Raw genomic sequence first — 256,914 nt, 5'->3', positions numbered from 1 at the left:
GAGAGGCTGGCTGCTGTCAGCAGCCGTTAAGTTCCTCACTCCTTCCATGTGGTGTATACAGTCTTCAGCTCCCAACTCAGGTCTATGGGATCCTTTACGGCAGGAAGCAAATCACCTAAAATGCAAATAATGCAATGGTTGCATCCAGTTGGGAGCCTAGCCCCTAGACTGCAAATGTAATGCTGCTTTCATCCATCTTTCATCCACGAGGAGCGGCTGAGGGAACTGGACTGTTTAGTCTGGAGAAGAGGAGGTTGAGGGGAGACCTCATCGTGCTCTACAACTACCTGAAGGGAGGTTGTAGCGAGGTGGGGGTTGGTCTCTTCTCCCAAGTAACAAGCGATAGGATGAGAGGAAATGGCCTCAAGTTGCACCAAGGGAGGTTTAGATTGGACATTAGGAGAAATTTCTTTACTGAAAGAGTGGTCAGGCCTTGGAACAGGCTGCCCAGGGAAGTGGTGGAGTCACCATCCCTGGAGGTATTTAAAAGACGTGTAGATGAGGCCCTTAGGGACATGGGGTAGTGGGCATGGTGTGTTGGGTTGACGGTTGGACTCGATGATCTTAGAGGTCTTTTCCAACCTTAATGATTCTATGATGATCTCTGCACGTTACTGTTTGCCTCAGGTCACAGCGTGCTTCTGGTAACGCTGCTGTTTCTTGGTGTTCATTTCATTAATCATAGAATGTATGTAATTAAGACTGTATTCTTCCAGCATCTGAAGCCAACACCCATCCTACCCCTCACCTTGAGGTACCTGGATTACAGAACCTGGCATAGAGGGCCAAAGACACTCCAAAGTTTCCTATTTGGACCAAAATTGCTTCCCTCCTCTGGGCGTTGCTCTTGCCTCAATTCTGCAGCTTCCTCCCTCCTACAGGTCACCACACTACATCTTCCTTCTTTCCCTTCATGGGCTCTGTAGAAGTGATTGGTTTTGGTTTTTTTTTTCCTCTGCAGTTGTGCTGTCTTAGTGATGAACACTATTGGAAACTGCTGCAGAGCAAGGTCTGAATCCATATGTTTCAGCTCGGTAGGTTGAGCCAGTTGTAAGAAAGCACGATCTCCCTGCAATTACAGTGCATCCGTAGCTCCAATACTATAGAGTGAAAAACATTCATCATACTGTCTTCTGCTGTTCCAGGTGCTAAGAAGAGAGGCCAATGTAGCTGGTATGTATCAGCCTAGGAGGTGATTGATGGTCCTGCCTATTTCCTTTGCTTTCTGCCTTCTCACCATTTTACCCCTTACCTTAAGTTTCTTGCTTAGTTACAGAGAGCATTGGGAGAGGAGAGGTGTTGCGGGGCTCTCAGCAGGAGAGAGTAATTTTTTTGATAATTTGGCTCTGAAGCAAAGGCCTAATTCTCCCTCTCTGTTCTTGTCCATCCTCTCCTTCTTGTACACAAAAATTAGATTTAAAAAAATCAGACGGAATCCCGCACCCCTTGCCTCTGGATTCAGACTCAGCCGGTTCATTTACTTTTGGTTAGAGATTTTGAATTTGATAAAAATCAAGAACACTTCCAGAAGCCTGACTTGAAGCAAGCAGCACTTAAGGCTAGTAAAAACATGATACAGCCTTCCCTTGTGTTCAGTGGAGGGCAGCGGCAGAGCAGATGCTAGCTCTAAGGTTTTTTGGTCAGCCTCCCCGCACAGCATGTGTGTGCATTGTCTGGTTGTTTGGTGTGCACCTACTCCCCAGTACGGGCGCTGAGGATTCAGACGCAGGAACCTGGCCAGACTACATAACCACATCCCCTGGCTGTAGCCACACAGTGAACACTTCATGAGCACCAGGCAGGAATTGAGCTCCACACCTGGGCAGATCCTGCTTCTCTATAGCCCTACAGATCTGTGTGCCTCTCTGGTAATGGGCCTGGCCATTCAAACGCCATCTGGGACTGGCTGGGCAGATCTGACCACAGGATAGTGGGGAGGGCAGCATCACCAGATGTCACTTATCAGTCTCCGGGCATCTGTAAAACGTGCAGAACTAAGCTCTGGGTTTCTAGCCTTGTCACCAGAGGCTCTCGCTACCCCCATCGCCTGGCAGCGGCCTCCTGCCAACTCCAGCTGGTCCCCTTGCCACAATAGCAGCCAAAGGCCATCCAGGGAAGATTGCACAACCAGGCCTTGATCTGTATTTTCCACTGCTCGGCCAGCAAACCCCTCCTTTTTTCCAGCACAGCTGTTTTCCATCTCTGCTCAGGAAACATGCCCTGTTTTTGATTCCTGGGTCTTGCTTTATGAAGCAATCATGGGCAGGCTGTCTGGGTGGAACGGGTCACAAAGTGGCTGTGGGATAACTCCGGATTCTAAACGCCAACACAGAACAAAGGGGAGCTTTGCCAAGGCTCAGGTGAGGCTGGGGTCAGCACACAGACAGGCTACTGACGCAAGCACGAACGCAGGGATTGCTTTCTCTGGGCCATGCTGTTTGAAATCCCCCCTCCTTTTTCCTCCTGCCCGCTGGCCACAGCCTTTTTCTGGTTAGATCCACATTTCAGTAACAACAGCGGGCGCATGGGTGATGGTGTCACTTTTTTGCCACATCTTACTCATGCAAAACTCCTAGACCAAGGTGGCTCTATCTTCTTAAGCCACCAGCCTTGTATGGCTAGGTTAATAAGCTGCCAGTTTGTCCCCTTATAGGCATTTTGGTTGACGGTATCACAACACGCAGCTGCGGCTTGGTTACTTGCAGCCCTGCCATTAAAGACACTTAGCCCGTGGCGCAAGCAGAGGATGGTGGGGTGGCAGACAGGGGTGGAAGCCCAGGATGAAGGACAGACCCGGATGTGCTCCTCTCAGGGACACCAGCAGCCAGAAACACCCTGGCATTGCACTTCTTGGCTCTCTCCCCAAAACACTGGAAATTAGCCAGCTCCCTGGTCATATCGACCTGGAAATTAGCTAGCTTCCTCAAGGGTTAAGGCATTAATGTTAACACCACCTATATTAACTAAAAATAATATGTGTGCAAAAAGGTCTGAGTTACAGCTGTTACAGGAGTCATACCTTGGCTTTTCTAAGTCCTTTACATGTGAAGCGCGGTCCTTTACAGCAAAGGCCTATAAAGCGTCTTTTAGGCTGGAATAGATAGAAAGGGCAGCTACAATGAACAGTCTTGGAGCTCACAAAGATGTGCTCTGGAGCAGGCTTTGAGATCACCAAGGGCAGAACAAATGGTGGAGGAGGCTGATCACTTTTTCTCTTTTTTTTTTTCCCAGAGGGGCAGAGCTAAAAACCAGCCGGGCACCATCATCAAACTGCCTGGCTGTGCATCTAGGTAGAGGCAACAGACAGAAAAAGAGAAGGGACGCAGAGTTCCGCCTCCTTTTCTTTTACAAATTTACACTTGATCCGTTCCTGGCCACTCTAACTGGTTTAAGAGTGTCCACACAAAGGACTTACTGCCATAAGAGGAAGGATTCAAAAATCACTTAATTGAATCCTTGCTGTCATCACACAAGCCACAGCCTGCAGAAGCAGCAGTTGACATGTGGGCAGCAACTAGGGAATCTTCTGCTACAGCTACTTCTTTGCTTTTTGTGGGAGTCTTTGTTTCGGGGCTGGGGATGCAGGTGGGAACTGGAGGAGGGGAAGGCAGGCAAGCAGGCTCGGATGTCTCTAGCAGTGCATTGCAGTCCTGCCCAACAGACAGATGTAGCCTGCTCTTCCAGTCTCGGGTCTCTTCTGAGCAGAGCGTGCCACTCACACCAGATTGTGCAATAGCAGTTTAGGATGTGTACAAACACTGGCAGGAGGGAGAGATGTCAGTCCTTGGCGTAAACTCTGACCTAGCCTGGCTTCAAGCCAGTGATCGCAGTGGTGAGGTGTATATACGCCAGGGATTGTCACACACCGTGCACTCTACCCTTCCCGACAAGGTCTGGCAGGCTCCATCTGTACTTTAGATGTGTACACACAACACAAGCTATGAGTGTTTTCTCCTGCCTCTTTCCTTGGAAGGCAGCGAAGGTGAGAGGGGTCTCCATTATTTTAGAGAGCATTTAGCTTAATCTCCTGAACTCCTTACAAGATGGGTATCTTCCAAACCTCCTGACCACTGTGAGTGAATACTTTCTACAGAGGCATATTAACTTCCCTTGATTTGGTTGGAGTGCCTGCCTACTCTCATTACACTTTTGCCCTGCACAGTACTGTTCTGCAAACTATGATACTACAGAAGACCTCTGACCACAAGGTCCAGACCAGTTCCTGGTCCATAGCAAAACTGTAATACAAGTAAAACAACAATTTTCAGACGGATCACCCTTTCTGTCGGCGTCAGGTAGCCCAATAGTGGCTCATGCATGGTCTGTGGGGCACATCCTCCCAGCAGCATGGCCCTTTCACACCCTAGGAACCAGTGAAGCAACATTCTTGAGCAACAAAGGGAAGTATGACACAGTGGCACATAAAATGAACTTGTTAAACTTCTTCCACTGCCATGTTCTTTCTGTTGGGCTCTGATTTGACCTTATCTCCAATGCCAGTACCTTGCCTTTACCTTCATCCCCATCTTGTTAAGTCATTTTTACAGTTTCATTTTCTTTTGCACGAGGCACAGTTAAAGAAGCTTAGGGAAAAGAAAGACTTGCTTTGTTCTGATGCCAAAGGCAAATATTTTTAACTTCTTTTTTTCCCTTTTCTTTTCAGTTTTTTTAGTCTAAACAAGAGATAACATACCTTTTGAAAAGTAGTTTTCCTAGGGTGGCTTGTGCCCTGGAAACCTATACACCTGGAAATTCCAGTGCTTGAGAGGACCTGTAGAAGATCAGTCCGTAAATGTTTTTGCTGCACTTGGGGAGCTAGAATATGGACTGGATTCCATGCTCAGTGGCTTCAGTCTTCCCCAGAAATGACAATACACAAAAGCGTCAGCACTGAAACGTAAGAGCAGACTAAAGATGAGGCTTCTTTCCCTTTAACAAGATCTCTTGAACAGCCTTCCTCAACATCTCAGTAGAGTTGACTCTACTGAGATATTCAGAAAGGTGATGCTTTGACAACCTGATCTCAAATTATGCAGTATACCAGTATAGGTAGAAGATCTCTTAATACTGCAAGAACAACAGTGCCAAAAGCACGAAACAAAACTTCTCCAAGCCTTCTTAACAAATAGACCTAGTCCGAAAAGTTTCTGCATTGGCTGGTTTTACCTGCCTCATTAAGCCTGGAAAAAGGATAGAATTAAAGTGCATTTCTTTTATATGAAGCAAAGCCTGGCACTGGTGTGCTGCTGGAGAGGACTAAGTTCTTCAGACAGCCTTGAGGTGCTTGAAGGGACGATCTGTGAACACATACAAAAATATGTGCGAGCAAACTATGAAGCCTGTTACAAAAGCCAGAGAGATTTAAGCTGTGCTGCCCTTCAAAGGAGGCCTGTTCTAAGCAGAATTAGGTAACATTGCATCTAAACTACGACTGCCCATGTCACTTAAGCTGATGGAACTGAACATGTATTAACCATGCAGTGGGAGGGAAAATTTCAGAAAGGGTCCTTTACATCTACAAGCCTTTGATCATTCAGTCTTTTGTTCCTTGGTACCTGCTATAGCCAAAGAACTCCATCAGGCAGCCGAGAGGATGGCTGTTTCAGAAGTGTGCATAGCAATAAGGAGAGTTAGCAAAGCTATGTTAGGTTGCTCTAGGCCTTATCCAATTGAGTTCTGAAAATCTCCGAAGATGGAGCTTTCATACACTTGCTGGGCTACCTGTTCCTGTGCTTAACCCACTCTCACTGTGAAATCTTTTTCCCTATATCCAATTAGATAGGTAATTCAGTAGGCTGAAGCGTTTGTCTAAAATGCCAGCATTATACTTTCCTCCCTAACTTGACGTTTGGAGGCTCCAGGCCATCAGGAAAATCACACAGTGACAGCACTACAAAGGGAGCCTGCAATGTAATTATGTATGGGCACATAGGCTGGAGGGGCCCAGGGGTCTGGAGATAACAAAAGACATGGTAACTGGCTGGGCCTTGTCTTTGTTTCTCAAGGCCGGTGCCAACTGTGCTGCCAACCATGTGTGCCGTGCGCATTAGGTAATGGTCTGGAAAAGCCTTCCCTCTAGAGGCATGTTCTGTGTTTGTAGTCTTTGCAGCTATGCAGCCAGCCAGCTCTCCTTCCTCTTCCTTAGCTTTGTGAGCCTGGGACTGTGGAGTAGTCAGCCCATGTAAGGGCTGCAAGGAGCAGTCATCCTCTTGTTCAACTCGTCAGCTCGTTAAGGAGTGGCACTGTGCAACGCTGAAGGCAGAAGCAGGGCAGAGATCCTGAGCAGCAGGTGTGGTACGGCGCAGAGTGAGAGAGGCCCTGAGGAGATCCACAATGCTGAAAGCAACAGATGCCCCTCTTTGTCTCTTAGGCAAGCTGAGCCTCAGTGACTTTATGTGCTTTTACAATGTAAGGTACAGGGAAATCCATATTTAGAAAGTGGCGACAGGAGGAATTCAGCTAATGCCACCGTATCTGCATCCACTGCTTTAAAGAGTACATAGGGCCTTGCTTTCCTCTGACAAATGGGTGAAGGGAGAGGCCAGGGACTGGACATGTATTCAGTTTATTCTCCTAGCTTTGAAAGGCTTAGTTATAGGAGGTCTGAGAGCCAAATGCAACTCTGTCTTGAGCCGTTCCTTCTCCTCCCCCACTAAAGAATGATCTTTAAGCTCTGGACCCTCATCTCCACCCAAAATGACTGCCCTGATTTATTTTACGCTTTTTTGTTGTTTCCTTTTAAATCACTCCTAAGCTAAGCTTTTGTTTGCCAAGTTTTCAGCCTGGAGCAAATTTTTACAGTCGAATTATAACCTCCTCTCCTTCCCCTTGAAAAAGAGGTGTTTTTCTGGATATGCTGCTGTCCCACCCATTACTTACCTTGCTGCTGGGAGGCAGGGGAGATGGCAAGCTTTTTAAATATCAGCATCTCAAAGTTCCATGTCGCAGGCATGGGCACACATCTGGTTAAACCATTTCCCTCATATCTTGGCTCAAAATCCTTGGCTGAGACATCTCATGGCAGTAGACGTGTCCAGGGAGCTGAGAGGGAGGGAATAAAGGAGACAAAGTGGTTAGGTTTCTCAGAAAGGGAATGGTTGTGGGCTGGAATATAAAGAAATGCTAGGACTGGAGAGTCTGCTCTCTCAGCATGTTACAGGGTTTTGACTCTTCGGGGCAGCGTGACACCAACCCACGCTTCAGAAGCCCCATCTAAAGCACAGGCTGCAAAAAGCAGAAGACAGCTGAGGCCAGTGCCTTGCACTGAAAGGACAAATGGGAGACGGTCTGAAAAAGTACTATGACCTGGAGCCTCAGAGGGACTTGGACACTTCTTTTCCTCAGGGATTTCGGTTTCCCCACTTAGAACCCAGTGAAAGCCTGAAAATCCCTGCTCAGCTGCCAGTGAATTCCCATCGCCGATTTTGAAGCCAGGAAGGTTCTGGAGAAGGCGTTTCAAAGCAAGTAACTCCATCTCCCCAACCGCCTGCTTGGTGGGATCCAGTCCCTCGTGCTTACTCAGAGCATGCCGAAAAATGTTATCTGTGGGCTGGGACGGGGTGTGGGAGGGCGCAGATAGGAGGGGAATAAGACATATTTGGTGGGGAATTCCCTGTGGATGTGTCAGATCAGGATTGAAAGTCCTTCACTGGATTAGAGATGTTTCTTGTACAGGAATTGATGCCCAAATTACTCTGTGTTACGACCTTTTATTATTTTTATCAACTTATTTCCCCTCCTCCCACAAGATCAGTTAACAAGCAGTGGTTGCCTCTCTCACTCCAGGCAGATTGCCTGCCTTTCCACCACACTCCCTCTCCTAAGGAATTTCTCCATGTTAGGAGCCACCATAGTGTATAACGACATTTTTACACACGCCGACATTGGCAGGAAGTTATATGATTACTAGGCTTTTAACTTACTCAGTGCACAAGTCTTCTAGAAAGGCTATTGACTGGGAAGGAGAACAACCAGCATTCAGCACAATAAAAAGGCCAATTCTGGTATTGAGCTTCTCTGCAAAGAGAGGAGCTGGACCCAGGACTAACTCTGAACTTGGTGACATCATCAGATGTGAAAAGCCGCACAAGATGGTGTATCTCACATTCAGAGAAGGTCCAAGGGTAAGAAAACCACAGGGTAAAATGGATCTCTGTTGCTTTCCCCTGTAAATTAGAATCTAAGTGAGGGAAAGTAAGAGGAGCCTTTTCCTACAGGCAAGCTCTCAGCTGCATATTAACTCCCACTGTCCAGGGAGTCACAGAAACTGAGAACCGAAAAGGACCTTGTGGTCCATCCATCTGCTTCTCCAAGGCAGGTTGGCTCAGTCTGCCATCCTTGCCTGAAATTTTTATACTGTGCTTTCAATATTTCCTTCATAGACCCCACAGCCACCTTTGCACTTTGCATTTAGGGCTTCATTAGCTTTACTGCTGTGAAGATTTTTTCCTAACGTCTTGCTGTAGTTAGAAACCTTGACATTTTGTCCTATATGCCCTGGATACGGAGAACAAATTATACCCATTCTCCTTGTATTACTTGTATTGTCCCTCCAGCCCTTTACTACTTCATGATGTTATCACATTTCTCCTTTCATTCTTCTTGTTTAAGAAGCCTCAGGCTCTCTCAGCTCTCCTCTTCTAGACCTCCTAGATCCTCTTCTCATACCTTAGGGCAAATGCCAAGCTTGCTATCTTAGCAGAGAATGGCATAGCTCCACACTTTGGGGGCAGGGACTGAAGCGTAGCTACATGCCAGATTGTCTCAAATAATTGAGCCGGCCTAAAAATTTCTTCTTTCCACGGCTTTGCTGCGGTATTACAGTTCACCCCTTTCCCCAGTTGTGATTATCAATTAGTCTGCAGGCTATGTTCCAGCACAGCCTGGAAAAAAACAACTTTAAAAAAAAAAAAAGAGAGCGCTGTTTTTAACTGGGATATTTCCAGGGATCTATGAGAACTTCTGAAGCTAGTTTCACCTCCCAAGCCAGCTTATCACAACTACCCTCTAACAAGTATTTTGCAAGTGTAGTTACAGAATCGCAGAATCGCTGAGGTTGGAGGCACCTCTGGAGATCACCTAGTCCAACCCCCTTGCTCAAGGCAGAGTCAACTACAGCAGGTTGCCCAGGACATGTCCAGTTGGGTTTTGAATTATCTCTGAGGATGGAGACTCCGCAGCCTCTCTGGGCAACCTGTTCCTATGTTCAAATACCTTTACAGTAGAAATCAGTAAGAGTCTGGCTCCGTCCTCTTTATTCTCTCCCATCAAGTATTTACACACATCAGCTAATCAAATCCAACTCCAAAACCCTGCTCTTTTCTCTCCTCCACACGTCTTTTTCCTGTTAATACTTGCTCTGCTCAGTAAAGCAGATTCCAGTTTTAGGGAGCTGCCAGGGTGACACACACAGCTAACAACCGCTCAGCTGTGCCCAAGTGTTTGTTTACTCCTGTTCTGATCATATCTACATGACCAAACCTTGTTGTACTTCACAGTGACGAAGAAACAAGGATGTAGGCACCATAGGTATCAAAGCCAGCATAAGAAGAGAGGGATGAAGAACTGCTCTACTCATCTTCTGTATCACAATCTTGACATTCATTAAAAAAAGCCCACCCCCCCCCACCACCATCATGTCTAGAAGCCTGCAGGGTGATAAATACTTAAAAGCCCATGTATAAGGAATCTTGTGACGCCCGCCTGAATCTGCAGGCAGCCTGAGAAGCATGAATAGCTGTCACTTATCTTAACATAAGATAACTAAGAACCACAGTTCTGGAAAGGGTAGGAAAGGATAAGAGGAGCAGCAGCACAGTATCTTTCCCAAAATACTGGATTTCTTACCCAGCCTCCAAACTACTATCCTGGCTTTTCCACGGAAGGAGTACGGTAGGGTGGAGATAGAGAAAGCAACTCTGCTCCTCCCTCTGCTCTCAGTGGTGTGCCAAGATCCCAAATTGCACTGATTTGACCTTGCCAGACTTTTCAAGGAAACAATTACATGGGTCTCTGCCCTTGGTACTTTACATTCAAAGTCTCCAACCCTTCAAAGATGTATGCACTTGCTCGGCTTACAGCTGCTCATATCAACATGATATGAATGAGTTACAGGCAAAGAAGAAAGGCTGGGACATGCATACTCTTGCAAGGGTTGTCGGAGAGCAAAAGACAATCACGAACCTTTCCCTCTCCAGCAGGTGAAAAACTTTACAAACCGGGGACACTTGCAACCTTCCCCCTGGTCTAAAGCTTGATTTTTCCCCAGAATATTTGTCTTTCCTACATTTCCCCTCAGAAATGATCTAATCAAGTAGAATTCTTCTGGTATTAATCAGATGAGCAGGGGAGCACTTTGTGGTTAATATTATCAATGGGGATGTCAGGAAGGCTTTGACAGGATTACCCCTGGAATTTGCCATTTATTAACCAGGCCATTAGCTAAAATGGCACGGCTGGGGTGGGGTTGGTTTTGCTTTGCACATGGTAGATGGCTTGTTTGAGGGTGGGGAAGCTGAGGGTGGTGGAGTTCTGTCTCCATCTGATTCAGAGATCTCGAACAGCTGCCCTGGCAGCCCTGAGATATCTTTCCCCATCTGTGCATCTTTCTTTGCTTTCATCATCTCTTCCCATTATTGGGAAACCATCATAAATCAAGCTGCAGTCTGAGCTAGGAGAGCTTGCACCACCAAGCGTAGGCTTGTGGTCCTGACCCGGGGAAGACGGGAATGAAACCCTGCTGTTACAGGCTGTTCTGCTATGGGACGCCAGAGATAAACGCTCCAAGCCCCTAGCCCAGGGCACCAGGAAGGAGAAACTGGGTTTAGAAATAGAAGTATATTAGACTTGCAGAAGCAGCTGGGATACAAAGCTGGCGCATGCAAAAAGTTTAGACAAGCAAGGGAAACAAAACAAAAAATTTGTTTTCTCTTGAAATTTAGCGCTGCTGTTTGCCCAACACAGACAGATGGATAAACATGGTCAGGTAATGGAAGAATACAATCAAACATTAGAAAGGAAACAAATGTAAAAATATAGCTGCAACAGCCTTCCCCTCCAAGCAGTTTTCTATCCCGAATTCCAGAGGCGCTAGGCATCATTTGCTCTGCTCCAGACAACTTTACATGGGCTATTGCTGGAGGGAACATTTGCAAACTTAGTCTCAAAGATCGTTGCACCAGAGAAGAGACAGACAGAGGCATCCAGCACCAAAAGTGGCTGAGCCATGAAGCAAAAGGCCAAAGAGTGAAAGAAACTCCCGTAAGACATCGCAGGACATGTCTTATTCATTCCTTATTTAGGCAGGAGCAGGAAAATAAAATAAGACCTGTATTCAGTGCTAGTTTCCTTGGTAGCACACCTCAGGGAAGACAGCAGGGATTCCCTCTGCACTGCTAGTTCTGCAGGATGAAGCCCATGCGATGGCACTGGTTTCCTCGCAGAAAAGGGGTCTCTAATCCTCGGGGGCAGGTGGAGCACAGGGCTCCAGAGTAGGGATTGTGGAGAGAGGACAACAGGCGCTCCTCAGGACAGATGTGAGTCGGCGTCTGGGAAGTCTAAGGTGAATGTAGTCCTGACCGTGGCCAGGCTTGAAAGCTGCCTCTAAATAGCATCTCCTACTACCACTGCCAGAGACAAAACCCTTGGCTGGATGGAACCAGCCCACTGCTGTGGCCCAGCAGGGCAATTTTTACATTCTTACAAACCCCAGAGTCACAAAGGCATCGACTGAGAGCTTTTAGCAGCTCTCAAAGTTTGGGCACTGTACCTGTCACTGCATTCAGACACCCCACTGCATTTATTTGTCATAAGTAAGTGGAGTAACTGGACTCAGCATGGAGCAGAACTGGGCCCTTGCAGAGCATTTAGACCGGGGAAAGAAACATTGCTCTTCTCGGACAGAGCACTGAATATAGAAAGGCAGAAACCGGTGCTCGTTTCTAAATCCTGAACTGCCTGGTCAGCTAAAGAAAGAATTAGCCCTAGAATCCAAAACGCTGCAGGAACAAAAGCACATCCAATCCATAAAGTCTTCTCTGCTTCAATACACACAAAGAACATATTTATGTAATTCCATCCACTCTCACTTGAAATGTGGCACTTCTGCATAGAAAGGCCTGCAAAAGGAGGCCCTTGAAATCTCAGTAAAATTTGTAAAATGGATTTCCTAGATCATAAACCAAGATCTTGCATCAGTCCTTTACCATTTATTCAGCACAAATAGAATTGACTGAACATTCAACAGCTACTCCATAACTTCTCACATTGCCTATGGAAAAACCTATCAACTCATGTCTCAAAGTGCAGGTGTGAAATTCCTACTTCTCAATTTGTTCCAGCAATTGCTCTGATGAGGGAACATCCCAGAAAAGGTATTTCTTCACCAGGTACTTTGCAGAAGTCTGGCTTCCGAACCCAAATTCCCTATAGCAATGTCTTCTTTACCTTAAGCAGATCACCTAGTCTTCATTTAGAAAGAAGGCTACGGGCTCTCCTTGAGGCAGCTTGCTCCAAAGAGGTCCACCCAAAAGATAAATGAAAAGCCAAAAAAAAGTCAACATAAAATAGAGACTGAACCTAACAAAACTGCTGCTGATATTCGGGAGCAGAAACCACATGCCTCTTGCCTGAACAATTTCCAAACCATAAATGATGTTTAATGTGGAAAAAGTCATAAATGTACAAAAGTTACTTCTAAAACCAAAAACACAGAGTTTCTTACTTACGGCTTTGATGAATGAAGTGTTTTGTATTCTGGCGTCACGCTTGGCACTCTAAAGAACCTTTCTGCTAGGTGGAAATTAATGGCACTGCATGTCAGCATGTCCACCGGCTTTGCAGCAGGCTGGAGTGTGCCCTTCAAGATCCTAACACAGGCTATTTCTGTTGACTGCTCAGCAAGATGGAATATGTTCTCCTTCCACCAGTAGTATATCACAAGAAAGGGTTAAACAATACTAAGAGGACTTTAAATGTTGCTGTCCATTATGTTCCTTTGTGCTCTCTGTTTCTACCTGTCTTTCAGCTACGCATTCTCTATTGTCCAATTCAGCAAGAGACAATGCGTGAATAAATCATGCACAAACCAGAAGCGGCTCGCATAAAGCGAAGCGGATTAAGGTATTTCAAAACAACACAGGAGTTAAGGAAATAATGCTCTAGTCTCCTCTCCATTGCTGTTGATTTGCAGACATTTCCAAGTGTGTTCCAAAACTATATTTAAAATTAAGCTTTTAAAGTAAACAGTTTGCACTGGGCGCCAAGATTGCTTTAATGCCAAAATAGAAAACTCTGTCTGTCTGGCACATGCATCACTTTCCAAGCAGGAAATCCAACAAAGTGTTTAATACAACAGACATCATTTGATAGTCTCAACTAAGACGCCCACTTGGCATTGGCAGTAACCAGTCTTCCATCAACTGCATCCAAAAATGATGCTTGCCTAACTCGTTATCATGCAAAACATTAATGGGAGTATCTTCCTCTTTTGAAGTCCGTTGGAACTGGAAACGTAGGCTGAAAACGCCTGGTACACAACCATGCAGAACATCTGAGAACCACCCTTCCGAGATGGAAGCAGACAGAATAACATTGGAAAGCAGAGCTTCCCAGCCTTTTCTGTAACTGTGAGTCACATCATCTACACACAGTGCTGGGGAATCCCTATGGGAGCTACAGCCATGGGGAACACAGGGAAGCAAAGCTAATAACTATTTTATATATTTATTTGAGTAGCTGGAAGAGGTCAGCAAGCATGTAGCTGCCCTGTCAGCTCTCCGAAGGCAACTAGTGGCTAGTCAGCAGACCACAGTTTTGAGTGCTGCTATCTGAGCCGCACTTACTTTTCACATTATGTAATCCCAAACTTTTGCACAAGGATCTTTTTCCCTTCCTGCATCAGTGAGAGGTGTGGGGTCTTCACCTGGGGTGAAAGAGCGCTATATTAACTCCTTCACTTACAAAAAGCAGTGTCTGTCAGAAAAAACAGTGATGGGTAGTGTAAAAGCTGCTACAAACATGCACGTATTTTTGCTTATTTTATGACACCAGATCCTCAGGACAAACAGTCTTACTATCAACACTTGAAGATTCATAGTTTTCCTAGGCAAAGGTGGTCTGTTGAAAGAAATTCATAGCTGAAAATATTACATCACCGTGTAATTGGTTTAAGCATACTCCTCAGCGATCTTCTGAAGCTTTGCCCCTACTCAGAGAAAAGCCATGCTACCTACCAATGGATCTTTTTGAGCAGGTCCTGATAGTTGTTTTCATCATTTCTAACAACCGGTGACTCAGTTTCCCTTTTTGGCTCCCACATCTCACTGAGTGAATTAAATGGCTCAGGCTGTCAATGGCTCAAGGCCAAGTCTGGCCCTCTCACTCTGACAGCACGCTTTAATTTTGCTGTTCAAGCACTTCTTCCGGGACAGGTGCCCGGTAAGTGCTTTAGAAACCAGTGCTTACTATTCACAAGAAAAAGAATTTCAGGAAAAATACCATCATAACATCCATGACAGGGTTTTTTAGCACTCTTATTACAGCCATACACTTTTGGCATGCCAGCCTTCTGAAATGTGCCTCTTTTGGAGTCCAACCCACTCTAGGTTGCAGTTTTCTGTGCACCTGGAGTGAATATTGCCTCAGCTCTGGTAGCATCCAGATCCGTGGCAGTGTTCTCCCTGGGACACTGGGAACCAGTGATTAACAGGCTCCTTAAAGCCAAGTAGTTAGAACTAAAACAAGTCAGAGGAAATATATTCCTTAATTGACCCACTGTAGCATACCTGGTCTTTCCTTAAGGCTGGAACTGGAAAGACGCAAATCCTTTGTGCCTCAGCAGACACCTAATTCCTGAACAGGCAACAGAGTTGAGTGTCCCCCCTAACAGCTCCTGACGTTTTCTCTCTCTCTTTTTCACTGTCAGTATATTTTGCTATTTGACTTCTAATAAGTTTTCTCCCCAACATAAGCAACTTCTACATCATATCAGTGACTGGTGCAGCTAGGTCAGAGTCTGTACACACAGCTAAGTGTCATATATCAGATGCAGGAGGAATTAGCTTGAGTTCCATTTGAATGATGAGGCATTCTTCATCAGTGGTAGTTTTGTTTTACTCTCTTGCTCATTACCGAATGCTGCTCCTGCTTCTTACCCACTTGCAATGTGCCTATGTCTTCAGAGCTTCTGTACAGCCCCCAGCAATCCAGGCGTTGCACCCATGCTCCATCCTGGTGCTTGCTTGTAATTATCTTTCCTGTTTTCCCTATCCTTTTCCCAAAAGGCTGAGGCACTTTTTCCTCTTTGCTTTTTCTCAGCTATCGTATGTGTTTTCCTCACACCTATTCAAAATTCACCACCATAACAATCCAACATGCCACCACTCTCAGTGCCCCAGCACAATCTCGGAGCAGTCATTCCTGGAGCTGCTATGCAAACACAAACATTGCCGAAGGAGTTTTCTGGGCAACTCATGGCTCCTCACCTGCAGCCTGGGGGCACACCACCCCAAGCTGCTATCATGATGCCCTGTTTCCTATCTCATTAAGGGCAGAAGGTAAATTGCAATCCTTTGTTCCTCAACACGAGCACAGAAGTATCCTGAATCAATTCTTTTTTTTTTTTAAATATGCTCATTTCTTTTGCAGACTACTTCCAAACTTGATTTAAAAAATGGTTAGGAATGAAGAATACAGTGGTACATTATTCAAATGGATGAAGATCCTCACCACTGTAACGCTGCACGCTCTTTCTCACCTAAATTTACTGAGCTTCAGCTTTTAACGACTGAATACTAACACATTTTATTTTGCCCTAGTTGGACAACTCCATTATCAAAGCTGTACTCTCTAAACCAGTACCAAGAGATTACAATAAGACCCTTCTTTTCTGTAAATTAAACATATTGTTAAATGGGTGCTAAAATTGATTCTGAGTTATCAAACGCAGAAGCCTCCAGCTCAAAACGCATAGACCAAGGGACATCAAGTGTTGATACAGCTTTGAGCCAATGGAAACATTGGGATTATTTCCACCAGCATTGGTGAAAGCATAACCAGTTTATAATGCAATAAAGAGACACTCTGGAACCCCAAATTCCTCTAAAGGAAACGGTCCTTAAACCAGGCTTGAAGCTTTCTAGTGAAGAGACACAAAAGTTTGTCCTGTTGCCACACAGACTTTGTTTGGTGACTAAGTATGCCTGAGTATCTTGTTAACATGCCCTACCAACTTGAAAGCTGACCCTTTGCAATAAGAAGTGTGACAAAGAAACAAGCTCTTGAATGGGGAAAAAAAAGGCTGTATGCCCCAAGCACTGTAACCTGAATAAAGGTGCTTTCTAAAGGAACAAAGATGCTTGTACACAGGTGCCTGCTACAATTGCTGCTTCTTGAGTCAGTGGGTAAAGTGCAAGAGAGCAACACTGTTGGGAATTGGGCAGCATGGGAGTTTGAAGCAAAGAGGCTGGTCTGCTTAGCCTCTCGATTTCACAACAGTTCCTGAAAATTTCTGAGTTCCAGGAGAGCTGCCCAGCTTCCTCTGAGCCGCTGCCTCTGAGCTGCATTCGCAACACTGGCGGCCTGTGTATTTCAGGAATGCGAAAAACTGGCACAGTGAGGTCTATGATTCAGCCAAGATGATGTGTTGGGACATGACTGAAGTTAATTAAAAGGAGCTTAAGACAGACAGACAAAAAAAAGAGTTTGCAAGACTTCTTAAAGAGCCAATTAATTATTATTTGTGGCTGCACACGCCAGCTGGGCCACAACATGGAACCTCCCCAGCCCTTACCACTCACCTCAGAGCCTTTATACAACGCCAAAGAAAACCCATATGCAGGTCAGCCTTCAGGAGCTCTGGGCCAAACTCCCTGCACTGGAGCTGGGTAGAACTTTACTGAAATCAGCAGAATAGCATCGTTTACACCCACAGATTTATGTTAGGTCTTAATGGTGGACACAGAAGCAATAAATGAACAATATCTTGGTTGACAGGTAAAAAAGCATAGGCTACTGCAGCGCAGGATGACCCAGTGACAATCGTCTTTGTGTGCATGGACTGGAAAAGGAAGGACTGGCTCCGCCTGGAGTCAGGGTGGGGGAAGAGAGAATAAATGTGAATAATTTCATCCTCTCTACTGCATGATAGTGATCATTTTCAGAGCTGCACGAGGCACCCACTCTAAAAGAAGCATAGTTTCCCAGAACACACTTCCAGACTTGTTTCCTATAAGGAATTCATTGCCTCCTTAGCAATTCCCTAAGACTCTAAAGTCCTCTAAATTCCCAAAGACTAAATTCCGAGTACCCGAGTCTACGGCGCCAAACCCTTCATCACCTCCCCAGGACAGCAGAGCAATGCTTACATGTGTGAGCGACCTCCTCGCTTCCAATTCTTCTACACGTTCAGCTAGCACTGCCCCAGAGGGACAGCTGAGCAAAGCCAGGAGTGGGTCTCGCCATAGACCAGCCTGGTGGGGAACTCGGAGCCACATGCACTGCACAAAGAGAGAGCACTCAGAGCCACCCACGGGCTGAGCAGGCTGCCTGACCCACACTTACCAAAATTTGCACTTTTCCTGCTCAAGAGGAACAGACCCTACTACACCCTGTCAGTAACCGACAAGTATGTTTAACAGGAGACTGCAAATTTTAACAAAAGGGGACTTTTTACTTTGGCTCCCTGTCATTTCAGTGGCTTATGGTGATTACAGCTTACAAGGCTCCTGCGTGCGTGTGACTGGCACGGCTGCTCCCCCGGCCGGGGCGAGGAGCCTCCTACCGCTGCAGGCCCCACACCTGCTCGCACAGCCCTACCTGCACGTATACCTTGGCAGCCCCTGTGGCATTTGCTGGGGTGGGGGTGGGAAGACCATGGTGTCATTTACACACAGGTTGAGCAAACCAGGTGCAATCAGTTTGGGTTTGGCTGAAGAATCCTCCACCCTTCTCAAGCTATTTAACCCCGGCAGTGCCAAACCTTTATGCATGCCCAGGGCATTGAGAGCATTAGTCTGCAGAGAAGAAATCTTTAGGTCAATCATCATTTCCAGATTCCCAAAGGCACCACAGGAGGGACAGGTCATATTAAAGATCCATTGCCTAAAGACAGCCAGCCAGAGCTCCAGCTACTGTATTTTGAAAATTATTTTAACCAAAGCAACGAAAACACATAGTAAATACCGTAAAACCAATTGTCATCTGAAAATGCCTTGCCCTTGTGCTACCTGGCCTTGGACAAGCTAAAATGATGCTTGAAAACCCTTTGAAGAGCACAGCATAGGGACTAATTTGTTGCAGGTGCAATAGGCAAGAAGATGGCAACCTACCCACTCCTCTCCAGAGGCTGCAGTAGCTCTTCTGGTGCTGCCCTGCTAAGAGTGGATGGCCAGCGTGGGGAGCCTTAGGAAGGCTTGAGACGCAGTGTTTGGTTAGCCACCATGCAGGTTATGTTCAGAAAATGACCTGAAGGGGCATCTCTTCTACACAGCTTTGAAAATAAAGCACCTACTGCACCCAGCAGCATATACACTGGAGCATACGCAGACAAACTGTGGCACTTCTGAGCAGCACATACCCCAAAAGCAGTTCACATGTAGCTCAGATGACTTACAGCAAGGGGGCTGTGGTGGTACAAGGACTGGTGGGCAACCCAAGCCTTCAGTACTGGGAAGCAGTGCACCAGTACCACTGCACCACCCTTGGACATTGCTGCACGTTCAGTCCAGCTCTATCCCACAATAGAGAGGCAAGACCCCTGGGACCCGTGGTCTGAAAATTGCTCCCTGGAACACCCCCCTTTTGCCGTCCCACCCACTGAGCTCTCTGGTTTGTGGGTATATATCTTGCGGCTCTCTGACACAGGAAGATTTTGGTATGCAGTGTGCAGGGACTGGACAGTTATCCAACCCTGAGCTCAGGGGTCCATAAAGTCAACCAAAGGCTGCTTACTCCCAGTCTGTTATGTCGCTCAAAATTAATACTATCACAACAAAACCTTAAGATGGAAACCCCCATGGGAAGTCGCTGACTGCAGATCACTCAGGCTGAGGGGGACATGTTTGCAGAAAGGCCTGGAACAGCAGATTTTATTTGAGTTTCTATCTCCAGTTGTTCTTCTAACCCCTTCACAAAGGGAGGGACTTGGGGGGAACTCCTGACTGAAAGTAGCTTAACACCTTGCTGGATCCTCGCCAAACGCAGTTTCAAATTAACAACTCCAAACTAGCAGGAAAAATGCTTCTCTCGACCCCCGGGGGGTCAGTGCGAGAGCCAAGCACAGGCGCAAGGCACAGCTCAGATCTGACACAAAAAGACAGGGTTGCTCACCTCTCTCGGGGGCTGAAGCCCGGAGAAAGGGGCACTGCTTCCAGGAGGGGACAAAGCCTGCAAACCCCACAACAAAGGCCACTTTTCAGCAGCGCATAAAAGAAGGAGGGCCTGGCTCTGCCCCTCCAGCCAGACCCCACCCCTCGCAGCGTGGAGGCCTTCGCCCCAGCGCCAGCCAAATCTAATCAAGTCTGACACACAAGACAAGGCGGACGGCCACTTGCCTTAGGCACCCCCCGCCTCTCCTCCTCACCCACAGGCCTCCCCCCGACCCTTGTTGCTGGAAGAGCTCACGCCAGCCCCACTGCACCATCCCTTCTCCTAAGGCCGCCGGCCCCTGAGCCCGGCTCCTGGCCGTCACCCACCTCTGGTCAGGCGTGCACCAGCCCACAGCCCCGCCAGCCCCTGGGAGGACGAGGTGAACCCCCTTCCTCCCACCAGCCTGGAGGGCCCCCGGGACCTTTGCTGCACCAATGCAATAGTGCTGCTCGCGTCGGGGGAGAGGTGGCCATGGCCCTGCTCTAGTGGGGCACGAGCTCTTCCCTGCTTGCGGTCACAGCTGAGTTCCTTTTCCCTAAGACCCTCCATACAGCACCCATTAGCGGGTGCTATGTACCCGGGGAGTCTTTTCCCTCCAGTCCTTACAGTTTAAAGTGTTGATCAAAGTACACAGGAACTGGGCCAGCTCCTCAACAATATAAATTTCCCTTCAGAAAAAAACCCCAAAGCTTTAGAAGAGTTCGTTTAAGCATTGCTGGGACAAACAAGCAAGTGCTGAAGGTAGAAAGCAGCTCAAAGCAGTCAGACCTGTCTCGTAACAGCAGGGAAGGCTGAATATTTCCTAAAATTGCCCCTCCTGCATTACCTATTCCACTCCTCAGGTCAGGGCTTAGTATGCTCCAGAGCGGGCAAGAATCTACCAAGGAAAGCTGAATAAGCATTGCTTGAAAGGGAGGAGGCAGGAATTCACCAAAGTGAAGAGGAGGAGGAGAGAGCACAGGCTGTTTTTAGAAGTACTGGCACCACCTTAGTCTGCAGCGGCCAGGAAACTGGTTGGAAGCCCCGTGACTTGAGCAAGACACCCAGACCTGGGAGCCAGAAGAGGAAGGGACTTGGCAGAAATTCCCCTGCAAAGCGAGGAATCATTTCTACAGCAGAATATTCAGCTTGGCCTCGCTGCAAACAAACCCTGCCAGATACCTGATCGTGCCACCAGTATATTAGCACTCCGCTCCCCTGCTCTAATACAGCCATGAATCTTCTTCATCCACTTCTATCTTCCATTTGATCTTTTTTAGACAGCTTCCCTCTAACCCCAGTCTTCCTGCACTGCCCTGGGGCCATCACAGTGCTGGCTGCACGGAGAGCAGCCGGTGGTGTCCCAGCCCCCCTGCCCACCCTCATTCCTCCCACACTTGCCCTTTGGGCATTGTTGTCTCACCCCCTCCTTTGAGAGGCTATGGCTCATAGCACATGGAAGGGTGAAAACCACCGCTCTGGTCTTCCTAGGGTTAAAGACAAAGAGGCCAAGCATCAAAGGGCCAACTCAGGGAAGTTTTGGCACCATGCAGGAAGCTGAGATAACCTGGCTGATGCATTGCTAAACTCACTGCTTCAGTTTATCTTTACCCTTCCTCTCTGGGACTAGCTCTATGTAGCACACCCCATGGCGCAGTGTGGTATAAAGCCCATGGCAGCTGGAATGTTTGCAAGGAAACAGAGCAAATAGATAGGGTAATATTATAGCACTGCATTTGTTTTCTTACCTGCTTGCAACACAGAAGGAGAGTGAGAGACTCAACACTAGGCAGCTGGAGTGCCTGACACTCACAATATCGCAATGGAGTTAGAATACCCCTACCCATACTGCAGAAAGTTGTCTGTGTCAAGGGTTGGTGGTGCCAGCACAAACCTATGGGCAAAGTCTGAGGGGCTTACACCCATGCCAGCTAGAATTTCAAGAGGAGAACAATACCACTTCAAATACATACAGACACCTAAAAGCTTCACTGTGCAAATGACAGCCATGTCCTTATTTTCTGAACCTGTTTGTCCCTTTTGAAATCATAAAAAATGAAGCAGAACAATTTTAACTGTTAAAGACATTTTCCAGGGCACAACAATACATTGAATAATTTCCCTTCAGTATATTCCATGGAAATAAAAATAACCCTTTCAGAAAGACTATAACCAGCTGGTTAGAGCACGTGTATAGCTCTCCCCAACAGACACAGAAAAGATAAATCTGCACTTGAGTTGTAGTCCTGTTTTAACATGTCATCTAATAAGACTGCAATTCTAGTCTAGCTATGAATATCTGTTGCTAGAGGAATAAAATCCTAGCTGAAAGTCTAGAGCTAAAACATAGCTACCCTGGAAATATCTTGTTAATGAACAAATGACTGTATAAAACATACACTAGCATTCACAATTATATTTTAATTATCCTCTGTGTTGAAAAGAAGCATAAACATATCCAAATTGACTTGAGGAATGCTAAAAAATGAGACAGGAGAAAGCAAAGTTTGGACTTCACACTTGCCACGCCGGGTTTGAAGTTACACGGGAACAGCCCCTCCAGCAACAGTTCTGGTTCCAGACCTTTTGTCCAATGAACCCTGCTGCAGACGGGACCCTGCGTTCTTCCCCTTTTAGAATAAATGCTTGCACAGGGAAGGCCTTGTGCCCACAGAGCAAAGTGGGTGACACCAGCAGGCATGGAGGGAAGTACACAAAATGGCTTTGGTCACGGCTGAAGGGGATGACCGATAAGCAGAAAAGTACAAATTTTGTTCTTGGTTACTTTAAATTAGAATAAGTCTGTGTCTTTGGGTCCATGCCTAGTTTTTGCAAGCTAGCTGGATTCCCATCCTGTCCTTCCTTCCACATGCTCATTCTGGCCATGAGTTTAAGCCTCCTGAAAGGCACCAGATGTTGGGGGTGGGTGTGTGTGTTTGTTTGTTTGAACTGCCCTTGCAAAAACAACAACAAAAGAAGGGAAGAAGATTGGATGACTTCAGATTTGCTTTCCAGCAGAGTATGACTAAGGCAGGGAGGCAGCTTGGTAAATACACTCAGGGAGGACTATGGGGAGGGACAAAAAAGTATGGAGAAACTTAGCAGAAAAGAAGCGAGATAGACGTTTCCAGTCCTTAGCAGAGTGAAGAAAACAGAGACAGGTGATGAGGAGAAAGTTTTTGTGGATACTTTAATCTCTGGGCACAGTCTAATATGGACCTAGCAGACTGAGAGCTGAAGTAAGAGGTGAGAAAAGTGAGGGCAGGAGACAGACCAGGGCTCACTTGGTGGTGAGCAGTCCAAATGTTGTGCTGGACCCTGTTTTGGTTAGTCGCTGTTGTGTTACTAGGGATTTCATACTGTCTTTCTAGACTTTTATAGCATTCAGGAACCTTCTTCTCCAGGAAACCTCGCTGTGCCTGCATCGAAGAGCACTGTGATCAAGGTGAGCCACAGAGCAGCTATTGGAAGGCATAACAGAAAAGGTGTGAGAATGAATACGAGGAGAGAAAGTGTCTAAGAAATCCAAATTGATCCTGGTTTGTGGGACAGGGACACAGAGGAGGAAAGGATAATGTAGACAAAAGGAAGGCCCTGGAAGGAGAAAATACAAGTTCTTTGAACTGAAATTCTGCTTTACTTTAAAACACACACATTGCAACAGAGATGCGCACATGCACGCACACACACAAGCAAGTCAAGTATCCACATGAACACAGTTGGTTCTGGATATTCCTTCTTTCTTTAATTGGTCCCAGGTGAGGCATCAACAATCACATCTGGAAATTTTTATACAAATGGCAGGAAAGCCAATGACTCGGGTCACAAATATTTCACGCTCTCTCTTTGCCAGAAACACAGGACAAATGTGGTTTACATCTGCCTCCCTATAAATACACACACTCACACTTGCAAGACTCTCTGCTATGGCAAATACTTCTGCGTGTAAAAGCAGAGCTGGTCAGTACGCCTCCCATCCCACCCAACGTGGATTTGCTCAGAATTGAGAAACTGGATGCTGGGTGACACCTGCGGTCCAGGTCAGGCTTATCATTGGGATAAGGATCAAGAGATGGCAAAGACATCCCTACTGACTGTAGAAAGAAAACATAGAATCAAATTACATGGATGAGCACTTTTAAAAGCTGCTGCAGCCCCAGCCTTCCAAACCCAGACTCTCCATGAGACCACAGGAGAGGCTGTGTCAGGCACACCCAGCTTCTGCCTGACATGCAAACCTAGCTTAGCTTTCAAAAGCTCACCTTTCAAGGAGAAAAGCCACCAGCCCTCCTTTAATCCCTGACTCTTCCTGCCTCAGCTGCTAACAGGCTTGCTGAAGAAAGGCGGTGGTGGCAGTAGCTACCACCTGAGTTTATCCACTCGTAGTCAAGAAGAGGTTGTACTAGTTTCTTGTCTGTGATGCACCAATTCAAGCAGAGCACTGCCTGACTTAACTGGGTTCTAGCCAGTGTGCACTGGTGCTGCAAAATGCTATACAAATTCAACACATCTCAGCAGTGAGGACCTATCTCTTGGGCATCAGAGCCTGAACTCAGATCAAGTGCTAACACTAGCCCTGTTTCCTAGGAGTAACACTGTGCTCAGCTTCATTTTGGGAGTAAGCCTCAGAGAACACGATACCCTCAACACTGTTGCTGTACGAGCATTACAGCTGCAAAACACGGACACAGCTTCATTACTATCTCTGTCAAGAGTGCTCTCAGGAATGCTGCTCAGTACCAGCTAATACCTAGAAGAACCACAAGATCTTTGGTTCTTTGCTCTTCTGAGATGTCCTGCTAGTGCAGATGATGCTGTTAGTCCTCTGCAGGCGATACTGATTTAGAAGAACTGAGAGACCTGCTGGGTGCAATGAGGTGTGCAAGGAAGGCGAGCAGGAACAGTTTACACACTCTTAATGAGCCAACTCTGATCCTATCTATGGTAACTTTGTGTTGCTCCAGGGCTAAAGAGACTGCAGAGGTGACTTAACTAGATGTCAGAGGGAGTCTCCTAACACCACCAAAGCAACCGATTCGGCATTTTTTCATTTCCTCTCCCATAGTGGATGTGGCAGTAGCTATTTGCAGAGCTCTGCGCACCTCTGGGTAGCAGGGTACGGACAAGGGCCACTGCACTGCACCCCTAGAGCAGCCTAGAGTCTGCAGCTATAAACTCCAGAATGATGAAGCTGCTTAGCAGACTTAGATAAAAATATTTTTCCTTCACTGAGGAGACGGCCTAAAGCTAATGACACAGCTTTACCTACTTCTGAATGCCCACTGTTAATGCTTCATGCCGTCAGAATTTGTAATGGACAAGAGAGTCAACAGCACCCAGCTACTGCATCTCTTGGGTTTGTTTCTTTTTCTTAATCTGTGGCATTTAGCTAGGGTACCTGGCCATATTTTCCCTCATCTAAAGCTTTAAAGCAAATTGCAAAGTTCCATGTATGTTCAAGAAAGAGTTGATCACTCAGGCAGAACACCACAGCAAGATACACATTCCGTTAAAGTCAGTGGAATTCTAAAGGCAAAGTGCTTAAAATTGACAAAAGGTCATTATTTTTTATTCAATGTTTAATTAACACATCCAATTTACCTCTAGTCCCACTGTCGCAAGAGAGGGCTGAATAGCTTACTAATTTGGGGTTTTTTTAAAGGATTAAAGAAATTTGATTAAAGATAGCATCTTTCAATCATTTGTTCATTAGATCTTTAGAGCACTCCATCAGCCAGGTTAAAACGTGCAAAGCCGCCGGTACCTGTCCTATCCTCACAAGTCAAGAACAGATACTGCCTTAACAGGTACCTCAGCCTCATTCGTTTTGGAGTTTTCCTTGGGAACCCCTCCAAGAGTCACTGCTGGAAACAAGAGCACTGAACTTGATCAATGAATTCATCATGGATGGCTCACACCGTTCTCTTCTGGCGCTTTGGGAGCTTTCCTGAAGCCCACACCAGGCCGGCCAGCATCCCTGCAGGACGGAGGTAATACACAGGACTAACAGAAACTGAACCAAGTAGAAGCACAAATGTTTGGAGTCCTTGTTCTGAGTGCTGACAGACACTGCCGCGCTCTGATTTATTCTCTGTAGCCTTTTTAAGGGCACACATTGAAATGACCTCTCCACGTGTCTCCACCAGCGCTCATCTGGTATGCCACAGGTGTGAGGCTGTTGCTGCTCTTAACATCTTTTAAATGTTCCACCAGATGAAGAGCTGAATTCCCTTTGTTCCTCGGAGATGGAGTTTCTTTCATTTCCTGCATAAGGATGCAGTCCACACTTCTAGTCGAGGGAACAGATGATGTAGGCCTAGAGGGTAAGGGTGCATTTGCATGGGATGGGTTATCAGGTGTTTTTGCACAATTAATCATTTACGCCCATTGGGCTGTACACGTCTGGTATCAGCAGTACTTTTCTGAGAGTGTGCTCTGTTTCACAAGAGCTCAAGAGAAGAAAACCACACTTTCAAATCCCTTTGCTCTCAGCCCATGGACAGAGTCCCCTTAAAACCAAAGCTGAATGAAAGGACCCTGATTTGGCTTATTTGCATATGTGATTATGTAAATCAACCTACTGCTTCTTATCCCATGGCAGCAGACCTGCCATACTAGGCTGCAGAAGAGCCTCCAGGTCCGTGCCACAGTGGAGAAGAAGATTGGATTATAGAAATGGACACGTGCGTGAAAACAGGTCCTAGCTGCATATTCACAGTTCATCTGCAGGCACATAGGAAAAGGGGGATTTAACCCCTCACTGCCAGTGAGGCAGGGAAAAGGAGAACGGTGCAGCAACTGGAGAACACTTAGATACAATGCAGCAGCCTTTGTTTAAGGATAAACAGCAGTAGTATTCTGTGACCACGTAGACAGCAGCCTGCTGTGTGCAAGAGGGTTAATGATCTTAAGCCACCAGAAATCAAAATGGTGCAAGAGTTCCAGCCCCAGGATCATCACAAGAGAACTGTCTCATTCACGTATCACTGTCACCTTGCGATGTGTGCACGCTATCTGCTTGTTGCTCACCAGCATGCACAGTACCTACCTCTTGAGATGTATGTTCTGCATTACCGCACAGCTATCCCGCAGCCCACTGCTGTCTAGACTGTCATCTGTCTCCATGCCTCCAGCCTTCCAGCTGCCATCCTACAGATGCACCATCCAAACAAATGCTAGCTGCGCTGCCCAGGTGCCCAGGACATGCCACAGCCCAATATCTCCTTGCTCTTTTATTATGGATCTGCCTGCCTAGCACCCCACTACCTCCCAGGGGCAGCTGGGGCATTCGTCTGTGCTGTTAACAAAGCAGCTTCTTATCACTGGGAGGCTCAACAGGCCCCGTCGGTGCAGCAGCACTGCTAGGGTTAACGCAGCCCCAGTCCAGCATATCTAAACATCTGTAGGAAGTGGAACATTTTTAATGCTGTGAGGAAACTGCTGTGTGGACAACAGAAGCAAAGCGAGCGGCCCATCTCTATCAAGAGGAAATACAAGCAGTGTTCAGGGATGCATGGAAAGTGCTGAGTAGTCACAAGACATATTTTGCAAGCTCTAAATATCTCTTACTCAGGCTAATAAGGCACCTCTTACAAAAAAAAGCATGAAAAGTAACAAAAGGAAAAAGAATTGACACTTCTGGAGAACATGGCTGACACAAACCAGCCATCTCCCAAGGACTGATTTTAAACTGACTACAGGCGTAAGTGACAATAACTTTAGGGTTCTAAGAAATTTTCCAAAGCAAAACTAAATATGCATCTGGATTTCTCTTTCTTCTGAGATTTGAACTCAGGCTGGTTTTGGCCAAGAGTCACTCAACCTTTAAAGCCAACTTTGCCCAATCTAAAGTTTCCAAACCAGGGCACATAAAGTGGATTTGGCAGTTTCCTTTGGAGGGATTTTGCATGTGTGACACAAATTCAAAGCAAAAGGTGTTGCGGGGGGGAGGGTTGGTTTTGTTTTGTTAATCCCGCCAAGACTAGGAACACAAAGGGAGATTTTTAGCAATACTGTAGGTTGACCCAGACCAGTAACATCTCTTCAAACTATGCTGTTTTTACCTACTCTGGGTCAGCCACCGTAACCTACCCTTTGTAAACACACAGAAAAGCACATGGACATGCAGTAGCCGACACTGGCTAACTCTGTCTTATTTTCCTATTGCAGGCAGGACCCAGGTGAGAACAAACTGTGCTGAGTCAAAATCAAACTTAGTAAAATGGCAGTGTTAACGCACAGCCCTGGCAGTCCCAGAGGACCTCACTTCAAGTATCTGCAGTTTGAAATAAACAACTAAACCAAAATTCCTTCACTTACAGGATTTCTCATCCTCCAAACATCCTCCCAATCATCAGTTTAGATGCCCCTCAAAGGCAAGATCAAATGCAGGAAACTGGGGCATCTGGATTGTATCTGTGCTCTAATCCTGCAGTTTAGATGCCAGCTTCCTCTTCTGTGGTGGCAGTCCCTCTGCAGATCATGCTTAGAATTAGGGGAACAAACAACCATGAGTTTCTTTTCACTGTCTTCAGAGTTAAGACTGGGGTTTAGCTGTGGAGTTTCTTGCACCCCAGCTGCACTGCTTTAGCCCATGGCACTGTGTTGATTCTGCGGTCAGGAGGATTACACCATAGGAACAACATCCATCTAGCTCCAGCAAAAAATATTCTGGCAACTTGCAAGACAATTACTAAGCTTCCACTCATTTGTGTTTGTTTCCTCACAGTGGAATTCAGGATATGTGGTGGTGGAGTCCAAACAGCCCTAGAGGCTTGCACATGACTGCCAGTCATGGTCACTCCAGAGGAGAGAGATAAAGTAACAGAAAGGAAGGAATACAGCTGAGGGAAGGAACATGGAACATGCACACGGACAAACCCATCCCACTGAGCATTGCAAGGAGGAGCAGGGTGCCGAGTTCAGCACATCCTTAGGGACAGAGCTTGGAAGCAATGGGAAAGACTCTTGGATGTGCTCAACAACAGCAGTATGAGCTAGCTGCTGGCAAGGACTACCAATGGCAGCATTCGCACGTTATGCTGCTCTTTCCCCCTTTTTGAATGCCCCTAGCAGGCTTGTACCACTCCAAGGTACCAAGCCAATACGTACACCAAACCTCTTCTCTTCAGCCTCTCCAAGGCTGGACGTGGCCCTACGCTGTTACCTCTGCCTGAGAAGGCCCAGAAGCAGCTCCCTACGTTCCCACTGATCTCTTGCACTCAGGAACTGACAAAAAGGTGGGAATGCAACTGTACCCTGCAGGGGCAACCTTGCGCGTTTAAGGTGCACCAGCTGGAAAGGTGACTGCTAAGTGCTGGAAATTGCTTTATCCATAGGTTAGTCTAATGCAGCTCTTGTCAAACTGACCAAGAGCTTCGTGCCCTAATAGTAGGGTATTCTCTACCCTCCGCTCCTCCACGTGAACTTCCCCAGGAGTCCTGTGGCACCAGATAAAACAGCCCAAGGTCGGAGCGTGCTTTGAATGGCTGCTGTTGTAGCACCCACAGTGTCCTGTCCCTAGCCTGAGCAAGAGCATCACCGACATGAGGCAGCCAGCCCCAGCCAGCCGGAGAGGTTAGACTCCAGCAATGTCTTCCCATTCCCGGCTGGCTGTCTCCCATGTGGCGACGCACAGCACTATTCACCCGACTATTGGCCCAGCCCAGAACTGTTTTTATTAGAAAACACTAAGGCAAGTCTTTCCAAGCCTCAGAAGAATCATCTTGTAAAGATCTGGGCTTGAGATGCCAAATGATTGCTGCTTTGGCGGAGTCTGCACATTCATTTTTTATTGGTCACAAACGCTTTCCAGATGCTGGCATGCTGGCTGCAGATTGCAACTCTGGGGACTTGGCTCCCAGCCCCAGTCACTTTGTTAAACTCTTGACCTGCTGTGGGTTAAAAGAAGCGGGGAACGGGACTGAGTCACCATGAGGGCATTGCTAAGAGAGAGTGCGCACTACACAGCAGAGACCCATTTCAGCAGCTTTCTGTGCTCAGCTGGCATGGAAAACATTTAAGGTGGTCCACAGCAATCCAGCTCAGCTGCCAAAGCTGGTGAGAACTGCAGCGTAACACCAGCCCGGGGTTTAGGAGCAGGGACAGAGAGGCTGCCCTGCAGCTGGATTTTCCACACTGCAGCCCATACACTTTCCATCTTTTTTTCCTCTGCACAAGTGGATTTCCCATCCCTGCTCCAACACTAAAGCAACCCTCTGAGCCAGAGCCATGTGCAACATCAGACTGAAAGCTGAAGCCAGGAAACCTTCCTTGGGTTCAGGTTTCATGACAAGCCTGAAGCTTGTTCATCAAGGAGGTTTGCAAACCTTTGGGGAAAAAAAGACTTTCTGGATTCCTGGTCATTACAGGATGTCCCAAATAAGGGAAAAAAGAGAAGTGAACAAGCAGAAGGAAACACATTTTTGATAGAGCTGTTTGATATTTTTCTGACTGGAAAAATTTCCCTTTGAAAAACATAGCTGTTAAAAATCATTGGGTTTTTTCTCCCCCTCAATAGGGGAATTTTTTAAACTAATATTTTGCACTTTTTTTGATAGATTCCTCAACTGAAATTTTTCTGCAGTTGATGACTTTCTTTAATCTCAGTTTTCAAGAAGAAAAAGTTCCCTCAAAATCTCAGTTCAAAGAGAACTCTCTGAGCTGAAACAAAATTTTTCATTCTGCTTTGAAATATCCAGCCAAAAGCAGTGTTTCAGAGAATATATTTCCATTCAGAACTTCTAGACAGAAAGGAAAACGGTTCTTGATGAGCTCTATTGACCCAAGCTTTGGTGCACCGTTTCCCCCTCCCCTGTGTGGGCATCCCCCAGAGGGGCTCGGGAAGCAGAGTCCCTCGGCATGTCCCCTGCCCAGGACATCAGCTCAAGGCTCTCACCCTTGCTCTCCTGTCCGCTCCCTTAACAAAATGCTGCCTACACCAGAGCCCTGACGAGCTCCTGGTCTCTCTGCTGGGGCAGATGATGAATTACGCTGCGCTGGATGCCAGGCAAGATAGTGGACAGGACACTGGTGCAAGAACGCAGATGAGTGTTGGAGACCCACAGAAATGAATCAGCTCCTCCAGCACTCACACAATGATGTGGTGGTGACAACGGCTGTTAACGCCTGGTCACTCGTCCGCTGCTGCTTCAGCTGGGGGAAGCTGCTAGTAGAGGTCTGCTTGCTCCCCTCCACCCTAGCAGCTGGGGATGGAGATTTTTCAAGACGCAGATAGAAGCAGGATGCTGAGGGATGGTTGGGTGCCTCACTGCTCTGGTTGTTAACTTCCAACCTTCCTTCAGACCTCCACAGGAGCTCAGTGTCACCCACTGGCCATTCATTAGAGCAGGCAGGGACTCAGGGTCAAGAAGGGAAGAGCGAGCAAGCCAGTCCTTCTGCTCAAGCCTTCAACAACCACCCAAGGAAGAGAAGCCACAGGCAGGGCTTTCAGTAGGTAAGCTGGGATCTGCCTCTTTGTACTCATCCTGCTCAACAGAGGCCTGCCCACGGCTCTCTTGCCCACGTTTGCAAGCAATGCTCAATCCCTTCAGCATTGCTTGTGCATACAGAAAGCTCTGCAGTCCTGAGGGAGTACTGCGGGAAGGTTTTATCCCATGGAGCTGGTCCAGTGATGCTAATTAAATCATCACATTAGAGCTGAGGGCTTTCTTGAGTAAGTGTTACCACTTGAGCTGAATCGCACCTCAGAGCACAGCCAGGTGTGCTGCCTAGACTCCAGAGAGGCCTGCCAAACTCATTTCACTTGTGATGCTAAGGCCAGTTCCAGCACAGTCTCCAGAGATTAACAAAATAGTGGAGCAATCCAGTGTAAACCTGAAACCTTTTAGGTTCAGCCAAGTGGAAATCCAGCCTGACTCCCCACCCAAAAACAAACAACTGAGAAAAAGAGAGAAAGTTTTACAAAATAAGCTATCCAATGTTAGAGCAGACAGGGTTTCTCTGAGGACATTATGTAATGTCTCGTAAGGGCTTTTAGCTGAATTATCAGGTGACTTGCACAATTACTAAAGAGAAAAACAGAATCACAGGTGAGCAGTGGGTGTGAGAATACGCATCTGCCTGTTGTACATTAGCAGCAGGAGAAGTGATTCAGATTCAATGAGATGTCATTGGAGATAGGCTCATGCTACAGACCTCAGATTTGGGGTTGACAGGCTGCAAAACCTATAGCTGTTTAGATCTGACATTCTGGCCCAGGCCTGTCTTCTCCAGCATTAGGGAGGACGACTCCGCAATCCTTTGTAGAGGGTCAGACTCCCCAGGGTGAGTTTTCCTGCCTCCTCATATCTTCAGGCCTTATACACTAGGAATCAGTTCTGGGACTGATCCTTTGTGCCACAGAGATGCAAGAGACAGCTCTTGGCTATTTCCTCTCCCACAGTCCAAGGATGGGAAGGATGAAAACGCTCCAGATGAACTCACACTGCATAGATGCTGACGTTTACTTACATGCTTTTCTCTCCCCCACCCCTTCTGCTCACTGAGAACTGCAGGGGCACAGGATGAAGGACATGTGCAAACACAGCCAGTACATCAGATCATAAAACCCCTCATGCCAGTTTACTGAGTTCTGTCTTAACCTCAGCTCACAGCAAGAAGAAAAAAAAAACAGCAAAAAACATCACTTTTTGCTGGGAGTCTGCTCCAGAATCTCTCTCCTCTGATGGTTAGGAACCTTCTAATTACCAGCCTAAAGTTACTACGGGCTAGATGATACCCATCCGTTCTTGTGCCAGTGTTGCCTTTAGTTTAAGCAGTTGTTCTCCCTCCCTGGCATTTACCTCCCCTTTTCCTCCTGTCATGGTGTATTTATAGACTTTCTCTCAGCCTTCACTTTGCTAGACTAAACTTTTTATTGAGGGAAGATTTATCTAATGGGTTTACATTTGCTTTTGTCATATATTGTTCTGTATTTGTCAGGCTTCAATGTCTGAGTGGAGCAGTTTTGCTTTCAGATCAGCACTGTCCTTTTAGCACATCACTGAAGAGGTACCTTACACATCCATTAAATGAATGAATGCTCTATTGCTATGCAGAGTGCTTTGCAACAGAATAAATACTCACAGGAAGACAAATCTACAAAGTACTATCAACATCGTAGTGATTATTGGAGCAACAGGTAGATATCAGCACACAGAAGGCAAGAGAAGAATAAGGTGAATGGTATTGAGAGCCATTTGAAAGAGAAAAGGCACTTGGCAGAATGAAGAATTAACTTCCAGACAAGCGGAGAGACCTAGTACTGCTCTTCAGCAAGCCCCTAGGCAACAAACCAATGATGCGCTGCAGTAGAAAGAACTTTTCCTAAAGGAGAGGAAAAACCAAATATTGCCAAAATTTTTTATATTAAAATGTCTTTTCTGTAGACAGTTCTAGTAATATCAGAGTAATTCTGCACATGGAATCATAAAATTATAACACAGGAAACTTCAATCCTTAATAATCCCCCACTTGCACCATAATCAAATTGCTAGTATCATAACCCTATTGTGGTAAAACCAGCCAGACCAGCAAAGGAGAATGCCTCTTGGGTGAGTACATGCAAGTCTCACATGACGTTGGGATGAGATAGGAAGGCTTTGTCCTGTCTGCTTTTGGGTTCCATAATGCTTTTCAGTGAAGTAATATAGCTTATACGCATACTATCCTCTTTGCTGTGAGTGCAACCCAGAGATACATATGTGAACCCAAGCCAGTGTATGCAGCTGGCTTAAATACATCTGTGAACTGCATTCCCAGCAGAAATTGCCTTAGACTCCATTTTCTGGCCAAATTATTGCTAACATTTTGAAGCAGTTTCTACTGGAGACATTTTTAAGGCTAGATTTTGTACATGGGTATAAATCAAACAATTCCACTGACAGCTGACAGAACTATTCCAGATTTCACCAGGGCAGCTGATATAAAATCTCAGCATTTTGTGCCCCTCCCAAACTCTGCTGTGAAGTCTTGTTGGTTAACTAACTTTTGTATTTCACCCAAGAGGCAGCTGCATCAGACTAGAGAGCGAACAACTCTCTGAGTTAATCCGTTACACTGTGTTGCTTCCTACAGAGAGACCAGTGCTATACAAGAACATAGCCTATTACAATTTAAGGTAAGTGCAACTGATTAGGCAGAATTCTAGGAGATACGGTCAATCACCCAGGAAGCTTTAAAACACATTCATATCTCTTTCAAATGCATCTAGTTCTACATTTTATAGAGTTAAAGACTTTTACTAAACACTGCTGCAAGCCACCAGCAACACCTACTGTTAAAATCATGGTTGTCCTCCCAACAGCTCTTCTGCTCCCCCTAGCACTTGTTCCTATTATTGCAGATTATTTATTGAATTGCCAATTACTACTAATTTGACAATGTTCTGATTGCAAAGCTGAGTTTCACCCTCCCACATGAAACCTGTGGGAAGGGAGGATGGGTGAGAATCATGAGAAGACTCCCCTGAATCAGCCTGGGAACAGCTGGTTTCAGCTCACCCCTACACATACCGGCCCTCACTACTGCACTCACAAGGAGTCGCAGAGCTTGCTTCTCCCAGGGTCCACCACAGGCCAGAAAGCTCGTTCGTTTTCCTCCCATTCTGGAATCTCATCCTTGTTGCGTTCCTCTTTGCATACGGAGTGGGGAAAAGGTATGGCTCAAATGCTTCTGCCTGGGTTTGCGCTTTCAGACTTACCTACACCTGTATATGAACGCACATACACATACATAGCGAGAGTAAGCAATTCACAGCAGATCTCCCTGAAATTCTTCCACTTTGAACTCTGTTAAGTATGATCATAATTATTATTAGTAGTAGTATCTTAACAAGTTTGCAGAACATACCACTGCTAACTCACGGATCCAGTGGATCTCAAACCTCACCTCTAGTGCCCCTGTACAAACGGACCACAGCTCCCTTCAGCAGCCACTCCGACAGCCCCTCCCTAGACCAACGGGAACTTCCAGCGCAGAGCTCCTCCGTGCGTGTGGCACGCCGCCTCCGGATCAGAGCATTCACAACACCGACATCAGCACCTTGCATCAGGAGTCTCATTGCTCACCCGTGTCCTCTATGACTCACTGTCTAGTCTCACGTTCACATCTGGTTCTTTGTAAGCGTTTCATCAGTAATAAATAAATATATGTACGCATCCATACTCAAATACCTGTATCTGATACCATGATGCTGACAGGCATCAAGAAAGGAACAGTGGGTTTGGGGTCCCTTATCAAGGGGTAAGGATTGATGTTGATACAGATAGCCTCATCCTTAACCAAAACGAGAACAGGCTCTAAGGAGGAGGAGAGAAAGACAGACTTCTAGGGGGCAATCTCTGAAAAGAAAACTTAAAAATCTCCTATAGACATACCATTTAGGTTCCCTGGGGTTAAGGCAGGAGAAGGCTCCCCAGAACACGCCCTGGGGTTAGGGAGATAGGAGTATGACTAATTCAAGTGCATCATACCTCCCTCCCTCTGGAAATTAAGGAATAAACATTGACTGTCAGGGAGCAGCTACCAGTTTGGGACTGGGACTTCATCTCCAGGAATTTCTTACTCTCATCTCTTTATTGACTGGCAAACAAATTTCTCTCTTAAACATTTCCCACTTTCTTTCTCTGTCACTCCTTTCCTCCACAAGTGTAAAATGAGTCAATTGGATAGCAAATCAAGAAAGAAAAAGAAGATACGTTTATTAGAAGCTGGAGAGAGTAAATATCTACCTTCAGTTGCAGGGATTGGCACGGATTCCTACCCATAAAGATAAGCCTCCACAGCCGTAGCTCTAGGAGGTTAGATCTTCCTCCAAGCATGATAAGCCTCAATCCAGTGGATTGTACAAAGAGAACAGGGATTTCCCCAATATTGGTACATACTATGTTAAGTTCCACCTTCAGGCAATATATAATGGATGAATTACAAACCCTTAAAATCTAGTTTTCTAGTACAAACATTGGTAGATCCTTGAAACAGTCATATTGATATAACAATTACACCGGATAGCATTGTTTACTAACTGCAATAAAACACCATAATAAACTATAATCTACCTTGATATTATAATACTGACTATGATTACAGCTAAAACAAATATTATGCTGAACTGTGTACATGACACTTTCACATTCTTCCACTCAGCCACACCTAAGGCAACTAATTTAGCATATATAAAAATCTTAGCTTAATTTCAAGTTTCACAATTGCAGAAAGTGCCAAAACAAATTGAAGTCCACAGGCAGAACAAAAGGAAACAGATGGTTATATGACCAGCAATCTTCAAAGAGAAAAAGGGAAAAGACTGGCAAAGGGAATCACTTTACAGAATTTGAAGGAAAAGAATGTTGGGAGGGTTATAAATCAATATGGTTAAAATGGTCACAAAAATGTTTGATTTCCCTTTCCTATATAGGATTAACAAAATAAGCAAACTGCACATGTGCGGTGACAAACAATTCGGTCACATTTGTTTAATACCTACACATCTGAAGAACACACTAAGTAAGCCTCCAAAACAGAACTACGCTGCTGCTCCTGCTGTAATAGCAAGAAGCATGGTAGCTGTACTGTGATCTGCTATGTCCTGTGGAAGAACATTCAGACTATTCCACAACCTCTTCTAATGTCCTTTGGAGCTTCAAGAAACACAGTGATAAAGTTCACAGAGCCCTGAATGAAGCCCCGCACACCTAGATCATCACTGAGGTGGCCTGGTTGACAGTCATTACAAACAGTGCTTCGTACCTGCCACTTGTTGTATAGTTTTGAAACAGTCATGTAGTAGGTACATATTAAAGATAAATCCATATTCAGGTAGAAATGAAAACTAGTCCATTTACCAGCCCTAAAATGCATGTGTATATGCACACACACGTGCACACACCCTCTACTTTATCATAACACTTTCCAAACACACCGTTGCAGCACAGTGCATCACAGTTTTGGGGTGATTGCTCCAAACGCTGTAGGATGAGGATTCTTTTTTCCACTCTCCAACCTCACATAGGAGTGATGATTTTTTTGGCTTTTGCTTCTGCCTGATTTTGTTCAGTGACAGTCAATTCTAATGTTTGCAGTTAGATGTACAGCAGACTTTTCAAAATGGTGTTGAATTTTTCTGATAATCTAATAATTGCAGTGAGCAGGCTGGACAGGTCTTCCTGGCCAACAGAAAGGACTGAATATGCCATCTCTCGGTTCCACTCCTAACCCTTCGTTCAACAGCCTTTTCATTTGCTTATTTCAGCGCTGGATCCACCCTATACATGAAAGGCTCAGCAAGCCATCATGCAAACTAGCAGAGGTTTATGCAGAAGCCTTACATGCAGGCAGAGCTACAGTTAACATGGTTTTGGTTAGCCCCATAAAACCAACGTCTCCAACTTTTCAAGAGTGATGACTCTTTCTCTACCACCCCACACTGTAAACAATTTTCATCCATCCCAGCCTCACCCCATTCAGCACAGATGTATGTGAAACACCAATAGTTCAAGTCACAAAACTGAAAATCAGGGTGTTCATTTTGGTACTGGTGGGCACATACGCACTTAGCCTGGAATATCATAACTGCAGTTTGCCCTGAAATCGCCTGGTAAGCGTTCATGCCTGAATGACCCTCCCATTGATTTCTGCTGCCACTCAAAGCACTGTGTGGAAGTGTCATTGGACCGTGAACTCTGCATCCTTCCTTCGGAGTGAGAGGAGCAGGGTAGGTCTACCAATGCTGAGCTTCAAGCTGCTGCAGGTAGATTTCTACCATCAAAGTGGTTCTGGTATCTCTGCATTACATCGTAGTCACTCTAATTTAAGAAGAGAGGAAGGAAAAAAAAAAGATTGGAGACTGATGTTTTATGAAAGTTGAGATTCTCCCCCTCTGCATGATACCATCTCCCACATCAGAGAAAGCCCAACAGCCGAGGGCTTCCCATCCAGCTCTGGCTCCTAAATGGCAAAGCTGCAAACAAACTCTAAATTAGGCAATGACTTCAGGTAAAAGCAGAATTACCACACACTTGTCAAGCAGCCAATTCAAAGCAGCAAGACCTGAGGAGGAGGCTGAAAGTTTGATGGCTTTTCTGGCTTGATTGGCTGCCACGATGCCCAGGATGACCGATGACACTTTCTTGGGCAGGAGCCATCTCCTGCAGGGCCCACACCCTGAGCAGAGGCTGCTCTCCTTCAGAGCAGCTGGCTCCTGCAGTGGGTTCACTGCCTAGATGTTTGCTCCTTCCCGACTTCTGAAACAGGTCCTACTTGTACGGGGGGGGGAGGGAGGCTTGGTGTGTCTCTGGTATTTATAATTACACATTTATTGAGCTTGTGCAATCCAAACTCCAGCTTCAGGCCAAAAGTTCATTGCTAGAGGGGTTCAATAAAGAATTTCCTCCTGAGAATGGAGCATTACATCACTTGCCAAGTGTGTCAGGCGGTTTTCCAGCCTCCTGTTGGGTCACACCCATTTTGACTACTCTAGTGGCTGGATACGGCACATGCCTGGCCGTATCCTTAAGCGCCATTGGATTAATTGTGTCTGTATGCTCCAGACATCAGAAAACTGAGTAAGGTCATCATACAGCCCTTCCTGTCACAGGCCTCAGGACCCCAGAACAGCTGAAACGAGTCAACGCATAAGGACAAAATTGGGTTTCCAAGCAGCAGCCAGCCAACTGTTGAATATTTTGCATGTATATCCCTAAAATATCAGACCGTTCTTTGCAAATCTCATCACTCAGGCAAGTCTGTGGTGACAATAATGAAATTTTTCTGACGGAATGCTTAATAATCTCAGGGACACACTGCTTACCATGCTAGAGACAGTGCATACATTATACAAAGTGATGGTTCCTGCTCCAAAGAGTTCACAGTCTCTGTTCAGCATGATATCATGTTCCTTTCGTATTATTCTTGTAGCATCACGAAGAGCTGAACACTTGATAATGTATTATCATCTTGCACTTAAGGAAATACAAATACTGGTCCTTCCATATGCCATTAAAGGATCATTGCTTGTCTCTCCATACACAAAACACACGCATGAAGATCCTGAAGTTAAGAAAACAGTTCACCTCTAATGCTCTTATGTGATAGTGCACCGTGCTGCCATGCCGATTAACAGAATAATCCTACTGCAAACAGATAAACCTGAAACTCTTACACAGGCAGTTTTAGTTTATTATGGAGTCTGATACCACTGTTGGTAGTAGAACAGGGAAATGAGGCTAATTTTGTTATCAATATCAAGGTTCATGTAAGTATAAATGCTCTTCCTCAGCCTTTATATATCAGCTCCCTCAATGACCTTACTGCATTAAGCCTTGCAGTGCAATAAACAATTTTGCAGATGGAGAAACGGAGGCAAAAAGTCGGAGGCCTTTCAGGGGACCACGCAGTGAGTGAAAACTGAAGCCAAGAAGACCTACCTGTTGCTAGTCTATAAACTCCATTTGCTGACCAGCAGGCTAGATGTCTTCCTCCTCAGATGGGAGCACAGGTGTATGGGCTGATTATGAGAAGCAAGTTACAGGAAGACATGGATTTTAGTAGAAGAACAGACTGGAGTGGAGGGATTAACATGATTTAGTGGGTCATTTGGGGAGGAGAATTAGCAAACATAAATACAGTCCTATGCAGTGAAATTTAACCAGCAGATAAACCAGGCCCTAACTGTAGACAGATACCTATACTGCTGTAGATACTAGGTCCCTTTTCTCCCAAGGAAACTAACAGCTCTTTGCCCACCAGCCTCAGAGCTCCCGCACTCAAAAAGGAGCAAGGAACACACAAATATGATTTGGGGATATAAAAACAGCACAGCCTGGTGATTTCTTTCCAAGCCAAGGCTGCCAGAATTGGCATAACCTCGCCAGCTCCAACCCTGATGCAAGAACATGTTCAACTCCCACTGACTGGGGTGGAAGCCGCACATCCTTGCAGTATGAGTGTTGTGGTTTAACCCCAGCCGGCAACTAAGCGCCACGCAGCCGCTCACTCGCTCGCCCCTGGTGGGATGGGGGAGAGAATCGGAAGGGTAAAAGTGAGAAAACTCGTGGGTTGAGATAAAGACAGTTTAATAGGTAAAGCAAAAGCCACGCACGCAAGCAAAGCAAAACAAGGAATTCATTCACTCCTTCCCATCGGCAGGCAGGTGTTCAGCCATCTCCAGGAAAGCAGGGCTCCATCACGCGTAACGGTTACTTGGGAAGACAAACGCCATCACTCGGAATGTCCCCCCTTCCTTCTTCTTCCCCCAGCTTTATATGCTGAGCATGACGTCATATGGTATGGAATATCCCTTTGGTCAGTTGGGGTCAGCTGTACCAGCTGTGTCCCTTCCCAACTTCTTGTGCACCCCCGGCTGGTGGGGTGGGGTGAGGAGCAGAAAAGGCCTTGACTGTGTGTAAGCACTGCTCAGCAGTAACAAAAACATCCCTGTGTCATCAACACTGTTTTCAGCATAAATCCAAAACATGGCCCCGTATTAGCTACTAGGAAGAAAATTAACTCTATCCCAGCTAAAACCAGCACATTCTCCACCCCTTATTCCATACCATTTATGTCATACTCAGGTCTCACACTATCCAATACATCCTCATTAATCACCCCTCTCCTTCCCATCCTTTGGTATAATACACAGATATCATTCCCTTAGTCTATGGACCATGCCTGTGAGATGTCTGTGAAATATCCATACATGTACACAAAATGTCCATTGAGTTCATTTAGTCCATGACTTTAGGCTCCATCTTTTATAGTGGTCACTCAGGACAGGAGAGGTGGTGTGTTGTGTGGAGTTACTGGGCACCAAAGCCAGCTCTGGTTGGGTCACTGCTGCACTTGCACTGCTTCTTGTAAGGCTTGTCCTCCATTGATTCAGGTGGTTCCTGCTATAGTAATTCCTATAACATGCAACTCAAATCTCGGGTTACAACAATTTAAAGGTATTTCCATTACAATCTCCACCCCTGGTCCCTTTGGACCAGACCATCGGGTTTAATGTTGCAATGAACTCCTCCCATTGCCCTACTCTGGCTTGGACTTATCCACAGACTGCAGTCCCTTCGGGTTGTACCTGTTCCAAGTGGAGCCTCATCTATGAGGCACAGTCTCTCCAGGGGTATACCTGCTGCGGCATAGACTTATCTACAGCCACAGACGCTTTGAGGTGCACCTGTTCCAGCGTGGCCTTCTCCATGGGCCACAATGCCTTCAGAGATACACCTGATCCACCGTGGCCTTACGCACAGCCACAGTCCCTTCAGAAGTAAACCTGCTCCAACATGGCCTTACCCATGGCTGCAGTCCCTCCAGGGGTGTACCTGCTCTGTCATGGGCTTATCCATGGCCACACGCTTTGAGGTGCTCCAGCATGACCTCATGCACAGCCACAGATGCTTTGAGGTATACCTGCTGCAGTATGGACTTATCTACAGCCACAGACACTTTGAGGTATACCTTCTCCAGCGTGGACTTATCCTTGGGTCACAATCCCTTCAAAGGTATACCTGCTGCGGCACAGACGTAACCACAGCCACAGACGCTTCGAGATGTACCTGCTCTGGCGTGGGCTTATCCACGGCCACACACGCTTCGGGGTGTCCTGCTCCTGCGTGGACTCATCCACAGGTCACCGTCCCTTTGACTCGAGTTCACACTGGAGTTCCAGCCCATCCAGTACAGCAGCACAGAAACAGCAGCGATGCCCTGGCCATCTGCCAGCCCAGGCGCATCGCCACTGCTGTTATCAGAATGTTCCCAGGCACAGCAGAGTAAAATGATAAGCCGCACAGCAAGCAGTGAAAGCAAAAAGCAGCCGCTAACGAGCACTAGACTCTAATACACAGTAAGGCAAGCAAGCCCCATGGCAAGCAGAGAAGTCTGCTGAATAACAGCTAAACAACAATAACAGCTATAAATTCGATCTAGCACATTCCAATCAAATCTGTCGTAATGTCGAACCCTTCGAGGCCCACATTGGGTGCCAAAGGACTGTTGTGGTTTAACCCCAGCCGGCAACTAAGCACCACACAGCCACTCACTCACACCCCCCTGGTGGGATGGGGGAGAGAATCGGAAGGGTAAAAGTGAGAAAACTCGTGGGTTGAGATAAAGACAGTTTAATAGGTAAAGCAAAAGCCACGCACGCAAGCAAAGCAAAACAAGGAATTCATTCACTCCTTCCCATCGGCAGGCAGGTGTTCAGCCATCTCCAGGAAAGCAGGGCTCCATCACGCTTAACGGTGACTTGGGAAAACAAACGCCATCACTTAGAATGTCTCCCCCCTTCCTTCTTCTTCCCCCAGCTCTATATGCTGAGCATGACGTCATATGGTATGGAATATCCCTTTGGTCAGTTGGGGTCAGCTGTCCCCTGCCAACTTCTTGTGCCCCCCCAGCCTCCTCACTGGTGGGGTGGGGTGAGGAGCAGGAAAGACCTTGACTCTGTGTAAGCACTGCTCAGCAGGAACTAAAACATCCCTGTGTTATCAACACTGTTTTCAGCATAAATCCAAAACATAGCCCCATACTAGCTACTGTGAAGAAAATTAACTCTGTCCCAGCCAAACCCAGCACAATGAGGCTCTTTGTAGAGGATTACTCTAACATTGAGGCCTTCAATCAATGCAAGGATCTTGTGCGGTTCCAAAGTTCCTGGAGCCAAAAGCCCAGAATGACACAGTTTTTTCATTTCCCATGTTGCACAGCCTGGAGGCAGTCTGGTGTCTGGGATAATGGCCAGTGATGTTTCTGAATGTTTTTCAGGTGCTACCAGAGATTTTGAGCTCAGCAGATCCCCGTGACAGGCACACATCTCCTTGTGATTTGAGACTGGCTTACTGCGGCTAAGGCGGGCAGCATTACCTGCCATGTCAGTGCCCTAACACAGGGCATGTCAGCCATGTCAGGCATCCATCTGGTCTAAAGAAACTGGTTTTGTCAATCTTTAAACCTAATCATTATGGCACAGCTCAGCTGGAGAACCCCAAGGTAACATTTTCAGGGACAGACCTATATGCAAACTCAGGAGAAAAACAGGGGCTGGAAGGAGCCTCCAAATATAAATCACATTGTTGCTGACCAATAATTGTGCCAGACCACCTTAAATGGACACTGTGCCCATCTGCTCTTCCCCTCTCCTCCCCCACACCTCCTCCCTCAGGGTTGTAAACCATCCTGCAATATTTAAAGTAGCATTGTTCACCTCCCTTCTGAAGCCCCTGGACCATTTGAGTGGCTATATATTCTGTCTATGCTGTTTGTTATTCCTGAGGACATGCACATTGCTGAACATACTAATAAAAATTTCATAAAAGAGGTTGCCAAAGGGGTGTGTATAAGGGGATTTGTAAAGCTCGCTCACACACACACACACTCACTCCATTCACCATTAAGAAAGGGCTGCAGCAGGCAGAAGCAAGAACCTCTGTACAATAAAAAGACACAGCTCTGCTCCTGAATGGGACCAGGCAGTCTTAGGTAACAGAGCAAAGATCTGTATCATCTAGTGATTCAATATAAGCAAGCACAGAAGCGTGTTCCTTTGCAATCCCCAGCAAGTTAAGTGAAAGGCAAGAGGAACTAGCAAGAAAATGCCTGTACAAGGCATGCCAGTATAATAGTGCTGCGTGTGCATGTTGGTGTACTGCCTACTTACTCATCCACAGCGAGCCCGCTTGTACCTTTCCTGGGTGCAGATTAAAAAGACAGGGAGCAACATTGACTAGCAATATATTTAGGAAGAGCGCTCTCTTTTTTCTCCCCACCCTTTTTTTTTTTTTTTAATAGCTTTAGCACTGGACTGTCGGCTCTAGAGACTGAAATCTTCAGCCATCCGCTGCATGCATGCCGCACATAATGCAAGCAGCTGGTCTCAGCCACATGCTGCCATCTTCATGGGATGGATCCGCCTAGGACTGCTGGGCTCCTCGCTGGGGATATCTCCTGAGATTGCCAATACCAGCCTGGTCTCTCCACAGGTTTTGGGATGTGGAAGTCTGAGACCTTCCACGTTCACTTCCTTTAAGATGACTAACCACACTGAGGTCTCTGTGGCTTCTTATTGCTAACTACTTTAGCTTAGGATTGTTGATCTTTATAACGCTCGTTGTATGCAGCCTGGGACCCAGCGGAGTAGCACTGGGGCTGGTACTTGACTCTAAGCATGTACAAATTTTAAAAAGAGCTAAATAATAGTTTGAAGCGCTGAGCAGAACCATTAGCCTCACAGACTATCCTGCCTCAAAGCTAATCAGAATTAGGTCTCATACGAACGGAGGCATCTAGGAAAGCTAAGGTGCTTTCTGGTGATCTGTTTGATTCCTTTTTCCCTTTGCATCTTTCCCTAGGTGATCAATGCTCTGCTGAGCAGATTTAAAACTCACTTTCAACAACTCTGGATTGCTAGCTCAGTTTTTCTGGGCAGGACATGGAATTTTAAGCATCTCTTAAAACTCTTTAAACTGGTCTGCGTGCAGTATTCAGCAGATGCTGTGCTCCACCTCTGAGCAACTTCTGTGTCACTGGTGAAGTCACACACGTTTTATCTGAGCTGTATCTCTGCCTCCTGGATGGAAAGCACAGTATAAATGTATGTCGTTATAATCAAATACAACTAGAAAAGAAACAAAAACCCCACAAGATCCACAAATGCACGTTCCGACTGTACTAAAAAAGTAGAGCATTTATAGAATTGTAAATAAATGACCTAGGGAAGTCAGGGTCTTTGTTAAGCCACACATTAGGAAATTATTGCCATGCAGGTTATAGCCCTCACAGCGAGTAACAGCCCATGTGGAATGGTTATGGCAGAGCATTCAGTTACACATTAGGGATGTTTTTATTATAACACATATTTACAGGCTTCATGATCTGCCTTGTAAATACATATTAAGGAAATGTAAGCAGTCAGCTTTCAGTTCTGGACCTTAAATATTTGCCAGTTTTACCTCAGATAAACATCCACAGTCTCCCAGGACGGAGAGCTTTGTTTGTAGTTGCCACAATAGGAAACACCCAGAAAGAACAGCAGGTATTTAAGCAAGCAGCAAGCTTAAAGGAACCAACTGTCTTAACACTTAGGAAAGAGGACTTACACACAGAAAGACAGATGGTCCAGTGATGATGCCTACTCCGTTCGTTGAAATACATTTATACAGACATGGGCATTTGGGAGGGCTGTGGTCAGGTGCCTGAACCTCCAAGGATTCTGATGTAACACCAGGATGCTATTGCTGCTCAGTTTTCCACCCAAGTCTCACGCATGATCTACTGCTGTACTATAGCAAGCATTAATAATTATTACACAGGCAAACAGATGCAGACTGCGTGAAGTGCCTTGGCCACAATTTTACTAATGTGCAAGAATATATTCACTGAGAAGAACAAATTCTTTTCCAGATTACAATCTGTATGTGCTGAATATTCCATATCCATTCACCAGCCCAGCAAGCTCCACGTGTGTATATTTAAACACAAAAAGTACAGATGTTCACTGTAATTTGCCTCGCTGAACATCATGTCTATTTAATCCATTTTGAAGGTCAAATATATTTTAATATTTTGGCAAATGCCTTTGGAGCCAACTTAATTAAATACCACAGTTAAATTGGGCAGTAAGTTTTCCTCAAAAATGCTTACAGCGACTAGCCTGAACAATTAGCTACAGGCTTAGACCGATGCAGCTGGAGAGCTGGAGCTGGGGTGACTGTGCTCTGCCAGACCTGCGCTGGCTCTGAGCACGATCAGCGTGGGTGCCTGCGCGGCGCTCCTGGCAGCGCACCGCACAACCGGTGACAAGGAGCAACAGCAGAAGGCCCTGAGGCAGAGCACGGCAAAAGAAGTAAAAGCTGGAAAATTTAAAAAGTGAGCCAGGGAGGAAGCTCAGCAATGCTCTAAACCTAAGGGCAGCTCATCTACAAAATGACTGAGAATCACTGTCAAGAGCATCACACAAGTATTAAGGTGAATGAAGAATTAGTGCTCCCAGGAAGGGAGCCAAGAGCTGGGACTGGAACTCAGTTGTTCTTAGAAGATACCGCCTTCATGTGAAATATATACATACAAAAATATATGCTTATCTCATGGTATACATATGTAACGCTGCAGATGCACCGCTTTGCTACATGAGTGCTCAAGCAAGACACCTTTTGCATGTCAGCAGGAGTTTATGCAGGGTTTTCACATGAAATGTACATCTTATTTTCACACGTCAGCTCAACAGCGTGCATGAACACCAGATTGCAGGCACATGTGCACATGCATGTGTTCTTGTGAAATACTCTGGCAAGTACACAAGCTTTAGGAAAATGTTCTGTCAGACATTATGTTGACAGATGTAGATGCAATGCCTCTTCCAGCTTACAGAAACCAGTCCAGACATCATCTTTCCATACACAAAGCCAAAACTGGAGTGTTAAAAATTCGGCATTGACATTGCATCCAATATTTTAATTGTTATCACTTGACCCTTTGGTCCATGCTTGTTCGAGGCAGCTTCTTTTTTATTAATATCTCAGCACACTGTGTGACACAACTTGAGTGTGTCCTAATTTAATTTTAATTAGTGCCGACTTTTGCTTTCCTCACTAATGAAACAGTGCTCATTATGAAGTGTAATTGAAGACCCCTAGAGGGAGGGGCGCCTGGAGACCTCATTGTGTTGGTACCCGGCATCCTGCCCAATAAAATTCCCTTCTGAACGAAAGCAGTTTTATCATTAATTCATACTGCAGGGGGGCTAACTAGCTGCCAGCCGCTGAGTTCATACTGCTCTTAGGAAGAGCCCAAAGCCTGTTTGTTTTCTCCAAAGAAACAATTCCAATTTTCTAATGACTAAAATACTTGCATCGTAAATCCTTTGCTCTTGTTGTTAAAAGTATCTTTGAACATTGGCTGTCATGAAAGTATGCCTCTTCATTAGAAGCAGACTATTCATGAACTTTTTTGTGTGTGTGTTTAATTGAGCTTGAATGATACAAATATTGAGTTGTGGTTAACTCCACTAATAAAAAAAAAAAAAGAGAGAGAGAGAAGGAAACTTGCTCTGTTTACAAGCACTCTAAGCTGACCCCGGCAATCACAGTAAGAAACAAATAAACTCAGAAGAGCAGGCCAGGCAGGTGGTTAAGTGACCATCTTTGGATGTGCACATGGACTGCCACGAGGAAAGAGGTCTGTATGCCAGAGCACTCCCAGACTCTCAGTTTCTTTGCTCCATAGGTGTGTAATCACAGTAACTGAGAAAAATTCTTCAGACGACTGCATGTACATTGTTTAGGGCAGACTCAGGGCTTTCTGTAATTTTGGCTTCAGAAGTTTCCCCTCTCAGTTACCAGACAGAACATAGAACTGCCATTGCACTCTCTCTGAGCATTTAGAGAGATTTGTTCAGAAACAATTACCACATTTTAGCTTCACCTTCTGCTTTATTCCAAGCCAAGGTTGGAGCATGGCAAGCCTCTAACAACAGGACAGGACAGAGCAAAATGGGATGTCCAAGTTTATCAGAGCTATCACCATATCAAACGCTGGAAATAGTAGAGTTGTTCTGGCACCAATGAGGGTCTTGAATCTGGGCAGTGGGCACCATGTCTCGCAAGAGCTGAGGGTGCACATGCCAAGAGACACACAAATCTGTCCAGGAAGGGGATACAGATTTACATACAAAACTGATCTAAATTTGCACTAAAACGTTCACTTCACCAGTATGGGATTAGGTTTTACCTATCATGCGCGGGGATTAGAGACACTTAGCTAGTGTTAACCCAAGCAGCATTTTTGTGAAAAAGGCCCCTCCTGCAAACAGGATATCTGAAAAATGCACAGCCTTTTTACCAGCAGCAAAAAGGCATACATCCTACCTAGAGCAGTGAGGAATTAAAGGTCTTTTACCTCCCTGGTTGTAAACAACACCACAGCTTGTATTCTAATAAATATCTGAAATGATGGCAAAATCACCTCTTTTGGTTTCTAACCCTACAATGCTTCTCAGAGCAAAGGTCTCCCAGTCAAGCCTGGTGCATGCATGCTGAATTATAACACTCCCTGCCATCCCATTCCAGGGCAACAATTGCCAACAAAGGTGACTGTTTTCCAAATTTGTGCTGCCCAAGTTGTATGCACAAACATTCTCTAGGCTGAGACATAGCTTAATATCACTGAGAACCTGGCCAGAGTGTATAGTGTGCTCAAAACACGAAGGAAAATGGCATGTTTACACAAATCCAGTCCATCTCCCTAACCTCAAATTAATGACTCTTCATTAACTTTCCTGAGATGACCCTGTATAAAGCGGCAACAGAATAAAAGATCCATGGACAATTGTGCATTCAGATGACTCCATTTCCAGTGTATTTTGGAAGCTGAACCACAATTTAATTGCACCTCATAACAGAAAAATCTCTGTGTTCATGTGTCCATTATAAGCTTGGGCTTTGGTGATAGAAAGTTGGGGGAGACCCAGGGAAGGGATTTTGCCTACTGACTCACAGCACCCACCACCAGAAAAATACCATTAGCGAAACTCAGTCCCTTTAATAATGAAGTGTCTGATAGACACTGCTGCTGTGGTTCTGCTATTAATCTTGTCCTAACGCTGTTACATTAGGGGATGTAAACTATCTTTTCTCTCTACTCATTATGGAAAGCATGCAATTCACATCCTCCCAGGAGTGCTCCAATTAGCCAAGCCTGCATTACACTCAGCTTTCCATCAACTCGCTGCGTTATGCTGCGCTAGAAAAGCTAACCTTCTACCACAGGCACGTACAGAAACAGCCTGCGGTAGCATATCGCTGCTGACTCTTCAGATACATTCTCTCTAAAGCTGCAGGTTTTGGTCTCATCAGCAATTCCTGAATCCTTATACAAGAAAAGTTAATCCAACAATAAAATATTTTTAAGTAGCTAAGAGACACACATGATTCTTGATCGTAGCAGAACTAGGGGGAATGCAAAGGCTTTAAAAAAAGTGACCTTAACCAGGCTACTTTTCCCTATCAAGTAAGATTTTGTACTGTCCAGCACTACTACTGGGGCCTGTCTTGTTCAATATCTTTATCAATGATCTGGATGAGGGGATCGAGTGCTCCCTCAGTAAGTTTGCAGATGACACCAAGTTGGGTGGGAGTGTTGATCTGCTGGAGGGCAGGAAGGCTCTGCAGAGGGACCTGGACAGGCTGGATCGATGGGCCGAGGCCAATGTATGAGGTTCAACAAGGCCAAGTGCCGGGTCCTGCACTTCGGCCACAACAACCCCAGGCAACGCTACAGACTTGGGGAAGAGTGGCTGGAAAGCTGCCCAGAGGAAAAGGACCTGGGGCTGAACATGAGCCGGCAGTGTGCCCAGGTGGCCAAGAAGGCCAACAGCATGCTGGCCTGTATCAGAAATAGTGTGGCCAGCAGGAGCAGGGAGGTGATCGTGCCCCTGTACTCGGCACTGGTGAGGCCGCACCTCGAATACTGTGTTCAGTTTTGGGCCCCTCACTACAAGAAGGACATGGAGGTGCTGGAGCGTGTCCAGAGGAGGGCAACGAAGCTGGTGAAGCGCCTGGAGCACAAGTCTGATGGGGAGCGGCTGAGGGAACTGGACTGTTTAGTCTGGAGAAGAGGAGGCTGAGGGGAGACCTCATCATGCTCTACAACTACCTGAAAGGAGGGTGTAGTGAGGTGGGCGTTGGTCTCTTCTCCCAAGTAACAAGCGATAGGACAAGAGGAAATGGCCTCAAGTTGCGCCAAGGGAGGTTTAGATTGGACATTAGGAAAAATTTCTTTACTGAAAGAGTGGTCAGGCCTTGGAACAGGCTGCCCAGGGAAGTGGTTGAGTCACCATCCCTGGAAGTATTTAAAAGACGTGTAGATGAGGCGCTTAGGGACATGGTGTAGTGGTCATGGTGGTGTTGGGTTGACGGTTGGACTCGATGATCTTAGAGGTCTTTTCCAACCTTAATGATTCTATGATTCTACTGAAAGACACACTCTACAGTCTGAGTAATGCCCTCTTCCTTTCATGGCACAGCCAATTAGCAAATAGTTAACTCGGTGTTTTGTGCCTGTACCATATTTTGGCACGGTTTTAGCTCACCTCTTGAGCTTTCCTAACTTGCACTTCAAAGTACACCTACCCCAGCCCTGGTGTTTTACATGAACAAGTGGGTTCTAAGAAGAGATTAGACTTGCTTTTGCTTTGTTTTGCTTCTTCCAGTTTAAAAGCAAATGATTTCTGCAATGTTTCTGTAGTTAATTTCACTTTGGATGGCAAGCACAAAATTATTGTGGCTCTCAGGTGAAATCAAGGAGAGGTTATAGATCTTGCTTCACAAGTGAACTATCCTCTCCATGGGAAGTAAAGCAAGCTTTACCAGAGGATGGTTTCAGTGGCTAGAAATCATAGAATCATAGAATCATTTAGGTTGGAAAAGATCTTTAAGATCATTGAGTCCAACCGTAAACCTAACACTGCCAAGTCCACCACTAAACCATGTCCCTAAGCACCACATCTACATGTCTTTCAAATACCTCCAGGGATGGTGACTCCACCACTTCCCTGGGCAGCCTGTTCCAATGCTTGACAACCCTTTCGGTGAAAAATTTTTTCCTAATATCCAATCTAAACTTCCCCTGGCGCAACTTGAGGCCATTTCCTCTCGTCCTATCGCTGTTACTTGGGAGAAGAGACCAACACCCACCTCGCTACAACCTCCTTTCAGGTAGTTGTAGAGCGCAATGAGGTCTCCCCTGAGCCTCCTTTTCTGCAGGCTAAACAACCCCAGTTCCCTCAGCCGCTCCTCATAAGACTTGTGCTCCAGGCCCTTCACCAGCTTCGTTGCCCTTCTCTGGACACGCTCCAGCACCTCAATGTCTTCCTTGTGGTGAGGGGCCCAGAACTGAACACAGTATTCGAGGTGCAGCCTCACCAGTGCCGAGTACAAAGGGATGATCACTTCCCTAGTCCTGCTGGCCACACCATTTCTGATACAAGCCAGGATGCCGTTGGCCTTCTTGGCCACCAATGTCTCTGTTAGTCTCTGGTCACACCTCTTGTCCTGCGTGCAGCAGCCAAACAATGATGCTAATTTCCCTAGCCCAAGATCTGCCACCGCCCTTCTGATCTGCTAGCATAACTACATTTGCAGTTGCTCCCTAACTCAATGCTGCTTGTTGAGGAGCTGGCCTGGGGAGGGTAGAGGCTTATGACTGCTTCCTGAGGCTCAACTACATCTACAGCAGGATGTGCAAATGTCACCCACGGCTCCTGGCTGCTCTTGGTTGTTGCCATCACTTTAGGCTGTTTGGGGGACAGCAGAAGGAAGTATATATAGCATTTAAGATTTCAACCTTCAGAAGTTAGTTTCAAGCTTTCCTGAAAGTAGGAAGAAACAACTACCCATGCAAAGCGATGCAGAGCTGTTGATTACAGAGTCTGCACGCCCTAGGCACTGAGCATCCCCGTCGCTTCAGTGCACGCTGACCGTGGAGCTGTGTCAGTGTCAGCCACACACCCCATTGCGCCAGTGCACGCTGCAGCACAGCCGGGGAAGCACAAAGGATGCTCCAAAGGATGCTGCACAGACTGAGCAGCCCACAAACATTATTGAACATGCATCCTCTGGTGTGTGTACTCCAGAAAGAGAGCAAGAGCGGTTTTAAATTTTTTTTAAATTTTGTTTTTTTTTAAACAGCCTCCCTGCAACACTTAACTTTTCAAGCAAGTTCTAATCCTGATACCACTTCATATATCCCAGCCATGCAGCCTTCCTGAATGTGACAGACCCCAGGTCTGAGATTTTTTTTTTTTTGTAGGGAAGAGCTATTACCAGCATTTTCTAAGCTCTCAGCTCTCCTTAGTTTGAAATGCAAAGTATGCATATGTGCATTAGCAAAATGGCACATTCCACCGTGTGGGAGCGAACCACTCTGGAGGTGACATTGGGCAGGGGTTACATGTGTATGCAGCAGCCAGCTGATGTGTGAATCCATTACTGTTATCAGCAATGCATTCAAATGACCTACTTTTTAACACTGTCACAAGTGCCCGACAGAAGAATTCAGTAAACTGCTGGCATGCAATTCTCTGTCTAAAGTGATAGAATAATAACCGATGCAGATACATAGCACAATAATCCTCTTCAGGTACAGCTACATTTTTCTATGCAAAGCTATCAAAGAAAGGTAGAAGAAGTCAGGAAAGACCTTTTTAATCCTCTGAGTGCTCTTTTCCAGCATGGAGTCACCAGGTCACCATACAAGATGGTGCTGTAAATGGCAAGTGCCAGACACCCCAGGTTCTCATACAAGCTGAGGATGCAGAAACTCATTCAGCAGCACCTAAGTGGCACAGACAGTTTATCGCTGTTCCCCTCCTTTGATATTCATTGTGCCTTTACATTTCTATGAATGAACTTTCTGCATGAACAGCAACTGTCTTGTTCTCAAGTCAGCACAGCCTGCTGAAAAACATACTACAGAGCTCCATTCTTACAAGGAGACATTATTGTTTGTCCTTATATTCCTTACATGTTCCTATTTGGGACCGAAGCAAGTATTTCATACATAGGATACTGAAAAGTCCTATGTCCTCATATGTCCCTTGAAGGCTGTAGGCACATAAAGGTATCTATGTACTACTTATATCAACAAGCATGTTTAATGTCATGAAGCATGCACAAAAAGCAAGTAGAACTAACAGCAGCAGAATACAAATGTTTAGCTCCAGCATAATAGATACAAATATTCAAACAGACACAATGAAGACCTTCAAGCATGTTTGTTCACACATGCATCTTCACTGCCACACACACGCATACCACCCCTCCCATTAATAGAAAACCCTCTCTTCTCCATTTGTCCTTTTCTCGCTCTTGTTCTTCTCAGGATTGCAAACGCAGCTTAGCAAATGGCCATTTCAGGCCAGAGCATACCCCACGGTGTGATGTTTTACTCCTTAAAGCTGTTAAAATGTAACACATGCAAGAAGGGGTTCAGCTCACAGGGGAACAGGGCACTGATACTTGCAAACGCTGGTGAAGGAGAAAAAGGGCTTTCCAGTCCTGCATACCCCTATAGTTACAAGCAAGAGGCTGGCAGTGTGGGAACGCTTGTCACTCTCTGTAATTATGCACAGAGCATGTCATGTACTGCCAGTACAACAGCACCAACTTGCTTTGAGTTGGTTATTTGAGTGCAAGACCCCGGTGCTACGACTGCAGTAGAAAAGCAAACCAGCTGAAGTCAGATTACAGATTACCCCAAGCGCAGAACCAGTCCTCCAGATTCTCCATCTATCAGACATAAGAGCAGCTTTCTTCTACAACCAGAGCATGCAAAGCCCCAGACCCTGCAAACCACTTCCACCACATGAAACCTTTGTACGCAGCCTACTAAACACCCTCCTCAACGCAGTGAACTCATCAGACTATAGCATCCACCCCAGAAGGGTTTTCTTCATCTGCACCAGGAGCAGGGATTGCTCTAAGGGTTGAATTTCTTTGCCTGTTGGTGCTCAGGGTGGGCCAGCCCAGCCCCTGCCAGCCAAAGCCCAGACACCGGCCACTCCTCGCGCTTGTTCATGCCAGACCAGAAGCTGCTACTGCAGGAAAAGGTGGCAGAAATGCTACGTTACTGACACTGGTGCTTTTGAAGCATGCCGTATTCGATTCCTTGCATATAAAGGGTCTGTTTTGCAGGCTGTTTGTTATTTGCTTCTCCAGACAGCTGTCCATGAATCAAAGTTTGGGAGTCTGTCTTGACCATGCTGATCAGATCTGAATTAGCAACCTAAGGTTGCAAGGCCAATTACAAAGGGATTTTTCCACAGGGTTTCTTAAAATTAAATCACAAGCAAAAAATGCAGCTTAGTCCTTCAAAAGCTGCAATTTGCTAAGGCCCTGAGGGTGTTTTGGCAAACTCTTCACAACTTCGCTCAAATATTATCTACCTCTCTGTGCTGCCAAATTTCAAGATAAACCTCTGTCCCACGGATCCCTTAATGTCAGTATGAGCCTAGTAGCAAGACTGCAGTCTGCGCGCCTGAGTGTGCAACCAGGTCAGACAGCTCAGTTCTTCCTACCAAGGCCACTGGAACTGCTCAGGTCAGGGGTGGGACGACGACAGAGGCTTCTCGTGATTTGATGGAGGCTGCGGAGCTGGCCAGAGTTCAATGTTCAAATGACATAAAGCTTGCTTGCCTCTCTGAGCTCTGCCATTTCACCATGCAGTTCTTGTCCTTGACACTCAGTAATGTCAGTTCCAAATTAAAGAGCACTTCTGCATAACGAGGACCTCCCTTTACCAGAAGAGAGATATGCCCTTGTACTTTCACTTACAACGTTTTCCATACAACCCCGTTATTCCTGTGATTTCAGACTTGTTTTATGGCAGGAACTTTGATGCTTCCTACACGTCTGTCATACTTCTGGACCCTGGAAATGCCAAGGCCTCAGGAAACTCTGGAAACATAATTCTTTATGGTATAATTCTCATCTTTCACAATATATGTTTTTCCTAAACTTTCTCTTCCCAGAAGCATCACACACTTTCCAGTTTCATGCTACTTCTCCTTAAGTTCTATTGTCCAACATCTAATTTTTGTATGACAGCCTAACTGAATCAGGATTAGCACAAAATTCATTAATGCTTTCACTATTATAAATAACTATGTCATCCATCATTCTTTTCCTTTCCAAATGTAACTCTCATTTCAAAATGGGTCATTTAAATTCAATTTCTGTAAGTTGCATTCCTAACTGCTCATGCCTCTAGTATTATTGTCTAATGAATCTGCATTGGTTTTGCACCAAATCCAGGAATATGTTAATAAGCTTCACGTTCTCAAATTCCCCTTTGTGTTCCCTGTAATCACTCTACATGAAAAAGAGACTAAAATGTCCCGTTCACACAATGGGACTTGCTCTGGCATGAGCCAGCTTTGGAGATGATATAAGCACAGACCAAGAGACAGCTCTGAAGATGACGTAAACCAGTGCGGCTGTATTAGAAGTAGCTGTATCTTCTTATTGGTAAATCCCACTCCTTTTTTCTTGATAAATCAGGGCTGCTTGTTTCTATGAAATTGTCGCTGCACAACGAAGCAGTGGCAGAACAACTGTGAAGTTTCCTCTGGTTATGCCCCCTAACTTGTTTAAATGTTTCTTTTAAAGCCAAGGAGGGAGGAGATAAACATATCCAGACCTTTACATGTTCCCTAAAAACGTGTGTAATGTACAACCCCAAGACACAGGCAGGCACCCACCTAGCACAGCAACGTTCAGAGAACGTGTGTCTGTTCTCTCCATAACCTATTTTCCAAATGATGGAAGATTTAAAGTTTCTAATTTTTTCCTTTCCCTTGATGAAGGATTTTCACTTTCTCAACCCCCCGGGGAGGCAGAGTCACAGAAACAGCAGCAGGGCACTGTAAATCTGTGAAACTAATAATTATTAAACACATAAATCTATTTAATGCATAGAGCCCCCAAACACGCTGACTGGATAATATGAGAGAGAGAAAGAGAGAGATCTGCACATAGCAGATCCTTGCCATCTTTCCAGACACGAGGCTGGAACCGTATTTCAGTGACAAGGCTGCATTTGCCAGAACAGTTACTGGGCAGGAGCCTTGGGAAACCCTGGGCTTCCAGCTTTTCATTCCACGCTACCAACTGCTCAGATGGAGTCCCTGGCAGGGAGCTGTAAGCAGAAACTGGGAACCAGACATCCTGAGTTGTTTCAATGACTGCAACTCCCCATCCATGCCAAGCTCTTTGCAATTTTGGGCCTCTGAACGGGAAACAAGGGAATTGCCATGCCCAAGGGGGACTCGGGGCTCTACACAGACTCCCTGCTGCAAGCTTCAGCCAGATGGTGCCAATGCGGGTCCCATGCATTAGTGCTCAGAGGGCTCCGGCTGAAGAAAGTCCCCTCCCTCAGCTTCACAGCACCTGGTTCCCTCTCCACCCTTCAGTACCTAAGACAAAGCTGTGCTAACCTGCTTGATTTTCTACCAAGCCAAAGTGGGTACTTCCCTCTCACAAAAAAATGGCCTTGGTGCCAAGCGTGAGATTTAGGACAGGTGGGTTTGAGATACAGAGTTTGCCCCCACCAATACTCTGGGAAAATGGGGAACAAGTGCCACGTCCTCTGTCAGGAAGCAGCTTCTGTGCTAGGCACAACATAATGCTCAACATAATGGTAATGCGGCCAAAGAACAAGCACCCTGCAGCAGCCTTCAGAGAATTAAAATCTCATTCCCTGCCGACCTGAGGCTAGAGGGAAGTGTAATGGACCTTTTCAGGTTGCATCTTCCCATTATGGTTCCCCTTTTCAGTCCCCAAGCCCACTGCTTCTGCACATATAACTACAGTAGCCTTTTGCCAGGGAATGCAGTTGTAGCATTTCTAACTTATCCGTCTTCGCTAGCATTTTTTTGGCCTCCAGCAGGCAGCAACAGATTTCAGCAAGCACCTTTCCCTTGCAGTAGTCAAAATGGTGTCTAGTGTGATGCAGCAACTGTTTGCTATGCCAGAAAGCTTGGAAGTAGCACCTCTGCAGATCTCTTCCTCTTCCCCCACTTCCCAAAACAAAGGAAAAAGCAAAAGCTTGCTTTCAGGAACAACCTTCCTATTGACTTTGATAGGACGTAAATAGATCTGCAAGACTCTAGCTGGAGATGGGGAAGAAGTAAGAATAAGTCTCACATGAGCCAATTCAGTACCTGAACACCGGGGGCATGTCCTGCATATGACTCATATTTTGCCCTTAAAAAAAAAAATTAAAGTGTGATCACTCTGTGCCTAGTCTCAGTTATGAGTCAGGTACTGCCAGGTTCTCATCAGGTCTGTGACCACCACACTTGCAAAAAACCAAACCTCATCACAGACTTTGCTTTTCTCTCCATACATCAATCCACATCCACCCCATTCCTGTGCCGAGCACAGTCGTCGTTAAATGGACTTTCCTAAAAACCAAACATCTTTGTTTCATAAGAAAAATTTTGGTGTCTTATTAGAATAAAAACTTTGAATTCTGATTTTACAGTAAGAATTACTAGTGAATTTACAAATATATTTTACTATTTGGCTCACAAAGAAAAATTAAGATTGAGACGCATTAAGAAATGTGATACCTGTTCTCTATCATCAGCATGTTCCAAATGATCCTAGTAAAAAAAAACATTCTAATGTCTAAAATCTAGTGTGCCTTAATATCTGTTTAATTTTGACCACAAGCACTATGACATCTCTAACATAGTAACAAATCTGTATCTCTACAAGGTAGTGTTAGGTATTTTTGGATGGTTTTCCATTCCTTCCTTTATTTGGATTCCTTTAAAGTTTTATCCCAATTCTGAATTCCCTCGGCACATAATGCACACTTCTGGAATGATACATATAACACACTGTTGCAATGTTTCACTCTTAAATTAGTGACATATCGACTCAACTTCAGCTCCCTTTTAGCACGGACTTTTCCTGCGATTATGATTCTGAATGTAGATCCAAATTTTGCATCTGAGGACTGCCTCTTGCTATTTGCAATAAAGAGAAATATCAAGAATATAAGATGCTCTAAGCAGAATTGCACTTCAAAAAAAGTTACCCATGGGACTTTGGTAAATCTTGAAAAAACCCAACAGTGTAGGAATGTGACAGTGAAGTCTAGGATATAAAAATTCAAATATGTTTGATGAGGAATTTGAGCAGAAGATTGGACAAGATGACCTTCAGTGGTCTCTTCTAACTCAAAGTATTCTATGATTTATGAGAATATCTTGCTTTGACCATTAGAGAATTTGTTTCTGTCTATTTATTCCTCTGCCTATCACTCTTCTTATCTCAGCAGATGGAAACCAATAAAATGTTCCATGTTGCTCTGAATCCCACCACCAGAGAAGTTCTAGATGGTCTGGACTGGGCACTCCTCCCATCTGTAATGGAAACATGCTGACTGCAACTGACTGCACTTTGAACAGGCAGATCAAACGTTGTGAGTGACAGGTTGAGAAAATGAAACAATCATCTCCATATTTTGTTGTAGGATTTTTTTTCAAAGAAAATCTGAAAGTGAAATGTGGTGGACAGGTCCAAGGAGACTGAATTTAATCCGCTTTTGAAGTTGTTTGTGGATGGCAAGAAAAAATGTGAAAAGGATTTTTGGACAGATCTCTGTCTATTTTGCAAGCTAATGGAATTTGCTGAAACAAGACCACCAGCTGCTTTGCTCACAATAGTTTGCACTAGATTTCAATACATTAATTTCCTTCTAATAGGTGCCGACTCTATTCCATACTGAAGATGGGCCTTATCCAGTGCTCCAGATGCAAACATCCCTTTACCCTAATGGTACCCAAAACTGGAGGTTACAGTTTTCAATATGGAAAGTTTGATCAGTCAAACAAACCCCTCAAATCAATGACCTCTACTTCTGAGTGTGTGCAAAGAGATCTTGATTAGAATTCTGTGACCCGGAATCCTGAAAAATAAGTCATTAATTTCCTGTGTAAGAATGGGCAAGATAAGAAAGATATTTGATAAATTATTTTAAAAAGCATTTTTAATGTCTATTTTTAAGCAAACGTTTCTTGGAAATATGAAAATATTCACATCTTTTGTTCCAAACCATCCATTACTTATCGTCTGGTTTCCTGAGAAAACAAGTCTTACACAATCCTGCTCTATGTGTAAGTAGATGTTTGTGCAAGTCTCTCCATTAATAATTGTGTGATTTATTAATATTTATTACAATATAATACACTACATATTGTTTATTAGTTATAACTCATTGGCCAACGTCAACTAAATTTGATAGATACAGAGATCTCAAAGATACTCAGATTTGGTTTTAGCAAAACCTAATTTTGCTAATTCTGCACAGAGTTTTGCACATAATTACTCTGCTTTTTTTTTTTTTTTTTTTTTTTTTAAATACATCTCTCTTTTCTGATTCAAGTCAAGACTGTCCGTGAAAATACCTGGAACTGACAGGACTCTCAATCTACTACTCTCTGTTGAGCCAGGGAGGCTAGCTAAGTTCTTATGCAAATGTAGCTTAACTAACCAAAATTTTGATGTCCATCCTCATCTACTAATGAGCCCAGAAGAGAGCAGTGAGAATGATGACAGCTTAAGCAAATCTGTTTTACAAGAAAAATTACAGGAATTGAGGTTGTTCAGTTTAGACTCTTGAGGAATAAGAAAACCCTATGGAAAAATAAGACAGAAGTACTTAAACACAGAAAAAGATGTGGCAATGGGAGGAGGCAATCTATTCTTCAAGTCTGTGGTGGATAAAAATTGATGTAAAATGAACCAAGGACAGTCCAGGTAAGACACCAAGAAGACATTTCTTATGGTACGGAATAATGAAGCAATAGGACCGGATTGTCTGGGAGGCTGCAGAAGCTCTATCCCTGGAGAGCTCTAAGAACAGGCTGGACATCTCCCAGGACATTTCCCACCAGGAAAGCTGAGCCTGAGTCAGAAGAATAACTTTGATTCTCTTTTGAGATCCCTTCCAGCTCAATTTGTCTATGCTTCTGTAAGCAGCAGAGTGGGCTGGGAAAAGGAGAGAAAGGACAGAAAGAAAGAAATAGAACAGTAAAGGCATTTAGAGAAGGAGAAGCAGGCAGAAGACTTGAAAATGAGATACATTAAATGAGTCTAAGCATCATTTGTTCACTGCTGGAGAGACAACTAAACAAGAGTACTCCCTCATGCCACATGCAATGACAGTTGCGGGCCAGCAAGCCTGGCCTATCCAGTGGGAGATGTGGAGCACAGAGCAAGTGCAAGGCCAGTTCAGAAAGATATCCATCATCCTCTTCGTTGCCTTCCAGCTTTATGCCAAAAGCTTCCAAGGTTCATCTGCCTGTACAGTACAGGGATACCCTAAGAGCTTCTGTCATCCTTCATCTGACATGTGTTACTGTGTCCCAACGTCACCCTTCCCAGGCTCAAAGCTATTGTCCCAGCAAGCCGTGATCCCGGAGAACGTGATCGGAGTCTCCAGCTGTAACACAGGGAGAAAGTAAAGACACATCTTGGGACCCACAGAAACTGAGTTTAGGTTCCAGTTCTGCCACACCTCACTCGCGGCACCATGCCATAACCACGTAACGCTCTGCTCTTCGGACCCCCATCGGGAGCCTGGGCACAGTACTTCTTGGCGTGAATGGGTGATGTGAGTCCGAACTCACAAATCTCTGGAGATGCCTTTGGGACTCCCGGGCTTAAAGGGGTCTGTAAATGCTCCAGGAGCACGTTTTGCACATCAAGATGCTGCCACCTAATGGCAAGAGAGGACGAGCAGCACCTGGGTAAATCGCCGACTGCCATTTGCAACGCTTGCAGAGGCCTGGGTTTTCTTTACAGACGTAGAGATGACTTGAATTTAGCAAGGATTTCTCTGCTGGAAATCCCATTCACCCTCCCCCATTGCTGCACCTTCTAGTGGGTGTGCGGATCCCTGAATACTGTCCTCCCCACACTGTTATTTACTAGTCACACAGTAAGTCATTGTTATTGCCTCCAACTCTGTCCCTTCCACGCATCCTAGCCAGTAAAACTTTCCCTGCCGTGTCACATACACATTAAATATCCATCGCTGTGATCCACGCGTGATCGATCTCTCCATCCCACATTACAGTCATGATTAACCTTCTCCCACTACGTCACATATTCAATACACTTCCTTTGCCTCCTTCACTCCAACAAAATGAATCTCCTTAGTATTGTCAATAATAATTTTCTTTATATCCTGCATAACAACATGAGGCAACCTGACAGAGCACTCAGGCAATAATTCAATCTTAGCTTCCCACCGACATTCATTAAACTGAATATAACTTCACCAGAGCTGCCACTGAATTATACCCTCATATCCTTGTGGGAATTGTATATTATTCCCCAGGGAATAACAGCAATGCAGCTGAAGATGAAATAATTCGTTTTAGAAACCCCAGGATTGTATCTGATAGCACATTATTTCTTCATCTCATTACTCATTTTGCATATTAGTAATTAGCAGAGGTTATTTCCTCCATTCCCCCCCCCCGTTTTGTTTCATTTCATGTCTGATAACATTAATCCGTGGGAGATAAGATGCTGCAAGATTTTAATACAGCTGAAATGACTGAGATCTTCACTAGAGGCAGGCAAACCCTAGGAAATTCAAATTCATTTTGTCAAAAAACCCCCAAATCATTCCTCACCACTCCCCCCTGTATTTTGGCATTGCTCCTCGCCCTAGAGAACAAGCCTCCCCTGGCCCTACTGTGCAGCTGGATGGTGCAAGGCTCAGGTGGTCTCTGTGCTGACATTGTGGTGCTGCTCCTACTGCTGCATCTCCAGCCTGAATTTCCCTTGCTTGCTTTTAAAGAGAGTTTTATGATTCACTCAACCCTAATGATAAGCACAAGACTTTTCCCAGTCCACAACTGTTTCTTGTGAGGGCTTTGGAAGCGATTCTGCGATGCTGCTGTGCAGGGGATGGGGAGAGTTTGCTGTGTGCCACAGAAGCTGGGAACAGGAAGAGGCTGTACCTATCCATAATCAAAAGAAATCAAAGCATAGCAACTGAAGTTGGCTTCCTGCCTTGTGCCGCTTCCTCCAGTCTCCCTGGCCTTTGGGGAGTTTCCTTTAGCCCAGCACATACAACCCCATTTCCTACAACGGGACTATGTTGCCTTCAGCAAGATGGCCACTGGGCACAAAGCAACTGAGAACCACTCTCTAACATGCCGGCATCAGCCCCGATCACAGAACTGTTTCCCAATCTCCACCAAAGCAAATGGGGCTAAAGAGCCCGTCGACAGCTCTGCCGGGCCGTGAGCAGCGACCGCCAGGCTCTGTCTTACGCTTCTTCTTCACGGGCTGTCTGTTCCTGTGGTGTTTGGGGACAGAGCCCAAACGTTCCCCTCCACGTCACTCTCCCGCTCCTGCACACGTTGCCTGCTGTTAAACCTTATCCTGCTGAATACCATGTGTTTGATATTAATTACATGTCCGAGCCCCATGAAAGTCATTTAAATTTAATGAGATGCAGGGATGGAACCACTGAGCCAATGGCATTCATTAAGGGTTGCCATGGAGATCAGTTTGCCAGGCTTGACCCACATTAAGTGCCACTGGTCACCTCCCAAACAGACAAAACCATGAAATTAAAAAAAAAAAAAAAAAATCGGAGCCAATTCCTGAGGGGTCTGAGCACTGTGGGCTCTGACTGCCTTCAGTCAGTGCAGCTGGGGCTCAGCAGAGTTCAGCACATGGGCCATGGCTCTGTCAGGCAATGGGGCTCTAGCAGAAATCAGGAGGTGCTCCTGAGTGGCATCTGCAGAAAGGAGAAAAAAAACCACCAACAACTCACTGACACAAAGAAGCCAGTGAGCTCTTTGCACTTCCCTTCCACCCCTTACAAGTGGTGCAGCTGAACAGGGCTGTCACTTGAAACATATTTTGTGCTCTGCTTCCAAAATGCTGCTGTTCCTAGCAAATATTGGTGTTGTGGCTCTGAGTCCAGGGAGATGGGGTAAGAAAGTGAGAGACAGGGGGGGAAAGAAAAGAGGTTGTAACTCAGCATGAAAATACTAAGATGGAGAAATTTTAAAAGAGACCTTCAGTGAGAACCATGGATGCCCTGTGATAAAGGCCCTGCACGGGGGTTGAGGAAAGCTGACGTTACTTCCTGGCTCAGCTGTTTGCGCAGCCTTGGCCAAATCCCTTACCCACCATCTCCCCATTGCCTCTCTGCAAAAATAGGGTCACAACATGTCCTTCTCCCCTACCCTTGTCTACTGAGGTAGAAACCAAATCAAAGTAGAAAGTGTCCTGCCTGTGTGCCTTTCTAGTGCGTAGTGAAAGGGGCAGCCTGACCTCAGACAGCTCTTTGTAGTCTCTCAGTATAAATAATAATAAAACAGAATTGATTAACCAGCTTACCAATCTGTCTACTTTGCAGCCCACCAGTAATCCGTAAGAATCAGACTACAATGCAGGCTGGGTGGGGGGGCAGCAGGGGAAGGCAGCAGAAGGCCGGCTGTGCAGTGGTACACACACAGCTCTGACACCCAGGCAGCGTCTTTATCACTCAAGTAAATCCGGTGCCGTCACAGAGCGGTCCCTTATACGGAGCTTGCTGCAGGTGATACAGCACAGCAGCAGCAGGCTTGCCTCTGATTCTGATATATTAAACATCTTTTAATATATTATTTTTCAATCTTAGTCCAAGTACTTACATACCAGTAAACACACACAACTGTCACATGCCAAGTTCTAGAAGGGAACCTGCAAGAACATGATAGTTTAAGCCAGGATTCAATGAAATGAAATATGCCCTCATCACAAAGGCGAAAATATAAGTTACAATTTATAAGGCAACTAACCCCTAAGCGCAGAGGCCATCCTTTGAAGCACAACCCAAAAAGCAGAGAGAAATTGCAACAAACTTACCTGAGTACATCTGGTTCACCTAACCCTTCTGCAGCCCTGGGAAAGAACCCCATTGCCAAAAATGGCTGAAACCTTATCCTTACAGCCTACGGGGGTTCAGATAATTATATCTGACATGAAAACTTGTAGCACATACAAAAAAACTGGAGGGGGAAGAAAAGGTCAACTGTATAAAGATGCAATCACTGTGGAAGGGGCCAAGTTACAGCATGGTGAGCTGTTTAAACAGCCAAGATAAATAAGATACAATTAGGGTTACATTGGCTCACCCTTTTGAGATACCAAATGTGGGTGTATGAACCTTAAAAAAAAAAGGGCCAAGTTATCAGGACTTGCTGCTTATTTAACTTGGCCCATTCCAAGGCTCAGCCTGTTCTAACTTCATCCCATTTTTGCAGCAAACATCCCATTTCTAATATTTTTGTACTTGTCAAGTGCTTTCTGACCACATCTCTCTTCTTTTTATTGTTTTCATTAGAAAGAGAAAAGTGCTGAGAAAGGGAAGAGAATCTGAACTCGGGGCCTCCTACACCAAAGTCAGCAAACCTTATCCCTTTGTGCCAGCCAGCCTAAGGTCTTTGGTCAAAAATGAAAGCACAAGAATTTCCAGTGTGTTTAATTACCAACCACAGGGAGCCTGGTACAGCCCCACAAATGGAATAACAACATATTGAAACTGGCAAAGGAAAATCAACTGAAAATATTTTGTGGAAGGGCCACAGAGTTGAAGCCCACTTCTGGAAGGATGCAGAATTTCATGGGAACATGGTGTCGGCATTCAAAGTCTGGCTCCTGCAGAGCTCCTCACACTCATGCCTTGGGATCAGCATTCCCAAGCCTCTGCAGAGGTTCAGAGACAAATCTAGTGTTTTTACATATCTACCACACTGAAAGGGGCTTGTATGCAGCAGTAAGGTTAATACAGAACACTTGTTATAGCTCCGCCCTCCTCAACGTACTTTATAAACAGTTAGAAACTCTAGTTATATATTTTTGTAGTTGTTACCAATCTCGGCATCCTGCTATCTGAGTATTACCAACACCACCACTGAAACAGGCAGGACCCTGACTCCATCGCTCCTTTAACCCCTATATGCCACTTCACCGATGCATTAGGAACCATTTCTGCAAATCTTTGAAGCGTCTTCTTCATTCATGTGTGAAAGAGTACCTGGTTACGTGATGGCGGGAGGACCATGGTGACAACCATTTGGGGCACAGATCACAGAGTAGGAGGGAGGCCATAGTGATACAATGCAAATGTGTGAGCTATACCCTAGCTGCAGGGAGCAGAGGAAAGAATCAGTGGTGCAAATCTTTTGCTCAGCATCTCAGATTTAACACGTCCATTAATGTTGTGCACATAGCAATGGGATGAGATTTCCTTGCTACACACACAGTCAGTCTGCCATCAGCAGCCCCACAACGACTTTAGCAACATGCTACTGCGGAGCCCAGGAGGGTCTGTAACACCACAGGTCTTCTCATTTTGGTAACTCAAATCCACTGAATTGCTCAAGTTCCGACAGCTCTCCAACGATTTCATACACAACAGGACAGACAAACTCATTGGAAAATGTATTCAAGAGTGGTTCATCTTACCGCAGCAGAGAGAGCTATGGAATGTGAACCCAGACAACTTCACAGTGTGGCTGGTGGTGAATAAAGCAGCACAGTCAGCTCACCTGCAGTTTTGCAGTGTGGCTATCTGTAACAGGCCAAGGAGGATGCTAAGAAAAAACAAGCCACTAATTCTGCAGCAAAGACATACTGTAAAGGCAGGCTGATCTATATGAAGCACTGTATGCAGAATCACGCCATAAATGTGCTGGCCCTCTCACTGTCACAGCAATGCTCTGCAGGACAGCACGGCCCCTCTGCTGGCTGTCAGTTTGGTAAGCACCTGCAAATACTACTGCCAGATTCGGAGTCCCAGAACAACAACATTGCTTGATTTTCTGAGTAGGGCTCCAAATCATTAAAACTGGATGAAAGTACCACTAAATGCACATTTTGTTCATTCCACACTGTCTTTCAGCAGGGTTCATTAATTTATAAAGATAGCTATGTTTTATGGAAGAGCAGGTCTGCCTCTTTCTCTAGCATTCACTGTCACCTTTTCCACTCTGTGGAGTCTTGCTCCTTCGTCAGGTTTGTGTCTCTGCACCTGATTTCAAGAAGCTGCCTGGTGACTGGGTAAGCACTTTGCCCTGCCTGTAAAAATGTGTTGTTTTAACACACAGTGGCTTTCCTTCTGGGTGAAGGGCAAAATTGTCATCCCCTGTGCACCAATGCAACCCCACGGAAGACAAGTGGGAGTTTGTTCTCAGTAAAGCACGGGTAGTAAAGACAGGCAAGCTGGGAAAGGCTCATGGAGCTCTTCGGAAGAAAAGCGTGACCAAAGCACTAGCTGTCATACTCTGTGTGCCAAGCTCTAAGAGACCTCAGCCTGGGACTAGAGCTAGGTATGCACATCTGTGAACTCCTCTGTACCCGGCATGTCTTCCTGGGCCACAGGCACACTCCGACAGGCTGCCCGACTGCAGCACAGGGCCAAACGCTCTCCACTTCCCTTGGCTTGGGAAGTGGAGTGAACCTGCTCACCCAGTTCATCCCACAGCACAGCAGGATGAAAGCGCCCATGAGTTTTTAACGGCAGCGCCAGGTTCAAGTGGTCCCTGTTACACCAGATATTGGCCATTGCGCTGGAAGGAGAAAAGCAGAGATAAAGGAGCTGAAAAGGTCTGAGCCAGACAGCAGCATACAATGAGCCACCCCAAGCTGCTGGAGGCCCTTCAGGGCCATCTGGCCTAACAGCAGCACCAAAGCAGCACCAACCTCCCCCTCCCTCCTCCCACACATTCCCCCCACCCCCTTCTCTGGCAAAAAGGCTGGGGAGGGGCAATTGCAGTTGTGGGGAGGGGCAATTCCATATGGGCTTGTGGCTGGGAGACTTGGAGGGACACCCAATACAGCAGACAGATGAAGGTGGAGATGAAGCCAAGCATGCCAGGGAAAAACACACACCCTCCCCACCTCCTTGCCTCCTCTGCCAGTTATTTAGGAACCAACATCTCTGCCCTGTTTCATTAAACAGAGAAGACCTACTCTATTGTCAGCTGTCCCTGCCTCACGCCAGAGAGGCATTTTTGTTCTGTTATGTTCCCCGCTCCTGCTCAGCACTCCCCAGAGCCACTGGTACAGGGACAGGGATGCAGCTCAGACCAACCAGAACAGAAGCACCCAGAGGAGGAACCCAGCCATACAGCCCCTCTTCCCCTCCCCATTCATCACTGTCAAGCTGCAATAATTGAACATTTGCATCCCCGATTTCACACAGCTATCCCCCAACTCCCCGCAAATTAGCAGTCCACCTATATTTACAGACCAACATGTCTGCTAGATATCTGCTTGTGGTGAAGGCTGCAGAGGGAGGGGGGAGCAGAAGAGTGTGATGTTTCTATCCTGCTGGTGCCTGACAAAAAGTTCTGGCCCTGAGGCTGCCAGCAATACTGGGCTTCATTCTTTATGTTCCCCCATCCCATCCCACAGGATAACGCATCCAAGTGGTGCTACTGCTGTTGTTGGGAGTTTGTTCTGTTTGCATCGTTTACACTTTTATCTCCTTCCTCTGTGAGACCTCATGGAGGTGCCTCCATTTAGTATGCAGGCCTGGTTGGCCAGTTGCCATAGCAATCCATTGCAGTCCTCATAATATTGCAGGAAGCAAGATCAAAAAAGCAGGATTGTAATAAAGAGGAAAAAAAAAAAAGACGGAAAGGGGGAAAGAAGAAGGAGGAAAAGCATCTCTCCCAGTGCTCGCCTGCCCCACCACACACAGAGGCACTTTGCAAGAGCACATGATTTTAGGACTGGAGTGAAAGATGAACACAGTTTCAACAGCCACACTGCCAAAAAGCCAGACACCCACAGGGAAGAAAACGGGCGTCACTCATTTAGAAGTGCAGCAGCATGCTCAGCGTGCACGCAGCCTCCATTCCCTGGAACACTTTATACACCACTCCTTCTCCCTCTGCTAAATTATGTACTATTTGCCTAGAGACAAGGCTTTACCTGGCACCCCCTTATCCACACAGAGACACAACTCCTTTGCTCTAAGGACAGCTAATGCCTAAGCAGTATGTTTATTCATATTGTCCACCCCTTCTCAAGAGGGAGCAGCTCACAAGCTAGAGTTTGCAAAGGCTGATGTCGGCCCTCAGTGACTGGAGGCCAAGCGAAACAGTCTTTTCCCTTTATTTCACTACAGCAGTCTCATTTACTGTTTTTCCTGGATGTGCTTGAGATGCCCATTTGAATGAAGTCTACTGTTGTACAAATAAGAACTAACCCAGCCCTTTAGACAGTGGCCTCCGAAGTGGTCCACAGATGTATCAGTTAAATCACTACCATGTACAGCTAAGTCCCAGCCAAACAAGCCTTTGCTATGAGGGAGTTCAGCAGAGGAATGCAACAAACACACACCAAAACATCCCATTTGACAACAGTTCCAAAACAAAGATTAGCGTGCCTGGACCTGGGGACGCGGCAGCTGATGCTTATGTCAGCACAAAAACCGTGTCAGTGCCGTTTGGTGCCTGCTCCGACATGTGCTGCTAACCACACACATGCTGTGGATTTGTGAAGTTATGAGGTACCTAAATGAAAGGAGAATACAGCCAGTGCTACCTGAAAAACAGACCTGGGCTCAACACCAAGACCAGGCTTTCAGTCCTGCCTCCCCAGAGCCCAGAGCCTTCACCCATGTCTTCCTTCACCTGTCTTTCTCCTCCATTTTGAATATTTTGATTTACATGCAAAAATATTAAAAGGAGATTTTTTTTTTTAATTTCACATTGTATGAGCAGCTTTTGGAAGCAAGTGGATGAAGACTCCATCCCCAGTGGAGAGCACGTGGCTAACGGGTAGATTTAATTTATATGAAGCACACCGCTCTCTCGTAAGCCCTGCTTGGCATATTAAACTGGTGTCTTACATCTCCTTCCAGTGCCAGAAATATTCATTTCCCACATCATAAAGACCCATCCATGAATAATAATATTAATAATTAAGTGCCTGACTCTAGGGCTATACTTTGAGCATCATAACACTCTAATCATTTGCTTATCCCATGATAATTACACTCCTCCATCCTATTTTTATGCTCTGCCTTATTGTTTAACCATTTATTTGCTAGGGTGTTTCTTAAGACTCCACCCAAATTTTCAGACCCCAAATCTCACCTTCCTAGCAAACTGATGAGGTATGCGCTCCAGATTCAAAATGCCTTCTTTTAAAAATGAAAGCTATTTGTGCCACCATGAAAAGCAAGGAGAAAGAAATCTAATTACTCCTACTATTTTTTAACCACAGCATAAACCAGCACTTTGTACTCCTTCCTTAGAGTCTAAAACAGCACTTTGTACTCCTTCCTTAGAGTCTAAGCAGCAGCATTCCCAAAGACAGCAGTCCCAAGGCTCTGCTGACAACCATCACTCTCGCCAGGCTCACAACGAGGGGTGGATCAGCAATACGGGCAGTACGGATGGCCCAGCAACCTGTGTTAGCACAGAAAGAGCCACGCTCATTTCAGCTCTTTCCCAAACTCAGAAGTAACCAAAGCAGTGGGAAGGGAGAAGGATGAATCTCTACAACATAGAGCCGGGCAGATAATTCCAGCTAAGCTTGCTCAGCGCTAGTGAGGAACTAGAAGCAATACAGCTGTGTTAATATGGCATTCTGCCTGGACTAATTAGGTTTTCTGAGGAGCATGGTCTACCTTGCACAGGCTCACCTGAAAAGGCCATTTGTACAGGGGTTGCTTAGCCCGGTGTTGTTTTTTTCAAGCCCATTCCTGTAAAAATTATGGTCCCAGTTCTGCCATCTTTCCCATGCCATGTATAAGTACACTAGCTACTGCACTCATTTCAACTAAAAATACAGTTACATGCAACTGAGGAGAAGAAAAGGCTTACTGACTGCTTTCACACACACTCCTTTGCTGTGGTACGTACCTTCCATGTTTTCCCCACCAAAGCCTGCAACTGCAGCACAGAAATCCAAGATTCTCAACCGTCTCCTTATCCATGGCATTCCTGCAAAGCCCAGCCACAAATCTGCCCCATGGAAAAAGAAATCTCTGAGCAGGCAAATATTCCTCATTACATCTAATCTCACAGCATATAAGGCATTATTTCTGAAGGAGCTTCAGAAAGAGAGAAGGTTCATTAAAAGCAAGTGGATAACAGTCTGCAAGGCCATCAACAAGAAGAAAACAGAAGCAGAGAAGCCAGAACAAAATGGGCAATAACTTCAAAAGCAGAATATATCAAAAAGTTTAATGTCAGCAAAGAGGGCTTAAGAAAATAACATGAAAGCAACAAGACCACAAAAAAAAAAAAGGTCTGATAAGAAAAAAAGGCTGGTGTGTCAGGAAAGATGTCTGATGCTGGAAAAAACTACTTTTGCAATTGTTTCCGACTCCACACAACAAACACAAACACAAACACTGGCTCTTATGGCTGAATTAAATCAGAGATTGGTGGTATGGCTTGTTTCTTTTGTCTGTTAAATAAAGTACCAAAAGAAACCTGTTTCTTGCTGATGTTCTCCCAAAACCAGGGAGTAAGGACACTTACTCCAAAGATGATGGGATTCTACATGCTTACTTGGATAGAACTTTAATTTATCAAAGAGTTACTAGTTACATATGAATGAAGACATGTCAGATCCTGCAAACTTCAGTGATATAAATAACCTCTTCTGCAAAGTCTGTTGAAATCAAGAACAGCCGAAAAGACTGGATGCCAATGCAGGGTGATGTATTTGAAGAGACCATGTTTTGGCCAGTAATGAAAGAAAGGGAGAAAGGGAAGAAAAATTGATTTTCAAGAAGGGATGAAAATAAGAGAGGCCAGTTTTATAAAACTGTGACCTATCAGACTCCAGCACTGACACTAACAGACAAGTATCAGAGCAACTTCTCATCAGATTTCAGTGCCTTGAGGTACTGACACACACAGAGCTACCTCCCAGAAATGATTAACCCTGTTCATTGGTGTCACGTAGAGCACATTAGGTTTTATGAAGGAAGCAAATGCCCATATAGCTTGTGGTTCCCCACATCTCTAAAAGCAAGTCACACAGTGTCAAACAGGAACACGAGTGCTCCTGTCTGGAGCTTTGCCTGGGGCTCGGTCTGCACGAGAAAGCTGCACCGCTTCGTTATACCAGGATACCTACAAACCTCCCCAGCCAGACAGACCTTGTCTTAAAGGCATTCTATGCAGATTTCACTATTCCTATAGGGAAAATGGGACAGTCATCTCTCGCAGCACTGCCCAGAGTGCAGTGATATGCAGAGGCATGTTACCCTTCTTTTTTTCTCCTTTGCAACACCACCATGCTGCCCCTCCCCTCTTCTTTTGAGTCAAACAGCTGCACGCTAAATGCCTGGAAGGACCTCACAGGGGCTGCTGTTTCACGCAGAAGCAAACCACCACCCATCAGCTGCAGGAAGTCGGAGCCCAGGGGCAGGAGCCGAGCGCGGCTGCTCACTGGAAGCAGCTGATGGCTGAATCTCGCCTCCCTGCACGGCAATCCCTCCTGGCTCCTCCTGAGCTGACAGTATCCTCACCCCCGCCTGCCTGGCCTGGAATACGGCCTACTAATAACCTATATATCACTATACCTGCCTTTGTACTGTGACTTTTTACCACAGCAACCATACCAGCAAAAAATCATATTGCCTAACCACAATTAATTAAATTACTAAAATTTAAAGCCAAGCCTAAGTCAAACTATTTAAAAAAAAAACCAGAAATAGATACTTCCAATCATTGTTTTAACAGTGTAACACAGCCTTATCTGACGGTTTATGCAAACACACTACACACCAGAATACTTGCAATACTCCCCGGAATACCTTACTTATCTGGAATATTTGCTAATAACTTGCCACAACTGTTGACTTTGAGTGTTCTTTGTTGGAGTTCATTATCTGTCCAGTGTGACTAATTGTCTAGATCATGTTTCTGGATTTGCTGCTTGACTAGACACCTCCCAGAATGAAAATCAGCTTTCATAGTAGCTATTGACTATTTCAACGTGAATACTTGCCAATGTCCATAGCTAATATAAGTACCTACAAGAGCTTCCTTTTCCCAACATCTCTACAAACTAAACTATGTTGGTCAGAGTACCCAGGGGAAGCCAACAGCGGAATTCAGAGATAACATGGGGATGATATTTTGATAACTCATACCATCCATCAGCGGCTTTTGTCAGCAGCTGGTCAGCTCTACCTGGCGCAGGACAGTCCCCCAAACAGTTATCTCAGACATCTTGTCTCATTCAAGCTCTTGACTAAAACAATGTTTTACATTGTTTAAACACAAAACAAAGTATATACACTTGGATAAACAATACACAAGCAAGCCTGCCCCATTGCATCCAGGGGAAGGCAAACTTGAATGTAACCACAAGAGCAGCACCTGACAACCGTGAGGACCTGAGGCTAAAACCCAACTGTTGTTTTATACTTTTAATTGTCTAGTAATACGGGTTCATTGCATCAGTCTGCTATCTCTCGTTGTGTACTCAAGACTGCAAGAGCTTCAGGGCAGAGGCCATCATTTTTTGTATGTTTATACAGTGCCTACAACAAGAATACAATAGCAACTGGAAATCAAATAATTAAGTTGTTACAGTAATAATGACAGAGCTGAGAAGCAGTGATTCTGGCTGTGTCAAAGCTGCATAAATCCATTTAACACTTACACAGATCTTCTAACCTCCCTGGCCTATTACAGCATCTAGCTCTTGAGGCAGAAAATTGGGAGATAAACTAATGCACTGAGGGCTAGCAGTCCTAGTAGGTCAGTACACAGCTGCTAGTTAGGGTGATATGATGGGACAGTCAAGGAAGCAAATGAGTCTGACTGTTTCAAAATTCTTACTCTGAATGCTGTGGGTTAAATCCCTCTAACATACAGAGGGTAAAACTGAGTACAAGAAAGATGAATGGGATTTTCTTTTCATGAATGGAGGAACTGGTAACAGAAATTTCTCAGACCTGCAAGTTAAGTCAGCCTTGGCACAGTCATTACTGCCATTGCACAACACAACAGCTTCTTCTGAATGAAGTTACAGCCTCAACACTTCCTTTAGAGGCTGCTTCTATTCAGACAGTTAATTAAAATCAACAGCACACGTCTCTACATAGCTGTCTTCCAGAAACCAGAGTGTAAACACAATCAGTCTTCAGACCAAAAAGATGAAAAATCAGGGAGGCAAATTCAGCCACATGTTCAACTCTGACTCTTTAGTACTGGTGCATCAACTCCATTAATAAAAGATCCTTCAGTCTAAGTTACCACAAGACTGTGACCCCATCGCTTTCAGTGGGACACAGGCCAGAGAGGATGGATCCTGTAATCTACCTATTGATAATTTTTAAGCAGAGCACAGTCCAGATTCATAGATAATGCAGAGATGAAAGAGTAAAAGCTTATTTTTGTTGTTTCTATTAGTTAATATTGTCTATAAAAGTAGTAATGTGTTGTCTATTATGCTAGAAATTCTATGAACATTTATGTCTACTTTTACTTAAGCAACAACTGCTCTGAACTGATGATACTCTCAGTTAATGATAGGCACAACAGGTGGGTGGAACAGAAGAAGGAGACAGAGAAGGAGACAAGGCAATGACTAAAATGAGACATGTTGCATTCTAAGCATTTACCACATTTCTCTACACACCAAGAGTAGTGTAGTGTACATTCTGCAATGTTCATTCATGGGACCTGTTCATTGTTTGTATGACAGCACCTCCAGCCATGTTAGAGAACCACCTGCTGCAACGCTTGGCACTGCAAGAGATTTGGACTCATACCCAGACAGGCTATGGTGTTTTAAAACAAACCAGACAGGGCACCAAACACCGATCACATTTGCACCTGGCTTAAAAACTCCAGCCCAAGACTGAAGTCCTGCCTACCTTGTTAGATGTCATGCTAACATGCTACAGTCCTTGGCTCTGAAATCTTAAAATTTCATCGGATGGGTGGGGAACAAGGCATGCAGTTGAGGAGCTAAAGGCAACAGAACAGACCAGAAACAGGGCTGGGAAAGAGCTTGAGCCTCTTGTGTACTACCTCAGGGTTTCACCAAGACACCACACTGCCACTGCCTTATCCACGTTTTGCCTTGCAGAGCACAAGGGTAACACCGTACTGTCGCTGCCTGCCTGCACTCTTTTCTCCTGTGTTTTGTCAATGCGTGCCTCTAGCAAATGGGAAAAGAGGGCAAGTTCTCTCTTGCATGAAGCACCGGGAAAAAATAAATATCAGTTATCAGGTCTGTGACTGTCATTTCGATAGCTGGTCACCTGTGCTCTTTCCTCTGTGAGCCCCAGCCTCCCACGCAGCCACCCACCCTGCCAGGGACAGCGCCCACTTCCAAGGCCAAGAGAGGCACTAGGCCCTGGCTCCTTCCACTCAGGGAGGCAAAGCAAGCAGCAGAGTTGCAGGGCAGCAGTGGGCAAAGGCTGCTTCCCTTTGCATGGGCAGGAGAAATCTGTCTGTCCCACACCCCTACCATGAGCCTCCCTGCAACATTTGCTCAGTAAGGGAATCCCAAAGTCAGGTGGGAGGTGTAAGAAGAAAATTGCCGTTCTTCCTTGGAGGAAAAAGCATCAAAATCCTGCAGCCTGCCAGGGTGGCTGCAGGTGAAGCTGGTTCACCCCTGCCACTCAGAGCTGTTTTAGCAGCTGTGAATTTAACAAGAGTAGTATTAAAGTAACTACGCTTATTTATAAAAGCAGGAAGGCTAAGTGACATTTCTATTACAGAGCACACAGCACCAGGAGATTCCCTGACGTGGCAGCAAACCAATGTAATCTGCCTTACGATGCACTATTCTCTCTGCAGCACGTATGGGACGGCTGTGCTGTACTGGTGTAACAGCAGGGTTTGATTCTCGTCCCACTAGAGCTGGGGGAAGTTTTGTTACAGGCTTTGGTGGTAATAAGATCAAGTACTAAATCCATGTGTAACCACTAATGTTCCTTGCGTTCAGTTGCCTGTTCATCTTGTATAATCAGTGTTATGTATCTCGTGCATCATGCTGTCTCTGCAACATCCTGCAGCACGCTGTTCCTCCTCGCAGCTCAGGCTGAAATGAGGGCATTCTCTTGGAGGACATTGCATAAAACTGCATTATAACATCATTTCCATTTTACACTGTATGGCTGAGATTTTCAGACACTTAAACATGGGACCACTGAAGTTCATGAAAGGCTCACGTTACAGTTATTTAGAGTCCTTCAAAAATCTCAGCAACGTATTGGAATCTCTTCTATTGATTCCTCTCTTACGCATTACAAAGACTGCTGCTGTATATATTAACAAACATAACAAAACAACGAGGTCAGATGCCCTTAATCACACCAGTTTAAATCCAGAGTTAGTTGGATAAAATCAATTGAATTATTGATGTTTACAAGGGTATACAGGGGAGCAGAATTTGACCCCTAATCTCTGTCACATGGGTTGATGCCTTGCAGCAAACTGCAGGTCCTAGTAATCTGTTCAGATGCCATCAGTGTAATCTGCAACAACTGCTCTGCATCTAGCAAATTAGTACAACGATCAAACACTGAGTAGTAAAAACAATTAATGTTTATATCCAAGGCATGCACTGTCCTCTATAGCAATAAAACATGCACAGAACCTCTGCAGTATATTGCACAAACTAGCTGTACATGTCAACAGAAGCCTCACACTCAAGATACCCTCCCTGCAATGTACCACCAGCTTTATTCTGCCTGACTTTCAGCATTCACTGGGCCCGATTCTGCCCTTTTCATCTCAGGTATGAGCATGATGGTATGCTCACTTCTTCTCCCCAGCTGAACAATCAGGGTCATTCCAGATTAAACTGGTACCCACAGCTGCCGAATCAGATCTGCTAATACGCATGGAAGTTGTGGAATGCATTCTTCTACCTCTTGTGCCCCCTTCTAGTAATGTTATGTACTGAGCTTTCTGAATGCTCCTTGAATGTACATAGGTCTCATCTGTACCAAAACACTTTTTTTCTTTTTTTTTTTTGCAATGACTATAGATTATGCAAGATAACGCTTTCTTGCCTTTTTCCACAAAAGATAATTTATCAAAAATTCTAGTCTTTTTTTCACCACAACTCGGAGAGAAAAAATTGTAAATCAAAGCCATAAAGAAAAAAAAAGTACATTCTAATAGAGACACTAAGCTCTACTCTAGATGCCTGTGGATTCTGACTGTGCCCATACCAGTACAAAGATGGCAGCACCACGTGTTCAATCAGAACATACTTTAAAGCTATTCTATGCCACGGTGAAAAGGCGTATATGGTGTAAATCATAATCCCAAAGACTGACACTAAAATTGCCTTAGATGTCTCACAACTGGATATAGCTTAGCTTTTACATATTAATTTGGCTTAAAAAGCCCTGCTTTTCTTGTATTCAAACTGCAAGCAAGATGCAGGGGGATGACTTTTATGCAGGTAGGTGGGCTCTTTTTCCATCCCGGACTACTGCTGAATTAAAGGTTTATAAACCACAGCAAGCTTGCCTCTATCACTATTAGAAAATGATGCCATCTTAAAATAGCACAAAGGCAGGTCTCAAAGAAAATAGCATGGTTTCCTTCCATATACTCGCCTGTGTATATGCCATTCTCATGTTACCCAGACAGACAGAACAACACCATTATAGCATCGCTGTTTATTTACAGATACAAATGCTGTACCTAAATGCTGATACTACTTGGCTACAGTGCCTCCATTGTAACTGTCTCCTCTTCAGCCCTTGCTCATCATAAATTAATTACTTCCTAAATGAGAATATGTTCATTTAGCTTGTATGCGAGAGGCCTGTGCTTTGAAAGAAATCCTTCTATAAGAGATTTAGGTGCTGGGGAAGGCTGTTCTGGGCCAGTGCAGATTTGTTGCACTGACTATTGGAGAAGAAAAGCTTCCAGATACTCAAGTATTTATCACAAAACATGGCAAATTAACATCAACATTCAAAAAAGTTCAGAAAAATAATTTCTCCTTCAAGCACGCCCAGCTTTCTTTCCCATTCCAAATTCAACACAGGCGAGCGCCGGGTGGGATGCCTGCAGACAGGCTGCCAGCGCAGTGCAGCACAGCTCTACCCGCGTGAACAGCAACACCTTCGCCCAGCTTCGGACTGATGGAAATTCTGTTCAACGGCTCAGGATTTTATGCACTCTGGGATTTCAGTGCTTCATAAACTGGAATTTTTTTGCTTTTTTTCCTTTTTGTTAAACAATCCCTTGCAAAGATGTGGGGAGCTTCCAGCAGGCAAATTACAGAAGTCTGCCCAGAGGGAAAGCTCCTTCCTAGCGGGCACAAGTCAGAGGTTTATGCCTTGACATACAGTGTTCTTGTAGCTTCACCATTTTATTTTACTTCATCCTTTTTAATTCCACTGTTGAGGAGGAGGTCTCAAGATCATGAATGCAGGTTCAGTATTTCCACAGGGAGTTTGATGCCCAGCTTGTTTTTTCCGCCTTGGAAAATTCTCCTCTTCGGTTCTTTGGATCCTGCTGAACTCCTGGCCCACTGCTACCTTTTGGCAAGATGTCCTGCAGTATGTGACAGAACATTTTCTTTAGCCGTTTTAAAAATGTTGCCTTTCAAAGTTATCCAACTCCTCCTTCCTCTTGTATTGTAAAATGCAGAAAGGGGAGTTCCTTACCATCATCGTAGTAGTCCTCATTTCCCATGCATCTAGGATAACTCTCCATTATTACCCCCCTCTCCAATGTACATAACCTCTCTTTTTGTGTGGAAGCTGCCTCATATTTCAAAGAATAATTACTTCTCCCTGAACACTTTCTGTTTTTATAATGCTTTTTTGAACACAGAATGACTGATAACAAACTCAGAACCCCAGGTAAAGGCTGGAGAGAAAATGTCCAGATCTTAACCAGGAGCAGCTCTGGCTGCTGAGACTGCTGACAGTCTAAATCAACGGTTATCAACCTTTTCCTTTCCTTTAGGCTGCAGATCCTAAAGATTTCCCAGTGGCTGTTCTAGGCTTTGTATAGCAAATCTAAGTACATTGACAACAGGCTCACTTTCCTTCAGTGCTCTCAGAAGAGCCTCCGGGAGCCTCCAGACCGCAGATTATAAATCACTAAACCAATTGCCTTAAAAAGAGGTGCAAGTTTCTCATTCAGCTCAACAAGGTGTTAACACTACAGCGCAGCAATAGCAACTTGCATGTCAGCACTCCTAACCAGCCTGACAGAATGATGACCAACAGAAACATCAGACAATTTTGCAATTGTGAGAGGATTTGGGGAATACAGCTGGTGTCAACATCTGTATTTTGCAGCCCGACTGCTGACATCGGAGTCCTAACTCAGAGCAAGGAGTTTAGTGAAATTCTGTTTCTATTCCTCAGGCCTATGGCCCTGATTAGCATTAAGATATGTAAATTTTTATGCAAATGCCTGACATTTAAAGGTAAAAACTCCGATCTATATAATAATTGCATACACTTTTTAAAAAAAGGTTTTTAAAGACCTATAATTATGAGATAAAAGAAAGAGCATATACCTATTACAGTTAATGTCCTATATAAGTTAAAATGGGTATTGTAGCTAAGATAAGAAAAGGTTTGTCTTTTAAAGTTCTGATTCTGTAAGATGCTTAAGCACGTAAGTAACTTTAAACATATAAATAAAGCTGGTTGAGAAATATTGGTTGCTTTTCTAAAGAAAATTCTGGGGGTGTTTCTCATTTCCATTAAAATATTTTATTTCACTACCCATAAACCAGATCCTTAAAAAAAGCATTTTCAAAACTAAAATGTTTCTTCCCAAAACACTAAATTTCTATTTTCATTTTTCCCTTCAAAAGGGAAGAGACAGAGCAGAAAGTTTCAGTGAATAAAAATTCAGTGCAAGAATCTATTTTTCCATTTTTCCCCCGCAACCTCTTCCATGAGCCTGAAGTTTAACTATGCTTAAACGCTCTGCTGAAACAAAGGCTAGACAGCGCTTCCTCAGATAGGCGTGTTAGGGCTGGTCCCTGTAGTCTCTGCTCCTGACACCGTAGGCTGGCTGCCGTCTGCAGTGCAGCATCCCCAAGGCACTCGGTGATGGCTGAATGCTGCAGCCCAGCCCCTGTGCTGGGTCCCAGCTGCTGTTCACCTCCAATTCATTTGTGCCTGACCTAACCCACGCTGCGGTGCGGGGGCTTGTTCTCTTCGCTGGTGAGTGCCGTGAGCTAATACCCCATGTTAGATATCACACAGATGAATAGGAGTCAGACAAGGGGAGCACACTAGGCCCCAACCCAGCCGTGAATAACTTACATTTGCCTAGAAGAATGGGTAAATCCATGGGCAAATCATCAAGTAATGTCTTAACAGGAAGAGAACGATAATGAGATGTGCTAAAGGAAAGAGTGTGACCGGCCTCGCTCCCATTGGCCCCGATGAGCCTCTCTCTTTACTGGGGTACCTCAACCGGGGCACCAGGCATTCAGAGAGCCGTCAGGCTGGAGCGGCTTCAGCCGGGTCGCTTGTCTTCCCTTCCTGCATTCACACCTACCAGGTTGCTTGGCTTTGCTTTGAACCCAAACAGGGAATTAGGCAATCCCCTCCTCAAGAAGCAGCTAGGGTAGGAATACGAAAAATATACACAAAATTAATCCAGGCCAGTGACAACCTGAGGATGGAGGGGGAGGGAGGAGGATTTATTCATTTTCATGACAATAGCCACAGAGGAAAGAAATGCTCTCCTGCCTCTCCCCAGGGACTTGAATTGAATTCCCAGGGCTGCCAATCAGATCAAGAATTTAACAGCATTTATTCTGTGGAGAGGCTGTCTGGAGCCAGCGCGTTAGTATCTGGATGTTGCCCTGAGCCTGCACAAGCAGAGCAGCCAGAATCATGAATCTGCCTGGCTTGCCATGCAACGAGAGATTCTGGACACATGCACAGAGAAGCTATTTCTCTCGCGTTTATGGCAACATAAGCCTGGAGAGTCAGGGAAGCCTGTATTATTTCACTAAAACTCAAATTGTAGGACAGCAGCTTCGGACCAGAAATCATTGGCATTTGGACACACAGTGTTGCTGTAGACTTCACTCCCACAAACCAGGATCTTGACCCAGACTCTGTGACTGGCAACCGACTGGTTTAAGTGGTTCCCATTTAGAACAGTGGTTTTGCACCAATGGAGGCAGGGGCAGAGACCCAGCATGAGGCTGGCTCTTCTTCTGGCACGGTTTGCAAAGAGTTAAATTGCAGCTTATGTGACTTTTAGCCCACTGCTTGCAAAATTAATTCATGTTTCAGGCTGTAGAGAACGTGAACCATTCAGAGTGCCAGGGGGATGATAAGCTCTTAGGGTCAATTACCACACAGATGTGTCCCAGTTCGGTTGCCACTGATTTTAGCAATAATTCCACATATATATTTCTATATATTTAGCCTATACAGGTTAGTTGCAGAGAAGTCTGTCATCTACAATAGTTTTCTCCTAAATATCCCTGAGTTAGTATATTTATTACTACAAAGTTTGCATGGCTGTTTCTACAGAAACAAACAGGACCATATGGGTATTTCTCTCACTAGCAGTTCAATCTTTCCCTCGCTGCAGTTTAATTTCTTCCACTGTTGTTAAACACTCAACAAGAAAAATCACAGCGCAAAGAAAGCCAAGTCCCCCTTTGTTCTTTCCTGGAGCATTTCTAGCAGTGGCATTTTCAGATGTTGCTTAAAGCATGGCACACCATATTCTACTGAAAATCCTGGAAAGGTTTCCTGCCAGTAAGAGACTGTTCCCAATTTCCTCAGAAACTGGAGAGCCGAAGGAAAGGATCTCCCACTGCAGACACAAGAACTAGTCTCAGACTGCAAAACATTCCAGCAGGATTTCAGGAGACAATTAGCTATCAAGAACTGGCAAGTACAGCACACAGTGAATTACACAGAGGTATCACAAAGGTATCGTTGGCATTGCCCCACCTTTCCAGTGCACCATCACTGAACCAGAATATAAGAAGACTTCATATTCCATCTGATGCAGGAAAATTTTCAGCTACTACCAAGGACTCCAACGCAGTAGTACTAGTTATGACAATGGATGCCATAACTTATTATGTTGCATATTTCCCTATATTAAGCTCAAATTATTTTGATAACTTCTATAAATGGGTGCATGCCATCCATTGGAAATTCCTTATCTTTCTTTTTTAAGGAAAGAATGTTTATGTATAGAAATCAAAAGTTGGGGGGGCAAGGTTTCATTGAGAGCACCATGGAAAAGGTTATGCAAATAACTGCCAGAAAGGCAGGCTGTATTTTAGTGCAACTTACAGACTGATCCAAACTGAGAACTCTATATTATTGTTATTCACCCATTTAAGGTCCTATTTTCACTTCAGTTTCCATAGAAACCTGTTGTCCTAAATCTGCAGCACTTATAGCCTTTTAGTGTCATGGGTTCTTTCTTTACAGCTCTAATTACACCATCATCCACAAGGGGAAATGGCTGGGATGCTTTTCCCACCACAGAAACATTCAGGAAGTGCTGCTCTGTAGACAGAGGGAATATAAAACCTAATCATAAACCTTCAGACATCGTCCTTTTTGGACAATTCCCCTATGTCACAGCTGTATGTTTTATTGTTCAGGTTTTGAACATGGGCCATGGCAGAAATAAGGATGGAATTTGCAGAGGAAAAAAGAATTTTAAGGTTTGGGTTAGCTTTTGCCTTTCCTCTGTCTTTTCTGGTCTATGGTAAAGAATAATTAAATATGACTGAAGAAACTGGAAAAATACTTGTAAATTAACTACTCTGGTGTCACACGGATATTAAATATATAAGCTTGAACAAAGCTGTCAAGGCATATGGTCCAGAAAGACCTCCCACCGCCAAAGGAATGAAGCTCATGTGCCCTTTTATTCATTTAATTCAGCTCTCAGGTCTGCATACAATTTTCTTCACAGCATATGAGGGGTTAAGGTTCCCACCTATGCATTCCAGATAGGCGCAATAAGACTTTTTCAGTGTGCTAATACAAAACACACAGAGACCTTTGTCTTCCTACATGCTGGTAAAATGCCTGTTGTGCTATGCAGATTATTATTGTTATTCTTATTTTTGGCGCTGTCACTTCTAGCTATGGTGCTTCAAAGCAATGATATTAAAAACATAAAGGCAGGCAGCCCTTTGGAAATGAGGAATTGCAACAGCAACGTCAAGAACTTTTTATAGCACCCCTTATTGAAACATATGGAGGAAGTACCATCTAATGGTTAGTGAAGATAGCTAAAAAGCCAGGACTCCTATGTTCTGTTTCTAGGCCTGTCACTGCCACTGACTTCACATAACCTTGGGCAGGCACCTTAAAAATTATATAAAAGTGGTACCTACCCTAGTTTGCTTCGTTATAACAGGTAAAGAAGTCATCTAAGATTTGCTGAAACTTTCCTCTATAAGCAATAACAAAAGATGCGTCTACGTGCAGACAGTTTTCTGCTATCACTCCAGTGGTACAAAGGTATTTAAGGACAAGGCCAGTCATCATCGCACAGAACCAGCGCTTACCTCCCCCAGCTGCTTGCTTACTCCCCCCATCTCTTCTGTCTTCCTTACGGGGTACCGATTTGCCAAAGGAACACTTCTTGTGAGCACTCCCTGATTTTCTTCAGGCAGAGCCAACAGGTTTGCTGTGGCCAACAATTGGAACTGCTTAAGACAGACACTCAACTTTGCCTGGGGCTCTTCCAGTGATCAGCATAGAGAGTAAGTTAGCTGGTGATGGTAACATCTTCTACTAGCACAGCTGAATCTCGCAGACAATGTTTGCCTCTAACTACCGTGATGCAAGTGTTTTCTTTAGGGGAAGAGAATAACCTTAATGAATTAATATCTGCATTTGTTAATATGCCCTCATATCTGCATAATTTTACATAGCCTAGAGGCTGTCCCGGTGCTTTTGACAAAGAACCCTACTCCTTACCAATATAATTTATACAGATACTAAAGTGGCATAGAGACCAAGTTTTGAAGCCTGGTATTCCCCTGTTTTGCTGCTAGACACACGCCTCCTTGCCCCACTGCCAAGAATGCTGAAATTGAGGTCAACTGGACATCCCACAGACAAGCCTTCTCATGGATTAGTCCATGGTGATTGATATAGTGAGTCACAAAGCGGTTACTTAAAGTTTTACCAGGTACTTACAGTAAACTTAAAGGTGATGGTTGGGAAGAGGAAGAATATTTGCTGTTTTCTTAGGTAGTCTTAAATCAGATTTGAAACCAGAAGAAAATATTTAAACCGAGTTCTCCCCTTTAACTAAGCCCTCTATCCCTTTTTGCAAACCCTGAAAAGTCTTCTTGCTAAACCCTGACCCAGTAATAGTGTCTCCAACACATAGGTTACTGTGCAGATATAGAACTTGTGCCATGGTCTTTCCAACAAGGTCTTTTGATGTTATTTACTCTGCATAAAGCGTATCTGATAAAATTAAAATGAGAGGCTCATAAAACCAGAGTCTCTCTAGTGGACATCTTATCTAGCAGCAGTTTGGACTGCTCTGGCAAATAGCACCACAGAGGTCCAGAGGACACCATCAGTGCTGCAGCACTGAAGCTCTGCTTTCTTTTTTTGTATTTAGGAGGTGCTCCACGCTCTGAGTGTGCCTGCTTCAGTGAGAAGTGTGTCCTATTGGGAGAGGAGAAAAAAGGTAACCTGTGGCTTTCCTGACATCAAAAATAATAGCATCAAGTACGGGGCAGTGTTGTTTAACGGCTCCACAACGATCAGAAAAATACCTTGATCTCCAAATCTACTTCATCTGGCATTTCAATTAAAATGATAAAGAAATAATAAATTAAATTGTTGTTAAGACAATGGTAATCCTGGGGTGGTAGGTGGAGAGGACAGCGAACACAACACTGTCTTTTTGCTATATTCACAACATGGTGTGATCCTCACATAGGGTCTCCCTATCACCACACAGATCTCAAGCCAAAATAGCAGGAACATAAAACCCACGACCTCCTGACCATACACACACTTCTCAGAGCAAATGCAGCAAAAGAAACATCACGAATATTTATTTGGATATGGGAATCACTCTTTTTGTCATTGCTGTGCTCTTGCCATAATTTCTGTGAATAATGAGGCTTCCAAAATGCTTTCCATGATTGTCTACATCAGCAGAAAGCCACTTGCCTAAGTCTCTGCAGAAACAGAACAACAAAACTAATCCCAGCAAAATCTGCACCATAACTATTTTCAAGGTTAGGGAATGTAAAACATTAGTCATTTAACCACAAACAGTGACCACAGTTACCAAGTGCCGGCAGCTGTTTAAAAGACAGCCTATGACAACCCAAAATGCCCATTCCCCATGCTCCAAAATGGCACAGAAATACAACAGCTTTTGAATAACAAGCAAATTCAAGAAGAAAATTCCATAAAGAGTAGGGCTACATTTGTCAGGTAAATTATCTTTTTGTTTGATATCCTACATCCTGACACTCTCCAGAAGCAAGGAGCTGCCATGATTTACCAACATTTCCTGAACACAACGTGCTTCCAAGCCAAAACAGAGGTCGTGCTAACCCCACCAGCTAAGGCTTTTTATCCCCAAGAGCCATGTGCAGTCTGATACAACTTTGCCCTCATCAAACTGTTACCTGTTCCAAGTGTTTGCAGATGTTTTCCAGCTGTGTCAGAGGCTGCCATTATGACTTTGTTGTTATCGACACTTGAAAGGTTTCCTTTAAAAATAGTTCAGGCCCACTTAAGTTACAAGTATTGGGGGTGAGGTAGAATGCAGGCTCAGCATTCACAGCCTGCTCTGCCAGTTGTCGCCATGCAAAACAAGAGCAGCTCTCACATATGATGAGCAGGATGTGGGAACCAAATCACTGCTTGAGCACTGGCAGCCCTTGCAAAGCTATTTCCAAACTATGCCTTGGGAGAAAAAGAGGTCACCAAATTGCTTTTTTCCAACTAGCATATGCTTCAACATTCAAGCAGCCTGTGCCATAGGGTACATACAGATACATTACATAGGGACATGACACTGGCTGGAAACTACTCATGAACAAAAGGAGAAAACACACACGTTCTCAGTGTTGGGAAAAGCAGGAATGCGGCAGTAACCGTTCATGCAGGAGAGGTTATACACAAACCAGCCACTACAGATACAGGCATTAGCTCATTCTACAGGGAAGTGTGTGTGTGGGGGAACCCCTTGTTTCTTGTTGCTGCAGTGGCCATTAACACCACCACTGCCCTCCTCGGGGCCAATGAGACCTTTTTTCACCCATGCTGGGTGGGAAGGTTGATTCCAGAATTAGCATAAGCATGAGAGACTTCTCTCTGCTTCCTCAGTCAACACCTCAGAGCACTGGCACTGGCAGGTATGCTCAGCCTCATGGATCTTCATATGCATTCATTGCCTATGTCCACAAAGGTTCAGTCATCCTTTTATTTGGTCCCATTTCCCGGTATGACACACTGTGGAGAATGCAACTATGGACGGGTGTTAGGGCATACGGGAGGGGCTGTGCACTGTGTTAGGAGCGCGTGCGAAAACATCCGAGCTCACAAGAGAAACTCAGCAGCTCCAAGATGGAGTTTTTCCTTCAGTGTTCTAGTTAATTATGGCTTACCTCCTTTCTCCCCATCACAAATCCCCTTTGTGCTTTCCACTACCGTGCGATTAAGTGTATCGTGCTCAGCCCTGACAGCTGACAAATGAAGCGTAAGTTGGTTCACCACACTGACCCTTTTTGGCAGGGTTTACCGGGCTGGGCCTGACCTTTTCTTGCAGGCTAAGCAAATTTCCCTTCTCTGATATTCTGCTCACATGGTGCTGCTTTGTGGCGACGCACCTGAGCAGAAGCTTCTCACTTCCCACTATGGGGTTAGGAGGAGACCTCTCCTGGCACCTCAGTCAAAATCATCAGGAAAGAGCAGATACAGCAGAATGTGAGAAATATTCTTTTGATAAGTGAACAATAACGATAAGATTTTTTCTAGACACAGGAGAAAGGGGCTGAGGGGAAATCAGAGCATTGCTGCAATGCCACCCTGCAATGCCATCCATCCCTTCCAAGCGAAGGTACTGTGTCTCTCATAAAATAACGAATTTTCTGTACAGCTTTCAGCAAACACAAGTTTTCCAAAAGAACTGGTCAGCAATAGCCTGCTTTCATGACAACTTGCAAAGAAGGGAGCAGGAGGGGTGATTTGTGCCCGGTACAAAAACAAACCACAAAGACATCCCATGTAGCAGACACACACAAAGCTGAGCTCTGCACATCAGAATGCTCCCCAGAGAAGGAGTCAAAGAATCAAAGCAAAGGAGCAGTGATACAAATAGCCTGACTTTTCAAACACATCAAAGGCCAGAAAACAAGTCCCTCTCAACCCCAGGGACCAAGATAGAAAAGGTATAATAAAGAATTCAAATGTCGTGATCACATAATCCAATAAGCTACAGTTAAACCAAAACACCTCCTCAGCAAAGATCCATGAGTGGGAGAGGAAACAGCTCCAAAGTGCTAGGCATGGATGGCTCCCTTCATTTCTCCTGTTAATACATCACCTCCTGCCGGTGGGACAGATCCAAAGGTTTGTTCTTGATATCAAATTCCCACATGGGAAAATGGAAAAGGGAGAAGAGCATCTCAACAAAAAGAAACAGCATAGCTCGACCAGTCGCTGAGAGCTGAGCAGTGCAGAACGTGTGCTGGACTGACTTGCCATGGGGGAAGCTGGTTAAGATATCTATGCGGGAAAAGGGAGAAAGGGTAAAGGTTGGGAAAGAAAAAGGGAAGAGAAGAAAAACATCCTCTCCAGACTGCTGCCAAGGTAAGTCCCTGTCTGTATCCTCCCACAGTACTCCACCCCTTATTTTCATTTTATTCTGGATATCTTGTTTCTCTCTTCCAGTCCCATATGATCTCTTCTCCCTTGTCATCTCTGAGTTTCTCCCTCTTGTACTATCTGGGTCTCCTCAGTTATTCCGCCCAAGTACCTGCTCCCCCAGGTGCATCTCTTCCGTCACCTCCCTGCCAAGTCTGCCAAGCAGGGAAACGACCTTTACTTTGCCATTGTACACCAGTGGCAGCTACACCGAGTATGACGAGTCTGAGGCAGGATGACCCCAATGCTCACGTACAGCTATCTGCTTGCTTATATGTGCCATAGAAAGAAGATCTCCCTTTGACATTGGAATCAGCGAGGAACCTTGTCTCTCCTTTGACATGCTAGGTAGAACTATCCCCTCCTCCTTCCAAGTTCAGACATGTGGACAGGAGTAGACCTAGGGGGAAATTCTGACCTCGCCTGAGGAAGACAGATCCAGACTTACAATCCTTCCTTTGACAGAAAGCCCATCCCTAACTTGAGTAATCGGGGAGAACAAGTTTTGCTGACGTATGCATCCCTTAGGTACTTGCTTTTATACCAGGTCCCGAGTAGAGTCAGTGAGCAGAGAGCAGTAAATCTCTCTGAAACACAGCAGGGGATGGTAGCACCAGAAAGGGTCATTTCCTCTTGCAGAGACTAGAGCAGGGAACTACCGTTCAACGAGTACAAAGGCAAAGGAATAGTGGCCCTCAGCTCCTCTGATACGTTTGTATATACAGATGCTTCTGCAGAATCCTAATACTGTCCAGTGAATCTGTACATAAGTAGTAGAATTAACATTCATAAATACATCAACCTTGTGCTGGCAGAAGTCCACCCGTACGACTTTTCTTCCTATGCAGTCTCCTGTCGCTAGTCCCTCTTCTACTGTACTATGTGCTAATCCCCGTTTTCTTTGAGAGTGTAATATTCCCATGAGATACCTTATAAAGTGCTTTGCTGAAATCTAGCTAGACGACGTCTGCTGATGATCCAAGACAGTTAAGTTTTCTTATTAAAGAAATACATTAAACTACTTGTAGACACGAGGACAGTATAGAACCGGTTGACTTGAATGTTGCTGCAGAGCCTTAGAACGTGACACGTACGCTCACACCAGCAGCAGTTTCGGACCTGATGCCTTGCCTCAGTTTTCACAGCAAGTGCAAAGTGCAAAGTCACACCTGCACAAAATGCTGGTAAGGCATGAGGAGGAATGCTGGAGTCCAGTGAAAAAGCACTTTTTCTTTTCTGTAAGTAATCATTATGGAGGGGAGCACAGCTCAATGCAGCCATTACAATTCTAAGAGTGGGAATTAACTTATTGGAAAAGGTTGGGCAGTAACCCAGACACACGACCCCCACCTGGAATAAAGCCAGAAAGGGTCATCAACTCTTTTAAACTCTTTGCTTTATGCAATATGAAATCACTTACTGTTGATGCAAAACATGACAGTACTTGCATAGGTTATTCAAGAAAAATCCATTACCTTGATATGCCACATACATATCCCTGCAACAGAGCAGTGTGCGTGAGCACGTTCACACCGATTGTACAGTGAATTTCAGAAAGAGGGATATAGCAGAAATGGGAAGGAAATGGTGAATTGTTGTATATGATCTTTTCCATGGCGAGTTATCAGTTGATTTATGTAGCAAGAGTCCCACAGAGTTAGTTCATGATAAATTCATGAGGCATGTGCTTTTGATCACACAGTGCTCTTCTCATGTCTTGCCATTTCTAGCTCATCTTTATCCACCTACCAGAGACAGTATTCTACCTCATATGGTAAATTGATAGACAATAAGGACTATCCGCATCGCTTGTCTCTTCTGACATGCCACATTCTGGAAGGGAAGAGATGCCTTAAGAAGTCAGAAGTCTGGGAGATAGTAGTGCAAGCAGGCTGACTGGAGGGGTTAAGTCTCTCCTAATATACTCAAGCATGTGTATCCGTTTGTGGAAGAAATGGCTGACAGGGACCAGTTCTCAATCAGTTGGCCTAAGACAAAGATGCTTTGTACTGTACATGCGCAACTAAAGCACTCCCAGATTCACAGGTCACTTAGTGGATGGATGGCTTTCCCTGCTAAACCGGGCGAGATGAAAACTCTTTCAGGGAAAAGACAGTATGAGAGAAACAGTCTCTAGATTTAAAAGGTGCTTCAATTCCTGGTTTAGGCCTCAGATGTCATAAATTCTGCAGTCTGAACTAATCGCTAGTTTTTAGCTATACTGCATGAGCAAGGCTACACCTAAGGAGTAACTGCAGACATTGCAACCAGCACGGAGCACAGGTTAACCACCAGATACCTAACCAGCCTTTTGGAAAGATTGTGCAGCCCACACACTGGTACCATATTGCTTTGAATAGGCACCTTTCAGATCAGCATTAAGGATGCCTTGGAGCACATTGTGGTATTCCCCAGTTCTCAGCTGCAGTCCTGCTCTCGCTGAAGCCAGCAGTAATCTTGGTGAGCATTGCATGTGAGCCCACGGAAGCAGGGAAGTTAACCTTTCTCAATGCCCATACTGCTTCATAGTTTGCAACTGCTCAGTAGCCAGAAACAATGTTCCAAAGCTAGTTTTAGGGCACAAAGGCATCCCTGGGTTATCTTTACTGGGAGACCTACATAGTAGGAAGAGCCAGGATGGCATTACTACAGTGGCATGATGGTAACAATCAATCACATGACAAAGCAATGCAACCTGGAGAGCACACCAAACTGGTATATCTACAAACCAGAATCTGCTTCTGCACCTTGGCAAAGAGTGACCTGTGGGAAGATTGCTGCTTTTCAGCACAGGCAGAGTGTGACGGGAAGGAGAACAGAATCCAGGGAAGATCTTTGGCATTTCAACCAACTGCTACAGTCTGAAGAACTGCGATGAAGGCATGTTCCAGAGTCACAAGGCTGTGTCCACCACAGAATAGGCGGCACTGGCTTGGAGAAAGCAACCATACTGGAGCACACGTGCTCTAGGGAGAGAGTAACCAGACCAGATATATCACAGAATGATCTATGTCTCATTTTCCCCATCTGTAAGATTTATAGCTGAGAGATGCACATACAGGAGAAGACCTGCATGAGCTAAGGACTGTGTGCTAAGCTTGGACATTCTTGCTGGTAGGGATATGCCAACAAGGAGACATTTCCTTACGTCAAACACCACCATTTGGTAAAGAGAGGTCCTTTGGTGTCCAGATACTTAGCTCTGATTTAGTGTGTGGTACAAGAACCTCTGTTCTTTTAAACATCCTCAGTAACTGTGGCACTTTGGGAGACACAACAATTAGCATAATTGCCAATTCAGCCTCTAATAATGTACAACGCACTCATTAACCCAATTAACCCCACACAGCACAACCACCATCACAAACAACTCTACTGATGTGGTGGAGGGGAATGGCCACTTGACAGCTTTGCCACATCCCAGCGTGCTGACATGACACTTGCAAGGGCTGAAGGCAACTCCCAGTGGCAGGACCCCCACTCAGCTTGGAGATGGGGCACGCTGCCACCTGAGCTGGTGTGTTAGCCACGCGCTCAGCTTTCTTCAGCCCTGTCTCAGGGCAATAGAGGAGTTTCTCCTCCCACAAGGTTTTGTCTGGAATGGGCTGGTACATTTAATTAAGCACTATGTATCAACACCCCCCACGCACACCCCACTTCTCCACCCGCCTCTCCCTGGAAGAGTCTCAGGTGGGATTCACTCGCCTGCTTTTGCTGCTCCTTAATTCAGTCAGGCTGGTAAATAATTCAGCAGGCACTCAGCCAACAAACAAACAGGCAGGCAGCGCAAATGGCCAGACAGGGAGATGGAAGAATGAAAGAAAAACCAAATGGGAGAGTGACAGCCTTTGCTGGAGCTCTTTTTCTACAGGCAGGACTTTAAGCAAGAAGCTGTGCCTATTTCTTCATTCCCTGCAGTTATGCTCTCATCCTCTAAAGAAGAAGCAGGACGTCTGTCTGTCTGACACTGCCATGACCCATTGACAACTCACTGGTTGGGGCCCCAAAGAATGGCCCCCCAGCCTTTTGCTTCACTTTTAGGGAGAGCTTTAGTGCCCTGCTTAAGCTCTTCATCTTTGAAATCTCTCCATGATGGGCACCAGCAGCTCTTGGGCTAGAGCTGGGCACGTGGGAGTCTGCATCATTGACTCAAGTCTGTTTAAGCCTCCGTTTTCCCAGCTGTAAAAGAGAAGATGAAAATCCTTCCCCATTGGGGTCTCAGCAGGCCCAACAAACAGGAGCAACGCTAGGAGCCCGGCAGTTCTTCTGATGAAATGTCAAGTCTTGGCACTACCAGTCCAGGGGTCACACAGCAATTTCAACATGAGGCTCTTCACATCACCCAGTGTTACAGACAGGCAAACAGACCCAGGCTGTTTTGCTGACCTTCCCAACATAATGCAGCCCATCAAGTGATACGGGTGAGAAGAGCTTCTCATTTTGACAGCTCTGTGCACCACTCACATCATTTAGGTTATCTGCATGAGCAGCCTGTGGGACCCTCACATCCATGCGGGAAGCTAACTTTGCAGAAGCTGGCTGGAGAGTGGATGCAGTATGGTGTTAAAACAGCACCAGTGAAATCTGGCTAGCAAAGAAGACACTAACTCCTGATTTTAGCTGGAGTGCAAGGCCAAGCTGTTACCCACTTTGCTATCCTATGTGTAGATGTGGGAACAAATGATCAGGCACAGGCAGCAGAACAGAAGGATGACCACACTGATTCTCACAAGTGTCTCCCCTCTTCTCCAAACTACAACAGTTCTGACCCTCCATCAGCTTCCTGGGTTGCTTCTCGATCACATCAGCATGCAGAACGTGAGCAGACAGCAAGCACTAACTTGTAGAGTATCAGTTCTCAGGCAAGAGATTCCCTACCCCCAGCCAAACAGAAAGCTACAAGCATTATAGGAATCTGCACCAAAGAAGCTTGTTGCAGTGACATTTCATCCTGTTAAACAGTCCCATTCTGCCTGCCAGACATTCTGCAGGAGAGTCGGCTTTTCAGAAGGTGTGCAGGTCCCTAAGAAAAATTCAGTCACAGAATAAATCAGAAATCCACATTTACAAGCACTGATGATGTTTCAGTAACATTGCTGTTTCCTGCAAGGCATGAAGTTCTTCATAAAGTTCAAGGTGTACAGTGCTCCCAGCACAGAGGTTTGGAGTTTCCTCACTCCAGTGTCTGTGCTGGAGGCTGTCAATCCTCCACCACTGGGAAAAGCTACCTTGAATACTGTAAGCCTGGCAGATCAGGGGCAGGGGAGGGCTAAGAGATACAGGAATTATTCTTTTCCCCGTCCGTACTCTGCACATGGCAGCGGAGGAAGAAAGGTTAAGGTTAGAAGGAACACCGACAGAATGGTCTTCACATTCACAGAGACCACGGCCCATTAATTCTGGAACAGTCAAGAGCTGCACAGAGCCCTAGAAGGTGCTTGTGGCAGCTCCATTCAGCTCCCTCACTGCTCCAGAGGTACTTTGCAGGCGAAGGAAAGAAGTTGTGCCTGTAGTATATTGGCCCTTTGGAACAACAGAAGCTCACACAGGACTGCAGAAAAACATTAAGAGCAGCGTAAGTTTAGACAACATACTGCTAAGTGCTGGATATAGCTGTATCCTGTGTCTTTGGACACAGGCAAGGAATCTGTGCCGTACGACACACTGCTCAGAAAGTAGTAATTTTCTTTAAGCAATAAAGGCTTTCAATGCAAAAAAATTTTGCAATGAATTTTGGAAGGCTTATCGGGGATGAAAGTTACATGACACTCTGCCAGGAGAAGTATCACATGAGACTGACAGCTCCTACTTTCTTCCCCTTGTGATAACCCAGAGAACACACCTGAATACCACTCCTGCTGTTCCAGACTTGGACAGGAACAAGCTGATACAGACAACACATCCTTACTACAATTGGCATTCTAGGCCACGAGTACCCATTTGTTTTACTTCTGTTGCCTCCCCTGATCTGTACTGGTGTCAAGTTTTACGCAACACTTGTGGCAGAGTGTGCTGGGCTGAACTATCACAGTGTAAAAAGGAAAGAGTTTGCCTCTTATTTCTCCTGCCTAGAGTCTTGCCCCTCCCACCAAACAATGCCTAATCATGTGAAGGGTCGTAAGAATGAAGTGTCTAAACTGTGAATAAAAATATGCAATGTCTCATTAAAATCAGCTACAGTGTTGCAGCCTTGCAAGGTAACAAGTGTACCTCTATTTCAAAAAGGCCCTCAGGGTTTTCCGGAGAGCCGCAGACTCAAATGCTGTATGCTGGTAAATTCATTTAGATGTTAATTAAAAATAGGAATAGTGATACTGCTGTTCCATGACGGGCTATGAACAGAGGTTTTGTAAAACTAATCCTTTTGAATTCTCTGACTGCATCAGTGAATATAGCAAAAGACATAGTATCGTCAAGCACCAGAAATATAAATTCCAGCCTTACTTAAAAGCTGACTTCCACAAAAACATATTCCAACCAGAGCAAAGCTTCGGGATGATTCAAAGCAAACACTCTACTATTTTGTCTACAAAAACAAACAATAAACCAAAACATTTGTAGTGGGGTTTTCTGTGATGCTTAACCTTACAATAGTAATGAAGCTTTTATGAATGTTATTTTGAAAGAGTTTTCTACACACATAAGAACCAATTAGCATAAGATAACCGTATTAATACAGCTAGTTTGTTTTAGCTAGCCATCTGAGCATCCTAGGAAAATATCAATGTATGAAGTTAATATAACTCAGGAAACTCCCATGCACTACAAGTTTGCCAAAATAAAATCCAAATCTCCAAGCACTATTGGGAGTCACAGCATTACCAAAAAGACCTGTCTCTCAAACTGTTGGGATCCCTCTAGGTCAGGACTAGTGTGGGACATAAGGACAGCAGGCGTTTAGGGTAGCTTACACACAATGCGCTCATCAGGTGAATGACCTCGCTCTGTGCTGACTCCTTGCTACAAGATATTTAACCACTTTGCCTGTGAGGATTGTTGCTGAGGTGGTAGTAGAAAGACATGAATTTCAAAGGAGGTGACAGAGTATTGTACAAACATCTCTTAGATTATCAATTCCCTGAATCTATCCTTGGAGCCACATAATTACACGATAGTTGCCAAACTCTGGGATGCAGAAATATCCTTTGCAAAAGTCGAAGACATGCAGGTTGGTTTATTAACATGCTTCATGTGAACATCCTCTGAGTCTCATTGAAAGGGACAAAAAAAGCAATGCAAGGGTGACTTGACTAGGTGTACACACACAGTAATTACAGGAGAAAGAAGCTTTTTCAGGCTAGGGAATAACTAAGCATTTCCTCTGCCAAAAAAGAGAAAGAAGTAGCAAGCAACAGCCAGTGCTCGATGAACAGTTGCGGAGTTGTACCTGCTAGACCCTGTGCAATTTAAAGAGTGAGAGCCCAGAAAGACACTCCAGGAGCAACAGATACCTTCTGCTGGTGGGTAACGAGTCAGTCAGTTGACCAGAAAGCAAAGTGCTCCTGGAAACAAGGCTGCCCCTGTAGTGGTTGAGCCACCATTACGCTATGGTGAGCTGTTAAGCTAGGTGTGGTGGCAGCCCGGCAAGGTGTGCTTGCCGACTCCCTGTCAAGTGTTTAGTTACCTACCACCCACGGTGACAAAGGATTAAAAGGGACGTGGGGCTACCGCTGACCAGGTCTGGATACTGCTTTTGGGTTCGTGCCTAGACCCACCTCGGGTGAGCAATGAAGTCACGTGAAACCACCTTACAGCAGTTCACAGCAGGGTCGTGCAAACCCCTTCTGGTTTTGGCTCAGGCAGGCTCATATTCCCTCAACCTCGGTCTGAGATTTTGTTTCAAATACACACAGGCCCTCCAAGCGTAACCACAGCCAAGATCAGTCTGGTTGCAAGTCAAATGTTCAGATGGTTTCCACCCCAAATCATAAATCCCATCCTGTCACCTGGAACTGAGCCCATTCTGCTCAAACCTCAGCCTGCATTTGGGGGAAACGTGACCCCGGTTCACGGAAAGGTTTGCAAATCCAGCCCGTGTTCTGGGTTTGTAACAAACCCTCCAAAACAGGCAAAATGCCCTTGGTTTTAGGGTTCATCTGGACCGTGTCGTCAGAGTCATGGTGTCATCTAGTGGTGACAGCTTGTATGGGCATACACACAGTACCCACCTCCACTTCCCAAACATCCTCTCAGAGTATAGTGCAATTGCAGGTCCAGGAATAACTTTCTCCCAAGGTGCACGAACATTTTGAGAGGCAGAACAGCCCCACCATTTCAGCAAAAGCCATTCGTACCGTGAGGAGAGCTTTTTGCAAAGGCTCCCCAATAAAGTGAAGGGCAAGTTTTGCTTTCCTATCACTTCTACACAATTAGTAGACACAACCTCCTGGGAAAAGGGCAAACCACAATAACTTTGAGTTATAGCAATCAGCAGCAGGCTCAGTTGTAAAAAAGTTTTAAATTCGAGAGTCATTCGCAGCATAAGATTTACATCTGCTGAAATGTCACTTTTACCTATACTGTTACCAAAAATGCTCAAAAATCCTAGTAATATTAGAGGGAAAAGGTCTCCAATTTCAATTTGTACTTTGAGAGCTCCCTTGCACAGGCACACAGATGTGCTCAATTCTCAAAAAGTGGCAACTGACTTTTGGATTCCCAATTTACATCCTATGTGGTTCAAGTTCCCTAAGAATTGAGCAGCCAAAGCAGCTCCCAAATTCAGAGCACATCTTCTGCAAGAAATCAAGCTCCCTAGGTCTCACTTCAAGCATTTCTAAAGGGATTTGGCCCACCATATATCCCATGTGGCAGAGTTATGGCAACATGAATTCCTCCTCGTCGGTGAAGCTGGGAATTGGTATACCTGCTCTTAAGCCTGCTCTGGTTTTAAGGAACCTTCAGTGATGAATTTTACCTTTCAGCTGAGACAAAGCAGGAACACAAACATGATTGGTTTTCCAGGCTCAGCTGATGGGTAAGAACTGAGTTACCATCAGCCCTGTTCCCATAGCCTCAGGCACTGCACTGAGTCATTTGTCCCACAAGCTGATAAGAGCTACATCTCAAAGAAAAGAAGACTCCCTTCAAATTGGAAGAAGGATCACAGTGTCAGCAGAGAGGCAGGGAAAAAACCTGATTTCAGCATTGTCCTGGAAACCAACTAGGTTTTCAGGTTCCTGAGGTCTTTCTGAGGTTTCACCACAGATCCAGCTCAGGTGTTTCCTTGGCAGGTTTGTCTTCTTACCTAGAGCTTAATCCCTCCCTCTGATCTAGTCATCCTGTCTGTGAGCTAATGAGATTGAAATTACTGTAAATTTGCCCCTCTGTTTGAGCGCTGATTTGCGACACAACCACAGCTGTAGCTGGACTTGCTTCTTTCTTTATTGTCTGGGGTTGCTGCCTAAAGGCCAGGCTTGATGCTGAAAACATTGAAATTCAAATCCCAGTTTACACGTGGGGTAAGGGAGAAAGCACTTTTCAGAGCCCAGGTTTCTGTTGGGACCCATCCCTAGACAGTGCTTTTCCAGTAACAGCACAGACCAGGGCTATCTTCATGACAGAGGACTCCAGACACCTGATCCCACCTTTGTCACAGACAGCACAGGAAAGACTATTAACTACTACTTGCCTGGACTCAAAATGACCACAGGAATTATTCATAATCAATGAGCTCTTTATAGCTGCACCGATTCAAAGTGTTTTCTTCTCTCTGACTTGTTTTCTTCCCCCATCCTACCACCTGTATCCTGCTTATTCTGTGAGGCTTAAAGAATTCACAGTGCCATCTACCCACTGTGTCTACTGCAAAGGTGAAGCCCAAGGCGAATTGCTCAAAGAATGTTAAATTACTGTTATGTGGGGAGGTTTTTATTTTTTAGTAAGTACTCATGAACCTTAAAATAATGGACAACTTACATCAGAGCCTACATATAGAGTACCTTTCACCCCAAAACAGCTTTCCAAAAATGTACATGCGCAGAACCACAGAAATGTACCCACCTCTGGAGCTGAATACAGCTGCTGCTCATCCAACACAGTGCGATAATAACAAGGAGAACTACTGCACTGCCCACGACAAACCTCTGTTTTTTTGGTAAAGGCACTGTGCATTTCTGCATGCTTGCTATACCAGAGGAGACCCATATATTTAAAGGCTTCACCTGAGACAACAATGCAGAGTCAGCAAAACGCATTTCCTTTATGTCCCTCGGAAGGTCAAAAACCTCCCCAGCAGAATATGCCTGAATACAAACTGCCAGGCTCTTGAGCAATTTCATATCTGATATTCAGGAACTCTCCAGCTCTACCACTCAGTGCCTGCCGTGACAGATGTGTCACAACAAAAGGTCACGGCAAGGTCTTCCCTGCCAGACTTGCTCGCCTTACAGGAAAGGCGGATCTGTTCCTCCTCGGTTGCTCGGGCCATGTGTCCCAGGCACCATCGCTTGTTTCGGAGTGCCCTCTGCCGCCCAGCCCACAGAGCTGCGAGGCTGCAGTTGATGAGGCCGAGAAAATTAGCGGAATCTCAGTGAAGGACAGACAGCAGTCAGCACCATGCAGCCTCCCATGCAGCTCAGAGGCCCCGTGCTAGAGACCTGAGCTCAGGGTCTGGCTCTAATCACCAGAGCTCTAAAGGCAACAGGTTTGGGCTGCACAGAGAATTGATTCTCAGGTCTGTTCTCTGGGGCAACTGTACCTCAGCTCACCTCCCACACCTCACAAAGCTCTTGCCCAGTTCTTCTCATCTGGGATCCAGGGCAGAAAAGGCAGCAGATGCCCCTTGCACTGGCACTGCTGGGATCCCTCCTTTGCAGCCATGGGAGGCAGCTTTACCTTTCACTTCCACCCGGCCCAAGCCTTCGGAGTGAAGAGTAACTCCTGTCTCCAAAGGAAATAGGAAAGCTGACTTTCATCCTGCCCTAGTCCAAGACATGAAGCCAGGAATCCCTTGGGGGACCAGGGGGCCTCTGAAAACTGCACAGAAACAGCTTCTATCTAGGTGGTAAGAGATCAGATATTCTAGAAGGTTCTACTAACTTACAACCTCTAATATTTGGCAAAATTATTCAGTCAGTTGGTTATCCTCACAGCTCCAAGAATCCCTACCTTACCCTCACCAATACTCTTTCTGTTCAAGTTGGTGCAGGCAGCCAGGCCTGACACTAAGATTCAAATTTCTGACTCTCAATGCCAGAACATAATGTGTTCCTGCAATTCGTTACTTACCTAAGTTAATAAAGTTCTTTCAAGCACATCATCCGTCAGTAGCTTTATTAGATCACTCACTCATGTACAATCAGCTACCACACAGGCACAGCACTGTCCTGCACAATGAACAGCTCTGCAATATGTACAGGATTCTCTGTGCAATGAGGTCGGGTACCGCAAAGCTGCTGGGTCTGCGCTCCAAAGAGTAACGTGAAGTTCTCAGCAAGGAAATGGTTTGCACGTGTGCATGCGAAGATGCACACATACAGTCTTCATCTGTATGCTAACAGCAAGCATCTTAAAAAAGCTTAGATGCAGCCGTCAAAATATAACTCACCGAGTCTTGCAGGGGAAGAGAACTACATGATAGCAATATACGATTTTATCTCTTATCTTTTTGTTATCCAGAGGCATATTCCTCTCTGTGAGGTATCACTCCTATACCTCTACAAGGATGGAATTCCATGACTCGCCCCTTCTTACATCATGATCAAAGTTACCACCCCACACGTTCACTCCTAATGAATCCACGCACTTGGGACTGCCTCCTAGATTTGCCACAATTCAGACATTTTCCCTCCCCCACAGCAAAGCACAATTTGTTTGCCAGACTTGTCACTGCAAAGCTGAGACAACTTGCTTAAGAACAGACCAAGACACATTCCTAGCTCTCTATCTGTCACCAGTGAGGGGTTTTTAATTCCCAAAGGTGGGGGGAGTGTCAGGGCATGTAACATAGTCTTTGTGTGGGCACTTACACCCACACTCCCAACAATCACTCCCAATTCCCTTCCCCTTTTGGCTGTCAGGCTTCCCTTGGGAAGAGATACCTAATGCAGTCAGGTAGGTAACTTCTCCCTTCGGTGAAATGCCAGCCATTGTTGTCTGCCTGCGTGATTACTGCGATCGCTTATCTATGTCACCCTGTGTCACCCTTCCGGTTCTGCTCTCCCCAGGCAGGCAGCAGAACCACGCATACCTTCATCAACCTTAACACAAGCATGTTCGCAGTTTGTTGCTGCTACAGTAAGCACTGAGGCTAACCATGGCCATGTTGACCCTGGAGAGGGATGTGTTAGAATAACAAGACTCACAGAATCATCATCACTGCTATTAGGCAACTGATATTGTACCAGAAATAAACACAAAGGCATCACCTAGAACTAGGAAGTTGTGCCAGCTGATGCCAGGACTGCACGTTATCAGAGCTCATCTGCTTTTGCCAGCTAAGTAGCTTATCTAATAAATACACCACGTCACCTTACAAATCTTGCCCCTTCAGGATTATAACTCCTGTGACCTCCCAAATGCAGAATCCTTACAAAAGCAGATGAGGCACAAAAAAACTCAAACCAACCAACCCACCACTGACATGCTGCAGGTAACAGCCTGGGGTAGGGCTCCTTCGCACCAGGCCCGGAAACTGCGGCAGCACCTCCAAACATTATTTCAAGGTGCTTTCAGTAACAAGGTACTGTCAGAAAGCCTTTATCTAGAAATAACCCCTGTGCATGCTGTCTTTGAGTGTGCCACATGCTGCCCAGCAGATTTTAGTCCTTGTTACATGGGACAAGCAAAAATGCCATGTCTTAACACCAAACAGCACAGGCACAATATTTTTCATAAGGTCAAACAATTATTAATCATGCTTTTAAGCTGTATCTACATTCAGGACAAATTCTTTTGTTCACCACTCTTTTTTTGACAGCATTCATTTGGAAGCAAGGGGAAAGGATAGACGTATTTATGGTGAAAAGGAAAAAAACCCAGTCTAATCTAAGCTGTTCTGTTGGCCACAAGCCCTTTCCCCCTCTCCAGCATTTCCAAAGAGGACCCTAGCTCCTCTTCCCATGTTTGCTCATTGCGTTGGCTCCTCCACCGAGTTCCCATTCTCTGCCCGTATCAGCCCTCACGCTATGCAGCATGTGCTGGGTGTCCGCAGCGGGTATCGTGACCCTGCGCACCAGCCAGAACATCACACAGGCACATTGCGCTAATGGAGGTGGATTGCTGCGCTTCAGTCTCTAACACACATAATGAGATTAGCATTTGAATAGTGCTGATCAAGTTACCAGCAGCACTGAACCCTGGGTCCATCAGATGCAAATGAATCACTATAAATTTTGCTCCTTTCTTAAGAGCTCTTTATATGCATGGCCAACACAGAAAGAACTGCAGCCAGGGAAGTCTGTCTCTCACCGTGACCTGGGATTTCTGAGAGTGGAGAAACCTTAGGAGCATCTTTGCTTAGATTCCACACACCCCACACCCCCCCCCGCCCCTCTTTTTGATGCCTCTTTTCTCTCAGGGCTGTGGAGGCATCAGGACATATTCTGGCATAAGGTTCAGGGACAAAAACCTTCAGAATACCTTCGTGTAGGTCTTAATTCTATCTGTTCTTAATTACCTGAGCGACTTCTGAAAGACCTGCTAGCCTTCTTGCATAAAGGATGTATCCTTTCCTGGTGGGAGGATGAAGGTGAAATAAGTCTACGCAATCTCCAGCTGCATTGATTCAGTATCTCCAAAGTGCTTGCAAAATACTGGAGCATCTTAGTGTTCTCACCTCCTCAGTCTCCCTGGAGGAAGATACAGAACATACCCCATTTAGGAAGAATCAGCTTTAGGGTACTGCCTTGCATGATTAAATGTAAACTACCTAATCCCCTCTGTATCTGAATGGATGGTCAATTATAGAGGAGTTTTCTCCCACCTCTTGCTGCGGGCAGGAACCCTGAGGGGAGGAGAAGGAGGCACAGTCAACTTGTGAAAATGAAATCTGCAGATGTCAGCAGGTGAGCTTTGGCACACACCATCACCAGAAACCACAGCGAGAAAAGAAGTCACATGAGCTCATCTTTCCTACTAACATGGAGTTTTTACACATTCACAACATTTCCACAAGCTTCATAGCAGAAGAAATGGTAACAAGCAAGAGATCTCAAATGCAGCCATCTTACAGTTTTTAAGAGCATACTGCAAACCAACTTGCTCTTGTGATAACTCCAGTTGACCTCTACATGCAATTGGCTCCAGCTGCTTTCATTTCTCTGGACAAACTTGACAGAAGAAACTAAGATCATATCGGCTCTCCAGGCAGCCGGACTGAAGTATGTAAAATAAGCAAGCACTGTGAAAACACTCAAACTCATTCACTGTGTGATACAAAACTCTGGACAGCTTTAATTGCACTCTAGTAAATCTACGCATCCTATGCTAGAACACACAGAAATTGCTATGTGGGTTGAGATTTGCAGCTGGGAGTGACTTTCTGAAATCCAGCATTAGCAGAGCTCCATTTATTATTCCTAATATTATTATTCACCAGCTGATAGTCACTTCCAGCCCCAGATATTTCTAACAATACTACTATAAGCTTTTGTTAGGAAGTTTACACCTATTAGCATTCATTTATCCTGTAGTCATTCATGAGAACAACTTCTCATGCCATCTCCATTTATGCTAGCTCTTAACTGATCTTCTCATCATAAGGCTGCTTGAGACACTCATTTGGATTTTCATTTTACACAGTGCATTTATTTTGAGGAGCAGGAAAGGAAAATACATGCACATAAGCATTAACTTGAATTAGCAAAATACTAGAACTCCTCATCACCTCTCCTGAGAAGAAGCCTTCACATCTCATCACTCCACCCGCCCCCCGTTACAGGAAAGGTGTGAGTTAAGTATATCACATTTGTATGTCAGTCAGCTCCTTTTCCTATGGAGCCTGAATAGGTACAACTAGCCACAGAGCACAAAAATTACTCCATGTCCCAGATGCTTGTGTAATAAAGCTGAATTAAATCAGTAATTAAAGCACTTGTTGCACACTTCTCCCCAGTAAACCTCCAAAGGTTTTTAGAAAGCCAGTGGCACTCTCCCCATTTTGCTGACGAGAAAAGGGGCTCAGAGCCCACCTTGCTGTGAGCCACCCACCACGCAGCCAACAGACATTGGCACAAGACCCATTTTAACACCTGTTCCAAAATCCCGAGCTGTTTTTGAATGAAACAGGCGGGCTGCAGCCCTTCTGTACTGGGAAAGGGCCTGGCCCTCCACCTCACAGGCAGAGCCAAAGCACGCTGCCCTCGCTGCCCCCTTTCCTGCCCCCACCTCCCTGAGCTGCGAGCAGGCTTGCTACTGCCTCAGCTGCCTTCCCTGTCAGGGACCTCCTTGGCCAGCCCGGCTTTGGGCTGGCTGCCCCCATAGGCAGCTCCGGCTGCCCTGGGCCAAGAGGACACGCTGGGAGTTCCCTTAGCAAAGCAGAAACTCACCCAGAGAGATTCAAGTGCTGACTCAAAGGTGCTGAAAAGGGCACACTACCAAGGGGAAGACGTTTGTGCAGCCACACCATCGGCCCTGCAGGGCAGGCGCCCAAACGTCCCCTCACACCCTGCAACTTCCCTACACCCCGCAAGGCTCGGCCTGCTGCCGGCTGGCCCTAGGAGCCCGGGCTGGGCAACTGCAGCCCAGGGCCCTTCCCCTCAGGGCCACGGCCGCCTCTCGGAGGCCGGAGCCCTCTTTCGAGAAGCAACAACCTGCTCCTCAGGCTGGGTGCCGCTCCCGACACACCCACCCTCGCAGGGGCGGGCCCCCTCACGGCGCAGCCCCGCCGCAGGGCTGGGGCTCCCTCACGACACCTCCGCCCTCCAGCGTTGAGCTCTTCTCTGGGCTGGGCCCCCTTGGAGCGCGACTTCTCCTCAGAGCTGGACCCCCGCCTTAGTACGGGCCCGCCTCAGGGTTGAGCCCCTCAGGGCGCGTGCCGGCCTCAGCGCTGCGCCCCGTCCGGGCGGGCCCACTCGGGTGCTCCCCGTGGCCTCGTCAGCCGCAGCTGCGGGGCGCCCGGGCAGCCCTGCCCCGCCGCTCCCCGCCTCCCCGGGCGCGGGCAGCCCTGCCCCGCCGCTCCCCGCCTCCCCGGGCGCGGGCAGGCCGCGAGGACGCACCGCAAGGCCCCTTTCCCACCCGCCGTGGGCGGCCCGGCCCAGCCCGTTGCAGCCCCTTCCCAGAGCGGGCATGGACTGGACATCTGGGGAAAAAACCCCTAAAGATGGGACTGTCCAAATTTTCAAGAGCACAGTCTAGAATGACAAGCCTGTAGAAAGGGAGAGACGTTTCCAGAAGACTTGTGTCCCAGCCCCGGGTGAGGCTACTTTGTAAGCAGCACAGGGGGAGCTTTACCTTGGTCCTACGTTTCAGCTCTGTATGCGAGTCTTGCACAAAACATTTCTTTTATGAATAAAAAATCTCATTTAAGATGGATGAGAAGCTGAAGAAGAAATCTGATTTCTCCAGTAGAAAGAAAGGTCACAATATAATGAACAGTACACAAATGTGCAGAATGATGTAGTGTATAAACTAAAACTCAGCGGATGGCAAAAGATTTGCAACAGACACAAAGTCTAAGGTCTTTTATTACATTTTATAGATTAAATATATCTTCAGTAGAGTCTCTTTTTCAAAACACACAACAGGAAAAAAATACATTCTTCATGTACATATGAAACACTGACCACACAGCAGGGACCATGTACAGTGCAAAGAATGAACACAGCTACACAGACATCACCACCTTGGATGATTATCAGGCTTTATCTACAGTAAAATTAGAGCAAGTCAACGTTTCTGCTTCCAAAGAGAAATCCATACCCTGCCTTTCCATGGCATTTTGTGGGATTGTGCAGGAAAAGGGTTTTATTTTTACTTTTTAAAGGTATTATAAAATCCTTGCATTGCATGAAAAATTACCAAACTCCACAAGCTTGACCTCTTTCACACATTCATAATCGTAGTACAATTTTTATTGTGATTGCAGCCCAACTCCAAAAATCCAGGGAAAACCAGAAATGTATATAACCTGGTAAAGAGAAAGGAATGAATCAGACTGATTGTTGCAATGTCCAGGAAACATGTACCCACATGTACACACATACAGAAAAGATGGAAGATAGCGATGTGTGATTGAGCATCTCGTATTTATTACAAGTTTGGAGTGAGGACACGAGGTTGCATGTTTCAGTTCGGCAGTGAATCTCTAGCGTCTCTCAGTATGGGATGTCATTCTGGTAGTACTGGATCATGTCGTATGTCCTACTCCTAGAGAAGAAAAGCAAAGCCAGAGGTAAGTAAAAGTTTAAAAAAACACTGCACCCATTGTCACAGAACAAACATCAGGATCACACAGAAACAAAACATGGGTGAAGGAAATCAGCTGCTAATCAAAACTAGCCCTACACGCTTTGAAGGTATTGTGAAGGCCCAGATACTGTTATGAACGGCACAAAACATCCTGCTCTTGTTTAAACTAGGTAAAAAAAGTATTTCCATGCTTCTCTGTGTGGCAATAGCAACAGCAGTTTGGATCCTGTGTTCGGATAAGCCAGAAGCACCTCACATTGCATTGGCCGTTCATTTTAGGAGAAGGAAATGCATAATGAATGAAGCAAGATCATCGGGGCTGCATGGAGACAGGATTATGTGGAAATAAAGTAATCTTAGTTAACGAGAATGCTAATAACGAAAATAAAAGTGCAGGGGAAATAACAGCATTAATAGCAGCATCTCTGATGAGTGACTGAACAAGCAAATCTAAGCCTTGTTACAGATAACTCAATTATCCACAGGCAGAGCTTATTCAGGTCACAGACTAACCATGCCACAGGTAGAGAAGCTCAAGCTTGTCAGAACTAAGCTGGCTCTGGGCAGTCACACAGCACTGTGACTGCCTTCGTAACCCCCAATATTAATCTAAGATTCTCAGCAGATGCACCAGCAGGCACTAGAAAATCCAATTCTGTTCTAGCAGGGCTATATCTGAGCCAGTAAGCCTTACTGGTCTCAAGCTGACCCCATATGGAACTACACAGGAGTTTGTATAGTTTGTGTATTGTTTGACTCTCCAATATATCCCACAAAGTCTGTATTATCTGGGATAATAATAAAACGTGCACTTAAGATGTTTAAGTATTGAATTTATTGTATTTAAAGTATTAAATGTATTAGAATTACATTTTACATGTCATTCCCTTTCAAAAGTTTTGCACACGATACCAAACTATTTGTATACTTGAAGGGAAAAAACCTACAGTTGATTGGCTAGCTCGTGATTAAGTTAATTTTTAAATTGCTAAGAACTGATTATTCCGTTCAGCATACTGAATAGTAGATGACAAACGTGGCCCAGCTACAAAGACATTCAAAAACCACATTGCCAGTGTTCTCTACTTAAGGCATTTTCCCTAGCCAATATTATACAATAAGTAACATATGGTCTAGCAAAATGATTAATATGTTGATGTAATATCAAGTCATGAAGAAAAAATTAGTAGAAAGATTAGAACTCATTTCTAGAGAAGAGTCAAATACACTTTCGTAGAGCATAGCAGCTTTGAATTTCAGGAGGATATTCAGGCAACTTAATGCCTACAAGCAATTATAAAAAAGATTTTGAAAAGTCACTGTAGTCCTGTTTCAGCGTCATTCTTACTCAGACCAATGGACCATGCATATTGTTTTTTAAGAAACCCTCTCCTTACAAAATAAAAGGGAACAAGCTTCAAGATCAATCTCTCTTCATTCCGACCAGAAGGCATTCCTGTTGCCATTCAACACCATTCTTTACTATTTATCCCTTTATTCATAAAGGTGACTCTACCCTATATAAAGGGGATATCACAACTAGACAGATAACCCTAATAGTACAGTTGGCCGTGCCCTAACATAGGAACCAAAATGTTTAACTTTTGGGCTAAAGATTCACTCTGACAGAAAATCTTCTATTCTTTAGACTAGCCAGCCTTGCTATTTGACCAGCCTGGGCTTAAGTCTTCACAGTGTAAAAGGGAGGGTATGCAGCATGTTCAGAAGCAAAGCTGCTATCCTGCATTATCTAAATATCAACAACTCAAAAATGTTTAAAAAAAATCTGATTAAAACGCTACTTTTTAGCTCTGCTCAAAGCTTGATGACCTTCCTTTAGCCATAGGGAGAAGACATGCATAGATGCCAAACCTGTTACTGAGGAAACAATTCTGGATGATCTTGATGATGAAAGTTGCAGCCTCCCGTTCAGTCATGTTGGGGCTGAACCTGTGTCTGTAAGCAGAAAATCACAAAAAGCAAGAGTAAAATTAGTGAGATTTCCTTTGAGCATGATACAAATGTGCCTTTGCACAAGCTCAGCCAGGTGTTGATTTCACTTGCTGCAAGCACCTACTTCTTGTGAGACTACCTTGTACAAATTATGTAATGTTTTGATAAGCACTTGCCGTTAGTCTTACAGTGGAGACAGAGGCTGTGAAATTCTCATCACTCTAGTGATAACTCTAGGAACAGCAGATCCCTCTTTCTAGGCAGCTGCTGCTTTTAAAATATCTTTGTTCCTAGTAGTGCCCTTGAGCTCCGGCCCATCATACTACATGAATCTGCGCTTATCTTTAGGAAATTGTAGGAAGTTACATGCAGGGAAGGCTGAGCTAACTCTGCTCACTCGGCAGCTAACGCTGGAGGCATAAGCCTGAAGGGCTGTTTAAAGTGTCACATTAGAATTTGTATTTGCCTAAGCTGTTGGATGTTACAACATAGTCCCTTTCAGTACTGCATCTGTAGAACAAATTTTAAGAAGCTGTTCTTCACAGTCCAAAACCATTCCAGAGGGCATTCAGACTCTGCAACACATTACCTCTCAATTAAAGCAGGTCTTTCCTTTACAGCCTTATTTTGCTAGTCCTACGAACTTAAAGATAATCCATGTACTTGCACAGTCATTGAACAGCTTGAACTTAATTCTATGAAAAGGAATTCCTCTGGAATTCCTACTTTCTGAGATATTCTAAACAAAAGTTACCATTTTTACGTTAAAACATTTAAGATACTTGAGTAGCATGATGCCTGTACTCACTGCACAAGTTATGACAGTATACATTCCGTGAAGAACATACGAACATTTTCCAGTTCGTACATATGCTGACTTACTTTAACAGCTTGATTGTCTGCCCTCGGAAACAGGGCAGCCCTGTGTCCAACATTAATGTAACCAGTGAGACGACAGCATCCATATAAGGCCTAGAAAAAAAGAGGACAAAAAGATTACAGCACTCAAACTTCTGCAGCCTTAGTACGTAAAGCAGGCAAGCCGAGGAGTTCAACAAGCTGGATCACACCTTTTTCTGTAATTAAATCAACACATGTAATCCTCTTACATTCGCTGGTGGAGCTACACCATTGCTTGCAATCTGTCACTTTAATTAAATTTCACTCCTTTATGTTGGACTACCAGATACTCAGAATGCTGCAAGATGAACAGTCTCAAGGAGGATTATACAAAGCAATGCTTTAGTAAACAACATTTCTTTGGCATGGGAAAGGTGAATCAGTGCATCAAAACAGTACAAAAGGCTGAAACCAGCAATACCACAGTAACAGCTTATCTTCTAATTCCTAATTACTCTATGTAATTCTTTCCTACATTAACCCAGTTTCCCCTCTTCTTCTTCTCCTCCCTCTCAAAACATTTATTACCTACCAAGCTATTACTCTACTACTTGGGTGACATTTTTGCCTTGACACAAAACTTTCTCCAAACTGCTCCCCCTCAAGCAACCAAATTCATTTTGACTCCAAGACGGGCCCTCTGGGGCTACTAGCTGAAGAAACTTTGGTTCTGTAAGATAACATCAATAATACTTTATAACTGTGATAGAATGAGTTTTTATCTGGACTGTATTGTACTGTCCTCCTCCTACTGACATGCAACATCCTCTTCATATAGATTTATTAGTGTCCTGTATGTTAAAGCAAACCCTGTTTCCTTGGCATGGAGCAAGATAAAGTTGCAAATCTTCATGGTGACTGGCTGGCAATCACAGCTGAAGAGCTGAGCTACCAAAACCCCTGCATGTTTTACATTAGAAAATTGTAGCAGTTTTTCACATCTGCTAGCTAATTAATTCTAGCTGAAATGGTGATCAATGTGATTGTCCTATTTGGGAAAACAAGAAAGATTTTGATTCTCCTGTAGTTTCTTACTGCAAAGTTTTAACACCATACTAAATCGTGTGAGGAAATGAGTGTAACATCACATTTATAAATTGAATATAATATATAAAATTTTCAAATATAACATAAGAACAGAAAAAAACGCACAAAGTTAGGCTGTAAAATTGCAGGATTATTAAGTTGTTTCAAAGTTTGCAAGATGTATCAGGCCACCAGATCCCCTACAGACAAATGTTTATTATTATTTATCTTCTCATCTGGTTTTAGGCATGTAAGCACTTCCACTTTTGAGCAGTTAAGAACACCTTACCTGACTGCCAGATAGCCTCTGACACACATCTCCATAAACCATTTGAATGGAGTTGCCTCCATTTTTCCTCCCATTATCATCACCATCTCATCAGTCAGCTTAATGTCAGGCTCCCAGCCCAGATTTCCACCAGGTGAGCTTTCAAACATGAATCCAAAATCTGTGCACAAAAGATAAGCTGCCTCATAAACTCTGTTGGTTAATTGTGTGCTGTCAAAGCTGACAGAAGAAAGAAGAGGTGGATTTCACATATTAATACCTACTTTTTCTACCAACATTTCAACTCCAACTGGAAAAAAGCTTTGGTGAAGTGTAAGAACACCAACAAAAGAATCATCACCGTGACATTAGACTAGACGTAAGAATGATGACATCAAATAAACTCCTTGCTGAAACATCTGTGCAGTTCCAGAAAAGCAGAGGTTACAGCCTCACACAATTATATAAATTTATTGTCAAATTTAATACATACCCATATAGTAATGAAAGGAACCCAAAGATACATGTATATATTTATATACATATATGTATGTATGAATGCCTAAGTACGTATACATGCATAATCCATACATGTGTGTGTATATACTTTCCTGAAGCTGGTAAAACTTTGCAAAGCTAAATTTACACAGAAGCAGCCAACACAAATATACATACAATACTGAACAGGCACGAAAAAAATGCCATGTGTATTTACAAACTGTGAAATCAGCGTATAGATTGATCTCAAAAGGGAAATGGTTTACTGTCTTCTATGAGCAATACTTCACAGCAGAAGGAAAAGATAACTATTGAAATTCGAATGTGGATATGACTGACCAATATGAATGATGTGTCCCTTTTTGTCCAGCATGATGTTGCCATTATGCCTGTCTTTAATCTGGAGCAGAAACAGGAGAAGACTATATGCAGCCATACTGCGGATGAAATTATAGCGAGCCTGTACAAACAAGAAGTTAAAACAAATCAGAAGAACACAGAGAATTTAATAACTCTCCATCCCAGGAGCAGATACAGCTGAACAAAGGTTTTTTTTCTTTTTTTCCATTCATGACTAGTTTGAAGCAATGTTCAATGATATTCTCCATACGTCTACAGCTGCAATAACTTCTTTAGGTAACTCGCTCATAGCTAAAAATGGATTATCAGCATCAGAAACCAGATACAGCATTATGGTAGTCATTATCCAATTACTTGTCATTATTTCTTATAGCTAGAATATTTCTCAATTGAGATTTTGCTGTGCTTGCCAACTGATATTTTACCTTCTGGAATGCAAGGGTAGACTCATCTCCATATTGCCTTGTAAAGTAATCATACATCCCAAAGTCTGTCTGCCTGCCCAGCTGGTCACGGGATGTGCAGTCAGGAATGCATTCAATAACACCGCACTGAAGGGGAAGAAGAGAAACAGGTCTGTAAAGCACGTTCCCAACATATATTTTGTTCATGGCTCTTGGCAGTCATACAGGTCCCCTGGGAAATGTGGGGAAGCCTATAGATCACTGAATACAGAATTCCTAGTTTATTCATAAAAAAAGTATATCCAGTTTTTTAGGATTTCCATGCAACATAAGACAAACTCTGTGACTTTCCACTGACTTGCACAATGTAGTCCCAAAAATGAAACAACAAACATGAATAACCACAGGCAGCAAAATTTCAGAGCCAAAAGCTTTAGAAAAGCAGGAAGCAGGAGAGGAAAGACTCTTTTTGTCGCTGGTACTCCAAATATTTGGCATAAGTGATGTGGGCAGTATTTCCTTGCAGTATGAAATTTTTATGTATATTAGAAAAGAAAGTATTTTTTAATTAGGAACTATTTTCTACAGCAGTACAGTTAATTGCCCACTTACCCCAGGAGCTGTGGCCACCACTCTGTATGGAAACACAAAGAGATCCAGGCCTACCAGCTGAAATATGTTCTTGAAGAGATCGATGATTTGTAAAGCTAACATGTCCTGTTATACAAGAAAAAAATTGCACAAGCATTACAGGGGTTACGGATCATAACTTAGATTACAAAAATGCTCTGAAGAACTCTGAAGTGAACATTAAGTTACCCCAGCCGGTCTGCAGATGTGTGCTTGTGCATGCACTGTGGCTCTGGGGGAAATCAAAAAGGGAAAAGATAAATGCTGTTTAAGTGGGTAGCAAGCAACACTGAAGATTTAACTGCTGACCTATGAAGAACAAACTTTTCCATCACTCTCTGATAAGAGAGCTACTAATAACTCCAGGGATAATAGCTACCATTCCCCCTTAATCAAAACCAATCAAACTTCAATGTACAAAGTATCCCTTGGAAAACACTGCTATGTTTCCAATAGTTCAATCGAAAAATAAACTCTGAAAAAGAATTTTAAGTCATGGTAAACCGTCTCGAAAGAATGGCCTTTGTTTCCAAACCAGAATTTCTCTAGTAGTACAACACAGTTCTCTCCCTCAGTCCATAACTAATGGAGATTCTCAAAATTCCGAAGAAAAATATTTCTATACTAAAATTATTTTCTTCTTGCATATTGTCACCTACAAATCTGTCTTCTATAACTGCAAAGCCTGATAGCTTTGTACCTGTCTGCAGTCGTCGCCCACTTTGAAGATAGCTGCCTGCCAACAGATTTTCTTACTGTCCACCCCTTCTTCTGCACTTTCATCTATGGAATCAGAACGACAACGCAGACCTGCAAGAAGAGTGCAAAGCAAAACCCAGACACGGACTTTAATTAGTAACTTTCTATCATGACAAACCCTCTGCACTCAAAAACGCAATGTTTCACTGCAGGTGCACTACAGATATTTCTGTCTTGCAAGGTGAATGCCATACGATAGTTCCCTTTGTCTACTGGAACTGGAACATATCAAAATAGCGTTCATGATTTACCTGATGAACGCCTGAATTGCATTAAGCTAGTCAGCTAGAGCATCCCACAAAATTTATTATGAGAAAAAACTGCCAAAACCTGGAGTTTGCTACAGTCTAAAAACCAGGGAAAGGCAATCAATTTATATGTTAGTCTAAAGTAACTGTTAACATTTCTTCAAGATACCTATGTGGCTTGCTTCCTGGGACTTGGGAAAAAAAAAAAAGGCAAAAAAGGGATTTAAGTTTTCAGAATCTTTTTCTCTCTTCCTTTGATCCAGTTTCATTTCTGAGTTGAACCATTGTAGATAAAGTTCAACATGGAAATCATTTTACTGCAGCAGTAGAGGTCACTAAAACCAGGTAATTTTAAAGGAATTGCTGACTCTTAGTTAGTAGTGTCAATGATTAAGATGCAGTTACTAACCTTCTTTTTCAAGCTCACTAACTCCACATCGTTTCACTTTAAATTTGGCCAGGTAGGGCGCTTTTGCTGCACTAGATTGTAATAAAAACAAAGATGATGATGAGCGCAAGTTAGCCAAACAAGAATTTCTAGAAAAATACCTAAATATCATGAATTAACTTAATGGGAGAATATAACAAGATCATGGTACCTCTGCATAGGAGTTCCTGATTTGTAATCAATGTCCAGAACAATAGCTTCTGGATTGCTGGGCAAGTAACAGCCTGCAAAATGGAGCAGACAGCTGAGAACAAATCCATTGGCTAGTGTGACAACGCAAGTTGGAGAATAACTAATGTTAGTTATTCAGTACATAGTTTTGAATGACATAAAATGTTAGAGATAAAATGGAGATTACAGTCTGTGAGCCATGGAGGATGCAGTACCCTTTGCATTAGTGAGTGCACTAATAGAGTACAGTTTTGAACTAATACTGCAGAATCTGTACCACAGAAATGTACAGACAGGACTTCTCTTACAATAGCCTCTAATAAGATGTGGCAGTATGTCCCAGTGCGCTAGGGAAGGCCCTTATCAATCAACACATGGTAGGAGAATTGAGACCTGTTAGACAGAGATCAGGAAAAGCTTTCATCAAACTCCATTTTAAAGAGAAGATTCAAACTGGGAAAACATATGTTAAAAGATTTCTAAGGACCTTCAGACAATGACGATTCAAGGGAATGCCTGATGGGAGAAAAAGGAGAATGAAAGGAACTGGACACACTTCATTCTTGAGATAACATAACTTCTCAAAAGCGCCTCATCTTTTTAAAAAAGAAGGTGGTTCAAAGAAAAAGAGCTTATTTATCTTTCTTCTTCAGACATACATTTCTACTTTTATCCATGATGTGCGTTACCTAACTTGCTCTTGGGCAATTTTTGATGCACCATATAGAAATTATCAGGTGGGTAAAAATATTTGAACTGTTTCAAGAGAGAAACAATCCAACTGTAACAGAAGAACAGCCAAAACTGTCAGCACCAAAACTGAGAGCTGCCACTTGCAGAGATTTCAAGGTTTTTTTGCAGAAAATACAGTACTCATGTTGAATGCAAAAAGCCCATTATATTATACGATTAAATCACTTCTTACCAGGCTGCACTTTCACCTCAGATAGAGCACTCAAACAAGCTTTTTTTCTTTCATCTCCTTTAGGGAATGGCCTAGAAAGATGAATGATATTTTATTTATCTGCATACTATACATTATTCTATGTACTAGCCTCAAATTTGTTTCAAATTTATACAATCTTCCCTAAAAATGTTTCTTCCTGTAACGACAAAGATGTCTTACTGCACCACTTCTAGAAAACTTATAGGCTCAATACCTAATCAGAACACTTTCTATCTTAATGAAGGTTATAGTCTTTGCTTTGTAGATTTAACATTGATTTGACATACAGGTTGTTGACAAACCCAAACAGCATAAGAGATGTGAATGAAATATATGAAGGCTCTTCCTTATACAGAAATTTGAGCATAATTATACCTTTGTAAGCACCCTACAGTTATATCAATATAATTTTCCCTTGTGGAACTTATTCTAGAATAAGAACATTGCTAACTGGAAAAGGACAAGCCAGCAAAATGCCTATGCAATTACACGCCTAATTTGTTCACATGCTTAGCATGACTGCAGATGTCAACTGGATAATTGGTGACATGGTTAACGATTAGTACGTACAATTACCCAATTTGCACAGGCACTTGTGTTAACCATCTATTGAAGTCAGTCACACAATTGCATGCTCACCTGGTGTAGCATCATGCAACTGAAAGATATTACCTATGGTCTAGTTTTAAGCAGTACAGGAGATTACTGAAGCAGCAACATAACACTTAAGATCATGAAATCATCACAGATGATACATTTATTCATTTATGCCATCTACAAAGCAAAGAGCATCTCCTCTATGTTGTCTTTACATTGGAGATGCACAAAAAACAAATTCATTTTAAGGCTCGAGTGCAAAATGCAACGCTTGCAAAGCACAATTATTATCAGTTGCTTAATTATGACTTCCTACTAACAAACAGTGGATCGATTTATTTCTAAATATGAAGATATTCAGAATCTAACCCCCGCTTTTAACTCATTCTACTGGATGAAAACATCTTAACATGCACATAGAAGGCACCTAATATCTGATTGCTCCTGTGATGTAAGTGTCCTTTAGCCTGATGCCCTTATACTGGTGGTTTGCAAAATTCATTATAAAGGAGCTGTGTTCCAGGGAATACTTTTTATATGACTTTCAAATACTTTCATACACCAGGGAATGTTTTAAAAATATGCAATGAAACCACACTTACAGACTTGGAGCTTGTGTGCTGAGCTGCTGCCATCCACTGGCAAGCTTTATGAAAGTTAGATTACATATCTTACTGCAGTCTTTACAGTCAACAGTGAGAATCTCCCGCTGAGCAGGACTTTCAGTTTTAAGAGATCAACAATCCAATGTTTATGACACCAAGTCTTTCTCCATAACCACAATTTAGGAATGAAGGAAAAAGACTTACATATGCAAAAAGAACAATGGTCTTTGTATTATACTGCACAATGAAATCTCTTTGAGAAGAGGAAAAGACAATTTCATGGCATTTGAGCAGAAGGTAAACCATTTACCTACGCTTGAGGTTTTTTGATTTTGTGGTGTTTTTTTGTTTTGTTTGGTTTGGTTTTTTTTAAACTTCACACAAAATGTTGATAACAAGTTATAATACGCAAAAAAACATGACAGTCAATCTGGTAGACCTAAACAGAGAAGTGCTGTTCTTCCTGCCTGAATCAAACTCTGCTTACTGTTCAGAAGAACATTGGCAGCATATCCAAAAAGCCAAATTAATGATGCAGGTGATAACTAGACTGATGGGATTTCAACTAGGACAAAAGTATCAATTGCTTTACCAATTCCATTCCCCTACCAGTGCACTTTTCTATGGAAACTCATTCCACTATTACCAACCACAATGTATTTGATGAAATCAGATTAAAAACTAAAGTTCAAGCTTAGAATCATCTGCTTCCAAAGTAAAAAGTTACAGCTGTTTCAGATGGACTACTAGCTGAAAGCACGAGCACTGAGATCAGGGCAGATATGAATCATCCCTAAAAGTCAAACTAAAATAAGCCTTTGCATCTTACTACAACTCTGAAGTTACATTTAAGAAAAAAATCCTTTTCTTATAAGCAATTAATTCTTTTTTCCTGAAAACACTATGCCAATACCCCTAAAAGCAACTTAGCCTCTTAATCAGGCCACTGGTAATTAACAGAACAGTGAGCCCCAAAAGAGTACAATTTCTGAAGTACAATACTTACTTGATAATGGCTGAAACATTGGTGATTTTATTAAAGAAATCAAATTCCCGTTGGTAGAACTCCTTGGCTGGGCCAGATAATGAACCAGTTATCTCCTCTACTAGCTGCTCCAGAAGTTCCCCAATGTCAGCTGCATGTGAAAAGGAAGCATTTGTGTCAGAAGCTTATTTCAGAAAGCTAAATGATACAGGTGATGGAAATAGCCACCTTCGGATACTATTCAAAAAAAGGTACTGATGAAAACATTGCCGCATCTTTTCTGATGCATTCAGTCAGGTAGAACACTTCTACAGAATGGGCCCTACCTCTATAAACGAAAGACAAGTTCCTAGCTAAAAGGATTCCTCCTGCCAAGAGAGAAGCAGGAAGGAGATTTAGCCTGAACTGAGACAAGGAAAGGAATCAGGCTAGATTGTATTTTAAAGCACTCACGATCTTTTTGGTGTCCTTCTTCATCCAGGTAGATATTAGTTTTCATGTTCCAGATGAATTGGTGAGCCAAGAGCTGGGATTTGGCAGCTGCCCACAGGATGTATTCTCTAACGTAACCCATCTGCAACCACATCCAGTCCAGTAAGGATCAAAGATCATTACAACTCTAGCAGACTTGATATTACTGCTTCTAACAGCTATTCTTCAAACTCAAAAATATTTAATGGATGGAAAGACCACCTCTGCACTCTCATTCATGTTGCTAAAAAGACCTTTGAAGAATGACAGTGTATTTTAACAGGTAGTGAATTGACCTAAACTGCTTTCAGCTTTATTACTGACCTATTCTGTTATTCTAACCAACCTTCTTCCCATCTCTGTGCCATTTTCTCTCTGTTCTATGTGGATTCCAAATCTCTTTGCGCTTAGGGCATCTCCTACTATGTCTACAAGGCACAGTGCAACAGAGACATTGGTCTTGCTTGGCATCACTAAATGCTCCTGTAATACCAGAAATCTAGACAGTGTCATACGGACTGCACATTTTGGTGGCAAGAACTGCATGGGCTGGCACAGTTCCACAGAAATTCTAGAAAATAAGAACAAACTTACAAAAGAAGTTGAAATGTGCAAGGGAATCCTACTCATTACAGAAGTTGCAGTCCCTTTCCTCTACTTGCAGCTGCTTCTGTAGTCTGTACGTGTTCCTATTTTTGACTGATATTAACAGACAAGATGTCTGATGTTCATGCTCTGCATTGCAGAGGATATTTATCTATGCAAAGTTCTCAAAGAATAACTATATACAGTCACCTACACTACTGGCTGGGGATGTCTTCACCTGAAAATAGTGCACTGACCAGAGTTCACATACCTTATGGGCAGATTACAACGACCTCACATTAATGAACTCTGAACTTGGTTGTCAAGCTTTACGTCTGGCTTCTGCAAGATGAAGCTAAGATCCGATTTCATACACATGATGGAGCACAAGACATCCCCTAGAAGTCTTCTCTGGTTAACTCCACAGCAAGATGATTAAGGATAATGATTTAATTTCATTACTGATTGCCTCATGCAGACCTTCAAAAGCTTTATTGAGACAGAGTCCTCATCGGGGGTTTCGCACAACAAAATCTCTTTCCTGACAGATGAGCTACATAGCCTCTGGTTTCTCAAGTTTACCTATTCATAAAAGAGGTGTATCCAAAGCAAGCCAGCCTCTAGAGACAATAATTTTTCTTCTACGTATTAGATATAGGACAATAATGAGCAGCATTAGTTTAAGTTTAAATTTTGTCTGATTTGCAGTTTTAAGTCTAAAAGCCGCTTTAAAAATCTGTTTTGTTCATATGCGGCTGTTTGATATCCTCACCTTGTCATACCGAAGTGCCTGCACAATCTGTGGAATGTAGAATAAAATGGCATCCTGAAAGAGAAAAGATGGCAGGGCTTTTATTGTTATTGTTTTAGTAGTCGGAAGGGAAGACAGGTCACATGCACAGAGAAAAGCTCTCTTCAGTCAGGTGATGAACAAAATACCACTGCCTCTTTATTTTAAACTATATATATGCCACCTCCTCAAATCACAAGTATTTTTCTGTCCAGTTACTCCCTTCAAAAATATCATTAATAATCATGTATTTTACAGTCCTAATACTGTAAAAAAGTTTGACAAGTGTTAAAAATCCAGCCTTCTGCTGCTTTCGATGAAACGCCTTTCCACTAAGAAAAGATTTGAAAGGAACAATTTGAGAAGAGCAGTCTGAAGAATTCACCTTAGTGTGATTTACGACAAAAAAGTTGCAAGTACATGAGCCAGTATTATGTGGGACAATCAACTTTAACTTTTCATCCCAATCTATTCATGTTCTGCAGTGTGGCGTCCCCATTTAGCATGCAGGTCTCTCCGTGGTATTAAAATGAAGCCTGTGGCCACAATGACTAAGGCCATAACTTTACCTGGAGTGTTAAGGCTCTCTTGGAACTCATCTTACCGGAGGAAAAGATCGCAGGACTTTAACCCCATACTGAGCTGTTAGAGGATGAGGTGGATACATGCTTGAAAAATAGGAAAGGCCAGTTGGTGGATCTGTTGGTGCCCAGCACAGAACATGGCTGAGCTCAGGTGCATCAGCATCAATTGTATGCCAGGTAACCAGGTACTGAAAAAGCAGGTCAGACACGTTAGGAGTTTATAGCACTCAATAATGTCTGCGTAATACACATCAGACAGTAATACTATAATCTAGCTTCAAATAGCAAGGGAAGTGAAACATGGTAGATATTATTTTACAAAACCACAGGTATTTTATCTAAAGCATGTTTTTTCCATGGAAACCTAACTATTGGAATCGCCTCACCTCCCAGATCACCAGATGAAGTTAGTGAACTCAAGTTCCTAAAAGCACAATACGGGAGTTCTAGCATAGGGAGAAAGAAGAAAGGATGAGCCCTTTTATAAGAGTCAAAGAAGGTTCAGTTTTCCCGTCATCTATTTTACAGGCGACGTATAGAATGCAGCTCTGACAAGAGTGTCCCTCACTGCAGATCAGCATGAGGAGTCTCCTCCATTTCAAGAGGCCTGGCCTCTTGATACACAGAATGGGTTACGCTTGAAATAATTTCAGCAGCAGCACTCACCGTGACTCGGTCCAGTGGTCTGAAATGGTGGCTGTACTGCAAGTGATGAATTTTGAGACATTTTGTGTATGGTGAGAATATATGCAGGAGCGAGATGTACCATTAGCTAACTAGTCACCTACTCTTATTACTCTGATTCTTGCCTCAGCACCCTATTTCCACAGCTGTTCTGTCATTCTCTCCTCCAGAGCTACGGTTAGCACTACAACATAGACTGTGTTAAACGAAGACTGTATTTTCCAATATATACTGGGGCCCTGTAACAGTATAAATATTCACAAGTACCTTTATTGCTTCAGGAACATCACTAACAGCTCCTGGGTCCAACCGAACCAGACGGGTCACTTCTGTTCCAATAGCTTCAGTGTTCTTAAATCTAAGTATAACCAGGAATACAATAACATTATTAGAAAATTTTGACAGCCTCTTCTATTTATGTGACGATAAGGACAGCAAAAGGCAGAAAAGTATGTGCTTAATAAACAAATAGTCCAACTATGAAATAATGCACACTGAGGGACGAATATGGTGTCAAAAGAGGATTCAGGAACAACTGGTCCTCATCCAATGCTTTTGTATAAACCACTAGTATTTTAGCCCACTATTGGATTCTTGGCTGAAATATACTGTCTGGGATTCTACAGAAACCAGTGTGCAGAACTCTACTTGGCAAAAACTATCACTGTTGTAAGGGGGAAAGAATTTCCTTTCCTTTCTGGAGCCAACTATGCTAATTCTCCTATAATACTTATAAAAGCGCAAGCCAATATACAGCTAGAACACTTCATTCAAAGATACTTTTAGCACTGTTTAAATGCTATGCCTACTCATGGGTTAAATGCTATTAAAAAGCAAACATAATTTCTTCTGAACAAAACACTAAGTGTTAGCGAAGAATGGGTGGCAGGAAAGGAAGCTGGACTCCACTAGAGCCTGAGCCAAACGAGTATATTAAGTAATCCAGTTCTTTTCATTTCAAAGGTCTCAACCAGCTGTGAAGTATGCAAGCGGGCTGTAAACAGGAGCAAGTGCCATCAGTAGTTACAGTGTAAGTACTCACTCCTAAGGCAGCAGGAATTACATCGGGTCTTTCTTCTGAAATGTCTCACCTGGTAGGCAGCTGTACAGCAAGATGAGGAGAAATGCTCCAAGCCAGATTCACATTATCCTTCCACTGCTTCTCACTAAGACTGATATACTTAGACCTCCAGTTTGCTACACTGCTCTCTCCAGTTTGATCCAACTCTAGCTCAGGGGAGGACAGTGGATTGTACCATGTGATTAAGCGTTCAATCTCAGTAGCCTGAGGGAAACAGGGAGGAAAAAAAAAAAGTGTCTTCTGGAAGAAGAAAAAACACTCCCAATTTCATACTTTAGTTTAAGTATCCTGCAACAACAACAGGGTCTTAGAAGTTCATGCAGTTTCCCCATTCTTCTGATGACCCACCAGCAACGAAAGCAGTAATGTTCTTCGCTTCATGTAGTACTTGTGTAGCTGCGTACCTCTATTAGTCTTCTTAGACATTCCTTGAGAAAAGGATAAAAAAGTTTTCATTGGCTTTTGTTCAGTATGTTAAATGTTGCTTTCAAACTGTCCACACCAGGCAACATTAACACATAAGAACTGAATAACCATAGGACATTTGTAAATTTAAATCAGAGTGACTTCAGAAAGTCAGCACTGCAGCTACTCATCGTACAGTTGTTCTGTGAATATATGGAGTACAACAGGCTAGAGAGATATCAATTTAGCCAGTGTTGCACTCACTTTAGAAACACAACAGCCTACTAAAAAGAAAAGAGCACATAGTTTACAACTGTACAAAAACACAGCCCACAATCTAATGTCACTCTGCTGCCCACAAAAAGCACTAGGGGCATGGTTGCACAAACAAAGCAATTTCCTTACAGGATTTCAATACATCTTGACCTCCAGTCTTATTTCTTCTGCACTACAGAATTGAACATTCTATCAAACAAAACAGGTAATTTCAAAACTTTGCTGCTTGCTACCAGCGAGTCTTTTTCTGTCCCCTCTCCAAAGTTTGGCACCGGTAATTAAATACCCTGCCAGAAGAACAAGAGCCCAATATTAAAGGTAAATATTGACATGCATTTTATATGCAACATCTCCATATAAAATATGCTGTAAAGTTGGCTGCAATGAGCTGGTTTCAGTCAAAAAGATACCTGATTTTTTAGATATGGTTGACATGCCACTGGACAAAGGGTAAGTATTTATCCATCCTTGTGTAGCCTGTTGCCGAGATCCAACGTTGATATCCAGGTTGCTCCTGGTGTCTTGATTATCTAACAAAAGAGCACAGATCTGATGTAGAATCCAATCAAAGAAACAACAGGCTTTTGAAATGCCACATAAAGGAACTCACCAGGCGGCACGAGTTGGCTGGCTGTCAGATACTTCTTGTCTGAGAACATCGCTGTCCAAAACTTGATCAATATGCTGATATCCTCACGAAGCCTCTTTTCCCCTTGTGTAGGGAACTTTGAGGGACAACTTAAAGAAATCACACAAATAATGTGAAGTTGAATGTATTAGAAAAAACTAAAACCCATACAAATCTAATCAAGTCATATTTCTTATTCTGACCAGAAACTACAAGGATGAGACTACCCATCACTACATTTTATCCTCATTGCTTTATTCTGTCTAACTGAAGAGTACAAATTTCCTATTATAAGTGAAAATTAAGCAGCAGTCTGTCAGCATCTTGAATTAATTTGAAATTTAATATTGTGACTGACTGACCTCCTCACACTCAGACATTCCTGTAAATTATTTTCTGTTGTGCCCATGTCAAACATTGAAATCATCAGATTCAGTGTGGGTGTATTTTCAAAACAATGAAACTGTATTCTAGCCACCCATTCTGTAACAGCAATTTTTAAATCTTACACATCTAGGTACAGTTTTGAGCGTTGAATAAACTCCAAAATAAGGAAAAAAAGAAAAGAACAAAAACATTCCTGAAAGTACTACTTTATAAACCACACACAAAACTGGAACATATATCTAAGCCTTTTTGAAATGGTTTATGAACTACACAAAAGCACAAGGAAAAGAAAAATTTCTGTTAAAATGGGCAAAAAAGGAAAGGAATAAGTTAAACCACGAGAAGAGAAAGACAGCTGCTGCTTTGAAGTATCATGGAGGGTTCCAGAAATCACACACACGCTTTCAGTGAGTAGTTGCAAATAAAAAAGTACCTGAAATAATCAAAGGCAGTTGAATAAATCTTTTCTCTCAAAACGTTTCGAATAGTTGCATTTGGAACCACATCAGCATGCAGCAAAGATAATCCCAGAGTCAGCAACCTAATACGCAAAATAGAGAATGAAAATTTGGCATTCCCAAAATGGTGACCAATGCAACACCGTACAAACCACAGCTACAGCTGTAACTCCGTTCAACTCATTGGAAAGTGTCTGTTTCAGAGCTCTTGGCAAACTGGTTTCATTATCATCAGTCTGTTCCTAAAGCTGTGACTACTGAACCATAGAAAGTTGAAGCCTTCAAGATACAAAAAGTGAAAACAGCTGATGGAGCAAAATTACCCCCAACTGAGGCATTGACCGGATCCTTGATGCGGGCAATTCACTATAGGAAATTATCCCATGAAGTTTTCTGAAGCACCAAAAATGACTTTCAAGCTAAAGTTACTACTTGTACTTTGAAAACAGAGCTTAGACTCTACATCTTTCCAGACTTTTAAGGGAATTTTCACTACTTGAAGCCAAGGACAAGTTACACATTTAGTGTTTAGTTTTTTTTCTTTCCCCAGCTCTCTATAACTGTATTTCTTCCACCAAGGAAAAAACCAAAACTACTCACTTAAATCGGGGTCCAATTGCTGCCACATGTCTATTCAAACTGCCTTTCGCTCCTCCAATGTTCAACGAAAGAGACCGCTGGAGCAGGCTGGAGAAGATCTCTATTTGGTCAGAACTGCAGTACTTGGCTATTTCAAACCTCTGCACCAAAAACTGAGAGAGAGAAAGACATGCTGTGCTTCCTTTGGCCTTTTTTAATCTCAAAAAAACCCCAGTCTTTTCTGTTTCAGACACCTTTCTGCCCCTCAATTGTTATGCTCATCTAAAAAGAGTGTGTCTCCTGGCTTTGAGGCAGAGGGACTACCATCATAACTCCACTCCCCCTCTGAATCATGAGAAATAGTGCGGAGTAGCTTAATCACAGCATCACTGCCATACGTGGGACATTCAGAAGAAACACACACCTCTATCCAGATGTAATGTGGAGTCACCTCTGGCGGACAAGGCCTTGGCTGGCTCTCTTCAGAGGCTGCTAATGGATCTGCTTCTTTCTGCTCAGCAGAAAACAGGCCAACTTTCTGCTCCACTGTCATTTGCCAGGCTCCTGCCATTTCCCGCATGAACTGCAAAAAGGAAGATAACAGTGTTTCCTGTTTCAAGAGCATCTTCCTACGTGGAAAGCACAACCTTTCTCCATAGGGCACACAAGAATCTAATACATCAATTATAATTCACTGCAATATCAATGGAAAGGCAGACACAGGTCTATACATCCCACCTGAAATAAAATGTTTCTTTCACATCCTAAATTACGACGGAAAGAAAGACTCATCCCCCCAGAAGTTCAGCTAGTAACAGAAATTCTACGGGCAACAGCAGACAAGCGCTGTATTTTGTTGAGGAGACTGAACTGTAGATCAGCTGGTACCGTCCGTCCTCCCACTCTATTGCCTCCAACACCAGGAGAGCAGAGACAAGCGTATGCCAGGTTCTCACGTACTGCAGGACACAGTCTGGCTCATGAGCACACACAACTGATGAAGCGCACAACGTAAAGATGGCACATAATTCACTTTTGCTGAGCCTGCTCTAGGGAGCAGCATCCTCTGGTAGAAAGGAGGCCCAGCAACCAAGGGTGCTTATCTGATCTCCTCAACAAGATACAAAGAAATTTCCCAGAAGCCTAAACAGAAAAAATGAAATGGATGCTTAAGAAGTTAAACACTGAAATGTGCATGTAAACTGACCTAAGTAAATGTAGATTGATGATTATCTCCAGCAAGTGGAACACTTCGTGCTCACTAACTGGAGCAATTACCAGCGGCAGCTTTCTCAGCTGTGTGTGGACTGTCACTACACCATGCTCAGTTGCTTTATTACTATGAGATTCATCCCCACTTCACAAAATACAGCTGGTCTAGCCTGTTACAGGATTAGGACACTTGCAAGCCTATTTTTTATGCAAGGGTGCAATGCCAGAAACCAGAGGCTCTGACTGATGAGCAGGGACATTGATTTCTATTTGTTTTAAAACACCGTTCTATAAATTGTGGTAGTTGAGAACCTGATTCATGAGCAGCTCAGGCATCTCAGTAGCAAAGTAAATTGTACAGCTGAGATCCTAACAGATTTCCTTTGCTGTATCATTGCTGCTGCTGAGAAAGATCCGTTTCCCACAGTCCACTTCGTGATGGTGCTCAGACTTCCAACAATACATGAGCAGAGATTTCCTGGCAGGTTAAAGTGATCAACAATGCATTTAACATCCTTACTTGACACAGATTCACAACAGCTGTGAATCTCTCAAAATTTTCTTCTCCTCCCCTTGCAAGGGCAGAGAAAGAGTTATTAAATAGCTTCCTACCGGCACTTCTATTCCATTCTTGGCAGCAAGCAGCCACTCCCAGCAAGCAATTGCTGTTTCCATGCCATGTTCATTGAACATTCGCAGGGGTCCCCAACACAGATGATGAAGGAGCTGTGGATCACAGTCTGAAAACAAACATTCACTCAGATTTCTCCAACAGAACAAATAAATGCTTTTCACATCAGCATGAAATTGGTGTGCACGGCATGTAATAATCAATTCCTAATAAATAGTTTCTAGTTTAAGAAGGCTTTTCCCCAATACAAGCCTAATTGAAAAAACTCAAAACACAGTTTTGTTTCAAGTTGATGCATACTGGGTTTGTATACAGATAGTTTTTGTAGTTTATTACTCTTGGCATTCACAGCCAGAAAGCAGAACTCCATTTGTTTTTCATTACCTTTGCTGCTTATTAGCAATGCAGTCAGCTTAAACATGGCCTGGGTGTAGAATTCAGTGTGGCCTGATTCAAGAGCATCATTCAGCTCTTTGACCATCAGTTTATTCAGGTCAGATGTTCGTCCTGTAGCATTTGAGAACTGAATCATTCCAGAAACCTGTAAAATATAATGGGTTTTTCAACAGAGAACAGTATTTTTAGGAATCTAGTTTGGTATTGGTCATGTGGTGATTAAGGAACTCCACAGAGACATCTTTTTTTTGCTACCTTGCTAAATCTTTAGCTTTATCTGCAATCTAAGAACTCTCTACAAGACCAACAGTAAAATGATCTGCTTAATAACCTAGGAAAACTATACCCTTTATCTTGAAGGAATTTAACTTTAGAGTCCGTGCTTAAAATAACACGGAACCATACAATAGGTTGGAAAAGCCTTTTCAGCCAGGGCTGAAAAGCCATGCCAGAGCTTGTGGACACTCCACACTCACGAGAAATCCTGTACTTACCTCTCCTGCGTAGCGGTTGCGCAAGTTAAGAGAAGCCATGAAGTTGGAGTAGTCCTTCTTCACACAAGTTGGTCTTTCAGTTAGCTGGGTTGCCTATGACCAGACCACATATAGATGTCTATACTGTTCATATCCAACCACTTGTCTTTTTTTCTATTTAAACCTTCACACATGTTTTAAGTTTAGTTTTCTTTATGGTAATAAACAGAATAGTATCAGGACTATTAGGTATAACAGTACCCAGACTGATAAAAATGAAGTAAGGAACGTGTGGTTAATTCCATGTATACAGTTTGAAATATATATGTATTTATATATACTTCTTGAAAGACCAAAAAAAGCATAAAAAGGGTAGAATCTCTGGGACTGCTGCTCCCTTTTCATGACCAGGTAAGGAAAAAGACAGAAGAGTAGATGTGATCCTGGTTCTGCCCTCTCCATGCAACAGCTTGCTGAATTGACAGTAATACAGAGAGAGTATTTTGTTCCTGTCTTTAAAAAGCACACTAGTAATCCATGTTTCCCTTTGCAGAAGCACTCAGGAATTTGTGACTCAGAGGTTTCTCCTCAAAAACAAACAAACAAAAGATTCTTTATACTGTAAAATGAATTTTTTATCTTGAGGATTTAACACTAAAACACAAGGCCAGCAAAACCACCAAAAATTCAACACTCCTGCAATGCTTTGCTTCAGCACTGCTAATGGCTAGCTTGGCTCAGCAATGGATAAACTTTTGAGAACTATTCTTATTACATGTCTTGGATATAAAATTTGCATACTATCATCTTTGCATTAGCAATGTCCAGTCCATGGGAATAAAGCAAGAGGACAAACAAACTGCTAGCAATCTGAAAGCTTTCTGAAAGAGCTTTTGTCGCTTGGTTGACATGCAGGAGGGCCCCAATCAAAACAAATTCTGTTAACACATTAAGAAAATGAGAAAGTTGTTTCTCTTATTTCCTTTCCAGTTATAAAGTTTCTAGTTTCTTCCAGCACAGTCCTTATTCCATCAACTTTTTTCACCTTGCCCCTTTAGGGAACTACATGACTGCACTCCTGAGTCCTGGGAGTTCTTTATCCTATTTACATTTAGTGACTAGCGCTGTCTAGAAGGACGACCCTAACAGAGAACCGAAAGGAAATCCTGCTAAAGCTGGGCATGGAGGCAGTTTCAGAGCTGCTGCTAGAAAACAAGCTGGCTGATGATACAACAGATTCCACTGGATGTTTCTCCATGAGATCAGAAATTACAACCACAAATGAGAAAAAATGAGCTGTAAAAAACTGCATATAACTGCATGAAATGTTCAACGCAAAAGCATGTTTTGAGCGAACCTATGTAAAACGCAGAACAAATAGTTGTCACCCGACACTCACGTATGTTACTATTCTAGAAAGCAGCTCATTTCAGCCTTACACCAAGATACTACTTTCAAATCATTAAAAATAATCTACAGAAAACTCTTAAACAGCATTAGATAGAGTTTTATTTTCTTGCTTGTTACCATCTTACTTTTCACTATTTTACAGAACAACATAATTAGAAGATACCTTGATTTGAGATGGAGAGAAATAAGGTATCTTTCTAATGTTCAAGTGCTATGACAAAGGTGATTTAGAGAATCTGTATAATGTGGCTATACTCAATGTTATAAAATTAACACGATAGCTATACAGCTGCACAAACAAACAAACAAGAACTTTGTCTAGTACTCACGCCCAGAGTGGTGTTCTGTCTGTTGTAGCCTGCAAAGTGCAAAACGCTTTCTGTAGCCATAGCCAGTCCTGTGTGCTGGGACAAACCTGATACCCAGTTCTGATGTTTGTTTAGGTACTCCTGACAAGGGGGAGAAAAAAAAAAACGAACAAAAAAAAGTGTTTGTTGGAAAACTACTGTTTTTTAAAACAAGGTAGCTCATAAGCAAGTGTGGCATTCATTGCAAACTACCAAAAAACTTAATTGCACACACACCTGACAACTCAACCCTTTTAGGCACTGCTCCCCTGGCAATAAGAAACTCTGAATATCCTCCTAAATACGTAAAGAGTAAGACTCGTTCCATTTTGTAAAAGGATAAAGTGATCTAGGTAGATACTTGAAGGCTGAGGTCTTCTTTAAAAAGAATCACCTTTCACAAAAAGAACCTTACAAAAGGAAATGCTTTGGACTCCATGAAAGAAGGGAATATAATCAGTTATCCTTTTACATAAGGATAGAATCCCTTGAGGCTTTTTTAGGGAAGGAAATATAAACTTCAGGTAGATTTGCAGTGTCCAAGATATTCTGTTATCAGCACTAAGTTAGGCACCTCTAGACAGAATACTAGTCTAACCTGGACAATATACTTTCTTCAACTAATCACCAAAGAATTAACCTGCATTTTACTATAGTGAGACTTTTTGTTTACGTAAAAGGTATTTTATTTATTTTATTAGTACAGCATAAATAGTCTTTTGTAGTCTTTGCTTGCGGTCTTGTGACAGCTTTCTACCAAACTCTGCCACATGTTGGCATTTACTACACCCATGCTCAAACTAAAGTCTGTAGTTTACAGTGTTCTCATGTATTGGCAGTGTTTCTCCGTATTTTAAAAAAAAATGAACAACAAAGACAGAAAAAAACATCCTCCCAAGAGGGAAACAACAAACAAGTTTTACATCCTAATCATATGTTTCAGTCCAGCTGATATTTTCAGCTAACGCACCAGCATTAAAAAAAACTTTGCTAGGCAGAGCATTCTATTATACCAAATTCTGACTTCTGAAGTAAATCCAGGATGATCAACTGTTTACAAACCTGTTATTTTCAAGATACACAGGTCTGGACTACATCAAAAGTCACATCAAATCAAAAATTCTAATTTTTCTCTGCCAGTGCTACAAAGGAAATCTTAGAGCAACAGAAAAACAGAAAAATGATGCTTGGATAGCCTGAAAAATCAAAAACATCACATAATTTAATTCTCATTTTGAAGATTTGCAAAGATCAAATTCTTTCACAGAAGCAGGCTCATTACCTGTAGATGAGATTTGGTAACTGAGGGAGCCCATTTCATTGCTTCTTGCAGAATCATCCCACAGCGTGCAGCAAAATCCTTGACTATACTCTAGAATTAGAAAACATCAATACAATCAGTAAAATACAGGACATTTAACAAGAGGCACTGGTTTTAATGGTGTAATAAGTAACACAGGGAGTAAGACAGGTTGCAGCAACATGGTAAGGTTAAAATTTTCTCTAACAATTAAATGTACCCTGGGTAAGTGACGAACTGTCACACTTCAAGTCAACAATAAGATTCAGAAAAACATAATTCCAAGTGCCATACTGTACTTAAAAAACCCATCTAGGGAAGTATTTTTTTAAAAAAGGACCATTTAGAGTAGCTCACTAATTTATCTCCAAGACATAAGGAGGACCACCTACCTCTCTGGCTTCATGTGTGTCAGGGACAGTTATTCTATATGGAGCATCAGGAATGTCATAATATGGTTGGTCCTTGTGAATGTCCTAAACAAAACCAACTATCAATTCTCAGTAAGATAAAATTCATCATCACTTAACTTGAACACTACAGGTAGCACTCTCCCCAAACGAGAAATCTGATATACCAAACCTTTTTGCTAGTATTTGCTCTCAAAGTCAATCTGAATAGCTCTAAGAAACAGTTTTTATTCCAGTTTGGTTCTCAGTATAAATAATTTTAAAGATCCAATGCCCTCTCCTCAACATTTAGTACAAAAATAAAACTCTATAAAGCATTTTCATCTTGAAAAATACTAGTATGTAATAAATCCAAGCAATATGGATACACATACAGAGACTGGAAACAATATAAACTGACCACCATAATTCATAAACAAAACCACAAACCAAACTTTTATTTCAAATGAGACAGTTCAACAGGTACCACCCAGACTTGGTAATCCAGTGTTTTATTCTTGAATTTCTGAACCACATTTGACAACAACTTTCTAGCACTAGTTTTACTACCTATGAAGTAGGGGTGCAAATGCACTCCTTACCTTCACAGAACTTAAAATTAAGATTTTATCAGTCTTAGTGACGAAAGCAAAAACAAATTAAGAACTCAAATAACTATCAAATAAATGCAAAACAAAGCAAAAAAAAATCAGTTCTATGAAAGAAAAAGAAAAATGGAAACATACATTTTATTTCCCTAATAGCATTACTAAAAAAGGAACTTACTGCACTAAGAGACAGTGACAGCGTCTGCAGAATATCTAGCATAGTCTTCAGGACAGTCCCACTCCACAGCAAGTGAGGAAATCTAGAACAAGACAGGGTTCAGAAACACAATAACTATGGAGAGCTGAGGAAGGAAATTATTTTATCAAGACATGGAGCTGCTCAAAGGGCTAGCTATATACATCACTAGGTAAGCTCATGCTCAACAGAAGTCACAAAGCTTGCCATGGCTCACAACAGCCTAGCTCAATAGAGAGTCAAAAGCTCTTTAAAAGCAAGCTAAGCAGAGCTATTTCACGGAAGTTGAGATTGCATTTATTGCATGGGCACCTTGCTTTGCTCCATCCATGGGAATACTAAGCAGACACAGACATTTTAAGCAGAGGTTTCAGAGCCCAAGTTAAAAATATTATCGAATGTTACTTTTCAAGGAGATGTTTCAGCAGAAGCACCAGCCAAGAAATCCACTTGACTGTCGTCATCAATTGCATAAGTAATCACTAAGCAGTCAATGTGAAAAGAGAACAGGAAAATGAAATCTATACTCACTTGTCTACCAGACCAGATAAGTATTTGTCTGCAACTCTCCTGATCCTCTTGTGAATGTGGTTAAAATTCACCAGCAAGAACTGAGCATGTCTCTCCAGCTCTTCTTCGTTCTCCTTAGTTTTAGGCTAAAAAGCATGCCAAAGAGAAGTATGAAGCTCTTAAGGAAAAAGACAAGCACACTTTCATAAACTGAAATGAGAACATTTATACAAATTTAAAATTTTAGTTTCCATGTAACCTACTTTATCAGCCATCATTGTCAGGAAAGCTTCAAACACCTTATCAGCAACAGCTATCACACACTGCATCATTCCTGAGGAATTGACAGAAGTGACAGGTTTAATTATCAGAATTACATTTGCTTTATAAACCATGTTTAACAGGTAAAAAGTGTTTATGTTTACTCCGCCAACACTGAATCAAGCTGTTTCAAAACAAAACCAGCTTTCTTGGCAAGAATAAAGCAACAGCAATCTAGCAAACGTGATTAATTTTGTTATATAGTTGCTTGATTTTAGTTTTGCATGCCTGGAGATAACTTTCTAGTATCTCAAGTTGCAAGATAACCTAGACAGGTAATCTTACCAGATTTGTCTTTTTGAATTGCTTTATCCTCAAAATAGCAAAACATAACTTGGAAGCGATCTTGGTCAGTTGAACGCAACACCCTAGAAAAAGAAGAGTTTTGTGGGTTGGGTTGTTTTGGTTTGGGTTTTTTTCTTCTTCTCTTTTCAACATCTTCAACAAAAACCTATGTACTTTGACGCCACAGTACACACCACACACAGTGGTCATTGTTCATTTCATGATAATTTTAAGTCTCCAGTTAAGTGTGATATTGCTGTTTGTTTTTACATTCAACTAACAGGGCTCAGATCATAACACGCTGGTGTGTCACTGAAAGAATAACTTTCACACCTCAGGAGTGGGAAACCTGATGATGATGCACTTACACAATCACCACAAACATATAAACATGGTACAATCTTTGGCAATTCTATAGGCTTTGCATCTGTTGAATTTGCATACGATGGAAATATCACTTATTAAAAAATTGTTTCTAAAATACAGCCACGATGTTTCTGTAAATGGTCGTCCCTGTTGTCAGTTATTGTCAAAGTGAAAATGTGATGGAGAAGTTTCTTCCTACTTTCCTCATTGCTAGATCTCCCCCTCAGCTTTCAGCTACACACTTCTTTGAATAGCAGTAATAAATACGCTTTTAAAGAAAAAAAATAAATAGTCTGTGAATTCAGTATGTTTGATTAGTACAACCTTACACACACTACGGGGGGGAGGAGGGGAAGTACTCTACAAAAAAAATTTCTCAGCTCCTACATTACACTAATCTTGTAGAATAGGCAAGTGTCTACACTGCCCTTTGGAGTTGCAAGCACAAGACTCTGTGCAGAGGATACATTACACTTCCAAGACATTCCTCTGAAGAACCCTTTTGTCCATCTTCTATTAGTTCTTATACAGAGGCGATCCCATTTTTTGGGCCCTAGATTATTCCATCCTTTTTATCTACTCTAAAGGCATTTTTGCACAGATGAATTCCCAGTGTCGGAATCTTCAATAGAACTAATGTGACTCAAAATACTGATTCTCATTTATCTTAGTGTCTGGCAATTCTGACTTGAACATACATAGTTTTTAATTTTTTTTTTTTTAAATCATCAGTGAAAAAAGTATATATATACCTCATATACTCTAGGCGGTAAACAGAAAGGAGATAGGTAGACATGGCAAAGTCCAACTTATTGATCAACGCTGACACTTCTGGAGGAGGATCCAAGAGATTTATTATGGTACTCCGCAATTCATTTAATTCAGCCTAGAGATGAATACATGAGGTTATCTGAAGTGGGAGTACTATAATAGTTTGTGTTCTGAAAACATTTGCTTTCAGCTGTTACTCTTTTTACTTTTTAACCTTTGCAAACAATATACCAGGACGCCTCTGTCTGCAGACTAAGACCAACCTGCTCCGACTCAGCAAGTCACGATTCTTCAAATACAGAATTAAACAGAATTAAATACTGGAGTAAAACTCCCTGCTGAAATAACTGCTAGTTTCCATGCAGTTATACCAATGAAGACATACAATTTCTACACAAAATGCATGTAATTTTGATCAACATCAACCTTGTCCAGCTTCCGAAACTTCAAGGGTCTGTTGTGCCGTTCTTTGATGTCACAGAACTAAATATCTAGGCACAATGCAAATTTCTGCATTATTCTGGAGCCAAAAAAGAGCCAAAGACATTTCATAAGCTGCAACTCTTCAATCCACTTTACACTGCTACCACAAATAGTCCTCAGATAAAATCTATCCTGCAAACACTAGGGAGAGAGAAGTATACTAGTACCAAGCCAGAGGATAAAAAGGGAAAAAGCTCACTTAACATTTCTTTGAAAGACTCAATGTGTTGTTTCCTTCCAAAGTTTGTTTTTTTTTTTTTTTAAAACACAGTCCAGTTTCTGTCTGTCTGATACAAAAGGGATGAAAAACTATTAAAAGGCTTCCATCTCCACAAAGAATTGGTTTCTACACCTAATCAAAATAGTGCAGCTACCACCCTAAACACTTGTATTAACACTCAATAAAACTAAACCCAAGTCATTTATGTACACTGCTGTCATAAGAGTAGTGTAAAAAAGCTGTTTTTCACTAATAGGAGGCAGGTTGAATGGGTATTGTGCTATTTCAATATATCATGGTTACTGTATCATTTAACTCTGATGGGCATCATGGAAGGACATAATAGAAGAAATTAATTCTTACAGAAGTCACGGTATCATTCTTCATGGCAGAATTGTACTGAAGAACAGATCGAAGTGGTTCTTTGCTGGGAAACGTGAGTAATGGAGACTTGGTGGCAATTTCACATACACCTTCATACCATTCTTCTGGCCAGAGACCTGAAGCACAAGTATAAAGAGAAAGGTGGGGTGGAGGAGAAAAACAGTATTAAGATTCACAATGTTAACTAGCATTATCAAGCTTTGTACTACTTCCTAGTAGTACATGCACTTAAGCACAAACACTCAACACAAGTGATCCAGGTTCCAAACACAATAAACATGTTTCGGTAATTCCAAGTAAAGTTTCTCACTGGATAAGAAGTTTCTACTCGATTACCATTGTACCCCATGTGTCTGATCTTCCATTTCAAGAACTTTGCTATCAAAACTCATACTTAACTAAGGCTAACTGCTGTATTAGCATAGGGAAAAAAAAATAAGTACAAGAGCAAATTGTACTGTGCTGAATCTCATAGCAAAACAGAGTAAAAACGTAAAGAAATCCTAGCAGAGAACTGTCATGTAAGCTTTTTGCTTTGTGGTGTCTTTATGCCTGTAAATTTTCTTCAGCCTACTGTGAATGGTTTACATACAGTTACATTTGCATTCATCAAGAGTTTATATGTGAGCAGCAACATTGTTCTCTTAGAATTTACACTACCTGATCCTTCCACAGCAAATCCCATCAGCACTGAATACAACCAGAAGTCACGGAACAGCTTTTGTAACCTGGGCTTGGCCTCCTTGATGGGCGGCAAGCGTCTAGTGAGCTATGAAAGAAATAAAAATTAACATCAGAAAACGATGGGAGTTACAATAACTTAATTCCATGCTAAGGGATCAATTCAGGCACCTTCTTTACTATGATTTACGAAGGTAATATTCTTTGTCATCCATGAAAACTAGTATTACATTGCTATTGTTATATTGAAGCAAATTAGATCTTTGATGTCAGAGTATCTTAAATGCTAACATTCGAGATGCCCGAAGTAACAATTTCCTTTGTTTTACACAGGAATAATACCATGCCGATACAGTAACCTCTGAAGAGAATACATAATATTAGTATACTATCAACTGCAGACAGGAAGAGACCACACGGTCCTTTAAACTGTGTTGAAGACAATGCCATGCAGCTTTGCTTCAGTGCAAAGGAACTCAAAACCAAACAAATATTAGTCAAACATACTTCTGGTTGCTATTGTTTATTGGCTTTGTGGAAATACATTGAGGCACCAATTGGGGATCTTTCATTGTTTGCACCCACGCACACAATGACATCAGTTCTGGAGAATTTACTCTCTAAACAAGCAAGTAAAAGAGCATTATTTTCAACACATTTATTAAAAGCTCTGATACTTTTTGCACAAACAGCTGCTACCACTGGAGGAGCAGAGTTTATACCCCCAGCCAACATGATATGCAGTGGTAGATAAATTTATGTAACAAAGCTCATAGTGTGTTACCCTTAAAAGTGTTAAAAGCACAGGCAGTGTTCAAAAATGCAAGAAATGGCCCATTAAACTGCGAGCTTTATTCACTATGACTGTATATTATTACTGGAAACCTTATTAGGAAAATGTTAGATTCTAATCTAGCTTGAAGAAGCTTTCTCTAACTGTACAATAATTCCCTTGAGGTATGAAAGCCAGCAGTATTTCAGTGAAACCTTACATAAAGCCAACTTTGGATATTTTTGTAAATCATGAGGCAGATTGTTCATTTGAAAAAAAAAAAACAAACATGAAAAAATCCCTGTATTATAGTAAAATTAATCTGAGTTTAAGCTGGTGAATGGCAGTATGGTAAAAAGTTTCTTGTGCAACACGAATGTGTGCACCAATATAACACTGACTGAAGGAGCCTGACCATCACAGGCACAGGGGCCCCAACCACATCTGCAGTAAGATGCCCCTCCAATTCAGCACAAAATAGCAGCCACATGGCTTTTACTAGTCATTAACAGTCAAGTTTATGTGCGTGCTTGACTTTGAAACTTTACATACACACCAATTTTTGCTCAAAGATCTTCCTCAAAAGGGAACAAGTACCTGCAAAGCCATAAAAGTAGTTCAACAAACAACATACAATTCAGCAGAGATCACTAAGCAAGGGAGGGATTTTGGCTGACGAAGTAAGTTTAGCAGTGTTTGATTTAGAGAATGTTTACTTTGGGAGATACACAAAAAAACAGCGTCAAAGTTCAGATTTAAACCCTGCCATTCCCCTTACTTGAGCTATTCAACACATCCCTTCTGTACAGTGGCTTAAAGGTAAGCTTCATTTACATCTCCTGTTATTTTAGGTAGATCTGACCAAAGACATATATATTGCAGAGTGGGGGAATGTTTTGCCTGTTTAAGTGCAGCTAAGCAATAACTGAACTTTGGTGAAGACAAAAATGTAAAGCTGGGAACTAGAGACAGCAAATTCTTCTATGCCAAAAGCAGAAAACATTTATCAACGGTTACTGGACAGAGTATCTCAGCCGTAAGGGCCTGACTTCTCGGGGCGGAGAAAAAAAGTGATGAATTTATGAAGAAACAATAAAAAAAAGACTGACTCAAGTCCTTCAGTCACAGTGTAAAACCATTTAAAAAGCACTTTCTGTGGATCCTTCATTGTTGCAAAAGAATTAATTTTTTATATGGGATAATCACCTTAAATGGTTTTAGGATTTCAGGCTAATTAGTTTGGGGGGAGAGTTTCAAAAATTAAACTGTTAGTTCAGTTACTTCAGTCCTCCTACAACATGTTTGAAAATATTTTTCTTCAAGCACTGGTTTTATTCACAGATGTGCAGGTATGTATACCTATATATTTTATTTCTACAGAACAGCTCTTTGGACTATTTGCTAATTTAAAAATCAACATACTAGTAAGATTTTTGTATTAACCGTATTCAGCGTTTTGTCCTAGATTATATTGTAAGTATTTGCCATTTTACTCAAAAAAGTACTATCAATAGAAGTTGGCTTTATAAAGTCATCAAGTAACTATCTGAGCAAAAGCCAAGACCCTGCCATTCAGACACCCGTTTCATAGTTTCAGTTGATACAGAGTCACTGAACACTCACATTTTGGTCTTTCTTTGACTGTCACAGGAAGGAATTACACTTTTTCGTACCTTTTTAAGATCACTGTAATTATTACAACCCAATATTATGGTGAAAAGTGTCTCAGGCTCACTTCTTTGTACAGTGTTTTAAGGCTGAGTAAGGCTGATGGATTCTCTTCAAACAATACATATCTAAGATAGTTCTTGATTTTAAAAATCATTTAAAAAATGCAACGGTCCAATACTCAGTAGATGAAGACGAGATTAAGTTCCCCCTTAGAAAAATGCAGGTTCTACTTAAATATATCCTCACACAAAATGGGTGAGGTTAGAAATCTGGCATTGGGATATCACTAAGACTAGAGAAACAGAAGTTCTGAGTAGGAACTCACAGAGACTTCACATCATGAAGGAAACAGAGAGCACATGTTGTGCAGTGCTACACAAAAGTAAACCAAAATGAAACATAACTGAACAAAAAGCAGAATCAAGCCAATCCTTCTCAGAAGCAGCAGATGAGTATACACAGCTGCAAAAAGCGTGCACAGACACATAGTAACGCGCCTGAGTAAGACCACGAGCAGGCCAAGACGTATGTTTATGCCTAACGCTTCCACAGCGCAGTCCCACTAACAGTATTTAGTGCAAATACACATCTTTCTCCAGGTTCGTTGCTACATCCCTAGGTCTCCTTTATTCCATCAAATTTCAGCCTTATTCTTCCAAAAATACTTCCATAAAATTCCCATTTTTGTTGTAGCTACAGGATGTCTGTTTTTCAAGTTCTTCAGTACATCTCAGCCTTCTGGTATGCTCCTGCAGTGGATGCCTAGTCCCTCCTCCTACCAAGCTCAAATCTTCAAACTTATCTTCACGTCCTATTTTTAGCATACACTAATAACACAGTTAGTACACATTTTAAGTGCTACAGGTTTATAAATAAAGAGTCCCACATATTTTAGGTAATGATTTTGTTACTGCTGAAATATGCCAATAATGACGACTTCTATGGGAGAAAGACAACCAATTCTTTGGCAGGTTGGAGACGCTATGTAAACAAAACCGATTATCAGTAAAACAGATTTACCCATCTAATTAAGCTCTGTTCCACTAAAAAAAATGCTGTTGAATAAAGTAACTATAGACCTTCTGCTGTGACAGAATTCAGCGTGGACTTAAAATTAGGGAATAGATAGCTAAAATTCAATTACCCTACGCTCTCTCAACTGTGTTATGTTGTCTTCCAGGTTTTGACCTGTCAGAATGAAGTTCCTATTTCATTTGCTTGCCTTTGCGCTTATCATAACCTCCACATTTTGTGGAGTCAAGGACTTCACTGAGCATTTTGAAAGCCTTAAAGACGCACAGCCACATGAAAATGGGACCTACGATATGCCAAACTTGCCACCCGAGTTCCACAGAGAAAACACTATCACTAATGACTTGATTCCTGAAGAGGAGGAGGAAGACGACTATCTCGATCTCGACAAGATACTGGGTGAAGATGACTACAGTGACATTATTGATGCTGGCCCATATATGGTTTCTGAAATTCAGCAAGGAAATATTCTTGAACTATTCCAAGGCAAAACCAGAATCCAGCGCCTCAATATCCTCAGTGCAAACTTTGGCTTCAACCTTTACCGCAGTATGGCAGACAAAGCCAACCCTTCAGATAATATTCTCATGGCTCCTGTTGGCATTTCCACTGCAATGGCTATGATTTCTCTGGGTTTGAAGGGTCAGACTCATCAAGAAGTGTTATCTGTCCTTGGCTTTCAAGACTTCATTAATGCCAGCACCAAATATGAGCTCATGACTGTTCATAATCTCTTCCGTAAACTCACTCATCGGCTATTCAGGCGCAATTTTGGTTATACACTGAGGTCTGTCAATGACCTTTATATTCAGAAGGACTTTTCCATTCTGAATGATTTCAGAAACAATATGAAAACATACTACTTTGCTGATGCCCAACCAGCTGATTTTTCAGATCCCAACTTCATAACTAAAACCAATGAACGCATCTTGAAGCTGACCAAAGGATTAATAAAGGAAGCTCTTGTGAATGTAAACCCTACAACACTGATGATGATTCTTAACTGTCTTTACTTTAAAGGTAAGAATCTGTTATTTCAATCTTAGCAATGGATTTTCTCGGTTTGCAAGTCACTGCATATTTCATTAGAAACCCCAGACTGAACTTAAATCTAGTCTACAGTTCAAAAAAGCCTATCAACTCCCTCACTAAGAATCATCTCTATTATTAGCCCATTTTTTGCGTGTTTCTGTAGCACACTGATGTTCCAGTCATGCCCTGAAGTTAGTGGGTATTGTACAAATACAGCAAATGCTTATTACATCCAAAACCTTATAGTCTAAAAGTGAGACTAAAAAACAACATATGAATGCAGAATAGCCTCAGAAAGCATAAGCTTTGTTGGAGTCTTAGATGGTGAGGTATTACTTCATGTGCAAGTTATCAGTCACATTCAGTCCTGCTTCAAGTTATTGGCTTTATCGAAACAGTACAGGTTGATTTCAGATAAAACACTTAACATTTCTGAAGTATTCAGGATTTACAGGAATGACTATAAAGAATTTCAGCTTAAAGTACGTATTTTTAATATGATCAGAGCATAATCCTTGTCAACAAGCCTATACAGGGGACTGAAGAGAAGAACCAAAACAGTATTCTTCTAAAACTAAAAAAAAAAATGCATTCACTACTTGGAATATTTCAGTTAATTCAGCATGAACTGTCTGCTGATATGGGCTTCTACATGTTTCATATAGGCTGAACAGTTAAAGAGGTTTGAAGTAAAGACTGCACAATATATTCTTATTATAAATCCTTATTTTCAATTTTTTTACATTTAAACTAAAAGTCTGTGGTGAGATTTTCAACACTGGTTATCTGCCTCGGGTTGAAAGTAACAAACTTTTAAAATAGTATTAAACAAGCGAAAGGTGGGAGGTGCCAATGAAAGAGGAACTAAGGAAAAAAAGGAGATCTGTTACTGACTGATGAAGATGAAAATCAGATGAAGGCGACTTAAAACACCAGGAAGGAAAGACAGATTAGCACAAGAGGATAACAATGTTTGGAAGTACAAGATACTCCTTTCCATAACTTATAAAGCAGTTTCTTCTTTCCAATTATGTCCCTGCTTCCAGGAAACAAATGCTCAAGAGCCTTCTTACACCTGCCTTCTTAGCATTTGATTATAGGACCTTAGAGGAACACCATTCCTTGCAGTTTATGAAACGTACCTTTTTCCACTCACTTGCAAGGCATTACCTCCTTGAATAACGCCACTTGTCTCTTCAAAAGATTTGAAGCAGTCATTTGCATAAGATCCAAATAATCCCTTATTCTGAAGTACCGTCCAAAAAGGACTTATTTGTATCCTTAAGTACATCTCTGATTATCATATCATATTAAGTACATGGCTTTACTGTCCATCAGACCATCCTAAGAAAAGGATTATGCAAAGTGAAACAGATACATTATTTTTTCACAATTTGGTCAAATTTAAAATACCTTTTTGTTTTACTCTGAAGTTATTAAATACTTGTGCTATCTCAAATTGACAAAAACGCCACCAAAAATTAACGAGCTTTAGCATTGGATCTCCTGAGTCATCAAGACCAAAAAGACTTTTGGCTTTTTCTTCTCCCCATGGAGTCCTGTTAGTTCAAATTGCCTTGGTGCTGCCTGCTGAAAGCTGAAATTTCTAAGCCTCAAAATGAAAAAGATCAATTCTATATTGCTGTCTCCCATTCTTTCCTCTTATATTGACAGTCTCCTGGTAATTCTATTTCGAGTGAACTGAACTTTTTGAAAGCAAGTTCTGCTCCTGGGTTTCCCAGTTTCCCCACTAGTCCTTCTAGACACGCTAATTTTTGTCCACATCTTTGCATTTACAATATTTACACTGTCTGTATCATTGCAGACAAGCTCTGTTAAGCCCACAGAGCTAAGAAACCTATGAGTATTCTCAGGTACACAGAAATGCTCAGTACAAGTGATACTGAGTAATGGGATACTTGCCAAACACCGTGGAGTCTCAAGCTCCTTTTATATTAAATACCATCAAAAAACTATTGGAAACTATTCACGTTGGTAAGAAGCAAGTTTTATCTTCCATAGGTGTCCAGTCTACCTCTAACTGAGATCTACCCTCCATTCTGCAGAGGTCTGCACAATCGTTTATAAGCTTCCTATCAAGTAGGAGCTGGTTATTTTAGCCATGGTAGATCACGGCAGCTTTTGATAACTGACAAATTTTGACGGATCCAAAATTGCTTCTATGAGATTCTATCTAATGCAAGAGAGAAGTCAATCAGTGGAGACAACATCTGCCACCACAGATGCATCCAAAAGACATCTTGGTGGGAAGATTCAAAACAGGAATTCACAAAAGTCTGTAAAGCGCCAACTGGTTTCAGCTGACCCCAGAAGACCACATGCCTCCTGCTGGAGAAGAGTATTTTACCCCAAGACAAACACATCTGCAAAACTGAATTCAAGAAAAGAGTTCCCCAGCTGCTCTCTTTTACTGATAGGAAGAGCTGATAAATGTCTCCCATTCCTCAGGTGACGACAGTGCTGCTGAAGCCCCCCCGACCCACAGCAGCTTCATGTCTTTAGCTAGCTGGAGTCCTACGTCTGCTCCCTGAAGAACACCAGATGTTGGGTTTTCCTGAGAAGTGAGACAATTTGTTTGGAAATAGCATAATCCATTTTATATCCCATTCCCTTCAGAATATTTAGCACAATCTGATCACTTCTCAAACTGCTCCCCATCAGCCCAACATATGAAGAAACTATTAGAATGAAAGTTGGACTTAAGGCTTTTTTCATTACTTCACAGTCAATTCGGCCAAGTCTGATTAAGGATCTGAGAGTCACTTGCAACCTTTTGAAAAAAGGTTACCGATTAAGGTTAAATTTGTAGTCTCTCCAATAGTCACAGCTACACTCCCCACATACTTGCTTGCCAACGGTGACCTAAAATCCGGAGTTTTAACAGGAAATACCAGTAAACCTATTTCCACTACAAAATTCTATCTTAGTCTGCCCATTAAGAAAAAAATAATGTTTTTTCCAGAGCCTTGGTTTTGAAGAGATCAATAGGAACACCGCTTTAAAAAAGCACCTTCTTTTACACAGTCAATAAATATTTGGGGTACCCAAAGAATCTACACTTAGAAAGATTCAAACCCTGATAGCAAAGCTTTCTGGGCCGCAAAATACGTTGAATTGTAGTCTTTGGGCATAACCTGTCAGATGACAGGCTCGCGTAGGTATGCTGAAATCATATCAAACTGGGTCATAGAATTAAGCAGTCAACATCCAAACTCTTCAGGATGTCTTAACACAGCAAGTTAACTGGCTCGAATGGACTAAGTCCAGGTAATGCCTTCAGCATAATACCTTTAATGCAAAATGAAAACAACCATTACTTAGCTTGACGTTTCTGATGCTTGAAACAGTCTGATTTCAAGTATCAGACCTCTCAGAAAATACAGCTGTGTCAGTTGTTTCGCTAGGTGCAAACCCTGTCAAATATTTTGCATCAGTTTAAACTTTGTAATTTCTAGGTTCCTTGTAGGAAAAAAAAGTACATACCAAGGCCTTTCAGATCTCCAGTTTGTGTTTACCTGCTTTTGTAATTCAGAACATTCAAATCAGACAAATGTTAAGCTAGAAAGAAAGCCAGGAATTTTAAAGTCACTTTAAAACTTGTCGTCTTAGTCAGTCAACAACCTCCTACAGTTATTCCCAATTACATGAATTAAAACTTGATGTAAACTGTTATTCTGGGAATACTTTATTAAGCAAGGATCTTGGATTTTTTTGTTTATTTGTTTTCTGCATTGTATTAACAGGAACTTGGGAGAATAAGTTTCCAGTGGAATTGACAATGAAGAGAAGTTTCCGACTGAACGAGAAGCAAACAATAAAGGTTCCTATGATGCAGACTAAAGGGAACTTCCTAGCTGCTGCAGACCCCGAGCTAGATTGCGGTGTGATCCAGCTCCCGTTCGTGGGGAACATCAGTATGCTGATCGTACTTCCACACAAACTCTCTGGCATGAAAGCCTTAGAAAAGCAGATAACACCTCAAGTGGTGGAAAAATGGCAGAAGAGCATGACAAACAGGTATCTGCTGAAAAGTACATCTTGTTAAAGTCTTAATGTATTTTCTTGATGCGATTGACAAGAGTAAGTAAAGAGCACAGAAGATAACATATGATATTTTGATTAAAAACATTAAAGCTAAACAAAAACCCCAAAAAGATGGATTTATTGAATTAAAAATCAGGACCAGTGCTCTCTCAAAATGTAAATGCCGTCAAGAAATCAAAGATGATTGAGGTGGAAAATTCTAATGGAGTTCAAAATTCTTTCTATTAAGTATTTAATGTTGTAGATTTAAAGTTCTTACTGATAAAGTTTACAATGAGGAGGAAAAACAGGAGTATGATAATAACAGGTTATTTGTGCAGAATAATCTCGATCATATGGAAAGCAGCCTATGTTCATTTCAGCACTACGCATTTCAACATATCTGTTGTGTAAAGGCACACATTCAGTAATCAACAATGGACATCACAATTACGGGAGAGAAAAAATTATACAGCCTCTCTTGTGCAAGATGACAGACTAGGTGGTATCTGTCTTCAGACTTGATAAAAAGATAAAAAGAGCTGATTTGATGTGCTATTCAGGAAGCCAACCTATTTCTATTGTATACAATAAGTGACAAATCTTCAATTTAGTACTTCAGAAAATCTGACAGTTCAACATTCAAGCATATCCAACCATGTACTGAACTGCTCAAAGCCATGTATCGTATACACATAAATAATGTAAATCATCATAAGTGAAATATTAAATTGACAAACTAACAGTTTTGGGAGGGGAATTAATTGTTTTAAAACACAGCTTAAAAGTAATGATGCCCAAGTTTTGAAAGTAAATGTACAGTAAACAGTCCTGTATATTTCTGTGTCCTGCTTGCTGAAGACAGCAAAAAACCCAAACCACAATGGATATGTGAAGCAAAGGTGTCATGCAAATATGTATCTCTTCAATGATTTTTCACTTTTGTTTTTATTTTTACTAGAACAAGAGAAGTGGTTCTGCCTAAATTTAAGCTGGAGAAGAGTTATAACTTGATTGGTTATCTGAGATCCATGGGAATAGAAGAACTGTTCAATGAAAAAGGCAACTACTCTGGTATATCGGATGAGAAAGTCACCATTGACAGGGTATTTACTCCTCTCCTCTTTTCATTTCCTTTCTGATTAAACTATATCACCTGAAAGCATGGCAACACAGTAAAAATAATTCACAGTAAGCTAAAATAATTTTTTTTCTCATCTTTCCTGGAGGACATAGGAGGGATGTGGGTTTCTCTGCATGTCCTTGTCTATTCATATAATGAGGAACATGTTTAATCAGATGTCAAAGGCACTAAAAGTGTTGTGGTCAGTCAGAAACAGGCTTATTCACAGCCAAAACCAAAGGACTGCTGCCACGTAGGAGTTACCAGCAAGAGCGTCACAAGGGAGCCACGTGTGGGACATGGAGGGGGGAAAGCTGTGAACACATCATTTGAGTATACTTACGAGATCCTCAATTTCTTTTTTATTTGTTTTCCTTTTTTTTGTTTGTTTAAACAGTTCAATCATCAAGGCACAATAACTGTGAACGAGGAAGGCACAGAGGCTGCAGCAATAACCAACGTTGGGTTCATGCCTCTTTCTACTCAGATTCGCTTTATTGTCGACCGCCCCTTTTTGTTTCTGATCTATGAACATCGTACCAGTTGCCTTCTGTTCATGGGTAGAGTTGTCAACCCAGCCAAGTCTTAAAAGCAGAGACGACCAACACGCTGTTATACATGGGCTGTATAATTACACGTTAATATACCAGTATCATAAAGGAAATTTTATTGTCATATTAGCTCATACAAAAGCCACTGGTATCAAAAGAAAATATATTATCTTCAGGTAGTTTCACATGAATGGACTCATAGCAGTAGATAATTTGACTGCAATTTAAAATGGTTAGTGCCATGTATCGAGACAAGTGTATTAAAAAAAAAAAATCACAAAGTAACTTACTCTTTGTGTTCTACTTCAGTGTATAAAATGTAATCAATAAAATATTTAGACTATCTGGATTCTTGAAATTTAGCTCTAAATTTGTGCTAGGATGCCTATTTATAATAAATAGGAATAAGGAAATCCTGAATACCTGACAATCTTGGAAACCTAAATCTCTCCCGCGTATTTTACATAATCTAACTTGAAGAAGAGCAGGTGTCTACACTCCTTCTTTTGCTTGCAACATTTAACATCCAGCAGACTAATACACACAATGAACCCTAAGGACCAGTGTACCAAATAAGAGGAGATAAAAATGTCTTGGAGGAATGAAATACTAAAGGATCCACTACTTTTCCCCAACCTATCTTGTATCATTTCAATACAGTTCTCTGATCTTCATCAGCACAAGCAGTATCAGAATTAGGCCAAGCAGCTAAACTATGTAAAGACCCTCAGACTACCTTTTATAGTGAAAGCAGCTAGCAAAATGCTCTTTTCACCGGCTCAGTATCACCTAATCCTGTCTACAAAAAGAGTGATTTATAGCAATCACATTTGTTAAGAATTCAAATACACTGTCCATACTTGATTCAATGGACAAAACCTTTAAAGTCTTAAACTAAGACTGTAAACTTTCTGAACCATTCTGGTAACAACATGAATGTTGTACAAAGCCTGTTTCACATTTGAAAAAGAGAATTTTAAAATATCTGTAGCATATTACTAACCACCCGGTAGAAGGAACAGAGTTGTACCTTACATTCAAGTTATTAAAGCCAATGAACATACCTTTGCATACCTTCCTTTGCATCATACCTTTTAAAAAAAAGTGCCTCACAATTCTGTGAGCGTATTTTTATTATTATTTGCAGTATCAAATATTGTATCCATCTAAATATATTCATATTATAAATTTGCCTTATGTTAGCAAAAATACGCAAATTAAGCTATAAACCGACAGTTATTTTAAGGATTAGGAATTCTCTTAAAAAGGTGTTTTCCAATATTAAGTTTAACTTATTGATTTAATTTTGCTTTTATATACTACCATGTGCAATTTTGCATCTGCTACTGTTATTTGCTACACACACAAAGCTTTTTAACATGACAGCCAGTGAAATATCAGTATTTGATTATGAAGGATGATGAAGAGCTGATATCGAATAGGAAGCTCAGATGTTTCTCTCTATTCCTGTCACATAAGCCCACCATGTGGGGCACAATTTTCAGTATTGAAGGGTCACAACAGAAATCATTAACATTCATATACTCATTTTATTGTTTTATCTATATTAAAAAAGAAAAGCATATTCAAAAGATTCATGCCCTAGATTTAATTAGTTTATCAATGATTAAATGAGCTGGAGCATCTGAAACATGGGGTTTTTGAGACCTAAGTAACCGGAATTATTCAAGGGAAAGAGGTCAAGCAGAAAAGCAAATCAGCTACTGCTCAAAACTCATGATCTTCATACATTGTGCAAGAAAGTCAAATATTTGCTTCAACAATCATATTGTAACCATTAACTCTTGCTTCAGATTCTGGCACTATCTGACTCCATTTAAAGGTCACATTGGTTAAGAAAAATGCAGTTATCACTAGCTATTCAGGACAAATATATCATCAATAAAAATCTGAAACAGAAAAGTACTTCCATAACTTTTACATTAAGCCTCTAAGCACTAATCTTTTCTCAATATGCAAGGAATGATCCTGCTTTCACTCAAACCAGTTCTGGCATTACTGACATGAAAAATACTACCCACTAGAACACATCTCACAACACAACACTAGCTAGTTCATGCAAAAACTGAGCAGCTATTAAATAACAGCCATCCAAGACATTTATAAACACATTTCTGTAAAGCTAGGATCTGTCCCTTGTGACCGCTGGTGAATTCAGGAAGAGCTTATGTTGGAAACTGGTGGAAGAGACAGGGGAAGGAAAGGAGCAGTTCTTTGATCTTTAACCGGTGCTAATTTTAGGCTCTTCTCTTTGAAAAGCTTCAGTAAAGAGGTTTGTGAGGGCAGAGTATGAAATTAATGATTTTTTTCTGCTTGTTAATGGGTGTGCAGTATGAGCAAGTTACAAGTAGGCATGCCTACTGCAAGTATGTAATACATTTTCCCTTTTTGTCCCAATAGCTGTGCAGGAAAAGTTCCACAGAAGAATTCAACTTCAGGAGGGGAGAAAGTGACAGGATGCTTTTTGTCCTCCAGTAAGTTTAAGTTTGTCTATAGGTCTTTTAGACATGATGGTTTTTGTAAAAGCACAGCAGTTAGGCAACTACTCCTACAACTTGGATGTATCAAATTTTCTGTTGGAGATCTAGAACGGCTGCACACCAATTTTTGGCTGAATCAGTAGTTATACTTTGTTAAAAAAAAGGTTTTTCCCCCAGAAAAAATTGTCATCCAAGACCAAAAACAGATATACAAAATAAATGACTCTGGAATGGACATCAGTGTCCTTGCACATTTCCTAAAATGCTTTCAGCATGACAGCCAATTCTAATTTCAGAAGACACAGGACACTTCCTCCCCTTCCTCCCTTCTTTCTCAATGATTTTTTTGTTTTCCTTTTAAGAAGCAGAATTCACTGTGCTGCCAAACTAAGATTTATTTTTAACTCTGTTTCTATTAGCTTTTGTTTTTTCACTTTTCTCCTCAGGCCACAGATACGTGCTGTTTATTATAGCGCACGCCAAACACTATTCAAAGAAATATCCCCTGTGGTATTATTTAGCTCATGAATCTCTTGAATTCATGACTAGCAACAATCTAACCCTGAATCACAAAAGATTCATTATTTTAAGAGATATGTCATTATTAAACAAAAGTTTCCCCCCCTCTTAGAGCAAGAAATATTATTTTACAATACTATTATATTTCTCTTGGATGCTTACTTCTGCACTAGTTGTTAATCAAACCATTTGACCATGAAATAGCAGTGATATTTGACATATGTGAGAAAAATTATTTTGTTTGCAACAACTCAACCATTCGATACTCACCACAGCAATAACAGGAATAAGCACACCCAGATTCCCTGCGCTACTGGAGGCCTGGAAAAGAAAAAGGAAATTATCAAAACATCTACAAAAGCATTTCTAAAATACCTGCTACAAGGCATATTTCAAACATCAAACATTCCTACTGTCTACGCAAATGAAAACATATATTGCCAATTACAACTCTGTATCTTGCAAATAGATGTGCATGAGGTGGCCAAGAGAGCACCCCAGAAATCCACAGGACTGGGCACACCCTGGAGTCTTTCAACACAGCTTTTCAGGTGGCTCTCACAGACTATTGATGGGATTTTTTTTTCTCCCCTTCCAGCACAGGGTCTTCTGTATTTGGAAGTCGGATATTATGCCTTGAGCTAAAGGGGGGGAAATATTGATTGATACCACATCTACTCTGACATCCAACAACTGCAAGAAAAATGCTCACATTAAATGGGTGGCCACAGACAAGTGTCAAATGTTTACTAAAAGTCTCATTTTATTACCAAAATGAAGCCAAAAATAACAAGTCTGTAAGAAGACACCGTTTTCAAGAATTTATTTAAGCAGGGGGAGCAGCCTTTTCCATTGAAAAACAAGAAGAATAAGGAAAATACATATTTCCTTTGACTTATTAGGGCTTTTTTAATTGCACTCTATACAACAAGTGTGTTTGCTCTTGGCCAAATAGAGTGTTTAAGAACTGAAAACATTCACTGCATACAGCATGTTGTCTCTCACCTTTGATAATGGAAACAGTGATAGCACAGATACCATGCTCAGAGACATCTCCTCTCTAACGTCTTCCCCTACCTCCCATATCCCTCCACATTGGATTTGGGAGGGAGAGAACTGTCCAGCTTCCTCCTTACAAGAGAGAGACCAGGTACAGAGACCACTGGTCCCACAGGGAGGAGGCAAGGCAGACATGCTAACAGGGTACAGCTTTGCATGAAGTGGAATAAACCAAAAGGAAGGAATTAAAAAAAAAAAAGAAGGAAGAAAAGGAGAGAGAGAGAGAGAGAGAGAAACAAAGCCAAATAGTCCTCAGATGAAACAATAATGATACAACTCAATTAAAACACATTTTAGTTATCTTTACCACAATGTCCAAGATAAAGCAAAACAAAAGATGGACCCTTAAATATTTTTGAAGGGAATAAAAGAACAGCCCTCAAGTCATTCTAAGGGGTAGGAACAACTGCAAAAAGTCGCTTTTTTTTTTTTTTTGCTAGCATCAGGCCAGTCCACTGCACATGACAAACTGCTGCAGAGTCAGAGCAGAGATGCAAGCTGAGATAGCCAGAACCCAGCACATGACACCAACAGATAAAACTGTAGAAAACCCACTTTTCTACCATCATTTTTGTTACAAAAATGGAGTATTAGCCTCTTTATGATCATATATGGCACGGAGGATGAAGAAGTTGCAAGGAATTCCATCCCTGGGCATATTCAGGGGACATTCGTGTTAACTATAAACAATAGCAAAAAAAAAAAAAGTTATTTTTCTTCCTCTCACAGAAGCCACTTTTGCATGGTTGAAAAATCTGGTTTAAAACAGAACAAATTAGCCACTGAAGCATTTTCATGGTCAGCGAGCAAACTTAAGTCCATGAAAAGGCATGCTGAGAAGCAGAGGACACAGGCAAACTATCAAAGAAAAAAATTGCTTTTGTTTGGGAGTACAGTAGTCAGTGTTCCACCTACTTTATCTCTTCTTGAAAATGAAGCAACCCAGTCTTCAGAATACCTTTCATAAGTTTTACTCTACATTGAGTAAAGAGTGTTCTAGTGAAAACTGCTATCAGTATCTTCATAATAAAGAAACACTGCCTCCTAGCTCAAATCCATGTTAAATCAATCACATATTTTTCTGTTTGCAGGCAGCTTTAAGTCAGTGCAGCAGTTTGTCTCCCATAGTGATTCCAAAACTGAAACAGTGGAAAAAAATCCCTGAAAGGAGGAGGGTGGAACCTAATTTAGAAGTGTCATCTTAGAGCAATGTTTACAACCTGTTTTTCACCATTTCAGCTCACTTATCCGTGGTTAAAAGAATCTATGAAACCTGTGGAGAGAAATTTTCCACTATAGACTTCATGAAAAGCAGATTCTAGACATGTCCTAGTTCCCTTTTAAGAGAAGAGTTGGCATCCCTGATTAAATGCAGTCTATCTTCAAAGCAAACAGATTCATTTCAGAGGGATTCATCAAGAGAGTTCACCCATCCCATAAAAGGAAAGAAAGAACTTAGTACTATTAAAATGTAGCATGCACAGGAGCGGGAAAGAAGAGGTTAAAAAGAAAAAACCACGTTGTTCCTCTTAGTAATAGGAAAATGTGCCTATTTCAAAAGGAAGTGTTACCTATCTGCCATAAAAAGCAAGGAACAGCTCTCAAATCACATCTCCAAGAAAAGCTTAACTTTCCAGTATGAACACATTTGAATTATTAAGACATACAAGTGTATTTTTTGTTTATAGAATCCCTATCAAACACCGTGAGTTTTTACAAGTTATCCTAAGGAAGTGCATGAATGCCAAGAGGTTACAGCATCTGAACGCTAGGGAGGAACATAACTGGAAAAAGGCTCTGATTTTTGATGAGTAGGAAGCAGCCACATTTTGCTTTTCAAATGATAATATGTATCTCAAGAGCAAAAGTCAAGGTTAACAGCCTGTTTATGAGTATATTTTAGAGCAAAGATGAGAGGAAGGTAGTGTGGGAAAGGCTGAAATTTTTGTTTGCTTCTTCAACAGAATAGGCACATAGAGTACTCTGGATACTTTACTGAAATGGGAAGAAAAGCTGGTAAGAAGCGAGGTGAAAAAGTCACCACACAAGAAAAAAAGCAGAGAATTCTGAGTGAATAAAATAACTGCAAATAAACCGCTCCTGCAGAAACTTAGTCAGCATTTAAAGACGTTCCTCTTCCAGACCTTCTCATAGACTTTTAAAGGCCAATATGTATTAAACTTTACAAATCACAATTGAAAATTGCACTTAAAAAGAATTCTATTTTAAAGCAAAACCACACAAATTTACTCTTCTGCAAAGTATTCCTACCATAAAAATTACTCTAAGAGGCAAGTCTCCTCTTTCTTAGACATGCTTTTTGAATAAACTTGCTCTCTAAATAAAGCACCCCTAAAAATCAGCAGATTTTTATTAAATCTGTAATTTTCACTTCACTGCACTGTTCCCGTTATAAGCCTAGACAGATAGGCCTGCATCAGCTTGGATCTTGGAAAAATCAAGAGGCACCCACTCATAACAGCAACTCAGGATTAATCAGGATAACATAAGCTGACTATTTCAAGCTGGAGGTTGGACTATATAACCTCCTGAGGTCCCCTCCAACCTGAGTTTTCCTATGACCCTATGATACTACTAAATTAGAATTAGAATTCTATCACATCTAAAGACACTTTAAGAATTAGTAAGAGGAGTTCAATAGTCAGCGTTCTGTATTTCTCTTTGCAGCTCTGCCTCTAACAGCTCAACACTCCAGACAGTTTACTCAGCCTCACACAAAATCAGGCTCAGCTGAACAATAGGTATACTACTGCTTCATCTCAGATACTATACACAGATTCATGAGGTGTTTGAAAGGCATTCTAGATCTGCACCCATATTCCACGATCAGAACATTCTTAGGCTTAAGGAAGTGTGATTTTTTTCTGTGTGTGTTAAGGGTGTGAGTTTGGTTCAAAAAACAGACAGAAGACTATATTTAGTAGTGCCATCCACATAAATGCACAGCTGCATACAATTAACAAACAGTGAATATCGTACCTTCAGCGCCGGTCCTTTCTCACTTGCTCTCTCACTAGCTCTCTTTCCTTCTAGCCCAAGCTGAACAAACAGTTCTAGCAAGTTCATCAGTAGTTCATCCACAAGGTGTTCTCCTTGAATGTTAGCAGCGATGTTAGCTAGGGCATTAATGACTGCTAAGGAACAGTGTCTGTGAAGAAAGAACAGTTATGAACAAGCAATTCCTCAAAGTTTTACATGTTCAGTGCTTTCTTCATAATGCTGATAGTAACTCTTGTAATAAGGCTGCTGACATTTTTTCACTCCGAGTTTTTTTGGGGGGTGTTATTTTTTGTTTTTATGAATAGTGGCACATCACTTCACTGATAATTGAAATGCAATCAATATTTAAGTGAAAAACTATTTGTAAACTTTGCCTCTGGAGGACATTTAATTTCTGATGCTATCATGGTCAAAAGGAAATTTCTTTCCTTTAGCAGATATGGCTACAGACAAGAAGCAGCAAAGGGCTGTGCTTCTGGCTTGGGAAAGCTCTTGAGCAGAATCAGAACTAGTATCAGTTGTTAAAGCTGAGATAGCATTGGGTCAGACAGTACGTTAAAACATATTGACAGGAATAGTCCTCTCAGTTACTCACATACTACATTAAAAGATTTCCAGCCTACCCCAACTATCAACGAAGTCAGTGATAATCTTTAATTATAACAGGGACTAAAATGCATTCTTACATACTAAGAATTAAATTGTTAATGGTTTGCATTTAAACCCTAACAAGTACTGGGGCCACATTTAAAAAAACCCAAACCACACACACACACACAAAAACCCAATGGAACTTCATTAGCTTTTCTAGGCTAAGAGATTAATTACTCTAGTTCAAATAACGTTAAGTCATCAATGTCAATTACCATTTACTAACATTAACTCCTTATGGGGAGAGGAGGGGGGCAGAGGGGGGGAATCAGTACTACCTGTAGTGAAAAACATTTTTAGGAATCCCTACAGTACGAAGTGCTACTATTTTTAATCTAATATATTACTTTTGAACATTAAAGAAAAAAAACCAGGACTATTTATAACCTCGTTCTAAAACTTATACTGGGAAAAAGTGAAAATCCCTGGTGTAGCATAAAGGGTATTCAATATCGTATGCATACATTTAACGGACACAACTGTATTACCTGTATCCGTGATCCTTATAATCTTTTGTGGCTGAATAAACAACTGAGCTTGCTTTAACACTGATTTGCTGAAACAGATTCCACACCTCCTGGTAAATATATTGCTGTAAAAAAACACAAACAAATCACTAAGTAGAGAATACAATCTCTCTAAAGAACAACCGTGTAAAATACACTAAGTATTATGAAGTTCTTCAGATAGGTATCTAGTCATAGCCTGAGCAACAGCTGCAGCTTCCACAAAGCACACACTGGAAGTGCTTTCATTAGTGTTTTTAATTGCTCAAATTTTACAAAAATTATTAAGTTGTAACTTTTGAAAACACGGAGTTTTTTAAACATTGGGGTTTATTTTTAAAAATTTTATTATTTCCTATGGGGACTAATCTTCTTTACAGGAACAGCATTTTACACATTATTAATTAGCTTTTGTTTTCTGATGTCAGAGACATGAGGATTGTACAAGCCCATACCTGTGGTGAAGAAAAGAAAAACCTTAAAAAACTTCTGCAAATGCAGTTTCTAAAATACATTTCCTTTTAACTAAAGGAAAGGGATCATGAACTGGGACTCTCTCGGCCCGTTCGTTCCTTACATTTCCAGTGATGACCAAGCAGCCCAGCTGATCAATGATGAGTACATCAAGATGAGAAGGTGGCTGGCAAAATTTCTGCTGTAAGATCTGTAGGATGGGTTCCATCATTTTTGGGGTGTCCCTCAGTGCCACTGCAATGTGCCCTAGAGCACGAATTGTGTGGTCAGGAATCAAATGAGCTTCCCTGTTATAAAAACAAACAAAAAAACCCAAAACCATACATGTAACTGTTCAACAGTTATCAAGACCTCCAAGCATGGTTACATTTCATGTAAGAAATAGCTCATATAGTAAATTTAAACATCACTAACAGCTTTAATATTGCCACATAGCCATCTACTCCCAAGATTAACATTGGAGATATACTTGCACAAGTTGGTTTTCAAAATTAAAAAAAAAAAGAAAAAAAAATCCCCCCCAAACACACTGTCCAAGAAACCCATGAACAAACCGTTCTAGAAACAACAGTGAAAAGAGGTAAAAGTCATCTGCAAAACATTATGACATGACAGTCGGACCAGCTACTATAGGACCTCCCCCTGGAGGTTTCATGGTTGGCGACTCTCTTGAAAGTGAAGCAAGTCAAATGCCACAAATGACAAGCTGTGTCAAGCCATAAAAGATAGCTGAAGCTTGAAGGATATTGCAGAGAGAGTATCACTCAATCTAGGACTCAAAATTGTCTAATACTCACCAAAGATTTGCTGATTCAACCAGATAAAAATGAATCCATACCTCTCAGTATGAAAACAAGGGCTCAGCTCTGCAAAGATCTGCATGGGAAGATCCTGACCCCACATAGAAGCTCACTATCTCAGAAACAATTAATTCTAAAACAATGCTGCCTGTATTTATATCTTAGAATAAGCTTCAGGTTCACTGAGTGAAGGAAGAATTGGTTTGATGACTTACTTATCACTCTCTTGAGAGATGTACAGACGGTTAGATAAACTGGCAAGAAAGGCCTCAACAATCACTGAATCTATAGTCAAGCCAGCTTTCAAGCATCTGGAATAACAATGAACAGACAACTTGTTAGAACAACCAGAGGAAAAAAAAAAAAAAGCATTCATTAAACATTTCACTTTTTACTACTGAAATGCACACCAGGTATAAGGGAAAAAAGTTTATACTGAAGTTGATTGCCTAGGAACACTGCAGATGTATTTTAAAAAATGAGCGGAGTTTCTACTGCTGCTTTCTCCAGCAACAATAAAGATGGGGATATGCAATAAGGTAAGTTCAGAATCCACTGCCTTAGAAACTTTAATCCCTTGTCTCTAGTCACTAACTATTCGTCTTTCCTCCAGGTCTCTGTAGTTGTCTAGAAGGGAGGAATAATCATTACACTGCCCACATTTGAGTGCCTAACAATCCTTCTGTTACAGGAGGCTCGCTCAAGATGATAATCTAAGCAGAAAACAAAAACCCCACTGAGTATCAAAATGGTGACTAGCATGAATTACATATGTGGGAAGCAAATCGATGAGATTGAATTAATATTTTACAATTAGGACATAAACAGAATCAACAGATGTCTGAAGGAAAATGAAGTCATGATTAAAAAAGGCAAAAAGCCTTTATAGCAGCACAGCGCAGCACCTTCTGAACATCGCAATACTTTTCTGCTAGGGAAATAGAACACATGTTCCAACATGGTGCACGTCTCCCTCTTACCTGCAGATGTTGTCTATGGCAATGTCACGCAGCTGCTCATACATGGATGGTTGACTTTTCTTGCCAGGCATTACGTTTAGAGTGGACTCTGAATGCTCGTTGGTTACACTGATCTTGATGTCATTACCACCTACTAAGAACACAGAGTATGGAAATCAACACCATTTGAAATACCTTTTTTCCCCGAGATGAGAGCACACAGGCAAGAGCAGTATCTGGTAAGTAAGTGCAAAACAGCTTACTTTACAGGTCAGAGAGTTGAGCTGAAGAACTTTGGAAGTACATATGTTGTCACTAGCTACGCAAGATATTACTGTATTTAACTATGCCTAAATAATTATTCCTAAATTTAGTCACCTTCCGTTCTCTTTTTACCTGTTCTGCTTTAGCATTTTTCATTAGTGATTTAAATTGAGCATTTTCTTCTTGGAAATCATAACTTGATATGACAATTTCAAAACAACAACAAAAAACATGCCAAACGCCATCAAGATGGTCATGGGGCTGGAGAACAGGACCTGTATGGAGAGTCTGAGGAACATGGCCTTGTTCAGCCCGGAAGAGGCGGCTTTGGACAGACCTAACGGCTGCCTTCCAAATGTAAAGTAGGTTACCAACACGACAGAAGTAGGCTTCGTGGGAGAACGAGACACAACAGACAACTTGAAATAAGGGAGGTTCCAACAGTATATGTGATTTTTCCCCCTCCCCCCACTATGAGGATAATTACGCACTGCCTCAGGTTGTAGAATCGCTGTCCTTGGAGGGTTTTGAAGGCCCATGTGGACAAAGCCCTAAGCAAACTGCTCTGAATTGAGTGCAGGAGGTTGACACATATAATACCACCTTCAATACTGCAGTATCACACTACAGTGGATGATCTCACTCAGGACAAAAGTGCTTCAGATAAGACTATCTTGGTTTCAGCAGAAGAGACACAGCAATATGGCTGCTAGGATAAAATGTAGTTCTATATATGCTGCTTGCCCTTAGATACACTTCTACCAGAATTTGATTTGCATTCCTCCTCTCCACCTCCAAAAAAAAAAAAAAAAATCCCAAATGCGTCTCCATTTCCCCCTACAGCTATATCACCACAAAATATCCAAAAGCATCAAAAAGCCACGTAAGTTGGAAAACAATGACTAGCATATCCTTTGGAACATGGCCTTTTTTCCTTTACCTGTATGATACTGGCTGTGATACTTGTAAAGTTTCACAAGCACTGGGGAAGGTATCACAAGAAAGTCTCTCAAGGATGGATTGACAGAATGAACCACAACAGGAAACCTCTCACACAAACGACCTAGACCCTAAAAAAGAAAGAAAAAAAAAAAAGGAACATAGCTTTAGAATATAACAGCACAATTTTTATTTCAACTGTAAGCTTGCAACTTCAGCTCAATACAAAAAACCCCAAACCAAAACAAAGCATACATAGTTCTGAGGGATTCAACTTTTAGCAGAAGATTTAGACATTTCAAGCCTCTAATTCTTTCAGGTTATCCTAGAGTGTGTCATGCCAGTCAAGCCTTGCTGCTCTCTTCCTGGGTGATTTCACAAGAGTTACATGAATTGAACTGCACTCTCTGAAAATAAAGTTACTGGACAAGTTCCAACATTTAGAGAATTGTGATAATTTACTATTTACTATGTGGTAGAAAACACCACATTTGTAAGACTATGAAAAGTGCCCAATAGGAAGACATAAAAATTAGAATAACCAACTCTTAGTCTTAAAACTCAGTGATCAGTATTTTAATTGTTTATGTAATGGACTAAGAAGCTAAATATTTCAGAAAAGAAATACTGGTTAAAAAAACCTCATTAATATTATTCTTCAAGAAGTAGTTGAGCTAAGAAAATTTTGAGAGCATTACTCTGCTGCAGTTCTAGCTTCCACACCAACCTCTAAAATCCAAACACAGAACACATTGATGGAAAGTAATACAAACAGCAGATAAAAAGTGTCATTCTAGCAACCTGTAAGACTCCCCAAACTCTCATTCACTGATATAGTAATGTCAAATACTGCAAAGACGGACCTGCAAACAGCAAATTAGCAGTGGCAAGTGAGCAATGATGACTTTGCTTGAGGTTTTCGACTGCAGCTTCTCTGATAACTTGATGCAGAGGTTTTCTGCACCTTAAACAAAAAATCCAATAGAAAAATTTGTTTATCAGATTTGTTATTAGGCCACACACAAGGCAATACTACTGGAATTTTTAAAACAACGCAGAAAATGTATCAGCTTCACTCTCCTCATACTACAATTCATCAAAGAGATTTAGTGCTGCTTCTGGGAAAACAGTTTTGGAAACTTAGTATCTTCACCAAACAGCGCTGTCAAACACTGTGATTGAAAGAATGACAGTACTTAAAGGTTGATTTTGAGCGTACTTCACATTTGACAGAAATTAAGTATTGCAAGCTCTAAAGGAAAAAATCCTTCGCATATTCAGAAGATGTGCAAGAATTATACAACAAGAAAAAAAACTGAGAAAAAGTGAGAAAGAGCTTCCCAGTCCTGTTAGCAATGGAGAAAAAACATTTTCTTTAAAAAGAATGACTGAGAAACATTTAAGACACTAAGAGCAATAATGAAAAACATAAAATAAACCAGATAATAAGCAGCTGCATGTAATGCAGCAATTATACCATCTCCTGTAGATAAGCCAATAGGATGTTTCTGTTTCCATTTCTATGAAGAGATGTCTAACTACCTAGCCAACTACTCTGACAACTTTTTGATGGAAGTTTTACTCTTGTATTCTAATAGCAAAAAGTATTCCACTGAAATTTATTTTCTATTTCTGTGAGCATTTATACTTATAAACTTTATACTTAACTTAAATATATATATTTTATACTTAACTTAAAAAAAAGAGGCAGCCATTCCAGAGACTGAAGAGCATTTTTTACCTTGCTCATCTTTCACAGCCCACACCATGAGATCCACACAGGCAGCATTAGCCTGACAACGCAGTTTTAAAGGACTCAGTTCATTGTGCAGTCGATCCACATCATGAAGGATTTTCTGAAGTTCTGATTGACTGCTGTTGAATTGCTCTAGCACAAAATCGTGGATTTCCTTCACAAATGAGTTGGGAAGGTCTAAAGAAATAAAAGGAAATAGCATTATACTAGGGGGATGTGAGTCAGTGTATCAGAATGACAGCATATATAAAATCCATTGCTATGTTATAAATTAAATGATTTCATAAAGTTTATTCCCTACCTAAAAGATAAATTGCATAGCAAAGTCCACCAGTAAGCAGACAATTGAAATGCCATCTGTTAATCCTTCTAGCGGTGCTCAAAATATTTTTTTTCCTATTTCTATAGCACCTTTTTTATATAAAAACATTTCAAAATGCAAATTTTAAAGCATACGTGGAGTTCCCAGGAAATGCAAACCCCTATGTTCAAGCACTCAATACAATGCAGACAACACTTTGGATCCTAAACATAATGAAGGATAAATTAAAAAAAATACAAATACTATACCTTTCATATAGTATAATGTGTCTCTCAGCATTTTAAACTGAGCAAGATAAAGAGGGTCACTGAATGCTTTGTAATAGAGATCTGTATTAGCACCCGTCTGAAAGAGAAAAAAAGCAACCTGCTAGATTCAAAAGTAAGTATTTTCCATTGTATGGATAAATAAATCTTCTTGTTCCAGTCACATGATTGTTTTCCTCCACAACATAAACAAGCATTTAAAACAGGTACCAGAAGTAACCTCACAGCTTCCCTCCGCACTTTTATCAAAAGAAAAAGTACAGCCATTCAGTGCATTAAATAAGATTCAGTCACTCTTTCAATTTGAAGAGCACGAATATGTTCTCTCTAACAGTGTTAAAATAAAAAAATAAAAGGAGGATTCAAACATATAATTTTACTGAGACAGCAAAAAGAAAAACTGAAGCTGTCTCCACTGAGGCCCACATTTCAAATACGGCAGCACTCGAAGGAAGGCTGGGGAGAACAGCAAAGTCATTTTCCCACACAACTGAACGCATACTCTTTTCAACACAGCTTTACGCCCCCGAGGAGATGAGGTTGACTCCATAAAACGTGGCGGAGGCTGTTACAGAACCGCACCCAGGGAAGGAGAGAACAAGGACTCACAGACCTACGGAAACAAGTACGCCACCTCTGAAAGTAAAGGTCCACAAAGTGTAACACTATTAAACTGGTAGAAATGACACCTCAAAGGGCAGCAGTGATTTTCAAACCAGAAAAAGAAAACGACGAACACATTTTATCTACATGAAAAAAGACAATGCTACTGTAATATGCAATAAAGACCTTAGTCTACAGTAAACCAGTTCTGGGCAACCAATGCTGTAATTCAGAAGGATAACAGAGCTAAAGTAAGAAAATGGTTCATTTTTTAAGAGAATAACTATTTCCTTCTATGTTAGTGAAAAACATTTCCCCTTCACCCTCCCATTTTTACACAGTCCAAGGCTAGATTTAGACCACTGAAAGAACTGTTCATACGGGAAATTAGTATCGTTTTGCAAAGAGAAGGCATACCTTATATAGGTAAAAGGCTTATTTTCCAAGTATTAATTATTAAGACAAAAAAATAAAGTATTCAAGTCATTAGAAAAGGAATTTAAAAACATACCTCTGCAACTTCAGCTACAACTGCATCTAACGTCTTTAGCAGAGAATCCTCAACGATCTGTTTTACCTATGGAGGGAAAAAAAAAAAATTGAAGAAGGATGTTCCCTGTTCATGACTCTAGATAGGAAGACAATGCAATTTTGCCCATGCACAGAAAACACAAGTTACTTGACTGCAAAGTGTCAGATGAAATTAGTTTCTGTCACTTGTGTGAATTCCCAGCAACTAAACCCTTCTAGAAAAGGGTCTCATTCTCACAGCAAAACCCAATCTTCTATTTCAGCAACAAGCAGTATGTAAGTTACCTCAACTCATGTGGTCTGCAAGACTCGAACAGGAAGAAGTGGACATAAACTTATTTGATTTTCCCAATTCTTCATGGTTCATATGAGAGCTTTTTAGGAATACTACTGAAGCATGATGTTAAATGCCATAAAAATAACGTTACACAAAGCTCGAGAGACAAACACCGTCTTTTTATTTGCAATTCTAAAAGCTTAAGCTTAAACTGCATCTTTTTCTAGCACGAATATCTAGAATGCAATCTCACTGCAGCCTTCAGAAGAACCCATCACATACCATGTTCAACAGCTGACGGAGCGTTTCCAGTGGGATGTAAAACTCTTTATTGTTAATGCCATTGAAGAGAGGAGAAACTGAAAAGCTGGAGCTGATTGTAGAGAAGTAATAATCAGGATCCAGTGCGCTTCCATCAGGGAGATAGGAACCTGATCAGAAAAAATAATAGAAATAAGGAGAGAGAGAATATATAAACTTTTTTTAATGGTAATATTTAGTCACTACTAAAGAGTTATTTCCAACACAGGTAGAGTCTTTAACTTGCAAGCTATCAAGAGGCGCATTTCAGCAAATCTACTGGTAAATCAAGACAGAAAACTATCACGAGAAAAATACATTTGTTTATTAGAAGTTTACAATTACAATGGAAAAATTCACTTCAATGACTTGTGTCCATGTCAGAGACACTGCTGACAAGAAGTCTTCCGATACTACTGATGTACATTTACCCGAAAACATTTGTAAATGCCATTTTGTTCAAAAGCATCGAGGTGCAAAGAACAGGTTAAGTCAAAACTATCTTGCAAGGTTTTCCCCTGTATTAGATCAAATGAACTCCTGGCACAGCTTTCATCTTAAAATTCCACCAATTCACTACTGCAATTTGAAAGCAAAGAGAAATCAAATTATTTTTCCGATCCAAGTACTCTATTAAGCAAACAACTTGCTAAGTATACTGCTTTTGGCACTGTTTCCGCTTTAGAAATTACATCTCTGCCTTTTTAAAGTACTCAGCTGCCTGTGCTAAAGTAATGTTCCTGTGATTAATAGGCTTTCAAGCAACACTATTTATTGACAATATAAAAAAAAATGTTTTCAGTCCTTTTTTCTAAACCGTTAGCCTTGGCCAGAATAAAACCAAGGTCATTACTCATCTTCTTCAGAAAGTAAGACTATCACAAACTATATTATCAATATTAATACAAGGGCTGCCTATATCTGAAATATCTGGTAGAAGTTAGTATTGAAAATAAAATCCTGATTAGAATAATCATAACTCTACTAGAGACACAATTAAAATGATTCTGAAATTTTTACAAAGTTGTCCACTATCCACCTATAGTTTTAATTAAGATTATTTTTGTTCTACTACTATAGTCTCTCTCTAACCTGCAGTGTGTTTTTTTTTTTTTTGTAAATTCAAAACATGAAGACCATAAAATTGAAGAAGTATACGTTGTTCCAACAGGGTAGACAGAAAACAAACGGGTCTCCTCCTACTTGGCAATTTAAAAATGATATTTGAATTACCCTGCAATCCCATGATATGATTGAGGAAGACAGATGCCTCTACAAATAGTAACATGAAGGAAAAAGAAAAGTAATGTGGAAGAAATTAATTTAAGCCAGGGCTCGAGAGAGGAGAATGACCCAGAAACAGAGAATGCCCAAACTGTTAAAAACCTCAAAGGCCCAGACAAAACCAGAGACACCAAAATGCCTCAGATGCAGAGCTAGTCCTCCACTTGATTCATGAAAGACAGTTTATTTTTACGCCCTGCTTTGACACAGAACTCACAGCTAGAGCTCTACCAAAACTCAGTGGTTAAGAGTTTGTATATTAATTCATGAAAATTTTTCACGTTTCTGCCTTTTGTGATACATTAATTAATACACATTAGGGAGCACTCACATTAGTGAGCAAGTCTCCTTTATTATTTCTCACTTCAGCAAATTACTAAGTCTTACACAATGACCTATATCACATTTACTTCAAATGGGGCAGTTGTTTTAGATTTACACAATGTGCCACAAAGGTCTCAAAATTCCAGACCCTAGTCCAACCATTTAATTGTATAGCGAGGCACAATATTAACACTTGTTTCTCAAAGTTACTCAGCCTAATCTCCTGAAATATTTTTGGCCTAGTTGAATTAAGCTCTTCAGTACTAGGCACAGCCTAGCAGTAAGGAAATCAGGTCTCTCTCGGAAGCCTGCCAGAAACAATTGAGTCTGGAAACCACTGGTGTTAGTAATAACTTCCTACTGTCTTTATACCCCAAATTTTTTCAGAATCCCAGCAGGCATGTGGCCAGAGAATTACTGTAAGAATTCTAGAGGGCAGAGAAAGGGGTCAACATGATTTTGGTTTTCAATTTTCTATAAATAGCAACAAAATCCCCAAATCACACACTGTTCCTCTGCAAAATAATTTACCTTCAAAGTAATGAATTGCAGATCCTCCAGGAGAGCTGGGAGGGGGAATTCCACGTTCAGGACTAACCTGAAACGTCACACACATGCCATAATTTAAAAACTATTTATAAAACATTGAAAAATCTTCGAGAGAATGGTTCATACACTTTATAACGAAACACAGCTTCAAGCAAAACTAACAGGAACTACGTATTGCCAGGCTCAATTCCAACCAAAAATGGGAAGTCAAAAAAAGCTAGTTCAATGCTTTTGGACTAAAGGGAAGAGATCAGAATGATGACTCCTGTACTGTATGAAACTATGCTAGTAACAATCTGTGGTTTCAAAACCAGCATCTGAATCCATTCCTCCCCTAAGACAATGAACATCCACACCTCCTGGTGAAACCAGTGAGAGCTCATGTATCCTCAGCACTTCTGAAAACTTTAGCCATTAAGTGCCAGCTTCCCAAATTCGCAGATATACATTACCATGCTTTTTCATTAGAATAACACAAGGAATAGGATTTGCCAATTGTTCCATGTGAAGACTTATTAGTAGAGTTGTTAGTTTAACTGTCACTGATGATTCTGTAGCTCAGAAACTACAAAATTATTTTGAAATTCAGTTGCAGAACCAAAATAAAGGTCTCTGTATCTGGTCGAATAATGTGTTAAGAGACTGTGTGCATATCCAAGCTTAATGCGATCTTAACTCCACCAAAACCACGAAATCATCTAAGCACTGACTCCAACACAGAGCAAGTCATACAAACCTGTGAGATGCTAGATACGCTGCTAGCCTTTCTCTTCAGTGTTCCTTCTTGGCAAACAGTGAGTAGAGAACTGGGAAGAATTGATCTGAAATCATTAAAGGATCGCCGGCGAATTCCTTCAAGCTCTTCTGGAACTCTCAGGGAATGCGGGGGAATTTTTGGAAAAAGCTTTGAAAGGAGAGCCTCCTCTGAATTGCTGTAGCGACCAAAGGCTCGAGAAATTCCTATCAGGCAGGGCACTGCATACTTGCATAAATATTCTGGAAAAGAAACACACATATAACAGTATATTAACAGTTAGTTAGAACTTCCTCTTCACGGTTTTGCTACCACTTCACTAACATGTTCCAGCCTAATGTGCTTTGCAAAGACTTATTTGTGCAAGTAGAGGAAAAACCATGAAGGTATCACAAATTAATACACTTCTCTTGCTTCCGTATTTACCAGTCTGCAACAAACAGAGCTAAGAGAAGTCGGAAGAAAAAGCTTCTCACTTTTCAGGAGTGATCCTGATAATTAGAAAACACAAGAGAAGTTCAGAGGACAGGAGTTACAAGTATAGCAACAATATAAAGAGTTATTTTAGTAGTACCTTTATCATGCATTTGCGGGGTCTGGCACATTCCCAACAGGAACTGCATTACTTGTAGAATTGCATCCAAAATCTAAAGTAATCAAGACAGACATTAAAAAAATACCTTTTGGTAAAGAGATCTTATTATCTTATATTAGATCACTACAACACAAATGAAACTTGCAAATAGCAAGCAAACTACAACTTGCAAATTATCGTAAGCACCTCTGTTTTACCTCTGTAAACAAGATTTTTTTAATGCTATGTGAATGAAAAAGTATATTGCCCTCACTCAGCTTACAGCTTCTTTTGTAAAGTCTGCAGTTAGCTGGTATGTACTAGCAGAATAAAACTGCAGCAGTCCTAATTTCAGTATCAACACCCGAATTCTAAAACTCTGGGCTCAGTGAGTGACAAGCCTTTGACACCTGGAAGTAACAGCAGACTTATGAATATCTTCTAAGTACCTGACTATTAATTAACACAAGCAAAATAATGCACCAGTACACGTTAAAGCAATCAATCCCTTTGCAAGAAAGAAAGCAGCTGTGGTGTACTCTTCTCTAGACATTTGTCAGTACTGCAGCATTGGAGAATTGGGCTCTACATCAGCACAAACTTAAAATAAACTCTACCTGCTCTCTGAGAGACGCATCCCTGTAAGCAACGTCTGATAACAATGTTACCAAGCAGAAGCTGAAGTTTTCTGCAACTGGAAGCAAGCCTGCAAAGTAACGGACAGAAAATAAGCCACTTAGCATTGTTAGGGAGAATCAACATAGAAAGAGCAAATAATAACAAAGCAAGAAGACGACATAAGTGATTCCCATGTCATACAGTTCTGAGATAGACTGTAGAAAAATACAGTATTACATACAAAATTTAGAAGTACACTCTAACCATCACAATTTCAGCATGAAATGTTAAAAGAATAATTTTAATAATTAAAAACTTTACCAGGTTTTCAAGTAATTGAAAAAAAAAATTAAATTTTATAATACCCCATGTGAGAAAGTATTCTTATATTAATTTTAAGAGATATTAAGAGAGCAAGAACTGAAATAGTTTAAATAGCAACCAAGCATCAAAGCTAAAAGTAGAGCATACAAATCTCAGGTTCCACTCTCCTGCTCTAACTACTACACAATCTTCTCCAATTTAGTAACAAAATACATTGAGCGTAGAATATTTGGAAAGTGCAATTTATCACAAAACAGTCAAACAAGAAAGCTGGGAACTATTCAACTTCCTCTTTGCTTCTAAAAAAAAAAAAAATCAATATTAAAGGCTGTTGAGTCAGGAGCTAAGAACCTAGCAGGACCTATCACCTCCCCTTGTACCATGTCCTGAATAACCTTTGTTATATCTATTTCCTGGCTGGCATTCCATGAGAATGATCAAAAAAATCCAAACATCACCTCTGCCTTTCCGTGCATTGCTTTCTTCTATCCACTGGACTTTGGGAAGACCCTTCAGAAGTCGGAGGAGGTAAGGAACCACATTATCTTTGTGCTAAAGAGGAAAACACTATTTAAAATGGAGAAGAAAACCTGAACCATATCATCTCAAGCTATTTTAGAGATATGGGAAAACTACATTAACCACACACAGAACTCACTTCTAATGATTACTCCACAGGCTTCTTGAATGTTGCAAAATTGATTTCAACACAAGCAAATGAAAGTAAACCAATTGAGTACTATAAATCCAATCCTTTCATTCTAGGCAACAGTTCATTCTCCATAAAAGTCGGAGAAAAAAGTTCCGGAATAGTAATTAACCCCAAACAATTTATTAGTTTACAGCAAGATCACAAAATAATTTTAAGGCAGCTAGAAATTCAGAGTGCCAGTCCCAATTCAGTACATGTGATCCATCCCATGGCCTTGCAAGTCACTTAACACATCTGTGTAACGCTTCAGCTTCCTAATCTGCAAATCAAAGGATAGCACTTTGCTTCCTCATAGAATTGGACTAATTAATACTAACTGCTGGCTTTGAAAACATCATAAAAATGCTACGAAACATGAATACAGCTGCCTTATTTAAACTTCGTACTACAAAAAACGCAAAAAGGACAACTTTAATAATATGCATGCAAGCTATAGCATAGTAAATAGATACTAAATAGGAGGAAATTCGGGCCTGATGCAAACCCTAGCAACATTAAACAACTTAAAGTGAGGTCTAATGACTTTAGGACCTAGGACTCAGTATATCCTTCCTTTCCTCTGCACGGAACAATACCATGCCCAGAGTTCGAAGGGAAGAGAACCAGCTTGTCATAAACAGGCTGACAGACACAAAAGGGATGTTCGTATACAATGCAGCCTATGTGCACTGTTTGTCTTTTTATCCTGGCTACTGCCAGGCATGAAAACGCCTATTACAAACCTGACGTTCAGGAATATGGTGGAACATACCTGTCATTTAGAAGCATGTGGAGAAGAACACGCAATGACACATACGGTTTGAGCAAATCCTCCTGAATAGCCTTTCCCTTCTCTCCTTAAGCTACGATGACCAAAAAACGCGACAGCAGTTTGGCTGTGGCAGTGCCATGACTACTGTCTATCACACTCGTCAGTACTGTCATTGTTTCCTTGTGATCTCCTGCCTGCATCCATCTGTTATCTCTGATATTTTAATTTATTTTTATGGATGGTAAATACCAACTTTTCATTCATTCAACAACTACATTTGAATTAAGCCAAAATATTTCAAGTTAAATAGAGTTAGCCTAAGTGGGAAAAATACCTGAAGGTCAGATTCAATTAGAAAGATTCCTAAAGCAATAACAGCATCTCTGCGACGTTCATCTAACTGGAAAACCCCATGGAAATCCACTGGACACATACAGAGCAGTTTTTGTACCTGAAAAACAGCAGAGGCAAAGAACAGTGGAACAAGACCGAAAGTGTCAAAACAATCCAAGGGAACAACAGTACATGTGTTAAAACTGTCCTTCAAAGATCCACCAGTAGACCTCGGCAAAGCAATGCAAATAGCTCCCAGCTTCTCTTTTACGGAGCAGAGCTCGTCACGTCCACGCCCAAGAGCACGCCAAGCAACAGGCCTGGGTAGCACTAATACAATTGCTAGTACTTTCACAGCAGAGAAACGAGCTGACAGGCTGTGGTTTTCAAGACTCATTCAGATCTCCTGTGTTTGAAGTGGACAGAAGTCTTTCCATCTTCTGGAAGACAGATGGCCACGCTGCCCTCCTTTAATCATCAATCTTAATGAGAGCATCTAAGGGTTAGGAAAGAGTGATGAATGACAAACTAGAAAAAGACAGAAAAACCTCAAGTAGATGTCAAACATTTTTATTACAACACAGGTCGATTTAAAAGTTTTCTTCAACACTTGGTCAAGCTGTTTGTTTGTTTGTTTTCACATCTCAAGAGAATTTCTGAAACTTTCCAGAGCATCACATTTACAGAGCTCATTCCTGCATCCCTGGTGCAACAAAGCCCTCCTTCCACTAATTCACTGGGTGTTTTGGATGTGCAAGAAATATGCAGCAGGCACATATATCATATTTATTCAACTCCTGTAAACAAAAACTGGGTGGATGCTGCTTTGGTTACAGCTGCACCAATGCCTTCTTCATATACAGCACTGAACAATAAACTGTTACCTAGCTGAGTATGACTTTTGCTCAAATCCTTTTAACATAACAGATTCAGTTTCCAGAACTGTTATTTTCTCATTACTTACCTGTTACTTCACTCCATACCCAGCAAACACAGATCTAAAGAATATATAAAATCTCCCAAATACTTTGTTTTCCTATGGAACTGTTAAGAAAGGGAAAATGCAACAAGCATATTGTCTTTTTACAAATCTCCTTGATGTTCATAAATATTACCTAAAAAGGACTGTCATAATAAATACTTATGTTTGAATGTCAACTTACTTCCTATTTAGATCGCTCTATTTAAACATGCCGCCTTGAAATTTCTAAACCAAGAAACTATTTCCCTAAAGGATTAGAAGAATTTACTGGATGCTCAGTGGAATTTAAGATTCTAGTCCTTAAACTGCCAGACCTCATAATTACAAGACCTGTAACACAACAAAAATAATCCTCTTGCTCAACATAAAATACAGCAGAGGAAATACGAACTTTGGAAAATAACTTCTGATGCATGTGTCCCACATCAGGTTAATATTTGCAATAACATGAGTGAATAACTTTAGCTAGATATGAACTTTTAATATCATTTAACTCCTCCTGTAGTCTCTCAAACTAAAAAAAAAAAAAAAATCCCTGGATATTAGTGAACCAACAGCAAGGCTTAAAAAAATTATTCACAGTTGGCTGTCAGACCAATGGTAGATTTCCCAAACAAGAACTAAGACAAGAAGTCTGCAACAGCTGGCCAAGAACGAGCACTATAGTTTTCATCAGCACTGAGCTGTGCATTTTAACAATTTAGTCATCTTTTGTTATTGCACGAGGCAATTTAGAAGTTCAATCACTTCGTGCTCAGAGAAGCCAACTCCCGAAACACCAGGCTGCCCAGCTCTCCTCCCCGCAGCAGCACAACACTTGACCAGGCCAGCCGCTCCGTGCCGGCAGTGGAGACCCACGAGGGGAACTGCCCAGCCGGAGCTCCCCCCGTCTGGTTTTACATTCAGTAGAGGTTTATCTCAACCAGGCAGATTTTACCTTGAGCTTATTGTATTGGATTTAACCAGATACGTGGAGTAAAGCAACCAGCCCTAATTAGGCTGAGACTAATTATGCCTACAAAACCATGTTCCACAAATTTCAGGGACGCGCAGCCGCTGTGAGGACCCACGTTCCTCGCAAGGACACGGAGGGCTGCTCCGAGGGTGCCGCAGCTGCTGTGCCGATGCCTCCCGCCGCGACGGTGGTTTTGGGTCAAGATGGGCCACGCGAGCATCCCGTGGGCCCAGCAGCCCCCACGCGCACACAGACACAGCTGGCATGCCGGAGCCCACTCCCACGGCCACAGCACAGCTCCTGCCTGAGGGCAGCATCCTCCTGGGCACAGGCGGACACGCCAGGCCCGGGCACGGCCACAACCCCCGCGGGGCCAGGCCATAAACCCACCCGCGAGCACACACGCTGGCTGTGACCCAATTCCCACCCGCGCCACAGGTCCCCACGCATGACAGGGCCAACCGAGGCGGCCCGGACATCCCCAGCTCACACACGGCCATGACCCGCCACGCTCCCCACCCACGCGGCCCTAATATTCTCCACAGGAAGGGCCCCATGCCCCCCCGCCACGGCACCCATGATGCCGAACCCGTCCACGCAGACTCCACCCGCGTGACGTACACACACACAGACAGGCAACCCCCACTCGTATGACGCCCCTCCGCCCCCCACACACGCCGCTCCCACGCGTGACAACCCGAGTCCCCACAGACGCAGCCCCTACGCGAGACGACCCCTCCCACCACCCCCACAGACGCAGCCCCACACGTGACACTCCCACGGTCCCCACAGACGCAGCCCCCCACGCGTGACGACCTCTTCCACACACGCAGCCGCGCGGGACGCCCCTCACCTTCTCCAGCGGCGCCGGGCTCTGCACCGCCAGCGACCGCGCTAGTGACAGCACCGTGTTGAAGTAGAAGCCGCGCGCGGTGCCCGCGCTGCTCCCCCGCCCCGCGCCCGCGGAGGGAGCCGCGGCCGTCGCCGCAGTGGTGGTCGCCGCCGCCGCCGCCGCCGCCGTCGCAGCAGCCGCCGCGGCCGCCGCAACAGCCGCGGCCGCCATGTTGCGGGGGACTGCAAGGGGCCGCTCGCCCACCGGCCAGCCCGCCCCGGCCCGCCCCGCCCCCTCTCGCGAGACCACCACCTCCCGCGGGATCACGGAACACCAATCACATCATAAAGATGGCAGCGCCCGCAGCGGCTTCACTGCCGGCGGGTGCCCTGCCCCCCCTCCCCGACGCACCGCCCGCCCCCAGTTTCCCCCCACCGCTTTACAAACGGGCGCGCCCAGCCCAACCACCCCCCCCGCCGCCGCGGTGGTCCCTCCCAGCAACCGCCTATCCCTCAGCGGCGCTCCGGCGCGCTCGCCCCGCCCTGGGGGGGGCGCGGTGGTTCCGCCCGGCGCGCGGTGGCGGCCGCCTGTGGGCGGAAGGAGCGAGCGGCCCGCGGCCTTGCGGCGGGGGCTCGGCGGCGAACGCGGGGCAGGCCCGGCCCGGTTTGTCTTGGCCTCTGTGAGGAGCGAGGGCTGAGGGCGCCGCCTCCCCGAGGCGCTCACCGCGGACGCTTCCTTCGCCACCTGCTGTCGGCGGCACCATGTCGGCCCTCCCGAGGAGCTACAACCCCTTCGCCGCGGACGAGGAGGAGGAGGCGGCGGCGTGGCCGGCGAGGGGCAGCGGGGAGGCGGGCGGCGCCGAGCGGCAGCGGTACCTGCAGCAGGAGGTGCTGCGTCGCTCCGCCGCCACCGCCGACAGCACCGCCCGCTCCCTCTCGCTCCTCTACGAGTCCGAGCGGATCGGCGTGGCCGCCTCCGAGGTGGGTCGCGACCCCGCGGGGCAGCGCAGCTCGGGGGAGGGGGAGCGAACGGAGCCTTCTCCCCCTGGGGCGGTTGCGACGTACCGGCCGCCGGCGCCGAGGGACTGCCCTGCGCCTGCCGCCTCCCGCCGGGCCTGTCCGGCTTAAACCTCCGGGAGGGGTGTCTTGGTTTCCCTTTTCGCCCCGAAAGACTCCCAAAACATCTCTTTTTAGAGATATTCAGTGTTTCGGAGACAACGTATGTCTTTGTGTTACTGCAGACTGACTGGGTGGAGGCGGTTTGTTTTTTGAGGAAAAAATCCCAGTTAGATCCTCTCTACCTGTGTAATACTGAGACTAGGACTCGGCGGTGTTTTCAGCTGCTTTTAACAGTTGCTACTAAGTCTTATTAATGGCATTTGTGCCTAGTTTTATCTCACTAAAAAGTTTTCAGCAGTTCTCTTGATTAAATGAAGAGCCTGCCCTGTTAGTTGTTTGTGATGTGCTCGCTTCATCCCGATTAATCATTTCCTTCATTCTTCTGGCCTTGTTTCAGAAGAGGGACATCGCTTATAAAGATCTTGTCCATTGTGTCACCTGCTAATGGGATGTTTCCGTGGACGTTAGTGATGTGGTTGCCTAAATTAACCCGAGAGCATCCACAAGCTGCAGTAGGTTCTTCTGCTGAAGAGGGTTCTCGGTGGTGCTTCTGCAAACTTGTGGACTCGTGATTTGTTTGTCCAGAAAAGCACAACTGAAGAATCAAGAATTTAGGCTTAACGCAAAGCTCGTGATAAGACTTGAATCGTATGTGTTTGCTGCTTTATTGAGGGGAAAAAAAGAATATGCAACTAGGATTCCCCAAAGTTTAAAGAGAATATGAATACAAGTTCTTTGTTTTGCACTAGTGTTAGCTGCAGGCAACTTTCCTGCCAGAATTAATCTTTGGATTACTTTGGAATAGTGTTTGTGCTGCTGAATTAGAAAATAACATAATTGTATATATCAAAATTTCTAAATCCTGCACTGTTAGTATTAGCTAAAAGATTATTCCTGCAGTATGGGAAAATTCTATTTGCGTTTATTTCCTTTGGTTATTTTGTTTCTGAATTATCAGGAACATCCCAGTAATGTGAAAATAGTATCCCTTCCCAATGAAGGTGTCATTCACAATTAGAAATAGTTGTGAACTATTCCCTGCTATAAACGTTTGCATTTTCACTACATCACCCATCTGATGCCATGCTTGTTCCATCAAGAACAGAACAAATGTCAACCTGACAAAAGGCCAATACAGAAAATTCCTGGATCCTGTTTGCAGTAGGTGTCAGGAAACTGGTATTGCATAGTGATGAGGGTGTTACAGCTGGTAAATGCTATGGCTGACTAGCAACTCTTGATTGAAATGCCCTGGAGGAAGAGGAGTGAGGAAAAAAGCTGTATGCCTTTAGAAATAATCTACACAGATGTTATTTTTCTTTAGCATGTCTGTTAAAAATGTTTGATGTTTCAGTTTATCTTGGCTTTACTAGCTTTTTCTTTTCTGTCAATATCTGTTAGGAGCTTGTACGTCAAGGAGAGGCACTGAAGCGCACAGAACAGATGGTAGATAAAATGGACCAGGACTTGAAGACTAGTCAAAGGCACATAAATAGCATTAAGAGTGTTTGGGGGGGCTTGGTAAACTACTTCAAAGCCAAACCTCCAGAGAGCAAGCCAGAGCAGAATGGAACCCCTGAATATTATGCTAACACGAGGTAAGTAAAATAAATGTTTTACTTGGGACTTATCTCTCACAGCATCTCTGAAATGTCACCCGAAAATCAGAATTTAAAAGATCTGTTGATTCTGTCAAGTGAACTCCTGAGATGGTGTCTAGCTCCCTTTTTCCTTTAACTCTGAGAAAAATATTTTTATTTTTATTTGTAGTGGTAAGAATAACTTTGTATTTGTGGGAAGTTAGTTCAAACAATTACACAACATTATGCAAGTAATTCTTCAGAGTTTTCTGAATTATCATGCTTACTTCCGTCTTATCAGGAAATCATGATTTGTAGCATTGACATGCTTCCAGTTAAATATTATGTGTATTTCTCTAGCTTCTATTAAAAGCTGTAAATAAAAATTAATTTCTGTGAAATTACTGTGTTGTACAGTACTTATCTCTCTGCAGTTGAGAAATTTATGTAAAGCCTGGTAATGCTGCATGGATTGATTTCCTCCGTCCCTTCCCCCTCCGTCCTCCACTAGAGGAAAGGAATAGGTTGCCTCCAAGACAGAAGATACAGTTTTGGGTTTGATATCAAAGTTTCCATACGCTATTTTCAGCCCTAAAGCGACCAGTTCTGCTTTCACTGAAGACAAATGCTAATTTGTTCATTTTAAAGGAACATTTTGGATCAGGTCTAACAAATTTGTTGTTCTTGTATAAATTTGATACCTGTTCTTGTTTAACAGATTCAGAATGAGGCCTGTGGTCCATAGGAATGTTCTCTTTTTATTCTCTTTATTACTAGATTAAAAGAAGCAATGGTGTCTAGTAAAGAACAAGAGTCAAAATACCAGGAAAGTCATCCAAATTTAAGGAAGCTAGATAATTCAGGTTTGTTAACTTTATTTTACTGAATGTCTATCATCAACGCGCGGCAAACTCGCACAGTGGTGAAGGCAGAGACCCTTCAGCCTGCCCAGCTGCTGACTAACATTGCTGCAACGCCTGGAGATTTGTATCCTGGCCTTCATGGCTTTAAATTCTAGGGAATTGTTTTCCCTAAAACTCTTTATACCTATACTTAAGATGTGAAATTTTTTTACTTGGATACAGATTTTGTTTAGCCCTTCCTGTGGGGGATTTATGCTATATCCACTAAAGACTTTAAAAGCATCCAGTGCTTATATTTGTACAGAGGAGTCTATAGCCAAGAATCCATACAATGTGCAGGCAGCCTTGTCATATGTTTGCCAGAATGTTAATGTATATGTTCAGAGGTTCTCCTTTTTAACTATCGTTTGTCATAGTTTTCAGATATGTTTTCCTTGTTATTTCAACTATGCACTATAACCCTTCATACTGAAGCCATTACTTGATTCACACAAGGAAGCGTACAGGGTTTGATCTTGTTCCCCGTTCTCACAATGCGTTAACTTCTGCGATCACTTTATGTACAAAGTAACTGTTTCTTTTTAAAGTGAGGTTCAATTATTTAGTTTAGTAAGAGTGAGAAAGCAGCAGGGTATCTTTATAGTTGTAGTTCTGTAAGTAAAGAAATGCTTTTTGGTAATGTTAATCTCCGTTCCACTCCACATAATATTAAAAGTCTGTCCCATAGAGGGCAGAAATAACTCTCTGGTGGCTTGACCTGGGGGAACGCTAACTGCGGGTAGAAGTTACCAACCTACCTGCTGTGTTGGTTGGGTGGCTGTTTTTTTTTCTTTTTTTCTCTCAACTACCTAGTAGAACTACAAAAGGCAGCCCAAAAGAGAATAATTGTAGCTTAATAACTGTTCATCTTGAGGGGTGCCCTATAGGTAGTGGTGTTGGACTACTTTTGATACTCCTGCTAATAGGTTATGTGGTTACATGGCAGCTGTGGTCAGACTAATTTTAATACCCCTTCTAAAACTTTAAAGCCTCTTCTTGTTAGCTTTTTTTATTATATAATATTCTGTATTTTATACTCTTAACAGACAATGATTTCAGCAGAGCAGATTTAGTTTCTTCAGTGCAAAGGGATTCCTATCCAAAGAACCAACACTTGCGAGCTTACCACCAGAAAATTGATAACAACTTAGGTAAGTGAGAAAATTGAAGCTGTTTGATGTAATAAAATTTTCAATTTTTGGTTCTTAAGCCAGAGAAAATTACTAAGTAATATATTGCCAACAAGCACTTTTTCATTTAGTTCATATGTGAAATTTGATAATTAAAAAAAAATCATTTGCTTGTATTCTGCATTTCAAAACTATCTACATGGCAGAATCCAAAGTTTGATTGGAACATGCATTATTTGAATGGTAGAATGCTGTGGGATGTCTGTGGGTCAACTACTTGCAAATATTAATAACAAATCTGAGTTAGAAATGCATTTCATGTGAAACCAGCTAGAAACAAAACTGGCTAGAATGCCTGGAATAGTATAAATCTACTGTAGAAACTGATACACTGTTGGCATTAATACTTCAACTCTTCTGCAACATGCTTGTGCTTTAGAAATAGTTAGATTTTGAACTGTCCCTGAGCAAAGAGGCCAGGGGAAAAAAACCCACACCAAAAGCATGAGTCCCCTTAGATCATCTATTGACTCTTACCAAATGAGAACATGCCAGCAAATCTCTGTCATTTGCATGAGGAAATGGTGCTGAAGTACCCCGTAACACTTGCATTCAGGATATGAAAAATGTCTCTTTGAATCATCCTGTAAATTGACTGGAATATCACTGGGACAAGCAGGCTTACCCATCCACTCTGAAAAATCTTATTAAGCAGGTCCTAGTAATATTAATAAGGAAATACTGCTTCAAATTGACATCCAGATTATACCAATATGGATACTTACTACTTCTTTTTCTAAAGCTTACCACTTACATTGAAAGATGCATTCAACTTACCTAACTGACAGTTGTTTAACTGTTTGTTAAACAGTTTGTTTAGCAGTTTGTTGGATATTAAATTGTACATCAGTTTGGACCCAAAAAACTTACAACTGTGTGCAGCTTTTGAAATGTTTTGCAGAAAATAGAAGAATCGAAAGGCACTAAATATTTAATTTGTGAATTTGCTGCATTTCTTTTATTATTTCCCAAAACCATTCAGCTGACTTTCTCTTCCTTTGTTCTGTAGCATATATACAAAGTGCCTCTTTGCTTACATGTATCACTGTTTAGCTGACCTAGAAAGAAGAGATTGGAAAGAAATCAGAAAGGAATAGATCAAGGAGAGATAGTCAGGCATAAGAGTTAGTGGAAGCACATTTGTTCTACTCCCAAGCTGTGCAAAACTTACTAGCCTTAGAAGCATTTCTACCAATCAATCATGCAATAAAATAGCTTCCTTGTAGCCAAATCAGAAAATCTGCAAATGGGATTTTTCCATCTATGATGAATAACTAACTGCTTAAATTTTCAGTGTATTGACGATACCTCTGCATGAAGTTTAAAGAAAAACAATTGAGGTAGTAAGCATATTGTGTATACTGAGCTGAGAAAAGATGTGCCCAATTTTCGGTAAAATATGTTTTTAAAAAAAAAGTAAAAACTGCATTACAGGGTATATCATTTATACATTTATACATTTTATAAAGATCCAATTTGGTTTTAAGCATTTGTAGTTAGCTTGTAATGGAAAAAAGAAGGAAGTGATTATTTCTGGTAGTAATATGGTAGAAGTGTTAAAGTATCGGTGCTTCCACTGTTGGAGAAGATCACTCAGGCTTGAGCAGTTGTAACTAAAATTTTCTAATCCAGGGCTTTGGAGAAGAGGGAATCCTGATAGTGTCCATTTAAACAGTATGCTTTATACTGCATTGATTCCTTATGGTCCCTCTCTTCGTTGACAGATGAGATGTCTTCTGGGTTGAGTCGTCTGAAAAACCTAGCTCTTGGTCTGCAGACAGAAATAGATGAGCAAGACGATATGCTGGATCGGCTAACAAAAAAAGTAGAGACGTTAGACGTCAATATTAAAAGCACTGATAAAAAAGTCCGACAACTTTAAAGGATTTTTAGAATTTTTTTTGTCCAGCGTCAGTTCTTCTCAACTGATCTCTTAAAAAATCTTGGACAGAATCTGTTTCTCTTTTTTTTTTCTGATGTTATTGATTTTGTTGTCATTAAAATTGCATAATCTTAAGTGCAGCATAATACCTTAAATTTCTTCTTAATGTACATGGGAAAAGCACACGTTGAGTAAAATCTCTCAGCACTTGGTAAATGCTTTTGTGCTGGATACCCTGCTCAATTGTATAACTGTGCGTCATGTGCGTGGAGGAATTTGCAATCTACAAAGCTTCACTGTCCTTGGCCTGGGAGCTGTGATGAGAAGAGTAACTGCATTTTGCCTCTGTTTTGGGGAGGGGACAGGGGGAACAGAATGTGCTTCTTTGTTCAGAACAAACGTTGCTAATTCTGTTTACCTACAGCTATTTTAAATTCTGAAAAAATGCCGATTTCCAGCTGTAAAAATAATTCAAAGTGACTGTTCTCTGGCATTTCTAGGGCTTAAGGAACGAACTGTTCTGTGGAAGTTGTAAAATATCAAGAGTGTCATGCAGTAATGATAATATTCTGTGCGTGTTCCCTTTCCTAAGATGACTTTTGCTAAATGGTGGACTCACGAACTGTGGGTCACTAAATGCTATCACCTTTACAGTATTTTCAGTAAAGATCTCTAAGGGTATCTTATGGTCTGCAAGAAATGTTGATTGACAGTGACCCAAAAAGTTTGGGTAACAAAATCAGGACTTAAATGTATGTGCTCTTAAAGATTCTTGTGTAGAAATTGTCACCATCTGCTTTTTTATTTTCTGTTCTTTCTCAGCTTATTCAGTTAGGTGGTTATTTGAAAAATAGCTTCCACTTCAGAAATGGAGAGTTGGTCTGACATTGCACAAACAGATCATAGGAGATTGTTCTTTAATTTAACATTTATTTCAAATGTGATTAGGGATTGAGCAGATGCTGTGTTGTCCTAGGTAATGTGACTGTTTTTAAGAAGCTCGGCTGTGGTTCACATACTTCTGCATTGGCTTAGCAGGTATGAAAGGTTCCTGCAAATGAAGAAAAGCTCAAAAACATTTTTGAGTCTTCCAGATACAAGTTGGGCCTTCCAATTTGTTTTATTCTTTTCTAAGTATCACTGTACAACAAAATAATTACAATTCTGCTCCAGTCTGTAGACATGACAATGAGAACTTGCTGTCTGTCTTGAAAACAAGTTAAGTTATTTTGGTTTGGAGAGGCCAAGGGACCTGTGTCAGTATTGCAACACTGGCTATCACAAATGACAATGAGTGGCTAAGAAGAGATAGTTACTTTCTTGAGCTGGTGCCACATTATCTTATGAATTAAAGGAAGACCTTGGTATTTAGGACTATCAAGCTTGTATCCTTCATGAACATCACATTCACACCCTCCCCTTTCCTTTTTTTTTTCCAAGGGATTTGTTACCTTGAGCTCACTTGCTACATAGTGCACCCAATTGTTCAGGAGATAAAAGAAAACTTGAGCCTTTCTCGGTTTACCGTGCTTCTTGAAAGTTCACTTGTAGAAAAATAGATCATTAAAAAAGCTACACTTCTTGGACATGGTATTGTGGAAAAAATATTATTCCTGGGATTACTAGCAAAGTAGAGTTGTGAATTAGATTTAAGGTGAGCCTCTGTTTCCCCTTATGTTATTGATGTCATTGATTTCGGTCCCTAAAAAAGTGTTTTGCAGGGAAGTAAAACTTCAAGAGCTATTATGTACCTTTAATTGCTTTTTAATTTTCACTTTGTGTCATTTATGCTCATCTGGAACCATAAAAAACCTTATTAATGTCAATGTATCATCTAACTTTTTGGGTGTATACTATGATTAATTCTCTTTTACTCTGTTAAAACATTTATGAATTACATGATTTGATGTCTCAATGTGGTTGATACATTTATTTAGTAAATGATACAATCATTAGTTTTCAGAATGTTAAGTACCTCAGTGAAGGAAGATTGAAATTTTGATTATACCTGGTTTAGTTTCTTATTTGACTTTCTCCTTGTAATAAAAAGGTTGAAAAGACTTGTATTTTTTCTCATCCCAATGCTGGTTAACAGGAACACTTGCATCTTAGAAGGGATGTATAAATTCTCTCCAGAACAGAGAATACAAAAAAATTGCATGGTAATTAATAACACTCCTTTTAGTGTGAAATCTGCCTTCACCTGTATGCAACTATTTCACAACTAAATTTTTTCCAAAGTAAGACTTTGGTAACTAGGATGTACGCTGAGACTTTCTCCACTAAGTTATGGTTAATGGAGGAAAAATGTAGCTGGAGGATCTAGTTGTGTTATGTGTAGTAAGAAATGTGAAGCTTGAATCCAAGCAAAAACTTTTATTGATTTAAGAGTGAAGTATGTTGCCTTTCTGATGCAAGCTATTCCATTTCTTTAGTCTAAATTATTTCGCAAAACAAACTCAAGTTTTTGGTGACCTGTTTAGTTATATTAGCCTTATGAAATGTTTACTGCATCCTGGATATCTTTGATGCACACAGGCAGGGAAGGGGAATAAAAAAATAAATCCCTATTTCTGCTTTGAGAACCTCATGATCCAAGCAGACAAGAAAACCAGGATCTCAGCCATGTGGAAGTTATACAGACGTCTAACCTCTCATCTCTCCTAACAATGCCACTCACTGTCGCAGTAATGTATGTCTTTGCTTAGGCTTTCCTGCTCTATTTATTATTTTTGGTTTGGTTTTTTTTTTAATGGCCTTATTTTAAGGGATTATTTCCCACACTGGATTTCTTTTGTGCGGAAAAAAAGATTGTGCATGGGTATAAATGAATTTCTGCTACAAACTGAATTCCCTTTCTCAGCTTTCATACAGATGCTTTATGCTGATAAAGAATTTAAGTCTAACTGACATGAGGAGACCACACTATTTTGTAATAGTGATGAATTTTTTTTGCTCATTAGAATAACTTCCCATCCTGCAGAAAGGCGAAAGTTAAAGGAAAAAAACCACATGATTTTTGCCTTTCCAGGAAATGTTATTTTGCATGTGTTATGAAGGACTTATTTCAGTAGCTTTTCTTACTATTTCCTGAGACAGTTTCATTTCTTCTTGAATACTGTTGAAAAACTTACCTTGTGAAGGGTATAGGACTTTCAGAAGAAATTTAATTTACACTCAAATGCTAACTTGGTAAGTTAAATGATCTTGCCTAAATATTCATGTTGGCATAGAAATTGGTGTCCTTGCAGTAAATAGCTGTGGTTAATTTTATTCTTACTGTCTTGAGTAGAAGTTAAATAGTAAGGTCAGAAGAAGATAGGGGAAAAAAAAAATTAAGTCTTCTTTATAAAAGGTGATTTTCTCGCTTCTCAGAAAGTTTGCTAATAAATTTTGAAGAGGTTTTAAACACCGGGAAGGAGCATACCCTTCCTAACATAGATATTAGAAGGCATACTCTAAAAACAGCAAGGAAAAAAAAAAAGTGGGAATAACCAGTATCTGACTACTAGATTCCTAGGTGGTTTTGATTTTTAAATTTCCTGAGCATTGAATTAAATATTGTAACAAATAATACATAGCTGAATTTTAGTCTGTACTACAAAGATCTGTTGCTGTGCTGAATTCTATTGGCCTACTGAAATCGTTGGGACGCTATATGGTGTCAGGGTTTTTTCTAATGTGTGAAATTTGTCTGAAATATTTTGCTGCCTAGTAGTTTTTGTGAAGTGATGTCACTTGTTAAATGGTGAAGTAGAAAATACTTTCCAACCACTCTGCCTTCTGAACAAACAGATTTTTGTAGGCATTTTTACAAGCATAACATCATATGGAGGGTATATGTTAATTTTGACTTTGAAATATATGGGGCTTAATTTTCAAAATCACAGGTAGTGATTATTTGTGTCTATGGCTTTTTTTAAATGGTACTTTAATTCTATGCCACCCAGGTGTAACAGTTTTTATACAAGTCAAATAGAAATATCCTTTTCTTTTATTTCAATGCTAAACTGGACTATAGTTCAGCAATTTAGGAGATTGAATGAAATGAGTGTTGAATGGTAAGACGGTCAATAAAGGTGCTTATTGTTAATGGAGAGTTTTTGCATTTATTTCCCAAAATTTTTTGATTACAACTTCATTGACGCTTCTTTCCCATTATAAGATTTGTTAAAATGCGGGACCTACTCTATTAAGTTTGTGCCAGAATGGAAATAAGTTTGCAGCTGGTGGGTTTTGTTTTCTGAGAATAAAAAGAGGGTATTACATTTCTACTTGACTCTTGAGTAGATTCTTTTAGATCCTGAAAGAGGAATGCAAACAGGCATTTACTTTTGCAAAACTTTATCATCACAAGTTAAAGTAATTCAAGATATGGCTTGAAAAGTAATCTTGCCATAGTGCTTGCTATTATTGGGAATATCATAAACTGGATGTATGCATGAACAAGGCAGGCGGAACAGAAGTAAAGCAAAAAAAAAAAAAAAACTATCCTGAAAACTTAAACCCAACAGGGATGTAATATTCCTGTGTGGTCCCAAATTTGGTGATGGCAGAAAACTTCAGAATGTCCCGACTTTCAGTTAGGTTCTTATCTGTATATGAAGGGAAGAACTTGGCTTCTGAAAATTTTTTGTGGTAGAGTTTAATTAATTTTGTTTGATACCATAAAGCAGAGATTCAGAAGTGCTATTACAAAAGATGTGAAGAGAGAAAATCAATACGCTAGAGAGAGATTGACAGGTTTTTTAAAATTCAGGTAACTTTGTTTTGCTGCCTTTGTGCTAAGAGTTCTTCAAGAAACGGGAACTGAGAGCTCTTCCATCTCTGCACTTTATTGTTGCATATAGAAAAATCAAAATAATGTGAAGAGCACAGTGGAAGATGGTAGAGAATGGAGCAGTGCAGTGGATTCTGGATCTCTGCTAGGAATATTATTAGCTTGCTCTGCTTGCACAGAGAATCAGTTTCTGAGTCTTAGAAGAGAGGGTATTTCACACAAATCTGTTTGTTTATGGCTGCTCAGGCATTTCAACCCTTTTGTGTTTTCTCAAGGACTTCCTTGCTTACAGTGCAGTCCCTGCCTTTCTGGGAAATGAGAGAGGGAAGGGGAGGTAAAAAATGCTCATGCAAGTATGTAAAACCAGGCAGAGCAGGTGCTGTTGGAATGAAGGACCCCCATGCTTCTGCCTGCCTCTTTCCCTTTTCCCTGCTTCTGAAAAGAGGTTTGGTTTTAGGAGGGAGTTCTACAATTTTCATTTAGTTTTGGTAAGTTTTGTTTGCTTCCAAATAAATATATTACATACTCCCGAAATGGGAAAATATGGAGAACAACTGCATTGGGGCCAGAACTGAAGGCTTGGTAAGGCTCACTTGAAAGAAAGCAGGGAGGCGCCCCCAGAATAAACAGACTGCCAAATCGGGAAGATCCCTGAATGCCAGACAGGGTTTTCTAAATACAGTGACTTTGGAGCCCTGCCTCAGCTATAAAAAGTCTAGATGGATTGTGACTTTGCTGTTGGTGAGGCAGAACCTTCTAGAAAATGGGCTTCCAGCTCTAGCTGTGGATATTTTGGGGAAAACAATGGACCTCCTTGGCATCTTCATTCTAGATGATCCTTCTTTTTCCTCCACATAAATTGTAAATCTGTTCTTTCTGTTAATGGATAGCAGTTATTTGCCAACGGTGAGCCTTGCCTGCAGATCAGCACTCTGAAAAGCCGCTAGAATTTCTGTTGCTTGGAAGAAGAAACCTTTGCCCAGCTTCAGCGTGTCTCGCAGCCTTCCAGGGTCAGCCAGGGCAGCAAGGGTATGAGGTGTGCCACTAAGGCCACGCTGTATGTATTAACCCTTCGGCGTAGAAAGAAAGTTTGGAATGTGTATGTCGGTTGCTAACCCTAGAGAGTGGGAGACGCTGCCCAAAAAAGTTTATAATTTAAGAATAGGCATGTTAGAGCTGTTGGGGAAAATTATACAGTTTAATTATTTTCTTTTGGTTTTACTCACATACTGACATTATGTATTTTGTAAAATAGGTGAAGTCTAGACTCTTTATTCTTGACTTTTAGTCTCCCCCTACATTCAATCAATTTATTAATCAAACAGTTCACTTTGTCTCACTGAACATTTGCTATGTCTTTCCCAATTTCTTCCTTGCTCTTTCATCCTTTAAATTCACCCACTCTCCATCCCATGGGAAAGAAATAGCTAACGGAAGAGCTTTTCTTCAATACGCTCTCATCAGTGTATCAATTTTGCCAGTCCTAATTGAGTTCAAATTATGCAGGTACTAAAATCTGACTTGCTTCCCCTAAGATTTGAGCCCCAGATTTCTCTTAGAATTTCTGTGCAACCCCTGTGTTTGTTTGCATCTAATGTTTGGCTAGGTGGTGTTTACTCGCTGGCATGTTTGGGTGCCTTTGAAGAAAAATTCCTGCAGGAATTCCCTTGTGTGAAGCAACTGAAAAGGGCGGTGATGCAGTCTGTCTTGACTTCTAGCAAGATCCACAGTAACGTCAGTCCTAAGTTACTGCATACCAATACTCATAACATCAGGTCTTGAGTGTCTTAACTTTTTTGCCCTGTTTTCACCATTGGCTTGTGTCTGGATTGGCCAATCTGTTTACATCTCTGCCCACTGGTCCTCTTGGATGATGATGACAGGATGTTGCTTCCCTCTTTGAGTGAAGTCTAGGCAGAAAGGCAGCCAAGAAATGCAGCAGTACGATATAAATAGTAAGGTTACAAAACTATCATGTAAGAAAGCAAAGGTTAAAACCTGATTGCATCCACCTGCCCATGGAGAAAGCTTTGTGAGGGAGGGACAGCATCAGCCTCAGTATTTTTCCTCCTGGAATAATGCATGCAGAATGACCAGGACGGAATGTCTGAGGACTTGTTACCTGTAATTTCACTTTTGTGGAAAGCCAAGAACTCTTAAAAGGCAGGAATCTGATGGAGACTCAGACAATTCCAGATTCAAAGTTCTGCAGCCTTCTGCCCTGAAAGTGTTTAGGCTGCTAACAACACTGCAGAGGAGACCTGTGAGTCATTTTACCTGCTTCATCGTACATTGTTGCGCTATAGGCTGTTGACATTTCTGGCATTTATTTTTATTCCCAAAGCTGCACGCAGTAATATAGTATAGATAGGAGCTAGCAGCATTTGTGGGTGCTAATCCTCAGTCGCTGCCTTTGTGATTCTCCCGACCTCACCACGTGTGCTCAGAATGGCAACACAAGCACAGTGACAATGCGGCAGCCTGCTTTGCTATGGCCAGCCTGCCAGCTGCCACCTCCCACCTCTCTTCCACATGCTCCGTGTTCAGTTGTGACTGAGCCAGATAGAAAATATTAATTAGAACATACTGTATAATGATATGGAGAGAAGGATGTTCTTTCCTAAATGACATAGTTGCAGTAATTCAGTGATGGGTTAATTTTTGTTGGTACATGTTTAGCAAGATCTAATGAACTAAAACTGAACTGCAACATTAAGCAAAGTGCAGGTGAGAAAACTAGCTTGTCAGGGGCCTCTTATCAACGCACCAACCTTATTACGCCACGGAGCAACTCTAGCGTGCTACAAACTGGCACTTCTGGCACAGCAAAAGTAGCCTTGTTCTCAAAAGATAAAAAATGGCCTTCTAGATACAGAAGTGTTTTAGCGGGTCTGCTTTCTCCTTCTCCTAATTAGGTGGCAGAGTCTTCCCAGCTGAGCAAAAATACCATGGGAAACCTTTGTGCTGAATTACAGCAGAAAATACGAAACAGATTCCTCTGCTTTTTATGCACACACTTCCTCTTAATGCTCACTTGTATCAATCAGGGGAATATCCTCCCATACCAGTACTGTTTTCAGAAGTCCGTGTAAGTTGGAGTCTAGCTCCTCTATTTGATCTTTCATCACTATTGACTTTGAAAAGTTTTTATTTTTCTTAGCCATATCCCTCAGCAATTTCATGTGCTATCCAAGCAGTGCATTCATTATTGAAATTTGTGTGATTTAATAATTTCCTGGCACAATGATTCCAAAATGTGGGAGGAAAAATGGAGAAGGATTTTTCCATCTCCAGGTGTTTATTTTACTGCCTAATCCTTGCTCTTGACCCTTTTGAATGGCTTTTTTTGAGCTGCATTTCAACTGCTTGTCCAGTGCAGCGTCTGAGAAAGACAGTGCAGTCAGACTGTCATCCTTGCAGCTGAAGGTGGTGGGAAGGAAGCTCATTCTTAGGAATCTGATGTACCTGACAGCTCTAGCATTTCTAGCTTCGAATTTCTGGAGCTGTTTTCCTTTCCGCAATCTCCATAAGTTAAATAAACACTTTTTTCAATTGCCTGCTTTACTAATCAGTGTTTGAAATGCAATATTGAGGCCGTATTCCCCACTGAAGCTAACATGCACTATGCTGGGTTTATAGTGGCAGCCTGCCAGAAGCCTGAGGGCTTCACCTGTGCCCAAGTGAGGTAAGATGAACAGCACAACCAAAGCAGCTCTTCACTGTGGGATACAGCAGCACATTGCCGGTTTCCACGTATCATCGGAAACCAGCAGCTAGTGGCAATGACAGAGAAGTGGGGTTTGGGTGCATTAGACGGCAAGAAGCTAGAGCCTCAATTCAAAAATGTACTTACTTAAGAAATGGGCGCGTATTTATGTTGAGCATCACATTAAAACCATTAAGCTTTCTTATATCTTTGCAGTTAGGCACACGTAGATGTATTGCTGAGTCAGTCTGGATGTGTTAATGATCTGTGTGAATCTCCAGGGAAAGTCTCCGCTTCCCCAAGTGTCTCAAGTGTCAGAGTTATGAAGCCAATTCCTGTAAGAATAATTTTCATTTGGTATTTGAGAGGAATCATTAATTCCAACTTACCCTTTCTTGGAATAGTGATAAATAGTGGAATTAGGTAACATTTGAAGAGACATTTGTTAAGCCTCTACAACCTTGTTACATACCTGCCCAAAAGTACTTAAAATGAACAGTCTTAAGAAAAGGAAGAGTATTTCTGATGGCAGTTTTGGATGCTCTGTTGTTTAATTGTTCATCTGTAGGCCATGTAGTATAACATAATGTAGTTTTATTTTGACTCATCAACTGCTCTGCTGTTTTAGTACCTCTGTCTGTAGTATGGAGTGACTGGAAGATTGCCAAGTAAAGGAAAGTCTGCATGTGAACAGCCGGGAGGGAAAATATATAAATCTGGTGGAAAGAGGCAATTAAAGGCAGTGTTGAGATATAATGGAAAATAGACAATATTGAGCCTCATCAGAAATATCAACATAAATAGCAGCTACTGTACAATGTCTCTGAAGTGAACTTTGTTGCTTTAAATAACTGCATTCTACAGAAAACAGATGGATTATGAAATCTGTGAGCAGATTTCCAGAAAACAGTTTGGTCTTCAGGAACATGTCCATGTTGATGTTCAACATATCCTCCTGACACAAGGGGACAAAGGCTGCTTCTCCCTGCTGTTGTATTTACATAATACAGAGAGGAGTTGGATTATATGCAAGCCAAATATAGCTGAAAATAATACTGCATGTCGTATGTAACTATGAATGGAGATGAATAGAGAGGAAGTGATATCTGAGATAAGCAGTATAATAAATACTGCCTTGTTGCTTCGTAACCCAACAGCTGAGGAGGTAACACACCAGTGAAACAAATCAGGAAGCCCTGACTAACCAGAGGGACCATGCCGATAGCTTACCAGAATCTTGGTATCACCAGCAAATCCAACTGCATCATTTTTTGACAAGAGTGGGTGGACTGGGAAGGGAGAGATCATTCCAAAATGTTTAACTTTATATTACAAATGAGCACGGATACAGGCTGTGTTTTAATCCTATGGCCTATATTTGACCATCCTTGTTTTGGAATAATGGAGCAAAAAGCTCAACAGTTTCCTGTATTCTACCAGAACAAATACAGCCATTTGTTCGCTCGCTTTGTGAATGAGTATGATCAGTCACAGCCCAGACATAGCAAATCAAGCTCCTGTTTGCAGACACAAACTTGGCAATATGCATTAACTGAACATAGTTCTTGCATCAGGCAACACATCATGTGCTGTCTCAGTCACATTCTGAGCTAGAAGAGAAACATGCAGATATTTAAGGATCTTTGGGAGGGCCCATGAAAGTGGTTATTTCTTAATGCTAAACTTGTTTCTTTCAATTCTTTAGTTCTCCTCTTCCAGCATAACCAAAGAAACAAAAGAAGAGCTGCTTATTATACTTAACAGTTATGTTTCAGTCTTCATGAAATGGAAATGGATAGAAACACACAAAGACGACTCACTTCTGATGTGCTCTGCCTACAGAGCCTTACTCGATCCAGAATTTCAAACGTGTTCACACTAGACTCTGGTTGAGTCAGAGCAAATGACTTGTGGAGAGCTAGGATGGAAGAAGGAAAACTCTGATAATGGGACTAGAAATCATTCCTTTTCTTCCTGGATGCAGTATTGTGTGGTGCAGAAAAAGGGAGGCAACTAAGTGCTACTGCATAACTGGACCTCCACACATTCTTTTGAAATTAATACATTATTAGATCACAGTTTTCCATGATGAGGACCAAAAATCTGCAAAGAAATGCAACCACAAAATGCTAAATAAATGATTTAACTAGCAGTTTGTATGCTTCCGCTTTCATTTTTGCGTTTGCTAAAGGTACTCTACATATCTGCAACAGCACAGTTTGCCAAAAATTGATGTCACTTTTTTGTGTTGCAGGGCACCTCTCAGGCCTTTAGAAAAGCAGGAAGTACCAAATACTCATTAAATTCAGGAAGATTTTTCTGAAAAGACAGGTATTTCTAAAAAGATTAACTATACTCTAAAAAGATAGGACTGTAAATTCCCTCTGGTGCTTGTTAAGGCTGCCTCTGCACAAGCGGTTTTCTCCCTTTATTTAATCTCTCTCATATAAGTAGTATCAGTTACACTGAAAGCACTGGCATAAAGGGCACAGCTGTCTTAATCTTGTGTCATCTAAATTAATTCTAGTGACAGGGTAGCAAAAGTGCTTATATATTGCTTCCGACAGCACTGGTAGGAAATTTTTTAAAGGTAATTTAGACATTTAATTATGAGGACTTCGAGCATGTAAGTCTGTGCTTACTACATTTTATTCTAGCTCAGCTGTCTTGCTGTTATTTTCTCAAAAATCTGAAAGGTATCAAACATCTATAGTTGTGGAACCTCTCTGGGAAACATCTTTGTGTTGTGTTTTGTTTGTGTCTTGAAAATTCTATTTAAGACTGAAGTTCCAGAAAAGCCAGTTTGTTACATTCCAATTATATATGTCATTAAGAACCATGAAATGCAGAGAACTTCCATTAAAACCTGTTCCACAAACAATTCAAGACAGAGAAAGCCAAGAGTGAGTAAGAAAATTAGGGCGACTTTTAGCTTCCTGAAATCCTACAAGCTTATAGAAAAAAAACAGGGCCTTTGTGTTACAGAAAATAGCATTACATGGTCTAATAAAACCCTGGTTTTGAAGGGGAGAACATAGTTCAGGAAATAATGGTGTTTTCAGGAGGGGATTTCTGAACCTATCTTTAAAGTTAATGGAGACAAAGGTACAGATTCATACAAAAGCAGGAATTTGGGCATAAAGAAAGGGAACAAAGACATTTCATGAACAATAAAACTAACTCAAGAAGGTACAGACCTTGGTCAAAGATTTTTTTTCCATGATTTGGGTTGACTGCTTCATAGAGTTGCCAGTAAGGGCTGAACTCCCACTTCAGCCATTCCTTCTAAATAAAAGTCTCTCTCCACTCTCTGGATGCCTATTTTCATGAAACTTGCAGAAATCTACTATCTTTGAGCTTATTCCTCTCCATAACATTTGGCCGAATTTGGCCAATGGTCTCAAAACTTACTACGGTGGGGAAAAGGAAACAGGCAAACCTAGGGAAAGCATAGTCACAAAAGACTAGTTTCCTTCTGGAGATGGGGGGAATTCATAGCTTATGAATTTAGAGCTTCTTTCCAGGATTAAGAGAAATGGAAATATATTGTAAAGGCCCTATAGAAAATTAGAAGTCTGTTTACCTTCTGCATGGTTTACTACTATACTCTAAAATGTAATGGGGCTTCTGCTTTTCTTGGCTTTATTCTACTTCCTGGATAATATAATGATGTTAAGAAAATTAACACTGAGGTTTCCCTGTCAAGGGTCTATTTCAAAGGAAATAGCTAAAAGGCCCTAACAGTCAATATATTCATCATCTCCCAAATCACTCTATTAATCTGCAATTAAAAAACATTGGCTCATTCAGTCTTGCTGTAGGACAGAGGTAATAACCAAAAGACCCCTTCAGGTCCTTTCCAGCCTTTTATCCTTGTATCCCATTTATGCACACTTACTAGTTATGCTAGTTAACCACTCAGACCGTTTAGGCTAAAATTTTCCTTGGTCTGTCTATAAGTGTAGCTTGGTTTCTGTCCTTCCAGAACTAGTGAAATTAGCAATAGATGCACACTTGATTTATGTTAGCTACCTCATTTCTTTCCATTAGTTATATTTTCAAAGAACACGTTCACCGTCTATCCACTTGATGGATGAGCTGCCGGAGAAAACACTCTGGAGGAATTCAGCTTCTAAAAAGGTTGACGTAGCAAGTAGCCCTGACCCATCTGTCATGATTTTGAAGACAGACGTTGACTCCCATGCCCTTTATTCGGCTTTGCGTCACTGACCAGTAGACCTCTGTTTTTACAAGGCTGGGCTGGAGGAGTTGCAATTTCAGCTAATATACTGCTGCGCAAGTAATTCAGCATCCGTGCTGCAAACCCTGGAGAATGCAAGGGTCCAGAGGAAGCAAAGGACTATATGAATGCACAGAGAGCATGAATGTCACCGCACTGCACAAAGACAGAGAGCAATGGCTTCTTTAAATGGAAATGCTTCTGGGAGGAAAGACAGGCATATTGTTTGCAAGTTACAAGTAAATTATGTATCATCATGGCATTAGCTCTGTGGGGAATCTAAAGACCTCCAGCCTGCACTGCTACTGCCTCTAGACACTTCTGTTAATTTTGACATTAAATGCCTCTGAATCTATCATCTCCAGCAGAGCTTTCCATGCACAGGGAATACAGGATGGGGCTTCACATACCAAACAAAATTCATGAAGTGACCTTTATCAAGAACATGTCAGGAGTTAAATCCACCGTAACAGGGGATTTCCTTTAAATGCTAAGCGTGTACAATGACATTCTCCTGCCAGAGAATGAACTAGAGGGAATTTAAACATTAAACAGTTACATATTAAACAATTCTGCAACAGAATCTTTACATTTCAAATCATTTCTTCAAAAACATTACATTTACAATTTTTACCAGTCTGCTCTCAGGAGCTTGCGCAATGACTTACAAAAACCACAGAAGAAACCCATCCAGAGCCTCAGAGTGCTTTGTATGACCCAGAGTTATGCGTTCAATAAGAAGAACAGATGGGGAAAGGAGAATTGAATTCCAGGGAAAATAACATTATTTTAATGGAATTTTGCGCTAAAATGGAGAATGACTGTGGGACATGTACAAGGAGTCAGTTCTGGATGGGAGACGATGAGAGGAGGCAGTTCTTGACTCAGCAGTGAGGAGCCTGTTGGAAGGAGAGAGAAGAGACAGACCGAAGGAAAGGGGAGGGCTCCACCGTCTCCAGGAGACAAGCTGGAAAGAAGTCCAAGGAGTGAGGGTGTGGTTTGAAAAACAAGGAATACAATTTCAAACTGGATCCTGAAGCAAACAGGGCAGTCAGTGAGAGCCTTGAGATGCACGAAATGTCAATGTTCTCTGTGAGAGACCAAATCAGAACTTTTGGAGTTGTTCTGATGCTCTGTCTTTGCTGCACCACCACATCTTTGTGCTGTGACTGCTGATACAGCGTTCCGAAGGTTTGCATTTATCTGTTAGGCAAAACATTGACACTCAGACAGCGCCAGTCAGCGTACAGCTGGGAACAGATGTGGACCAAACATTCTGTAGTCAGTGCTGTGCCACACGCATCAGCTCTCCAGCAGTTTGTAGTGGTCAGCTGCAAGGACGTGCAAGTCCAACCCGCAGACTCCCTGTCACTTGGAGCTTTACTTGTTCACACTCAGGCAGGTCTCCCGCTGACAGCAAGTGGCCGCTCTCTCATATAGGCCAGAATATGTGCTAGTGCCTTTTTTATTTTTTTTTAATCAAAATAGTAAAGTGGCCAGACATTTGCAAATTAAACACTTTTGTAGTTAAACGGTGATTTGAACTGATGTTATGGAGCAAGACTCTGAAAGGAACGCTTACGAGAAATGCACATTGCTTTGCCAGTGAGACTTCCTTGGCTGATTCTGTGGGAAGAAGACTAGGAACATGCACAATACGTATAACATTTTTCCATGTAAATAACAGCCCCTCCAAGGCAAAAATGTAGCTCTTCTCAGGCCTGTTCTCAAATACTGAAAAAGAGCCTCAGGCTGCCAGAAAAACAAACATCTGGAGGAGAGCAACCTCTGAAAAAACAGAGAAACATTTACTAGGAGCTTTTCCATTTGCTTGTTAAAGGATTGCTAGGGATTACACCCTTCTCAGCTGTTAAATGCTGTGAGTCTGCCTTTTATAAAGAAGCAAGAGAGTAGCAATTAGCTAATCAGGGAAGTACTAGTACAGCGAATATTTAGAGACTTCAGACCCTTTACATTTCCTTTTAATAGACTATAGACTGTAGGAGAAACACCTTAAATAAGGCCAGTAGTCCCCTTCCATTGAGCGATCCGAAACTAAATATAGAAAACAAGGTTGAAAGACTCAGTTAAAACATCCATGCAGACAGCTGACTGTACAGAGGTCAGTTTCTTTAGCTACGAAGCTCAGCTAGTTGCAAAGTGGAGAAAAGATGGCAAAATACTTTTCCCATTTTTTTGATTTGTGTCAAAATTTCAAACACTATCAGCTAGCTCTTCAGAGCTGATCACGCTTGCGAAGAATCTAACCCTTGTGATTAGCAAAGCCAGGTGTTAAAAAGAACAGATATTTAAACACAGAACAGAGTAAAGAAGGTACAAATGAGAAAGACATCAGCAGACAAAAGTGTGGCAAAGCACTTTTACATAAAGTGAGATGCTTTTTTTACTATGGAAATTATGGAATGTTGTAATTACGATTTGGCCAGCTGGGAGTGGGCATGAAGCATTGTATTATTAAAACTGGATTGAAGAAATATAACAGACCTTTAATTTTAATTATACTTTAAAAGAGTCTTGATTTCCTTAGCCAGTGATCTCTCTAGTTCATGTCAGCAGTTTAGCACCAGACTGCTAAGAGTGATTGCATACAGTAGAGTGATTTTTGTGCATTTGTAATTCTTGCGAATAAAAATGTCTCAGAGAAAAACCTGTTGTTTTTCTTTGTCACAATTTTCTTTAAAATGTAAATGATATAAAAATATATATCCTATAACTATGTACATTACTTAAGAGGTCCTACTTCATTTGTGAAATAAGTGATGAAAGTCTGTGGCTTGTTTTTTTTTTTAAACAGAGCTAGTTAGCTATAAATTAGAAAGGAAAAGCTAGCAATTGGAGCTCTGGATATAAATAATTAGCAACCATAAAGTGATTGTGAAGGAGGGCAGTGACAGAGGCAAATACAGAACAAATTCATTATACCAAAATGGGCTGGTGACAGATCATGTCCTGACGTCCCACTGACGGTCTTCTCTCTGCAGCACTGTTGACTTGCCCTCGTTTAGAAATTCATATAGCTAACCCACCACAAATAAGCTGCTACTAACAAACCTATGGAGTAGATGCTACTCAAACCCCTTTTGAGACCATGTAAAGAAAAAAGTTGTCTCCACCTCAGCTCCATTTTTGCTTGCTTTTGAGAAAACAGACCATGGTGCCTAAATGCAATCGTGAGTCCTCTGGGAAGGACAGATCCCAGATTTCCTAAGGGATGGGGCTTTAGCAGCACCTCAGCACCTCCCAGCACGTTCTGTCACCTATTCAATGGGCTGTTCAGAGTTTCCTCAGTCCAGCTGTAGACCTTCAGATCTCCCATGCATGGCAAAGAGGTCCCCGTGGCTGCAGCCTGTTGTGGAGAAGAATTCTGGAATTGGGAGTTTCGGATAGGACTTTGGCAATGCTACAAAATCATAAACAAAAAAGGGGGAGATGTGGAGAAGAATTAAGAGGTGGCCTAATGAGCACCAGCTGATTCAAGAGCAGAAACAGGTGAAGGGAATTGTGAGCAGACATGTGATCGTTGCCGGAAGGAAGATATAAGAGAGGCAATGGAGAGAGACAAGGGAGAAAGGTGCAATGGAGGGAGGGAGGGAGGAGGGAGAGAGAGAGAGAGAGAGAGAGAAAGAAAGAAAGAAAGAAAGAAAAAAAAAAAAAAAAAGGCTGCCCTGTTATGATAAAGGCTGTGCATATATGCCACACCTGTGATTGTGCGCACCAGTAGGAACCAAGGTGTCTCAGCAGAGCCACGTCTATGATTCCTTTGGAAACTTAACCCAGATTTGGTAATTCCCAGCTCCATGTATTAAAAACGAATGAGGTTAAGTAAAAATAATGAGGTTTTGAATTCTAATATATTTGGAATTGTTTTAATCTGCCTTCTGGTTTTGAGTCTTCAGGGGTCTCTTGTTCAGCCTTTCTTTGCAACCCACAGCATGAGAAACTGACTTACAAAAAATTAAATTGGAGATTCTCCTGTAATCTTATGTTTCCCAGTGCTGGGCTGTCTGGGAAAATGTGAACAAGGTGATGCTCTGGATAAAACTCCTGGAGATTGCAACACTGCAGCAATACTTTCCATCTCGAAGGATTACTGTAATTTATGAGAAACATAATAGCAGTAACATTACCTTCACCTCCCCCACCTGATGCTAATGGGCTGACTAGGAGTGAGGGTAAAACAAAGGTGTTGATATACCTCTTGCATGTTGGACCCTCCACTTCTTGGTTATTCAATAACTTTTCAATTTATGATGTCAACTCTCTGGAGAAGGAACCCTATTTCCATTTAGAAATTCAACAGGGCAGAACAACAGGATGGCTTTTCAAACATACCTGATATCCGGTCATAAAACTCCTCACCTACCTCCGGGCACGGCAGCAGGTAGCAAAGCCCATATGGTGCTATGATCTGTCGGTGGGCCGAGGGCAGTGCGCAGCCACGCTGTCTGACCAAGCCAGACCCAAGCGCCAGCTGAGCTGGGCTCCCAGGGGCTGCTGAGAAGCAGTGGCTGCCCTGGCCCTCGTGCCCTGTGACTGTCACAGGCCACGCGTGCCTCTGCTCCCCTGAGGCCAGGGTGAGCCGGTGCCCACCCCAAGGAGGAGGAAAGCCGCTCTTTGCCACAACCAGCTACGACGGCAGGTGCTGGGGCAGGCCGCGGAGCCCGCAGGCACAAGGAGCGGCTCCCGGCCTTCAGTGCCCACCAAGCGCCACAGCCGGGCGGCAGGGCAGCGCCTGGGAGACCCCTGCCTTTGTCCTCACCCACTGCGGGAGCCCCGGAGCGCTGAGGGGAGCATCACTCCCGGACCTCCGCCCCTGCTGTGGGGAACGGCGGGAAGGGACCCACGGGGCTGGGGAGGAGCTCTCGGGGGGGTCCGTGTAAGGCGGACGGCGGGGCAGGGCAGTGAGCGGCCGCAGCGCCCACCCGACGCCGCCGTGGGGAGCCGGGGAGGGGGTCGAGTCACGTGAGTGCGTGTGGCAGCAGCGGAAGGATACCTGGACTCTGACACCCCCTCCCGCCCCTTTCCGCTGGCCGCAGGCGGGGCGGGGGGAGCCCCCCTCCCCTCGGAGCCCCCTCCTCAGCCCTGCCACTCAGCGGGAGTGGGGGGCGGCAGGGGGAAGGAAGGCGGCGGGGGGTGAGGGCGGGCGAGAGGCGGGGGCGATGGGGCGGGGGAAGAAGCGCCGCGGGAAGGGACTATTTGAGGAGACCCTGGCAGGCTGGTGAGGTGCGGAGTGATCCCGCCGCCGGAGTGAGCGGCCCCGAGCTGAGGCAGTAAAGGGAGGCGAGCCCGCCGGGGCGCCATCCCAGCGAGGGCACTGCGCCTGCGCCGCCTCCCCCTCCCCTCCTCCCCGCTGCCGTGTGGGGTGCAGCGGCGCCTGCCCTGCTGCCACCGCCGGCCCCTGCCCCGCGCCCCTGCCCCGGGGAGCTCGTCCCCAGCCATGGCCCAGATACTGCCCATTCGCTTCCAGGAGCATTTCCAGGTGAGCGGAGGGGGGGGGGGGGGGGCGGTGGAGGCGCAGGGACGGGGCTCCCCCTCCGCTGCCTCACCCCGTCCCTCAGAGAGGGGGGGTCGCGGCCTAGCCGGGGCTGGGGGCGTGCGCAGGGGAGGGGGGGGCAGGCCGCGGGGGCGCCTCCTGCGGCCGCTGTTGGTGGGGGGACCCCCTCCTCCCCTCGCCTCCGGTGCGGGGCCGCCGTCCTGCTGGGCGCCGCGAGAAGGCGCGCGGGGCCGAGCTCGCCCCCGGTGCGGGCTCCTGGGCTGTCGCCTCCGTCCATCCATCCCCCGGGCTGCCTCTCCGCGGCGTACGGAGCGGCCGCGATTTGTGCAGAGTCACTCGCTGCCTGAGGGACCTCCCGCTCCGGGGAGGGGGAGGCGCCGGGCCGGGGCCGGGCTGCTCGCCCCGAGGACCCCTGGAGCTCCCCCGCCTCAGCTTAGGTGGGCGCCTTAATCTTGCAGAGGGATGGAGGTTTTTCTCTTTTACCTAAATGACCAGCCTCCAGATCGCGAGGATTCCTGGGAATCTCCTTCTGTGCAGCTGCGAACTGAGAGGAAATTGGTGAGATGAGGTGCAAGAAACCATTTGGACTTGGAAGCTGCACAGCCTCCGTCCCTCCTTCCAAACATAACAATATTAAAAAACCCCTCCCTAAAAATGACATAGTTCTGTTCTTAATAGCCTGTGAAAACTATAATGCCAGCGTTGGAAAAGATCCATGACTCATGGATGCAGCACAGACAAACCGGTTTATCTGTTTCCTTGTGAACTGGTGGTGGTGAGGGAGGGTTGTAAATGGAGTGAGAGAACAGCGGTCTCTGAACATGCAGTTTAAGGCAGGAATTAAAGGAATTTGCTAAATGAATGAGAGAACAGGAAGTGGACTTGGCAAGTCATCCTTCTGTCTCTGTACCGCCCCTTTCTGTCAAATCGGGCATCCATTTCAAAATATGAACTGGGTATCATCCATCAGTGTGGACTGTGTGCCACTTCAAGCATTTCAGCTTGGGAAATGGTTATTGCCACTTCCAGCTCCTTTTGGGAAGTGTTTTTCTGCTTGACTGGAAGAACTGTCTTGGTCACTCCAGAAGGAGCCCTAGCCTGAAAAACAGTAATAGGGCTAGCCAACTCCAGGAATATCTAATCTCTGTGCCCAAGGGAGCAGACACACCTGTCTCCTCAGAGTTGTCATGGGTTAAGAGAGTTTAACATAGTAAAGAACTACACTATAACTTCTCTTCCCACCCCCCGCAAAATGTCTAGTATAGAGGTGATTGTAGTAACCTCAGATGAATTCCTAAGAGCTACAGTCTGAGTAAGAAACTTGGGATCAAAGCGTTTTTGATGTCAGACTCTCTTTAGAAAGAAGCATATAGTTCTTGCAATTTAAAACTACCAAAGATAAACAATCCTGCTGATTGTATTTGGTGAGAGAGAACATCACGCTTAATATGCCATAGATGTAATGTGCTGCTTTGCATATTAAATGACTCTTTCTGTGATGGCTAGTGTTGTGTGTCTTGTAACACTGCCAATATTAGCATTGTAATACTTCTGTTTTGGGTGGGGGGCTAGCAACTTCTCAAGGGACTTGTACTGAAGTCATATTCTATTTTTTGCTGCCACCTGCTTTTGTTCTTAAATAATTTGATGTTACTGAAAGAACTAAACCTGTGCTTGAGGGACTTTTCCCCAGCATGGAGGCTGCATAGAGGAGCAGGGCAAACCTTGGGACCCCTGCCGCTAACATGTAGGACCAAACTCTTCTTCAGAATTCACTCTTTCCTGCTTCTTGCCGCAATTTGAGTGCAGTAGCTCCAAAACAGTACTCTACTAAAGAGAAATTGAGATTAGTGGTAGCTGGGGGTAGGAATGCAGTTAGCTGCCTCAGTGCTGCTTCTGCAGTTGTCTCTACATGGTGGGATAAATGGGGAGGGAAATCGGAAGGAATGTGGGAACTGGTAGTGTTTGCTCTGGCTGGATATCTGCAGTACAGTTTTATCAGCTCTAACTTAATATTATGTGTTGTAAACATCTCGAGTCATGAATAAATGAGACATGCTGCTTATTGTTGACTGATAGGGAATTCATGAAAAGATTAGGCCTTCACTCCTCTTTATAATGCTTCACTGTCACCCATATTTAGCTTTATCATCTTAATCTCTTCCCCCCCCCCCCATTACTTCCAAGAAATTGGCTTGGCTACAGTTAAATTGTCATATTTAAAATTAGTGTAACAGATGTAGTACGTTGCTTTGATGTTAAATCCAAAAAAGTTCCAATTCCTTATAATTGTGCTGTGTTTCAGTGATCCTACACTAAATCTTTCTGTACCTTAAGTCAATCTGTGTACTGTTTATACCTTATACGGCTTTAAGTAGTTAGAATAGCTGTTAGTGCTAGAATTACTCAATTTCAAATACAGCCTGTTGCTGATGAAACATTATTTCACTGAAGTTCAGAGTCTTCCCAAGATAGTTGTATGTACTTTACTAAAAGAAGAACTGAAGCATGCAGAAAGTGCTCTCCAGAGAAACTAAACATAAGTTGCAGTGCTAAATACCGAACTCTCCCACTCTATCTAGCTGGAAGTGGATAAACGATAGTGTGAAGTGAAACAGCGATCTTGGTCCACGTAAAATTGGAGGAGTACTAGAGATCAGCAGACTGTTTACATTCCTTGTGAAGCTCGTTTTGCTGTGTGTTGAGCATCCTTCTGACTGAACTGTAGCTCCAAGCCTTTGTGGGAGGAGTGACTTCCAGTCACTCCGCATGTTAAATTTGAAGTTGTTATAGCTTGTACATTCGAGACCTATGTGAGCTGAAGGTTGGAGAATAGCTGCAGTAAAAGAAAGATATCCAGGTCTTGATGTAGTAGTCAAGCTGAGAATGAACTCAAGTCTTACTGTTTCTTAAGCTCCATTTAAAGCAGTTGAACAGTTGTTTTTAGATGTGAACTCTGTAGCTATGAGTCTTCACAAATTCATAAGAACTTACATCTTGCTCATTCTTCCCATAGAGGATATCATAGTTAAGTCCCATAGCAAGGGAAGGGAATAAGAAAAGGACGTGGTTTTTAGCTGTCTGGTGGCTGACCAGCTGCAGCAGCAGTACAAACCATGCCAGCTCTGCTATAGTGAAATACTAGTACACGCTACTTAAGCTACTGTGATTTAATCAGGTTCTTAACTGCAGTGCTGCTGTTGGAGCAGTGAATTATAAATTATTTACCAGATTGAACTCTTCCAAGGGGATTGTAGTTTACAATGGAAATGCTGTAAAAGGCTAAATATACTGGTACAGACTGGAAGCAATACTACTGGAATTCAGCGTACAAAGTGTTCGTGATCTAAAATTAAACTTTTCCTTTACCTAGTCATTGGTTTGCTCTTAAAAGCCTGTCTTTGTCCCCATTTAAGCTTTTTTCAGTTTTCACTAGCAAAAATCTCTGCTTGCCTGCAGAGAAAGCTGTTGCTTATACAAAGTCTCAGGTTCCCAGCTTGGGGGCTTCATCTCTTAGGTGGATAGACACATAGATCTGTAGACAGACTTCTGCTTTCTGTTGAATAACTAACACAGGGTCTTGAGCACAGCCAACTAATGTGAAAAATATTGTGTGCATGACATGCTCTTGATGCATAAGTTTTATCCATCTTGGTGCAGTGCTGAGAAGCCAAAGTATCCTGGTTTTAAACATAAAGGATGTAGATCTGCTTCTGTAATTTTCTGGACAAAAACACTTTCTATTTGGATTGTCTGAGATGTCTTGTTAAGAATTACTATCTGTTGTGCAATAGGCATGACTGAGCTGAAGTGTAATGGCTTTCATGAGTTTGCTTTGGCTAGACATGAGGACTTAAAAGCACTCAGGATATTTGCAAGCTGTAAATGACTTTTTGGACTTGTACTCAAAAGGTAGAGCTAAATATCATGACTTGATTCAGCTATTTAGCATTGAAGAGACCATATTTGCTCAGTGGATTGAAAAGTGCCCTACATGTGATAGGGAGACTTGCTCAGTATATGATCTAATCCTCATCACAGACATACAAGAACAGATTTTTGTGTAGGGAGTAACTGTCATTTGAGATGAAAGCCTAACTGCAACTAAAACCTGTGAGCTGGTGGTCTTGCATGTTTCAGCTCTTGTATACTTCCTTGATATCCCTCACCTGTCAAGATGGGAACTATAGCAGGAGATGAGGAGAGGGTGGGCAGTTGAGAGGGGATGTCCAACAACTATATGCAGATCCTTAATGAGCATGATTATAACTTCATATACTCACATGAGTAAAAGAGTTCTGAGAAACTGTATTACTGTGTTCTTGGTTTGTATTATTTTAAAATGGTAAGTGCTTACAGAGCTTTTAGCGGCAGTTTTTAATATTTGGATACCTATAGCCTCTGTTCAAGACTTATTCTTTTCTAATGGGCTTAAAAAACAATAGTTGATCACCTCTAAAAAGCATTTCCACTAGAGCTGTGTGGCATAAAGCTGAAATGGGATATTTACTGAACCCTGGAGGGATCTTAAATTCACAGAGTTCTTCTGACTCCAGCATTTAACTGGTGGTAGGTCCCAAGTATTGGAGGGTCAGTGTTGAACAGGCAGTAAGTTAGGCTTAAGTATTTCCCATTAGAGAAATGAACTCTGTTTGAAGACTGGTAGTATCAGTGTCTGAGTTGTTCTGTGCTGGCTCAGTCTGACTCAGTCTGGATCACTGCACTCCACAGAAAGGGAAATGCGTTAGAAAACCCAATATTTAGTAGAACTCTTGTGTAAAAAAAACATCTCAACTCCATTTCTTAGCAAATGGTACCATGTTGGTGAAGTATAATGGGGAAAGACTAAATCTCAGATTAATAGTTGTATTTCATCCTAAGTGTAGGACTTGTGTATCTTCATTCAGGTTGAGAATCAAATAATACATCTTGGGTTAATCTTTACCATGTCAGTAAGTTCTCAGTATCTATAAGATGCTTAAAAGTAAGTTTGGTATCTAATCCAGCCTGCAGTAATACTAGGTATTTATGAAGCAGAAATCTTTGTTATCTGTTTCATTCAGCTGATAGTGAAGATAGTTCTACACTGTAGATGCAGATAATGGGGATTAGGGCATGAAAGAATAGGAGAGGTATTAGGCTGTTACTTGTGGAACAGAATGTTATCCTTTCCTCTACTGCGAGGCTTACAGTAACCTACATGGGGGTGCTTGGTAGGGTTTAACTGGATTACCCAAAAGTAAAGTGTGGGGTGAAATCATGGAAGGAGGCGATCCCCATAGTGAATGTCTCTAGAATGACTTTGTAATATTAAATCCTTATTTTCAAAAGGAGGCAACCTTAGTTTGAGAGTACTACTTGCCTAAGAAGCATAATAAAAAATGAAAACTTAGTAGTAATTGCGGCCTGGTGTTCACTCCTTTATGAAAATAAACTGCGAAATCTCTAGTTAATATATACAAACTTCAATAATGACCTATAGCACCTTCACCTGAGGATTTTTAAGATATATAGCTAAATGCTTGCTACCTCCTGTAATAAAGTTTTCTTAATTCTGTGCTTGAGGAAGGGGTGAAGGTACTTTAGTCCAGATTGTCTTGGCAGGTTTGTCCCACCCAGGATAGAAGCAATGCTGGCTGTGTTCCTTTATTTGGTGGTGAAGGGGTTCTGCTCATATTCTTATGTATAGTCATAAGGAATATGCCTCTTACCCTGCTTCCATGCTATAGGAGCATGTATGATCTGATGAGGATACTTGTCACTCCCCTGATGGCAGGAACAGTCTTCAGTGTTTTCAGAGTGCTAAAATGTGAAGCGTTGTCATCATTCGCTGAGGCTTGCAGTATTCACATGACCATCCTATAGGAAGTACTGACATTTTGCCTTTAAAAGATGTGACTGACTTCCCTAATAATAAGGATGGCAGTGATACTCATGCATAATTTAACATTACGTTTTCTGAAAGCTTTGCTAGATTTTGTAACAGTTAAAACAGGAAATCTTAATACCAGAACTTGATGCAAAATCTTACTTGCCTTAGTGAAGATACCCAAAGTGTTATTCTTCAGCATGGACCAGATTTTGGAGTGAATAACCTTGGGCTTAAAGCTGAACTTCAAGTAGGCTAATGCCTCAAGATTCTAACCATGCAGAATGAGTGGCCAGAGGCTGTCTTTGAAGAGTAGGTAAAGCTGAAGCACAGTAATTGAGAAGAGACCTTGAAAAGGCTGTGTTTCTACTTCAGTACTCTGGAAATACATTGGAGTTTGAATTAATTAAATCAAGTTAGGAACTTGGCTATGTTGCAGTTAAATCTCTTGACCACTCTTGTGACACTTAATCAATCTCTTAGAATGGACTATATACTCTGTTGGTAGATGACTCGGATCATGCTCAACATTAAAGTGCTCAAGTGTCTACTATGTGAACATGTAACTTGTCACAATAAGTGGACATTGTCCAGTCTAGAGCATGTGACCAAGAACAGTGGAATTAAGAGCCCATCACTTATTCGTCTGTTGTTCAAGGTCACAGAAGTCAATGGAGCTACAACTTGCATGTTTACTGGGTACTAAAACTTTCTGCATTACATATGAGAAGTACATGAGTTGTCTTGATATGGAAACTTCTTTCCTTACTGACACAGAAGCCTGTAATAGCTGCATGCCCAGTGGACTTGTTTTCAAAACTCTAGTTGCAAGCAGCTTCTGATGTTCTTGTGCCTAAACTTTGATTCTCTTTTGGAATGAATGGCACCTACTGAAGTTTACTAGTGTGTATTGAAGTATTTACTCATAGAATGAGGTGTTAGCTGAATGGGTCTCAATTTTCCTGAGACACAGTTGCGGGAAGGAGTAAATGTCTTTTTACACATGTGTATGTTTGGCTTGTATTGCATTACTGAAATTTGAGTATGTTGAGATTAGCAGTTACTGAGCTGAATAGCTCTTCATTAGTAAGCTGAACAGAAAACAAACAATTCCTGAGGCATTCTTGGGTACAGTCCTGACACACCACACTTCTAGGTCTCTCTGTAACATACCCAAGTTATGATTTATTGAGTAACTTTACAGAAGCTGTAACAAGCCATGATTAGCCAGATCAAAACACACTAAAACAGTGTTTGTGACACCATCATGGGACTTGTTGCCCAAGGGGTTTAGTCTATTGTATGAAGGTCCTGGTGGCATGTATCAAAAGGAGTCTAATGACTCGGTGATGCTGGTGGTAGTTTCTATCCTGTCTCCTTAAGGGCGGTCATTTTTCACTTGCAGTGCACTGAAAAGCAGTATAGGTTAATCTCTTGAGAAGCTTCAGTGAAGCTGATACAGTTCCTCTGCTTGAAAAACATTGCTCTGGGGCATAAAGCAGGTGCTCAGGCTTGTCACAGTTACTGTTATATAAAATGCAGCTTGCATACATACCAAGCTGGGGTGTGCTGCATAGGTAAATGTGATTTACAGCAGACCAATTGAAACAGTGATATTCACTGCCACCTCCTCCTGTTAACTTGAAATTGGAAGTGAGTGGAAACAAAGTTAACAGAAAAGGATTAAAGTGAGAAATAGCTATCTTCCAGGGCAGTGTATTCAGTGGCACAAAATGACTTTTAGTTACATTAAGAGTAACTGCTTTGTACCTACTGCTGTATGATTGAGGACAAGTTATGGCTTAAGAGTTGGACATAAGGCTGGAGCAGGCCCGCATTGAAATCCCTGCCTTTGTCGTTGAGCCAAATGGCATGGCATCTTGGGCAAGGAGAGATGGAATGATTGATTATTTTAACACGTCTTTCTTAGACTCTAATTCTTGCCAGTAAAAGCTAAGAAGCAAGATGAACAAGTCCACTTGTAAAAATAAGCTGTTTGAGACCTGCTATGTACACTTCATTCCATAACATTGCTAGGAGTGGGTTGCATAAGGGTAATTGGTTCTTTCCATAAGACACACTGATGCTGTATGTTGTAATTCTGCCACTTAATAAATTTTTAATATCAAATTTACCAGCCTTGCTAAATCTGGAATAGTGATGCTGCTGATAGTATACAGCCTATCACATTACTAGAACCAGGTTAAGCAATAAATGTTTAAGTTAAAACTCCTTTTAGTTTGCATCAATAACAGAACTTTGGAATGTCTTTAGGACTTGAATATTGAGCATTGGGTAGTTCTTTACCTATGGAACAAAGAGAATCAGAAGATAAGTCGTAGTTCCATAATGCACACTCTTGTCAGAGAAATATGCCAGTCTTGCATTTCCTTCTGGAGGAGACTTTAGGCATAGAGGCTTGAGTTAGACCTTCAGCGTGGTAAGGATAATAAAGCACTCTTCTGTCTTTCTAGCTCCAAAATTTGGGCATTAACCCAGCAAACATTGGATTCAGTACCCTAACAATGGAATCCGACAAGTTCATCTGCATCAGGGAGAAAGTGGGAGAGCAGGCACAAGTAGTGATAATTGACATGAGCGATCCAACAACACCCATCAGACGTCCAATTTCTGCCGAAAGTGCCATCATGAACCCAGCCTCTAAAGTAATTGCTCTAAAAGGTGAGTAACCCTCTGTTATTGCAGTATGAAACCTATTGTTTAGCTGTAAGAGCATACGTAAGTAGTAATAAGCTTAAGATTTATGTAAACTTTCTAAGAAGAATGTATTTGAGGATAAGAATTCTTGCCTGAACTTGCATGCCGTATTTTTGGCGGTGGATTTTTCAGTAATCTTTGGATGATTTGCCTCCAAGTAGGTGTGAGATGCTTGGGCTTGGCACTGCAGCCTCCTATTCTCACTGAGGACCAGGTCAACATATGGTATACTTTCCCTTTAAACAGGTGCTGTAAACATAATGGACACTTGTAAAGATGAATAGGGGTGTAAAGCCATTCTTACTCTCTGCTCTGTCCTGGCCCTTTCTTGTAGCTCTGAAGAGCTTACTAGATACCAACAAAATGTCATAAGGGTGGCCAGTAACTGTGAAAGTCTGAATGTACAAGCATGTTAAGTTTGGCAATCATGAGATCTTGCAGATAGAAGACCTCTGCTTACCAGTACTTGTGGTGTTGATACTGCCTTTAAGTAGCACTCTGAGCTCAAAGAAATAATTTTTAATACATCTCTGGCTCTTTTCTTAAATGACCGACTTCTGGTATTTAATCTCAATAACTGTTACTGACTATGTACTTTTCTTCCTGCATCTTATCTAAACAGATGGTGAGTGAACTTTGTCATGACATTTCATGTTCGGTAGTATGGAATGGTCTAATCTCATAAAAAGTACAGAACTTTACGGTAGCCATTTGACAGTTCACTTCATAGCCAGGTGGGGGATCTTAATCCTCAACTGGTATTGTAATGAAAACGTTCTCCATTGGCTTGTTGCTAACCATTTGGCTGCTTTGACTATTGACTGTACCAAGTGAAGGAGAAGAGTGTGCTCTTAATGTTTGTGTGTGTGTATATATGATGGAAGTACAGTTGATAGACAAAACCAAGTTGCAATATTTTTATGAGAGACCTCTGCTAGCATGTCCTGTGTGCTATTCATTTCTGCCTAAGTGTGTCCTTTATTGTGAAAAATCATGGTGAAATTACTTAGGGGTCCAAGAAATAACTGTCCCTGGAACTGGCACAAAACCTGTAACTTCTTGTCTTTGATCTCAGGCTTATACTGACATTAGGGGAAAACTAATGGGTTAATGTTTGACTTTAGCTGAATCTGTGATTCAGCTAAGATACTTACACATCTTGCAAAGGACTGCCTTACCTGGGGTGTGGGTAAAGGTAACAATGAAAAAAAATAATTTCAGTTCTCTTAAGAGTTCACTGTCCTAATCTTGGACCCCTTTAAACAAACCATATTGGCAAGGAAAGTGCCTTCTCTACACTAGCAGAGCTTCATCTAGCTCTTAAAAGGAAACTATATTATCTGGTTTTAAAACTAACCTACTGACTAAATGGATTATAATCAGCTTCAAAGAATATAGCTTTATTCTTGCCAGTATTAAGACTTGCTCAAAAGGAGTATCGTTCTGTCCATGCAGAGTGAATAAGCTTGTCCTCTGAACAGATAGGTTGAGTGAATGATGTCACGATGCAAAGTTGTGTTGTCAGGTATTGCAAACTTAATAATCTCTTTTTCTATCAATAATCTAATAACCAAAGGGTTGGGTAGAAAAGAGGATGAATAGAGCTACCTAACCAATATGTTGTTACCCACGATAACCAGCAGAACTACAGTGAACTGCACTGAAGATGTGGTTTGAGTCAGGCTGTCACTCCAGGCTTTCCCTGCTGATTGACTGAGGCTTCAGTAGTCATGAAGTGTGCCATGATTGGGAGTTGCTCATAATCTGAGGATTATTGAGCAATAAACATACAAACCCACCCTCAGAAAAAGAAATGAAATGGTTATTGATTTAAACTGAAATACAGTATGCACAATTTCATTTCTGGATTGCATGTGGCATTCTCCTGATGTACCAAGATTTATGCTTTGTCCTTGTGTTCATGATTCTCTTGCTTTGCTCTGTACTGAAGTACTCCCCAGTTGGTGTAAGTGGAGAATGCAGCACTTGGGGGTGCTTCCATTCTTTGTGGAATGGAGAAACTTCATGCTCCAGTGAACTGAAATGTAAATTCTTGTGCTAGTGTTCAAAAAATGAGTCTGCTTGCTTGACTACACCTGTAGAGAATAGTCTAAGTAGACTGATCAGAAAAACTTACGTAAGAGTCTGGTTTTCTGTCTCAGATCTTGGCCTAAGAAAGCGTTCAGGTAGACATAAGACTCAAACTCATACTTGCCCTCACTATGACTTTATAGCAGGTTCTGCTCTCTCTTAGTCCAAATAACGTGGGTTTTTGTAGTTTAATCACAGTTTAGAGTTCTGAAGTTTGAATTTATGTTGCCACACTTAAGAAATTGTATTGCTATGGCTCCTGTGGCACCCAACATCCAGAGCTAGCTGCTTGATGAAGCTTCTAAAGCCATGTCCAGCTGTAATACAGCAGTCAAATTTAGTCTAGAAAATAGACAAGCATGAGCTTTTAGCCCATTTTAGTGGCTTATTGGTTTCTTCTGTGTTCTTAAAACTAGGAAGAACATCTTGCTTCCTTTTCAGGAAGACTGACTTTGAGAGCAGTTTCTGTACACACATACTGGTATTCCTGTTTAGATGGTGACTAGAGCCCTTCCAGAACTACTTGTCTGCCCTCTGCATGTGAGACTGTACACTGTGGAAGTTGCAAAATCAATTGTTTGATAGCACCAGTCCACTGCTGGACAAATTGTTGTCCAATACAGTAAATATGCTGTTTCCAACTATCAGTTTGCAGCTGGTGTTAGACCTGGGCCTATTGCATTTGTATAATACAGTGACTGCATGTGCAGAGCAAGGTGGTCAGAAACAGGCTGCTTTTGGTCCCAGGAAAGCTAGCAAGCTGTTCTAGGAACTAGTTGATCAGGTTAACAGTTCTTTATGCAGTTAATCCAGGGACCATAAATGCTGCATGTGGTAGCTCTGAAGCCTGGTGTTGTCTCTTGGCACTGCATTAAACTAATATGATCAATTTACTGTATAAATTATGCTAGAATGTTATAGAGCAGTCCGAGATGCGTATTAACTTAGGGTTAGTATCTCTTGAAAACGATTCCTCAGTGGCCAGCAGCCTTCATCTATCAAAACTTCCCAGTAGAAGGAACATCTACGAGTTTGATGGAAGTGTTACTAGCAAAGAAAACACTTCTGAAATGTGGATAGAAATAACGACATCACAAGCCAATACTCTAGCAGTCTGAGTGGGTGTCTTGTGAACAGAAAACAATATTTCTAGAGCCGAGTTGTCTCATCTGCAGTGAAGTAAAACATCACTTTGACTTTCTGAAAGGAACAGAGTTCCTTATTCTTGTAGGTTGGTTCAGTTAACATTAGTTTTAAGTCTACCATTACTAGCTGCTTTTGGTAGTTAAAAGGAATACTAGAGTCAAGCTTAAACCTGCAATGTAATTACCTAAATCATGAAGCAGTAACCTTAACTGGAACTAAAGCTCCAAACCTTTCTATAGTATTTCTGAACTTCGGACTGGCCTCTTGTATTACTATTGTACAGAGCCCATCCATCTCCTAGTTAAGTGCACAGTTTGTTCAACAGTAAAATAGAATGGAAGCTGTGGTCTTTGGCTATCTCAAGAGCTGTTGCAAGTCTCCTGCTGTTGGACTCAGTCCAGGTCATCTGCAGCAGCTACTAAACTGACACAAACTGGAGCCATTCTGTCTATTAATTAGAATGACATCTACTAGACACCTATAACTTGGTATACCAGTGCTACTACCTAAACCAGAGTTTACACAAGCTCTGTAGCTTAGACTGTCTTTTAACTACAGCTTATAGTTAATTAAAATGTCCACGCTTGTCAGTTGTTGGAGTGTCCATGTAAGTGTCCATAAGAAGTATGGGATGGTAGAGGTGTTGGGGGTGGGGAGGGGATTCTGTTTGATATGAGTCAAGTATCAAAGGAGACTCAGATGTGACAGGACACTAACCCTGTCTGTAACATCACTGGAATAGTGGGTTAAACAGGGTGCTTGTAAATAGGCAGACTACAGGATGGCCATTGTGGTAATCTATCTGTGATGTTTCTTGGGTTTTGTCATACTAGCTGGGAAAACACTTCAGATCTTTAACATTGAGATGAAAAGTAAGATGAAAGCCCACACGATGGCAGAGGAAGTGATCTTCTGGAAATGGATATCTGTGAATACAGTTGCCTTGGTGACAGAGACAGCAGTCTACCACTGGAGCATGGAGGGAGAATCGCAACCCCAGAAGATGTTTGACAGGCATGCTAGTCTTGCGGGCTGCCAAATCATCAATTACAGAACAGATGAACACCAAAAATGGTTGCTGCTGATAGGAATTTCTGCACAGGTAAGTTACCTGGAAATAGCATGCTATGAAAACGGTTGGGAGAGCCGTGGCCCCACTTCGCTTGATAGCTGCTATAGTTTCTTAACTTTGGTTTCTACAGATCAAAAGTTCAAAAATATCTTTTGTGTAAGAATAACCTGACCTTTAATGCAATTAAAGCGTTGGAGAAAGGGGGTGAGGCATTTGCTGCTTTTTAGTTTACTGTCCCAAAGGTCTTGCTATAAACATTTGAAATCTTATCTCTAAAACCTGACCTTTCTTCTTTTTTCTAGCAAAATCGTGTGGTTGGTGCAATGCAGCTGTACTCAGTTGATAGAAAAGTCTCCCAACCTATAGAGGGCCATGCAGCAGCTTTTGCAGAATTCAAAATAGAGGGAAATGCCAAACCTTCTACCCTCTTCTGTTTTGCCGTGAGGAGTCCTGCAGGGGGCAAGGTAAAGTCTGCAACTGTTTTCCTGTTCTGCTGTAGCAGAAGTTTGAGTTGCTTGGGTGAAACTTAGAATAAGAACAAATGCAGATGCAATGAGAACTAAGCTCAAGGTGTTAAAGCATCAGTTTATGCCCACATGGTGTGTTTTGCATGTATGAAGTTAAGTCATTAAGCAGCCTCTTACATCTTGAATCCAGTACAGAAAGAGACTAGATTAACCTTAGTGCTGTAGATATGTTGTTTGCATCAAACTGATAGTGGAATTCAGTAGCGGTTGAATATGCTACAACTGCTGAGCAGTCTGTAAAGAGCTGAGGTAACACTAAGATGTCTTGAGCTTTCAAGTCTTGTCCTGCACAAATTGTTGATGAATTGTTAAAGATGTTTTGAGTGAGACTTGTCAAGTTGTCTTGAATAGAAATACAATCTGCTTTCATAGGGGTTTTTTTAAGCTTTTCCTGGTTTTTACTGTATCAAGTTCTGGAAAACTTGTCCCTCTGATAAATATCTAGAGCACAGCTCCCTAGACTGTGTTCATTCAGAATTGGGCAGATATTCATCAGCCCATTCATTCAGTGTGGCAGATGACTTCTGTAGCATATCTGAAGAGAGGAACGTCTTTCATGTGGCTGTACTTGCAGGCAATCTTGTGACACGTACTCTTTTCTTCCTAGCTACACATAATTGAAGTAGGTCAGCCAGCTACTGGAAATCAGCCATTTGTTAAGAAAGCTGTTGATGTGTTTTTCCCACCTGAAGCACAGACAGACTTTCCTGTGGCAATGCAGGTAAATGTTTGACCCCCCAAAAAAATCAACTTTATAGCCTGGCAAGTAGCTGCCATCTCTGTCATAAAGAATGCTTTCAACTAGTGCTTTGCTGTCATTCCTCCTAGTTCTCGGAGGGATGTTAATAGGTTTGTGGGAGCTAGCCTGGACATTAAAACAGTAATTCAAACCTGAAAATACATAGACTGTTCCAGTATTTGTCCAGATATGTCAACTTAAGGTTGTATTTAAAAAAAAAAAGAAAACGAACAAAAAGCCCCAAAAAAACCCCAACAACAACAAAAAAACAGACTCAAAAAAAACCTCAATAGTGTCTTCCGGTAGAATGTCTCTAACATCGCTTTGCCTATTGAACTTCCTACTAATGTTCAGAATTCTAGATAAGAATGTTACGGTGCTTGATGTAGCTTCACATGAAAGTGGCATTTCATCTACAGTAGATCTCACTATAAGAGACAAACGGAGCGGGGAGTCCTATATCAGCATACCTCCTGTAGCAGCAGCACAGAAAAGGCAATTTGAGATATTAAAGGGAGGTTCTTTAGGAAGGAACATAAGTGGTTGCCTTGACAGACCAAACTTCTCTTAGCATGTCTGCGGGACTAGAAATTGTGTAATAAAAGCAAACTATCTCAGAGCGTGCAACTGCTGACCAGTCTAATAGACCAGCTTCATAAATGAACCAAGAGCTGCCTTAAACTAAGGTAAACAAAGCAAGCTGTCTAGATGGCAGGATTCATGTGGCTCTGTACTTCAGCTTGAGGCTTAATTAACAAAACATCTGAAGACTTGTTCCAAAGTGAAAGTACTTCTTTGTCTGAAGACCATTTTGGCTTGAAAGCCTCCCCAGTTTAAGTGACTTGACAGGTAAACTGGAGTACTCAGTACCTGAGCTTGATTTAGGTTCCGCTGGTGCTTTGCGTAGGCCTTGTTGGAAGAGAGTGGGATTATTTCAGTATTTCTGAACAGAAACTTTTACTGACATATCTAGACTAGAATGCTATTTATGCCCAAACTTCCTCCCTCAGCCTGACTCATTAGGATGAGGAGTATGTCCTTTGCTGTAGATGAATGTTAATTTCCCTTCAACCTCTCTATTCAGTGGATCTATGGCTCCAAATGGCCAGCAAAGCTATTCATTGGTTTGAGTCTGTAAGGAAGAAGCCCAAAGCTATATTTGCTCTTAGTGTCAGTGCAAAGGCATGTCACTGCAGTACTGTCTTGTGACTAGGCTAAAGGCAGCTGTCTTAACTGTTACAGTCTTAGTCTTGGCTAATAAAAACTCATCTTTTGGCAGATTGGAATTAAGCATGGTGTTATCTACCTGATCACAAAGTATGGATATATTCACATGTATGACTTGGAGTCTGGAGTGTGCATCTACATGAACCGTATTAGTGCTGATACTATCTTTGTCACAGCTCCTCATGAACCTACCTCAGGCATTATTGGTGTGAACAAAAAAGGACAGGTAACAAATCCAGCATTCTGGTTTTGAGCCTTCTAAATGGAAGATAGAATGTAACAAACCTTATGAGTGACTTGATGCAACAAATGTCATGGAAGGGAGCAAGTAACTATTTGATTAGTGATTAGTCAGTTTTTTCTCTCTCCTAGTACAGAACTGCTTGGGGAGTAACTTGGTTTTTTAATAATCTACTACTTCACTGATAGGCTGCATGGATGTTTGGTTGCTATATTTCATGGTAGTTGTGTCCTTTCCAGGTGCTTTCTGTATGTGTTGAGGAAGACAACATAGTGAACTATGCTACGAATGTTCTCCAGAATCCTGACTTGGGGCTGCGTATGGCTATACGTAGTAATCTAGCTGGGGCAGAGGAATTATTTGCCAGAAAGTTCAACACACTGTTTGCTCAAGGAAGCTACGCAGATGCTGCTAAAGTAGCTGCATCTGCACCAAAGGTAAATAACTCTAAAGCTTAGAAGTCATGGGGATTTGCCTTAGCTTAGTGGACTTGCTTAGCTCACTTGCATTTCGGTACTTGACATTCAAAAACTAAAGTGCTGCAATACTAGCCTTAGATCTCTGCAGTTTGGTTATTGTTCTGACTAATACATTCACCTATATCCCATAAAGGAGCATCCGCTATAGTCTTCCAAGCATGGGCTGGACTTGCTGTGGCCACTGACTTGCTAGAATGTCATTGGTTTGAAGATCTCCACCCTGAAGGCTTAAGAGTAGATGCTTCAGTGTATAGCTTAATACCTGTTTTTTGACTAATACTATTCAGCCTTCACAATTAAACATTGCTTCTCTCTATCTTGTGCCTCTTCAGGGAATTCTACGTACCAGTGATACAATCAGGAAGTTCCAGAGTGTACCAGCTCAGCCTGGGCAGGCCTCTCCCCTGCTCCAGTACTTTGGAATATTGCTTGACCAGGGACAGCTGAACAAGTTTGAGTCTCTGGAGCTCTGTCGTCCTGTCCTACAGCAGGGCCGCAAGCAGCTTCTGGAGAAGTGGCTGAAAGAAGACAAGGTAGGCTTGATCATGACACTAGCTTAATTCTGTTGCCTTGTAACAACTGAGTGTGAACAATACTTTTGTTGATACTACATCTCTGAATTCTTCTGCTTGACAAAATACTACTTCTGACTTCAGCTGGAGTGCTCAGAGGAACTGGGAGACTTGGTGAAGACAGCTGACCCAACCCTTGCACTCAGTGTCTATCTTCGTGCTAATGTGCCAAACAAAGTGATTCAGTGCTTTGCTGAAACTGGTCAATTCCAGAAAATAGTGCTGTATGCTAAAAAGGTAAAATTGTTTATCACAAACTGCTAGACTCTCTATCTTCTGTTTAATGTGTACATTCTCAAGCTATCTTCCATGAGATAAGTTTGATTCCTGTCACTTAAAACTGATAAGTAGGTAAGATTGAGAAACAGTGTTTTCTTCATTGTCATAGTGCAAATGATAGTGTATGACTAAGGTCTGAGCAGTCTGTAAAAAAAAAAAAAAAAAAAAAATTCAGAACATCCAGAATTTTATGAACTCTCAAATTAGTGGACAAGCTCAAGGTTATTCTAGAGAATAAAGATAAAATTCTTCCTAAATTCATAAGACGCTTTTTTTGATGGATTACAAAACAATTTACGAGATGTCCACTTGTAAGTTTAGGACCTTACTTGATAGATGGTGCCTTAAGACTGTTGAAAGATTTTTTTTTTTTTCCTAGTAGTTTTCTTACTTAGCAAGAGAAATGCCCTGGCGCAAGTTCAGTTACTAAGTAGGTGAATACTGAATTTCTGTGTCAACAGACAAGCAATGCTTTTGTCTGAGAATTCCTGGAAGATAGGGGATGGGCATGGCAACCTCACAGCAGTTCATAGTGCCCATGCTAAGGAATCTGAAGGCTTAAAAGATGTGTAAAGCTTCCCAGACATGTATGACTGTTTCTGAAATCTCTAGGTTGGCTATACCCCAGACTGGATCTTCTTACTGAGAAGTGTGATGAGAGTCAGTCCAGAGCAAGGTCTACAGTTCTCTCAGATGCTGGTACAGGATGAGGAGCCACTGGCTAACATTAACCAGGTGATGCCTACAACAAGAGTACTGGTCTCTTTCTAGACAGAGGTAATAGCATAGTACCATTTTGGGGACTGGTAAGGCCAGTTCAGGTCTCTGGCTTGGTTAGAAAAGTGACTAAACTATTCTAGTCAAGTTTGGTTACTATTAAGTCTTTAGAGGCAAGTGTGCTTTCCAGTTCTTCTGGAAGGTTTCTGGTTTATTACTGTAATATTGATAGTGAATCTGCCACAGTCTTAGTCTAAGCAACAGTGTTACTGTCCTACTGTTGGCTTTAATGGAGCATACATTAACTCTTCCCATGCAGAGAATTTACAGGAACATGAACAAATAAACATAAGTTGAGTGCTGGCTGCCAGTGGCCACTTCTGGTTAAATGGACAGAGAAATAAGGCAACAGTTTGCAATATTAAATAATAGAAGCTACTTAGAAAAAGTCTTAGCTTTTCTTATAGCAACTATCCCAACAAGAGAGAAGGGATGGGATTTGCATGCTATGTTAAAACTAAATAGTGGCTGGCAAACTCTGGCATAATAGCTCAAAGTAATGTGTTTCTTACATTCTAGAGAAAAAGAAAACAAAGCGTGAAACTTGTCTCTCTATTACCGTGGTAGTAATCCTATGAAAACAAAGGGAATATAGCATGCTACCTGCTGTGATGAGCTCCCTTTCTAGCCAGGCCATTAGTATATACAGATAAATGTGCGTATGTGTGTATAGACCCCCTTCTCTAACTTGACCAATCTCAACAGATTGTGGATGTGTTCATGGAGAACAGTCTTATTCAGCAGTGCACGTCCTTTCTGTTGGATGCTCTGAAAAATAACCGCCCTGCAGAAGGCCACCTTCAGACTCGTCTCCTGGAAATGAATTTGATTCATGCCCCACAGGTAAGACCTCTTAGCCTAGTTCCTCCAAAAAGTGAAGGAGAAACAGTAGTAGGCTTGCACAAGAATGTGATATCTGATACCGATATCTGTAAGTAGTTTAGCAATATCAAAGACTACTAATGAGTCACTGCTGTGACTTTTCAACAACTTTCAGGCTGAGCTGCTGTGATTCTCTGACAGTCTGAATATGAAATGTAACCTCCTAGGTTGCAGATGCCATTCTTGGAAACCAAATGTTTACACATTATGATCGTGCTCATATTGCCCAGTTGTGTGAAAAGGCAGGCTTGCTCCAGCGAGCTTTGGAACACTACACGGATCTCTATGATATTAAACGTGCCGTTGTTCATACTCACCTGTTGAATCCTGAGGTAAGTCTGTTGTACAGAGTAAGAAAGTGAAAGCTTAAGTGAACAATCTTTAGCACTTTTGTAGCTGCTAAAATCCTGCAGCCGCTATAAGATGGTTTGTAGGCACCGAAGTAGCACATGTAGCTCTGATTCAAGAACATTTGTCCAGTTAATAATTAAACCGTAATCTATACTTCTGATGGCTTAAATCTGACCTCAGTTTCCCAGGTGGGCATTTCAAATCTTACTTCCAAACTGCATTTTTGTAGTTGTAAAGATGGTGAGTGTGTTTCTTTTTAAGCTGTTGGCCTTAGCACATGGAAGACTTCTCTCTGGTAGCTGGGGTAGAAACTTTGGCTAGTTGCCACATTTTAAAAGTCAGTCAAATCCTGTATAAGTTACTGAGTAAAATTTCTTTCTCTCTGCAGTGGCTTGTGAACTTCTTTGGCTCTCTCTCAGTTGAAGACTCTGTGGAGTGTTTGCGTGCCATGCTGTCAGCCAACATTAGGCAAAACCTACAGCTCTGTGTGCAAGTTGCTTCTAAATACCATGAGCAGCTTGGTACCCAGTCTCTTGTGGAGCTTTTTGAATCTTTCAAAAGCTATGAAGGTACAGTATTAGAGGGAAGCAGCTTGCTTGAAAGCACTGCTTGATTGAAGCTAATTGTAAGGATTGTAGCTTTTATGGGAGAGGTATTTGTCATATGGCTGGACCTTAGGATGCGTTTATCAAAGTGAGCTCATCACAGTGATTTCTAGGGGTAGCCTTGTTCTAGGTAGTTTCTTAATCCTCTTGAGTAAAGATCAGAAAGAAAGATGAAACCTGAAAGAGGGGAAAAGATCCTTCTGATTTTTCCTGCAGTTGAATGAAAGCTACTTTCTTAGCAGGGTTGAGCTAAGTCACAAGCTGAAGCCCGTAACAGTCTGCGCTTGCTTCCCTTACCCTTCTAACTATGTTAAAAACACATGACTGTTTCTAGGACTGTTCTATTTCTTGGGTTCCATTGTCAACTTCAGCCAGGATCCAGATGTTCACTTCAAGTACATCCAGGCAGCTTGCAAGACTGGTCAGATAAAGGAAGTGGAAAGAATCTGCCGTGAAAGTAACTGCTATAACCCAGAACGGGTGAAGAACTTTCTGAAGGTAAATACTCTGTCCAATGGATTGAGCAGTCCTCTGTACGTTTTGCTTAGCAGCAGAACTACAACCTTCTAATGGAGGGAAACACCAACTCAAGGTTTAGCTGGCATGGCTGTGAGTAGTCTACTGTGTAGCTGGAATAGGAGTCTGATCCTATTCCAGGCATATAATAGGTCCTTCTTCTAGGCTACTTCTGGGAAAACAAGCCCAAATTCACCATTCCTTTAAAACTAGCCTGTATGATATAACTTGTACCAAACCCATGAATATGTTGTCACCTAACAATAGGTGAATCCAGGTTGGCAGGAGGAAAGACTATGCTTGAAGTAGTCAGCAGGAACTTTATCAAGGATATTGGCTAGACAAAGCTTATTAAAACTGGAGTCAACCTGTACTACAACACTTTGCATGCTTTGTGACTGGTAAAATGGGATTTTAATGCTACTTCGTTTTGCATTGTTAAGGTCTCAGCCCACAACTATCTTCTGAATTGATATGTGAATTGATAGTCATCCTGAAGCTAGAAATGTAGGCCTAATGTGGCACTTCATGAAGAGCCTAAACTTAAAACTGAACTGATAGACTGGCCGCATGGTATTAATAGTGTGTAACTTGCTTTTGGAGTTGGGTAACTTGCTTGGAGTGGGTAACTTGCTTTTGCTTTTTTGGTGGTTGCTTACTTACTCTTTTTTTTTTTTGCACAAAATACAGGAGGCAAAGCTCACAGACCAGCTTCCTCTGATCATTGTCTGTGATCGATTTGACTTTGTTCATGACCTGGTGCTCTACTTATATCGCAATAACCTGCAGAAGTATATAGAGATTTATGTACAGAAGGTAAGGAGAATCCAGTTTTAAGCTCTTGCTCTTTCCTTCCTTGGAAGGAACTTAACCTTCCAGTAAACTAAAGCAGAATCTGCTATGTCTCTTATGGTCACACTTCTAGTGCAGAGGCTCTTCAGTAAGCCTTTTGTCTATTACAAACCTGTAAGTGTAGTTTTTCCTGGAATGTATATACAAATGTGTTAGTAACTTAAAATTCACTGCTCTAAAGCATAGTTTAAATTGTTAATGAGAACTTCCCCTTGTGGAAGACTGGGGGTGGGTTATTAGTAATGCTAATAACTAATTTTAATGATGGTGACTTATTCTAGGTGAATCCTAGCCGTATACCAGCAGTGGTTGGAGGGCTTCTTGATGTGGATTGTTCTGAAGATGTCATTAAGAACTTGATCATGGTGGTTAGAGGCCAGTTCTCAACAGATGAGCTGGTGGCTGAAGTGGAAAAAAGAAATCGGTAACGAAAATGCATCTGTAGACACCAGTGTTGGGCTTTCCTGACCCTGGTATACACCCAAATTGAATTGGATGTGGTTTTGTTGAATGATACAATACTAACACTGTTTTATGTTTCTTTATAGAAAAGCAGCTTAGATTTGCTAGTCAGCCTCTTGATTATTTGGGCCATATAGGAATGCCTGACAGCACTGCATGATGAATAACATGGCTTTTGAACACTTCCTGTACAGCCAACCATGGGATTTGCCTTTGGAGTAAATCTGGATAAAACTGTCTTGACAGTCTTGTTATAGGCACACAGCAGCTTGTGTAACTAGTTTGTAGTTACCTGTAAAATGAACAAATGGCTTTAAGTGTGAAGAGCCAGCTAATAGAAAAGGAGTTGAAAGGAAAGATTGCAAAACTAGTGGCATCTGCAACCTTCCCTGATGTTAAATTGCAGATATGGTCTCCAGTCGTTTAAGACTCATTAAAAATAACTGGCTGGTCTCAATCTGCTTTTGAGTCTGACCAGCAGACTTGCTTGAAGGGAAAGCCAGGTATAAATGGGTAGCTGTCAAGCATACCTCAGTCTGACTTATAAACCTAAAATGTTTGCTTCTTCAAAGGCTTAAGTTGCTGTTGCCATGGCTTGAATCAAGGATTCATGAAGGCTGTGAAGAACCTGCGACTCATAATGCCTTGGCCAAAATCTACATTGACAGTAATAATAATCCAGAGCGGTTCCTTCGTGAGAATCCTTACTATGACAGCCGTGTAGTTGGCAAATATTGTGAAAAGAGGGACCCTCATCTGGCCTGCGTTGCTTATGAGAGGGGGCAATGTGATCTGGAACTTATAAAGGTTAGCAAAACTGCATTTATAAACATGTTAAAGAACTACTTGCTGCCTGAAGTGGAAGCCTAGCTGGCTATTTGCTTAACACTTGCAGAATCCTGTCTTGCCGTCTCACTCAGGAGTTGAGGTGGGCAGGATTCTTCTATATGAAGACAGTAATTTTTATGCTGATGAGAAGAACTCTTACGCTATAAGTTCGAACTAAAAATGTATAACTCCGCAGCTTTAAGGTACCATTCATGTTTTTCATGCACTGATTCTGCTCAAAATTAAATTGTTTATTGGGCCCAGCTAATGAATATGCCTACTGTTATACCTTTGTTAATTTGATTTTTTTTTGAGCCTTGAGCACTTATCAGCAGAAGGGACAGGCTGTCATCTAGCCTGACTCTACAGTAGGAGGAAAAGCTTCCCTGAAACTAGAATGGGGCTTGTAATTTTCCCTTACTGTGGTTGACCCTTAGATTTGCTCCAATACTTAACTAGAAACGAGGAAAATGTTGACGGTCAAACTGCAAGGACTTATTCCGATAGCATTCCTCTCCTATCTTAAGCTTGTTCATTCCTAGAACCTCCCTTGGAAGTTCAAGGGCAAGTGAAATTCCCAGGGTTCTCCAAACACATCCTAGTCTCAAACTGAACACCAGAGCTTAATGCCAGATGCTTGTGGCTGCTGAGAAAGAAAACATTCTCCTCCTACCTGTACTTCCACACTAGTATATGCAAAGAATGTCATCTGTGTAGCTTGTTTTGCCCTGTTTGAAAGGAAGTAAACGCTGTTCCCTGGCAAGGCTTACCCTGTGAGTGTTAGAATGGTGGTATAATCTAGGCTTGCTGCTGAAAGTGGATGATTTTCCAGCCTGAAGCAGCTATTTTTGAAGTAATACCTCCTCTGTAGCTGTAAAAAAATGGCTGGCTACATGTGGCTTTTTTATTTTGGGATATGAAGGTGGCTCTGAGTTGTTGTTTTGCTAGGAAACTTCGCTAGAATAAGCTTTAACGTAATGGTTAACCATAAAAAACTGTCAGTACCAGTTTCTTCCTTAAACTGATGTTCTGTGCAGGTGTATCTGGTTATGGAGAAAAGAACTTCCTTCTGTAAGAATTATTCTTGAGACATTGTTGCCTCCTAGAATAGGGTTCAACTCGTGCAACTAATAGTTGTACAATGTAAAGCAAAATTGTGCTACTACTAATTTGCTTACAGCACAGTACTTGAGATTCCAAGAGCTAATTCAGATACTAACAAAACATGACTTGTTGGTAGAAGATGGAATAGGCCTTCAGGTTTCTACTCTTGTAGTTGGAAGTTGAAGCTAGTGGTACTAATAGGATCATAACTCATAACTCTTCCTTGCTGCACTTCTGTAGGAGATTTCACATTTTTTCTGTACCCTTAACATTTTAACAGGGGAATCCAACACTTCTAGTGTAAAGCTAATGCCACCAAATATGTAACCTATTTCTAGCTTTAAACACCAGCACCATTCCTCAGTTCACTACTTAACACTGCCCAGGCAAGTGGCTCCCTTTGTAGATTTAAAATTTAAGTTCTTCAAGCTTCTGCAGGTCTTCACTTCAAACAGAAGCAAATAGTTACTGTGAAGCCACTGTCACAGTATTTGTGTGTCGGGCAAAACCAAGAGAAGCTATAGAAATTCTGCTGGAGACCTTCTCCATGAGCCTTCCAGATCAGAGGTTGGGTAAGAACTTGTCTGTGGCATTTAGCATTGGTCAGCAATTAGTTCTAGTCGGTCTTCTAGACTGTCTGATTCATAGCTAGCTAAACCTGTCTTGTGGTACTAACCCTTAACATTAACGCCAGTGTTTGTAACTTCTCCTTTAGGTCTGCAATGAGAACTCACTGTTCAAGAGTGAGGCTCGCTACCTGGTGCGCAGGAAGGACCCTGAGCTCTGGGCAAATGTTCTGGAAGAAAACAACCCATTCAGGCGGCAGCTTATTGACCAGGTACAGCACAAAGGCTAAACTTTCAGTATGAGGAGACCTCAGGATGTCTCAAACATTATGGAGAATTAAAGTAGCTGTCTTCCCCCACAAGGTCCCTTGAGGCCCCATCTTAACCATACAGAAATTTGTAAGAGTTTGAGTGGCAGGTATTAACTCTCACCTTCAGAAAATTTAGTTACCAATAAGATATTATTTCTGTCCTGCGGAGTGACCTACCTCTAGTGAATTTGCTCCCTATACAGACCCAAGGTGTGACTTTAATAGCTATATCCAGTATAGAAGTAACTCTTTCTTACTGTCTTTGACAAAATACTTTTGACAAAATACTCTCAAAGTTCTGAAGCCTTAATTTGTAGTTCACTGGAATAGCTTGGCAAATATCTCATTTGGGGAAAACACTTAATACTTTCCTGCCCTCAAACCCAGGTTGTCCAAACAGCTTTATCGGAGACACAGGATCCAGAGGAGGTTTCTGTAACTGTGAAAGCTTTCATGACTGCTGACTTGCCTAATGAATTGATTGAGTTATTGGAAAAAATTGTCTTGGATAATTCTGTATTCAGTGAACACAGGTAAGAGGAGAGCTTTGTCCACAAGTTTAGCCTATTCGGTGCCTTTGTTTAGGTTGTGAAGTGACCCAAGTTATTTGTGGGCCTCTTGGCTGCAGGACCTAAGCACTCTTAAATGTGTATAATCAGGTGAAAAAGCAGAATTTAAAGTTCTCTGTACTTTAAGAACAGAGCTAGTTCACACTATGCAGTTTGCAGTGATGTGTTGAGAGAAGAGGACACTGATATTGGTAAGCAATTTCTTTTTGAAGGCAAATATCAGTGCTTCTCAATCTGGGGATGAAAAGTTGTTGCTAGTGGCAGCAAGCGGGTGTATTTTTTTGCATGTACAATACCTGTCACTAAGCAGGTGTTACCATGCACTGCTTATAGCCTCTGCCTTCTGTTAACCAAAGGAATCTCCAGAATCTGCTGATCCTGACAGCCATTAAGGCTGACCGCACTCGTGTGATGGAGTACATCAATCGGCTGGATAACTATGATGCCCCAGACATTGCAAACATTGCCATCAGTAATGAGCTATATGAAGAAGCCTTTGCTATATTCAGAAAATTTGATGTTAATACTTCAGCAATTCAGGTGAGGCGTGGTTCCTGCATGAAGGTATAGAACGCTAGTAATAGAGAGAGTGGGAAGTGTACTGTTATATTGATTCTCAAGGAGTGATCGTCACTTAAATCACTGAGACTTAAGAGTACAGTTCCCATATGATATCAAGTGGCAGGGAGAAGTGGGATTATGTGCAAAGAATAGCAAAACAAAGTCAAAATACTGACTTCAGAGACTGATCCGGTCAAAGTAATCAAAAAACGTTGGGGTGTTGCACAATACGCTTCAGGTGAGTGTGCTGCATTTGATTCGGAGTGGCTACCTTGGAGACTCATACCTGAAAGGTGCAGGAGAAGCAAATGCTACTAGGCATTGTCTTTAGGCCAGCGTTACTGACTTCTGTAAGGCAGAGGACAGTAGCAACAAGAGTCTTATTCTTGCTGCCTCTACTTCATTGGACAGAAATGGCTGTTCTAAAAGCAGTTAGCTTCATATTGCTTACACAGAGCAGCGTATGCTGTTGAAGAAAGTTCTGTTAGAAAGGACCATGTTATAAAGCTTTGATTTTTTTTAACTTGCAACTTCAATTTCAAACAGGTGCTGATTGAGCACATTGGCAACTTAGACCGTGCTTATGAATTTGCAGAGAGATGTAACGAACCAGCAGTATGGAGCCAGCTAGCCAGAGCACAGCTCCAGAAGGACTTGGTGAAAGAAGCCATTGACTCCTATATAAAGGCAGATGATCCATCTGCCTACATGGAAGTTGTTCAAGCAGCTAACAGAAACGGTAAGGCAAAGCATCCTCAAACTTAAGATTGTTTGGATATGAGCTAGGTTATTGCATCTACATTGAGCAGCAGGAATTCTTGAGACTTATGTATTCTGTTTTGGAGCTTGAGACTTATGTATTCTGTTTTGGAGGAAATGGGAGCAGTCAGTACATGGAATGGCTGAGTTAATGTTTAGTGAGATTCCAGTCAACAAGCTTGTCTGTGTTGCTACACTAAAGATAGACCTTCATGTGGAGATAATTTGACTGTTTTCTAAAATATAGCCAAGTGTAACATATTTATTTAGCTTTATGTGGCAGAATTTCTTGCCAGCTAGATTGTAGAATAGTTGCAAGAAGTTCAATCTTACATGAAGGTGACTTGGTGTTTAGCAGGGAATTCCTTAAATCAAATGCAAATGGCTTCATATCATGGTGGAGGAGATCCTTGAGACTTCTAGTGAAAGCTGGTCCTAAGGTGGGTAAGGTGAGCAACACAGAATGACTGACTAAACAGAGGATCTTAAATATCTCTTCTCTCTTCAAGACAACTGGGAGGACCTAGTCAAGTTCTTACAGATGGCCAGGAAGAAGGCTAGAGAGTCTTATGTAGAGACGGAACTTATTTTTGCTTTGGCAAAAACTAATCGTCTGTCAGAACTGGAAGAGTTTATTAGTGGCCCTAATAATGCCCATATACAACAGGTATGTCTTGATCCACAGTTCCCATGTATGACTTGCTGCGTGGCTGACTCCTGGTCCTTGCTGTTACCTTTGTTTACCTTGGACTCCTAATCCAGGTTGGTGATCGCTGTTATGAAGAGGGGATGTATGAAGCGGCAAAACTACTCTATAACAATGTATCTAACTTTGCTCGCCTGGCATCTACCCTGGTGCACCTTGGAGAGTATCAGGCGGCAGTGGACAGTGGCCGCAAAGCCAACAGCACGAGAACTTGGAAGGAGGTAACTTAAACTTGGTTTTTTAATAGTCTGCAGAATGTGCTCTACTGTTGCTTCTGAGCATGTTGCTCTGGAGCATAATTGGACTCCTTTGCTCTGTCAGTAATGTGGGAATTAAAGAAGAGTTGGTTCATAACTATCTACAATTAGCTCTGATAGCTTGCTAACTGTTTCTGGCTACAGAGTATGTTTGTAGCTTTATAAGCTGTCCTCTTGCCAAGCTTAATTTCAAAACAGTGTAAAATGCATGGCAGAGATTTTAATTCTAGAGCAAGCATTATGGAAATACCTATTTGGAACTGTACATAAGCCTCAAATTTGGTAAAGCTTTGCTAATTAACTTTCCCTTTAATATAAGGAGATTAAATAAGCATTGCAGTATTCTCCTGTTAACTATTTACTAACTCTCATTACAGGTATGCTTCGCCTGCGTGGATGGAAAAGAATTCCGCTTGGCACAGATCTGTGGCTTACACATAGTCATCCATGCTGATGAACTTGAAGAGCTGATCAGTTACTATCAGGTTAGATCACTGTTAATATCCTAGAAGACTTTAAACAGCATACTTGTATCTACTAGTAAAGTGGTCACAGATAAAACCCGATACCCTGTGGGGCTGATTTTTAAATTCATTCTTCCTCCATCTCCATTTCCTAATAGCTGCATGCATTTTTTTCTGTAGTAAATGGAAGGGTGATAGTTTTCACTGTCCCTTCTTTTACAATTCCGTTGCCTCATTGGAATCATGTCTTACAAGTCTAAGCACTCTCATTTGGAGAGAAAAGCAAAGCATGCTGAATTTAAGTAAATATGCATTTTAGCAAGCTTTATGCGATTTGGTCATGAATTTGCAATTAATCCTTATGTTCCTAACATCCAGGATCGTGGCTACTTCGAAGAACTGATTGCCCTTTTGGAAGCTGCTTTGGGCCTAGAGCGTGCTCACATGGGAATGTTTACTGAACTTGCCATCTTATACTCCAAATTCAAGCCTCAGAAAATGAGGGAACATCTGGAGCTCTTCTGGTCTAGGGTTAATATTCCAAAGGTATGCAGTAAGGTAGCTACACTGCAAGTGAAGTTGGGAAGCTGTCAGTGAATCAAACTGACTGATTTCTTGTTTTATCAGGTGCTCAGAGCTGCAGAACAGGCTCATCTCTGGGCAGAACTTGTATTCCTTTATGACAAGTACGAAGAGTATGACAATGCAATAATTACTATGATGAATCATCCCACTGATGCCTGGAAAGAAGGGCAGTTTAAAGACATAATTGCCAAGGTAAGTAACTAGTTAACTGAATCAAAGTGCTGAAAACTTCTTTCAGAACAGAGGCAAAAATGCACAACAGAACCACCGTTTAGAAAATGAGTTTGCTTAAGTTACTACTCGGTTTTCCTGCTGTAGTTAGAACAATCTAATCTTACACCCCTTGTTTTCTGCTGTGCAGCACATTCTATTAAGTGGCAGCAGCTAGCACAGGATGTTTTCAGAGACTGCTCAGGATCATAGGTCACAAGCAAGAGGTGTAACCTCCTTAATACCTTTTGAACTGCCTGTTGTCTTAGTCTGAGGCTGTGACTGTTCTTGAAAGATCTCTGCAAATGTTTCCAACTATTTCAGTGGGAGAATTGCAGTGGGCAGTCCCATGAATACAGCAGAGAATAGTGAATTGATGAATAGTTTAGACAAGATTTGAGACTGAACACTTTCTTATTGGTCTTATGGGTTTCAAGGCAACAACTTAGACTGGTTAAGACTACAACCCTTACTGGCTTTAGAAATTCAGCAAATGGTGACTAACTCTAGTGGGCTGCTTTTGCCAGGATCTCTTAACTGTGGATGGGTTAGAATTGGTTTCTAGTACCCCGGTAGCTTGTGACTTCACTATCTGGAAGCAGATGGCACAAGAAGCAGTCATAAGATTGAACAAGAATTCTGCATGTAGGTGTAACACTTCTGGTCTCTAGAAGGAAACTTAAGCTTTTATTTAAGAGTTAAATAAACATTGTGCTGAGTTAAGTGATTCAAACTAAGCACCTGTAGGCTTATTTGTGTTTGAAATACTAACTAGTGTCTAACCATGCAGGTGGCCAATGTGGAGCTGTACTACAAAGCGTTGCAGTTCTACTTAGACTACAAACCTCTGCTGATCAATGATCTCCTGCTTGTATTATCTCCACGACTGGATCACACCAGGACAGTCAACTTTTTCTCAAAGGTGAGTTTGGGAGATAGTAGATGAATAAGAAATCCTCTTGCTCAAGTTAAGACACTCCAGTCTCTGGCTGGAAAAAAGGGTTGACATCTGTTAGGTGGCTTTGCCTCCAGTATAAAGGACTGAGAAGCAGCCCGATCCTGGCTTGATCTGGGAAACACGGGAGGAATTAGCATAACTGGCCTCGGAGGTTGTTTTATTTTACTTTTGGCAATACAAGATGCTTTGTCTGAAGGGTCCTGACAGTAAGCACAAACTCTTGTAATAACAAAGTGGGAACCTGTTTCAGGAGTATGAAGTGTCAGAATTGGTATGCTTAATTTTGTATTGGAATCATCTTAATTCCAGGTTAATCGGCTACTTCTAGTAAAGCCTTATCTGCGTTCAGTCCAGAACCACAACAACAAAGGAGTTAACGAAGCTCTAAACAACCTTTTAACAGAGGAGGAAGATTACCAGGTGAGCTCCACAAAATAGATTGCTAGGCCTGAGGGATGCTCGTCTTTCTCCAACAAAAAGAGGCCATAGTTTGGTTGTTCCCCATCTGACACAGAGTAATTCTCTTGTGTAGAAGATAACTTGTGCAACAGTAGTGGGGGTGGAATCAGACCCTTTGTGTGCAGGAGTCTTGAGACACTGATTTGCAAACAAAGCAAATGCCACAGTTATTTCTCTCAGTACAACAGACTTCATAAAGTTCTATATTATGTATGTACTCTACTGGGCAACACTTCTGTAAACAGATTTGCTTCTGGCCCCATTGGCTGCTATTTGGAAGACGTGCTTTGTCTTCTAAAATTAATTAGCTTTTCTGTTCTATCAAGTGAAGTCAGTATGACCAAGTTAGCATCTTGCTTTGTTAAAAATCATCTTTTGGAGAGATGCATGAAATACGCAGGATAAACAAGCTGTAGCCATAGTATCAACATCCAGCTGGCAGAACCTAAACACTTGTGCACCATGCTTAGATGCTTCTTTACTGTAGTTCTTGCCTACTGCCATCTGGAAGCACGAGTAACAATTCTTTCTCAAACAGGGTTTGAGAGCTTCCATTGATGCCTATGACAACTTTGATAATATAACGTTGGCTCAGCGTCTGGAAAAGCACGAACTAATTGAATTTAGACGTATTGCAGCATACTTGTATAAGGGTAACAACCGCTGGAAACAGAGCGTGGAGCTATGCAAGAAAGACCGTCTGTATAAGGTGAGTTAATGCAGCCTTTCTCCCTGACTGTCAAAGAAGTCTGAGCTATGAAGCGTAGATCTCCTGGATACTGAATGTGTTTCATTAGTTTCAAATCTGGACTTCCAATTAGTCTTAGCCCTTCACTTGAAGTTTAAGGAAAGAGTCTTAGAGCAGAAGTGTTTGCAATTTCAAATGCATATCTTAAATCTAATTTCATAATGTTATCCTGTACTTGGAGATTTGTCTGTATCAATGGCATCTGTACAGTTTGCTGTATCAGTACGGAGCATCCTTCATAGAACTGAAGACTTACGCCCATGTTAGGGTACAGATGAAAACATGATTACGATGGTATAGTCTTCAAGCCTGTAGTGAGTTCACATGGGCCAGTTCTTGACTACTGTGTGGGAGAGCTGGCAAATAGTCTTCTGTCTTGATGCATAGCAAGCAGTTGATGCAATAATCTCTCCTGCTCTGGGTAATCCTTAACATCTAATGGTGAGGTAGGTGGGATACCGGAAGGATTTTTTATTTTCTCTGTCACAAAACTAAGCAAAATCTCATCAGGCCACTTCAAGTACTTAAGGAAAGCCTGTTGGATAATGTTAATACAAGTATCTGGGTTGCCTCAAAACAAGGACTTGACTGAGTGTATGTACAGTAGCTTGGCTCTTACAGAACATGCCTGGTGGTGTTAACTAACTCCATGGTATGCCAAATACCTGGCTTAAGTAGCTAGCAATAACATGCACATAAGGTGCAAGCAAGATGCTGACAGGCAAGGGTCAAGCTTAACTGTTGTTCTTTTCTGTAGGATGCTATGCAGTATGCTGCAGAGTCCAAAGATGCAGAACTAGCTGAGAAGCTGCTTCAGTGGTTCCTGGAAGAAGGCAAGCAGGAGTGCTTTGCAGCCTGCCTTTTCACATGTTATGACTTGCTGCACCCAGATGTAGTCCTTGAGTTGGCATGGAGGCATAACATCATGGACTTTGCAATGCCTTACTTCATCCAAGTGATGAGAGAGTACCTTACCAAAGTGAGTATTGCATAGGCTAAAAAGTTAAGGCTTCTAGTTTGCTGGATGATTAGCATTATGCAAACCAGAGCTCTTTGCATGTATTTAGCATATTGTTTTTTCCTCATAGACTAAGTCTTCTAGGAAGTTCTGTGGGTTTAATAGCTTCAGGCTAGCTAGAGAAATCTATAAATAGATGCCTTGGGACTTGAAAGAGGGCTAGTTAAACTTTTGCTTTTAACAGTGGACATAAGCAACTGTGTGCTTTCCAGAGCAGCTCCATAGTTGATGAAGCTGAAGACTTGATGAGGACAACCTGTATAACTCCTTTGTGTAACTATGAAAGTACTCTGTTTTCTTGTTACAGAGAATGGAGCTTTTCAGTAACTAATTGTACACGCTATTCCTACATCAGCCATAGGAGTAGACTGCTGAAGATAATTTTTTTAAATCGAAAACAGAACTTTAGATGCGTAGTCTGGCTGTACAATACTGATACAAATAGCTAGTCCTCAATTGAGAGAGAAGAGAGATTCTGATCATGTGGGGTCCTGAAATGCTTGTCTTGGCCAGCTCTAAGATACTAAGCTAAGATAATTCCTTAGAAGGCTCTAGGGTTGCATAGGACATCACAGTAAAGAACTTCATTAAAATGAGTAATCTAAAAGTGACTGCTTCCGGTTGCCTCTAATCAGTCGTGTTAAGTATTCCCCTCTGAATTTTCTTGCAGGTTGATGGGCTGTTCTATAAGGTGACACTCTGATTTCAAACTCTTTGTGTTCATTTGTGTCCCTCAATATCCTAGGATTCTTTTACAGGAATCTAGCTGTAGCTTCTGCCAGAAGAGCAGTGTAATTTAGCTCTAACTCATTTCCTGTTCACCTTCTAATGCTAAAAGGATAACTATTCACAAGCAACTTGAAAATCCAACCAGACTCTGCTCTTCTTTGTGGGAAACAGAAGCAAGTGATTGAGGAGGAATTGAGTGTTTGAGCTCCCGTTCACTATATTACAGATATCTTGTGGCAGGGAGGATGTTGTTCATAAGTAAACAAAAGCAGTTGCCATGTAATGGGATATGTTCTAAGTGCAAATTGCTTGTTATGCTGTAAATTACTGAAGTGTGCAATCTTTCAGGCAATGGTGAGTTTGAATAGTAGCATAAAGCTTCTGTAAACTTCTTGCCTGTTAGTATGATGAAAGTACCTGCACAGATCTTAAACTCCTCCTCCTCATATTCCACTGAGGAGAAACTTGCCACACAAGTTCACCTGTGCTCTTCCATGTGAGGTTTAGGTCTAAGATCATGGTTTTTAAACTGCTGGTTGGATTTACAAGTAATCACATGTACTAAATACGGGATAACTTGCCAAAAGGAAAATCTGCATGGTGAAAGTGGTTTACAGTGGAACTAATTTAGTCTGTTGAATTAACTGCAAAACATGGAATTAGAGAATGGGCTTTATAAATGTGGTATGTCTAAAATTGTCATGTGACTAACTTCAAAAGTACAAAAGAATAGACTAGTTTATCAGTAGGGTGTGTATGTCTTCCAGAACTTACCCTTCATTTATGCATAAAAAGGTGTTAAAGCACAGAATAGCCTATGTTCCAGAGGGGGTCAGGCACGTGAAGTATGATGATGCTCACTGGGAAACCTTTTGAACAACTTCACTTCTAGGCAGCAAATCAGATAGATGTTTAGGCTTTCCTGGAGAGCTGCTCTTGTCCCTTCTTCAGGATGTCTGCTCTCGGCAGGCTTGCTGTTTCTCCAACAGAGGGAGTAACCGCACTCTTGTTCAAAGTTCCTTAATGCTTTAGGGGTAATAAAGAGGAAAGTCTAATCCAAGAGAGCGGGAATCCCAGGTCATAAGTAGAGCAATGCAACTAGTTTGAAACTGGTAGGTGTCAATTGCTTTGATCCATAGTAATATGGGTAGCATTTGTAACACAGATACTTAGTGTTATCCTGAAGATCTGTTAGGCTGACAGCTATAAATGAACTAGTTAAAGACCTACTGCCACTCAAGTTATTAATTTGAGTTGCAAACTTCAAAAAGTCCAGGAAACTCTTAAACACCACATCTAGATAACATCTCTGAAGTATAATAGAGACCTCTCTTGCAAGCACTTCTCAGACCAGATATGATCCTTGCAGTGGAAAAGGAGGATGAGAAGCAGCTGAAATACAGCATTGGGCTAAATATAGGTTTGCCCAGGATGTTAGCAGTGCCTGTATCTGGATGTGAAGCTGTGTGATTTTTATGCCTTGCAGTGTTCAGTCTCAGTGGGTCTCTTATGGAAGATGTAACTTCTTAAACCTGTGAGAAGGAAGGTACTGTTGCCTTCTCAGATTACTCCCCTTAGCCCCAATTCAAAGTTGTGTTCAGGGCTCCTGCATTACTGTAACACTTTCACGAATGTGTTTAGCATGAACAGAGCTTTGTTTGGCACAACACCGGGATCTGTATAAAGCTGATACTACTAGACCACTTTCCATGATGGTTCTAGAGTTTCCTCTAAAAGGAGTTTATGTGAATGCTAATACAGTTAAACCAGTACTCTGCAGCCCATGTTAGGCTGTAGCCCTAGATAAGATCAAACTTCATGGGTCTGGAATATTTGCAAATATCCGGGTCCTCTCATTGAAGGGGAGAGGGAATGCAGGTTGATAGATAAGATTAGGCCCATTTGAGATGATGCTTAGAACTGCAATCTGATGGGCTTGTTTTCTGGGTCATATTTAACAGTTACTAGAATAGAGCCCCAAAAAGTGCTTTACTTGAAGGTAATGATGATCTCAGCTGCATTTGACAGCTATTGTTTATTGCAATAAACCTAAAGCAATTGGGAGGGCAGGTTTACAACAGAAGTTGCTGGGAATGCGCAGACTTTCATAGTCTCCAACTTGGACTAATAAAAGGAACACTTGATAGCTAAGGTACCAGGCATGAAAAGCCTCACATGATGGTGCGGTTCCTAGATAAGGCCTTCATACATCTCCTGTTCGCTTCAATGTAGGTGGATAAACTTGATGCTTCTGAAAGCCTAAGAAAAGAAGAGGAACAAGTAACTGAACCCACTCCAATAGTATTTGGTAGGTGAAAGACTTGGTTTTAATTGATTACCTATTGTGACTCTGGTCTCTCTTTGTGGAGGTAACTTAAATGACTACCTCCAGTTGAAGTAAACTGGTTTCAACTAGATAGTAAAACAGTTGTCTCTGCTAGATGAACTGCATAAGTTGTGAAGTGACACCTGACTCTTACAGTACTTCTACTCTTCAGCTGAAGTGTTGCTCCTCTTACGTGGCTCAGAACTCTAGCTTAGGTATAGTCTTTCAGTATGGTAACAGGACAGGGAATACAGAAGTGTGCACAACCCCAGGAATAACTTACAGAGTGTGCAAATTCCTCCTGTTATTCCTGTCTAAGAGGAATGTGTCTGCCTTCTGCTCTTCCAAGTAGAAAGGCAGACTGGTGTTCTAGCTCACCCATTTTAAGACATGTGCAGCCAAAAAAACATGGCTGTCCTCAAGCGTGCTGCTATTTTACAAGCCCTTCTGAAGAGATATTCTGCTAACAAAGCACCTAGAAGTGGCTGGTAAGGGAAGGATGTGACTGGTTCACTGTCTGATGTAAATGTTAACCTGAATTTAACATATGCATGAGGCATGTGTGCTCCTAGTGATGAAGACAAATCTGTCAAATGTTCGGGCCTTTTGCAGCACTCCCCAGACTGAGACCTAACAGACCTAACTATTTGCTTGAATTGCTTTACTTTTCAGTTCTGACCACGCATGGTTTAAATAGTATCAGTTTGGCTGGCTTTCAGTATGGTCTCTTCAAAAGAAGCCAGGCTTATCGTGCCCTCAAGATCAGTTGATTCTCATCTTCCCTCTGAGTCCTGCCTTGCTTTTGTAGTTTTCTGGTAGCAAGAGCAGATGGATTAGGTGCCTACTCTGTGGTGCATGTTGAGTAATAGTGTGACTTGCTAGTGTATGCTTGCACAGTGGCTGATTTTTAGCTAAAGCCTCATAATCCTGTCCCATAGTACAGCTAGCATTAGGGAAGCTTGGGTTCTTGAACTAACTATTTTTTTTTCTCATGCTTTTCTAGGCCAGCAGTTGATGTTAACAGCAGGCCCCAGTGCAGTACCTCCCCAGGCAAACTTCCCATATGGATACACAGCACCAGGATTCACCCAGCCGCCTGTTTATGGTTTCAATATGTAACTAGCTCTCTGACAGACCTTCACTGTCTCTGTTCTCTTCCTTCCCGTCCCTTTTTAACTTCTCCAAGAAGTATACAATGGTCCTAAAGGCACAGATGACCTTCTATTGGCTGAACACACTTGCTGCCCGGCTCAGTGAGGAGACTTCAACGGGATGCCTATTACTGTTATTTATTGATTATTGTCCGGTTACATTTCAATCTCTGAAAGGCAGCTTTTGTTAATGACATTGTGAGACTCTTGTCTGAAGTTAAGGCACTATTTCACTAACTCATATAGCAATAACCGCTTGAGGCCAGGGGGAAGAGAGCATATTTTTCTTTCTTTTGCAAAGCCCATTGAAGGCAGCTGGGAAATTGCCTGGCACCAAGTTGTTAAAGCTTTAGCTGAAGCTACTGAAGTGGCAGGGTTGTTAACAATTCAGTGAAGCATCTCGTTAATAATGAATTGTTGAAAGCTTGTGTACATCTGACTACCCCATTTTATTTGCAGTCTTACGTGCAAAAGAAAATGGGCTTTCTAATATTTGTGCTCTGAATGTTTAGAGGAGTATTGGGAAAGTTTCCTTTTCTGGACAATAATGCTGTTGGGGTTCAATGCTGTTGGAGTCTGTTCTATATTTTCTGGAGTAGATCTGAGACTTGAAGAAAATAAATCTTCTCATGCCAGAGAGCAAACACTTCCCAGATCCTTTTTGTTTAACAAGAAGAGAGCATGTTACTTGTTGACGTTAAATGGTACTAAAGGAAACCTCAGCTATGTGTGGCAAGTGAACATGGGAGTGTGCATGGGCTGCCAAAGTACTAGAGATGCAAGAGCACAGTGTCAGGGTTGGGGAGGGGGACACACTGCTGAAATACTGAGGCGGTAGGGAGGGCCATAATCCTGACTTCTTATTTGCACCTTTAACTGATTCTGACATTGGCTTCCTGCCACACCATGTTCTGACCCTGTCTGGTGGGCAGAGTCAGCACCACCTGAATTAGCAGGGTGCAGTGACTCAGTTCTGCTATGCTGCAGTAGTATCAATGGCATGTCCATCACCCACCTCTTTCTTTGAGAATGCCAACAGGGATGTATTACTACTTTGTGCCACTCTTCAAATACATGTATCATTAACGTTTTATGTACTTAGATAACAATGTATAATTTATGGTTATGAATCTTGTGCTAATCTTGAATATTATAAAAGTCCAACTATAAATGTAAAACTGCAGTATCCACTGTGTGGTTCTAGTCTTAATATCTCGGGGGTGGGGACTGGTTAGTAGTAATACGCTACCACTAATAGCATCAGGTTTCTTAATCTGACAACTAAGGATGCCAGGTAGGAAAAAGGGAAACTTTTGCCAAAGCACCTAACACAGATGGCTTAGCAGTTAACTTAAAAGGGAGTTGCAGTCTCTTCACTGGACACATCAGCACATTGTCACGTGTGGAGGTCACGCTGCAGGAGGCAGTCACATGCTTGCATGACTTCATTCACAGGACTGGAAAAACTTCAGTCCTGTGCTGAGGGAGATGCTGCAGGTAGCGTCCTCTCCACTAAAATACATTAATACAGCAGCAGTAGTGGTAAGGTACACCTTTTCATACTGAATTCTACTTGAACAGGGCAAAACAGGTTAAATGCCAACCAGTAGAGACTGCCAGGGTTGTGAAATCAGTAACAGACTATGCTTTGGCACAATTCTAACTCGTATACTGTCTCCCTTTGCCATTGCTATCACAGTGCAGTGACCAAGAGATGCGGTGTCCACCTTCCTGATACAGGCCAGAGTGCTCTAAGTGTTGATTGAACATACTAACCTCCGTTTTGTACTGATCAGCACTCAACAGCTCAGCTTGAAATACTGAGCAGCTAATGAGTTCAAGCAAATCTGCACTCTGTCCAGACTTATCCCTAGCAGGAATTAGACAGGTAGCATGCTATTTTCCACACAAATGGTATTTATATTTTGTAACTAGTTCCTTATGGGTCAAAAGGAATTTGGGTGAGGCAGCTGGAACTGAAGACCAGCTCTAGGATTAGTATGACTGTAGGAGTTTCCTTCCTCTCAACTTGAAAATTTACTGTGACTTCATAGCAACAATTAAAAGCTGATGGTGGAATACGGTAAACTGCTAGATTAAATACTAGAACAGCTCATGACCTGCAGAGAATTGAGCTAGCCTGGGGATCCTTAATAGCTGCAGTCTAGAAATCTAATTACAGGAATGACTGAGTTCTCAAGGAAAGCAAAGCTGCCAGCTCTGATGGATAGTCTTGCTTTAGTTGCTCTCCTAGTATCTTAAGCTCTTGCTAAATATAATGGCTCTTATAAATTTTGTGATCTTGCATTCTAAAATGCACCTGGAAACACATACTCCCTGCCATTACAGTGCAGCTGTACCTAAAATGAGGAGCAAACTTGCATACCAGAGTACTTCATTGTTTCTTTAACAGTTAAGTCATTCTCAGCAGGAAGTAACACCTCTTTTAGTGGGTTAAGTGGAGGACTTAATCCAGTTTATGAAGTTGTAGTGTCCATCCAAGTTTTTGGAAACTTGGATAAGATTGTTTTGCAGAAAACCTCCTCTAAAACTAAGCTTCTCATTAATTCCCACCACTTCAGTGAGATGGGGCTAGTGCTATCATATAGAATGATCTGTTCGTGCAGAACATGCTGTGGAGTGCAGCATCTGGAGACTAACTTCTGGGCTCATGATACTGTCAAATAGTAACTTGCTTGAACTTACATACAGGCTTTTACCAACTTATGTTTTTCCTGTGAGAAACAGTATGGATTTCCTTCTGTAATACCTCTTGCTATTTGTCAGACCTTAGAGGGATTTTCCCCAATCCGGCAAACTTTGGGTAACTATAGATCTGGCATCGGAGATGACAAGCAATTCACAAGCATTGCTGTGGAGCTGCTCTAATGTCTTGTGAGCTAGGTGGAAATGGATCTCCCCACAAATGACTGCAAGGATGTGCGCTGCTCTTGGCATAAAATTCTGACCTGCATTCAGCTGCTTGCTCTGTGCTAGCACTTGAGCTCCTTACACTATCCTTTGCTCCCTCACATCTTTAAAGGTTACTGGTTTCTTCTGGTGCAAACACCAAGTGAAAGGAGAAGGGAGGAAGAACGTCTAACAGAGTTGCTGCTAGAAGCAGAATTCTGATGGAGGCTGCTGCTGTCTGCTCTGTTGGGCCAGATGAGCCAGCCCCATAACCTCGGGAGAAATTAAACTCGGGAGGAATGCGTTGCTGGGGTAAGTTCTGTTTCTTACTGGCTACATAACAAGACTTGTATTTCCCTTCCGCCTTTTTAGGGCTCTATAATTAAATGGTAGTGTAGCAGAAGAAAATGCTCCTTAAAAAATAAAAATTAAGGGCAGATGAAGCCTGTTCAAGTTAGTACAAATTATGCGATTGATACAGGAAAGACAGTAGTAACTGTAAGGTCCAAAACTTAATTTTGATTTAATAGCTGCTTTTTTTTTTTTAGCAACTGCAATGCTGAGAGCTGGCACTTACAGGATGACATGGATCCCTTAATAAGGCTGCGTGAAACAAGGAAGAACTTTTTTCCCTGGCAAAATCAGCAACAGTTACTCAGAAGCATAAAAAATTTCTTCTGTTTTTTGAACTGTAAAAGTGACAGACAAATCCTTTGTTGTCTGATGCCCACTTAGATGAGTGTGGATAGCTTTTGTACTTGGGTACATATGATATACGTGGGCAAAGCTGACTGTTTAACTGCTGTATAGTTAATGTTTATGCTTCAATGTGTGACGTTTAATTGGCAGGCTAGAACTTGGCCACTGAGAAACTCCTAGTGTGATTAAACCAGCATGACAGTGGATCCAATTTGTACTAAAAAAATTGAGGCTAGAAATCTTGCAAATCTTGGAACAAGTAGCACTGCATGTACCAGGTTCCCATAACAAGCAGTTTAGAAAGTGTGTGTACTACCTTGTGACAGGGCGTATTTCTCATCTGTAGAACTTCGTTCAGTCTTTCTGGGTCCTTCCTGTTCTGCTGTAGATAGTTTGGCTTGTCGCTTGTTTCCAAGCTGACTATTTTTTTTTTTGCTTTACAGAGTACCCCAAGACTGCTTCAATCTCATTTGTTCCCACGAAGTAAAATTGTGGCATCTTAAATTTGTGATAAAACGTTATGGAACATAAGGCTGGAAAATGCTTAATGACACCAGAGTGTTTTGTAGCACTGGTGTGTAATTAGGTTGTGGTTCGCTGACTGAATTAACACTTGCTATAGCAACCTGCAGGTGCCCCAGTCCAGCTTAATGGATCTGGAGTCTTTTTATTCTGCTACATCTCTTACTTCAGCAAGCATTCAGCTTTCAAAGAGTTTGTTGCTAGTATAGCTTTCTTGTTTTTCAATACTATGCATTTTCTGTGGGCATCTTTCCAAAGGTGATGACAGGTCCTCACTCATGTTTTGCTACTAAAGTGCTGCAAAATAGTTGGCGTAGGTATGTGTTTCAGTCTAGATCTTTCAGAAAGGTAGCAAAATCCATCTGTTTTCTTCCAAGCTAAAATAGACTATAAAGTTGCCAGCTTCTAAGCGTTAAGATTGTATGAATTTGAAATAGTCAGTGAAGAGTAAGTCTTGTCTTGCTTTTATCTGTCAGAATTTAAAAATTCTGAGTCCAATTATTCAGTTATGCATTCTCCTGTGGGGTTCAATGACTCAAGGAGAAATTTTTTTTTCTGTCTGCTGTGGTTTTAATCAAGACTTTAAAATATCTTCATCTAAAAATCTGTATTTCTCCTTTTCCCCCTCGTGGTTATAAAAGGAAGGAATTACAAAGTCATGGGGTATGTTCTTTTCCAAAGCAATGAGGTGTCCAATATTATGCAGAGCACAAATTCCCAAAGTGCTGGTTATCCAGCTGGGAAGCTACGAGTGGATTCGAGTGGGAAGGGGTGGTTAGTAAATCTTTGAATTGCTTTCCTTTTGAAAGATACATTTTTGTTTTCAGTTAGAGGGTGGGGAAATGGTCTCATCTAGGTAAACTGCTAACAGGGTTCGTCAACCCTGTCAGTTAGAGTAGTTTCTTTCAGTAATACGTCATGCTGTGAGGGAAGCGTGACCATGGTCTGGTAGCAGAATGATAACCTGTAAATGCTGTATGCAGTACATGGATTTCACTCGTCTTCTGAGGTGAGTCAGGCCCACTCAAATGTTAATGTAACAGGGACTTCTGCTGGGCTCTTGAGAGGCTCAGGCTTGGAAATCTCAGTGAATAATCTTGAGTATCAACAGGAGCTCTTTTTGCATGTGTGCTCCAGTGGGAATCATGCAAGTTGTTTTGGAATAGCATCATCTTTTTTATAGTCACAGTAGCTCCTGCTGCACACACTTGAAAGCTGGGGAAATGTTGACTCAAATCTTAAATACGATCACTTCTCCTTGAAGCCCGTGATGTGCAGGATCTGTTATGCATAAAGGAATCATTTGTTCTTGTCAGGCAACCCAAGAGGAAATGAGTTTTCTTATTTTACCATAAGACCCCAAGTGATGTGGATTAATAATGCATGGAAAGGTTTGTAGGAGTTGATGAGTTGTAACAATTCAAATAATATAATTGTTCAGTGAAATGAAGAGATTCTCTGATTCAAGAGCATATAATAGGAAGTTATCTGCCCTATATTGACCACTTATGGTTTCTGAAACTATGGTGTGCTGCCGGGTGCATCAAACTGTGCCAATTTAAAAAAAAAAAAATTCATTTCGGGGAGGGGCAAGGAAGGGATAAGTTGGAACTGATCAAGTGGGAGATCAAGTGTTTATGTGCTTTCTAGGATCCAGAAAGCTCTGTCTGCAATCGGTGTTTGTGTTTTAAAAAAAAAAAAATCGTGGAAGTTGCTTTTCATCTTCAGTAGTTCTCTTTTTAATTCTGATTATTAGGGCCTGAGGGATGCCATGAGGTATACAGGCTGCAATAGCACCTGACTATGTATTTAACAATTCTCGTATCTTTCTATGGCAGCAGAAACAAGCGCCAGCCACCAGCAATGGAAATGGTTCAGATTGTGAGAGAGTTGTTTCCATGAAAGTTCCCGAAGTGAGAGCAGTAAGATAGAGGACTCGATATCCTGCCCGTAACAGTAGCTGCTCTTTTATGCTTTGACGGCTCATTTCCTAGGAGATGCTCTTGACCATGCAAGTCAGGTCAAGTCTTTACTTACATGAAAGTCACTTACGGGATTTAAAATGCACCTTTTGCAGCCTCTGGTATTTCGGGGGTTGCTTATCTTCCTCAGATGCTCTTCTCCTTCAGGCTTTCTGCTGACAAGTATTGTTAGCAGCTTCTTGGAGGTCAAGCTGAGATGGCTTGCAATCTGCATGTGATTAAATATGAATAATCCTTTCCCTGTTCAGCAAAGTAAGCACTGTTGTGAATCCCATTGAGGCTGATGAGAATTAAGCATGTGGCGTAGTATTTTCTTGGACAGGATGAGATTGTGCACAAGGCCTTTCTGACTTGATTCCGGAATCTCTAAGAGCCAGTGTTTGTTGTGAAGTTAATCATGGCCTCACAGCAGTGGGTATATGCATCTACAAGCATACATGACTGTTATGGTAATTTGATGGAAAGGTAGCAAGGAGTTGCAGAGATTAATCAGAAATCCAAATGCATTTCCATTTGTTTGCTATCTTTGAAAGGATTTATCTTATTTTTGCCATTCCAGTACTGCTAACCTGAGCACTGAATAGCTGCTCTGCATCTGTGACTGTGAATGTTCGTTCCTTCATGTGTATCCTTCATGTGTTATTTTTTTTCCCCTTACCTCCCAGTGCTGGAGGTGGGTGGCCTTAGACTTGACCTGGAACCACCTCAATGGACTTGCCCCTGTGACTGTCTTAACTCTGTTCTGAAACCACTATAGTTCTGGCATCGTCCGGGGACAAGTTCTGCAATACGAGTACGTGTTTGTTTGCTTTTAATCCTGGCAGAATAAAGGTGCTTCAGTTTCCCAAATGGTAGGTTTCTGCAGTCGGTTTAGCCACGAAGCCGCTGCTGTATCACTGTGCTGTAGCTGCAGAGTTCGCTTTCAGATGAGGCTGGCAGCCGGAATCCAGCTGCCTGATTGCTGACTCGTTAAGCAAAAATCATGTCACGAAGTGCACAGATAGCAAGTCCTGACAGGAGCATGCTCTATGCGTGGCTGGGGGAGATTTCTTACACAAAATGTTCCCTCTTTGGAATAGGGCAGCTGCTCCAGGTGTAAAGGAGAACACAGCTCCGGAGTCCAGCTCCCTGCTTTCTGTGAAATCCCAGATGGAAAGAAAAGTGTTGGTTTCTCTCCCCAGCATTCCTGTAAATACAGCTTTCAGACACGAATTAGTGAAGGGCTGTCTTCCTATGTCTGCAGATAAAGCAAAAACTAGTGGTACTATTTGCACAGCCTAATTATTTAGGAGCCATAGATAATGTTTAGTTTTTCAGGGGGGAATTTATTATCTGACAAAAACCCAAAGTATCTGTGCACTCACGGGCAGTCTTTTAATTTGAGAACGTTTTGGTTTCTCTTCCGATTACAGCGTTAGGCGTTCCCATGTGATTACTACCCTGGGAGTTTCCTTGTCTCCCTTCCTCACTGACCAAAACATAAATGATTCAAGCAAAGGGTATGAGAGAAGCAAACCCACCCCTTTGACGTGCGCTCGGACCAGCAAAGGCCAAATCTACCCTCCTCCAAGAGCAGCGAGTGTCCTGTTGTGCAAATCTCACTGACCGACTGTTTTTGAGGGTGCGTTTTATAGCTAGTCCTGGCCTAAGCGTGCCCGGGGGCGTGCTGCTTGCTGCCGTGGTTGCTTGCTGCTGTTCAGAGGGGAGCAGGCAGCGTTAGCCAAGTCCCTGTGACTCACGCCTGTGTCCGGCCGCGCTGACATCTCTTCGTTGTACCCACGCGGGGGTTTTTTCCATAGGTTTCTGGGAGCAGGGTAAGAAATCGCCATTTTCGCACTTGCGGAGCTCAAGCCGGGCTCAAACCGAGCCGCGCCGCCCGTCGGCTGCTCGGCTCTGCCCCCCCCGGCCCCGTAGGAGACCGATCTCGGCAGGCCGAGGCGGGATGCTCCCCCCGCCGCGCCCCGCTCCGCCCCGCCCCGCGGCGTGAGGATGTGACGCCGCCGGGGCCGCCCCTCCGCGGGCGCGGCCCTGAAATACGGCCCCGGCCGCCGCCGCCGGGCAGCGCAGGAGCCGCGGCGCAGCGCGGCCATGCCCGCCCCCGCCGCGCCCCGCCGCCTGGCCGCCGCCGCCCCCGCCGGCAAGGCCAAGCTCACCCACCCCGGCAAGGCCATCCTGGCAGGTAAGCGCGTCCCCTCCCGCCCCCGGCCGCGGAGCTCCCTCCGGGTGGGGTCGCCCGGCCGCCGCTGCCAGCGTGGGCATCCGTGCTGGGCGGAGGCTGCCGTGACCCGCCCCGGGGGAGGCAGCGCGCTTCCCGCAGGTGCTCCGTTCCTGCCGCCCTGCCACTGCCACCCAGCCTGCTGGCATCGCCCGCTGCCCATCCCGCTCGGGCGTCCTCCCGCCGTGCGAGCCCGGCAGCCCCAGAGCCGGTCGGTAAAACGTCCCTGTCCCGCTGCATCCTGGCAGGCGTCAGCCCCAAGGGAGATGGCCCGCGGCGAACCGGGGTTTCCCTTTGCCAGCGGCAAAAGAGCTCCAGCAGATGCATCCCGAGCTTGGGCGTCAGCTCTCCGGGCACCCGCTGCGCCTGGCGGGGTCGCAGCGTCGCTGCGAGGCTGTTCCGGCAACCTGTGGCCTTGCTGGGAAGGTGGTGGTGTTCCCACCACGGTAGCGCAGGGTAAACACAGGGCTTGCGGCAGTCGCGTTGTTTAGCAGGGCAGATTTTCACGTTAGCAGGAGGGAGTTGAACTGATGGAAGAGGCAGCAGCAGGGAACCTCCTTATGCACCCCGTGAAGATGTTAAGGGAGAAAGCTGAAGCGGCAGCGCTCAGATCGTTCCTGCTCCAGCCGTGTCTTGTACACTGCTTTGATACAGCTCCTCTTACGGCTTCTTGGTCCCTCCTTTGTGTCTCAGCATCAATCCCTGTGGATCAGGGTGTGTTTTCCCATCCAGTTCTGACTATTTCCATGGGATCTAAATAGGCTCCAAGTGCAGCAGTAGCTGCAGAGTTAACACGCTTCCTCCTGCTTGTGGCTGGTTTGAGCTTTGAGCTGAATGGAGTCCAAGACAGTCGCAGGCTTGTTAAACTCCTTTGTGGCCGTTCCTTAGCTCTCTGGTTTCTCCTGCCACTCGCAGGACAATTCCCAGAGTGGAGATTAGTATCTTCCCTTTGAAATGAGCCATTGCAGCCTTGACAGGATTGGCATGTTTAGAGCTTTTGTGTTTTCCAGCCAATTCCCTCTCCTACGATTGTGCCTTTGTTCGTCTGTCCAACTCTGCTCCCCTCCAAGGGCAGAGCTCCAGCCTCCTGTAGCGGGGACCCGGGAGGAGCCAGGGCCTACCTGCCCTCCGGCTGGGCGCGGGGAGCCGAGCCCTTGCCGCTCCGGTTCTGCCCGCCAGCACTCGGCCTCCCGCTGCGCAGCTCCGGAGAACTGCCAGAGACAGCAACACTGCGGGAAATGGATGCAAGCGCTGGAGCATGCAAAAGGTGACGAGGCCTCCCAGTGTCACGTCGCCTGGAGGGGTCTGTGCCGTCACCAGGGCTGCCTGGCCAAAGGGCTGGGGCACGAGGAGGAGACAGCCGCAGCCAGACGAGAGGGTGCCTTCTCGTTCAAATGACACCTTCGGTGAGGCCAGGCTCCTCCAGAGCTCTCTGCTCCGCAGGGGCCTCAAGACTTGTGCTGCCACCCCCTCAAAGTGGATTGTTAGTTCAGGCCTCTTCTTATCCCATTTTATTTAGAGGTCTTTTAAACAGGATTTAATCCAAGCTTAGGATGGGAAAGACAGGCAGTTTGCTCCCCATCCAGCCTTCCCAGTCTTTCCCAACTCACTGCCTGTGTGCGGTGCATCAGGTTGTCACTGCCTGGGCCAGTGTACCAGGAGACTTTCATAGCCCTTGTGTAGGTCCGTAATCGTGGATCATCAGCTGTAGATGGCTTATCGGCATACTCTGGAAGAGGCTGCAGCAGACGTGTCCTGCTTTCCCCTGCCAGGAAAGTTGCCGTGGGTGTGCTTGGAAGCTGGTGTGTTGTAAAGGAAGGGATGTGGTGCTTGCGGCCTCTGCCAGGTGTCAGGTTGGGCAACGTAGCACAAAGCTGCACATGCCCCCACATGGAGGAGCCCTTCTGGGTCCATGTGAGGCTGCAGAGGTAGAAGAAGGACCCTAGTGAGATGCTAGTCTCCTCCTCGCACGCAGCAAATCAGAGTAATTGGTTAATGGGCAGAAGTCCAGCCAAGCCTCTGTGGCATCTAATTGTATTAGAGAACCACATAAATGGGAGAAAGCTGCTGTTAACTCCCCGCATCCCGGTCTGCTCAGCTCCCCAGCCCCTTGCTGGGGACACGCAGTGCCATTTATGGCTCGCTCTGCTGACTTTAAGGGGTTTGCTGATGCTTTCAGGGTTTCTCATCTGACATCTCTCTGCACAACAGGGGTGCATGCTCCAAAGCTCAACCTTTTGGAGAGCTGGAGGTGTTCAAGATGGACCATTCCTATTGTGCTGTGCTTCATCTGCCTTGTACTGGTGGAGTTAAATAAGCAGTCGTCATCCTGCCCTGGATGCATATCTGCTCCCAGACCCTGTGTGTCATTGAGATCCTCTGCCAGGGAGGCACAGCTCCCTCGCTTTGCCGAGACCTGAGCAGGCTGGGGCTGGCTCTTCTGAAGAGATGCAAGTGAAGCTCTGGCTGCCAAGAGCTCTTCTCCTTCGGTTGTCACAACAGACAAATGCAAAGTTAAAAATTAATTTGCTAATGGGCTCTCGTTTGTCCAAGCGGTTGTTGTGTGCCAGGGCAGCGCTTCACCTTGCTGTGACCACACAGGCTGTGCCGGTGCTGCGTGCGCCTGAGCCGGTTGGGTGGGTGTCGCTGCCAGGACTTGGTCTTGGGGGTGCTGCATACAGCCTGGGCTTCCAGAGAGGGCAGAGCTGGGTGGGTGTGGGTCCCTGCCGCTGTTCGACCCCTACACCCCCTTTGCAAGGGGAAGAGCCCCCCAGGCTCTGAACTGGTTGTACAAAGTGGGTTTGGGGGACCTGGCACTGGGTCAGAAGTGACATGGCTGTAGAACACTAAGGTTTGGCATAATGTGGCTTAGCTTAAACTTGGTTAAAAGATTGGTAAATATGCAGGCTTTATGCTGATATGGATATTCTCTGTGTCTTTCTAACTCATCTGCTGGCTCAGTTACCTGTTGTAAAGCTGGCATAATTTTCTTGTGAACTCATGAACTAGTTTGAGGGCCAGCTCGTGTCTCTTCTGCTGAGTAACAACCTGTTAGCAGGCAGACCCTGGAGTCCAGCCCTGTCTTCAGCCTCCCCACAGCCAGCTTTCAGCTTCTGTGCCGCGGTTTCCAAACCAACCCTTTAGCCCACCGGGCTCCTGTCCCTCCCGCCAGCCTCCTGCAGGGGTGGGTGCTGCTGGTTCACTGTGCAGCTCCCAGCGTGGGGCCATGCTGCAATGGCCAAGTGGGGAGCTCAAAATAAAAGTGGGGAGCTCAAAATAAAGACAGCAGGCGGTGAGGCAGGAGCGCTGACTGGAGAGCTGGCAGAGGTGGTCACCCCTGTGTTTCCCCGGAGGGCTCCTTGCTGGGTTTTCGGGCACCGCAGGGCTGTTAGGTCAGCTCGAGCCAGCCTGTGGTGGACTATTTAGAGCCCAGCGCAAACGGCCCTCACCATTTTGCAGGGAAATCCCCACTCCCCTGCTCTCCTCCTGAGAACTTTGCTCCTGCTTTGGTTAGCAGCGGCCATTTGATGAAAGGCTTTGCTTGCCCTGCCCAGAGCTAAGTACAGTCTTACTCTGGTTTTAGCCAGCTTTGAAGCCTGGGGTCTGCTCCCTCCCACAGAGAAGCTCCCAGCTGCTTTGCTCTTTGCATGGTACCTCTGCTCGCCCGGGGGCTGGGGCACAGTTGTTATTCCTGCCTACACCTAATCCTGCCTGGTAAGGGAGGTAGGACGCCTGGATGCTGTCCTATATGGTGCTTGATTTGGAAAGAGCTCGCAATGGTCATGGCTGTTGCTCTGATGTTTGCTACAGACATTGAGTACCGCTGGGAAATAGCAGTGACATGCACCAAGGTCGCAGGAGGAGCGTGGGCAGGAGAGAGAGGGACTCTGCAGGGAGAAAGAGAAGGGCCTGCAGGGTAGGGCATGAAGCGCGCGTTTAGCAGGGAGTTCAGGATCACATGAGAAACAAAGCAGTAATTAGAGCTTCAGTTTCCTCTTCTTTGTTAATCTCTTGATACGATCTTTTTTAGGAAATGCCGTACCTCCAGAGGAGAGGAGTCGGGGCCTGGGTGTGAAAGCTGCGACTTGCTTCTTGCAGAGCAGGACTGCTTTCCCAAAAGTCCCAAGGCCATCTGGGCTTCCAGGGCCATTGCCCTCCTGAGAGGGTGGGAGGGAGGTCGTGCTGCTGGGAATGGCCGTGGTTCGGCACTCTCCCTGGCTTTTAGGTGGATGCCTGGTGCTCACAGCAGAATAGGGGATGTTCCCCCCTTGATGCTGAGCTGGGGGAGCCGGCTGGTGGGCTGAACGTGGCCGTGGGGGAGGATTGGTGAAGGTGGAGGGAACCAGTCTTGCCAGGTCTGCTGGCCCTTGGTGCATCACGCCTGGCTGTGGTTTCCCCTGGGGTTGCCTCTTCTGGCTGTCGTCTGTTTGGGAGTGGGGCAAAAGGAGCACACTGGCCACGAGCGCGTCCTTGCCTGCCCGTGAGCCCTCGTGGAGTGCAGCTGCTGCGGAAACCTAGAGCAGCCCTAAGGCTTCTGGTGGGAGGAGGCTGGCAGCCCCAGGACTGGGGAAACCACATCGGGGTGCCCAGCTTCTTCCATCTGAATGCATTCTGTGTCAGCTGGGGTTAACCCCAGGCTTTAAAAAGTGAGTTTCTGGGATTTTCACATGCTTGATGCTCTGCTTGATATTCTGCAGGCGACCATTTTCTCTGGGTTGACATAAATGGTCGGAAGGAGCCATCCGTCTTCCTGGAGGCAATGAGCACTGCGAGCTGACAGCTCAGGGATGTTGCAGCGTCTCTCATCTCTGACGGCCTTGTGCAGTGCATGCCAATGCAGCCTCCCGGCTCCTGCCTGGGCGGTGGTGACCCTGTGCTTGTGCCCTGAGGCCTCAGGTCACCTCCTGACAGCAGGGGTTGATTTTTTTGCCGTCTCTTCTCTCTCCCTGTGCTCCAGTGCCTGGTACAGCAGTCATTCCCCTGTCCCCAGGGAAGCCGCAGTCCCGGCAGTGGCTCCTTCATCCAGCTACGGGGCTGTGCTGGGGCAGGCGTCCAGCAGCCCTGGGCTCTGACATCGGCTCCCTGTTGCCTGGCTTTAGAAAGATTTTTGGACACCTAAAAAGTAGGTGTCTGAAGTGGGGTGGGGGGTTGGCTGGGAGCCAGCTCACGGCGGCAGAGCCGGGGCCTCGGGGCGCGCAGGGCAGCGGGGAGAAGGTGAGTTGAGCCGCGACGGGGGACTGACGGTCCCCAAAGGTGGAGTCAGCACCGAAGGCAGATGATGCTGTGACTGCGAGCAAAGGGGAATGGCTTTTGCCATCATACTCACAGCCAAGCAGTTTAAAATATAATAATGATTTACTGCAATATTAGCCGATTGAGAAGTAAATGCAAAGAGGAGATGAATGAGTGGGTTGTGAAAGGATGGCCTGTTGAAACAGGACAGTTCCAGTAAGATTAGGGACGAATTACTCCATCCCATCTGCAGCATTATCTACAGTGCTGTTTGCACGGGGCTGTTTACCCACCCGATGGCACGGGGTACAGGGAGGTGCGTTTCATGTTTGTCGTTCTGTGTATCCCTGGTGAGGGGATCAGACTTTTGCCACCCTGGCTGTAGCGTGCTCCCGTGACGAAAGTGGCCACGTGTGTATTTACCGATGGACACGCTGAACCCCCGTGTCCCCCGCTGGCCTTGCCCCCATCAGATAGGAGACCTTCCAGCACCCCTGGCCCCAGCGCAGCCGATGGACGCTCTCAGAGAAGGGCTGGCCTCTCACAGGACATGTTTTTTCCCTTCTAACCAAAACGCGGGTAATCCTCTGGCAATCTGGTTTGGGGAGGCAGCTGTGCCATGCATGCAGCCCTCCCCAATCTCAGCGCTGTGTAAGACCTTTCCCCATGGAGCGGCCCCGTCTTGGTTTTCCCCAAGGACGGGGCTGCGGATGGGCGGTGAAGGGCTGTGCGCGGCAGGAGGAGGTGCCCAGGCGAGGGCTGCGGTGCCAGCCCTGCCGAAAGTCGGCTCTCCCAGAGAGCGGCGTCCCCAGTGAGGCTCCTCCAGCCAGGCTCTGCCCCTGAGCCTGTTTCACAAGATGGCCCGTGGTGGGACGCACGGGGAGGGTGGAGCCCGTTAAACCCGTTTCACCACTGCAGGCATGGTAGGATTTCTCCACTACCACCTTTAGCTGGGTTATGTTAATGGTGTGGCTCAAGAGCAGAGCAGTTGGCTGCCAAGAGGGGGTCGATCCACAGACAGAGAGGTCTGTGCTGCCGACGGGGCAGCACCTGGGCTGCAGGGAACGGTGATGAGCTGGAGGTGGATATTTCTGTCCCCTCCTGAATGTAGCACCCTGCTGATCTTTGATTATTTTTATTTATTTGGTTTTTCTCCCCCAGCTCTGAAGGCTACCTTGGCTAACGGGGAAGGGCACCGAGTCCCTTCGTGAGGGTAGGGACCGTAAGCAGGGCATCCAGGAGGCAGGCAGGATTGCCTGCTGTGCCCGCAGCGTGTGGTCCGAGTCTCGGCTGCTCAGCTCACCCCGTACACCTGCACCTTCTGCAAGTGGGCTGGGTGCCCTCCGAATGGGGGGGAGCGCGGGGGTCAGCTTTTGCTGGTGCTCTGGAGAGGAGCTGGAAGCCTGTTTGTGCCTTCCCACCGCCCTGAGCCGCGCAGCTGGCAGGAGGGGCAAGCTTCAGGCATGGGTCTTGTGAGAGCTCTGCTACTTTGCTTCCAGGGCCTTAGGAATAATTTCCTCTGGCCTGAAAGGATCTTGCCAAATCTGAAGTTAAAAGGAGCTTTTTGTATGGAAATCAGGTGCTTGTGTATCTGCATGTGAAATCACCCTTAAAATGGAGAGGCTGAAATTGCTCTCCAGGTGCTCACTTCTCATCAGAGCTGCACAGAGACCTGCTGCTCCGTCCGCAGGAGCAGGATGCTTTTGCAGGCGCAGTCACTTGCAGAAGTGGCAGAGGGCTGGTGCCACCTCCTGCCCCTCTGTGGCTCCCAAACAGGGCAATGAGTGTTTGCTGGGGCACTTGCCTCCGGCTAGGGGTTTGCAGGGGGTGGCAGTGCCAGCCCTGGCTGCGCAGCCTTGGTTTGTGTCTGCCCCCGCAGCTCTGCCCGTCTTCCCCATCGCAGCTGCATCCTCCTGCCCTCGGCACCCACCCTGTCCTGGGCGCCGGAGTTGGGGTCCCTGGGATGGGCTGGCCGAGGGGTGGCTGGTGGTGTCCCAGAAGCTGCTCGCTAATGGAGTTTGAAGTCATTAGCTGAACCTGCATGCGGCAATGCCATCACGTGCTGCGTGAGCGTTGCAGGGGCAGCACCCTCCCACTGTCCCCCAAAACCCTCTTCTCCTTCCTGCCAGCTCTCCCCAGCTGTGCCCAAGGGCTGCGGCCGTGTCCTCAAATAACTCTGCTGGCCCCCTCCACAAAGGAGAGCTAAATTTTTTCTGGGAAAACCATGCCAAGTGCCTGACAAACAGGTATTTTTCCCTTCTCTCCCTTCCTCGCTGGGCCTACGGGGTTGGGATTGCTGGCAGCCGGAGCTGCAGGCGAGGAGCCATTCCCGGTGCCGGGAGCGGGATCCCCCCACCGGCGGCACCTTCTCCGGGGCCAGGCAGAGCGACCTTCCCTGAAGGACGTCCTCTCTCCTCTGGCTCCGCTGCATCCAGCTAATAGCCGAGAGCCTTGGCTTGGCGTCTGGGCTGCCCCGCTTGGTCTTTCACCTCCTGAGCGCTCGCTGCCGGCTGTTTCTGCTGACTCCGCGGTGTTGCAAAAGCTGAAGCTGCCGGTTAAAGTCCGGGTAAACAGGTTGCAAAGCCCTGGCCGAGGGAGGGGGGGTTGGAAGGAGCTGCTGCTCGCGGGCAATGGGGTGATTTATTTGCATAGAATAAGATTTCCGCTGGAATGAAACGGCATGGGGAGAGGACGCTTGGCAGCAGAGTGGGATCTCTGATGGGTCTCGCTTCCAGGGAGGGAGGGGGCTGCAGGTGGACGGTTTGTGCCGCCCTGTCTCTCTGCAGGCAGAGGAAAAGAGGAAAAAATTGCCCCAAGATATGGAGTGTGTCTGGAGTCCCTGCTGGGTGCCCCTTCCCGTGGGATTTGGGGCCAGAGCAACACTGGAGGGCAGGGAGGGGACCTGGCAGCGCAGGCAGCACACGTCCCCGAGGAGGGCGAGGGAGAAGATCCTCCTCTGGGTGCGTTTCCATGAACAGACCTGTTCCCCTGCCCTGTGATTCCTGTGCGTGCAGCCGCCCGAGGAGTCTCGGAGCTGTGCAGTGGCAGGGCAGCCTTCGGGCCGGCTCCCCTCCCCTCATCTGTCCCCAGTGAGTGGTGACAGAGGTGATCGGGGCACTGGTGTCCAGCCATGCCCCTGCCACTCTGCACAAGCCCTGGGCTGTCCCCTGCCGCAGCTGGGGTGATGTGTGTGCTGCTGTGTGCCAGGGAGGCAGCTGCTCTCGCGGTGGCTCTGGGATGGGGACATCTTTTGCATCCAGCTCCCTAGTTTGCCGCGGGGAGCCAGCGCAGACACCCTACCCTGTTCCTCCTTCCTCGGCTGGGGCGGCCCCAGTGCCCCAGAGGCTGCCGGTTCCCAGGAGGGGCACGGTTCCCAGGTGGGGCACGCTGTCGCATTGCCGGGGCACTTCACAGGCTCCAGGATGCCTGTGGATGTGGCTTTGCCCGCAGGATGCCAGGCAGAGCCTCCCTGCCTCCCCCACATGGACAAACATCCTTAATCCTGGAGGCTGCCGAGGCCATGGGCAGGTTGCGGGAGGTGCGGCATCCCTCCCCGTGCCATTTGGTGCGGCTGCCCCTGGACTGGTGCTTGTCCCGGGTTTTTCCCTCCCAGGGGTGCTGGGGCAGCAGCTGGTGCTGGGGAACTGAGTGGGAACATTTATGGCTCTTAAAATGTCCAGCGCTCCAGGATTGCAGCACAAGGAGGTCGGAGGGAGCCTTGGCAGCACCTGGGGTGTTCGTGTTGCTGCGGTGGCAGCGGGGCTGGTGGCACGGCGGTGTGTGGCAGCACAAAGAGGTGCCAGCTGGTGCTGGGCTTTTCGGGGACCATTACACCCAGCTGAAGGATGCTGCTCCTCATCACACTGCTCACCAGGGACCCGTCAGCTGCTCCCGCAGGAGCTGTTTGGCTTTGCAGCAGAAATTACAGTGCTTGGCGAGCCCTGTGCCATGGGACCAGCAGTGTCTGCCACCTCTGACGGACATGCCAAGGACGGGAGAGGGTTGAGGGGCAGCAGGAGAGCTCTGGGGACCCTAGGGATGGTGGCTGTCCTCCTCTGGTGCCCTGGGTGAGAGCTGGCTACGGTGGCATGAGCCGGCCTTGCTGTGGCTGCCAGCAGCTTCCTCCCACGCTGCTGAAGCACGGGGTGCCACAGAGGCATAAAGGCCAGTGGTGGTCACCCATCACCACCTCCCAGGAGGTGCCCGCCTGGCCCGGGCTGAGCAGCTCTGGCCCCTCCTAGGAACGCAGGGGGGAACAAGGAGCCTTTGTGTCTTGCGGCAGAGCCGGGCTGGCCTCGCGCCCCGTCCCCAGCACCCCGTGAGGCCGGGATGTTGCCAGGCTGGGCTGGCGGGTCCTGCCCTGAGGATGGGGGACCGGCACTCAGTGCCATGGTGTCCCCAGCCCTGCCGTGCCTGCAGGAGGAGGGGGATACTCTTGGAGTACGGGGCTGGGCTTTTCCATCGTCCTGGGCCATGCTGAGCCCTGGCGCAGCTTCTTGGCTACCCCGGGGAGGATGAGCGCAGCCCGCTGCTTCTTGTGCCTGGAGGAAAAAAACCAGGATAAAGCTGTTTTAAGGTGGGTGTTGGGTGCTGCCCAGCTGCTGGAGGGAGTGCAGTGAGGCTGCTTTCCTTTCCCTCCAGAAGGACACGGCTGAGAGAAGGCAGCAGTGCCCCAGGGGATGCCAGCCTGCCCGCCGGGATGTCCCTGCGCTGGGTGAGCGGCTTTGCCGGTGGCACTCTGCGGGAGGGAGCTGGAGGCCACACCAGAGACATTAAGGGTCTCTCTTGTAAATTTGGAGGCCATACGGAAGAAATAAGACTATATGAGAAACTCCCCTGGTCCCAGGAGCTGGGGTCGCCTGCTGCTGTCACGGGGAGCTGCCGGGGTGTCCCCTATCAGCATCCCCTCTCAGGGTACTTTGGAGAGTGCCGATAAGCAGAGCTGTGTTCTGCCGCGTGGCATCGGGCCTGCGCTTGGCTGCAGAGCGGGATAACCCACCACTGCACCCAGCCCCTGCGCTGGCCCTTCCCACGACGGCAGCGCGTGCCCCCCTGGGCTGCGGCGGGGCTCTGCCGGAGAGGCTGCGTGCCGGGGGAGGCTGTGGCGGGAGCCGCAGAGCTGCTGAGTCACGCTGAGGACATGGAGGGGCTGGCGGAGGTGGTGTGGGAGAATGGGAGCTGGCAGCCGACCTGACCGTGCGCCATGCTGTGTCCTGCGGGCTGGTGCCCGAGTCGCCCTCCCTGGGCAAGGAGCCAGGAGACCCTCGGGGGCTGCTCTGGTGGGCTGGTGCCCAGCCCCGGCGGCAGCGTCCTGGGGCTCCCCAGCATTGCACGGTGCAACGCCCGGTCCCAGGGAGCCTGCCGGTCGGGGGCTTTGCCCCGGTGCCAGTTCGTGCCCTGGCCTGGGCTGCAGCGGGGTTTGCCCCTGCGAGGCCTGGGGGAGCCCGGCTCGGCCCTGCGCTTCCTCCCTGCACCGGCACAAAGAGCTCCCGCTGGTGGGTAGGACCCGGCTGCGCTTTGATGTAAGGAAACGAGCTGCACGGTTGTTAGCCGGCCAGCCGGGGGTGAGCCCAGCTCCCAGGGACCTCCAGCCCAGCCGGGGTCGGCTCTGCTGCCCCAAGGCAGCTCGTGGCAGGGCCGGCTGCAGGAGCCAAGGGGAGCCCAACCACCGAGAGCCGGTGTCACATCCTGCCGGGGTGCTGGTTCGTCCCCAGGCCGCGGCGGGGAAGGCTTCAGCCGGTGTAATCAGCGCCCAGCAGCTGCCGCTGCGTGAGCCCGGGGCGGCTGGACAGGCTTGATGATAATTGTGCTTCCGCACTGGCACAGCCGGGTCTGCAAATGGGCTCCTGCCGGTGCTGGGCAAGTGGTGCTGGGCCTCGTGCAGCGCTGTTGGCCTCCGTTGGTTTTATAAATCCCCGTGTTGGCAGCTCACTTGTGGGGTGCGGGGCTCCGTAGGGGGAGAGGTGCCTTTGAGGGGGAAATGCTGAAACGGCAGCCATGGCTGCGGTGTTTTGCCTGGTATTCCCAGCCCTTTGGCTCATCCCCTCGCCAGCTCTTGCCATGGCCAGGCGGTGATGCCTGTGCAGGGTGCCAGGTTGGCGCAGGGCCCTGCTGCCACGCCAAGTCCCCAGGGGTTTGGTGAGGACAGGGACACCGCATCCCAGCCCAGACCTGGCTGCCAGAGATCTCAGGCTCAGCCGTGATGGAGCCGGCAGCAGCCACGCGGCGCTGGACGGGCATGATCCCGGCACGGCGCACGGGCACGGCGCTGCTCCCGGCCCCAGCGTCCCCTCCTCTCCTGCCCAGGTGGCCTGGCCGGAGGGATCGAGATCTGCATCACATTCCCCACCGAGTATGTGAAGACGCAGCTGCAGCTGGACGAGAAGGCAAACCCTCCCCGCTACAAAGGCATCGGTGAGCGCGCGCCCAGTGCCCTGTCCCAACCCGCCGGCCGGGTTCAGAGGCTCCCGGGGAGCCTGTTTGGAGCTGGGGGGGGTGGTGAGCAGGGTTTGGTGGGGGTGGCAGAGTGGCCCCTCGACATGGCGGGTGACGGCGGTGCCACTGTGCTCTGCCGCAGGGGACTGCGTGAAGCAGACTGTCCGCGACCATGGCATCCGGGGGCTGTACCGGGGGCTCAGCTCGCTGGTGTACGGCTCCATCCCCAAGGCCGCTGTCAGGTAGGTGTCTGCCATGGAATGGGGGGACTTAGGGGGGACCCCCGGGCAGCAGCAAACAAGGGAGTGGGTTTGCCCTCGGTGTACCCAGCGGCACTTTGCCGAAGCCGGGTGCTTTCCCAGACGGGGAGGGTCCTCTCAGAGGGTGCGCGGCTGCTCCCGAAGACAGACCCAGAGCAAGCGGGTGCAGCCCCCTGGCTGGGTGCCTGGGGGTTGGCACGGTGGCTCCTTCGCAGGTTCGGGATGTTCGAGTTCCTCAGCAACCAGATGAGAGACGAGCAGGGGCGACTGGACAGCACGCGGGGCCTCATCTGCGGGCTGGGCGCCGGCGTGGCCGAGGCGGTGGTGGTGGTCTGCCCCATGGAGACCATAAAGGTGGGTGGGAGGCAGCCGCCAGTGTTCCCCTGCCCCGACACCCCTCCCTGGGCTGGGGAGGGAGGGAGTGAGAGCCAGGGACGCTGGCTTTCGGGGACCTGAGGGCCGTGTGGGTTTGCTCAGGCTGGTTTTGTAGGGGAGGAGCTGATGCTGGAAACCCCTATGGAGAGGTCAGGTCCGGCGGCCATGGCCCTTTCCCTGCTCTGGGGAAGAGCCCCCCCACCCAAGAGCCATCCCGTCACCCATTTTAGTGCTGTAAAACCCATGTGGTCGCTTCCAGAGGCAGTTTCCCAGGTTTTCCTCTGCAAAACGCGCTGCTGGCCGTGGGCGCAGGCTTCCCCCATGGTCTCACCCAGTGTTGCCTGGCCACGTGGGTCGGCTCAGATCTCGGGACCATCCCTGGAGCGAGGCGAGAGGTGGCCGGCACCATCTGGGGCCATGGCATCTCCCCTCGCCTCAGCCAGGACAAGCACATCGTCTCCCCGCAGGTGAAGTTTATCCATGACCAGTGCTCCCCCAAACCCAAATATCGTGGCTTCTTCCATGGCGTCCGGGAGATCGTTCGGGAACAGGGTGAGTCCCGGGGAAGTGGCACCCTGACCCCCTGGGTACTCCCACGCTGCGGGGACGGGGCGGGAGGTGGGGGATGGGTACAGGCTGGGACCGGTGGCCTGGGGAGCTTTTTTTCTGCCTGGGTGAGGCCGGTGCTCCCCTCCAACACCCTCTTTTGCTGCAGGGCTGAAGGGGACCTACCAGGGCTTAACCGCAACTGTTCTCAAGCAAGGATCAAACCAGGCCATCCGCTTCTTTGTCATGACCTCCCTCAAGAACTGGTACAAAGGTACGGTGCCCCTGTCCCCCCAGGCCACCCCAGCTGCGCCACTGGCTCCCCCAGCCCATCCTTGGGAGCTGGGCTTGGGCTTTCCATCAGCACACCCTCCGCTTCTCATGGCTCAGCCTCTCGTCATGGAGGAAGATGATAGCCAGGGCAGGGGGGCCGCAGCTCGTGGCTCAGGGTCCTGGTGCTGGAGCATCACCTTCATTCTCACCCTGAGCCCCTCAGTTATGTGTGGGCTCTGCGGGGCTGGTGCTGCCGGATGGCCCCCTCCAAACACCCTGGTCCCCAGCTTAGCACGGCACAAATCCTGACCACGAGCAGCCAGACCTGGGACCTTCCTTGCGGGCTCCCTCAGGGATTCTGTGCTTCATCCCCACATCACCACTCTGCCCTCAACCTCTCCTCTTTCTCAGGGGACGATCCCAACAAGGTCATCAACCCCTTCGTCACGGGGGTGTTTGGAGCCCTCGCCGGAGCTGCGAGCGTCTTTGGCAACACCCCCTTGGACGTGGTGAAGACCAGGATGCAGGTACGGCACCGGGGTACAGTGCAGGACCACCCTGCCTGCAGCGGGCTGGGGGGACCCGCTGTTTGGGAGCCATTTCATGCAGCCCCTGGGGCAGGCGCCCGATGCCAGGCGAGGTTTGGGAGATGCTTGGGGACGCTGCTCCCTCGCAGCCGAGCCGGGGCGGTGCTGGGAAGTGTTTGCACGGAGGTGGGGATGTCCCTGCCAGGTCTGGTGGCCCGCAGCAGCGAAGGGGGATCGGTTCCTCCTGGCGCACCCCCAGCTCTCTGCCTCCCCCCCGAAATCTCCCCCGGGTGCACCGCTGGCTCCGGCCTCTGACCCTGCTTTTCCCATCCCACAGGGGCTGGAAGCGCACAAGTACAAGAGCACCTGGGACTGCGCCTACCAGATCATGAAATACGAAGGGCCCCTGGCGTAAGCTCTGCGGCGGGGGTGGGCAAGGGGCGGCAGCGGGGTCAGCCCCTGTCGGGGGCATGGGGGGTGGCCAGGGGCAGGGAGGATGGATGGGGAAGGGGCTGCGAGTGCAACCCGGCCCCACGACTCCCTCTATCCCCGGCAGGTTTTACAAGGGCACGGTGCCTCGCCTGGGCCGCGTCTGCCTCGACGTGGCCATCGTCTTCGTCATCTACGACGAAGTGGTCAAGTTCCTCAACAAGGTGTGGAAAACGGACTGAGGGGGCCGGGCCGGGGCAGCCCCCGTCTCCCTGGCCCCGCGGGGCTGCAGCTGGAGAGCCGTGACCAAGCCCGCAGCTGCCCGCGGGCACTGCCCGGGGCCAACTCTGCCCCACGCGCACGCCCTCCCCCCAAACCCGGCCACCTTTATGTTTAGGAACAGGCTCTGGAGCAGGTTAAATTATCAGTTGTGTGCTGAAAGGAGCAGGGAGGGAGCAGTATCCCAGCATCCACACCCCCAGCATCCCAGTTATGCCCGCCCCGATCCCCTGGTGACACTTTCCCCTGGTCCTGCAAGGTTATCCAGGGTGAGGTGTCTCCCGGGATGGTGGCCCTGCGCCCCTGGGGCCTCCGGCAGCCAGGAGCTGCCAGCTGCCCAGGGGCCAGCACTTTTTGGGGGTGCTGAGAGCCCCCCAGAGCCATGTGGGTGCAATGGCCAAGCTGTGCGCCAGGCATCGCAGCTGGCGGAGGCTCTTGGGGCTGACAGCACTGGCTGGGAGGGATGCACCGGGTCTCCCAGTGGCTCCGAGGGGGCCCACCAGCCCTGCACCCCCCGGGATGGGAGGTCAGTGACCCGCCGGCACGGCCCCAGGCTCCCTCCTCCCTCCTCCCTGCCAGCACCGAGACCCCCCCGGGGTGCAGCATCCCGGCCCCCGGGTCCCGCTCAGCCCCAGGCTTCTGAGCAGGCGCTGCCCAAAATTGTTCATACAGCTAGGCCTTTAGTTCTCGCCGCGGGGCCAGGATTGGGGCGAGCCGGGTGCCCCCATCACTTGCCGTTTACAGTTGAGACACGTGCGCAAGCCGAGGCGGGGAGGCGCAGCCCTGCGCCGCAGACTTGGCCCCTCGGCCGGGGGGTGCAAACCCCTTCTTCTGCCACATTCCCCCCATCTGCCCTTACCTCGCTGCAACCCTGTAGGTAATCCTGTAGCTTTCGGAGCTTCACGCTGACCCACTAACACCCGTGGTCGTGGGGCCAGAGCTCTGCCCTGCCCTGCACCAGGCTCGGCCCCGCCGGATTTGTGCCAAACTTCCCGCAAAGGAGCCAGGGGGTCACGGGAGCCGGGGCTCGCCCCATCCCTCCTCCCTCCTGTCACCAGTGACAAACGCAGCCTTAACACGGGAGGGCGAAGGAGGAGAAGGAAAGCCCAGGCGTGGTTTACCTGCGGCTTTCTGCTCTGAAGCCAGTGAGGGTTGGGTTGGTTTTTTGTTTGTTTGTTTTTTATTATTCTGTTTTACATTCGCAATTTGAATAAAATCAGTCTGGCTTTAGCAGCTGCGTTGGCGTCCGAGCAGTGCTGAGCGGGTGGCGAGTGGCACCTGCGGTGCAGGTGGGGATTGGGGATGGGGTCCCCCATTGCGCCCCAGTCCCGCTGCCCTCCGAGGCCAAGCCGGCGCTCCCGGGGGAGCATCGGCTTCAACCCAGCAATGCCCCATCACAGCTGCTCCCGGGCAGCTCCAGGGTTGCATTTTCCCATGCACAGCATTTTATTAACCCATCCCGGTTAATTTTATTAATTCCTCGCCCCGGCCGCAGAGCGATAGAGCCGGGACAGCGTGGGTCGGTGGAGCAGAAGGGAACGGGCTTTGTCCCCCCGCCCAGCGCAGGGGCGGTGCGGCCGGGGCTCCAACCCTCACTGCTCACCCAGCGTTCACAGGCGCGGGTGGAAGCCGTCCCTCGGGGGGGGGGAAGCTGTCACTCGGTGGTTTGTGGGGACCTGGCGCCATGTGGAGCTTGCTGCTCTGTGGGGGCTGGCTGCTGGCTGCCGCCTACCTGGCAAGTGCCACAGGCGGCTGCTGGCACCAGTGCTGCCCGGGCAGGAACAACGCCTGCTGGGCCCCAGGTGCCCGCCGGGCTCGCTGCTACTGCGACTCATACTGCGAGAGGACGGGCGACTGCTGCGAGGACTACCACACCGCGTGCCGCCGCGCTGGTGAGCGTTGGGATGGGATGGCACCGGCTGGACCCCGTGCTGGGGGGAAGCCCCGGGGCTGGGGATGCCAGCCTGGGCTGCTGCTTTTGGTGGCAGGATGTGTCTGGGGATGCCAGCTGGGCTGGATTTGGAGCAATATCCCAATTTTCTGCTTTTTTCCATGCTGAACGCCTGGCTGCTCCCTGTGCAGTCAGAGAGCCCGCAGGGGTGGGTGGCCTCTGCTCTGCAGCTGAGAATAACAGGCTGGCAGTAGCGCTGGCATTGCAAGCCTCGGAGCCGTCAGTGTGGGACCTGGGTGGGATGAGCCCCTGCCGCTGCTGCGGGCGCTGCATTGCACGGGGACACGGGAACTGGGGCCGGGGGTGACAAACAGGGAGTGTGGGCTGGGGGGTGCATAGCCACCCAAACCCAGGCGGGCGCCGGCTGCGGCCCCCTGGACAATGGCAGCAGTCAGCCCTCCCTAATCTCCGGGATATCAGCGGGGTCCCAGCTCAGCGCGATGCAGAGCCGCGGCAGCGGCGCGGGGATAAAGGCCTGCGGAAGCGGTGCACAATGCCATCGCACCGGCGGCTGGCGGGGCAGCCTCTGCCTGGGGGGTCGGGGGAGAGGGGCCGGGGTCACCCTGCCCCTTCTCCTGCCTTCCCTCTCCCTCTCCCCTGTGCTGCATCTCCCCTGCTCTCCTCCTTCCATCTTTCACGCCATTGAAGCTCTCTTTTCCCTCCTCCGTCCCGCCCGCTCCCCTGGCCTGCCGGCAGCAGTGGGGTGCGCGGTGGGGCCCTGGGGGCCCTGGAGCGGGTGCAGCTCCCCGTGCGGGGTCGGCAGCAAGGCCCGCAGCCGCCAGGTCACCGTCCCGCCCCGGCATGGAGGGGAGCCCTGTCCCGACCTCAAGCAGCGCCGCGGCTGCCTGGGGGAGCACCCGACCTGCGGGACGGCCAAAGGTAACGTGGGTCCCACGGGATGCCCACCTCCCTCGTGTGTGACCGTCCCCTGGTGTTGCCATCCCTGCTGCCCATCCCGGGGTGTCTTTAACCGTCCGCGTGTCCCCCCCGGCTGCTTTTCTGCCAGAGGTGGCCAAGATACTACCGGACTCTTTCAGCCGGGACTTCAGGGATCCCTGGCGAAGAGCTGGGCTGCTGCTGCCGGAGGAGCCATCCGGGTAGGTGTGGGGCTGGGGCCCCTCTGCACCCCCCCCTGCCAGAGCCACGGCCCCTCCGCACCCCCGTACAAAGCCATGGTCCCTCTGCACCCCGTCCTGGAACCATGGCCCCTTTGCACCCTCCCTCCCAAAGCTGGGCCCTTCTGCAGCCGTGGCCCCTTTGTACCCCACCTGGAGCCATGGCCTCTGTGCACCCCCCCACCCCCCAAAACCATGGCCCCTTTGCACCCCCTCAGGGCCATTACCCCTCTCACCTCCCCAACCATGTCCCCTTTACACCCCCCCACCCATCGAGAGAATAGCACAACCTCTGCCCTACCCTCCAACCCCCATTTTCCCCCCTTTTCCCCCTATTTCTCCCCCTCTCCAGCTCCCCCCTCCCCAGTTACTGCGGCTATTTCCGTCTGATGCAAGTAGGGCCCCCCTGCCGCGGGCAGGCCTGGAGCCGTCGGCTGCACCGGGACAAGCGGGTGTGCGTCGAGTGTCGGGGGGACGCGTCCCACCGCCGGCCCCATTGCACTGGACACGGGCTGCAAGGAGCCAGGTAGGCGGTATTTTGGGGGGGGGACATCCCTTCGGAGGCGCAACGTGCCCTTAGGGCACGTTGCGCCTCCGAAGGGATGTCCCCCCCCCCCCATGGAGGAGCATCTCTCTGTGCCCCTAAGGCATTTTCCTTTGATATTCTTAATTATAAATATAATATTTATATCTCAAACTAATATTATATTATAATCTGCCAAATATTATAATATAGTATTATAATATGCCACAATATTGTAAGATAGTATTATAATATGCCACAATATTATAGGATAATATTATAATATACCATAATATTATAAGATAAAGCAATAATATGTACTATAAATCGGTAATATATAATATAAAAATAAATATATTTATATACAATAGAATATTTCAGTTGGAGGGGACCTACAATGATCATCTAGTCCAACTGCCAATATATGCTATTATATATATATGATTATATATATAACTATATATAATTTTTTAAAATTATATTTAATTATCCACGGCGCACCCTAGCTCTCACTGGCTTTCCCTTCCAGGACGTTTTGGGTGGCTGCCTCCGTGGCGGGGTGCCAGGGCTCATGGGTGCAGGAGGGTCTGCAGGAGGCTTGTGTCTGCCCCCCGCCAGCTCTCATCTTCGTGTAGCACCCCCCCGGGAAGGTGAGCTGAGCCTCCCCTTGCCACTGCTCCTCTCTGGGGAGGTGGGGAATGAAATAAAAACGTGGTGTCTTTTATAATTTCACCCTTCTGCAGGCTTGCTGCTCGCCCTTGGAGCTGACTCCCTGTGTTTTCCATTAAATATTTTGTTGAACAATGGGAAGAAAACGCTGCTTATAAAGATTAAAAAGCAGGGAATTGCTAAAGCATGGTGGTTAAGGGTGGAAGAACACCATGCTGAGGGTAAATCTGGGTGAGAAGATGATGCAGCGGTGACATGGGAGGACAATGCAGTGATGTCATGCTCAGCCATGACATCACCCTGTGCAACGAGCTGCCATTGGCGAGCGACACGAGGGTGGAGGTAGCATCCTCCCTCCGTGCGTTTGGGCCAGCCCGACCGCAGCGAGCTGTTGGGCGAGGCATGAAGGGGGGCTCAGCTGTGTGTGGTGGTTTGCAGAGAGAAATCAAACACAGGCACCCAAAGTCTGCATGTGGGCGAGGATGCTGGTGGGTGCCCGGGTCCAGCCGCAGGGCTCGGCAGCCCCCCCCGGAGGGAGTGGGGACAGGCTGGGCGATGCTGGGCTACGCTGGTACCATTCCCCACTCCTCCCCTGGCGTGACGTCACCTCGCTGGTGAGATCCCTGGTCCAGCCTTGGCCAGTGGTACCCGCAGCCGAGACACTGTGCCGGCAGCCTCGGCACCTGCCTGCACCCCCAACCCACCCCCGGGGTGACGTCACTCCCACCCCTGCCAGGCACAGCAGCGGGCGCTCGTCCCACAGAGAACACCTTTACTCAGACGCGGCCGCCTGCAGTGACTGGCGGTGCCCGAGCCGCACGCTGCCGCAGCCGAGACACCCAGGGAGCTGCGAGCCGATCAACACCCCCAGGGAAATGGAGCGGAGGGGCCAGAGGAGATGTGGGCGGCAGCGGAGGGCGGCCATGCCCGCACCATGAGCACCCATCCAAACCCTAGCCTCGGCGGGACGAGGCTCCCGCGGCAGGATGACGCTCCGTGCCGGGGCTGGCTCTTGCCAGGCTGGCCGAGGGCATGGAGGCAGGCAGCAGGCAGCCCGAGGTGGACACAGTCCCAGGTCTGGGAAAGGAGGTGGGAAGGAGAGGGCAGCTCATGGCACTGCCATCCCGGGCTCATCCCAGGGGATCCTGGCTGCAGGTGGGCAGCCAGTGCCCATCCCCGGGGGAGCGGGTTGTCCCTGTCCCCGCAGTGGGGACCATGGCCCTGGGCCTGTAGAGGACCGTTAGGTGCCCAGCTCCCCGTGGAGTTTGATGATTTCCAGGAGGAGCTTCTCCTTCTCCAGCAGGTTCTTCTCCTTCTGCAGCTCCAGGATCTCCATCTGCAGCTGGCTCTGCTTCTCCCACTGCGCCCCGGCCGTGCCGACACAGCCCCAAGGGCCGGGCTGCGACCTCTCCGGCACCAAAGGGCTGCCTGAGCGGAGCAGTGAAACCCGTTAGAGCTGGTGAGGGGACACGGAGCTGCGGGGAACCGCCTGCTCCTGCCCTTTCTCTCCCACCAGTGCCCCTGCCATCGCTGCGTGGCCCTCCCGGCCTGGCCACTTTGGGGTGCTGGGCTGCCGGAACGGGTCGGTGGTGTTGAAAGCAGACCCCAGGACTGCTCCCTGCCAGCAGTACCGCAGCCTCCCAAAAGCTTAACCCTGCAGGATTCGGCCATTCCCCCCGAGCCGCCTCCATGTGCTGCAGCGGCCGGTGGGAGCAGGGCAGGGCAGTACTGCCCCAGTGAGGGAGCTGGGACCAGCAGGGAGAGCGAGAGGGCTTTTTTCTTGGAAAAATGTGGGGTTTGGACAACTTGTCCACAGCAAAGGAGAAGCTGCAGCCCGGGGAAGGCTGCTGCAGCTCTGCAACCCGCCCGGCCTGGGGATGGGGCTGGGAGCCATGGCAAGGGTCCGGCACGCTGGGCTCGGTGGGTGCTAGGAGGGAGGGCAGAGTCCGGCAGCAACGCGGGTGCCTCATCATTCCCCTCCGGGGCCGGGGGGCCGGGGATGCCCATCACTGGGCTCACCGTCTCACCAAGGCACGGTCACACCAGCGCTGGGCTCGGCCAGCACTTGATGCGGAAGGACGTGGGGGGCTCAGGGGAGCTGGCTGGCAGCACCAGGGCCATCCCCGCTGCACCCCAACCCTGCGGCAAGGTGGGACGGGGAGCTGCCGCTGGGAGCAGCTCAGCCGCGGGCAAGCTGGGGCTGTGGGGCCGTGCAAGGAGACGTCTTGACTCTTCCACGCTGGCCTGGGGTCCCACCAGGAGCAGGCTCTCCTTGGAGTCGGGCTCCCCATCGGCTGCACCAAGGAGGCTCTCTGGTGCAGGGTTGGGGACTGGTGGGGTCCCCGTGGCGCAGAGCAGCCCCCGGCCCGGGGTGGCAGCGCTGCTTTGGCCGTACAGGAGCAAGTCCAGGGTGACCGCCAGCATCCCAGGGGGGGACGGGGGGCCCGCTGGCTGCCCTCGCTCTGAGGGCCGAGGCTGAGAGCAGCGGGTCCGGCAGCCCCGGGCCAGGCTTGTTGAAGAGGGGGAAGATGTTGTGGAAGAGCTTCTCCTGGGGCCACTGG

At 44.0% G+C, this 256,914-nt stretch overlaps 6 protein-coding genes and 1 long non-coding RNA gene across 11 annotated transcripts; 5 read left to right on the top strand and 2 right to left on the bottom strand.

Moving 5' to 3' along the window:
• Window positions 1–37,566: 37,566 nt before the first annotated feature.
• LOC142090302 (uncharacterized) lies at window positions 37,567–41,775 on the bottom strand. The gene is made up of 2 exons (XR_012676487.1): window positions 40,801–41,775; window positions 37,567–40,752 (listed from the first exon to the last, which is right to left on the bottom strand). It is a non-coding gene; the product is annotated as an uncharacterized LOC142090302 (long non-coding RNA).
• A 60,593-nt stretch (window positions 41,776–102,368) lies between these two features.
• PI4KA (phosphatidylinositol 4-kinase alpha) lies at window positions 102,369–167,047 on the bottom strand. Of its 3 annotated transcripts, XR_012676486.1 has the most exons (56): window positions 166,806–167,047; window positions 164,017–164,133; window positions 162,678–162,771; window positions 161,895–161,983; window positions 161,278–161,350; window positions 160,686–160,945; window positions 159,932–159,998; window positions 157,775–157,923; window positions 157,196–157,261; window positions 156,064–156,160; window positions 155,479–155,670; window positions 154,601–154,701; window positions 153,739–153,868; window positions 152,556–152,688; window positions 151,791–151,886; window positions 150,879–151,062; window positions 150,284–150,387; window positions 149,124–149,292; window positions 145,335–145,385; window positions 131,799–131,907; window positions 131,118–131,254; window positions 130,033–130,166; window positions 128,915–128,997; window positions 128,572–128,642; window positions 128,330–128,454; window positions 127,781–127,862; window positions 126,998–127,081; window positions 126,588–126,677; window positions 125,288–125,407; window positions 123,570–123,662; window positions 123,064–123,220; window positions 122,661–122,788; window positions 121,261–121,419; window positions 120,858–121,009; window positions 120,233–120,340; window positions 119,395–119,522; window positions 119,195–119,314; window positions 118,452–118,531; window positions 118,114–118,307; window positions 117,290–117,380; window positions 116,359–116,526; window positions 115,737–115,790; window positions 114,362–114,482; window positions 113,930–114,059; window positions 111,701–111,771; window positions 110,756–110,828; window positions 110,566–110,636; window positions 109,850–109,959; window positions 109,132–109,236; window positions 108,541–108,666; window positions 108,095–108,215; window positions 107,279–107,438; window positions 105,946–106,035; window positions 104,983–105,066; window positions 102,906–103,068; window positions 102,369–102,829 (listed from the first exon to the last, which is right to left on the bottom strand). XR_012676486.1 is itself a non-coding variant. In XM_075167956.1 (55 exons), the coding sequence occupies exons 1-55, from the start codon at window positions 167,013–167,015 to the stop codon at window positions 103,017–103,019; spliced, it is 6,363 nt and encodes a 2,120-aa protein (XP_075024057.1). In that variant the 5' UTR covers window positions 167,016–167,047; the 3' UTR covers window positions 102,369–103,016. The 3 variants fall into 3 exon arrangements, 2 of the variants coding, with proteins under 2 accessions (XP_075024057.1, XP_075024058.1); XM_075167956.1 differs by having other exon boundaries at window positions 102,369–103,068; XM_075167957.1 differs by having other exon boundaries at window positions 102,369–103,068; window positions 152,556–152,685.
• On the top strand, window positions 133,318–142,393 carry SERPIND1 (serpin family D member 1). The gene is made up of 5 exons (XM_075167959.1): window positions 133,318–133,410; window positions 135,443–136,314; window positions 140,091–140,364; window positions 141,332–141,476; window positions 141,891–142,393. The coding sequence occupies exons 2-5, from the start codon at window positions 135,459–135,461 to the stop codon at window positions 142,080–142,082; spliced, it is 1,467 nt and encodes a 488-aa protein (XP_075024060.1). The 5' UTR covers window positions 133,318–133,410; window positions 135,443–135,458; the 3' UTR covers window positions 142,083–142,393.
• Window positions 167,048–167,277: 230 nt separating the features above from the next.
• On the top strand, window positions 167,278–177,549 carry SNAP29 (synaptosome associated protein 29). 2 transcript variants are annotated; one of them, XM_075167955.1, is made up of 5 exons: window positions 167,278–167,764; window positions 169,304–169,500; window positions 170,260–170,345; window positions 171,431–171,535; window positions 174,433–177,549. In XM_075167955.1, the coding sequence occupies exons 1-5, from the start codon at window positions 167,546–167,548 to the stop codon at window positions 174,489–174,491; spliced, it is 666 nt and encodes a 221-aa protein (XP_075024056.1). In that variant the 5' UTR covers window positions 167,278–167,545; the 3' UTR covers window positions 174,492–177,549. The 2 variants fall into 2 exon arrangements, with proteins under 2 accessions (XP_075024056.1, XP_075024055.1); XM_075167954.1 differs by having other exon boundaries at window positions 167,287–167,764; window positions 173,299–177,549.
• Window positions 177,550–191,549: 14,000 nt separating this feature from the next.
• CLTCL1 (clathrin heavy chain like 1) lies at window positions 191,550–228,589 on the top strand. Of its 2 annotated transcripts, XM_075167952.1 has the most exons (33): window positions 191,550–191,682; window positions 200,041–200,248; window positions 204,355–204,623; window positions 204,896–205,057; window positions 205,728–205,841; window positions 207,139–207,312; window positions 207,567–207,764; window positions 208,139–208,339; window positions 208,463–208,615; window positions 209,270–209,392; window positions 210,140–210,277; window positions 210,484–210,648; window positions 211,056–211,236; window positions 211,607–211,770; window positions 212,479–212,604; window positions 212,922–213,064; window positions 213,675–213,909; window positions 215,750–215,872; window positions 216,299–216,444; window positions 216,837–217,020; window positions 217,588–217,780; window positions 218,310–218,467; window positions 218,563–218,727; window positions 219,141–219,248; window positions 219,606–219,773; window positions 219,855–220,004; window positions 220,813–220,944; window positions 221,290–221,400; window positions 221,978–222,148; window positions 222,945–223,166; window positions 223,876–223,896; window positions 226,167–226,242; window positions 227,264–228,589. In XM_075167952.1, exons 1-33 carry the CDS (start codon window positions 191,641–191,643, stop codon window positions 227,377–227,379), a joined length of 5,040 nt encoding a protein of 1,679 aa, XP_075024053.1. In that variant the 5' UTR covers window positions 191,550–191,640; the 3' UTR covers window positions 227,380–228,589. The 2 variants fall into 2 exon arrangements, with proteins under 2 accessions (XP_075024053.1, XP_075024054.1); XM_075167953.1 differs by lacking the exon at window positions 223,876–223,896.
• A 6,959-nt stretch (window positions 228,590–235,548) lies between these two features.
• SLC25A1 (solute carrier family 25 member 1) lies at window positions 235,549–251,325 on the top strand. Its single transcript, XM_075167951.1, has 9 exons — window positions 235,549–235,703; window positions 247,278–247,385; window positions 247,549–247,648; window positions 247,882–248,020; window positions 248,509–248,593; window positions 248,757–248,861; window positions 249,272–249,387; window positions 249,725–249,798; window positions 249,944–251,325. Exons 1-9 carry the CDS (start codon window positions 235,613–235,615, stop codon window positions 250,056–250,058), a joined length of 933 nt encoding a protein of 310 aa, XP_075024052.1. The 5' UTR covers window positions 235,549–235,612; the 3' UTR covers window positions 250,059–251,325.
• Window positions 251,326–251,779: 454 nt separating this feature from the next.
• LOC142090294 (somatomedin-B and thrombospondin type-1 domain-containing protein-like) lies at window positions 251,780–255,245 on the top strand. Its single transcript, XM_075167948.1, has 6 exons — window positions 251,780–251,987; window positions 252,743–252,925; window positions 253,053–253,143; window positions 253,514–253,687; window positions 254,214–254,334; window positions 254,428–255,245. Exons 1-5 carry the CDS (start codon window positions 251,780–251,782, stop codon window positions 254,317–254,319), a joined length of 762 nt encoding a protein of 253 aa, XP_075024049.1. The 3' UTR covers window positions 254,320–254,334; window positions 254,428–255,245.
• The last annotated feature ends 1,669 nt before the right edge of the window (window positions 255,246–256,914 follow it).

This window comes from Calonectris borealis, chromosome 18 (assembly GCF_964195595.1).
Source record: "Calonectris borealis chromosome 18, bCalBor7.hap1.2, whole genome shotgun sequence".
NCBI lineage: Eukaryota > Metazoa > Chordata > Aves > Procellariiformes > Procellariidae > Calonectris > Calonectris borealis.
The sequence above is the reverse complement of the archived record's forward strand: the minus strand, read 5'-3'. Positions and strand labels throughout refer to the sequence as shown.

What these genes read in the sequence shown, in the direction of transcription:
- SERPIND1 (XM_075167959.1), top strand. Translation starts at nt 135,459, where the DNA reads ATGAAGTTCCTATTTCATTTGCTTGCCTTTGCGCTTATCATAACCTCC. An exon ending in TAACTGTCTTTACTTTAAAG is followed by an intron (nt 136,315 to 140,090) that starts GTAAGAATCTGT and finishes TTGTATTAACAG; the next exon opens with GAACTTGGGAGAATAAGTTT. An exon ending in AGAAAGTCACCATTGACAGG is followed by an intron (nt 141,477 to 141,890) that starts GTATTTACTCCT and finishes TTGTTTAAACAG; the next exon opens with TTCAATCATCAAGGCACAAT.
- PI4KA (XM_075167956.1), bottom strand. Translation starts at nt 167,015, where the DNA reads ATGGCGGCCGCGGCTGTTGCGGCGGCCGCGGCGGCTGCTGCGACGGCG. An exon ending in TCACAGCCAGTATCATACAG is followed by an intron (nt 152,689 to 153,738) that starts GTAAAGGAAAAA and finishes CTGTGTTCTTAG; the next exon opens with TAGGTGGTAATGACATCAAG. An exon ending in CAGACAATCAAGCTGTTAAA is followed by an intron (nt 105,067 to 105,945) that starts GTAAGTCAGCAT and finishes TTCTGCTTACAG; the next exon opens with ACACAGGTTCAGCCCCAACA.
- SNAP29 (XM_075167954.1), top strand. Translation starts at nt 167,546, where the DNA reads ATGTCGGCCCTCCCGAGGAGCTACAACCCCTTCGCCGCGGACGAGGAG. An exon ending in GAATATTATGCTAACACGAG is followed by an intron (nt 169,501 to 170,259) that starts GTAAGTAAAATA and finishes CTTTATTACTAG; the next exon opens with ATTAAAAGAAGCAATGGTGT. An exon ending in GAAAATTGATAACAACTTAG is followed by an intron (nt 171,536 to 173,298) that starts GTAAGTGAGAAA and finishes CTTCGTTGACAG; the next exon opens with ATGAGATGTCTTCTGGGTTG.
- CLTCL1 (XM_075167952.1), top strand. Translation starts at nt 191,641, where the DNA reads ATGGCCCAGATACTGCCCATTCGCTTCCAGGAGCATTTCCAG. An exon ending in GTGTGAACAAAAAAGGACAG is followed by an intron (nt 207,313 to 207,566) that starts GTAACAAATCCA and finishes TGTCCTTTCCAG; the next exon opens with GTGCTTTCTGTATGTGTTGA. An exon ending in TTAATACTTCAGCAATTCAG is followed by an intron (nt 217,021 to 217,587) that starts GTGAGGCGTGGT and finishes AATTTCAAACAG; the next exon opens with GTGCTGATTGAGCACATTGG.
- SLC25A1 (XM_075167951.1), top strand. Translation starts at nt 235,613, where the DNA reads ATGCCCGCCCCCGCCGCGCCCCGCCGCCTGGCCGCCGCCGCCCCCGCC. An exon ending in CGGCAAGGCCATCCTGGCAG is followed by an intron (nt 235,704 to 247,277) that starts GTAAGCGCGTCC and finishes TCTCCTGCCCAG; the next exon opens with GTGGCCTGGCCGGAGGGATC. An exon ending in GCCCCATGGAGACCATAAAG is followed by an intron (nt 248,021 to 248,508) that starts GTGGGTGGGAGG and finishes GTCTCCCCGCAG; the next exon opens with GTGAAGTTTATCCATGACCA.
- LOC142090294 (XM_075167948.1), top strand. Translation starts at nt 251,780, where the DNA reads ATGTGGAGCTTGCTGCTCTGTGGGGGCTGGCTGCTGGCTGCCGCCTAC. An exon ending in GACCTGCGGGACGGCCAAAG is followed by an intron (nt 252,926 to 253,052) that starts GTAACGTGGGTC and finishes CTTTTCTGCCAG; the next exon opens with AGGTGGCCAAGATACTACCG. An exon ending in CTGCCGGAGGAGCCATCCGG is followed by an intron (nt 253,144 to 253,513) that starts GTAGGTGTGGGG and finishes CCCCCTCTCCAG; the next exon opens with CTCCCCCCTCCCCAGTTACT.